This window comes from Peromyscus californicus, unplaced genomic scaffold (assembly GCF_007827085.1).
Source record: "Peromyscus californicus insignis strain IS unplaced genomic scaffold, ASM782708v3 Scaffold_1__1_contigs__length_55948999, whole genome shotgun sequence".
Lineage (NCBI taxonomy): Eukaryota > Metazoa > Chordata > Mammalia > Rodentia > Cricetidae > Peromyscus > Peromyscus californicus.
The window spans coordinates 39,189,878-39,478,235 of NW_026294492.1; the positions used below are offsets into that span (position 1 = coordinate 39,189,878).

At 42.2% G+C, this 288,358-nt stretch overlaps 2 protein-coding genes, 1 long non-coding RNA gene and 1 other non-coding gene across 4 annotated transcripts; 1 reads left to right on the plus strand and 3 right to left on the minus strand.

The window, feature by feature from the left end:
* Positions 1-36,304: 36,304 nt before the first annotated feature.
* LOC128115194 (ubiquitin-conjugating enzyme E2 variant 1) lies at positions 36,305-38,019 on the minus strand. Its single transcript, XM_052745675.1, has one exon. It carries the CDS (start codon positions 37,999-38,001, stop codon positions 37,558-37,560), a length of 444 nt encoding a protein of 147 aa, XP_052601635.1. The 5' UTR covers positions 38,002-38,019; the 3' UTR covers positions 36,305-37,557.
* A 16,042-nt stretch (positions 38,020-54,061) lies between these two features.
* On the minus strand, positions 54,062-233,384 carry Fshr (follicle stimulating hormone receptor). Its single transcript, XM_052746541.1, is given in 11 exon segments — positions 54,062-54,304; positions 54,306-55,293; positions 59,678-59,863; positions 73,717-73,791; positions 73,901-73,969; positions 77,883-77,960; positions 79,628-79,699; positions 101,464-101,538; positions 103,986-104,060; positions 154,798-154,869; positions 233,233-233,384. Coding segments are annotated over 11 exon segments (2,085 nt in total).
* Positions 72,515-101,314, plus strand: LOC128115649 (uncharacterized). The gene is made up of 2 exons (XR_008220243.1): positions 72,515-72,675; positions 97,135-101,314. It is a non-coding gene; the product is annotated as an uncharacterized LOC128115649 (long non-coding RNA).
* Positions 233,385-236,295: 2,911 nt separating the features above from the next.
* Positions 236,296-236,459, minus strand: LOC128116145 (U1 spliceosomal RNA). Its single transcript, XR_008220401.1, has one exon. It is a non-coding gene; the product is annotated as a U1 spliceosomal RNA (small nuclear RNA).
* Positions 236,460-288,358: the final 51,899 nt, after the last annotated feature.

Consider the following 288,358-nt stretch of genomic DNA (forward strand, 5'->3'; position numbering starts at 1 on the left):
CACTTTTGAATAAACAAGCATCTTGAATATTTTATGTATTGTTTTCTTTTTCCATATAATATTTGATCATACTCTCCCTCCCTCAACTCCTCCCAAATCTTCCCCACTCCCGCGCCCATCCAATGCTCTCGCTTTAAAATTCCAACCAACCAACCAACCAACCAACCAAGCAAGCAAAAAAACTAGGAAAAAGAATAACAACAAACCCCCCGAAAATCAAAACTAAAAAATGAAATTTACTAATTTCCAAAAACAAACAAAACAAAACATGGAGTCCATTTTGGGTTGGCCAGCTACTCTTGGATGTGGGCCCTGCCCTGGAGTGTAGCAGATATATCCAGTGACACTCCATTGGAGAAAACTGATTTTCCAATTGGCTTGAACCTGTTCAGGGATTGTTCATGCTGACACAGTGTCTGTGGGTTCATGTGTGCATCAGTCCAACTGTGTCTATAAGATGCTGTTTCTTTGGAGTCGTCTATCACCTCTGGGATTTACAATGTCTGTGCAGCCTCTTCTGCATAGCTCTCTGAGGGGAGGGCTTTGATGAAAACATCCGGTTTCAGGGTGAGTACTCCAATGTCTCTCACTCTCTGTGCATTGTCCAGTTGTGGGCCTCTGTATTAACTCCATCCACTGCAAGGAGATGCTTCCTTGACGTGGGCTGAGAGATGCTCTGCTCCACAGGTATGGCAGTACGCCATTAGAAGCCATTTCACTGCTATTGTACAGGCATTTCATTTTTAAACTAAGAATATGGGCCAAAGAGTTCAATTATTTAAAAGGTTGGAGACAGGAAACCTCAGCAAAATCTGGAACACAGAACACTTGTTTTCTTTTTAATTTCAGTGCCTCATTTCCCGTTTTCTCATTCTTTATGGTGATGCTACTTGGTGATATAATGCAAAAGTGAACTGTACATGTTTGTTGTTGCCCAAGTTCTTCTAAACGATGATTTCACTAAGCACACAATACCTGCTAAGGAGGAGACAGAGGGCAATTTTGTATTTTTCTTGGGGTAACCAAGAGTAAATGACTGGTACTAATATCATCCCCAATCTCCATCTAAATATTCCAGACCCACAGGAAAATATAATTTTAGTTAAAAAAATTTATACATGAAGCTGGAATAAGTGGTCCCTAGGCCACCTTTCCATTACAGCATTGGCATCCATACCTCCTGACTTGACTGCACTCTGGGGTCTACTAGGACATCAGCATTCATGCTTTCTAAGTTGAAGTACAACAGGGTCCATTAAGATACCAGTATCCATGCTTCCTGACTTCATTGGGGTCTATCAGGATATCAGTATCCATGCCTCCTGACTTGACTGCACATTGGGGTCCTTTAGGACACCAGCATCCATGCCTCTTGACTTGACTACACATCTGGGTCCATCAGGACATCAACATCCATGCCTCCTGACTTGACTGAATGTTAAGGTTCTTTGGGATATTGGTATTTATGCTTCCTGATTTGACTGAATGCTAGGGTTCATTGGGACATTGATATGTATGCCTCCTGACTTGACTGTATATCTGGGTCCATCAGGACATTAATATCCATGCCTCCTGACTTGAGTGCACATCTGGGTCCATCATTACATTGGCATCTGTGCCTCGTGACTTGACTGAACATCAGGGTCATAAGTCAAACCTTTGGCAAAGTCAAACCAAGTGTGACTACCTCTTCCTATGATAAATAGCGTTTCTATTCTGCCATGTCCCTGTAATAACAACAAAATGTGTAATTTGTATAATCTAATCTCCCTAGACCTCAACTTCTTCATGTGCCGTGCTTTTGGCCCCAGTCCTGAAATTCCTGTTTCATTCAGAATTTGGACCATTGGTTTCTTCTAAGATTGTTCTGTAAGGGCACCCAACTACTCACATCCCTCCCAACCCTTTAGTGGAAAATGATATAGTCATGAAGATAGAGGAGGTCAAGGTCAGTAGAATTCAGTGGAATGATGGGTGAGACCGACTTTGGGTACAGGTCACAGGGGTCCTTTTTATGGTGAGTATGGCAGTAGTGAGGGAAAACTATGAATGAATGATAGTACTGTAACACAGGGAACCTGGGATGGGAGCCCAGACAACACAGAAGTTCAATAAGAACTTAGACAAAGGTGCTGAATCTCCCTCTCTGCCTTCCCAGAGGACAGAGTTATCAGAAACCAATGGCTTGGGACACTCTTGAATACAACTAGTCTACCTCAGGATGACTCTACCAACACTAACCCTGGGGACAAAACCAGCTCCCAGGTCATCTTGAACAGATTGGCATGACTTTTCTTCCAAAGCTAGCCAGTGGTCACTAAAAACTCTCGCCCAGACTCTGAGATGTGTAAATGTCTAAAAACTAACACTTATTTCCTGGTGAGAAAAGAATTGTCTTTCTTTCATTATTGCTCCATCAACTCCAACTCACAAAAGGGCTTAGATTTCAAAGTACACTAGGAAATCGCCTGCTCCAGTAATGAAGAGGTTATGTTCTCTTCTGTTGTGATGGAAACAGGACATTTTCGGAACTCCAGTGTCTCTACGGCTTCCCCACCTGCAATGTGTTCATTGGGGGAGGCACTCTGGACCCGTTTCTTTATTCATTATGTAAAATGAAATTCCCCTGTAAGGTTCCTCAAGTAACTTGAGTCAACACCCTGAACTCATGCATCTACAGCTGTGAAGTTGCTCTGCTTCTGCCCAGGGGCCTTCTCAAAACACTCCTTGAGAGTCAGGGTTTAACTGTCCGTCTTAGTTCAGGATCTCAGAAACATTTGCCCCTCCCTTCAGTCTTATTCTTTCTGTTCATTTCTCTAGGCCTGGTCCTCACTGGGCATGCCATCTTTCATTCTGGCTTATCTACATTTCTGGGAACACCCTGAATTAACTGTCAGGCCTGGAGGCTCATTGTAGATGTCTTTTGCCACCAAGAATAAGAGGCTGTGGGAACTGGCCAGTCTCTTGCTCTTTGTAGTCCCTTCTCTCCAAGTTGTATCACAGAACAGAAAACTGACATGGGTTGTCCAAAATGGGGACACTTTTTTCTGTTGTTAGGAAATCCCAGCTGAACAAGGACATGTGGTGTCACCCCCGTCACAGACCAGGCATTCTTAGGCTTTCAGCTTTTGTGTGTGCAGTTCATGCTGTCTGGAATTTCTTCCAGTATCTCATTCCAGTTAGCTCCAGCAGATATGAAAGTAAAGAGAATAATGCAATATGTAATATAATGAATGCACCCATCACCCAGTTCCAACAATTACCAAAACAAAGCAAAAGCAAGTCTTCTTTTGACTTCCTCCATTATATCCTTTAAATTCATGGGAAAATGGGGTCTAACTCTGTTTCAAACATCATCTAATACAATAGGGGGATCTTTTGCCTGTAACAAGCTACACTTTGATTGGGCTTTTGATATTTTCCACAGCAAATAACAAATTTTGATTCTTTAGTTATATAGTTAGTGTGTGTTATTTGCGTGTGTGTGTGTGTGTGTGTGTGTGTGTGTGTGTGTGTGTGTGTGTGTACACATGGAGGGTAGAGGTCAAAGTTGAGTGCTGTACTCAGGAGCTGTCCTTGTGCTTTTGAGATAATGAATGCTGCACTGAATGCTCCATGGGGTTTTTTGGCCATCAAGCCCAGAAATCTGCTTGTCTTTGCCTCCTGGCTCTGAAACTATAGGCATGTATGCCATCCCACTTGGCTTTTTACGTTTGTCTGAGAATCAACCACAAGTCTGCAAGCTTGCATGACAAGCATTTTAAAACTGAGCTATCATTCAAACTTCACACCAAGCAGATGTTTTCAAATTCTGATATTTTATATCAAATTGGCAAATTTTCATATTTTCAAAAGTGAGCTTGTTTTATACAGTTTAACTATCATCAGTAGTGCCTGTGAGCCAGGGATCCAGAGTTAGGCTCTAAATCTTCTCTGCTTTCTGAAGCTGCTGGGGTTCCCAGCTTGGTGGTGCCAAGTGGGACAGCTCAACATGGGTTTGCGTGGAGTCCTCAAAGTGCAGAAGGCTGTGTGCGCGTGCAGTGGGAGGGTTAGTTAGTACAAGGTAGATTTGCGTGGAGTCCTCAAAATGCAGAAGGCTGTGTGCAGCGTGCAGCATGCAGCAGAGTGCTCTGTTTCCTGATGTTCTCACAGCCCCTGGCCTGGATGTGACCCTTGGATACCCAGTGTGAGAGGTCAAGCAGTGGAAAAGAGGCCTTCCTGAGCACATAGCTCAGTGCTCACAGTTTACAGGAAATAAGATAAAAAACAAACAAACAAACAACAAACAACAACAACAACAACAGCCCTCCAGAACTGATAACTTACCCAAGGCCACACAGCTTGGTTACAACTGAGCGGGACCTCAGACTTCTTATGCTGAGTGCAACATTAGCAAGAAGATAATGTAGAGTAAAAGGTCTCACTGTGTCCGTAGCTGCTGCTTCTCCCCATCTGAATCAAATATTCTATTGCTATGAAGAGACACCATGACCAAGGCAGCTCTTGTAAGAGAGAGCATTTAATTGGGGGACTTGCTTACCATTTCAGAGTTTAGTCCATTATTATAATGGTGGGAAGTATGGGTGCATTCAGGCAGGCCCATCCCCAGTGACACACTTCCTCTAACAAGACCATACCTGCTCCAACAAGGCCACACCTCCTAATTCTTCTAACCCTTTCAAATAGTGCCACATCTTGGTACTAAGAATTCAGATATATGAGCCTATGGGAGCCGTTCTTATTCAAACAACCACATGCCCTGTCGGAGTTCCTCTCCTGTGGGCTCTACTAGCTTACTTTGCTTTCATGTGGCTGTTAACTAATCCTCGGTCAACGCATGTCAGCAACTCAAACAGCAACGGATCCTATCGCGGCTCTCAGAGGAAAGGCTGTAAGCACAACGGAGGCCTGGGGACAAAGGCGGCTCTCAGGAGCCAAGGAGAGAATGAGCATGTTTCCCCCTCGGTGCTTCCTTTGCACAGTCTCTTTCTCTCTAGCTGGCTCAGACCAGGCTCTGTGCACAGAAGCCCGCATCCCTCCCTCCTACCGCCTACCTCCACACAAGAGTTGCATGCTCTAAGAGGTTAGGAGCGGCTTGGAACTAACTGCAGGATTCTCAGCAGCTCTCCCACAGCAGCTGTGGTTTTCAGAGGATGCTGAGTTGAAACATCAACTCAAGCTGCTGTCTCTTTCTCTGCTTCCGGTGTCATCAGAGACTGGATCAGTGACTGAACCGTCAAGAGTGCCGAGTGAGCCCCAATTTGCTCATCCCATGCAGTTAAAATATCAATCGGACGGTGATGCTTCTCTCACAGCCACGAAAAGGCCTCTACCTTCTACTGGAACAAAAGGCCAACTTCTCTGCTACCCTCAAGGCCCTGCAGGTGGGGCCCGGCTGGGTTCTCCTTTCTCCATTGTCTTCTTTGCCACGTGCTTCTTAGTAACCCAAAGCTGTTTCCACCTCGGCGACTTCCCACATGCTCTCTCTGTCCCATGCACTGCTTTCTTGACATTTTGATGGACTGAGGACACTTTTGCAGGAAAGCACTCTCTACCAGACCCAAGTTTGATCTGTCTTTAGTGAGGCTGTATAACATGTGTTCCCTTCTGCTATACCCACCATGTGTAGGCTTGTTTGTGTTTTGGTTGGTTTAATATTTCTCCCATACATACTGCTGGTACCATGAAGACAAAGTCCATGATTGATTACTAAGTACCCAAACCCACCACTGTTCTTACCAGATACACACAGAATGAATCCAGTAAATATTAGCTCATTGTATTTTTCCAATGCCTGTGTCAATCTATCTATCTCTCATCATCTATCTATCTATCTATCTATCTATCTATCTATCTATCTATCTATGCATCTATGTATCTATATATTATCTATGCATCTGTCAATTATCTATCTATCTATCACCTATCAATTATCTATCATCTATCTACTTACCTACCTGTTATCTATCTATCTATCTATCTATCTATCTATCTATCTATCTATCTATCTATCTAAATTTTGTCTCATTATCAAGAGTGCCTCATACTCTTTGTATTTATAAATCAGAATTTCTACCTCTGCTGTTTGTAGAGTGAGCCACACATAGAGATCATTTAATTGCTCACTGTAGCCCTGTTCTCACTATGTAGAGACAGGAATTTCAGGATCATGGTTCAGGGACAGGATGTTCCTCTGTTTCTAAAGTTTTCCTGCTTAGAATATAAGGGAGTTTAAAAAGCAGGTTGATTGATGTAGGTTCTTTCTCTTTAGACTACTCTGCCCTGGAACTAATAATCCTCATGTCTCAAGCTCTCCAGCACTGAGATTTCATGCCTGGAGGAGCCTTTAGTGAAATGAACTTTGATCTCACAGCAAACTCCTTGGTCCTCTGGCTCTTTCTGCCCCTCTTCTGCCGTTGTCTCCAAGCCTTCGTTGTGGGAGTTGTGTTGTAGATGTATCTGTTGGGGCCGAGCTCCACAACTCTGTATTCTGATTGGTGGTGGGTTTCTCTAATGGTCTCCATCTATTGCAAAGAGAGGTTTCCTTATTGAAGGGTGAGGGTTGCACTTGTCTGTGGGTATAAAGACAAATATTTAGGCTGAGTGTGGTTGTGCACACCTTTAATCCCAGCACTCAGGAGGCAGAGGCAGGCAGATCCTTGTGAGTTTGAGATCAGCTTGGTCTATAAAGCAAGTTCCAGGACAGCCAGGGATGTCACACAGAGAAACCTTGTCTCAACCCCTACCCCATGACAGATACTTAGAATGTAGCCAGGGTTATGCTCGTTTAGGAAAGTGGCAGTTGTGGGTTCTGCTCCAAGATCAATAACTTTACTAGCCCTGGATAGTTGCCTAGATTTCCAGTACCAGGCCTGACTTCCCTCTTGTTGATATATAAGTAGCACTATGTAGACTGATGAGGCTGTATTTATACATTTAAGAATACACACACAGACAGACAGACAAACAGACAGGCAGACACACACACACACACACACACACACACACGCCCCAATTAAAGAAAAGGAGGCCATGAATTTTCAAGGGGAAAATATATGGGGGCAGCAGGAGAGAAAAGAGGGAAATGATGTAATTATATTATCATTTCAAACAATAAAAATATTATATTATTATTTTTAAAGTAACTCATGGCCAATTAGATTGGAACCTGAGTGCCTGTTTCTCCTTCAGGGGAGTCAGGTTCACAGTGGCATTATTAGTATTCTTTTTTAACCTACTGTTGCCTCCGAGACGCTCCAGTTAGAACTAATAGTTACTTGCTATGGGCAGAGTCCATGAACCTCTTTCCTGACATGCCCCCCCCATCTTACCTCCTCTTTCGTTCTGACTCTGACTCACCCATCGGGTGGCTCTGCTGTGTTATCTTTAACTCTTGGTGGAAATAGTATCGTCAAGTGCCCCACAAAGCAAACCTTTTCTAGCAGTGCCACATGCTCGGTGCCAAATTTATCCCTCCATATGTTGCTGTGGTAACCGCACAAATAGTCCAACACCAGATAATGCAAACGGGCAAGCAGAATTTTCTTTTAATGAATTCATGGCTGCTGTGGAAAACCAGGCCCACTCATGCTCTGTTAATTTAAGGCCCTAGGGGAACTGTGGAATGGTTATCTGCTTGGAGTCGATTCGTACATATGTCTGCCCATATTGTACATACGATCTTTGGTCATTTGAGTACATGTCCAACAAGCTGGGATGGGAAACTGTCTGACATCTGTTCATTTTGGGAAAGTGTGCCACTGTGTTGATAATTGTGCTCATTCGAGAGCAGGCTCACTCTCTGCTGTCTGGAGTGGGGGCTCTTACATTTCCATGTGTTGGAACTTGCTTCTGTGGGGAGTGTCACATTCTGGGAGCATGACTTTCTTTCTATCTGTCATACTGTTCTCCAATTCCAGTGGAGGCACTCACAAAATCCAAAACCCAAGCTGAGCCTCTTTGTTTGGTGAAGTCTGTCTGGCTCCCACCTGCCCTGTTCCACAGAACATTCCACACAGAATCTCATCTGAATTTCTATTTATACTTTTCATCTCTTAAGATTTCACAAATCCTTGTTAGGATAGGATGCAGATTTCTTGAGGACAATTATGACATTATGTTTCTATACTCGGAAGTCCATCCATGCCTGGCCCATAGGGGACTATTGTGCAAACAACCAGTGAGAAATAATGGATCAATCAATCAATCAACCAATCAATCAATCAGTTATATAAAACTTTATAAATTAGCAATTAATATTGGGACTATGACTAAGCACAAGATTTACTGACTGCTTTTTAGGCTTCATAAGCATTGATTTGATGAGCTAATTCTTTCAAGTATAATAAGCATAATTTAAATTTTTAGGTTTCTAGCAAAATGATCAAAACAGGGATGCATTGCTAATTTGCCTCCTAGTAACAAAAGCTGGTTTTGTTTCACAGTTTTAGCTATGGCAAGGCACACGTACCATTTTTATTTTGCCTAATTAGTTCTCTTTCCCCTCAAAAGTTTAGGAGTTGTTAATTTATGAAAATGACTTTAAAAAGTTAAATAAGACGTGAGGTTGAGGAAAACAATTAGGTATTTGCCTTTCCTTCATTTGAAATCGACCACATAAACCTCTTCTCAGGGTCTCTGAGTTTCACTATAACTTGCTTCTTGGGTAGCATGGAATGGGAACAGAGGATCTGATTGTGTTGAATAGAGGGTGAGAATACTCAGTTCTTTTTATTCTCTCTCTCCCTCTCCATCCATTTTTATTTCTTCTTCCTGTAATTGCTCCAAAGCTCTGGCTTTTCAAAAGGTTGCTGTCTTGATGGTCTCTGTCACTCTGAGGACCCAGCCAACACCCGGCATGTGAAAGGCTCCCACCAAGCACATTGAGAACAAATACTTGCCGGAAGCCCTGGTCAAAGTGGAAGGGGAGCAGGTGTTGGATCACTGGAGTGATGGGACGGGCTGGGGGATGGGCGGGATGATGAGGCCTTGGTCAGTGCAGGGCTGGCTGCCCTTGGGTCTGGCTAGAATGAGGACACTGGGGGAGAAGGAGTTAGAGTCACTGCTGAGTGTGGGTTTGGGCATGAATGAACGGAAGTGGACTTTGGAGGTGAAGTTGCTCCTCTCTGATTTAGCTGCAATGACTGGGAAGCCGCCAAGGGTCTAAGTAGTTGAAAATGTGGGATGAAAAGCCTAGAGATGTTTCTTACAGATGGATGTTTGGTGAGCAGAAGCAAGGTTGCTAGAGGACTGTTTAAGTATTGTCGGGAACAGATGGGTGGACTTTTTGTAAAAGCCACCTGTCCCACTGGGAGAATTGTATGAGTCTTCCTGTAGACAGAGAGTAGAGGAAGGGATGGTTGAAAGCGGAGAGGAAAGAATGCTATAGACTAGTGCCTGCACATGTGTGCATACAGATGTGAGACCATAGAAAGGCAGAGAAATAGGAAATGCCCATTATCACTAAAGATTATCTTGATATCTTCATGTCATTTTTGTAATATAATGTTTTTATTTATAGAGTTCCACACATGTATACCATGTATCTTGATGGCATTCACTTCTTCCTTCTCCAGCTTTCCCCAGACCCGCTTCACGTGCCCTTCCCAATTTCTTGTCTTCTTCCATTTTGTAATGCCCACAGTATCCAGTTAGCACTGCTCATCTGTGCACCGGTGTAGGCCATCCACTGGAACATGGACGACCTACCAGAGGCCACACCTCTGAAGACAAATGACCCTTCCCGGCAGCCATCAACTTCCCATGGCTGTGAGTCTCTTCCCATCCATGCAGGGATGCTGACTGGCTCCATCTTGTGCAAGTCTTGTGCAGGTAGCCACAGCCACTGTGAGTTCATGAATGTGCTAGTCCTGTTATGTCCACAAGACACTGTTTCCCAGCTGTCTTCCCCAACCTCCGACTCTTATAGTCTTTCCATTATGCTCCTCCAGTTGTGTGCGTGTGCGTGCGTGCGTGTGCGTGCGTGCGTGCGTGTGTGTGTGTGTGTAACAAATAATCATACAATTACCATCTGTACCCTGTAGTAGGTGTTCAGTAAATACTTGTTTGAGAGAACCAGAATTCACATAATTTACAAGCAGCTATTTTCGCAAGACATGCGTTTCTCAGAAACTCGCTAATGTTGACTCTAGAGCCACTTTAATGAAAGCAGACTAACATTTACCTACAGATTTCACTTGCTGCAACTATCTGCAGCGTGGTCTATCTGGAAGCATGAGGCTGTGGAGAACTGTTGTAGTCTGCTGGCAGGGTAAGAAGTGTACTGACTTAGTAGATGCCTACATTTAAAAATAATTTAAACTTACTTCATATCTTATATAATAGGAAAATCTTGATTAGCTTCAAAAATTATTTTTGGAAATTTGCTGAAAATAAGCTGTCTGGGATAAGTGCATTTAGGGATGGAAGTAGGGGGGTGTGGAAGAATCTAGGGCGTGCTGGGTAACCTGCAGTTATTGCATTTACCACTAGATGGTGATCTTGTACTTGCTTGGTGATCTGCCCACTAAGGATGGCATTAGTCAACTCTAGGTAGTTGAAACCCAGGAGAGTGAAATTGGGAAGCTTTATTGGAGTTGTGAAATGAGATGGTTGATGAGATTTGAAGTAATAAAACTTGAGGGATTTTAGTATCTTTCTGACCTGTTCATACAGAATGTGATGTGTTGAGAATATATGAGCATGGGTTAAAAGCCTATGGTATGGAGAACATGGTTTCAGGAGCATAAAACCCACATTCGGGGTCACCTGCTCACACTTGCTTGTGATGTATTTGGCAAGGCCTAGACCTTCACAGGGTGCCAATAGCTTCACCTACAAAATTGGGAATGTTAAGACTGGACTTGTTAAGATCTGGGCAAGTTTTCCCCACAACCCTTCTTTGTTCTATCTGTGATTGAGAACAGTTCTTTGGTCTGAGGGCACCAAATGTTCTCCGTCGGTCCGTGTCTACATTAAATAATTCATTTTCCAGGTTGTGTGGACAGAGTGTTTGTAAAAGACATCTTTCCCTTTGGGAGAAGTGTGGGTATTGGTGTTTGCTGTAGGCAGAGCAGAGAAAGAGATGGATAACACCTAGAAAGGAAAAAGTGATGTGTGCATGTCTACATGTGTGTACACCCAGGTCTATGACTATGGCAAGGTGGAAGGCAGGAAATGCTCATTATCACTAGGAATTGTCTTAAAACTGTTGATTAATCAGTCTTAATTGTCCTTAAGCCCTCAGCCCAACAACTCATGATGATGGTCTTGCATCCCAGAGAGACTTAGTGTAGGTCCTGTGACATCAGTATAATTAGTGTGAGCAGTGATTTGATCTCATACTTAATCCAAGGGCCTTGCATGTAGGACACCCCTATCCATTTACCCAGAAAGGATTTGCCTTAAACATTGATGCTGTTTTCCTCAGAGAAAATAATATCCCGCGAAGGGTACATTGATTCCGTGGAGATGCTGAGCTGCTGGTGGCACAGAAGGGACTTGGTTCTTTCTTCTCCAGCCCAGAGTTTCCCTAAGTGTGCCACAAGAAGTGTCTTGCCTTATCTTAGAGTAGTTATCGATCACTCAGCATTCACTGAAGCAATGGAAGGCTCGCTTTTCCAGTAGTAGAACTTATCACATGTCTTACACTGCTGTTACCTGTGTCCTTGTACTGGCACCGAAGAAAATAAAATGAGAGCAGTGGGGATCCGGGAAGGTGAAGGAGGAGAGAGAAGGAAGGAGGGAAGAAGGGGTAGAGAGTGTGTGTGGGGTGACCCGAGAGGAAAAGTAAAGGGGCTGGAGAGATGACCCCGCTCTTGAGAGCACCTTGTTCTTGCCGAGGACTCAGGGTTACTTCCCAGCACCCACGTGGTGGCTCATCACTTCTGTAACTCCACTTCCAGGGCATCTGACTCCCTCTTCTGGTCTCTACAGGCACTGCATACACATAGAAAATAACTAATTAAAATTTTCTTTTAAAGGAGAAAAGATGAACTAGATGAGGCTGGGGATTGTGTCCAGGAGGGCATCTGTCTATGAGTACATATTCAGTCCTCTCAGGGGTTAGTGCTTCTGAATAACTGTCAAAAGTAGTCAACTATTCTCTCTCTACTATCCCCTGTGAGCATCGATTAAATGAAGTTGATTCTGAAAATCTCTCTTTGGTTTGAGGATGGTCAGGAAAGCTGTGCAGCCTGAGTTGAGAGCCTTTATATGATTTGACTCCCCCTAGACACATCTCCTCTTGCTTATAATTTAATTTAAGAATTCTTGACTAAGTATTTATTGTATAACCTTAGTGTTCCCGAAGTTCCATGTGGCTCAATCTTTGCATGGTATTGGCTTTCTTTTCTGAACCCAACAATGAAAATTTTTCATTAACCACCAAAAACAGCATCCTCCAGATGTTTGGATGAGGGAAATGTCAGACTGGAGGTGAGGAAGCCAGAGACACGCGGTGATCGGCTGAGATAGCCTTCTAGTATGTCCCTTCTTTCCCTTGGGTTACTTTTGGGTGTTGCCTGTTTCTTGCAAAGGAGAGCAACAGTACCAGGATGCAGTGGTGGGGCACCAGGGTGCAGCCCAGCCCAGCCCAGAGGCCAGTGTCAAGATAGCTGGATGCCCCTGAACACTCTGTTACCCTGCCTTCCTCTTCCATTCAACATCAGTCTTCATAGAGACTGCCCATTCTTCTGAGAGCCTGAGAAGACACCAGCATGAGTCCTGGGCAGTGCTGGGCAGTGCTGGGCGGTGCTGGGCGGTGCTGGGCAGTGGTGGTGTGGGAATAGTAGTACTGTACCTTTGCAACCTTGAGACCATCTTCTTTCAATTCACCTGAAGAAGAAACAGAGCAAAAGCCCCACCCTTCTCCAAGGCAGATGTTACTTTTGAAAGCAGTTGATAGTCCTAAGGGAATAAAAGATTAGCTAATAAGAAAAAAAAATTAACTAGACACGAGAGGAGGAGGAATTCTTTGGGAGAAATACATTAACATAAACAAGGTAAACCAGAGGAAACAGAATGAACATAATTAAAAAATAAGCCTAGCAATTATCTCTAAAGAGATAAGAGACCACTGAAAAACAAAGCGAAGAGGAACAGACACAAGGAAAAGCCGACTGGAGTCACTGGGTAGCTACAAATAATTTATACAGTAAAGAGCTCCGTGGATGGGCTGTCGTCTGTCTGTCAGACCGATGATAGCCAAGGAACATGTAGCAGTTTGAAATTCTGCAACAAGAAACTTTGTTGGAAGGCCCTGGAGAAGGATACAGACATGCAAGGAGTGTGGCGAGCACCTATGGAGGGCTGAGGCAGCTATAATATCCATCTAAGAAGATCACAGAAGGAGAAAAGGGATCCTGTACTGAAAGGACACAGAGCGTGCTGAGCAGTGGAGGTGACCTCACACAGAGACATTCTTCAGGAACATTAAAGGATATCAAAGGAAAAGAGGAAAATTTTACAAGCTTTCAAAGATAAAAAGCACATTACCCAAAGGAACAAGAAAATCAGATTACAATCATCCTTTACAAAGCGGCACTAGATGTGGGAAAGCAGTGAATTAATATCCTCAAAATGTGGAGGAAGCAGATAGTAAACCCAGAATTTTATAGTGAGGAAAATTGTTATGTACAATAGTTGAGCTTTCTTGATAGTCCTGGGGCATACCAGGCCTGCTTTCACCTTTTCTTGTTGCCGTGACAAAATACTTAACATGAAACAATTCAAGGGAAGAAGCATTCACTGTGGCTTGAGGTTCTGTGGCACACAGTCTCTCACGATGGAGAAGGCTTGGTGCTGTTGGCAGGAGGCATTTGGCGGTGTTGTGTCTACCATCAGGAAGCTGAAAGATGAACATTGGTGTTCAGTTTGCTTCCTTGGTTTTATCTAGTCCTGGACCTCAGCCTATGGGATGGTTTTACCAACAGTTATAGTGGGTCTTCCCACTTCATTTCACTCAAACTAGAAACTGCCCCACAGACGTGCACAGAGATGTGACTCCTAGGTAACTCTAGATCCTATCCCATTGACAAAATTAACTGTCTTAGTCTCTGAGCTACCAGCAGTCCACAGCAAAGTTATTATTCTAATGTGGGGTTGAAACAGGCATTTGGGGGGCACATATGGTCTCACGTCATTATTATACCAGGAGTATTTCCTAACATTTGGAGAATGTCTGCAGGTCATATTCCAGAGAGTAGGGAAGTGAGAATTATGGGATTGCAGTTACATAGACTGGGGTTCAGTGATTCCTGGAGTAAAAGTAAGTGAAGAATAAACACAGAATGCACACTGGAGCGCACAGCGATTACTTTAAAAAAAAACCTGTGAGATTGGCCTGCAGAGGATTTATCATTACATTCTAAAGATCCAACCTCATACAGACTAGTTCACCAACTATAAAACAGTTCAGTACTCAAACATAATTAAAAGCAGCTTACCTATTTATTGGTGTCTTAGAATAGCACTGCTGGGCATGCTAGTGTGCCCTGTAACTGTCCTGTAATTCTAGCATTTGGGAGGCAGAGACAGGAGGATCACAAATTCAAGGTCAGTCTACACAGCATAGTGAAACTCTGCATCAGAAAACTCAAGGAATATAGTTCAGCAGTAGAGCTATTTATTGCCTAACACGTGCAAAGGTTTGATCTCCAGCAGAACACACACACACACACACACACACACACACACACACACACACACACACACACACCCCAATAATAAAATATATCTTCTTATGTGTGAAAATGAGGCTTTTCCTTGGGGTATACCCCTAGAAGGGAAAATTGTAGCCAAAATGATCTCCAAAAAGGTCAGCCATCTTTCTATTCTGAATTAAAGTTGGGAATTTCATTGACATTGGATTGAATTTGTGCATTCGCTTGCAGGGGGAGTAGTTACCTGGGCAATGTTGATCACAGATGATCACATTGGTCTCTCTCTCTTTACTTAGGTTTTATTTTGGTTTTCTAACTGCAGAAGTCTTGCTGTCTGTCTGTTGTATTTACACCGTTACCTAAGAGTTTCCATGGCCGTTGTGTGATTTCCCCATCCTCTCCACTTTAGAGATTGAAAAAACACAGATACAATGAATATATAAATAGGTATGTCATTGTATAAACATACTGCAATTCATCCACTCTCTGAGTAAATGTCATTTACAGTTTGGGATTTTTAGAAATATGGATGCTATATTCATATCTGTTTTGTGATGTATTTCAAAACTTCCCTTGTGTAAACTTCAAGTGGGTTTTCTGGATCAAATGGTAGATGGGGTTGCCCTCTCATTATTATGTACATTTTTTAAAATAGTGATTTTTATTTACATATATACATGCACACATACATACACATAATGTGCTCATGTGGAACTGGAATCATAAGCAGTCGTGAGCTGCCTGATGTGGGTGCTGGGAACTGAACTGAGGTCCTTTAGCAGAGCAATGAGTGCTCCTAACCACTGAGCCACCTACGCAGTCCCTGTTACATGTTCTTCAGTGTCCATTTGTAGGCATTCTTTATGTGTCCCGGATATGAGGTCACTGTCAGAGATGCACCTTGGGAAAAAGCTGTGTCTACTGAGGAGCAGACATGTTGAATTTTTACTATGTTTTTATTTTCTTCTTCTTCTTCTTCTTCTTCTTCTTCTTCTTCTTCTTCTTCTTCTTCTTCTTCTTCTTCTTCTTCTTCTTCTTCTTCTTCTTCTTTTTAATGACTAGAGCTTTGGGGGTACTGACCAGAAAATTTTGTCTTGCTGGGCACGGTGGCACACACCTTTAATTCCAACACTAGGGAGGCAGAGGCTAGTGGATCTCTGTGAGTTCCAGGACAGCCTGGTTTACAAAGTGAGTTCCAGGACAGCCAGGGCTACATGGAGAGACCCTGTTTCAAAAACCAAACCAAAGTAAACCAAACCAACCAACCAACCAACCAAGCAAAATGTCCTACCTAAGGTCAATTTTTTTGTTTCTTTTTAAAATTTTGCCTTCTGTGGTTGAGCTGGGGGAGGGATGAAGTGGGAGAGCAATGAAAGAGGTATCTTGATAGAGGGAGACATTCTGGGGTAAAGGAGAAAGCTGGTGCTAGTGAAATTCCCAGGAATCCACAAGGATGACTTCAGATTAGACTACTAGCAATAATGGAGAGGGTGCCTGAACTGGTCTACTCCGGTAATCAGATTGGTGAATACCCTAACTGTCATCATAGAGCCTTCATCCAGTAACTGATGGAAGCAGATGCAGAGATCCACAGCCAAGCACCAGGCCAAGTTCTGGGAGTCCAGTTGAAGAGAAGGAAGAGCGATTATATGAACAAGGGGCATCAAGATCATGGTGGGGAAATCTACAGAAACAACTAAACCAAGCTCAGAAATCAAGAACTTTAGACTGATGGCTGTGGAACCTGCATGGGACTGGACTAGATCCTCTGCATGCGAGAGACAGTTGTGTAGCTGGGTCTGTTAGAAGGGCCTCTGGCTGTGGGATCAGTATCTATCCCTGGTGCACAAGCTGGCTTTTCAGAGCCCATTACCTATGGTTGAACACTTTACTCAACCTTGATGCAGGAGGGAGGGACTTGGTCCTGCCTCAACTGAATGTACCAGGCTTTGCTGACTCCCTATGGGAAGCCTTACCTTTTTGGAGGAGGGGATGGGGTTTCAGGTCAAGGGGAGAGAGGCTGGGGGGAGCGGGAGGAGGGATGAGGGGAGGATCTGTGGTTGGTACATAAAATGAATAAAAACGTTTTTTAAATAATAAAAAAACCCCTTGCCCTTTAGGAGCTCAAACCTGTGTATATATTTCCATACCTAGTCAGTGATTTCCCTTTGATTTTAAACTAGAATTATTTTTTCATTTAAAAGCATTTCATCTATCTTATCAAAAACATCACAAGAATCTTAATATTCCATGCAGTTTGATCATCTTGGTATTGTTTGTTCAGCAATTTATTTATTTATTTCGGGTTTTTCAAGAAAGTGTTTCTCTGTGTAGCCCTGACTGCCCTGGCTGTTGGAGGCCAGCCTGGTCTACAGAGTTAAGCAACTGATTTTTAAAAGAGTAAGAGTAAACACACCGACTCACATGTTGTTTTTTTGTGTAGCGTTAGTCCGGGAAGCCCCGCCCTCTTTGCCTGCCGAAAGGCTTCTCTGTTCCCACGCTGTTGGCAGAGTTCACAGTTGCACACGCTAGCTAGGGTGATAGCCGTGGTGATGCTAAGCTCTGTCTCTGACAGCACTGCCCGCCTGTGGATCCCTCATGGCTGACTGTGAGGGGCCCACACCGAGCTCTGACCTTCTCCTGGGGGATGCTCTGCTGTTGCTGGTGGTCTCTATACCAGATGTTTCCTGGTTTGGGGCCTCTTGCTCAAAGAATTGAGGAAGCACACAGCAAATTCAGAGCAGCAAAGGATTTTTACTCAGAAGCGAGGTGAAGCACTGGATAGAGACGGGAAGCAGCGGTGAGCACCCATAATGCTCTGGAGTGCCTGGTCCCTGCCCAGGGCTTCCTTTTGTGAGCCCAGGAAGAGGGGGAGTTGGTTGCTAGAGGCGGAGTACAGGTGGTTTTCTGTTTTGTTTGTTGGGCTTGGATTGTGTAGGCCTTTGTTCACTGTTCATGCCCTTTCCCATGATGTATTTGATTTTATTTATATGCATGCTCGGTCATGCATAGTTGTAAGATAGTAATAAGGAATTTTTCCTGAAAGTCCATTCAGAGACACTTTTTGCCTTATTGAGTATATACCCTAAACCAGTCCAGGCTGGATCTTCAGGATGTGTTTGATCTTAAAAGAGGCGGGGTGCGTTTCTAAGGCTTGCTAGGGAATTATAGGCTGGAGTGACTGGTACTTTTGTTTGGAGAGGGGTGTGTGTGTACAGTGTGATTCAGGAGGGACTCAGGTTTCTAAATGCTTTGTAGGGAGAGAAGTGTGTGTGTGTGTGTGTGTGTGTGTGTCTCAAGGTAACTGGGGAACTGGGGCCCTGGGCTGCTAAGCTAGCTCTATGTTCCAATGCGCTATTTCCACGGAAATGGTCTAAGTCATGTGACCTGAGCTAACCTGCTCTTCAATGCTTTTTCACTTTTTTTTTTGGCTGCTTCTCAAGTGCTCACGAAACTCTATGCATGCCCCAGCAAGGGCTGATTCTGTATTTCCAGCCTGGCTCTTGGCCCCCGCCTTCCTTCCTGCACCAGACAGCCTGTAAGTTCTATTTTCCCAGGGTAAAAAAGCAGTAGTGGGCAGGCGGAGATCAGCTGGTTCCACCCCACGAGTTGACACCTTCCCAAGAAACCGTTGCATTTCAACTGGGCCAATATTTACAAATAGGCAGTTTCAGACACTCTGACTCACACATCCTTCCTTAGCAGGGTGTCGTCCCAATTCACAGTCACAGAAATCGAGTTGCATAAGCAGCCAGTGACTTCTTCAAGGTTGTAAGTACAGGAAATTTCAAACTTCAGACTGGCTCTTTGGGCACATCATATTGTGTTCTCTGAAGCACAAGGAATTTGACTGATAGGCTAATGCCATACCTTGTCCACATTGAAGGCCTCATCCAAAGGGCGTGTGAGGTGCTACCAGGGGGTGGAGAACCTTTAAGATGGGGTCCATGGGAGGGCCTTAGGTCATTGGAGGCTAGCTCCCAAAGTACCCTGTACATACCCATTTTCTCTTCTCTCTTTATGCTCCCTGGCTCATGTTATAAGTGGTTTTCTCTGCAACAAGTTCCCACCAAAACCTTTACCAGAGGTCTGAAGTAGACTCACCTGGTCTTGTTATGGAAACTCCAAAATTTTGAGCCAAATATTATTTTCTCTTCAACTTATTTTTTTACATTTGTGTGTGTGTGTGTGTGTGTGTGTGTGTGTGTGTGTGTGTGTGTGTGTATGTGTGTGTGTGTGTGTGTGTGTGTATACTGGGTGGCTTTGTGTGTCAACTTGCCACAAGCTATAGAGTCATCAGAGGAAGGAACCTCAGCTGAGGAAAGGCCTCCTTGAGATCCAGCTGTAAGGCATTTTCTCATTTAATGTTCAGTGGGGGAGGGCCCAGCCCATGGAGAGTGGTGTCATCCCTGGGCTGGCGGTCCTGGGTTCTATAAAAAGGTGAGCTGAGTAAATCATGGGAAGCAAGCCAGTAAGCAGCTCCCCTCCATGACCTCTGCATCAGCTTCTGCCTCCGGGACCCTGCCCTGATTGAGTTCCTGTCCTGACTTCCTTCAGTGATGAACAGCAATGCTGAAGTGTAAGCCAAATAAACCCTTTCCTCCCCAACTTGCCCTTAGGTCATGGTGTTTTATCGCAGCAATAGAAATCCTAACTAAGACAGTGTGTGTGTGTGTGTGTGTGTGTGTGTGTGTGTGTGTGTGTGTGTGTGTGTGTGGCCACAGCACACGTGTGGAGGTCAGAGGACAACTTGTGAGAGTTAATTCTCCCCTTTTACCTTGAAGGTCCTGTGAAAAACACTGATCTTCTTCACATAATAAAGGGGGAGACTCGGAGCAGCAGAAGAGAGACAGATGTGTTTTTGGCTCTGCAGAAGCCGGGCTTCAGCCTGGACAAAACATAAAAATGACTGGTATGCTGATTTGGAGCAAAACAGTGGTTTTTACACTCTTGGTTGCATTTCCTTGACCCTGGTTCCCCATTGGCTGAATCTTTGGGGTGGTACAATCTTTACGATGTGTCTAGCATAGGCTTTACCCAAGACTTTCCATCTACCCAGGGATGAAGACCCAGCACCCTTTTCTGATACCTTGGCTTAAGCTACAAAGTAGAGTATAACTTTTCAACGCTAAGATCAACTATAAAGTACCTGGGTCAGCCAGTGCCAGCTGCTAGGTAGGGAAAGCAGAGGCCCAGTGGCTCTTGGTATCTGGGATTTATTTGTGTGTGAGCACCAAATGTACTTCATACTGAAATGGCCCATCATGACTTATTTCTTCCAGTTCCAGGTCTTGAACTCTGGCTGTTAGGTTTGGTGGCAAGTGCCCTTACATGATGAGCTATTTATCTCACTGGTCCCTCTTTAAGTTATTATATTGTAGTGATGGAAACATGATGGTAGGGGTGCAGGTTTCAGGTAGTGGAGAACACTGGTAGGGAGGAGAGTTTGAAGCTGAGCTAAGGGACAGAGGAGAACATGGGATAGTGATCCCTTTCAATCACATCATGCAGGAAGGGCTTGCTCCTCACATACCTGCAACTGGAGCTTCACAGCGCCCTAACTGACTCATGGCCAGTGAAGCATGCATTCATCCTGACTTGCCTTATGACTTCTCCACTTTGCTAATGCACTGACACAGACACAGGTGTCCTTTACATCCTCTTCAAGGTAAGAAGCATTAAGTGAATTCTGCAGCATTTTAGAAGAAAATATTTGAGAATCAATGGACACAGCAAGGTTTGTAAACCTTTACCAGACCTGGAGCATGTGGAAGAAGAGAGGGGCCAGGATTGGTTGTCACATAAAGTCCTGAAGCATGGCACAGGTGCAGTAGGGATTCTGGAAACATCTGTGCTTCGAGACTGCAACCAGACAGATCCTTAACTACCCTGTCTCAGACAGCATCTACCTCTTCCCTCTACCCTCTTCCCACACTCCTTGATAATACTTATTGATAGACTGTCATGTGTCCGTTTTCCTGACTTGGTTACTTCTTGTCTTTGCCACCAGAATGCAACTTGGGGTGACGGCTGTCTTACCTATTGTATCTATATCCACAGAGGCTTGCATAGCATCTATATACACTGTGAGCTCCTAAATATGAAGGAAGGAAGGAATGAAAGAATGATGAATTCCATTGTTTGGTTTGAATACAAAGGAGCTATCAAAGCTCATGTATTGAAGATTTGGTTCTTCAGATGGTGGATCCAATAACTGAGAAGGTATTGGATCATTGGTGCTCTGACCTGACCCATAGATTAACTCATTAGTAAATTCATTTCTGTGGGATAATGCTTTTGTACATTGGTTTAATAAAATGCTGATTAGCCAGTAGTCAGGCAGGAAGTAGGTGGGGTGAGCAGACAAGGAGAATTCTGGGAAGAGGAAGGCTGAGTCAGGAGTCACCAGCCAAACACAGAGGAAGCAAGATGACAGGGCAGAACTGAGAAAAGGTACTAAGCCATGTGGCTAAACATAAATAAGAATTATGGGTTAATTTAAGTGTAAGAGCTAGTCAGTAGTAAGTCTGAGCTAACAACCAAGCAGTTATAATTAATATAAGCCTCTGTGTGTTTATTTGGTTCTGAGCAGCTGTGGGACCTGGCAGGACACAGGAAAACTTAAGACTATAATTCAATTCATAATTAGCATTATTGGGAGGAAGTGAAAACTTTGGAAAGTGGGGCCTCATTAGAGAGAAGAGGTCCCAGAGGAGGTGCTTTTTGCTGCCAATATTTTGACCCTGGCCATTCCCTGCCCCTCTCTGCTTCCTCGCTGCCTCAAGGTGAGCAGCCTTCTCTACCACATGCTGTTGCCACATTATATTCTGTCTCAGCAATGGTCCACAGCAGTGCAACAGCTGGTTATGAACAAAAATGAAACTTTTTCCTTTAAGTCATTTTTCTCAAGCATTAGTCACAATGATGGCAAGCCTGTTACATCCTCATTGACCAGTTACTCACCATGACATGTTGGAGAATTTGGTAAAAATCTTCAGTTCTTGAATACATAAAATTGAATAGTACCCAAATTCTTGTGTTGTAGAATTACTGAAATAGTTACCTGAAGTCAAGGTGTAAGGTCATAGAGTAGAGTAGTAGCAGACAGAGAGCCAGCACTGAATTAATATGAATTCCAGTGTTTAAGATAAAGTTCTTTTTAAAATTCATTTTTATTATTTTTAATTATGAGTATATGTATGTATCTACATATGGGTATGTGCATGTGATTACAGATGCCTCAGAAGCCAGAGGCTTCAGACCTCTATGGAACTGGAGTTAAAGGCAGTTCTGAGCCATCAGATGTGGGTGCTGGGAACTGAACTTGGGTCCTCTGCATGAGCAGTACATGCTCTTAACTGGTGAGCCATCTCTCCAGCCCCAAGATAGGCTTTGTTTCAAGTAGTTTAGTCAATAGAAGAAATCAGACAGGATGATCACATCTTGCTTGCACACACACACACACACACACACACACACACACACACACACACACCCCTAAATATAATCTGTTCAGCCCATACAATATTACTTGTATTTATGTTGTCAGGGCTGACTGTTTGGCACTGGGCAATCAATTGGTGTACTCTTCTCTGAAGGGGACCACCTTTCAGGCTCCCAGCTTTCCTCAGTTACCTATAGATTGTATGTAGTGTTTAGGCACCCTGGGATTTTCTAGGTCCAGCATGGTGTGCCCATCAGTGTGATCCTTGGTTAGTTCACATTTGGGCATTGACTAAGCTTTGTAAAACTGCTGCCTGCCATAATGGCTGCTTTCTAGTAGGTGCTTAATTGGTGCACCTTGAGTGAGAGGCAAAGAAGCTTCAGCTGAATTTATATAGACCAGGGAAGGGTTCTGCCCAGCACACAAATGCAGAGAGGCCTGTAGGCAGGGAGCATGGTGTGCACAGAGGCTTGACAGCTGGAAACACATCATGCTCAGGAGGAAAGCCTGAAAAGATGGCAGAATGAAAGATTGGGGGGTGTTTCTTGAGGCAAACACTTCAGAGGGGAGAGCGCTGTTTCTAGAAGCTTCAAGATCAGGATTTGGTCACAGGGTACCCAAGTGTATGGAAGTGCAGGGCTCTGGGAATGAGTAAGTCATAGCCCTAGGAGGCTGGAACTGAGTCTGGCCGGAAGATGCTGAAGACACCAGAGAAGAGCGGGAGTGGACTAGGAGATGGAGGCTGAGCGAGAGCCACTGGAGTCCTAGTTACCCCTTCTCCCTCTAACAGAATGCCTGAAAGGTTACAAAGAGAAGATTGTGTTCTGGCTCACAATCATGGAAGTTGGAGTGCATGCATGATTGGTCCTGTTGCTATGGGTCTGTGGCAGGGCAGCACGCCACAGTGGCAGCACACAGCAAAGTAGAAACCACTCACTCTCTGGCCGGGGGGGGGGGGGGGGGGGGGGGGTGAGTGGGGGAGGGGGAACAAGGAAGTGGGGCCCCACTGTCCCCTTCAAAGGCACACTTCCGAACATTGAAAGGGCTATTTACTATTTTCCATTTCTTTGAAGTTTTCATGGCCTCCCAATAGCACCACCCGCAGGAAGAAGCCTCTGTCATCTGAATTTTGGGGAACTGAACTAGATTCCTTCACAAGTGCAGAGTCTGCCATCAATCACTGAGCCATCTCTCCAACCCTCACTTGGGTTTCTGGGAACAAATAAGATCTAAAGTAGAGCACATAGATTATGAAAGAAATGTGGGTGATATGGTGTAGGAGCAGGAGCAACATGGGTGTGCTTCAAGAGAAGGTGACAGCACAGGCCTGCCAGCTGTGCTCAGCAATGGGCAGGAGAAGATGGCGTTCACATCCGCTCCTTCAGGAGTTCCACCAGTAAGATCTGCCAGACTCAGGCAACCGTGGGAAGGAAGTCCTAACCCACAGCATTCTCTTCCCACCCAACTGTAGCCATCATCCGTGGGCCTGGCCCAGTCTTCCCCTCAATACTCTCCAGACATTCTCCAGCCTGTGGTATACACATTGGGAACGAAGTTCTCCTGGGGTGACAGGGCTGACCATGACTCCACATTTTATAACAGTGTGTTGGGTGGGCTATCAGGTAGTCATGTTTCCTTGGCTGCATGGGCTTTCAGAGTCCTTGGTGGCTGGGGGCAATACACCCACAGAGGGCCAGGGTGGGACTCTCTACAGTGCTAGGCCTAGCTTCTTAGGCCTGAGTGCCTCTGTTCCTGTTCTGCTTCAGTACCTACCAGCACGCATTTGTGAAGTGTGTGATTGCAGCAGAAAAACAAAAGGCCATGGGATTGTCTACTTTCTTCCAATCAAGGGGCTCTTTTAGAGATGAACAAAGATACACTTGAATTAAAGGTTATTCTCCTCTGGAGGAAACACCTCAGAGTTGGCAAACCCTTTCTTGACTGTGTCGGCCTGGAGCCGAGCTTGGCCTTGGAGTTAGCACTCTCCTGGGCCAGAGCCTATTTCATGGCCTTCATTTCTCTCTCTCTCTGGCTTTTGCTGAGCTCAGCTGTGTGCCAGTCAGGGGGACACTCAAGATCAGGAGAAATGATATTCTAGGGAATTAGTAAAAACGCTGCCACCTGAGTGCTGTGCGGTGCCTTTTCGACTGCATTTTCCTTGTTCACTTGATTAAATTTAACCCTCAGAGGCCTCAGCACGACCAGGAAGCAGGGACCAAGCGAGCACACAGCTACTGCTCTGCTGTAGGGCCTAGTCTCGCTGTGAGTGGTGTCCAATCGAGGGCATGGCTCTTTCTTTCTGCTAAGGCTGGTGTTTGTAACTCTTTCCAGGGGCATCAGTTGTGATCGTCACTAAGGGGACAGTCTAAAATGGACCCAAGGGACTCTAACTCAGCTGTTCTCCCATAGCTCAGCTTCACCACCTTAGCTAGATAAAGTGGGGATTTAAGAAGGCAACTCCACGTAGTTTATCTGGTAGTTAAAAGGTTTATTTCGGGGTAACATAACCAGTAAAGGGGTCAGTTACAGGTTCCGGGAGAGGTAAGGTGCAGTCCAGCGTGGTTCTCAGAACTCTGACTTGGTCTGTAATCCAGCATCCAGGATCACGAGGAACCAAGAGGACTGGCACTTCGGATCTTGAGTCTTAGGAACTCCTGTCTCGGCCACGCCCCCAGGGCAGGTCATAAGCAGGCGTGGCAGTTACGGGCTGCCTCATTAGGGGCAGTGCTTCAAGGTCAAAACTGGAACAGCTACCCACTACATCTAGGTCACTCTGTCCTACCTCAGTGGGGGTGCTTTAAGGATCTTATGAGCCATTGCAAGGCCAAGTCTTCCCGTTGGAATGTAATAGGAGAGCATTATCTCTGTAGTGTGAGCCATTGACAGCTCCATGGAAAAGGGCTTTGCTTTGGGAAGGTGGAGAGATGAAGGGCAGAGGATTAAGATGGGGATCGGGAAGCCGGTAGGATGGAGGAGGGTGAGGAGGAGGAAGAGGTGGAGCAAGCTGTTGGAAGAAATGACTGGACTTCAAGATGCTCTAATAATAAATACCAGGCTGGGCAATGAACACATCAGCATAATTAATGTGGCACCATTCAGGAGGGTTTTGTTGTTGTTATTGTTTTTGAGACAGGGTTTCTCTGTGTAGCTTTAGTGCCTGTCCTGGAACTCACTCTGTAGACCAGGCTGGCCTTGAACTTACAGAGATCTGCCTGGCTCTGCCTCTCGAGTGCTGGGACTAAAGGCGTGTGCCACCACTGCCCAGCTTTTTTTTTTAATGAAGTTTACTATTTTACCATTCAGCTCCCACCTTTATAGATACAAAGAAACCCAAATGATCTAGCTTTCTGTATTTTGTCTCACTTCTGTACCCTCCTTGGCCTCTTTTCCTTAGTTCTGACTGCATGGTGTTTTTCCAGGACTCACTAGACCTGCTCATCTGAGTCTGAGAGCTTTCATGGTCCTTCTTTTTCCTCTGGAACCCTCTTCTCTCAGTTTGCACCAATATCACCACCTATTTTCTAGGATCTGTGGATAGAAGTCCCATCCTTCGGGAAGCCGCCACCTTCAACAACTCCCTGACATTACTCACCATTCTGTTGGAACAGGACATAGAAACGGGCCAGGTGGGGCAGTTCTAAGAATGTTCTTGCTGGCGGCCAAGATGCCAGAAGAGAGTATTGGCTCCTGGTTTCACGTCACTTCTTACCCTGCCTGGAAGACATGCATGAAGGCATGGTTAAAACGAAGAAGAGACACCTGGACACCTCATGTCTAGGTCAATGACACTGACCAGATCACCCTCTTCCCCATGTTTCACCCCAGTTCCTGCCATAAGGTTTATGAAGCACCCCCAGAATAGCAGCTTCCCCGTAGTCAACATCCTTGGCTATTTCCTCCTGCACAAGAGCTCTGCCTTCTTACTTTCTCTCATGCTCCCATCTGTGACTGTACAATGAACTTCTCTCTACAACTTACCTCTGTGCTCTGTGAGACAAAAGCTCAAAATCCTCTGGCTCAGGATGGTTTGATATATTGAATTTTCTAGAACCCTAGTCTCCTAAGTCTAACTCACCAAGAGCCAAGGTCTCTGTTGAACTCAAAGCCAGCTCTGCATCTCAGCACCACTTTCTTGATTTATCATCATCATCACCATCATCATCATCATCATCGCCATCATCATCAATTTTTTTTGTCACCAGCCCTTGTCTTTACTTAGCATGAATGAATTTTAACCACATAGCTGGTACTGCCTTTTCCATCATGGCTAGAATGTAAAGTCTTTGAGGGCAGAAGTGTTCGTCCACTTAAGTATTGTACTTCCAGCTGTAGGAATGGCATGGTGCTTGTCGATCCTCAGTAAATATTTACTGAACGAGTGGAGGAGTGAATGGAAAACAGAACTGTGTGGGCTTCTTCAGAGTTTGATTTGGTTTCTGGAGGTGGCCACCAGTGATATAATTGAATCCCAACACCAAATATTTGCACAATTCCAAATGCTAGCCCTTATGTCTTTTGATTAGACTCTTTCCTACAAATAATGTGTTTTTGAATTTTGATCTAAAGCTGTTCACTGAAGTACACAGACATCTAAACCTCCTTGAGATCTGTGAGTTTCCAGGGTTGGTTAATCCACATCTAATGTTTCCCCAGCGGAAGACAGACCGAGCCCTTTATGGGTCCTTTCCTTAAGGAGTATCCCTTGGCTTGTGATACTGGGAAACTACACTGGAAGTAGATGCATGGGAAATTCATAGTGAGGAGAATTTTGTGGATGTCTATGAATGACCCCAAGCTTCCTTCCCCCTTTCATTGAAAATAGATTTTTTTCCTAATGTAACATATCCTGATTACGGTTTCCCTTCCCTCTACTCCTCCCAGTTTCTTCTCACCCTCCCATCATCAAGATCCACCTCCTTTAGAAACAAACAGGTTTCTAAGGGATAATAATAAAATACAATAAAATAATGAAAAACAAACAACCTAATACATCAGAATAGGAAAACAAACAAACAGAAGGAAAAGAGCTCAAGAGAAGGCATATGAACAGGTATAGATGCAGAGACTCACTCTTTTACACACTCAAGAATCCCATAAAAACACTAAACTGGGAGCCATAATACATACACAAAGGACCTGAAAGTAAAAAAAGAGAAAAAATATAAATGAAATAAAAAAAAGCCTGACAGGACACTATGAGACAAGGAACCTCCAATTATGCCGTTGAGTTCATTTCCTGTTGGCCATTTACTGCTGGGCATGCAGTTTTCCCCTAAGAATAGTTTGTGTCTCCAGTGAGACTCTCTTGGATGAAACAAAATTTTCATTTGCAAGTGGTTATCTCTCCATGCTTACTCTTGATCTTTTGGAATTCTTTCTTACATGTTATGTCCTCTTTATATCCAAACTTTCCATTTTGATAAAAAATAAGTTTTTCCAATAGCAATCTCGGAAGTCTCCAGAAGGAAGATGGGGCCCCAACAACAACAACTCTGCTCAATTCAGAATGATGCCATGGTAATCATCATCATACTACACTTCTTGCTAGAATTTCAGACAATTTTACCCATTACTCTAAGACTTGCTGCGGAATCTACAGTTAGTCTAACTGAGATTCAACTATTTGAGCTTTCTCACAATACCCAACAGAGATACCATCACCCCCAAAACAGCAGGAAGCAATGCTAAGAAAATGATGCCCTTTCTCCCTAAGGTTTCATATTTCTCAGGGTTATGGATGATGGTTATAGGGTTGGGGGTGGGAGAAAATATTAAACTCAGTATTCTCCTAAAAAAAGGGGAAAAGAAGAAATGGAATGGATAGGTATAAGATATTATGGTAGATTATTGTGTATACTTGTAAACAAATTTAGTAAAATAGCAGCCTTAGATAATTTGCACTGTAATTTGCACTGTTTTGGATCCTTATATGTTGATACAAATGTAAACTATTTTTATATTCCTGTTTAAGATAATTTGTATATTGATACAAATACAAAACTATATTTGTTATAATGTACATATATTTCTACTCTTATTTGAAATATTTGCATATTGATACAAATGTAAATTTATATCTGTCATACTTTATGTATGTCCTACTTCTGTTTAGGATATTCTGTATATTGATATATATTTAAGATTATTGTCATATTGCATATTGCACTATATATTCCTACCTCCGTTATAAATATCTTGTGTATTGTCACAATTTTGAAGTCATCATTCTTTACCATACATTTGCTTATAGACTGTTTACCTTGTTTACATGAAGCCTAAGTCCTTAGGTTATTTTGGTAGATAAGACTTAGAGATTTATAGTCACCTATGCTTGTCATCTCTATAGTTACGTTAGTTAGGTTATCCAGATTTACAGATACATAGGTCAGATGGACAGGTAATCTTCAAACACTTCATAGACCTAGAGAATATGACATTTAAATAACTTAGAGTTCTGTTGACGTGAGACACAATTGCTCCTGGCAGCACCAATTTGATCCTGAGAGAATGTTGGGCTCTAAGACATTTCCATTTGGAAGTTTTTCTTCTTGGCACAAAATGGTCTACTGGGCAAAGAACTGCCCTTGCCTCGACTGCTGACAGTCAAATGCTGTCCTTTCTGGACAAGCGGGACACAAGCAAATCGACCGCTGTACTCTGCCAAGACAGGGTAAGATGGTCTTTCAGAATTCCTGCTTCTGAAAATGGTCTGTCAGATACTCTAGGCCTGTAGCCAATTTGAATGCACCAACAACGCTGAGAACATTAGGTGACTGTCCAGGCTGCCATTTGTCTCAGTCTACTCTTGCAAGGTTCCTGAAAGTTGCTTGCATCCATCTACCATTTCTCAGGTACCATTATATTCCTTCTTAGGTCTTTGATGGGATTGAAGACTAGCAGTTATAAGTTACAACTTAGTATATATATAGTATCTTAGATAGAACATATTAAGTATTAGATTCAGGTTCTTTAGGATAGGACACCTTTTGAAATGATCTTTGTAACATGCCATTTACCTATACTCTAGACTTCTCTGGATTTTAGTATGTGTTTCTTGCTTGATATTGTTCGCATTGGTTGTAGTTCCATCTTATCTAGGTCATTATCCCTCATTATTCCTGGACAATATTTGATAACCATTCCTTTGTATATAGTCTTGTATTAGGTTAGAACCTTCTTATTTAGGCAAAAGGGGGAGATGTAGTGGGTTGTCATTCCAGCTTTGATCTGGAAGTTCCAATTCCCATTGAGGCTTCGGTAACTGTCACGCCTACAAGGCGGGGCCAAGAGAGGACCCCGAAGACCTGAGATCCAAATGGGCCACCTCTCTTGTTTCCTGGACCCTGGATGCTAGAGGTAGAGCAAGGAGAGTTCTCCAGAGAACACCGCCGCCGGACTGCTCTGCATCTTTCCCAGAATCTGCAACCTACCTATCCCTTCATTTGCAAGTTATGCCACTGAATAAATCTCCCTTTTAACTACGTGGAGTGGCCTTAATAATTTCACCAATAGTTATCAATGTGGACATGTGTCCACTTCTCTTTTCAGCTCTAGGACTCCTTTGGTGCAGGCCTGTGCAGTCTCTGTGCATGCTCTCTCAGTCTCTGTGGGTTCATATGTGCGTTGATCCTGTTGATTTAGAGGGCCTTGTTCTCCTGGTGTCTTCCATCCCCCCTGGCTATTATACTCTTTCTGCTTTCTCTTCCTGAGGGTTCCCTGAGCCTTGAGAGGAGAGATTTGAGGGAGATATTCCATTTAGGGCTGAATGTTCCAAGGCCTCTCGCTCCTTGCATAAAGTCTGGCTGTGGGTCTCTGTATTTGTCCCCATTGTAGCAGGAAGAAGCTTCTCTGGTGACATCTGAGCAAGGCACTGATCTATGAGTATAGCAGAATGTCATTAGGAGTCATTTTATTGCTATTTTTTGCTTGTTTTAGACCAGTAGTATTTGGGTTTACCATAGTCCCTGTGCTATGGGCCTTAAGTCAAAGCAAATATTGGGTGGTTATTCCCACAAGTTTTGTACCACCATTGCACTAGTACAACATGATGGTAGAATACCAGTGTAGATAAAAGGGTTTCTGGCTGGGTTGGTGTTTACCTTTCTCCTTGGGTAATGTGCAGAGTACCTTCCTGTACCAAAGACAATAGCTAATAGGGGTGAAGGCTCTATGTGGGCACCAGTTCCACTTCCCTGTGTTCAGTCAGTTGTATGGGTGTTGTTTTCAGCAATGGAGTCTTTCTGTCAGTTTGTGGAGAGCAGCTTAATAGTCTTGGGAACAGCCTGGGTTGCTTGAGGATTCCCATGGGATGCCTTTGGCCAACAACTCAATTAGACGTAACCTAATCCTGGTACTGGATACTTCATTTGGTGACAAGAGCTGTCCAGTTGAGACTCTGTCTCCCCCATTATTTGGCAATTTTATTTAGATTACCTTCATATATGTGTATATTTTATTAAGCGTCTACTGTATTAGGTTTTCATACAATCCCTTATATGGCCCTTAATTTTAGTTGTCTCTCTTTGCCTCCCAACCCGAGCCTCCTGTGCCCAGTCCACTTGATCCTTTTATAACTATCTATTCTGTTTCCTTTACCTAGGGAGAGCTATCTGTTCCCCATTAGTCCTTTACTCTATACCAAACCTTGGTAATTCAGTGGATTGCAACCTGGTTATCACTGAATTAACAGTTAATATCCATATATAATCAAACACATAATATATTTGTCTTTCTGGGTCTGGGTTACCTCACTCAGGATGATTTTTTTTTCTAGTTCCATCCATTTACCTATAGATTACATTTTTAAACAACTGAGTAATATTCCATTGTGTAAATGTACCACATTTTCTTAAGCTATTCACTATTTAGCTATTGAGGGGCATCTAGGTTATTTCTAGTTTCTGGCTATTACAAATAGAGCAGCAATGGACGTAGTTGAACAAGTATCTCTTTAATAGGATAAAGTGTCTTTTGGGTATATGCCCAAGAGTGGTCTAGCTGTATCTTGAGGTAGATCAACTCCATATTCCCAAGGAACCACCACACTGATCTCCGTAGTGGCTGTAAAGGTTTGTACTCCCACCAGCAATGGAGGAGTGTTCCCCTTACTCCACATCTTTGCCAGCTGAGCTGTCATTTGCCTTATTCACCTTAGATATTCTGATGGGTGTAAGATGAAATCTAAAAGTAGCTTTGATTTGCATTTCCTTGATGACTAAGGATGCTGAACACTTCTTTAAGCGTTTCTTAATCATTTGAGTTTCATCTTTTGAGAATTCTCTGTACTCCATTTTTTGAGCTATTTTCTTGATATCTAAATTTTTGAGTTCTTTATATGTTTTGAATGTTAGCCCTCCCTTGGCTGGATAGTTAGTAAAAATATTTTCCTGTTTTGTAGACTGCTGCTTTGTTCAAATGATGATGCCCTTTGCCTTACAGAAGCTCTTCAGTTTCTTGAGGTCCCATTCATTAATTGCTGATCTTAGTGTTCTGGTCATGAAATATTTTCTTGTGCTGGTTAGTTCAAGGCTATTCCTTACTTTATCATCTATCAGACTCAGTGTATCTGGTTTTATGTTGAGGTCTTCGATCCATTTTGAGTTGAGCTTTATGCAGGGTGACAAATATGGATCTATTTGTGTTCTTCTACATGCAACCATCTGGTTTTGCCAGGATTATTTGTCTTTTTTCCAGTGTGTGTTTCTGGCTTCTTTATAAAAAAAAATCACATGTACGTAGGTGTGTGGATTTATGTCTGAGTCTTCAGTTATATTAGATTAATCGATGTGCCTGCTTTTGTGCCAGTACTATGCTGTTTTTATTACTATAGCTCTGTAGTATAATTTGAGATCAGGGATGGTGATACCTCCAGAAGTTCTTTTATTATTCAGGATTGTTTTAGTTATCCTGGATTCTTTCATGTTTCCATATGGAGTTGAATGTTTTCCTTTCAATTTCTGTGAAGAATTGTGTTGGGATTTTGATGGGGATGCATTGAATCTGTAGATTGCTTTTGGTAGGATAGCCATTTTTACTATATTAATCCTACTGGTCCATGATCCTGGGAGATGTTTACATCTTCTGATATCTTCAGTTTCTTTCTTCAGTGTCTTAAAGTTTTTATCATATGAATCTTTTACTTGCTGGGTTAGAATTACCACAAGATATTTTATGTTATTTGAGGCTATTGTGAAAGGTGTTGTCCCCCCCCCCCCCCCACTTAGTCTATCATTTGTACATGCAAGGGCTATTGCTTTTTGAGAGTTAATTTTGTATCCAGCTACCCTGGTGAAGGTGTTTATCATCTGTAGGAGTTTCCTGGTTAAAAATCACCTGCAAATCAAGATATTTTAACTTTCTAATTTGTATCTCCTTCAGTTGTCTTATTGCTGTAGCTAAGGCTTCAAGTCTATATTGAGTAGATATGGAGATAGTGGTCAACCTTGTCTTATTTCTGATTTTAGTGGAATTGCTTTGGGTTTCTCTCCATTTAAATTCATGTTGGCTATGGGCTTTCTGTAAAAGGCCTTTATTATGTTGAGGTCTGTCCCTTGTGTCCCTAATTTCTACAGAAGGCCAAGTCTTCCCGTTGGAATGTAATAGAAGAGCATTATCCCTGTAGTGTGAGCCATTGACAGTTCCATGGAAAAGGGCTTTGCTTTGGGAAGGTGGAGAGATGAAGGTGCAGAGGATTAAGATGGGGATCGGGAAGCCAGTAGGATGGAGGAGGGTGAGGAAGAGGAAGAGGTGGAGGAAGCTGTTGGAAGAAATGAAGGGTGACTGGACTTCAAGATGCTCTAGTAATAAATACCAGGCTGTACAATCAACACATCAGCATAATTAATGCGGCACCATTCAGAAGGGTTTGTTGTTGTTGTTGTTGCTGTTTTTGAAGCAGCGTTTCTCTGTGTAGACTTTTATCAGGAAGGGGTATTGGAATTTATCAAAGGCCTTTTCTGTATCTAATGAGATGATCATGTGGTTTCTTCTTTCAGTTTGTTCATAGAGTTCATTTAGGGATTTATGTACATTGACCCATTCATCTGTCTCTTGGATGAAGCCTACTTAATCATGGTAGATTGGATTCAGTTTTCAGGTATTTTATTGAGAATTTTTGTATGAATGTTCATAATGAAAATTGGTCTGTAATTCCATTTTTTGTTTAGTCTTTGTGTGGTTTGTGTATCGTGGTAACTATGGCTTCAGAAGATAAATTGGACAATTTCTTCTGTTTCTATTTTGTGGAATAATTTGAGAAGTATTGATATTAACTGTTCTTTGAAAGTCTGGTAGAATTCTGTCCTTAAACTATCTGGCCCTGGGATTTTTTGGTGGGTAGGACTTTAATTACTGGTTCTATTACACTAGGGGCTATATGTTTCTCTAGATTGATAATCTGATCTTGATTTAACTTTGGTAAATGGTATCAAGAAAATGATCCATTTCTTTTAGATTTTCCAGTTTGGTGGGGTACAGGTTTTTAAAGGATGTCCTTACGATTCTCTGGGTTTCTTTGGTGTCTGTTGTTATGTCCCCCATTTTTGTCTCTAATTTTGTTAATTTGAATATTTTCTCTTTGCCTTTCAGTTAATGTGGATGTGGGTTTGTCTATCTTACTGATTTTTCTCAAAGAATGAACTTTTTGTTTCATTGATTCTTTGTATTGTTTTATTTTGATTCTATTTTGTTGATTTCAGTCCTCAATTTGATTGTTTCTAGCCATCTACTTCTTTTGGGTGTGATTTCTTCATTTTGTTATAGTGCTTTCAGGTGTGTTGTTGAGAGTATGAGATCTTTCTAACTTCTTATGTAGGCACTTAGTGCTATGAACTTGGCCGTTAGAAATGCTTTCATTGTGTCCTGTAAGTTTGGGTACATTGTGTACTCATTTTTATTTAATTCTAGAAAGTATTTAACTCTTAATTTCTGTCTTGTCTCATTTCTCATTCAGTAGAAAGTTTGTGGGAGGCCAGCTGGGAGACTGGCTCCCACATTTTACCCCAGGGTACTCTTGAGGGGTGAAGGGTAAGAGATTTAGATAGAAGGATAGAGGGGAGAGAAACAGATAGAAAGCCAGGATAGCCTTGGGAGGGCCTGGATCTTTATCCACTGGCCCCTCCTGTCTCTTCTAAAGGGCTATTTATAGGAATGCCAAAGGATGGAACAAAAGATCTCCCCCTAGCTCAGCCAAGTGTAGACCCTTCCAATCACCTAGAAACCATGCACATGGTTAAGCAATCCTCTAATGTATGCTGGGCAAAGCAAGCTCAGATCTCACTAGGAAACCTTTGTGGGCCTCCACAGTTCCCCTTCTTGATATAAAAAAGGCCCCCCTAGGCCCCTCAAAGAGACTGTGCCTGTATTAGGTCATCCTTCTTGATTAATTTTACATTCACACATTCAGGGAGTTATCAAAAAGAAAGTTGGCTACCAGCCTCTGGCAAGAGGGGATAGAGAGCTTAACTCAGCTCTGGCCCAGGTCCCTAATGTGCTTGCACACATCCACAGTGATCTCCATAGCTGCCACACCTCCCAGTAAGGGAGTAGAGGATAATAAAGATGGAATATCCTTTTTGGAATGGGTCTAAGGTGATTACAGCAGTCTTAGCTGCAACAAGCCCTGTTCCTGGATCAAAACTCTCTCCTAAGAGATGTTCAATAAAATTTTAAAGAGACTATTTTGATTCCCAGGAGAAAACAGTCATTTCAAATCATTTCAAAGTATCCACTCAAGTAAACATAAACCCATGCTAGTTATAAAAAACACTTTTAGCTGTTTAAGTAACTCATCTATACATGTGTCCCTACCACAGCAGTAGAATTTCTGTATAAACTAACACTATTGTGAGAGACCTACCTCTTTGTGTGAAGCCTACCCCTTTCTAAACAGAAACAGGAAGAGTAGAAACTTCTAGGAAGAAGACAGAAAAGCTCCCCTATTTATGACACCTTCACTTAAGTTTTCCAGTGGCCACTGAGATCATAAAATTATATTTCAAGCTATTATAAAAAGTATTCAAATATCTGAAGGTAAAAGAGTAATAAAAGCTTCAAGATGCTTCTGATGTGATTGATTTGGTTTATTCTTTAAAAATTAATGTAATCTAATTTGTCTGGACTAGACAGATATTGATGGAGTAATAAAAACAATTCTAATATAAACTTACATTTGACGTTTACACTTTTTATGGACTCACGTTCAACCTTTAGACTTACATTCAACATTTACACTTTTTACAAACATACTTGAAAGGAAACTCTATAGGACTATTTTTACAGACTTTAGCACATATCTAGACGTGACTTCTTAGAAGAACTATTTACTAAACTTGCATTCAAGAGGAAACTATTAGCAAACATCTAGAAAGAATCTCTTAACACAACTAACTTATTTTCTTTCAACAAGACAGAGAGTATGCAAATCATGAGTTACCATAGTAAAAATTACAACTAAACTCAACACTGCTTTATTTCTGAAAGTTTGGAGTTCAGGATCAGCTTTAATATCATTCTGAAAGTTACTCCAGTTCTTCTGGAGGAGCGTCACTGGAGCTGACATTTCTGTGTTACACACATCATACCAAACTCAGGCAGCCAGCAAGCTTCTGAGGTTACAATTTCCCCCTTCTTAATTTTTTAAAGCTGTTTCTTAAGAGTTCCATGGGCTCTTTCCATTATGCCTTATCCTTGAGGATTATAAGGAATGCCTGTTTTATGTTCAATTTACCATCTTGCTTTTTCATAGCAAATAATTCCCGCCTAGCAGGCAAGCTGTTCACCTGTTTTACATTCCCAGGAAGCAAGCTAACAAAGATTGTGGAAAAAATGGTGTTTTGAGGGTTTTTTTTTTTGGGGGGGGGGTGTTATACTGGCAGCATTTCCCTTGGGCATTTTTCTGCTATGCTACCAGGAAGAAACATTTGAAAGTTTTTTTTTTTTTTTTTTTTTTTTTTTTTTTTTTTTTTTTTTTGTATCAATGCACACTTGTTTATTACAGTAAAATCAGGCAATGACTGACAACACGCTGCTTATGGAACACTGTTAAACTTGACTTACAGGATGCCTCGCCCGGACAGCTACAGTTTGCCCCAGAAAGAACAATGGCCACACCAGCCACTTTTCAGATCTGATAGTTGCCGCTTCAACAGGTGAATTCACATATATGTTTACCCCCCCCAAAAAAAAAAACCCAAACCCAAAATAACCCTTGCAACACAACGAATTGCCTTTATTTCGGTATGCATCCACATTTCAACATTTAGTGGTCCTGAACAGAGTGGGGAACATGGCGACGAGCCAGGAGGCCAGGCCCACCGATCTAAAACCTCGTGACACAGAGCTCCTTCAGGTCCTGGCGAGGGTCTGAGGAGCAGCAACACTGAAACCTGAGTCCGCAGGGTCAGGGGCTCTGTTCAGCTGTCAGGCTCCACATAGACCTGATGGTGGCCAGGGAGCCCCGTCCAAACCTCTTCAGTGTGTAAAAGCAAAGCGATCATGAGAAAAGGAACCGACTCAGAACCCTGTGCACTCGGACTCTCCACATGGCCTTTCTCTAGGCGGCACCACCAAGGCCCCTGAGCGCTGGCAGGTTTGTGGCCCCATGACTGCTCTGTTCACCTCGAGACCTGAGCTCAAAGTGCATCGGCTGATGGTGGCAGCAGGGCTGAGGACCCGGCACCCCCTTCCCAGGCTGGTAGCAAGTGAACGTGTGGTCCAGAGCTAAGTGAGGAGGCCAGGCTCTTCCCACCTCATCTGATGGCTTCTGGCCACAGCAAGTGTTGGGTGGTGACAGGCAACAAGGGAGTTGAGGAGGAGGGGAGAGCAGCACCCCTTGATAAAGGTGGGGAGACGGGAAGCCCTGAATCCTCACCCACGGCCAATTTCTGAGGGAGGGGAGGGTTACAATCTAAGCTTTGGCCAAGGGTGGGAGTGGAGGAGTGGGGGGGACGATGGCTTGGATGGGGCATCACTTAAGACTTAAGAAAGCAGGGGTGCGGCCAAAGCACCCCCAAGCCCAGCAGTAGTCCCACAGCTGCTACCTGAAGCCTTCTTCCCATCTAGTCTAAGGGCCACCACACAGCTGTGGCAGGAGGGCGGGGTGGGCAGAGGCAGACCCAGGCCATGTGTCAGCAGCAGGTGATTGTGTGACGTGTCTGTTCACAGTTGCGTTAGCTGTGCCCACCGCTCCCAAAGGAAACCGATTTCAACACACCTTCTTGCTCCCAGAAGTTCAACTAGGCAGCCAGCGGTTATACTCAACAGAGGATGTTACACAGCACAGCCTATGTATTTCAAATGGACAAGAAATTAGTATCAGAGCAGTGTTCCAGGATGGAGTCTCAGTGGAGCTCTCTCTCCAGTCCTTTGAGGTCTACAAGATGAATCTAGAAAATTCACTACTGTGGGAAATGAAGACTTAGGTTGGACTGGGGGGGGAGGCCGGGGCCTTGGTGACTAGTTGCTGTAACACTGTCCCTCTGGCGGCTGTGGCAGCTTCATGTTCTCTTTTGACATCATCAAGCGTCGTAGCTCCTGGAGGATGACTCTGATGCTGTGGGAATTCTGCCACTTGGCCAGCACTGCCGTGGCCCGCGGATCCACCACTCCGTTTGAACTGCTCACGCCGCTCATGTTGACTTTTGTTACAAATCTTACTGATGGGGGTGCTTCTGGGTATTTAGGCCCACATTCTATTTTAAGGCTGTATATTCGGTTTTCATAAATTGTTCTTGGAGGCCCAATTATCATCCCTGTCCATCTTGTAAGTGTCATGTCTTCGTCGTCCTCTAGACCCCAGCTAACTGTGCCGTCGCCTACTCCTTTCTGGCCTTCTTCCAGCTCTTCCAACAGTCGGAAATTTCGAGGGACTTTTACTCCCGAGCCTGTGGTGGCTGCCATCTTGCGTCGCTGTCGCTCGAAGCCATTTGAAAGTTTTTTGTCCCTGAAGAAAATGTGCCTTTTCTCCAGGCCTGCTTATCTATGCCGCGTTGCTTTTACGCACTACATTTCCCAAGCTGCCTTTCTCTATAGCATCATGCTGTTATGTTGTGGACTGTATTTCCCAAACTGCCTTTCGGGTCTGCTGCACTCCTGTTTCCATTTGCACAGGTGTTTTCATACTGAAAATCAAGATCAAGCAAGCTTCTCTTCACCACGGGAGGTTTCTGTTCTTCCTGAACTGACATTGACAGCTGTATTTCCTTCACCTGACATTTTTCTCAGAGCGGTCTGTGCCCACCCATGTGCACTTATGGATCGGCGTTTGTCTCCCACCTTACTGGGTCAGTGAAAGAAAATGAAAGTACTTAAAATAAAGCTTTTTCAGTAAGATTTTCCCCTGGATAGATCCTCTTCTTGTCCCTGCTTGTCCCCTCCCCCAAGATGTGGAGTCCCTGATGCCTTAGCTGAGGCGCAGTTTCTCTGCTAACTGCTTCCACACCAGCAGCCCCTCCCTGGGTCCCGCACCTCCTCTGCTGCAGCTCCACCTTGATGGATGCTGTCCCTGCTCGGCTTCCTGCCCGCACTTTCTCAGGCATAGGCTCTGGCAGCAGCAGGATTTTGGCTGCTGTTTTTCTAATACTGGCTTGAAGGAGAGACAGGGCTAGCAAAGAGGATTTGCCAAGTTTTCAAGAGGCTTTTTGTTTTTTCTAGGGCAATTACAGGTGATTTTCTCATTCTGATAGATGTTATTTTTAGATAAATCTAATTTTGCCCTTACAGAAAGAAAAGAGATCTGAGAATGAAAGACTTGAAAAACTTGCAGTTTTTTAGAGAAAGATTGCTAGATTTTTCCCAAGAAAGCTTTCAATTTTTGAGAGAAAGATTACTAAATTTTCCCCAAGACTTCTGTTCCCTATTCTTGGCTTCATGGCCAATAGGAAACTAATTCTGGTGGTACGATGTTTTCATACAGTGGTGATGCCAGCAGAGTGAAGAGTTTTATTTCATTTATATCTACCTCAGGGAAAATTCTTTCCCTGTAACTCAGGACTCTAAGCTGTCCACAGGCCAAAAGCTTCCACAGGAATCTTTTTCTGCCCATTTTCTTTCATAGTATATTTTCATGACTCCGATTCTTCCAGGAGTTTGTGTTCATAGTCCCATGGTTGGAAATCAATGACATAGTTCCTCTGTCTTGTTGCTTATCTTATTCTATCTTACCCTAAGTTTCTTTTTACCCAACATTCCTAATTCTACTCTTATTCTAAATTTCTTGTTACACGATCTTCCTATATTCTATCTTACATTTTTTCTTAATTTTTATAGATAGGAATTAAGAGAGAGAGAAAAAGAAAGAAACCTAGATAGAGAGAAATATATGCTGCAGCCTCACTTTTCAACTTTGGCATTCTGCCACCTAACTTTCACTCCTGAGAATAAAATACCATCACCTTTATTTTTAATTCCTTATGAGGCATGCCTCTTTATATTCACAATGCCCCCTGACACCCTTCTGCCAAGTCCCTGGTCCTTGTTCATGGTGCCATCTGTGGGAGGCCAGCTGGGAGATCAGTTCCCACATTTTACCCCAGGGTACTCTTGAGGAGTGAGGGATAAGAGATTTAGATAGAAAAATAGAGGGGAGATAGACAGATAGAAACACAGGATAGCCTTGAGAGGGCCTGGATTCTTATCCATATGCCCCTTCTGCCTCTTCTAAAGTGCTATTTATAGAAATGCCAAGAGGCAGAGCAAAAGACCTTCCCCTAGCTCAGCCAAGTGTAGACCCTTCCAGTCACCCAGAAACCATGCACATGGTCAAGCAATCCTCTAATGTAGCTCTGCTGGGTAAAGCAAGCTCAGATCTCACTAGGAAAACTTTGTGGGCCTCTACAGAAGTTGATCAATTTCCAAGAGTTGTAAGCTTTCTGTTTTTGATATCCAGCTTTAATCCAATGTGGACAGATAGGATGCAGGGTGTTATTTCAATTTTCTTATATATGTTGAGACTAGCTTTGTGTTCAAGCATGTGGTCAATTTTGGAGAAAGTTTGTTGAAGTGCTGAGAAGAAGGTATATTCTTTTGTGTTTGGGTGAAGTATTCTGTAAATGTCTATTAGGTCCATTTGGTTTATACCATCAGTTAGCTACAGAATTTTTCTGTTTAGTGTTTAGTGTTTGTTTGAATGCCCTGTCTGTTGGTGAGAGTAGGATATTAAAGACTTTCACTATCAGTGTGAGAGAGTCAATATGTGATTTAAGCTACAGTAGTGTTTCTTTGACAAGTTTAGTGCCCTTGTGTTTGGTGCATAGATGTTAAGAATTGTAATGTCCTCTTGGTAGATATTTCTCTTTGATGAGTTTGTGTCCTTCTCCATCTGTTCTGATATGTTTTGATATGAAGTTTATTTTGACAGATATTAAAATAGCCACAACAGTTTGCTTTTAGGTCCATTTGCTTGGAATATCTTTTTTCCATCCTTTTATCCTGAGGTGATATCTATCCTTGATGTTGAGGTGTGTTTCTTAGATGAAGCAGAAGGATGGATCCTGTTTTTTATGTTTATTCTGTTAGCCTGTCTTTTTATTGGGAGAATTGAAACCATTGATGTTGAGACATATCAGTGACCAATGATTGTTGATATCTTTTATTTCACTGTGTGTGTGTGTGTGTGTGTGTGTGTGTGTGTGTGTGTGTGTGTGTGTATTTCTCTTCTTTTGGTTTGCTGATCAGGAATTATTTATTACTTGTGTTTTCATGGGTATAGTTAACCTCTTTAGGTGGGAGTTTTCCTTCTAATATCTTCTACAGGACTGATTTTGTAGATATATACTGCTTAATTTGATTTTATCATGGGATGTTTTTCTCCATCTATTGTGACTGAAAGTTTTGCGGGGTATAGTAGTCTGGGCGAGGATCTCTGGTGTCTTAGAGTCTACAGCACATCTTTCCAGGACCTTCTGGCTTTTAGAGTCTCCATTAAGAAGTCAGATGTTATTCTAATAATTCTGTCTTTATATGTTACTTGGTTTATTTCTATACAGCTTTTAATATCTTTCTTTGTTCTGTACATTTAGTGTTTTGATTATTATGTGCCAAGGGGACTTTCTTTTTTGGTCCATTTTATTTGATGTTCTATGTGCTTCTTTAGACTAGAGAAATTTTCATCTCTGAAAATACTTTCCACGCCTTTGACCTGGGTTTCTTCTTCATTTTTTATTCTATTACTCTTAGATTTGGGGTTATTCTGGTATCCCAGATTTCCTAGATCTTTTGTGCCTGAATTTTTTCTGTATTTAGATTTACCATTTTCTTTGACTGAGGTGTCCATTTCTTCTATCTTGTCTTCAATGCCTGAGATTCTCTCTTCTACATCTTGTACTCTGTTGGTAAATCTTGGAAGAGAAGAGGGAGAGTGAAGAGCTGAAGCTAGCCTACCTGTTTTGCTGGCCTGCATTTCCCCCTGGCAGATTACTGGAGGATTCCTAGGGAAGGCTTGCTGGAGTTGGGGACTGGGGTCACAGGATGAGTGGGGAGGATGGTTGGCAGAGAACATCTGTATGATCCTGTGGAGGTTGGAGGAAAGAGTAGGGAGAGGCTGCAGCAGGTATTCTGTTACAGAGTTGGGGCAAGTCTGGAGGCTTGGATTTGGAGGAGAGGAGAAAGAGAAGATTTGCAGTTAGCCTACCTGCTTCCCTGTCCTGGACTGTGGGCTCCCACTTCTTAAACAGGAGGCTGCTCTTCATGGTGTCTTTCATATTACTTTTTCTTCACTTTACCTTCTCCCCCTTTCTTTCATTTCTCTCCTCATCCCTTCTTTTGCTCAGTCATCTCTTATGCTTTTCAATGGATGAGGCAAAGGTCACTGTCACCTTAGTAATTCTTAGTAGTCTCTGTTACCATGGCCCAGGAACACAAATTTATGTTTCCCCCAAATACTGTGTTCCAATGTGGTAACAGTTTCATGGAGTTTTTAAAGAGCAAAGAACATTGTAAATCCTGATACCTTATTAAAAATATCAGATAGTTGGATACAGCAAAGCAGAGAAATCTCTGCTACAGGCTTCAGATGCTCTCCGATGACATTCTTAGCTTTTCTGTTGGTAGAAGTTAGGGGCCTATTTGTACATTGCAAATGAATCTACCTTATAGGCACAAGGATTTTACATCACACAGACGTGGTCAATAAATGACTATTTATGTAGCTAAGATAGCCTGATAATTTGGCTCTGAGTCTGTGGTATTCCATCTCTCCCTAATCACAGAAGCTCAATTCAGTCAATCAGGCTTGTAGACTTTTTAATGAGTTATAGCTTTCTTTCTGAGAACTTCAGTTCACGTCATTCCATTTTTAAATTTGATTTTATCATGGAACATCTTTCTCCATCTATTGTGACTGAAAGTTTTGCTGGGTATAGTAGTCTGGGCTGGCGTCTCTGGTCTCTTAGAGTCTGCAGCACATCTTCCCAGGCCCTTCTGGTTTTTAGAGTTGCCATTGAGAAGTCAGGTGTTATTCTAATAAGTATGCCTTTATATGTTACTTGCACCTTTTCTGTGTAGAAGGGATGGCCTAAATCTATTTTGAATGTAGAGGGTTTGCAGTTGCCTCAAGGAGACTTAAAGGCACATGTAACTAAGGAGATAGAAATGGGCACTGTATACCTCCTTGTAGCTCTCTCCAAGGTCAGGGCACCTGACTTTTCAGTAAACAAAACCAGTAAATCTTCACAAATGGAAGGGGAGGACTGTGAATTCTTACAGCTGTTTTAAAATCACCCTTGATACTTAATCACCATGAATAGTTAGCTTGAAAGGCCAATTCCCTCAGTTCAGAGAAGTTGGTTTTTGTTCTTTTAAAAAAATACTTATTATTTTTATTTTATGTGCATGAGTGTTTTGCCTGCATGTGTGAAGGTGTAGTGTGTGCATATGCTATGCCTGAAGAGACCAGACTAGACTCCCTGGAACTTTAGTTAAGGACAGTTGTAAATTCAGTGCTAGAACAGAACCCAGGTCTTCTGCATGAGCATCAAGTGAGCTGAGGCTGGGCCATCTCTCCACTCCGAAGCTGGCTCTTCTTAAGTGTGGAATGCACTTGTGTGTGCCTGTGGGTGTTCATGCTGCAAAGTTCCTTGGTTTAAGGAGGGAATTCTGAGGAAAGGGCTGTAGCTGGAATACAGCTGAATTTGACAAGCCTCTTTCTCTTCATTTTCTCATTTTTGAATGAAGTTTTTGGATAAATAATTCCTTGGTCTCCATAGCTTTTCTTCCACGACTGCACATAGCAGAAAGGGAATCTGGGCTGTGCAGTGCATGCTGCTGGGCACAATCTTCACACTGCTCAAGTCCCTCCTCCGGCCTGAGCTGCAAGGCCAGAAGGTAATGACTCATCCAATCCCAGGGATACAATGCCTCCTGACTTGGCAAATGCACAAAGCAAGGATTTTGGGGGGTACCCAAAGTCTTCCTAGGAACCCTCCCTGCCCTTGGCCTTGGCCTTCTCTCAGCTTCCAAATTTTTTTTTGTTTTCTTTTTTTTAAAAATTTAATTTAATTTTATTTTACAATATAATTTAGTTCTACATATCAGCCACGGATTCCCTTGTTCTCCCCCCTCCTGCCCCCTCCCCTTCCCCCCGGTCCACCCCCCATTCCCACCTCCGCCAGGGCAAAGCCTCCCTTGAGGATTGAGATCAACCTGGTAGACTCAGTCCAGGCAGGTCCAGTCCCCTCCTCCCAGGCCGAGCCAAGCGACCCTGCATAAGCCCCAGGTTTCAAACAGCCAACTCATGCAATGAGCACAGGACCCGGTCCCACTGCCTGGATGCCTCCCAAACAGATCAAGTCAATCAACTGTCTCACCCATTCAGAGGGCCTGATCCAGTTGGGGGCCCCTCAGCCATTGGTTCATAGTTCATGTGTTTCCATTCATTTGGCTATTTGTCCCTGTGCTTTATCCAACCTTGGTCTCAACAATTCTCGCTCATATAAACCCTCCTCTTTCTCGCTAATTGGACTCCCAGAGCTCCACCTGGTGCCTAGCCATGGATCTGTGCATCCGGTTCCCTCAGTCATTGGATGGGGTTTCTAGCACGACAATTAGGGTGTTTGGCCATCCTATCACCAGAGTAGGTCAGTTTGGGCTGTCTCTCGACCATTGCCAGCAGTCTATTGTGGGGGTATCTTTGTGGATTTCTGTGGGCCTCTCTTGTACAACCACTTTGGAAGTCAATATAGTGCTTTCTTAGAAAATTGGGAATCAATCTCCCCCAAGATCCAGCTATACCACTCTTAGGCATATACCCAAGGAATGCTCAATCATACCACAAGGGCACTTGCTCAGCTATGTTCATATCAGCATTGTTTGTAATAGCCAGAACCTGGAAACAACATAGATGCCTTCAACTGAAGAATGGATAAATAAAATGTGGTACATATACACAATGGAATACTACTCAGCAGAGAAAAACAATGACATCATGAGGTTTGCAGGCAAATGGATAGATCTAGAAAAAATCATCCTGAGTGAGGTAACCCAGACTCAGAAAGACAAACATGGTATGTACTCACTCATAGGAGGATACTAGATGTGGAACAAGGATGACTGGACTGATACTCACATCACCAGGGAGGTTACCTGGAAAACAGGACCCCAGGACACGGGGATCGCCCAATGACGGAGAAATGGATGAGATCTACATGAACAGCTTGGACATGAGTGGGGGTAATGAAGGGCGAGGGTCAAGGGAAAGAGAGCTTGGGGGAGCGGAAGATCCTAGCTGGATCAAGAACAGAGAGGGAGAACAAGGAATAGGAGACCATGGTAAATGAAGACCACATGAGAATAGGAAGAAGCAAAGTGCTAGAGAGGCCCACAGAAATCAGCTTCCAAATTTTAATAAAAGAAGCAAAGCTGCCTGGTAGGTCCATTCTCGGGAGATGAGAAGCCCCTACTGCTTGGGAAACAATGGCAAACCTTCCTTGGCCAAACAACATTTTTATGCAACACATTAATACCTGGTGGTTTGAATGACCCCAGCTAATGATACGTGGGGGGAAGACTGCCTGAAAGCTTTCCAAGTGCCAAGCTGGAAATGTTCTTTGCATCTTATTATGTAGCGAATATCACTAAAAATAAGATGATCTTTAATGATATTCTTTGTGTGTGTGTTTGTGAGAAATGTTTCAAGATTCAGTGGATTCTGTGCTGTAAATAAAACAAGAAGAGGAAGCAAGAGGGAATAGAGGAATACTCTCACAGACTTCGGGATCAGTGCATCATGAGGCCCATTTGCTGGAGAACAGAATGCTTGGCCTGTGGCCCCTGCTGTTGTGGGGGGAATAGAGAACGTGGCTAAGATCTTGGGCTGTGAACAGGACTGATCAGGCTCTGCAGTATCTGAGATGAGGAGGCTTTGAAGACCTTCAGCAGTATTTCCCCATTACCCACCCTGTCCTCCTGGAGGACCCACTCTATGGAATGAGAGGGGAACCTGGGGCATCACGGCCCTTGTGCCTTTCTGTGGAGTGGGGCTGAGCTCTTTCAATCCTGGCCACCCTGCGGCAAGTTGACAGGGTTTTCTTAAGCATGAGATGAAGAAGTACCGGGGCGGAGGGACAGAACTAAGAGCTGGCTTCCTTCCACACCGCCCCTTCTTTGATTTGCCCGGTCATTCTCTCTCTCCACTCCTCAGGCCTCGCCTCTTCCTCTCCTAGTCTTTATTTAAAATTTTTTAACAGCTTGTTGTATTCCATTACTTTGTTTTCCATTTCTATCTTTCCCTTGTCTCACACAGGAAGTTTTTTGGGCAATATCTGCCTCAAGTGATTATATTCTAGGGTTGTTCCTGGGGGGATGGGACAAACTAACACAGGACAGTGGAGCTGGAGAGGACAGCAGGACATAAGGACACGAGAGGTGTGAGGCTTCTGTGCCTTGACCTTGAACCTCACTGGCTTCACCTCATGAGAGAGGATTTCAGATGATCCAGGTTGGAGGATGAGGATCCATCCATTACCCTAATCCACATCCTGCTTCCACCTTCCTGGCTGGAGAGCCTTCCTGCCATGACAGAGTCTATCTAGTGCAGGGGCTTATTTTGACATATCCTTTGCAGCCAGGGTATCAATCTTGGATACTGTGTAGGAAATCACGCTCCCTGAGGGTCACTAGAGAGATTTTTTTTCCCTTTTGAAAAGAGATTTATACAAGGATCCTGACTGGCATATGGACCTGCTGTAGCAACCTTGATACAAGGAGGGAAGACATAACTGCACTCTCAGGATGACGGAGCTCAAGGATGGAAGGATCTAGAATGGACTAGTTTATATTTTAACCAAATAAAGCACTATGTGTTTGTCTCTTCTCTCAAGTACCCCTTCCTATGATGAAGCATGTGCCTTTTAAATTTTATTTTTATTGTCTATTTATTTTTTGGGAACTTCATATTTTTTTTAATCATATTCTTTCCCATCCCCCAACACCTCCCATGTCCTGCTCACTCCATATCCACCCAAGTTAATTTTCATTCTCTCTCTTTAAAACAAAAATAAAAAACAAACAAACAAACAAACAAATAAAGGAGCCACTGTACATGGCCAACTTCTCCTGAGCATGGAGCCTGCACCGGAGTGTGGCTGATATACTCAGTGTCTCTTAATTGAAGAAAGGAGATTTTTCTTCTCCCAGGGGCTATAATTTATGAATAGTCTCTTGATCAGGGGTGGGAATTTTATGTCCACTTCCCCTCTTCTATGCTGGGCTTTTGTTTGGCGTGAGGCTGTTGTGGTATCTGTGAGTTAATACATGCATCTGCCCTGCTCTGTCTAGAAAATGGTTTCCTTAAAATTGTCTATTACCTCTGGCTCTTATGATCCTTCCACTTCTCTCACCAAGATCCCTGAGCCTCGATGTGAGAGGTTTGGTAGGGACATCCCATGCAGGGATGAGTGCTTCAAAGTCTCTTACTCTCTGCACATCACCCAGGTGTGAGTCTCTGTGTTAATGGCCATCTACTGCAAGAGGAAGCGTCTCTGATGAGGGTTGAGGGGTGCACTGATCTACGGGTACAGTGATGTATCATCACGAGTCTTTTATTGCTATGTTCATTTATCAGGATAACAGTTGTAGGTTTTCCCCTAGGGCCTGTGACCTATCTAGTCTCGAGTTCTCAGCTTCATTAACAGTGTTAGGTGTAAAACTTTGTGAAACCAAAGGCTTGAGATCATCAGTGGCATCATTCTCTTGTAACGTTCTAATGAATATTGTGTGATGTCAAGCCAAATAAAGCAGGTATCATGTGTGGCAAGAGCTACGGCTTCTGGGCAATGCACGATTTCCTCTGGTGGCTGGTGAAGATTCTGCTGCCCCCTGTCGCTGCTTGCTGGCAGCCATGGTCAACCTCACTGTGTTTTTAGATTTCACTGTCAATGAGCCCCTAAGGCCATATGTCCTTTGAGCTGTTTATAGACAATTTCCCAGAGAGCAGGCAATGTTGCTGCTCCAGGCAATTGGGAGAAAGGATTTGGTTACAAGGGTTCCCCTACTTACCTAATTATCCAGGATTCATGTGCCAGGGGTGTGACTTCACATGCCATAATGGCACCCACCAGTGGTTAAGTCCATCTATGGGGCGAATTTTGAGGATGAGAACTTCATCCTGAGTGTACAGTTCCTAGTATCTTGTCCACGGCAAGTGATGGGACAGACATGAACAGTTCCCAGTTTTCAGTGTGAACTGCTGAGGCTGAGTGGTTGGGTGGCAAGCATGTGGTCTTTGGGGAGGGCAGAAGAAGGTACGAGCATTATGGAAGCCATGGAGCACCCTGGGTCCCAGAACAGCAAGTGTGACAAGGAGCTCACCGTTGCCGACGATGGACAGTGCTGAGCGTTCTGACCGGCATGCACCTGGACCACCAGACCCTCTCGTCTACAGCTCAGGAGAGCATTCCATCCATGTGCTCAGGAAAGCCCATGATCGTCAATATGCTCTCATTGCAGCTCTCCTTCAGATTTTACTGATTCCTCTTCAGGTGGATTGCAGAGCTAAGTTTATGATTACGCATAAAAACTAAAGATGGGGGTAAACGTTTCTTTTTCTACATTTTTTCTCTTCCCACTGGAACAGGGGTCTGAAGGGTCCCCTCTTTCAGCACACTCTTGGTGAAACAACGCCATCTGTTTCCTATCCTCCTCATTGCTGGGAGTGGCGAGATAAACTCCAGCGCCTGAGTTCCCTCTTCACCGGCCCTGTACAAGCTTCTGTGGTTACCTGGTCTCTAATGGCATCCCTCCGCGATGGCGCCTACCATGTCTGCCTCCTTCCTGGTGTTCGGGAAGGGAATATCTGAAGGAGAAAGGAAAGGGAGAAGGGAAATAGAGGCCTGCCATGATGGGATTGAGGGAGTTTAAGGGGGTTAGCATTTGAAGACATATGAACAGTCCCAGGGTAAGTTTCGGGAGGCAATGAAGCATGAGGGGCTGGTATCATCCGTTGTGTGCCAGGATGCCAAATCGAAGGTTCACGGTCAGTATCTGTCCGCAGAGGTTGGTGCCTGGGCTGTACCAGTTGTTTTATATTTCAAATAGCAATCCCAGGCATGTGGGTATGTAAAGAAGTCTCTGGAAGCAGCTAGTCCTCTTCATGGCATTTAAGAATCAAAGCAAAATCTTAAAAAATGAACCAAAGCAAACTTGTAGTTTATTTTGCGATTCCTCCTCCCCCTCCTCTCCAAATCTTTTTGTGGTGTTAGATTGAAGCCAGACTCCCAGACATGCTGTTCAAGAACTTTGTGACTGAGCTACAATCCCAGCCCTATTTCAAAAAGCTTTTTAAAAGAAGAAAAGGTAAAAGGTATGGTTTCCCGAGTCACTCTGAAGCCAGGCAGGCTCTGCAGCGACGCATACATGATGGAGACTCTGTGAGCTCCTGTCCCAGATGATGAAATTCTTCTGCGGGATTAGACTGAATCCAGCCGGATGAGCTATGCTATCTCAGCCCCATTGGAAACTCCTCTGGGCTGTGTGTGCGTGTTCCAGGCCCGTTTCTGGGACTGAACCCCAACCCCAGGGGCGGAGCTTCCGAAGGGCTGCCTGAACACTCTCAGTAAAGGAATGGGTGAGCTGGGTTCTAACTGGTTCTGTTGACGTGCAGGAAGTGTAGACCACGTCTCTTTCCCTTGAGACTTGTCTAAAGGGTTTCGAAGGACTGAGTTTAGTGACCCCCACATATGTTGGCTTATTTAAGAACTGTCCCATCTCTTGGCAGCAAGCGCTGTGGTGACAGTGGGGGGTGGAGCATCTTTGGAGCAATCTCGCGCTGTGTGTTTACCTCTGACGGTCTTCGTGCCTGTCAGAGCAAGTCTTAGACCAGGGTATCATTAGCAGCTATGCCGTGAGGTGATTACCCCTCGATCGTATTTATAATTCAGCTTTCACTTTTGATTCTAAATTCAGAAATACACTGCCTCTGGCCACACACAAGGAAGAATAATGATTGCCAATGGCGCTGGGACAGCCCAGCAGTGTGGCGAACTGGTTGGTGTGCTGGGTGGCAGTGGGGAGGGTTAGGAGTGGGGGGAGTGGCAGGCGGGGCGAAGGAGGAAGAAAGTGCTGTGCTTTCTTAGGGCTTTAGATCAGCTCTCCCACAGAACTTGAAAGCAAACCACATGTGCAATTTAAATTTTATAGAAGCCACCATAAAAATGTAAAAATAGCTGGAATTAATTTTTAATTGTGCTTGATTTGTCCCAATTCATCCAAGCACATGTAACCAATATAAGAATTATTAAACTATTTTTTTTTATTTCTCTCTTTCTCTTTTATTTGTTTGTGTCCTTGTGATCCAGAGTGTGCTTTATACTTTCCAGTCATCTTAATTCAGGCTGGCCACGTTTTAAGGGTTGTGTCGTGACATGCAGGCTAGCGGCTGCTGTCTCAGACGGCAAAGATCTAGGCACATATATGTTGGAAGACTTATGAAAAGTCGCATTTGATTTTTAAATATTATGTGGATGATAGCAATGATTGTGTGTGTGTGTGTGTGTGTGTGTGTGTGTGTGTGTGTGTGTGGTGTTTAATATAATAGTAAAAATGGGAACATAGTGTAGCTGTGTCTCAAACATGGAGGTGAAGGAAAACTGGAGGGCTCCCCTAGACTTTGTCTTCTGTATCATCTCACTGGTGCAGACTCAGTTTTCAAAGCGGATGCCTGTCTTCTTCCCTCCTTCCCTCCCTCCCTTCTTCTCTTCCTTCCGCTTCCTTTCTCTCTTTTTGCCCCCTCTCCTCCGCCTCTCCCCATTCTCTCTTTCTTCATGCTCTAAAATATTTCAAGCAATACCGTTTTATCTTTCCGTTTTCCACTCACACTCTATTGAAACAGTGCCATGGCCGAAGGACAGAGATGACTTGCATTTTTGTCCGGCTCCAACAGAATGTCTTTGTCAATGCATTTAGGACCAACCTTTAAAATGTTTGCCAGGGCATTCTTGCACGTAGGGGGTGGGGAGCAGCTGTGGAGCTGGGGTGCAGCTTGCTTTGCCTCTCTAATACCGGGGTTCAACTCCATGCCTCAGCCTGGTGGGTCATCCCCACTGAAATATCCCTGTCCCAGGAAGCTCTGGGGCAGCATTCCCTAGTAGACCCCCCACCATGGGCAACCAGAGCTCCAAGGCTCCCCTGGTGATATGGCTGCTAAGGAGAAAGTCGGGGCTCCCCGTATACCCGTGAGAAGGCCAAACCAAAAGGTCACCACCCCAAACAGGCAGCTCAGACCATTGAGTCAGCACCATCTTATTTAGCCAAGGAGCTGAGGCCAAAGGGGAGGGTTCTCCCAAGAAGATCCCTGAGAAGAAGAAATTCTCTAAGACACCTTTCAATTTTGTTCAAACACTGTGCCATAGTCAGTTTGCAAAGCTCCGAGGGTCCTCCACAGTGAGAAAGACAATTGGTCCCCCTCTTGCTCTTTGGCAAACATTTATTTATTTTTAAGGGACAACGTTTATTCCTTTTTCAAATGTTACAGCAAATCTGTGTGCAAGAGAATGATTTTAGCAAGAAACAAGGCAGAATAAAACAGCCCCAAGTACAAATTTGGGGTTTGGCTCCGGAAAGTTATCTACAACCGTGGTAGGAAAAGACACAAGTTGTTTCACGGTACAGACCTCCTGCCCGCCCCAATGCCTGACACTTGCTTCCTGAGTCAAAGGGACGCGCCTGATTCTCAAGCTGGAGGTTTGAACTTCAGAAAGACATTTATAAAAACCCAGACAGGGCAATGCCGTCCCCAGCCCCCGTGCCACTAGGCACGGCACCAGAGACTGAAAACTCAACACAGGGAGGCTGGGCACTCAGGGATTGGAAGTATTATACCCCCCTCACTTCTGGCTCAGAGGTTTAGGTAGGAGTGGAGCCCAGGAAGGAGGGAGGAACAGGGGCATTTCACACTACTAATCTAAACTGAGAAATCCTAAAGGACCATATCCAACTGGCCTTAAGGGGAAGACCAGATTGTTGATGGGAGAATCCATAGGAGGGAGGGGAGAGGAGAGGGGAGGGGAGGGAAGGGGAGAGAAAAGGAGAGGAGAGGAGAGGAAGGGAGGGGAGGAGGAGGGGAGGGGAAAAGGAGAGGAGGGAGAGGAGGGGAGGGGAGGGAGGGAAGGGAAGGAGAGAAGGAGAGGAGAGGAGGGGAGGGGAAGGGAGGGAAGGAGAGAAGGAGAGGAGAGAAGGGGAGGGGAGGGAAGGAGAGGACAGAAGGGGAGAGAAGGAGAGGAGGACAGGAGGGGAGGGGAGGGGAGGGGAGGGGAGGTAAGGAGGGGAGGGGAGGGAAGGAGAGGAGGACAGGAGGGGAGGGGAGGGGAGGGGAGGAGAGGAGGGGAGGGGAGGGAAGGAGGGGAGGGAAGGAGAGGAGAGGAGAGGAGGGGAGGGAAGGGGAGGGGAGAGGAGGGGGAGGGGAGAGGAGGTGGAGGGGAGGGGAAGAAAAGAGAAGGGAGGGGAGGAGAGAGTTATTCAGGTGGGCTTATTTCTGAGAACATGTGTGGGTAACATGTTCATTTTTCAGTGTTGATGTAGTATAATGGACCTGAGGGTCTAGGGCTTAGACAGATCCCCTGATAGACAGAAAATTGGAAAAGGGGGGGCTGCTAATAGACAATAAAGATGGCAGACTTCCAGCTTCTTCATCATATTCCTAATGGGAAATAAAGGACTGGTGGCATTTTTCTCCTGACAGTAGGGTCCTCTGGCCCTGGACCAGTCTCACAAGTTCAAGGTTGGATCAGGGCACGCTTATTCCAAAGTCGTGGGCCTGTCAGCCTCTCTGTCTTTAGCTTCAAACTAGCCAACACTAAATTAGGGAGGAAGACCCCTCAAAGATTCTTAAAAGTCCCAGGCCCAAGGAGAGAGCAGACCCCAGGCTCCCGAGTGTCCCCTCTCTTCCCCAGAAGGTCTTTCTCTCTGCTTGCTTTCTGTGTGTGTTTTCTCCCATCCCTATTAAAAGCCTTTCTTCACAGGGTGACTCTGCTGTGTCCGAGACTTCCTCTGTTGCTACCTGTTAATGCTCAAGACTTTTCCTGCCTTTTTTATTCTTTCAGTGGGAGAGGAAACGAACTCCATCAAGACCTTAGATGGTAACAGAATGAATTCTAGACTGAGGGCCAGGAGAGCTGGTTACTAGCCCAGGAACTGGTCTGAGAAGGAAGACACAAACTAATGTACGTTAAACTTGCTACAGCACGAGGCATTTTATAATGGCTTGTTTCCTTCTCACTGGCAGCCTAAAAGTTAGAGACACAGCTGGTGCACCTGTCGAGGAAGAAGCCGAGACTGAAAACCTTGAGCCCTGGCTTATTACAGAATCCGAATATAATCTTAACTCTGATTTCAAAGCTGCTGTGTCCTTAACATTGTAATCTATATGCATGCCATATAATAGGTGTATTTTCCATTAGAGTTCAGCCAGAGCAGCAGAAGCAATCATACATATGTATGAATGCAAATATGTGTAGGTGGTAAATATTTGTTACGGGGAATTGTCTCTCCCGCGTTTGGGAGGCTGGCTAAGCAGGATGTGTAAGGATGTTGTTGTCCTCACATCTGACGTTGGAGCTCAGTGTCCTCAGGGCATCTGTCCTCATAATGGAAAGATCATGGGCGTATGCTCAGCAAACACAGGGTGTAACTCCAGGGAGACAAACTGAGCCCCATTTCTGTTCTGGTTGCTTCCGACCTTGGTGATAAAGCATCCTACAGAAGTTTTGTCCTTCCTCATGGTACTAAAACCTCACAAGTGGCCCCGAACTCACTCAGAGAACCCAAGGGAGGATCCAGGGGGAGGGACAGTGATCACCCACCATGTGGCCTTGGCAGCCTTGAGTGGAATCAGCTGTGGCAGTGTCCTGTTGATCACAGCACAGTCGTTGCTTTTTTTTTTGGATGTTATGTTTTCCTAAGAATTCTCTGGGTGGCCCACCCTAACTGAAAACACACACAGAAGGGGTTTCTGGAAGATGTAGCTGAGTCTGTACACGTTGACCCATGACAAAGCTGTCATGGGCATTCAATAAATATTTGGATGATGTTGTGACATTTCTCTTGGAAATTCTTGCAGAGCTGGGTTACTCTATCCTGGCTCTGCCTCTCATACACCAGGCAGTTTCAGACAAGTCACTGAGCTCTTGGAGTCTGTTTTCCTCATTTGTAAAGCTCCAAAAAAAAAAAAAAAAAGAAAGAAAAAAAATCACTGCTCAGCCTACTGAACACGAGTTTTTACCAAATCAGTTGAGACAAACTGAACAGAAGCATAAAACAAGCATGCTGCTGTAGTGCATTGTTTTAATTGCTGTTACCAATAATTTAGTTCTTAAATGAGTCACGTGAGAGATTAACGGTTTCTGACTGATTTGCCGTGCACGCAGCCAGGAAGAATAGGTAGGTGAAAGTGTAGAAACACTGTCAGCGATTCCATGGCCTATTCCTCATTATCATTGTCATTCAAGGTGATGATCCATTTTCACATTACTTTTTAGCTCCGGGTTGAATGACTTAGACGGACAAGCATGTAACTGGAGCTATTGGTGGCTTTGGAAGCTGAGGGGCAGTGGCCCTTCCTTGCGTGGAAGTTGTGGGCATTGGATGAGGTTTCGGTCCTATAAATCTGGGCTTGCATTTCATAACAGCCAAACTTGCTCATCAGGATGAAGAAATCCCTGCGGAAGTTCTTGGTGAAGATGGCGTAGAGGAAAGGATTGGCACAGGAATTGATGGGGGTAGAACAGAACCAGGAGGATCTTGGCCTTGGACACAGTGATGAGGGGCACCTTGAGTGAGGCCGAGATGGCAAAGAAAGAAATGGGGGCCATGCAGAGGAAGTCAGTGAAGATGAGTGTGGCCATGCGCTTGGCGATCCTGGTGTCGCTTGATGAGGACACAACGTTAGGATTCCTCACTGTGAGGTAGATATGGGTGTAGCAGCCACAGATGACTACAAAGGCCAGAACATTGAGCACAAGGAGGGCCACAACATACAGCTGCGACAAAGGACTGTCGATATCCATGGGTAGGCAGATGCTCACTTTCATGTAGCTGCTGATTCCGAAGATGGGGAAGAGCGCGGCTGCGAAGGCAAAGATCCAGCCCATCGCCATGATGCTGGCAGCATGGCGGAGCTGCACCTTGCACTCCAGTTGCATGGCGTGAGTGATGGTATGCCACCTTTCCAGGGTGATGGCTGTCAGCGTATAGACTGACAGTTCACTGGCAAAGACAGTGAAAAAGCCAGCGGCATCACAGCCCGGTCCCGTTTGCCAGTCAATGGCGTAATTGTGGTACTGGCTCTTGGTGTGGATATCAACCGACGCTATGAGCAGCAAGTAGACTCCAATGCAGAGATCAGCGAAGGCGAGGTTACACATAAGGAACCGGGGCACTGTGAGTTTGTACTGGCTCGTCGTCAGGATCCCCAGCACTGTGATGTTCCCAGTGATGGCCAGGATGCTAATAAACCATATCAAGACTCTGAGGATGTTGTACCCCATGATATCTTCACATGGATTGAAGGCATCTGGCTTTGGGGAGCAGGTCACGTCAACAACTTCATTACATAAGTCATAGTCAAATTCACTGTACATCGCGTCAGATTCTTTTCCATAACTGGGTTCATCATCTATCACAGAGACACTCTGATCCCTAGCTTGAGTCACATAATCAGTATCTTGCCTTAAAATAGATTTGTTGCAAATTGGATGAAGTTCAGAGCTAGAAAAAAAAATACAAAAAGGAATAGAATCAACATCCTGGGTACAGAATGGCAAATATATTATCATCTTTGTGCAGCATCTTCTTGAGATTGTTTTACTTTCCAACATCTTGTCTGCCCTTGAGGCTGACTCATGGGTTAAGGCTGCTTACTGTAAATGAGCACAACAATGTGTGGATACATATTCCTAGAGCTGGATAGGCCACAGGGGAAACCATCTGGCCACAACCTGAATGTGGGGAGGAAGGCGCCTGGGACTAGCTAACCTTTGCTGTTAAGTGCAAATAATTTACAGACTTGATATTATCTCTACTTCTTTCCTTTCTGTCTCCATTCAGGTATCTTCTAGCATGCCTGGGCAGACATACTCCTATTCTCTAGTCTAATCACTGGGAGATTATGTCCTCTGACATGAATGAGGGCTTATTTGCTAGTTTTATCTGCACGAACCAGAGCATGAGAGTCTGGAGTTAATTCTTGGGCAGCCCCATCCTTTGGCTCTTGGGTTCTCGGGCTATTGAGAGGCCAGTTAATTTTCCTGAAATGCTACCAGGATCTTGTGCTTTATCATCTCACTCCCCAGAGGTGACAATAGGTCTCCGGCATTCATTTGCCCTGCAGATTAAGCCTGGTTCTCTCATATGAAATAGTTCCCTTGGGGGCGGCCAGCTGAGCAAATGCAAGTTTTAAAGGAGCCTCATTTATTCACAGGTTGTAACATCTCTCAGGAGCCATGAGTCCTCTCAGGGAAACTTCCTGTCTTTTTTTTTCTTTCTTTCTTCTTCTTTTTTTTTTCTTTTAAGCCCAAATATATGAGACCTTGTCAGCAGGATAATGAGACCCCGGTAGTAAATATTCAACCTATAAGTGTATGCATAAGTATCTACTAAGACTCTCGCGTGGACAGAAGCAATACTCTTGTAATGTAAAGGCTTAACAAGTGTGACTCTTTCACACGGGAGAACTCTTGATGGAAAAAAGAAATCAAACACATATCTTTTTTTTCTTCAAAAATATATCTTTACTCTTCCTTCCCTTACTGCTCCAGGGGAGAGTTCACAGGAATGTTAAACGAGAGTGTTTTCTCAAATTTAACACACACTCAGACAGCAGGGAAGTGAGAAAGAGCACTAAAGCCCCTCAAAAGCGCCCCCCCCCCCCCAAGAAGCAGGTGACTGGGAGAGGAGCCGCCCTCAAGTGCTTCTACAGGACGGGAGCATGTGTGTCCAGTGCAGCAGACTGAGCGTTCCCCTCCCCCATTGAGAAGGGGCATCCTGGAGAACTCTTCCCTCACTGGGAAATGAATTAAATGGCCAGAAGTCAGTTTATCTTGACCTTAGAGATTCTGTCTTTCTTCTTTTCTTTTTGGAGTGTCATCTTTTATTTTAGACACTGAAAAGATCTCTCAAATCTGTCCCAGCTACTCTAAGGAGGACAGTTGACACACATAACTGAAAATGGCTGGAATGGGAAGCCAGGGAATCATTGAGTTTAGTCAGTGAACTAAAGTGAGGTGAGCTCTGGGATAGGTGTAGAGGGGACAAGAGGGCCATTCTGTGGTGCTTAGCTTGAATTCTGTCTCTGGGTTAGTTGGAACCCAACTCTAGGGGCAGAAAGGAACTTCTCTGGTGCTTGTGGATTGCAGTCTGGCTCAGTGGAATCGGAGCTGATTTCACTGTGGAGAGAAAGTCTCCTCTTCCTGGGGTTACTGGCTTTAGTAAAGAGGATTTTAATCATCGGTGCTACCACCGACCTACTTAATAGTGAGCTCTCCTTTTCTTGAAGCAGAAGTCACCCACTGACACGAGGTACTTATGTCCCTGGAGATAACAGTTGAAACAAGAAGAGGCAGGCGGCTGGGGGAGGAGCCGCCCTCATGTGCTTCCACAGGATGAGAGTTTGTGTGAGGAAAATCAGTGTGGCCTTGCGGTATCTTGGCGAATCCTCAGTAGACTAAGGAATGGGGAGTTAGCACAGTGATGGTTTAAAAGTGGAACTTGAGGACTCCAGCCACTGAGGGACAGATGCTAAGTGGATGGCACCGGAGAAAACCCTGGAGCCTGAGCTCTGGAAGCAGGCAGAGCTGAAGTTTGGAAGCTTCATTTGGTCAATGCTGATCCAGTTATTCAGTAGCTCGGAGCCCCAGTTTCTGCCTTTGTCTGAAGGGAATCATGCTGAGAATGATGATTCACTCTGCAATGTTAGCAATAAGGGTGGAAGGTGCTATTGTGTACGGCAGGGAGTGCTCGGCTCCGCCAGCAGTGTGAAGACCAGCTGATGGTGCTCACTGGGTTCATGGTGGGCTCTAGGCCTGTGTGTGTATCTGGAAGCATGTGCCACGGTGCACCAGTTTCAAATGCAGTTGTAAGAAAATGGCCTAAATGCAAGGGAACTCAAAGGACAGAGGAGAAACAAAACAGAGCTAGATGAGTATAGAAAATATCTGACCTCGGTCAAGGGGTGTGGTTGACCCAGCACTTCAACAGGAGTCCAGGAGGGCTGTTAGCCCAAACCCCGAGGCATCATGGGGCTTATATTTATATTGTGGGTATTATTTCCCAACCAGGACCAGAAGCACAGTTTCATGAAACAGCTTAGAAGACAAATCTTATTACCAAACCTCCGTTCACATGCTAGGTAACGAAATGACACTGTATTAGAAGAAATTCTGCTATTATCTTCTAGACAGCAAGTCATTTTGTGTTTGTTGGTGATGTGTGTGAATCTGTTGGGTGAAAAAATAAACAAACAAACAAACACCCCAAACACCCACATTTGGGTACATGGTGAGAGACCTGTGGGCCTCATCTTTGGTATACCCCTACAGGCCTTCATGAAAGCTATAACAGGGACCCAGAAGGTATAAGGACCAAGTGACCTGGAGGGATCAGAGAAAGCTTATGGTATGCAGCACCTAAGGCAAATTTGAGGTTTCTGGTTGAGAGAGTCCTAAGGTTTGGTCCACATAACCAGGAGGTGGCAAGGTCAGAGGTCTCTTAGCAACAAAGTAAGAGTCTTTCCTATGGTTCACAGGCACAGGGCCATAGAGCATACCAGCAGTCACTCTTACGGTGACCTTAATATTCTTTGAGATTTCTCCTGAGGGTGCTCTATTGTAGGGTCTTTGCAGACAATCGGCTAGAAGAATTTTTGTCTGGAATATAAAGGGGCAAGCCATTTGCCTAGGCCAAGGCCCTTAAGAGCTCTAGCTGTTGGGAAGAAATTCTCCAGCTGTTGAGCCAATCTGTGTGATGTCTCTAAACCCGGGTAGTTTCCCAGTGATGCTCACTAACTCTGAGGAGCAGCCCCCTTCCTGCTGGACCCTCATGCGGGTCTAGGTACTTTCCTCTACTTTGGAAGCATTGTAGGGCACAGACTGTCTTGATGCTCTTTTTCTTGCCTTTCTTTTGATTTGAGCAAGTGAATTAGCTACTGCAGCTTGGTGTATATTAAAGGCTGGCTAACTGACGAGAGTGCATTAAACAGTAAAATAACCTGTCGGGGGTGCTGCCTCGGTGCTGATGCTGGGCTACTCCTGAAGGACGCCAGAAAGGCCTTGTTCAGGTGGGTAAGACTGCATGGAGTGGTTCCCATTGGTGAGTTCAGGGGGAAATGAAAGGGATATTCAGTAACTTCCTCCCTCCAATAGACCCTTTTAATGTCTGGAGTGTATGAACTTTCTCTCCGAAACTGCCATGTCTCTCCCTTTCCAGATCCTGTCTAGGATTACTACAATCTTTCAGAGAGCCACCACCGGGTCCTGGCTCTGTTTTGGTTATCCCATTTAGGTGTGTGCCTCTGTAAAGGCCAACTTTTGTGCTCTCTGTGAGTTGCTGAAGTCTGGGGGTGGATCCGAGGGGCTTAGTGTGCTTGGGAGATGTTACAGGTGTGCACACACTTTCTGGAAGGCATTTTTGCTTCCCTCCTTCCCAGCAGACTTTGATGTCAGTAGGACTGAGCATTTACTTCTTTTATGGGACAGGACATTTATGAGGTATAGAGTTTGATACTGGAAAGACAAATCAATGTTGACACAAAGCAAAGGGGGTGAGTGGGGGGGGGCTAAGTATCAGTATGAGTCAGGGACCATGCTGGAAGTTTTTCATGCTTTCTTGTTTAATATTTGGTAGACTCTCCACCATGTGAATCAGCCTTTCCTCTGCGATCATTTTTCAAAGAACTCAAGAACCCAGCCTACTCTTGCCCTCCACAAGACTGACTCTTTGATCCAGAAAATGCCTCAGGCCTCCCTTCAGTCAGAAACACCTCCCCCCCCCCCCCCCCCCCCCCCCCCCGTGTGGATTTTCACGTCACCAGTCTGTAGAGGTTCTCCACTTCGGGAAGGCCTTTGCCAGACCCAGGGATGGACATAGAAGGACTCACATTTGCCGTCTCCAGTTCGCGAAAGCACAGCAGTGGCTGGGGTAGGTGAGGCTAGCCTCCACAAGAGTGACAAACTTTTCCAGACTAGGAAGCTTCTTTAAGCTGTACGTCGATCTGGCCTTCAGCTTCTTCAGATTTTCTAAGCCATGGCTGGGCAGGGACTGGACCTTTGTCCTTGAGATGTCTCTATTAGGAGAAAAGGTAAAAATATACCACAATCACTTTGGGTCAAAGATTTTCTGCTTCCAGTCAATAGACAAGCTAGCAGACATTCTAGTAAGGTGAGTTTTATTTTTGTATGGGTGAGAAAGGAGACTCCAGCTTAGCAGCACACCTGGGCCAGGCCAATCTTCAGCTTAAAAAGATGTGTGGCTTGCATAGGAGGAGTCCTGGTCCTATTGGTCCTGATGGGAGGATTTAGTTAACGGGCTGCCCTGATAACTGGACAGACCTGTGCATCCTGGCTGGTTTGGGCTTAATCCTGGCTGGTGAGTAGACTCAGTCATCTCTCTTCTGTAGTTGATTTGTGCCCGACCAAGATTAAGACCGTTTTCCTCCACCATGAGGGCAGCTATAACAATCTCTCTGGTGAACTGTGCTGGAATCTGTGGCCTGAATCATAGAACACGATGAGAAGGGAGCGTGCCACACAGGGAAGAGGAGTCTGGCAGGTTCAGCCTCAGCCTCAAGTCTAGGCGGCAGGTAGAGCTTGGCTTTCATGGCAGACTTATATGCATCTATAGCTTGCCCCTGTGCCTATTAGATCTGTGACCTTGGTCAAACTATGTGTTTTCTATGTCTCAATTTTCTCAGCTGTAAAGGGAGAGGATAGAAATCATAGAGATCCACAGTGAAGGAATACACAGGCAATACTCAATGCCTGGCAGTTATTAGGAGTAAACATCACACACATGCATGTCCGCACGTGCACATGCTCACACAGAGGCCAGCTTGGTAAGAGTGTCTCTGGCTGAGTGAGCTAGTCGACGTTTGGTAGGAGCTGGTACAGTAGGCTGGTTGCTATTCCTGGAAGCTTCTGAGATCCACACTAGTGATGGGGGTACCCTTCTGGTATCAACACTGGCAGCTGTAACCTTCAAAGTCAACATCAGCTGGTAAGGCCAAGGAGGTTCAAATGACACCATCTTGGCCCTGTAGAGACCATGGCGTGGTTGTGAGTGGGTGCTCCTGATGGGGGCAGTATGGCTTGGATGGTTCCTTTCAGCACCTCCAGGGGACCCTTGGATGGACTTGAAGAAGAATGTTTTAATGCTGACTTTCTCTGTAAGTCAAAGCAGTAGGCACTCAGAGAAACAGAACTCGAAGTGTGAATATGTCTTTGCTGCCCCATATGTTCTCACAGGCGGGTGAAAATGGCATTCTCAAAGAATCCCCTCCTCCCTTCCACGCCATTCTCCTGCTCAACGGTTTATCATGGCTTCCTAGTGTCCAGTGAAATCTCCTTGACTGCTGCTCCCTTGTCACCTCTCTTTCCCAGCCAAACTTAGGTTGTTTGTCTGTATATGATGTCACTCGGCTCTGTTTACCACTGATCTTCCTCTTCATTCTTATAGAAATAGTGCTGACCAAGGCCTCCTCTGGGTTCCCACCATCTTGACCCTTTAAATGTCTTGTGAAATGCTCTATTTTGCACTCCATTCTCCTTAAGTTCTTTCTGATTTTTTAATTTTATTTTATTCCTCTTCTGTCATTTGAACATTGGTATCTATCCAATCTTGTCCCTAGTCCCTCAGTTTCACATTATCGGGTATGTGGCTATGGCTTCCAAATGCGTATGCCGGTTCAGAGCTCAAACAAGACACCCCCTTCTCCATTGGAGCCCATGATTTTGATGATGTGCCTGAGCATCAAAACTGGACTTTTCTTGTAAACGTGTTCCTCTTATTCCCCATTTCAACAGGTTTCTCCTGTATCCTTCCCCTGATATTCAGATAGAAACCTGGGAGTTATCATTGATTCTTCCCTCTTCTTTCCTTGGACACCAGTGTATCTTCTCAACTGGCTTTTAGTTTGCTTTCGTTACTTCGGTGAGGGTCACCAGAGTCTCTGCGTGGTCAGATGAAATGGACCATAACACTTCTTCCATGACCATCTATCTCCTCTTTCCAGTACAGTCTTCACACCATAACTTGAACAAAAATTTTAGAAGGCTAGACAGATTATGACCTCAAATTCTTCAACAAGTTCCTGTGGTTCTTATGACAAAGGGCAAATCGTTGGGTGTGTTATGCCTGTCCCCTGCCTGGTTTATATTGTGTCTATTCCATGCCCTTATCTGTGCTCTGCTCAGCACTGCAGGAGGGCTGACCCCTGCCAGGTCTGTTTTTCATACATCACCTTGTTAACTGTGGGCGAGAAGCCTGGGGGTTGGCAAGAGAGCATCTCCTCCTATTCCTTCTTGCCTTAGGCAGCATCTGAATTACTTCTAGACACTACGGAGCAGATCAGCTAAAGATCTAGTTCTTTAACTTTCTCTAGTTCTTTGGCTACAGGAAGTCTATTTGTCACTTGCTCTTTGAGTCCTGGGATCAGAAGTGGCTATCTACTACTAATGATCTCCAGGCTGTTGATCCCCTATTAGATAGTCAGGTAGAAGCAGCAATTGCCTTTAGGTAGTACTTAATTATGATTTTTTTTTTTTTGAGACAAGGTTTCTCAGTGTAGCTTTGGAGCCTCTCCTGGAACTCACTCTGTAGACCAGGCTGGCCTTGAACTCACAGAGATCCACTTGCCTCTACCTCCAGTGTGCTGGAATTAAAGGCATGTGTCACCAGCGCCTGGCTACTTAACTATGTTATGTGTTTCTCCTTGTCAATTAAATCAAATTTGCTTATTCCAATTCAAATCCTCTACACTTGCTGATCCTCACCACCCCCATTCTGTCGTCACTGAGGGAAGGATGCTACAGTCTCCAGTTGTGATTCTGGATTTAAACGCTTCTTGTTTTGCTAATTTATGCTTTTATACTCTTGGTTATTTTTAACTCCATATAAATTTAGAGTTATTTTCCTCATGATTTTCTCCATATCTACTATTATCTGCCTCTTAACTCTGAAACCTTCTCTTATTTTCAAGGTCCTCCTGACCATCACCTGTTGGGACACCCGCGGACTCAGTACCTACAGTGTTCTTTTCTGTCTTCCCTTACACTGCACATGAGCCTGGCAAGCCTTGGGAGTCCAACACTGTGTTCTGGTTACTTCTCTGAGACCTCACGGCAGCCTCTGCTTGGATGCCCACTTAATCAGCATCTCAAGCTTTAGACACTAAAAATTAAGCTCTTGATTTTTCAAAACAAACAAACAAAAAACCAAACAACAAAACCCCTGCTCCACTTGCAGCAGGTTGGATGTTCCAACTTGTTGTAGACAGATTTTGATGGCATTCTTGACTCTGTGTTTCAGATCCTGTATTCAAGCTTAGAAAGACTTCTTGGTACGCCATGTATACAAACCTAACTGTTAACACTTCTCAGTCATTGTTATCACTAGAAGGAACAAATCCAGGTGTTCCAGGTACGTTTTCTAGTCTTCATCTTCGAATTATAATTTCTCAGATCCGGGGTCCCTGTCGATTGCAGGTCTGGTGCATCAACTATTGCCCACTGAAGAGCCTTCACTCTGCTGCTAATGAGTCAGCTCTGCTGGCCCGTGTGCCATTTCTCCTCATTGTTTTAGAGCTTTTCAACTTCTGTGCTCTAGGAGATCTTTCGGTTATTTTTCCCCTTTTCTTTAGGCAAACCTTCTTTTGAGCAGCTCTGCTACTGAAGTAGGTGCTCTACTCTCTCTTCTCAAACTCCATCCCCCTCTCCTTTGGGATCTTCCTTTTTCTCTCAAGTGTAGAAGAGGTGGAAGTGCAGGTACCTATTCTTTATGTTCAAAGATCTGCCCATGGAATAAGATGGAAGCATTAAAATTGATCAGGGACAATTTAAACTGGGCTACTAGTTATTTGTTAAGGACATTTCCCAAAAGCCAGCAATATAAAACCAAAGATCAGTTTTTTCTTAATTTTGCCTTCCTACTTGAGTTTGGAATATGTATGTAATTCAGATTAACTTTAGATAGCCGATGAAACAAACTTTCATATTCCCAAAATACTACCCTGTTACCTAATGTAGTTGCTGGTAGATTAAAGATTATTGCAAACTCTTTAACTGTCTTTCCATTAACCATCTATTTGCCCTTACCTGGAACCTGAGCTGAATTGTGAGGCTTTGAGGGAACAGAATATGAAAGTGTTGCTACTTGAGTTCTGGACACAGATTTTAAGAGCACCATTAGCTTCTGAATTGACTCTGGAGAGTCCTGTTAAAGAGCTCTCAACATTCAGTGGCAGCACATGTGTCTAACCTTTAGATGCTGCCATATGACATTGTTGCCTACAGAGTTCACATGCAAAAACTACCCAACCAAGCTTCTAAAAAAAAGTCACACAGAAAGTCTCATAATATTTTAAGTAAATTTATATACATTTCTATCAGCATGGTCAAAGTAAGTAAGTCTTGTTCAGTGTTGTTTGAGACATAACTACACTACTATTCCCATTTTTGCCCTGTTCTTCTGCATACACACACACACACACACACACACACACACACACACACACACACACACACTTTTCCTGACTATGATTTGCTATGGGATGTTTTTCTGTATGCTGTGAATATGTGTTGCTCTGATTGGTTAATAAATAAAGCTGTATTGGCTAAGGCAGCTTAGAGGCAGGCAGGAAACACAAGCAGATAGACAGGAAGAAAAAGGCAGAGTCTGGAAGGAGACACTGGCCAGTTGCCCAAGGAGCAAGATGCCAGCAGACCGGTAAAAACATGGAACATGTGGTAAAATATAGATTATAGAAATGGGTTAAGTTATAAGAGCTAGCTTATGAGAAGCCTGCCACAGGCCATGCAATTGGTAATTAATATAAGCCTCTGAATGATTATTTTATAAGTGGCTGAGGGACCATGGAGCTGGGCAGGACTGGAGAAACCTTCCTACTACATTTGGCTTCCCAACATGGGGCAAGAGTTTCCACCTAAAACCTGAGAAAGCTTTAAAAAAAAGACTCTAAAATGGAGCTAAAAACAGCTTCCTAGTTTTGTCTCTCAGGCAAGCTGTGAGCTACAGTATGGAAGGTTTGCCGCAGTGTGTGGGCTTGACCTGCATCATGGCAGATTCCCACCACGGTACACAGAGGTGTCTCCAAGCCACGCAGTATGCTGAGTGCTGGATTTAGCCTTTGCTAGTACAGACCAAAAAAAAAAAAAAGTTTCTGGGCTACACGCTGCTTTCATAGAAGCATAGACCTCCCAGAGTCAGCGGACAGCATGGCTCCCAGAGCTGGTGGTGAATTATCTCCACCATGTTGAAAAGCTGAGATGGGTGGAGTCAGCAGCCAAGGCTGCTGCTTCAGTACTAACCACTGCAGTTTAAAGCAATATAGATTCAACAATAAGGCAGATTCAGATGGAATGAGACTTTAAATGGTATACAGTGTGTGTAAAAATGTATGTAGGTTTGGAAGAGAGTGGAAAATGAATATAGATGTTATATAAAGAAATAGTTATAAAAAATAAAGTCTTTAAAGAGGCAGTAAAGGTAATATAAAAAATAAGCCATATAAAGATGGGAATCAAACTGAGAGTCTGGATTATATTGTCTTTGGGATTTTTAACTGCAGAGAGACATTTGATTGTAAAAGCTACTAAGTTAAACCAATATGTATATTTTAAAGGTATCTTGACTTCAAAATTTGTGTCTAAGGATACGTTACTTTGCAAAAGAGGTTCTGCTTTTGTTTCTACAGAAGATGAGAATCTGCGGATTATTTCTAGGCTAATATGGTTTGATCAGCCAAGACCCCCTGAGAGGTCTCCAGATGATCAACATCAAAAACAGCTTCAAAGCAACTGGCTGAGACAATGCAGCCTCACAGACTACGCCAGTCGGTACTTGACCATAATTCTTAATTTTCTCAGGATCCCCATAAGATTACCAGCGCCCTCTATCAGCAGGAAGTAGTATGAGAAGCTCTGCTGAAATTCCCAAAATATTATTTATGAATATTTATTTTTATTTAAAGCACATTGATTATAAATGCAATCTCTTTCTAAAGAAGAAAAGGGGATATTATAGATATGATAGGATAAAGAGTAACAACTTGTTTAAAATGTTTTATATTGCTATGGATTTTAGTTTATTGATACAAATTAAAAGTTAATTTTGTTATACTGTATATATATTTCTACTTTTGTTCAAGGTATGTTTATGCACCTCACTTGAAATTGTAATGTATAATTAAGAAATACAGATTAATAATTAGTCATCTATGATAAACTTACAGTCATGTTAGTTGTTTTCTAGATATAGATATATTTCAGATAGATAGGTAATCTTCAAACACGTCAAAGACCTACAGAATACAGCATTTAAAACATTTTAAGAACTTAGACTTTTCTGGACAATGAGACATGTTTGCTCCTGGCAGCACCAATTGTTTCAAGGAGGAGATGGGCATTGAAGAAACTCATCATGGAGTTTGCTTTCTTTGTGGCAAAAAGTTAGCCACTGGGCAAAAAGTTAGCCACTGGGCAAAAAGTGCCCTTGCGTCAACTGATTGAGAGTATGTTGTATAAACTGGACATGCAGGACCCATAAGAAGGTGACCACTGGACTTTGTAAGATGAAATGGTCCTTCAGATTCCAGCTTTGCAGAAGAGACTGCCAGCCAGACATTCTACAGGACACAGAAAAAAGTGATTGAGAGACTCTAGGCTTATGGGCTGAAGATGGATGCCCCAATGTTACAGAGGAACTTTGGATGACTGTCCAGGCAGGCAGCTGTCTCTGCCATTTCCAGAGTTTTGGAAATTGCTTACAATGCATTTCCTGTTTATTTGGGTAATATTCTTTCCTTCTGAGGCCTTTGATGTAGTTGAAAACTAGATAGTTATAATTTTCCTTGGTTATGATAAAAGATAAATTAGGTATGAAATTTTAGACTCACAAATATAGGATAGATAGAGTATTTTCTTTAAATTTGCCAAATATAAATAAACTAGATATTGTAACTGTAATCCTTTCTTGATAACTGTTTTGTTATATATAATTTTACCAGGTTAAAGTAAAACCTTCCTTTTTGAAAAAAAAGAAAAGGGGAAGTGCTATGGGACGTCTTTCTGTATGTTGTGAATATGTGTTGCTCTGATTGGTTAATAAATAAAGCTGTATTGGCTTATGGCAAGGCAGCTTAGAGGCAGGCAGGAAATATAAGCAGATAGACTGGAAGAGAAAGGCAGAGTATGGAAGGAGCCACCAGTCAGACACAGAGAAAGCAAGATGTCAAGGTAGAACTGAGAAAAAGTAACAAGCCATGTGGCTAAACATAAATTAAAAATTATGGGTTAAGTGTAAGAGCTAGTCAGTAATAAGCCTGAGCTAAAGGCCAAGCAGTTGTAATTAATATAAGCTTCTGAGTGATTATTTTATAAAAGGCTGCAGGACTGTGGGTGAGAGATTTGTCCTGACTGTGGACCAGGTGGGACACAGGAAATCTTGCAGCTACAACGATTTTTCCAGGTAACTTAGAAATATGATGTTTGATTTTATAATTCCTTTATAAAAATGCTTTTCACTTCTCCATGGCAAATATCTATGGAATGTAATAGAACAGAAGCCAGTTATTCTGTTTTTATTATTTATGAAATAGGTGATTGTGACTGAACTGGCTCATTTTAGCTCTTAATCTGGAATGGAGGGATACCCAGTGAGCTGGGAAAGCAATATTTCCAAGCATCTATAGGGATATTCCAGAAGATTGCACTTGAATCAGTAGAGTGTAAGGGGAGATTTGCCTCAATCAATGTGTGTGGGCTTCATCCAGTTGGCTGGTTTCCTGGCTTGAGCAAAGAAAGGAAAGATAAATTCACACTGCCTCTCTCTTCTGGAGCTAGCTTATCTTTCTTTTCCTACCCTCACCCCCCACACAGCAAAAGACCAGGTTCACCAGCCTTTGGACTTGTAACAGTAATTCCTTGGGCTCTCTGATCTTTGACTGAGGACTCTAATTTGGACCATGCTACACCACCATATTTCCTGGCCCTCCCTGCTGTTGATGGCCTACAGTGGACTTCTCAGCTTTCACATTCACATGAACTAACTCCCTCGATGAATCTCATCTCATGTATCTCTACATCTGTCTATGTCATAGGTTATGTGTCTCTGGAGAATTGTGATTAATGCAATCACTACATGCTTAGTGACATTTTGGTTAGTATTTCACAACAGCTCAGAATACAAAGCAAAACACAATGTGGGCCATTCTGGGCAATCATGTTTTAAAGAGTACAGGGAACCATGGGATAGGATTAGAACTCTGAGCTTTGAAAAACCAGACAGAAATTTAGAATTTCTAAAGATGGAAAAATGACTCATTGAAATCTGGAGTTTTTTAGTCTTGAGTACCTGGAGACTTACACACATTATGTATTCAATAATTTGTATATTAAATAAACTGTAAAGAAAGGGGATTTCAGACAGAAAGGACATAGAGTGACTATTACAAATTCAGGCCTGGATTGAAGAACGCTGTCTTTTCACACTGTTACATCACTGGTCACTGCTGTCCAGTATGGTGGCCCATGCCTATAATCTCAGTAGTGGAGTGGCTGAATCAGGAGGACTCCTGGAATTTCACGGTAGCCTGAGTTACACAGTGAGCCCCAGGCCAGCCTAGGCTACAGTGTAAGACATGTTTCAAAACTCCAACCCGAACCCGGAGTCCATGGTGTTACAATTAGCAATCTGGTCTGTTACCAAAGCCTATGCTGAAGATTCCCAGCATGGTTATTGAACTAGCAGGTAGCATCTATCCTTCCACCAAGCACTCCAGGGTAGGCACTGCTTTGGTTCAACTCTCTCTGTTCCTCACACCTAGCCTAGTGTTAGACACACAGTAGGAGATCCTCTATTGAATCCTCAATGAGTACCTGAGAATGTTCAACTCTGCCCTTGCTCCTGGTGGCTGGACAGGGTGGCAGGAGCTGTGGGCTGGTTTGTCTAATCCTTGTCTTTTAGTCCGGTTGGGTTGAACGACCATAGTTTTTCATTTTAAAGTATCACTTTGGTTAGTATTTCAACACATGCTATATTTTGGAAATGAATGGTCTTGAAATTTTAGATCCTTCCAAGTACCGACAGAGACACCACAGCCTCATGGCTGGGTCCCCAGAGACTTAGTCATCCTCAATTGTTTCAACATTGTTGGGATTCTTGGTGTTGAATTACAGAGTGGCAAGGGAGAGAGCAGTTGGTACCAACACCGAGGCAGGACAGGCAGGAGTTAAATGGTGCCCCATGCCCCTTTAATAAAGTCTGTTAGAGCCACTGCCACAAATTTGATGTCAACAATTTCTATTTTTCCCAGCAAAGATGTTATTACAGGTCAATCATTTCCATAAGTGAGAGCATATTTCTGGTGTATTCTACATTGACAGATGGCTAGAAGACCGCTCTTTCATGATCCCAGGCGGGATAAAAAGGCAATTTACTATCTATAGGACTGTGGGTACACTGGTAATGGAAGAGAATCATTCTTATACAAATAACTCAGTGTTTGAATCTGAACTATCAAATGAATCTGAGCTATAGCCAAATCAATTTGATAAACCATCAGAATATGATTGTACTGGCTCCAGCCTGCAAAGGCAATACATTAAATTTTCCCCACAGGAAACTCTTTCCCAAGGAAACAGCAATTGCTTGATTGCTTTAAAAAAAAAGAGAGAGAGAGAAAGAAAGCTCAAGTGAGTTAAGAATATCAGGTGAAAACTTAGATGGCTGCTGATGTTCAAGGTCAAGATTTATAAGGGGGATTGAGACTGCTGTGCCTTTGAAATGTGATGGAGCTTGTCGGCACGCCCCCGGCTTCCTACACTCTTTCCTCTTTGCAATCAAACAGCCTAGACTCACTGTGTGTTCCGAGACTCACTGTTCTTCATGTAGCTAGAAATTTCACCTTCAGGAAAAAGCAGCCAACAGTTTGGGTGAGCTCTCCCAATTCCCTTAGAAGCTTTTGGACTTATCTGATAGAGATAAAGAAAAAGGCTTTGGGAGAGGAAGACCCACCTTAGCGGAGACTGAGCAAGGCTTTTTCAGTTCTCAACACTAGCTCTAGAGCAGGGATGTTTAGAGTGCTTCTGGGTCTATCTGCATCAGCACTGTTGGGGGACATTGTTAGAGATACCAGTTCTTAAGGTCTGGCCCTGAGATGCTGAACCACATCCTTCCCCGCTTTTGAGCCAGGGTCTCCTGTGACTCAGGCTGGCCTCCAACTTGCTATGCAGCCAGGGATGAACTTGAACTTCTGATCCTTTTGCCTCTACGTTTTACTTCTATTTCAGCCCTGGTTCAGCAATTACAAATGTGTGGCACCATGCCTGATCTCATGGGGTGCTGGGGGCTTTGTACCTGGTAGACAAGCACTCTACTAACTAATCTATTCCCAGAGTCAATGAATCAAACATTTTTAGGGTGCAAATTTTCAATCTGTGGTTTAAAAAGCCTCCAGATGGTTGCAATGCTCAATCATATTTAGAAAGCCCACTGCAGCTCAGTTGAAAACCACTCACAGCTGCCCTAGGCTGACTTACATAGTCTGACTCCTTCCCAGGGTCAACTACACTCAACAAATGCTTATGGAGAGGCATGCTTCCTTGCTGTATTGCAGTAGAGTTTGGAGGACCCATCTTCATTCTAGGGCTCCCTGTGGGATCCACTGACCTGTTAGAGATGCTTTGCCAGTCAGTTACCGACGCAGCCAGATTGGGCTTCCTTCTACCAGGTACTCCCCATCTACCCAGAGAGCACTTTGTAGCGACCCTCCTGGATTCAGAAGCCTGTAGCACTCTTATTTGAGGTGGGAATTGGGTAACTGACCCAAGACACAGCTCAGGCTGTGGCCTGAGCAGCAGCTGCTGTGCTGTGGGCTGTCTGTGCATAACCCTGTTTCCACTCACTTGTTTAAAGCACTGGAGGAAGCTGGCCATCCAAACAAGGAGCCCACTGGGCAGGTTTAATTGAGTTGCTGCACAACACTGCAGAAGTAGGAAATGAGATAGGCTGTCATCTGCCAGAATCCAAGTTATCAGGCAGAGAGGCCTGAAGGACATTCGGAATAACCTGAATGCCCCAGAAAGGGAGGCTCGAAGTTAAAGTGATAACTTGTCCTTGAAGGGACAGAAGGAAATTAGCAGTTACATGCTGGGTTCTTACACACATATCCTCATGCATTGACACAACAGGATATGTGGAATATTATTCTTGCTTAATGCCATTTGGGGGGTGCTTTTTGGGACAAGGCCTCACTCTGTAGCTCAGGCTGGCCCCAAACTTACTATGTAGCCAACCTAGGCTAACTACAGCTCATGGCAATCCTCCTGTGCCTGCCTCCAGAGTTCTGGGATTATAGGTGTGCCACTACACCGGGCTTCCCGACCATTTTGAGTCAATCAAAGTGTTTTTGAGTTCCCTTGAATTTTCTACCAACATTGCTCCCTTTGTCCTGTGCATCTACGTTACAGCAGCACCGGGGATGGAAACAGGCCTGTAAGGGCCCTGCGGAGTTGTGTTTGCTGGTGCCTTTTCTCCGGCCTGCATTTGCAGCAGGCGTGGACAGGAGACTTGTATTTTGTGATCTCTGTTAAATTCTGAGGAGACACATTGTTAGTGGTTAGTGCCTGGCCCGGATCCTGCTTATGCATCTTCAGCACATGGCCACCTGTGCCGAGTTTCTGTATCGCTGACCTGTGTTCCCTTTTACTTTAGTTGGACAGCGGTTGTCGGGGGTTTGGTGACTGATTTTCAGATGTCTTAGGAGATGCGTTTATGGTGCGCACACATGGAGATGTGAGAAGTCAAGGCTGGTTTATGCCTTCTATCTAAAGTACGACCTTCAGTGGGCCACTTTCCTCTTTCGGTCCTGGATGTCTCAGCTGGATAATGAGCCAGCTGTGAGTCATATCCAATGCTACATTTGCAGGTGTGTACAGTAGGTTATGGCTCTAGAGATCTGACAGGTTGCATATTGAAAGCATATCCCACCACTGACATGTTCTGCCAAGAACAGCTAGCAGTCCCCATGTAAGAACATCCAAGGCATTCAGGACTAGTAGCTAAGTGAAATGGACAAACTTCTACCCATCCACAGAGCATCAGAAGTACTTTGTCAGAGTCCACTTGTTCTCCAAGAACTCTCAGAGCAGAAAACATTAAACATTATGGGTTCCGAATACTCCATGTACTTGAGTTCTTAGACCACATTCCTGGTACTCTCCACTGTGTCCTACATTGTACTTCAAACCAAATATAATAATCTGATATATTAAGCTATATGATTATTACCTGATTTCCCTTCCATGAAAATATAATGTCCTTGGGATGAAGAACTCTTGGTGTCCTGTAGTACACCAGGGTGGGGCTCTGTTAAATACCACCAGCGAAAGATATTCATCCATGCATACACATGCATATGGACATATCTGTGGATACATGCCTTTAAATCTCAGACAGTAAAAAGAAATAGATACCACAGGTTTTTCTGCTTTTTAGATGAGGCAGCTGAGACTTACAGAGGGAAAGGACCTAGTTTTCACCAGGGCTGTCTGCTCTGACACCTCTGCTTTGGCAAGGCCATGCTTCCTGTGTGTGCTCATGGTGCCTGTCACCACTCAGGCACTTTGGATTAATGTTTGAACTTCCTCAGGATGATAAATCTATCTTAACACATGCTTTCTTTTCTTCAAAGGGGAGAGCCTCTTTCATAATGACAGAATACCCCTTGTCATCAATAACAAACATTTGTGTAGTTACTGTTCTGCTGCCATACGGAATGGGACTCTGGAAGTACGAAGATTCTATCACAGAAGAGAGCACAAGCCATTTGTGAAGGTGAAAGCGACGTTGGAGGATGGTAAGGAGGTAGGTAAATGACTATGCATGGGAGCCTCAGTGACCGGCAAATAAGAGGACAGGAGTGTGGCTACCAAATGTTTGCACAGAACTTAGACGGGGGTGGGTGGGTGTCACCTTAGGTGTGGTAGAGGTATATTTATTTCTTCTTCAGCCTTCCAACACCTCTTTTCTTCTTTTTAAATGGCTTTCTTCCTGAGGAATATTCTTTAGTTAATTCAATGGATCTTGCATAGAGTCCAGGAAAGCACATTAACAAATACCTTTGGTAATTGTGATACAGAGTCCCCATGAGCTCCCCGCCCACACAGGTAATGGGAGTCACAGTGGGGAAGCTACTGTTGGCTGAGGTCTTTAGAAGGACTTGGACTGGAGGCAGGACTTAGAAGATCCTCAGTGATGGGGGTATGGATAAGAAGAGACAAGGGCAGAGCCACTTTTGATGCAGGTTAGGGGTGGGGAAGTGCTGGTGGGCAAGACGTTCTGACGCAGCAAGTGAGGTACTGATGCATCCCACTGAATCTGGGAAGAAGATCCAAAAATAATGTGTACATACATCTCACTGCACTGAAGACGTGTATATACGTATCCTGGGTCCTGAGCATAAGGTAGGAGAGTCAAGCTTTCCATGTCACAGGAGAGACAAGGAGCCGAGTGACTGGTGTGTGTCGTGAGTCAGTTTGTTTTGAAATCCCTTCTATAAAAGTTGCATTACTGTTGAGTGAGTTGGTTGACTCCTCCAGGTAATCCAGTTTTTCTCTCTTCAAAATGGCAATAACACCTTTTACCCCAGAGGGTTTTGTAAGGATTGAGAGCACATTTTAACCTTTTAGAATACTGGCACTTGGGACATGCTCATTACATGTTATTATTGTTGCCACTTTATTTAAAGTCATACTAGAGATAACCCTAAATTGTCCCCACACATCTTTGCAGGTATCATAGATCAAAATTGACCTTGTTTGCCTCCCCTTCTTTAAGCTGGACTAAGTTGACTTCTAATTTATATAAACTGAGCTCTTCTGCATGGAAACAGACGAAGTTACTCACAAAATGACTGGCCCGGAGGCTCCCCGGAAAACATCATTAGGCAATTCTTCCAAATTATTGTTATCGCTTAGATTCCTGGGGATGGAGTTGGAGAAAGAATAAGAAAAAGAAAGCCACATAAATATCCCTGTTGTAAGAGCCATTTCCCTCTAAATGGCCTGGAAGAGCAGCCAGGGCTACTTACAGCTCATCTAGCTGGGTTCCGTTGAATGCACAGTTGTGTATTTCTTGAATCCCATTCTTATTCAGCCATCTGAAATAAAAGCCCATTAAAAACTTAATAATGTCAGACGCAGACAATACAGGGGTTTGTAATTGGAAACACTGGGGCAAGGTCAGACAGCACAGTTAGTGCCATAAATAAGATGCAACCCTTAGGCCCAGGAAAGGGAGGGAAGGGAGGCCGGGGCTGGTTTACTGCTCTGGAACCTTTAGTAAGTTCTGAAGTTTGTATTATGTCTGCATATTATCTATTCACAGGAATAACTGAGATTCACAGAGAAGACTAAATAAATGGAATTTAGTATTTAGTTGTTTTTTGTTTTGTTTTTTGTTCTTTTTAAAGGTACACTCTCTGGATAATATACTTAAAAGATCTTTGCACACTCTGTCCAGGTATGGAGAAAATTCTATAGGAAGATCAAAGCTCTCCCCTGTCGTGAAGGGCGGAAATCTTAATTATTGAGCAAATATTTCTAAGACAGAGAAAGAACATTTTATGTCACCTTTCTCTAAGGCTTTATGCTTTTCACCCATGCTCACCCACCGCGGCAGGCCTGGCTGTCATCAAAAAAATGATCTAATTAAGTTGTCAGACAACCTGAACATCTCCAGTGACCCGTGGGGCCCTGGTTATTGGAGGTTTGTGGAGGTGACTCTGGGTTAAGGAAGAAAAGAAGAGAAATTAATTACAGCAACTGTGGGCTGTGGCAGTTTGAGCGTGTGTGTGTGTGTGTGTGTGTGTGTGTGTGTGTGTGTGTGGCTGTGGCTGTGGCTAAGCTTTGGGGGAGGTGGGATTGGTGTACATAGTTGTGCTTATTGTACTAAGATGCTGAGAACAGGTTTGCTTGGGCAGGGGTGTCTCAGGCCACCTTGGGCCATTGGCTCTGCCCTGTTCTCTTCCTGAGTGGACTTTCAAACAAAAACAATTCCCCAAGGTCAGGAGTGGCCCAGCTTTGAGCCTCTGGCCATGTGCCCTTGTTTGCTTACAGCTTCCTTCCCTGCTGGGTTTGGTGGGTTTACTTAGAGCACTGTGCTGAGAGCTGGCCCAGAGAAACTACTTGAGGACTCCAGAAATTTCTTGGGCTGTGATGAGCAGCTAGAAGATGTTTTAAAAAAAAAATCACAGACTAACAACAGTGTGTCTTTTTCTTGCCTCTTCCTGAAATCCAATGAGCTAAAAAACCTAAGAGAGAAGAAAAGTAAATCTTTTCGACCATCAGCCAACAGGTAGCTTCTTTTGACAAAGGGGTGACTGTGCACCCCATCTTGCTTCCCAACCCCCATTCTCTACCTTCACTACCCCAGAAGGTCTCTACCAGGAACATTTAGATTGCAGATACATCAGCCTGTCCAGGGTGGTGACAGTGAGGCGGCAGCCTCTAACCTGTGGGGTGTTTATCCCTGGGGTTTTAACACCAACCGCAAGTGTCAATGAACTTTCTCTACTTTATGGACCAAGAGGCAAGGTTAAAGATGTCATTTGCTTTAAAATGTTGCCACAGATGTTACTGAACAAATACAAAATATAGTAATTAAATAAAATTGTTTTTTTCCTTTTTAATATATGTCAATTATAAATGTGAGTCTTAGCTTCAAGCTGGATTTGGCCTGTGTACTTTAGTTGACTGATCCTGCCTCTTTGCCCAAGACTCTGAAGGCCTGTATAGGCTCTACCTACTTGTCTGTAGATTAGATAACTAATCTTTCCTGCACAAATTGCCCTATGAAAAAGTATTGACATAATGAAGTAATATATAGACTACAATAATTATGGTATTCAAAGAAGTATACTGTCTTTATCGTTTTCTTGATTAGAAGGTCACAACATGAAGGAGAGTATGGCTATTTTTATGTCAATGGCATATCATCACACAAAATCAAATTATGTCAAAACCCCTTTCCCTTGGCTTCATATTATTAGGCTGTTGGACTCTACTAATATGGAGAAACCAACAACTATAAAGTGTATTCCCAACTCTTTCTCTGGTTCTTTTGTGGTGGACTCAAGGCCTTGATGATGCTAGACATGTTCTCTACCTCTGGGATAGATCCTCAGCCATTTATAAATATAACAGACATATTTAAATATGCATGTCTTTAAAATTTGAGATAAGTTGCTTCCGTTAGCCTTGATCTCACCCTGCAATCCAGGCAGGCTTGAACTCACAACCTTCCTGTCCTATACTCCTAAATAGCTCAGACTATAGGCTTGTATTACTAGGCCTGGCTCCTAGCTTCTTAAGACAAGGAGCGCTTGCTTTAGAATCCAGTGATAATGATGGTGTTTGTGATAATGATGAGAATCACAACCATCTGTGAGGTTGTCCTGCTGAAGAAAATCCCTCAGAAAAATCCTGGGTCCTGTGTCATCCCTGGAGTCAAAATGGTATGCTCACTTAGTGGAGACTTCTCTTGTAAGCATGAGGCCTTGTCCATTAAAACTCACGAAGGAAGGGCAAGCTAGGTGGGAGCCAACTAAGGAAGAGCCACAGAATGCTGGGAACAGTGGCCCCAAACAGAACCTTATTTCTGGTCTCCTGAAGTAGGCCATTCTTCTGGAAGGCCATCATTAAGTCATTTCTCCAGTAGCCTCTCTGCTTTTTGTGACAGAAGTGGATGAGAAAGGGCTCAAAGCCCATAGAAAATGTGTTTTTATTGCTCATTTTTTTTCAAGTCAGTTGCCAAGGGCCGGATAATCTTAGGATTTCAGAAAAAAATAAATATGTACATTTGTCTTTAGAGTAGGACTTCCGAAGTTTTGAAGCTGTGATGAAGTAGAGAGCTTTTCGGTGCTCAGCACCAGTTTGCTATATTTTCCCCGAGTGCACTGGATGGCTCTCCCAGGAGAAAACATCTCTGTATTAAAAGTATCCTGACAAAGAACAACCGGAGACTTACAGCTGTGTTGAGTAGGAGTCTTCTGACTCTATTATCTATGGATTAAGGAGCAGACAACGTAAGAAAATAGATGCTGTTCTCACAAATGTGAATTTATCTCTCAGAGACACGTCTGGAAAATGTTGACTCTCAAGAGAAAGGTATCCTCTCTTAAAAGTGTGTTGCTGAGCTCTGGGGAGTCACACAGTGCCCATAAACAAAGTGGCGAATCAGTATCTGTGTAGCTTTTACCGCTTTAGGAGAGATGCACACAGCGAAGTCCGTTTACAAAACAAAATCACGAGAAATCACGGTATAAAGTGAACCCATAGCAATTTATCAAACAGGAAGGTGGAACTCTTTTCTCACAGGTGTAATCGCAATCAGTGATTCTCCAGCTGTCACTCAGTGCATCCGAGTGGCAAGGATTCTGTGAACACTTGGGACGTTCACGATACCTCGTTTTCTGACTATCCTGAGGAGAGGGTGGACTGCCATGCCAGTTACTAACACAGAGGATTAGAAGGCCACTCATTGATGACACTGAGTGTATTCAAAAACTTTCCCCGGAATTCAGACAGATTAACTCAAGCTCATTAGCAAGTGTGATTATTCCAAGCAAAGAAGACCATCATTGTGAGCTCAGCATGGGCCCGAATGGGAGCTGCTTCCTGTGATTATGAGGAAGAAGCCCAGTCTCCAGAGTCCACCTCCTTCCCCATCGTTCTATTTAGGCAACAGAAGCCTTGCCAGGCAGTAATGAGCTTTATTGACACACAAGCTATTCTGTCCTTTGGAGCAGATGCTGCATCACGGGAGACCATCATTCAAAGAACAATTTTAAATACTTGAATCACACTACAGAATCATGAATTATTAACATGACTCCATGTTGCGATTCTGAGATATAAAAATGAGAGGAAAGCACAGGCGCCATAGAATGATTGAGATGGTGAATCGCCAATGTTATTACACAAACAGACAAAGGCATCGGCCGTTATGAGGAAACCGGAGATCAATAAGCAGGTACTCAAGGGCTAGGCCATTGGGTTTCCCCTCTTACTTACAGAATCACGCTTTCAAAGCTCAGCCCCGCGAAGGAATTCCTGGCAATGGTGTGGATGTTGATGTTATCTTGAACGTCTCTAAGAAGAAAGAGCAGACAAATTAGACGTTTGTGTGGGCTCCACCTGGGTAACCTCTGCACATTCAGTTTGCCGCACCAAATGAGCTGCAGCTGCAACAACACTTTGATAGAATTTTTGTTCAGAGGACAACAGCTCCAGGTTTGGGCAACAGATAGCCTGTTTATCTGTCGTGTGTCAGTTCTTCTCGAAGACGAAATTGCACACCTGTAGAACCTCTTCTCTTTGGAGGATTCCTTAGAGGGGGTCCCTGTGTTGAGGCGCTCTTCAGTACAGTTCTTTTTTAGCTTCCTTTCCACAGGGGGTCTCCGCTCAGTAGGCCAGACCCAGGAACTGACCTGTTCCTTACAGACCGCCCACTCTACTCATTTTGTGTCATCTCCTCCTTTCTCATCCATCTAGCACTTTCTTGGTATGTGTGTGTGTAGGCCAGAGGACAGCCTCAGGTCATTCCTCAGGTCATAGCACCCGCCTTTTTCTTGAGACACCATCTGCCACTGGCCTAGAACCAGCCTAGCAGTATAGGCCGGCTGCTCAGCAAATCTCCAGTGTCCTGCCTCTACCTCCTTCGTGCCGGACGATAGACATGGCGGTGCATGCTTGGCTTTTAAAAAGCAGGGGTTTGGGGGGGTCAGGCTAAGGCCCTCCTGCTTATGAGTCAATCACTTATATCTGAGTTATCCCTCAGGTCCTTTTCCTTTCTCTTACATATTGTTTTATTTTTCCATCAATTTTTTTTCTTGAGCCACATAAAAAATTTCTTACTGACTTTTTCCTTCTCACGTTAAAGGACAGAGAACTTTTCCTGTCTGTTTTACTTATCCTCCTCTTAGACTGACCTATTAGGTCTGGTGAACATGTAACAGCAGACATGCTAACAACTGGAAATAGCACAAGAGGTCTGGAGGACTTCCTTTGTCCTCCATCCTCAGCTCCTTACACCCTCCTGCCCATTGCCCTTGGGACCTATCTGCTCAGATTCTTACAAGTTGACTATTGGAAAAAAAGTTCTTTCTTCCTTCCTTCCTTCCTTCCTTCCTTCCTTCCTTCCTTCCTTCCTTCCTTCCTTCCTTCCTTCCTTCCTTCCTTCCCCTTCCCCCTCATCTCTCTTTCTATGCTGGGAATAAACCCTGATACTCATGCCTACTAGACAAATACTCTACCGTGAGCTCTGTCTTAGCTCCACACACACTGCCTTTTCTTCTCCTCTTTTAAACTACAGGTTTCATAGAAAAAGGGAAAATAGTTGTTACTAATCTTTAGTAAGACTCTCCCAGGCAGGGAAATACAGGGACTCTAGAAGTGAGGGGAAATGATGGAGGAGTATGAGGAGTTGCGGGGATCTCACTGTATGATTTGGTTCTAAGGCTGTTTGCTGATAATTCTTGGTGCAGAGTCTGTTAACTTCATTCAAATGGGACTTTGCCAGCCCAGCTTCTGTTTGTCTTCCTCCCTCTGCTCACCCAGAGCCAGGAGTTTGGAGGATGCACTACTCGATGGATGTTAGGGATCCAGAAGGCCACAATAAGACCAAGGCCCGGGACCAACCAACCATTTATTCAAACTTGGGAAAGTGAACCAAGGCAATCTTTTTCTCTTTGTAAGTCTGTTATCTCAGGCATTTGTTAGATGGAGGGCTGATTGACATCCTGTCAATCAAAACTTACAATAGAACCTTTTGAAGAGACTGAATCTTATGAACTACTGGCAAGTGCTTAATGCCTGTGTTGGATATTAACCTAGAGAGAGAAAGAGAGAGAGACAAAGTGAGAGTGAGGGTATGTGAAACTGTAATGTAAACATTTGTCAGAGCCCGAACCTTCCAAATGCAAAATACCAATTGTAGACTGTCAGAAAAACCTGTTAGAGTACGCCAATATATCTAAATTATACTTTTATTATCTGCTTTATGTTTTAAGACTCTAACCAGGATCTAGTCAGTGTTTATTCCTTGGAGCAAAGAAATTTACAATTTTTTTTTTACAAGGTGGAGATGTCTTACTGTCATTCACATAGTGTTTTATTTTTGAACATTGATAAATTAGCACTATTCAGAAGTAACTTACTATGAGATAACCAAATTTCCCAAGTTACCCCAGTTTCCAGCCTTGGTATACTTGATGAAGAACTAGCATTTCCCCTTTCAAAGAAGTTCTGTTGGGGTTACGGTGTGAGAGTTTCACACTCTTTGACTTCAGGGTACACAAGTAAGCTACGAAGGGTCAATTCAACTCTCTCTTGGAAAGTGGTTGTTGTTGATTGGAGACAAGTTTTCTGCTATCACCAGTCCAGAGATGGTTCTAAAAAAAATCCCTCCATCTTATGACGGCAGACCTACCCTGGATCCTTCCCAGTGTTCAGCTTCCATGGGAATCAAAGCCTGAGAGTCTGAGATGAAAGCTGTCCATGGCTGATGGAATGGATGCTGTAAATTCAGAGCATCCAAGGCAGGAAGCAGGAAGCAGGGGAGGAGAAAGCCAGTCAGCACCAGGATGAGTGATGGTGTTGGCCACTGCTACTGGTGCCAGTTCCTTAATCTCAAGGACCTGATTTAGGAGATCTCTTTAACCTGCATCAGAATTATTGCTCTGATGGAAGAGTGTGCAGTGAGGTAAGGGATTCCTATCTCTTGATGGTCAAAGGCAGTAGCGTGTTACTAATACCCTACTTCTAGCTGAGGTATTTGTGAATACCCAGTGAGTTTTGGATGGGTAGATCTTACCATAGTGTTGATGATCCTTCAGAGTAGAAAGTGAGTCAGAGGAAATGCTGGGTGAGGTGGTGGTGTCCAGCTACACCTTCCTGACGCTGGGTGACATTTTGGAGGAAGTGATTGCTACTCAGTGGCTTGAGTTGTCTAGTGACACATGAAAACGAACACCACTTTCTGGCATTTCCCTAGTGCGAGTTGCTCAAAGCCTTTCCAGTACAGTTCTTCTCCCACTTCTTTTCTGTGTGTTTCTTGGCTAAATGACGGCCTGTCTTTGTTGCTTGCATCCTGAAGAACCCTTATCAATATACACATCATTGTGAAGGACCAAAGCTCTACACTGGATTTTGATGCTTTGTTCCCTGCATCTATATTTGAGTCAGTACATCCTGTCTATAGATTTTTGCAATGATTCTCAGAGGCCGTGTTCCCACTTGGCTCCTAACGTTACATGGAGAACTCATTTTTGATAAGCTTTTCTTTTGAATACTTCCATCAAAATCAGAATGACCTCTTGCCTTTTACTGGACCAAAGGGGTTATTCATATCATCGTTTGGAGGATTTGTTATGACATTAATTTTCCTTTAAAAATTAAAAGCTGGATATGATGGCTCAGGCCTGGAATCCCAGTCCTTAGAATGCTGACGCAGGAAAATTGCAATTTGTGGCCAATCAGGGTTACATAGGTGAGACCCTGTCTCAAAATAAATTTTCCATGCAGAGATATGGATATTTTGGTGTTGAGGTCAATGAGTGAAAATAAGTGCATAGAGACATGTGGTCCCCACCACATCCCAGATACAGTGCAGTGCCATGGCCCTGGTCCCTTCCCCTGTATCTTCATTTTGCATTTAACCTCTTCCTAACCTCCAGATCCCAACCACCAGTCACCAGTTTTCTGTGGCTATGATTTTGCCTTTTCTACTAGATCACATTTTCCAAAATAGAATCAGACAGTGGATGACTTTTGAGGCTGGCTGGCTTTTCACTCAGCGTGGTGTGTTCGAAATCCTCCCATGGTGTGTGTTTTGGTAGTTCCTTGCTTTTTGTTGCTAAATAAGGGTTTCTTTGTGTGAATGCTTCTCAACTTGCTTATCTATTTCCCAGCTGAAATTTCAGGTTTTTTTGTGTGGAAAAAATATGTGGTTAAATGCATTAATGTTCCTATGTTTATACAGTGTATCACATACATATAAAAGGGGCTTTAAATGCAAGTATATGGCTGATGTCTGCTGGGTAAGGGAGAGGAAAGAAGGAGAGAGAGAGAGAGAGAGCTAGAGTGTGAGAGAGTGAGAGAGCGAGAGCTAGAGAATGAGAGAGAGAGAGAGAGAGAGAGAGAGAGAGAGAGAGAGAGAGAGAGAGAGAGAGAATATAGGCTTCTTTTTTTCTTGGTTGGGTAAACGCCTTGGAGTATGATTTCTGGGTCAGATGGCAAGCATATGTTTAAACAGAAAGCAGTTTAGCTCTTTTTTTTAAACAAGTGTACCATTTTGTAGTCAACCAGCAATGTGTGAGAGTGCCAGTTGCTCTACATACTTTGGTTATTCAAAAGCTATCCTTATTATTTCATACCAAAGTAATATATATATATTTATTTATTTATTTATTTATTATGAGACTTATAAAAAATATAGAGAGACATTTACAGGAGAAAATAAAAGTCACCTCATGGCCCAGTGTCAGCCTCCGTTAGTGTTTGAAATTGGAAGTGTCCGCCAAAATAGCTTTCACCATTGCTCTCCAGTAACCCCTGAGATTCCCCTCAGTGCTGCCGGGAGTACTGGAGTAACTTTAAGACCCACGACTCAACACAGTCCTCTTTCATCAGATCCAAACTTCTTATTTTCAGATCTCTTCCCAAGTGTTCTTCCAGTATTCTCCCGAGGAGACATCAGAGCACCCACCATATTTAAGAGTTTCTGATAATCTTCCTCTGTGTCTAGGTCTGGAATGCAGTGTGTGCTCATAAATACCGGGGTAATTGCTTGATGTTTGTGAAACATTGCTTGTTTCTGTCACCAGGACTATATCAAAACTCGAATTTGGCTAATTTGCTTGTCAGGTACTTGCTATTTGGGGTAATTAGTCTTAAGCAGAGCCAGGGAGGCCTGGAGGCCAGTAGTCATGAGAACCTGCATGTCAACTCTGGCATGAAGGAGACATGAGTAAGTTTATCCCTCCAGGCCAGAGAGTGTGTGGACTGCGATCAGCAAGGTAGACATTCTACCAAACACTTCTTTGCCATTTCACCTCCTCTTAGCTCAACTTTTACTCTAGCTGTTGCCATGGCAATAGGCTGCTGTTAGATTTAACATGGCAGATGCTTGCCTCAGCTGTACTGAGTGGCTTTCATTTTCTGTCCTGGAATTCTATGCTGCTTTTAAGGTTGGCATTTATAGAAACCTGATAAGCCATTTTGAGGCCTTGACAAGTCCAGAAACGCTTGGGAATTAACACTGAAGTGGAAAATTCCTGGTTGGTGTGGAACTCTCCTCTTGTGTTTCATGTATGAACAATTCTAAATACATTTTACACTATATCTTAGAGGACTGCAGCATGACTGAGCCCCAACTGTCTGGTACTATACCAGCATATAGGTTTGGAACATACTGGGCTGAGAGTGCATTCTTCCCCTCATCCCTTTAGAGTACTTGGCCTTGACCTTAGGGCATCATGCATACAGCTGTTCTACCACTTAGTAATACCCTGAACAATTTTTCACTTTCTATTTTGAGGCAGTGTTTCTCTAAGTTGCCCAGGCTGACTTTGAACTCATGCTGTAGTCCAGAAAGGCCTTGAAACTGCCATCCTCCTGCCTGAGCCCTCTGAAGTAGCTGGGATTCTAGACCCACACCACCAAGCCGGGGTATGATAATATAGTCTTGATTTAATGTTTCCCCTTTCTCCATTTCTTTCATTTTTTCCATCCACATCCTTTCTCTGAGTTTGTATGCATACATAAACCACTCACATGTAAGTCTTTGTTCAGACATTTTTGGAGACCTTAGGTTAAGGCAGACACCAACTTGCAATGAAGTTCACATTCCTCATAGATTCACAGGTAGTTTACTCTGTCCCCTGACTTCATGTCTGCCTTTAAGTGCAGTCCAGTCATGTTTCTCTTCCTTCTTTCTCAGCAAAACTTTCAGAAAGGTTTATCTGCAATGTTATTTTTGTTGTCTCTTATCTCATCTATATGGTCTAATCTGCTCCAATCTGATCATCCAACCTCCATATCTTCACCCAAAACTACTGCTGTGGTATATACACATACGTGCAGGTAAAATACTCATATAAATGAAGTGAAAATAAATTTAAAAAATTCCAAAGTGTATATTATTCAACCACATTGTGAGTGGTATAAAGGCAGAATCTGTGTTTTCCCAGAAAACTTAACATTTCCACCACACTGGACGGAACACAGATTGTATTTGATGCTTGTCAAGCTTTTTTGTTTTTTGTTTTGTTTTGAGATGGGGTTTTGCTGTGTAGCCCTGGCTGTCCTGGAACTCACTGTATAGATCAGGCTGGCCTTGAACTCACAGAGATCCACCTGCCTCTGCCTCCTGAGTGCTGGCATTAAAGGTGTGTGCCACCACCAAACTTTTAAGGAGGTATGTGCTATGTGCTGTCAGTAAGGTGGGCACATGAGAAAATTATGTCCTGCCTGTAACCAAAGCACACAGATTTGACATGGTATTAGCATCTGCAAATGGTTATGAGTTTTGTGTAGTTGAAGAAATGAGAAATCATGCTTTTCCAACGAGGATGACACAAGAGCAAAACATTTAGCTAATGCCAACAGAATGAGCTCCCATACTCACGTTATGGAGTACGTACAGACATCCACAGCAGCACACTGAAATCTTTGGTCTTTATAGAAAAGAAAATACACAGTGAAAGTGGCTGAAATTATTCCAGTAGTGCTGGGTTTAAGATACTTAAAAAGATCTAGTGACCATCTGGCTGGATGGATTATTGCTTATAACTCTGTAGCTGAGATTCTCTATAACCCCAAGATAAGGCAGGAAATGGAGTTCTGATGAACACTTAGTTTTCAATTCATTTTCCCCCTTCTGATCAATAAATTCACGTCTGATGGAGTCTGGAAGTGGGTAATCAGCTAGGAGCCCTGTGTCTCAATGGGTTTGCTTTGGTCAAATGATTGTTTGCTGCAAAATTATTTTGATTCACTCAACTGTGGTTTATCTTCTGGAACAGTTAAAGGCCTAAGGGTAAAATGTCAGCAAATTTAAGTTCAAATGGGTCTTGCAAAGAAAAGTAACCAGCTCGGAGCTCTCCCTCCCTCAGTCACCAGCTTCACATCCTGGGCCGGCATTAGTGCCTTTGTATCCCGATTGCCCTTAATCTTTAGGTTACAATAATACAAATGTCCCTCCGTTCAGGATAAACCTAGTGGGGTCCTTGCACGTGGTGGGAATCATCCCTACCTCTACTGCCACAGGGGAATATACTTGCCTTTCACACAAGACCACCCTGTGACTCTAAAGCCCCTTGCATCGATACTTTCATTAATCTCCAATAGCACCCATGGGTTCCTGTTTCTTTTTTCCCCCTTTAGTTAACGGGGTCTGTTATTAGCACCAGTATAACTATCATCCTCCTAAGAAAGCATCATCATGCCCCAGAGAGTAAGCCAGAGATAATGTCTTGGTTTCAGAGAGTTTGAAGGCGAATCAGATTAAGATGAACACAGGTGAAACATTCAAGGAATGGACTAGTGCTACACTGTATGCTTTTGATCACTAATGTCTTAAACGTTCGAAAGACAGCAGGAAGCAGAGGGAGCTGGAATGACCAGTTAGGACAACATCTAGAAAGAACAACCAACCAGATGTTTATAGAGGGAAGAACCTTCGTCTGAGCTAAGTGTAGTAGTGTGTACAGTTGGGTCACAGGGTGAATATGGGAGGGTGGAAAGCAGGGAAGGCAGGAAAGGGAAGGGGGAGGCTGTATCTCAAGAACTGTTGACAGCATAAAGGGAAGTGTAGGGTGGATGGGAAATATAGGAAGCCCCTTCGGTATCCTAAAAGGAGAAGTCTTGGGGCTTCTCTGAGTAGAGCAGGTCCATGTTTTCACTGTCCCATCACCTCATGTCTTCATAGTACTAATCAGGCCAAACTCATGGGGGTCACTGAGAAGCTACCATAGAAGCACATACTTAGCCTGCCAAACTGAGCAAAGTAGTTCTAGAAAAATGACAGGAGATTCCTGGCTTCCCTTTTGCCAACCAATCCCACAGTTCTTTGTATCATTCCCAATATAGCATAGTATAGAATGAGCAACTGTGAGACTATGTGAAGCAGCCCTCTTTCAGCACAGGACACGAGGAAGGGACAGAGCTTAGGACAGGGCTTGAACACTCTACAAAGTGGTTTAGGGAATTTGATTTAGGGAGGGGATTCTGACAGCTGTGGGTTTTGTTTTTGTTTTTGTTTTTTGTTTTTTGTTTTTTGTTTTCCCCCGAGACAGGGTTTCTTTGTGTAGCTTTTGGAGTCTATCCTGGAACTCGCTCTGTAGATCAGGCTGATCTGAAACTCACAGAGATCCACCTGCCTTTGCCTCCTGAGTACCGGGATTAAGGTGTGGACCACCACCACCTGACTCTGACAGCTGTTTTACAACTACTGATTTGGAATAAATGTTAGCAAGTGAGTGAACCAGCAGATATGGAATCTGCAAAGAAGAACTAAGTGTATCCAAAAGAAGCCATAACTTATGAAAGTTTCTGATGTCATGTTGAGTTTTAACTGCAAATTTTTATTTTCTGGGGAATTTGTATATTATAATCAATGTGATTAAAAGATGTTGATGCATGTTTTCTGAATCACTCCATAAAGATTTGGCCAGGTTGAGTACCACAGAATCTAAGTGCTAGATGGAAAAAAGTATAAGATGCTTTAGTACAATGAATAGAACCCTAGACTCAAGGATAGTGACCATAGCTAGTGACCATTTCCAACTAATGGACTGACCTTTGCAGGATCCTAGTTTCTGGCTATAAAATGACTGTGCATAAAAAATTGTAGGAGACAGCCAGAGAGTCTCATTTCCTGCCATTCCAATTTTATACCTTCAAAACTGGGGCTATCTAACTCCCATGTTCAATTCTAATATGCCTTAATCTCCATGGAAACAACTGTCTGTAGTAAACACAGGGAATTTAATTAGTTCAAGGGCAGCACTTCCAAGAGTTTAGCCCTCTATGGCTAGGGATTGTTCTGACCCAGTGTTCCAGGTAAGTAGCAAGCTTCTGCTTTGGGTCAGAGCATGTAGTATTGTCTCAAGGGATCTGACCGGCACCAGTGAATCTGGGTAGAGGTCCAGCTTAGCCTCAGGGGTTAGCTTATTTCTTTCATTGGTCCTGGGGAATGGATTTGCCTTGTAAGTGAGCTGCATCTGCTTTCTCAGCAGTGTGACTTCCGTGGTCAGCTGCCAGCCTTCTCTTCTAGTTGCCACACAGAGACTGTCTTTTTCCCTCTCAGTCTTAGCTTCCATTTCCCTAACTCTCTGGGAGTGATAACATGCTATTTCCTTGACCCCTGTGACAGTCAAGTAGCTGGTCACACCCGAATTTCTCAAATCCTTACTTGACTCCTTTTCTGCTATCTTCTGCTTCCTTATGACATGCCTCACTCAATCACCCTTCGGCCTGACTGATTTTGTTTACTCTCTGAATCTTAGCTTTTTTTTTTTTTTTGGTCAGTACTATATTATCACTTATAATTTTTACATGTGTGCTGGTTAGTTTTTGTCAACTTGACCCAGACTAGAGTCACCTGGGAAGAGGAATTCTCAACTGAGAAATTGCTTCCATCATATTGGCCTGTGGGCATGTCTGTGGGGTCATTTTCTTGATTAATAATTGATGTGGGCAGGCCTAGCCCACTGTGGACAGTGCCACTCCTGGGCAGGTAGTTCTAGGCTGTAAAAGCCAGCAAGCTGAGCATGAGACCAGAGAGCAAGCCAATGAGTAACTCATCTCCACAATCGTTATTTCGATGTCTTCTTCAGGTCCTACCCTGAATTCCATCAAGAATGGACTATGACATGGGAATGTAAGTCAAATAAACCCTTTCTTCCCCAAGTTGATTTTGAGCAGTGTTTTATCATACCAAAAAAGTAACTGATACAACATATCAAAGAATATTATAGAGTTGACAAAGATTAGAGATGACTCACATGACTGACTCATTTTAAGAGCCAAGTGACTCAAGTGTGACTTTTTCTGTGGTGACGAGTGGCCACTGGAAATAATATTACAAAGCAGATACTTCTGAATTAGAAACATTTAAAAAAAGTTCTTTAAGGGCAAAGAATATATTAACAATGAATAATGCAATAGCATTTGAAAATAATCTATGTTGCATAGGGAGTTACAGGAAAAATATATATATATATGTATGTATGTATGTATGTATGCAAATGACTATTTTACTAACAAAAATGATGTCTGTCACTATATGTGAACAGTCTCATATTGCATATTTTAAAAACAAGAAAATATACATTTTCTAGCCAATTTAAACTTTTCCATGTGATTTTGGATGTTTTCATCAAAAACATGAAAATGCAGCATCTCCCAGGTAGTTTGAAGGAACATCTGATTGACATTAAAGAAGAAAATTTACTAGATGAATTTTGCAAAAAAAAAAAAAACTTGCATAAAAGAGGTGTAAGATAGAATACTAAGTGAGATAACCTAGGGGCTGCAATTATAGAGTTCTTCTATTGGATCAACTTATTTTAATGATTTGTTTTCGTTTGGGGACAGTTAATATGATTGGTGGATTGCCTTTCTTAGTGTTAAAATGTTAAAGTAAGCATTAGAAAAATGACAAATCACACCCCATGACACTGTTTTCTCTACAGTATAGGTATAGGTAGTGAGTCAAAAACAAACAAACCGATCCACAAACAACAAACAACCTTCGTACCATGTAGAACACTGTATAAGGGAAGCTAAAAGTATAGAAATCCCTTAGTTTATTTATCTTTATTTCAGCCTTCATTAGTTTTGCATATTTATAAAGCACACAATACTTTAGTTGTATGCATATCTACTGTATAAATAAATCAGCTTATTTGGGAACACATTTGGAACGGGGGTGGTTAGGGTGAAGAATTAGGACCACCCATTCTAACATAGGGTGTTTGCTTGGAAAAAGCCACCTGTAAATTCTGAAGAGTAGCCAAGTGGAAATGGCAATAGATTTGTGCTGTGATGTTCTGGAAAATAGGTATAGATTCATAATAATAATGGTCAGCATTTATTGAACACTTCCTACGAGCCAGGTACCACACCAAGCACTTACCATTGATTATTTTATTTATTCCTTTATACCACCTTAGAAGACAGACCGAGAGAGATCCATGATGTTTCTCAAAGCCACACAAGGAGAGGCTGCACTGGAGGTTGGACCGGGTCTCTCTGAATCTAAGTGAAGCGTGGACATCTCTGACAGCCACAGACAGAGTCTCCTTATGACAGCTGTCCACCAGAAGAAAGGATTGTACTGATGAGGTCTGGGTTTCCTACCCCTGGCAAAGCGTCCAAATGGTGGAAGGGCTTCTTGGTGAGAGGGATCTGAAATATGATCTCTAAGATGGCTTCCACTTTAGAAAGATTGGAGGACAGATCTCCTTTGTCTAAAAAGGAAAGGCTACAATGGTAATAAAAGGGGGAAATGCTGGCTTAACAGGGCTCAACTATTCTTTCTGTAGGCATCGCAACGCCCTTACCATTCACTAGCGATGCCTATGACAAGGAAAACACCTGCTAGCTTTCTTTCTCTAAACTTTAGACTCCATCTTTTTCTGGAGTTTGATGTGTTCAACTCAGCCTTGGTGGCCTTAGTGGAAAGTAAAGCATCTATATGAGTTTCTTTAACTACAGATTAATTGCTAAAAATGCCATTACTTACGAGGGCATTAACTGATAAATCTGTCTTCTGCAAAGCACTCATTAGTCAGTTGGTCTGTTCCTTGCCCCGTGATGTAGATCTGAACTTGATAGCACAGAGAAGCAGAGCTGCGTGAGTGAGAGGGTGGACCCTCAGGTCCGGTTTGAGTTCATTTCTACTAGTGTTGGCGGACACTGTATGGTGGCTCCTCTAGATTGTGATCAGGACAGTTAAGTCAGGAGCCTCTGTAAAGTCGCCTTCAGCTGCGGAGACTCTCAGCCTTGGGAGGGAGTCCCACTCCTTCCTACCTCAGCAGTCCACCTATGTTGATCTGGGCAAAAGAAAACAAATCCTGGAGAACTGAGCTAAAAGAACTAACCAGAGAAGCAATCCCTGACCAATGGGCCTATTGATGATGTAATAATAAAACTGGAACTGGTGACGGATGGGTTACCTGCAGCTTCGGCTGTTCATGTCATTTGCCCTTTTATATAGAGCATGTTGCAGGGTACTGCCATCCTAAGGCAGATTTGGTATAACCCAAGATCACAGTCAGAGTTCTGCTCTGACACAAGGGATGCTCTAGTCTAGGTTTCTGAAAACATCTCTCACACACACTGATTATGAAAACGGAGTGAAGAATGGAATTCGGGATACATCTTTTGAGAAGCATTTCCGAAGGCAATTTTGAGTTTCTCCTTCTTGACAGCCCATCCTAGCTGGGACTGCTTGGTGTTCCACATAGGTTGAAAGAGGGGACTGAAATTTAAATTTGGCCATGTGCCGAATTTTATACACTCTACAGACTTGGGCCATGTGAAGAAGCTGCCCATGGTGTCCAGAGATCAAGATGCTACTACTGGGGAGGTTAGTGAACTCCTAGAAGCTGGTTACACTAGTCACAGTCCCAAGAATTCTCTCTGAGGAGAGAACACAGAAGTTACCACATCTTTTTGTAGCATATATAACCTAAGTTACTTTATAATTCCCATTTTTTTTTTTTTTTTTTTGGTTTTTCGAGACAGGGCTTCTCTGCGTAGCTTTATGCCTTTCCTGGAACTCACTCTGTAGCCCAGGTTGGCCTCAAATTCACAGAGATCAGCCTGCCTCTGCCTCCCGAGTGCTGGGATTAAAGGTGTACGCCACCACCACCTGGCCATAATAATTCCCATTTTTATAGTTTAGGAGGGGCAAGACTTAGGCACAGCTGAAGTTCTAGACTTGAACCAGGAAGAAACAGTTGTTAGAATGCACCTGTTATCTGAGCCTGTGACATGCCCCAGTGCAAATGTCTTACTCTCCTTAAAGCCTGTGAAGAAGGTGCTATTATCAGCCACATTTTACAGATAAGGAAACAGGATGAGGGACTTTAAGGTGATCTGTCTGATAGAAAGTAGAAGAGTGACATCTGAAGCCAGGCTTCCTGCTGGTATCCTCTCAATTATATTCTTCCCAGTACACTTCATTGTCTACATAGAAACTCTCACAACCTAAATATCCCTGAATTCGGTTCACGGCTAATGCTGTTGCCAAGCATCAACCTTTCGAGACCTTCTTGGGTGCTGAAGTAAGAGTAAGTTTGATCAAATGACCAATTTGTGGCAAGCAGTTACATTTACATCACATTTGGGAGCTGCCAAAACAGTTAATATTTTAAAGAGTTTGCACACCCTTTCCCACAACTCATTTCCAAGATAAATTATTTAGAATGCTATTTCTTCAGTACACTTCAACTTTGCTCAGGTGGGTGATCACACATTCTGAATGGCAAACACATTATTGAGGTGTCAATGTGCTCTGAACACTAGGCAGATTTACATTGGCTTCCTCTGTATTGTACACAGCCCTGATTGTGGGATGGACTGGGAGAGAGTCACATATTGACGGCTTTGGTTCTTCATTTTACTCGTTATATAATCTCTGGAGTTTCAAAACCCTTATCTGTGGATCGGGAAATGTACCTTACTCTTTCGGGAGAATCAAGGGCAAGACAAACTGGTGTGATCAAAAATGCCCATTCCCGAATGTGCCCTGTCATACACGCACAATAAGAATTTCCTTGGGCCTCCTGCTCCCCAACAATTTCGGGAGTCCAGCTTTTGACCTTGTTCAATTCAGTCACTGTCTCTCAACCTCAGGCTTCCATCTGTGACATAGATCTGTCACTAAACAGTCCACAGGACTTTTGTCAGCAAATGAGTGCAAAGTGACAGTGCTTTTCGAAGTCTGATTCTTGCCACCCACACTGGTGACCAAGGCCTTTTGACTTTAAAATGCTGCACTTCTTAATTTTTTACCTCCCCATCGTCGTTACAGCAATCTTTTGCAGGAGATGAGATAGCTATAGTTCTCTCCAATTTCCTTTTCTCTGTTTTCTTTTTTTGATGTGTATGCCTGTGCATGTCGATACACTTATATAGTTGTGTGTTCACACCAATAAGCATATGTGTGCTCATGCAAATATGCACGTGCAGAGGCCTGCGGCTGATGTGGGGAATTTTCTTCAGCTGCTTTCCACCTCGTTCTTCTGAGATGGGTTCTCTTAATGAGACCTGAGGTTTGGTGCTATGGCTAGTTTTGTCAGTCAGCTTGCTCTGCAGATGCCCTGTGTCCCCACTCCAGGGCTGAAATTCTCACTGAGCCATCACACCTTGCTGGCATGCATGTGATGTGATGGTTTTTAACTGGCAATTTTACACCACCTAGAATTACCTGAAAAGTCATCTCAATGACGGATTGTCTGTCTTGGTTTGGCCTGCTGTAGTATGTCTCTGGGTGACTGCTTTAATTTAGTTAATGGATGTGGGATGACCCAGCCCGGTGTGGGGGACACCATTCCCTAGGCAGGGAGTCCTGAACTATAGAACAGTGGATAAATCAAGCTGAATACAAGCAAGCAAGTGAGCACGCATGCATTCCCTTATTTCTGCTCTTGGCTGCATGCGATGTGAGAAGCTGAAGTGTCAGCATTGACTTTCCTACAATCACGGGCTGTCACCTGGAGTTTTGAGCCGCAATAAATCTCTTTACCCCTCAGTTACTCTTCTCTGAGTGTTTTATCTCAGGCACCGAATGGGAATAGCATAGGAGGGTCTGGAGACTCTGACTCTGCTCCTCTGATTTGTGCTGCAAGCCCTTTAATCACTCAGCTGTTCCCCCAGCTCCTTCTCTCCATTTCTCTTGAGACCCAGGGAGGTTTCTGTTTTCCTAAGTAAGGCCAGGGCTGGAACCTGGCTCTTGGACTCTTCTGTCATGGAAAGGGTTTTTTTTTTCCTCAGCATCTGGTGGGTGAATCTGTGTGGTCTGGCCCTTACCAGGGAGATGGTGACGAATGAACTTTATGAGGAGATTGCCAAGATCTGACAGGCCCACCAGCCATCTGCTCTCCACCCGCATCTCTGCATCCCAACTAGGTGAGGGAGGGGCTCACGGCCTCTTGAACTAGGCATTATCTGTAGGTTGATCACCGTGGGTGAGTTTGAGTGGAACATTTACGCAGTGTCTGCGGAAGATGAAAATAGCCCTCCTTAGAGCGTTTGTCACTTTGGTGTTCACACTCCGCAAAGCCCCAAGATATTTCCCTCAAAACATCAGCTGCTGCTCTCCCACCACGCAAACACAAAGCTTCCATGCCAGGCCCATATTCCCATTAAGGGCCTGCTGTGCACTGATCTTGGCTCCATGCAGACTCAGTGACGTCTGGGACGACAGCGCTTGATCTAGCTAAGGTGCAGGTACAACCCAAGACAGGCATCACCTGCCGATTCACTGCTCTTCGGTCCTGAGCCAAGCACTTCTGCTGTCTGGTCAAAGTATGTGTTCTTCACACAGTCATGCCCTCATAGAGGATATCAGCCTTCCCAGGCAAAGTCAAGGGCTTGGGGCCCTCGGCTAGAATACTCCTGTTGTAGGGGCTCACAGCCTAACATACTATGTTAATGGAGATGACAGGAGTGAGTATTTGGAAGCAAGGAGAAAATATAGCTCTTCCCTGACAAGTACTACAGAAGGAGGCGAGAGCCTAACCAGTGAGCCGTCATCACAACGGGGCTGCTGTAAGACAGAATGATCTTCCCCCTTTCCTCCTTCCTTTCTTCTCCTAGCCTTCCCATCTCTGCTACAATGTACTGGGGATCGATCTCCTTGTGTGTTGGGGATTCGGTGCTAAGTTCTCATCCTGGAAAAAAGGAAAGGAGAAAGGCAGGCAGGCAAGGAGGGAGGGAGGGAGGGAGGGAGGGAGGGAGGGAGGGAGGGAGGGAAAGAGGGGGGGAAGGGAATCAACTCGTCTGACTCTGTGCCTTTGTTCCATGTCTTATCTACTTTTGCTGCCTACACCATCCTCTGGCCAATTCTTATGGAGATGCTGGCACGATCGTGTGTCCTCTCCAGGGAAAACTGCAAGTCTAAAGGTATCTTAAAGAAAAGACACTGCCGGAGCTGGAGTAAGAAGCAATAGTTCATAGGTCCTTTGGTGTGGGCTTTGCTACGGTCTCTGGTTCTACCTGAACCTGAGATGGGCCATATCAGGCCACCTCCAATGGCTGCTGGGTGCTCTCTGACAAGTTTTCCCCACAGCCAGTGTCCCCCAGGGCTCTGGTGAGGCAGTTTTGCTTATTTGTGAGGGACCAATGTAGCAGGAATGCATCCTATGGTTGCCCTTTGGCACAGGAGCCGAGCTTCAGCAGGCTGGAGTCTCTCAGTGTGCCTCCGAGACTGTGACATTTATAGGCCAGGGAAAGGGAGCTTCATGTGGAGATGAAGGAAGGGGTCTGTCATGTTGTGACAAGGGTTCCTTGTCCTGCAGACAGATTCTGCCCTTCTGGATTCTGGGCAGGTGTCACATTGAGAGCCCCAGATTTGTGACACTTACAGGTGTGGAATCAAGCACCTGACAGTTGAAAGAGTTCTTAGGGGAGTTAGAGGCATTTTCTCCCCGGGCCAGCCTTTTGAAGCACATTTTGCTCATTCTGTCCTTTCAGATGGAGAAACATGGAAGGGTTAATGCGTCACTGCCTAGGCGTGGGGTGGGGAAGATGACGCTGGCAATGAGGAAGAAACTGAGGTTAAGCTCCACTCAGCTAATCTGAGACTTGTGCTCACTGTAGACCTGTTCCTGTGTCTGAGTTTTCGTGAGGAGAGAGAGAGGCCATACTTCAAACTTAATGAGAGGAGTACGCACCTGATTTCTAAGAACTATCCTGAGCAAATTACATTACACAGAATCTGCAGGGGTGTGTGTGTGTGTGTGTGTGTGTGTGTGTGTGTGTGTGTGTGTGTAGTCAAATAGATAGTTGAAGCACAGAGATCACTGGGCAGTCTAGCCAAATTGGTGAATCGGGGTTGCGAGATCCTGTCTCCAAAACTAAATTGGAGAACATCAAGGAAGATGTTAGACCTCTGGATTCCACACTCACATGTGCATCCCCACACACGTACAATTGTGTACACACATATACACTCATATACCTACACTCGAAACACACAGCAGACATAATGCAGAAAATGCTAATTACTCTGGGAAGAATGTAAGACCTGAGCACATTGCTAGGAATGCTAGATCAGTTGATTTCCTCTCTGATGGAAAGGGCTCAAGCTCTTGCAGAAGAAAGCTTTCTGCACAGGGAGGAAAGGTTAGCTGCATAAAAATATCGCCCAATTTACAATCACAAGGGGTCCTTGCCTGTGGGAGCAGTAATGCTAAGATGGAAATCTCACCTCGAACAGCCGTGTTATCCTGGAGTCGAGAGAGCTAAAGCAAAGTCAGATTTGGAAGACAGGTTACTGATAAAATAAGCAATCCTGTAGTCTTCATTGTGTCCAAGCATCTTGGTAGTCATGGCAACATCCTGAGATGCAATGCTGACAGCCCAGAAGATGGCTAATAATTTCATCTTAATAATCGCAGTCCATGTGAGATGCCTAGCTTCTTGATGAGTGTCATCTATCACATGGCTGTGTGGGAGGTCAGAGTAATGAAGTGAGTGGACCAAAATAATCTCAATGATGTGTACTCCTGTGTGGCCCATAGGTAAATGACAGGCCACCGCAAATTTCATTGACTTTCAACTGTGGTCACCATAACTCCACCTCTGGCTTATGGTAACAGGCCCTTAGCAGGCCTTCTTTGAGTACAGTTTGCTGTAGGATGTTCTACATTCCAGTCACTATCATCATGCTAATCTGCTGCCCAAAAGTCTTGAGTAGCTGTTTCCTACTTTGTTAGGACTAAACTTCCCTGCCTCAGGCTCCCCTCCAATTTTTCTCAGCCACACACACCAATATCTAGTTCCACTCCTTCTCTATGTACAGTCTCTTTCTCATGGGGGTTCGGCTTCTCCCTACTTGTGATCTTTGCATGCTGCATGTATTTACTTGCTACCTTTCCTCACAGGACACTTCTTCACTCCTTCCTCTTCGGTCTTTTTAAAGCCTGTGATTGTCCCACTCCAATGTGTCACTCCACGACTTGTCTGGTTCAGGGCACTTGCTTAATCCTCTCAAGTATGACCACAAGCTCTACAGATATTGTCATGTCCAGGAGTGTAGTCTTTTCCTTAAAGTAAGAGCGACCTCTAGATAGTTCCTGTATCCTTCAGAGAGCTGTCCACTCCATGGTTTCTCAGCCATGCTTCCCCAAGTATTACTTTCTTTGATATATATATTCTCCAAAATATATATTTGATAGCATCATCGTCACCTGGTATAATTCAATATTATTTAATCTCTATAATGAGAATGTGAGCTCCATGAACCAAATGTTTCATCTGTCCTGTCATATTTGGTATACACAAGAAAGTCTTGTATGTAGTATGTCCTTACTTATTTTTTAATGAATTACTGAGTGAGTTCTTCCTAACTGGACAATTCATAACCCAAATGATGCAACAAATGGAGAGGGACCATGCATCTGTTAGCCACAGTTTCTAAAATTGGATCTTTGTATGGCTCTTTTCCCAGCCACCATCGAGGGGAAAGCATGGCTGAGGACCAAAAGTGATCTGTTTTGTAGGAACAGTGCATATTCATGTCAGAAAAGTCCTCTAACCACGGCTGGGCTAAAACAGCCTGGACTGCTGAGGGGTGTCTCTGTAAGGAATCTCCTGGAATGGTTCTCAGTTGTAGAAAGTAAATGGCCTGGCAGCATCAGAAGGCATTCTAGAAGAGTTCTAATGGCTTACACATCTGAGTGGAAGGTGGTTGTCAGTGGTGGCTTGGGGGTGGGCACACTGCTGTGTAGCAGTGTGACATGCTTACTAAATGGAATTATAGTTTATTGAGTAGCAAAGAACAGCACCCAGCTGCCTGGGAATTACATTGACAGGATGCAAAGGCAAGAGAATATTGTATAAACCTTATTTACAGATCAATAGATAATCTTTCATACATAAAAGGTCAGCTCCAGGAGGGCAAAGCAGAAAAAAACTATTGCCTGCAAATAAAACATTGACTTAAAAAATCCATTCAGATGAATCCTTTGGTGCATATTCTTCTGGTTTAAGAACATTTCTTTATTTATAAGCTTTTTCTTAACTACTTCAGGTTCCTCTGTGAAGCATGAAGGCATTGATGAGGAGTGCTGATTTCTAGTTGTCCTGAATCCTGCGCTATCAAGTGAATAGCATGAAATGGAATCAACGCGGAGAGCTTCGGAAAAACATTTCTAAGCGTGTGTGTATGCAGCAATTAGGATGCTCCAGTCAAATGGGGCCTCATCCCCGCCCCCTGGTAATTTCCTGCTCTTGGTTGCGCCGATGCTAAATATTTATCCTGGCTTACTAAAGCAAGAACCAAAACGACAAAAACAACGTTAGAAACACACCACCCGCAGCTCATCACTACTGAATTTCTTCATCCACTTTGTGCCTTTCCTGTCTCCTGAAACAAGTTTTCATCATCCCAGAGGACATGTGAACTTCTTGTCTCTGTCTCTATCTGTCTCTATAAACCTGTATGGATGGCTGCGACTGTGAGAGGAATAAGTATGGGGGAGGTGTTCAAGGTTCTAACCCGTGTCCTCCTCCTGCTTATAACATCAAGTCCTAATCCTCCTGCAACTGGGTCCGGAGAGAAAATGTTTAGGAGACAATTATGCGTTAGTAAGGTGATAAAAGTGGGACCCTGAACCTACTGGGTTAGTCTCTGTCAGAAGCAACACCAGAGGCTGACTCTTGCTCATTCTTGCTTTGTTGAGTGCATGCCCACTCTCTCTGTCACTCGAGGATGAGCAGAAAGAGGCCATCTGCAAGCCAGGAAGAGACTTGGTACAGCAGCATAGTCTTCCAGGCTCTTGATTTTGGACTTCCCAGCCTCCATCTTTAAAATAAACTTCTCTTTGTTTAAACCGCCCTATCTCATAGAGTTTGCTGTGGTCACCAGATCTGACTAACGCAGAATGGGAGCTTAATCGGACATTGTTTCCCCGATGGAACATTTCAGATGAGAAGATCACTGTGCATTTTGTGTGCTCTGTCTTCGTGGCCTGGAAAATATGTCAAAAGAGCAGCAGCCTGAGCCATGAACAGGTGTATTGCTGGCTGAAGTGCTGTTGGAGGGCAGAGTTGTTTAAACCTCCAGGGAGTATCATCTGCTGCATGCAGAAGTGGTATGCACATCTGGGGAAGGCTTAGTTTTGCCAGAAGTCAAAAGGCTTAAGATATACAATTCCTATTCTCAGTCTCCTTATGGGGGAAGTGCAGGACTCCAGATGTGAGGAGATTTGGGACAGTGTAGAATTATGTCATTACTATGAACTAGGTATTTTCCCCTAACTTATTTTGAAACCCTAAACCACAGTATGATATCATAAAAGCAGGTGTAGACATGGGATTTTCTCTTCTTTCTTTAAGTATATACTCCTAAGAGGTCACATGAAGACACAATTGGAAGATAACTGTCTACATACCAGGAAGAGGACCTTCTCCAAGAACTCAACAGGGAGTACCTGATGTTAGATTTCTCGTCTCCAGACAACTGAGAAATATTGACTTGTGATTTCAGCTACCCAGCCTAAGGTATTCTGTTGTAGCAGTGTGAGCTGATCAAGAAAATAACATTTTGCTCTAGCAAAAGAGGAGCTTTTGACAATAATGAAATCTCTCCCAGTTTCTCACCATTTTCTTTTCTCAGAAAGCAGGTTTAAAATACACTGAGGAATAATCTCCCTAAACACAATGTGACTGGAACCAGCATCTCTCTGTCAAAATCTTAGCCACAGGAATCAGGTAGGATCAATATAGAACCCATTTGAGCATAGGGATTTGAGCAAATTCCCAGACTGTGTGTCCATGAAGCCAACCTTTTCCTGATCCTGATTGAAGAGGACTGCTCATCTCAGTGTGAGAAAGGGCACAAAGAGAAGGCTGGATTTGATGAAAACAGATACAGGTTTCATCTTCCTCCAAGGTCAAAGGCAGAACTTTGTCTTTTCTGTTTTACTGAAGGTCCCCTCACTCCATTCTTTTGCTGTACAGTGAATTCCATATCTACATTCTCCAAGTTCCTCCTTTGTTGAGGGTCCCCAACAAGACGAATGAATGGGGCTGGCCATGATGTGTGGGCCAAGACCAGTCCAATTCTAGTTTTGTTTTTTGTGATACTTAGGATCAATCCAAGACCTAACACAAGTTAGGCGAGCACTCTACAACTGAGCTACATTCCTAACCCTAGAGTCAAATTCCGGATGGGATGATCCTCTCAGGCCTCATTTATTTGCTATGCTGTGTTCTTTTTGGACAGGCTATTACGTTAAAAAGCCATGAAATGTGTGCATGAAGCTTTCTTCATGAGTCTATCCTCTGCAGTAGAACTTGGACTAGGGGTAGTTTGCCAATGGATCTATCCCAGGAACTCCTTTCCATCTTCTAGAATGCCTTTGTTCTGTTATAGAAGAGTCTATGACCCCATATTCTGCTCAGATATCTTCTAAAAGGAAGAAGGAGGAAGAAGAAAGAATGAAGGCAAACAGCTTCGTAACTATGTGCTGTGTGCCCATGAAACTGCCCTGCCTGTGACACGAACTCAGAAGTAACTAACCTTATTTTTTCTCTAGAACATCCTGGGACTCTTGTTATAGACAAGGCATGGAAGATTAGATGGACTCTCATTTGCTGAATCTTATTACTTAGTTCCCACTCAGAGAGCTGAGGTCCACAAATGGCTCAGTACCTCTTATCATACTTACTAACTCTAGTTAGTATGGACCAAAATTTAGGGCCAGAGAATGATCTTACTAACAACTAATATTGATTGAATGTCTACAATGATAGGTGATATGGGGCCAAGGTTCCTCCTCTGCTCTCTGCTCCTCTAAGGTCTGACTCAGAACTGACACCCACCCCCCTTACACTTTCTTTTGTGGGAAAGCCCCTTAGAAAATTGCCCAACCCTGTCCCAGGGACTTGAGATCAAGCTGACTCAGCTAACCACTGCTTTATGCTTCTGTTAAACTGCTTGCTTGCTCCCCTTCCCCTGAAATTGCCAACAAGGATATGGCTTTTGTCTTCAAAAGCTGCCAGCAGAAAGCAGTGAGGGTGCTCCATGACAACTGTTTCTTTCCAGTCAGTTGCCGGCTGGCCTTAGAAAGACTCTCAGATTCACTCTGGTTTTGTTGAGTGGTTCTTGGGGTTTTTACCCCATGATAATAGGAACAATGAAAAACTTCTGATATACTTTGGATTGATGGTCTCAAGCCTATTTTCCTTTTCTGTGTCCACACCCCCTATATCATGACTACAGCTTCCACTGTCAAGGAGTAACACCTATTTCTCTACCTCTTGAATTCCAGCTGGTTCTTTGAACTTCTTTGTCTTAATCAAATGCTCCAGAAGAGACAATGTGATATTCAGGATGTATGATGAGGAAGCTTATACTCTTCAGATTGTCTCTCTTGGAACTCTGGGATCTCAGCGAAAATAAGCCTACACTAGCATGGTGGAGGTGATCATTACAGGAGAGCTGAGTCGTTCCAACTGGGACCATGAGAATGCCCCACCCCAGATGACTTGCTGACTAGCTAGAGATGCATCAGTAGGCTTAGCTGATGTCAGGCAAACCAAGTCGTGGTCAGCATATTGATTTGGCCGAACAACTGAGACAGGTAAAACAATGATAGATGGTTTTTTCTTTAAGCCTCTGTGCAGCGTCATTACATTAATAACCTACGTACATTATTATTTCCATTCTCTTGATGAGGAAACAAGCTGAGAGGTTAAGTCCTTGTCTCTGATAAACAGCTAGTGAATGGACTCAGAAAGCTGAACTCCGGAGTCTAGATTCTTGTCTGCTACTTTGTAAGATCTCATCATAACACTCAAGTATCTGTCAGCCCTTGGCTAATGTAAAGTCATTTGACTGTAGGAAACTGTTTCTGCTGGTGTGGACAGGTCATAGGATGGAGTTCAGACATCAGAAATCTTTCTGCTGATAAAATGCCATGACAGCTATTGACTAAAACATACAAAATAAAACACTGCAATCTATCTGAGAAAAAATACTTAAGCGCAAAACAAGTGAGACAAACAATATCTTTGAAATCAAGGTTGCAAAATGCAAGATAGCAGAAAGTTTGATTGAATCTCATTAATCCCAAGTTATGACCTCGTTCTGTAAGAGGTCTGCATGACAATCCTGTAAATGCGAAAGACATCCTTCACTTGAAAATGAAAACAAAATGCAATTATGTTAGTGGAAGAATTTCCTCATTAAAGAAAACTAAACTCACTACCATCTGTCTCTCCACCTTTGCTTTGGTAACCCTTGCCCATCCTTGATGAAAAAGTGATTATTCCCACAGTAGCAACTGGAGATTTGACTAAAATAAGAATGCACAATTTAATAACAGAAGGAATGCCATAATGTATGAGCTCTTACAGATATCGTAGATTGGGAAGGTTCTGGAAGGCCTCGGGATTGATGTACAGCAGAGAGTTGGCCTTTTCAATTCTACTGTAAAAGAGGGAGGTACGTGTAAGTGACTTGAACAGCAAAGAGTGTCATGGTATTTTTCATGTCACGCAGAGCACATCAGTAAATAATAAGTCATCCATCCATCTATCTGTCTATCCATTTATCCCTATCGAGCTATAATTTCAGCAAACATTGAGCAAGCATACAGGACCCTTTATTGTATAAATCTGTGTAAACTGAGTACCAACCCTGTCCATTTAACACTCATCGCTTGGTACCCGTCCTCCAGTCCGTTTTTATCCACTAGGAGAGCTGAGGATTTTACTAGTAAGAATCTCCCGGAACCGGGGTAAACTAAGAAGGGACAGGCGACACTAACATGGGGGAACTGAACTAGTGAAAGGTATGAAGACAAGAGGAGGACACTCAGACCAGCCGGAAATGGTGAAAAGAAGAGGGGCCGGAAAGGGATACGGGTGAGGTAGCAAAAAGACTAAAGAAACAGAAATGAATTGGCAAAGAGAAAACCAAAATCTGGGAGAAAAGCCACTACTGTCTCTGATTTAAAGCATCAAGTCCCAGCCCCTGGCAGGAGGTCCCTCCCCTCCCCCCTCAAGCCCCGTTCTGCTGACGGAAGTGGCTCCTCACAGCAGATGGGGAATGATGACTTCTGCCCAGTGGTTTTAGCCTGTGCTGTGTCCTGATCAATAGTCTGGAAGTGAGAAGGTTCACATTCGGATTCCCGCAGAGAACCTGTCTTCTTTCTCATCTTGCTGGATCAATGTATATTTGTAGAGATACTCTTGTTAATTACTTCCTTCCTGTTTCATTAGCTTTCATGTTGCAGTAACCTGTAGCTAACCAGAGCCAAGTACCAGGAAATTAATCATTTTAAACACAGCCAGTGTTGCATGAGGGTGAGTGCCTCCCCATGCAAGAAAGAGGTGCAAGAACTGTTTCATTAGCCCCACTGCCCACTGCACGGCACCAAGGCGTGCTTTACACTGGGCCTTCGGGTCATTTCTCTGATATTCTTTGTGGACCTTGAGGCCCTATCAGGTCTCTTTCTCTAACTAGGGCAAGATGAGGGCAGGTGGAGAGAGAATAAAGGAACAAGACAGTCATAAAAATGAGGAGGAATGAGGTGGGAGGCAGAACGGGTTGACAAAATGTGCAGGCTGTTCTTTCTTTCTTTCTTTTTAATTAAGACATTTTTTATTCATTTTACATACCAACCACAGATCCCCCTCTTCCCTCCTCCCACCCTGCATTCCCTCCTACAAGAAGGTAAGGCCTCCCATGGGGAGTCAGCAGAGCCTGGTACATTCAGCAGAGGCAGGTCCAAGCCCCTCCCCCTGCCTCAAGGCAGTATGAGGTGTCCCACCATAGGTAGTGGGCTCAAAAACCAGGCTGCCATTTCTAAATAAACTCCTTAATACACACACACACACACACACACACACACACACACACACACACACACACACACACACACACACACAGACTGTACAGCAATTTTTTTCTTGGAAGTTCCAAATATATCTTAGCATAAAACAACTTCTGAGTTTTTCTAGTGATAAATGAGATTTTTTCCTCTTATTTACTCAGTGTTTCCTAATCTTATTTGATCACAAAATATTTTTCTTTCTTCTTTATTTAACACCAAATAATTTCTTGGGTTCATAGTAACCAATAGAACATACTTTAAACTTTTTTGAACTGATAAAACTTGAAAGTCTCTGTGGCTTTGACATCCTCCTGTCAGTCTATGGATTATTTTCTGGTGATTAGAGACTGATAGAGAACAGATTTAGACCTATGCCTTGCACACATACACAACAAGAATGTCAACAAGAGAAAGTAAGTGTGTCTACACTAGTAGAGCAACCAAGGGTCATTACAGTGTAACTGAGTTACACTGGTTGATATGCTAGATTTAGCTGCTCTTTATCATGTTCCTCATTCATCCCAGCAACTCTGAGAGTGTGGATTTCACTCTAGCTTTGCAGACGAGAAACGGAAGTCTCAGATGGTTCTGTGTCTTGGTTGAGCATTCATGCATGTGCAGAGGCAGTTCTCAGAAAAGGCTTATCCAGCCTCAGTCACATTGAGTGGGATTTATTTGACCTTTGTGGTTGTAACACTGGATGAGGTGATGGGATGGAGGGATGGGGGAGTTTTCCCATCGTCTTAGAAAAAGGGTTCTAGAGCCTGTGACATAAAGTGACAAGAAGAAAACCAATGGAGGGAGTCAGTACTGAATGAAGCTAAACTCGAGGCTGGTGCCTGTGTCTCTAGCCAGAGACAGATGACAGTCCCTTGTAGGATGCCTCTGGTCTCTCGTCATGGTGATCTGTGGATCTGAGGGTAGAACAGAGTCAGAGCCTCCCAGGAATACAAAAGAACTTTAGGGCTCTTTCTAATAGTCATGACCCTCTTGTGTGCACGCACGCACGCACGCACGCACACACTGGCATGTTGCTTACATTTCATGCAACTTGGGTAGGTTGGAGAACACGTCTGCTTCTATTACTTCCAAAACATCATTCTGAGAGATCTCTCTGCAGCAAAAGAAAGATAATTCAGGTTAGTTCCGTTTTTCTCCATAGACCTTTAAAGGATTCATCTAGAGCCTTGTGCCTAGGAGGATTCTTAAGACCCCAAACTGCTTTCTTTTCCTCAAGTCAGCGATTGTAATAAGTCTAAACCAACACACTAGACGCTAATGTTTACGCAACAGTGGGAAAATAAATCTGAGGTAGTGGGTCGTTAGGCGATTAGATACTTCTCAGCTGTAGAAACCAAAGCCTGAAGGAGACTTTCTTAACAGTATTTAGGGAAATATACAGGATGAAATAAAACCAAGTTCCTTAGGTCAGGGGTCAGCAAACTTTCTCAGGCCCAGATAGTAACTACCTATTGGCATTGTGGATCGTTTGATCTATGTTAAAACCACTATAAGCAATGAAACTCCAAAGAAACCGTAGGAAATGAAACGTGTGCCAATGAAACTTTATTAAAAATGGGAATGAATTCCGCCAGTGGGCTGCGTTTCATTAAACCTGTTCTGGACTATGGAGCCAGGCTCTCTGTTAAACTGGCTGTGGTGTTGGAGAATGTAGATGCACATTCTTGTTCCCCATTCCCCTCTCTCCCTGATTCCCCCTTGTCATTCTTACTCTCTTCCTTAATTAAAAGTATTTTTACAGTTTTTGTTAGAATAAAATAAATGGCATTTTCAAAATGGTAGTTTGATGCATCTATATCATTAGATACACAGGATATATATGCGTATGTATCATTCTTACCTCGTTCCCACCACCCTTCACTGTCCCACCCCCTTTCTGACAGGTCCTCGTCCCCTCCCGTGAGCCCACTTTATGCTTTCATAGCACAAATGTTCCACCACCCTCCCTGTCCTTCCCTGCTGCTCCCTTTAGACATTTTCTCTCCTCTCATGGTCCCATTTGTCCTTTCATGTCCTACAACTACACACACACACACACACACACACACACACACACACAGGTACAGACACAAATTTGGTACAGCACAAATTTAACCTATACACTATGTGTGAGTGAAATCATGTGATATTTGTCTTTCTGAGTCTGGTTTACTTCCCAGCACAGTCAACTTCAGTTCTATCCATTTTCTGGTGATTTCTATAATTTCACTTCTTTTTTTTACAACTGAGTAAAATTCCACTATGTATATGTGCCACATTTTCTTTATCCATCGCTGGACTCTAGGCTGGCTCCTGATCTTGGCTGTTGTGAATACTGCATCAATAAACATGGACAATTGACTATCTCTGCTGCTTGCTGACCTAGGATCTTTTGAGTATATCCCAGGAGTGAGTGGCATCTCTGGACCATACTGTATTTCTATTTTAGTCTTTTTCCATTTTTTTTTTTTTTTGGTTTTTCGAGACAGGGTTTCTCTGTGTAGCTTTGCGCCTGTCCTGGAACTCACTTGGTAGCCCAGGCTGGCCTCGAACTCACAGAGATCCGCCTGGCTCTGCCTCCCGAGTGCTGGGATTAAAGGCGTGCGCCACCACCGCCCGGCCTTTTTCCATTTTTAACTCTTTTGAGGAAACTATATATTGATTTGCATAGTGATGGTACCAGTTTACATGATCATAGTGATGTATAAGGTTACCACATTTTCCACATCCTTGCCAGAATTAGTAAATTGTTTTTTGAGGATAGTGATTCTGACTGGGGTGAGATGGAATACTAAAGCTGTTATAATTTGAATTTCCATGGTGGTTTAAGATTTTGGATATTTAAAAATATTTATTAATCAATTGCATTTTTTCTTTAGAACTATTGTAGTTGGAGGATTTCTCCTGCCCTGCTCGGCACTGAGGTCCTGCAGCCACTTATAAAATAATCATTCAGAGGCTTAATATTAATTATCAATTTAATGGCCTATGGCAGGCTTCTTGCTAGCTAGTTCTTCCAACTTAACCCATTTCGATTAATCTATAACTTGCCACATGGTCGTAGCTTACCGGTACTTTTAAATCTTGCTTCTCCTGGCAGGGGCTGGCGTCTCCCCTGCCTCTCCTTTCTCCTTTCTCTATCTCCCTTGGATTTTCCTGCCTGGCTCCATCCTGCCCTGCCATTGGCCAAACGGCTTTGTTTATCAACCAATCACAGCAACACATATTCACAGCGTACAGAAGGACATCCCACAGCAAACTATCTGGTTGATTAGTCCACTCATTGACTGGAGGCTTCTTTTTCAGTTCTTATTTGGCTCTAGATCTAATGTAGATGGACAGGTGGCAAAGATTTTCTCCCAGTCTGCAGTCTCTCTTCACTCTAACTATTGTTTCCTTTGTGGTGACAAACTAACTAATTTTATGGCAATTCTTTTTTTTTTTTGTGGGGGAGGTCAGTTTTGTGGGTTTCTTGTGCTATTGGAGTCCTGTATCTTGATGTGTTTTACCCATGTTTTTATCTAACAGTTTCAAAGTTTCAGAGCTGACATTCAGGTCGTTATTTTTTTTAATTGAATTGGTTGTTATGCATGTTGTCATGGATCTGGTTTTATTCTTTTAATGAATTACTTTAAAAATAAGCATGGAGTAAAACCTGTCCTCTCACTGGGCGGTGGTGGCGCATGCCTTTAACCCCAGCACTCTGTGAGTTCGAGGCCAGCCTGGTCTACAGAGCAAGATCCAGGACAGGCACCAAAACAACACGGAGAAATCCTGTCTCGAAAAACCAAAAACAAAAAACCCCAAAAACCCTGACCTCTCCATGCTATTACTAAAGTGAAGCTTGTCTTTGGTATTAATGATGGCTTGGCATAAAACACTCCACGTTTCAGACCCCAGCTTTTCTCCTTCTGGAGAAGTCTGAAGGTTGTGGAAAATAAAGCCCACTATGCAGAAGCCAGAACCTGTGAGGAGACAGGGTGGTTTGATGTTTATACTGTGTCTCACAGATGAAACATGCTATTATTCGGCCTCCTGGGAAGACCCTCACACAGCTTTAATGCTCAGTTGACTGTCTCAGGAAATCTCACAGGCAGCATGCATTCAAACAGGCTGAGGTAGAAATGCTGTCCGCTTACCTGGGACTTAGATGTAGAGGTCTAAAGGTGCTGTGGAGAATGTCTGTAGGGTGGAGAGCAGAGCAGTTGGGTGAGGGGAGTGAAACAGCTATCTCAGAGAGGCATAAAGACCTCAGGGACTTGTGGATCTGGGGTGCAAGCATCATTTCTCACAAGCTGGTGGATGAGGGTTTGTGAGTGATAAGCTCTTCCTTGGCAATAGCTCAGAAGGCATGTGTGTGAACATCTAAAGGAGTTGAGTGGAAGAGCTCCGTGAAGGGAAGGACTGGATAAGGAGAATTTAAACCTAGAGAGACCCACAAGACATTTCCTCCAGCTGCATTTCCCGGTTCATGACCATTACTAGGTTTGATCAGCACTCATGCTGATATTCTGTCTAACGTCAGGACACACCTCCTTAACCAAACTCAAGTCTGGACAGTTTGATGCTGTTTAAAAAAGGAACCTTAGAAATCGTTAGCATGAACTAGCTAAGAAACAGTCCTAATTTATTTCTTTCAGTAAGTAGTTCATATGTCGTAGTGTCAACTTCAGAGATAGGTGTGGTGATATATTATGGCCCCCAAAATATTGTGCACCCTAATAAACTTATCTGGGGTCAGAGAACAGAACAGCCACTAGATATAGAGGCCAGGAAATGGTGGCACACACGCCTTTAATCCTATCACTTGGGAGGCAGAGGTCCATCCAGATCTCTGTGAGTTTAAAGCCACACTGAAAACAGCCAGGCATTGTGACACACGCCTTTAATCCCAGGAAGTGAGCCTTTAATCCCAGGAAGTGATGGCAGAAAGCAGAAAGGTATATAAGGCGTGAGGACCAGGAACAAGAGCTGGTTAAGCTTTAAGGCTTTTGAGCAGTAGTTCAGCTGAGATTCATTCTAGATGAGGACTCAGAAGCTTCCAGTCTGAGGAAACAGGATCAGCTGAGGAATTGGCCAGGTGAGGTGGCTGTGACTTGTTCTGTTTCTCTGATCATTCAGCATTCACCTGGCTCCAGGTTTATTTTCATTAAGAAGACCCTTTAAGATTCTTGCTGCAGATAGGAGTGAGTATTAGGACTGGGTGGGGGCATGTCTGTGGCCAGATGGGGCTGGGCAAAGAGGACAAGGTACAATAGCAGAAAGCATAAGAAATTCCTAGGTCTCCTTGTTTCCCCACTTCTGTCTCCAGTTATTTCTATGATCATTTATTGAGTGTTTACTGTTTATTAGACATCCTCTTCATTCCACATGACTGTGAAGTCGTCATTTTGGTTCTGTATGCAGAAACAAGTCTTGGACACTTTCTTTTGCTTCCTCAGGCTGTGATAGGTATTTCTCTGGACCTTGGGTTCCTCACTGTAAAATGAGGAGGTAGATGAGATAGTTTGCTAAGTCCTTTCCAGAGCAGTGAAGCAGGGTCACATCAGCAAGCACAACTCTGCAGAAGGTTAATTTTTGGAGGTGAGGAAGCTCAACCACTTCCCATTAAGGTCTACTTCTCCTTGTTACCATGAGCATCACCGGAACCAAATTTCCAACAATGAACCTTTAGACAATTGAGCCATATCTAAACCATAGCACTGAGCATTTGACTTCTGATTATAGCCTTTCCTCTAATTTATTTGACTGTGAGGCTTTTAGCCCCTAGTCAGAGGCCAGTATTGTTGTTGGTATTGTTATTCTGTAGACCTGTGATAACTCAGCTCAAAATGAACAGCCCCAGCATTTGGCAAATTCATATAAGATATAATGGTGGGAATGTTCACAACACTGTCATGTCCAAGGACTAACCAGACACAATCCAGCTTAGCTTCGGAGATCAGGCAAGACTGAACACACATGACCTTAGACACATTAGTATCACTCTATGACAAGTTAAATGTTCATGCTGGATCTCTAATCTAATTACATTCAAAATGCGCGGTTATTCCCTTGCATTCCCTCCAGTAAGGCTGGCAAAACAACTAAATGATTAAGAGCACTTACTGCTCTTTCAGAGGACTGGAGTTTGTTTCCTAGTGCCCATGCCAGGCAGCTCACACCCTCCTATAGCTCCAGTTCTAGGGGATCCACCACCCCCTTGTAGCCTCGGCATGTACCTTTGCTCCCATGCTCTTATCCAAGTACAGACACACAGGCATTCACAAAATTAAAAGTAATATAAATAAAAAAAACTTTTCTTAAAAAAGTTTGTCTACTAGGAACACTGATTGAACCCTACCTTTTCCTTCAAAAGTCCTGAACATGAACACCACTCCCTTGACCAGCAGAACACGACTGCATTCTGAAATCTCGAGAGCACGTGTCCTGTCCCCTCCCACACCCATGCTGCATGCAGGCATATTTCCCCTTTCTTTGTACAAACATGCATTTCCTTCAAAGTCAACTTCTTTAATCCCCAATCAAATGGTTCATAACCTCTGATGGTCACCAGGCTTTCCTTCTTTCTCAGCTATGGCTCTTCTGTCAATTCAAGGACTTCATCGTATAAACATGATGTCTAGGGAAGCTATGGCGATGAGAAGTATGGAGACAGGTACCCTGATGCTTTAGTACAGTGAAACAAATACAATCAAGTGCTTCTTCCATGTAGATTAGAAAAACAACAACAAAACTCTGGGACGAAGGCTTAAACCACAGACAAGACTTAATGTCGTTTGCTAGGTTTGGTCATGGTGCCAATCAACAAAGGTACAGAGGAAAACCTTGGGTGAATCTCATCCCTGCTGCAACTCAGCAGATGCCACTCCCAACACTGACCACTTCTTTTTTCTATCTTTCCGTTTACCCACTAGTCATTCCCTGAGTGCTAAATGCATACCAAGTCACTGCTAGATGCTGTCAATATAGAGGCAGATGAAGAAGATGATTTCCAGAAACTCAGTGAAACCAGACTGGGAGACATAAAATGGATAATGACAAAGCAAAGCAGTGGCCCAGCCATGATGTGATAATTGCTTCAACTGCAGAAAGTCTCATGAGACTTTAGGGACTAGACAAGCTGAAATGGCTATAAACATTTTTTTTGGGGGGGTACACATTTTTAATCAAGAATATCACCCCCTTGAGCTGATATAATTGGATTACTCTCTCATGCTTTTCACCCCTACCGTACGTGTGAATGTCAGAGGTTAAGCCTGGCAGAGTGCTATGCTCTAAAAAAGAACGTTGCCATCTCGACACCAGCACTGGGACCAAGCTTTTAGAAGGGTAGAGCCCCAGGCTCTATTCAGGCCTTTCTAATGATAACTTGTATTTTGTAAGATCCCTGGGTGACTGCCAGTGTGTTAACATTTGAGATACAAAGAGCTATGGCTTAGATAGGTTCAAATGTCCAAAGGTTCATATGCTGGAAATTTGGTTCCCATTATGCTCAGGGTAAGAGATGATGTAACTGAAAAGAGATGGGACCTAACGGGGAGTGATTGACTGGGTCAGAATTGCCTGTGTGGAGGATTTAGTGCTGGTTTCAACTATATTCAATTATATATTCAACTCTATATTGACAGCATCTAGCGGTGACTTGGTATGCATTTAGCACTCCGGGAATGACTAGTGGGTAAATGGAAAGATAGAAAAAGGAAGTGGTCAGTGTTGGGAGTGGCATCTGCTGAATTGCAGCAGGGATGAGATTCACCCAAGGTTTTCCTCTGTACCTTTGTTGGTTGGCACCATGACCAAACTTAGCAAATGACAATAAGTCTTGTCTGTGGTCTAAGCTGAGTGCATTAGGTCTTGGAAAGTTGGATTAGTTTCCTCCAGAGTGGGTTGTTAGAACACAGAGCCTTGCTCCTCCCCAGTCTCTTCCTGGAAGGCATGTCCCTTCTGCACATAAAGGGCTCCCTTTCTGCCCCTCTGCCATGTTGTGAGTCAGTCAGATCATGGTGCCATGATGGCTTTCCAGTCATTAGACTTGTGAGACAAATAAGATTTTATAGCTACTCATGTTAGGTGTTCTACTTTTTTCTTTAAATATAGGGGATGTTCTCTAGCGAGAATTTTTTGTGTTCCCTCCCCTACCACCCCATTGAGGATCTTTCTCTGACTTATGTAGTTTGCTTTTCCTCGATTGTATATATTAGGGCACTGAATGGCATTAAAATATTCGGAATAAAATTCCATTTCTATAATAACCTTATAATTTATTTGAAGAATAAATTTAATCATCTGTCCCTCCCATAACCCATGGGATCATAGATCCTTGGTCAGTAATCCTCACATATTACATTGGATCTGCATTCTGGAGATGAATTCCATAGTTTAAGTAAGTAAGTTTCCCTCTCTCTGCAGAGAACTTCTAGAGGACAGTGCCTCTGCCTTTTGTCTTAGCATTCCTGCTCCCAGCCAACTGTTTGCTAAATGAATGAATTAGCTCTGAGTGATTAGGGAAGATTCTCCCACTCTGCTTTGGAGCAGCAAAGCTGTGCTCCTGAACACACGCAGCAAACAATCTTTGCAAATCAAATTGCATATTAACACCAGAGGGAAGCTTCTTGTTCAGCAGAATCTCAGAGTGAGGTTGTTAAAAAGCAGAGAACTAATTCAACACATGCACAGCAAATTCTGGCTGAGCAGCTCCTGTGTTTTGTGGGCTGACATGGGTGACAAAAATCTAGAGATAAATAAACTGGATCCTGGGTCATGGCAGTTTTCTGACAGTCTAGTTAAATTTATGTGTTAGGCCTCATTTAGGTTACTGGGAAAATAATTTTTTTTAGTAGATTGTACTTAAATATAATGGTGTATATAGTTACACATGTTAGCATGTAACATACCCCATATGTAAGTATACAGTAAATATCACATATGTAATATACATATACTTAGCTACAAAGCACATTTCTAGAGGAGTTGAGAATAAAGCCACACACAAACACAACATATAATGCATGCTTCATAATGAAAGACATATGATACAAAAACCCACATATTGCATACTCACATATACAATACTCAAAGTATAGTATAAGTGTTATACTATATACATCATGTTATAAGATACATGATTATAAATGAGTATCATTATGTAATGTTTAGTGTAATTGTAGTATAATATATATGGTGACATATTAGTACAAATACAGGCTTCGTATCATTCATGATAATGTGTGTATGGTCCACACAGCCTGTCATTTCCTGTATTGTCTAACTCTCTCAGTTCTGGACACACACAGCAGTGTAAAGTTAGGAAGCATCAGTGAGAACCCTGATGAAAATATCTTCTGGAGAAGTTGATAAAGCTCTTCAAATTCACATTCATACCCTGTTAGAATCTCTTAAGGTTGAGTCAGAGGCTTTAAAGTGAAGAGGAGGATTTGAACAGCTCCATCTGACTACTGGAACTCTACTAAGAGCCTCCGTGTGTAAGTGGTTGATAATAGCCACCTCCTGGGGTTCCAAAGGGACTCAGTAATCTGTGTGAAAGGAAATGCTTGTCTGATAGCAAATTCAAACGTCATCATGCTGCTGGACCACATACTTCCCTCTCCTGGTGTTTAAGACTGAATTCATCTAGGCTGATGAATTCCTGAGGTGCTGGCCTGGGCAACCACGGTGCTGGGAAATAGCTGTTGGCAAATGTCCTAGGAACCCTTCTTCAGGCCCCACACAGACAAATCCAGGTCATGTCCACCCCCATCTATAGGTCATTTGCATTCCTCAACTAGGCTATGGTATTATTCCAAACCCCAGCTCCATTCTGCCTGGCACAGTGAGTCACTGGCCACACCCAGGAGATTAGGTAGGACAAGGAGGGTGCCTTGGCATGGGTGACCACCCCTCCTGAAGCTATAATCAAAGAAGTACGCTGTTCCCTTGGGAAGTGTAGCGGGCTTTCTTGGAACACCAGCCCCCAAATCATGACACAGAGACTTAATATTAGTTATGAATGCTCAGCCTTATCTTATGCTTGTCCTACTAGCTCCTATAACTTAATCTGTTTCTCTTTATCTATGTTTTGACTTGGGGCTTTTTACCTTTCTTTCCTTCTGTATGTCCTGTTTTCCTGCTTCCTCCCTGTTTGGTTAGCCCCGGGCATCTTCCTCTCATTCTCCTTTGTTTTCTCTCTCTCTCTCTCTCTCTCTCTCTCTCTTCCTTAGATTCCTTCTCCTACTTATTCTCTCTGCCTGCTAGCCCTGCCTATTCATCTACTGCCTAGCTATTGGCCATTCAGCTTTTTATTAGACCAGTCAGGTGCCTTAGGCAGGCAAAGCAACACATCTTTACACAGTTAAACAAATGCAGCATAAACAAATGTAATGCATCTTTGCTTAGTTAAACAAATACTCCACAACAAGGAAGAGGGTGAGTCTAGGTGCAGCAGGTCATCTTCAGAGTGATTTAGGAGCATTGCCAAAGGGCTCCTCTGACTCCTCAGATGACAGCAGGTAAGTCCTTTTGCTTCCTAGCATGTCAGGGACAGCCCTTCCTTCTCAGAACTCTTTCCTTATCCAGGGCATGACCAGTTTTTGCTGAGGCTGCTCTGAAGACACCCCAAGAGGACACAGAGATAAAATCACTCTCAGTGGCCCCAGCCTAATTGTACCCACTTGGATTTTTATCTTGCATACGGTCATGAACATATTGGCTTATTTCTCATGCTTCTCCCAGCAGAGGAAGAAAGGATTGAAAAAATCATAATCATAGCAGTTAATATCTATTAAGTGTTTATTATGTATCAGGCTCTGCCACCTCCCCATGTTTGAAGCTCACAACAGCCCCAGGAAGTAAGTGCCATCTTTACAGAAGAGCAAAGAGAGGCACAGGGAGATTACCTGATTTCCTCTTACTGCTCACGTAACTTGTAGAGTGAACAGGGAATATGGATCACTCTTCTACGAAGTCTCAGAGGATAGCAGAAACTAGGGGGCCACATTTCCAGTGCCTAAAACCTTTCTACTTTAGGAAATCCTGTTACTGCTATTTTGATATCTAATAGAGCAGACACTTTTGGGGGGCAGCTACAGGCCTATAAAACAACTTCACATCCTCCCCTCTCTCCCTCCCTGAGGAAGGGCACTTGAGTTCTGACAAGCCCATAAACAAATTCACATGCAAACTTGCCCTCTACAGATAAATCAAAGTTCCAAGCAGCAACCCATATGATAAGTGCTTTTTCAGCACATTTTTATGCAAGTATAAAGCGTATAAAACAGTAAAAAGATGCACCCTTGTCTTCCAAGAATCTGCAATTTAATTGGATGAAAGTCACATGTATGAAAAACAGAGAGTGTAAAGTGAGTAGGGCAGAGGTGTGGAAGAGAGGAAGGGATGCCAAGTGCCCAGCACAGAGATTACGAGGGAGGGAGTGTTCTCCCATGTTATTAATTCTCCACCACTCTCTCTCTAAATCTTAGCATCTCTCAAGCTGTGACTTGAACTCTCTCAGTCTTTTCCTGTTAACGTCCCCTTGGACTGGTCCATTCCCACACTCTTTTAGGCACAGCCTCTTTGCTGATGAACCACATACCATTGGGATACTCATTTATCTTGAACTACCTTGGCCTCATGCCTGCTGCTGCCCAGGGCATGCTGTGTCATTTCTCCTGTGAACTGTTGGTTCTAACAACTAGTCTAGTGCAGGAGGATTCCTTCCCCCGTGGTCTTCCCCCTTCAATCCCAACACCAAACTAACAGCCCCACCTAATATCACTACTGGTCCATTGGACCAACTCAACCCTTTACTCCTAGGCTTACTTATGATCTCTCTTTGTCACTTAATATCCAGTCAGACCTTAAGGCCTTTTCATTGCTTTTTTCACTATTTCTTGTAAACATCCCCCATTTTCTATCACTATTGGCCTCAGCATGGCTCTTTTGCTATTTACTTCATCCAGGTGTTCTTAAAAGTCTGTGCTAACTCAGGAGTAATTTGATGGGAGTTATGGGTAACTGTTTTTCAAACAAATCGAGTGTGCCCATTTGATTGATTTAAGAAGTTGGAATAGACCTGGGCTTAGGTATATAATGAGCATGACAGTATAACAGGCCCACAGACCTTATCACAATGGACACCATGTTGGAGGCACCATTCTGATCTTAGAACCCAGAATGTAGGCGCCCACACCTGCCAAAACAAGAACAAAGACCTAATCAATCAAAGACCTCGTCCCTAGTTCCAGAATCCAGGAAATTCCCTAAATGTACTAACATTGCTTTATGGCTCCTACAGTTCTGATTCTTGCCAATTGAAGTGTGTCAACCAAGATGTGATTTCTGTGCATAAAGACAAAGGATGGTGAGGCTTGGGAGGCATGCTTGGGCAAGTTCCCCATGCAGCCACTGGTTGGCAATCCAGACTTTGTATTGGGCTTTAAGAGTGTTTTGTGGTCTTTTGATTAAATTACCTTCCAACAATAGTAACAGCAGAGTATTAAGTGGAGGACAGGGTAGAGCAGAAGCTGGTGCCTGAGTTGCTGTCCACCTGTGAACATGAGTATGGATGGTGCCTGTTTTTGGAAGTCCTGTGTGGGGTTGTTTGGGGAGAACAAATGAGCTTAAGGTAGAAGTTAGACTTTCTCCAGGTAGAACCAGATTAGATCTGGAAGCTAGCAAGGGTGACCATGATTTCATTACTGTGTGTGCCTGTCAGAAACGGTTTAAACAGGAATCCGTTGTGTTCCTAGTGATGAAAGGTGAAGGCAGTAAAGGAGACGACTGTGCAGAGCCAAAAGGAGAGGGACATTGATTAGATCACTTGGTGCCACTGTGGCTTCTCAGCTTTATTGGAGGCCAAAGCTGGGGCTGGGAATGGGAGATTGGAGCAGCCAGACACACGTGGGCGTACAGAAAACTGTCTTTGAGTTCCCCACTTGTGAACTCAAGCTGTGTATCCCAGGCTGCAGGACAATGGTGCTGTTGATAATAATTAACCTTTATTAGACATTTGCTGCATAGTAAACACAGCACTAAATGGTCAACACAGGCGATCTCACTAAACGCCTCTGCTGGCTTGTCCCTGTCTAGCTTGTAGTCATCGGATGTGAGTGACAACACGCACTGGGAGGCCAGAGATGGGTCTGGATTCCAATTCTTGTAGTCATTGCCTAGTGTGTATGTGGCCTGGGAAAAGTTGACTAACACTCACAACACTTGTTGATTTCAAGAGGGACAACTATACAGTCATTTAGAGATTTTGTGAGAATTATGGAGATAATATATGGTGTGGAATATATTTCTAGCTGTCTTTGAAAAACCTATCCACTCCCTCTCATTTATTGAAGCTTAGCTACATAATACATCCCTCCTTATCTTTCTCTCTCTCTCCCCTCCCTCCCTGCTTTCCCACCTCCCAGTAAGATTGGAGATGGAATACTGTACCAGTAAGCTATATTTCCAGCTTCTTAAACAATATATATATATATCTACACACAATATATATGCATATATATGTGTGTGTGTGTGTGTGTGTGTGTGTGTGTGTGTGTGTGTGTGTATTGATGCAAGGTCTTGTTAGGCTTCCCACACTATTTCAGCTTCCGGAGTAGCTCAAATTGCAGGAATGTGTCACTATTTTAAGCCCTGGACTCTATTTCTTAGCCTACCTTGCTGTCAAGTTGTTGCTTTGAAGAGGAACCCCTCCCCGTGCTCCCTATGAACTATGAACAGAAGAGACCATAACTTCTTACTCTGCCTCCCCTCCCCCTGGCACCTGGAGGCGACAGGGCCCAGAACAGAAGCTGCCATTGCCCTGGGATTCTAATAGAATGCCGAGGGACCACCTTGGGCCACGTGACAGGGAAGAAGTGCTTGACATTTTGATGCTTCTTGTTGTGTCTACTGTGCCTAAGGCAAGAGGCTAGCCACCAGGGGGAAACGCGGTGTGTGATCAACCAGCACTCCTCCTGTGAGGGCTGGGGAAGAGTTCAGCATCAACCAGCTAGTAAAAAAATGAACGCACCCGTGGCGTTGAACACATTCTGACTCTTTCGTTAATTACAAATCATACAGGAGGACTGTTTGGCCAATTAGGAGAAAACAAACAATGGCAAAATCCTCTTGACTAAATTCGTGTTCGACCTCATTTAGCCAGAAGCCACTCTCCCTTAGTGACAGTACTTTGTACAACCTGTGACTGTGCTGCCTGGCCACTTCAAGTGAACACCGGAAGTGGTTGCTGCTCATTGAAGTACTTAGAGGCTCTTGGCTTCTGTTCTTCCCTTTTCAATTATTTCACGAAAAAGCAAAGCAAAACAACAAAAAAAAAACTGTCTGCCAGTAAAACAACTTTTCAAGAACTGGGGGCTACTAAATTGACCACCGAATAGCCTTGAGAGGGTGGTGTTCAGGTTAAGACACCTGAGTCCCCAGCTGTCTAAAATCCAAAGATGCAGGGCTGCACGAGGCGAGGTCTCCTGAACAGATGGGTGAGTGGAAGCTCTTCATCACGTTGGCAAATCACCGGAGCTGTCTGAGGTCCATTTCCATCTGTAAAGTGTTGCAGAGGTCCTCTATCCCTCAATGCATGTATATCTTGAATCCTCTTTATTGGCAGGGCTGGACTATTGAAGATCCCATGAATAATGCATGCACAGCACTAGAACAAGACACATGGCAGTATGCAGAGGTCACGTTGCTTCCTGTCACTTCCATTACTTCACAGAGTCAGGAGACCCAGGCTGCACTCCTGACATTGCCACTAATTAACCACCTTCCTGGAGTCAAATCAGTTATCTTCTCTGGGCCTCTGCTCCTCATCTATAAAACAACACTGTTGATTCAAATAATCTCTAGGGTCTCTTCTTGCCTCAGAATTTTGTGATTTTAATTATTTCTGTTATTAAAAGGCAGCCAGCCACATCGTGGGCAGTTCTCCATGACAGCCAGCTTCCATTTCTAATGGGGCTGGAGCGAGGAAGGCCTCCAGGAAGCAGCCTTTCTCAGGGGCCTGCAACTGTTCTCTTGAGAGCTCTCATGGGGCAGATCTATGAAAGAACAGCGTCCGGGTCTCAGCAGCAGCCAGCCTTTCAATTCGTTCAAAGCCCTGGGCTAGGTGAGAACCCATAGCACAAACCGTCACTCTCTTGAAGACTTATATTGTCAACATAGCGGGTTTTCCATTGATGCCTCTAGCAAGGCAGTGTTGATTTCTTCCTCCATTGACACATAGTCAGAGCCTCTTTACCAGAAGAACAAGTGTGCAAATGTGTGTGCCTGTGTGTGTATGTGGTAATTACTAAAGGTTATCCTGTTCACTGCTCTCATCTCACAGCACCCCCAAAACTCCCTTAATAATTTCCTGTTTGTGGTGTCCTCTTGCCCCCCAGGCCACACCTGTCACACCGCCCCCTTCACCAACCGCCTTCCCTCCTCTTCAAGCCTCTGCTTTTGCTCTGTAATTCATAATTACTCCATATTTTATGACCTTCCATTTTCTACCTCATTAACTCTTACACTTGGCATGAAAGTGCTTCCTTTATGAGTCACAGTGAAGGAGCTGTGTTTGGCCACTTCTGAATTTGGGTCACACTGACGGTCTTAATTTCCTCTTTGGAATGCTTATGCAATGCTGTTGTTCAAGCTGTCCTTTGTGACCCTTCAGAAACACAGAGGTTACTTTGGTCCCCATGTTGAAATGCTAGTGTGTGTGTGTGTGTGTGTGTGTGTGCAGGGAAGGTATGCGCATGTGAGTGTAGATGCCTGCAGAGCCCAGCAATGTCAGATCCCCTTGAAGTTGCAGTTATGGGCAGTTGTGAGCTGCCTGGCATGGGTGCTGGGAACAAACCTCAGGTCCTCTGCAAGAGCAACAAGCACTCTCTCTTAAACACTGAGCCATCTCTCCAGTCTCAGCCCTGGTATTTATTGTCCTAACTATTGGAGTCTAATGTAGAGCCAATTCCCAGGGTGACTTGGGTGTATTCATAGGGTGGACCTGTATAGTCCCCAGGCATTCCGTGAGTATGTGTGTTGAGTGGGCATTTGCCGTCTGCAGGGCTTGAAGCTCTTTGGCATTCAATTATGTGTGATGAGACTAGACTTTCTCCCTGCTCTCAAGCAGTGCAGTGAAAGAAAATCCTGGGCTCATTCTGAGGCATCTCTTGAAGTAATTTCCAGGAGAAACTTCTCTAGTCACCCAGAATTAAGGCATTCCATCCTCCCAGCTTCCTTAGGACATCGCTTGTGCCTTTATCAGAATAGTTTATCACAGTGACACCAGTGGTCACACCAGCTGCACACTCTTTGTGGGTCCCTGACTGCTGAGGAGCCCGCTGGTCACCCTCCTCTTGTACAAGGCTGTCCACATCATACTTATCAGAATTTCCATGTGTGTTAAGTTTGAGGAACAGTGATTTGGTAGTTTTGACACCAAATCTCAAATTCCATTGTCCTTCTTTGTCCATACACAAGAGAGTGATTTCTGACTTCAGGGAGCTTCGAATCCAGCAGGAAGAGGCACTGCCTTCTGCAATTCGTTTCCAGCAGGGATGGCTTCCTGCAATCTGCCTGATTAGTGGCTGGTAATCACCGATTGTTGGTAGACTAAAGGAATTACGAAAGCACAGTTTGCCATTCATTTACCCAAGAAGGCTGGCAGAGAACATGAAGGCCAGCAAATTAGAAAAGAAAGGAGGAACAGTTCGTCAGCTAACTCCATGCTGGTTTTCCTTTGGGCACAGTGCTGTGTCCCAATGTTACAGGCTCCCTGCGTGCCTGGCCTTCAGTTTCGCAGGTCCTACTTATTCGTGGAATATTTTGTCCTCTTCTTCTCTCCTTCTTTTTTTCTTTCTTTTTAAAAATGTTTATTCCACTGTTTGTATGTGTATGTGTGCATCTGAGTGTATGTGTTCATGCAGCGGATGCCCACAGAGGCCAGAAGAGGACACCAGGCCCTCCGGAGCTGGAGTTACACACCGCTGTAAGCTACCTGACAGGGGCCCTGGGAACTGAACTCTGGTCCTCTGGAGGAGCCACAAGTGCTCTTAGCAGCTGAGCTGTCTCTCCTGCCCACTCTGTTCTTTGTTTATTTCTGGACAGGGTTGACTGATGTCCACTTGCTGTGTAACCAAGGGTGGCCTTTAACTTATTCTCCTGCCTTGCCGCCTGAGTGCTGGGATTACAAATCCATATGATATGCCTGACTTATACAGCGCTCTACACTGAACCCAGAGCTCTGTGCATGCTACACAAGCACTCTACTAATGGGCTACATCAATGTCCCAAAGAGAGCAGCTGCCCCACATGATAAGGAATCCCTACAGGATCAACCCCTGACTTGCTCTAACCAGCTGAGATAACTGGCCATTCTTGTTCTTTTTCTTTTCCTAAAAAAAAATGTGAGTGTTTGGGGGAGGGGAATAAATATAGTCAGAACAAATGTGCTTTTGGTAGAAATTGTGGGGCCAATTTATTATATCAAATCCTGATTTACATTTCAGAATTCATTTAAATACATTAGTTTTATAATTTGCACATCTAATTACGTTTTTCTCTGTCACTGACTATACACAATCCCCTTCCCCCACCTTAGGATCATTGTGTCTTTAAATGTAAGACATAAGACACTGGAATTACCATAGCAACTTGCTCTCCCATTAGACTGCAATTGCTGACAATCAATATGATTAGACAAGGTCGGTGATGGGGCAAGTCCACAGTGTGTAAAGAGTGCTGCCGGTGTGCAGTGAGGACATGGGAACCCGCTGGAAATTTCACCCAGAGTTGCACGTGATGCCTTTGCTGCTGTCGGTCTGTGTAACCTAAAGATACCTCTTACAGGAGCAACAGTTTATAATCTGCCAACAGGAGGCTGGTCCTCAAGCGCTTCATAAACTGAAGATGGAAAATCATCCATTTGAAAGGGAAGATAAATGGCAGCAGAAGAGTGGTTAATGAAGAGGCAAATGCAGGAGAGTTGTTTTCGTTAAAATAGGGGGAAAGCTATGTGAGGAAAGGAGTGGTCTGTACTCAGCTTGCCTGGACTGGAGGCTGTCAGCCACAGCTGGGCTCTAAGCATCATGGGAAGCACAGTTGACTTTGTAGCCTGCATCTCTGGGCCTGCTCAATGCCTTCCTCTCTTCTCTTTCTCTCTATAGTTCTCTGTTCCAAAGTAGAGAAACTCATTCACACTCCACCAATTATAGTTAGTGTCTGATAACCAAGGGAAGCTTGACCACAGTGGGGGAGGTGTGTCTTTTCATCGGGAGAGGAGCTTCAATAATGAGATTCTGTGAAAATGAGGTACAAAGGAGCAGGTAGAGGAGATGTTCTGGGAACCTTTGAACTTTTTCTACCTCACCCTAACTCACATCTTTGGCCTGCTGTGCTGTCATAACCAGTTAGCTATAAGCTTCAGGTCCTTACCTACCACTGTAGGAAAAGAGAAATTGAGATCATTGTCCTAGGAGTCAATGTGCACACGCACCTTGGGCGTAGTGCAAACCGAAGGTAGGCAGACAGTGCGCTGTCTGGAAACATTTGTGCTGAGAATACAAGACCTACAGTTTGGAGCACTGAAGTGTTTACTTTTATTCAGTAGGGAACTGGGAGTGATTGTCTCTTTATACGAACACACCTCCACCCATTCTCTTTCTCTCTCTTTTCTTCTTTCCTGGCTATTCTCAACTTCAGGAATGAGTGGGAGAAGCAGTTCTCACACGAGAGTAGGTCTGTCGTGGGGTATTTTGATCATGCTCTGACAGACACTCTGGAGACTGACAGAAATCAGAGGGCAGAGTCAACACTCAGCTAGCCAGAATTAACCATAGAGTTTTTGGTGGACCCAGATTAGGATGGAATCTAAGGAAGGAATAGGGAGGGCTTAGAAAGATTCTTCTGTCACTTTTTGGATCTATCAGGTTTTTACCTGAATATCTGACTCCTGAGTTTTATTTAATAATACCACAGTATAAGTAATCGCTCTGTCTGGCATATCATCTGGTACCCAGGCGGGGTAAAATCACGAGGTGGCTTTTAAAGCCGCCCCTTTTCTACCCTGCTACAGGTTACCTGCTTTTCCCACAAGGGCCTTTTCCTGATGCTGTCTTTCTGCAACAGCTGTACCTTGGGCCGTCCACCTGGGTCCCAAAAGCTGTAGTCAAGGCCCCCTGCCTGCTCTGCAGCTGCCTGAATCAGCCACTCATCGCCAGCTCTGTCATTTAGGTGACCCAGTGCCACCCCCCATGCCATGTCGTAGCCCTGCAGGCTTCTTCTACCCATCTCCCTAAGTCTGCTTTTCAGGCGTCTCACTCCCCGTCCCCATGCAGCATGTGAGCAGCTGTAGTTACCCTTGGCCCAGGCCTGCAGCACAGTAACAACAGCCTGCTGCATCATGCTAGCCCAGCTTTGGGCACCCTGTCACGCCTGCCCTCCATGTCCAAACAGCCAAGCATCATCCTCGCAGCTGGCTAACCCTCTTTTTCTCCCCCTAGCTCAGCCGTTGCTGCTGTGGAAAAACTGGAAAGTCAGCAGATTTGGTGAGACACCTGGAAATTCTTAAGGGGTGGAATTAGGTTTTATTAAAAAAGAAATCTTCCCCACATTAGGAATGGGGAACAATATTATGATGCAGGGAGTTAGGACTCTGTATGGTTCCACAATGGCTGATTTGAAAGCGGAAAAATTTAATGAAGGGATAATCAACTTAGCTGGGATTGACATAATGCCAATTATAGTTATTATCAGTTTGGTAACTCATGCTTTATCCTTAAAAATGTGTTTTGATAACAATGCCAAATATTAAAATTTGACTAATAAGATACAGTCCTTAGAAAGACCTACTGATGCAACTAAGGAAAATATTCACACACAGAGGAAAAATTTAGAGCAGAACCTACCTCGTCATTTTATTTCAAAACTGAAGAGGAGTGGTCCAAGGTTATTAGAAAACCAACCTTATTTTATCAAGTTACCATACAAGATTGACCACCAGATGATAGGCACTCCCAAGGCTATGCAGAAGTTTCCTGGGATTCTGTAGAAATGTTAGATTTGAAGAGATATAAGGAAGCAATAGTTTCATATGGTATGCATTCACCCTTTGTGTGAAGCAGATGCTAAATTCATGGACAACTTAGAACAAAATTATTCCACAAGACTGGAAAGATTTAGCTGCAGCAATATTGGAAGCTGGTCCTCAGTTACAATGGAAAACAAGGTGGAGATAGAAAAATGAAGTAGGGCTAGAGGTATGGAAATTTCCCAAGTTCTGCTCCTTGGTGAAGGCCAGTATGCTGATTTGAAAAGACAGTTTAGATTTGATGATCACACCTTAGCTCTATGCTGTTTAGCAGCTTTGAATGCTTGGGACAGGGTTGAAGAGTCAGGAAAGAGGACTGAGTTCTTTACTAAAATTCTGCAAGGCCCAAAAGTAGCCTTCACTGATTTTTTTTTCACAAAGATTGGCTTCAGCTGTAAATAGAATGGTATCAGATCCAGAAGTTAGTCAAATATTAGTTGAATCTTTGGCTTTTAAAAATGTTAATTCAGAATGCAAAAGGATGATTAGGCCTTTAAAACAAGATCAGCATCCATAGATGAATGGATCCAAAATATAGCTCATATTGGATCTCATACTTATGATGATACTTGGATAGGAAAAGTGATTTCTAATAATTTTAAGAAAAACCAGAAGGTCAGGTGTTTTAATTGTGGTAAACAAGGTCACCTGAAAATGGATAGTAGACAAAGTGTTCCTAGAAACAATTTTCTAGAGATACTCCAAACAGAAGGCCTTCTGGAATAGCAGAAGATATGGCAAAGGCTGACATTGGACAAATAAACACAGATTAACATGAGACAGGCAAAGTAACTCTTTGCCATCAGGAAATGCCTTAGAGGGCCTCTCACAGGCCCCATTGTCAAATCTGGTTCAATCATTTCCTGTCAGCATTGGAGAAACTCCTCCACAGAGCAATTAAAAGAATTAATGCCTATTGTTAAAAAACACACTGCTCTGGATGACAGAACAGCTTCAGTAGATAAAACAAAAATTTCAGGAGAGACCATAAAATAAGTATTTTGGCAAATTTCTATAAATGATCAAAGACCACAGCTAAAAATATGAATAAATGACATTGTAATTAAAGATTTACTAGACAAAGGTATGGATGATTCTGTTCAAAAGTCAAAATTATATGCTAGTCTCATGGTATTATTAGATTTTCCAGAACTTCTTAATATAGTTTCTGACTCTAAATATGAAGAAAGTGTTGTTTTACATATTGAAATAGCTGAACTTACTCCAGATGATTCAGAATTAGCTTTGTTATTCATTCAATACAAGCAATAAACAGAAATAGAAATCATTCCTTGTATATAACATGTATCAGATCCTATAATGGCCTACCAGGCCCTCTAGCACAAGGTAATGATGAAATTGATCAGGTATTGGTAGGAAATGTGCTAGAAGCCTCAAAATTTCATAAGAAACACCATGTTAATAGCAAAAGTTTGAAGAAAGATTAAGATTTTTCCAACACTTGGCAACAAGCGAAGGAAATTATAAAGAAATGTCCTACTTGTTCTTTGTATAACAAAGTTCTACTACCTTCAGTAAGTAACCCCAAAGGTACTCAAAGAAATGAAATTTGTTAAATGGATGAGTTTCATTTTACAGAGTTTGGAAAATTAAAGTATGTGCACCATACCATAGATACATATTCAGGATTTCAATGGGCAACTGCTTTGAGTTCTGAAAATGCTGATTCTGTAATTACACATTTGTTAGACGTTATGGCCATCATGGGGATACCTGTACAAATTAAGACTGACACCACTCCAGCATATGTCTTTAGTTAGATGAAACAGGTTTTTTGCATATTGCAATATAAAGCACATTACAGACATAACATACAATCCTACAGAACAAACAGTTATAGAAAGATCTAATTGCACTTCAAAAGATATGCTTAATAAACAGAAAGGCATAATAAATACCCCAAGAGATAGATTACACAATGCTTTATTAATTTAAAAATTTTAAATGCTAATGAGAAAGGAATGGCAGCTGCAGAGAGACATTGGATAGTAGAAAATCTGCTGAATTAAATTGGCCTATATATTTTAAAGATGTATTGACCTCAGAATGGAAACCAGGATACATGTTAAAATGGGGAAGAGGTTTTGTTTTTGTTTCCACAGAAGAAGAAAAGCTATGGATACCATCAAGATTGATAAAGATTAGATTCAAACAAGAGAGATCTCTTGATTAGGAGAAGTGATAGTTCATCAAACAACATGACCATTTAATATAAACAAACTTATAAGATTAGCAAATGCCTTTCGTTTGATCAGACCTGTCAAAAAGGGAAACGCCCTAAAGTTAGGGTTTGGGAAGGGTATTGTATTTGTCTTTCCAGGAGAATAAAAGCCTCTAACTAAGAAATCTGAAAGCCACCAGACAAATGAGACATCTGAAGAAGGACAAAGCATCCAGAGAAAATAATCCTAAGAAAAAGACTAAATTGACCTAATGGTATAGCACATTTCCAAGAGGACAAAATTTCATAAGTCTTCCCAAATGTTCGTTTCTGCTGTTCTCTACAGACATATAAAGCAAATGGTCCATTTGTAGTACCAATTCAATTAAAAATTAAAGCTGGCTTTGGAGTTGGATCACGGCTCTCTCCTTCTCTAAACCCAAACATACTTGTTAAAAGAAAATCCAAACTCTCTGTCTCATGTCAGAAGAGCCATTGGTATGGGACAGAAGAAATAAAAAATTAAGAGACTGTTCTATTGTCACTAATTTCATAATCCTTTGGTTTTATTTTGACTCTTTAAATTTTTCTTACTGTATAAATATTAACTCAAAATTTATAAGATTAATATATATGTGTATATATATACATATATATGTATTCAAACTTCATATATAGAGTACTAATTCTAGAAATATGCTGCATCTAACTTCCTGTATATGATTTCAGGCTTGAGTCTGAAGTAGGTAACTAGGAGTTAAGCTTGTGTACCCCAGATGTATTTAATAGATTGTGGTCCTTTAACTTCTCAGAGATCTGCAGCATTTGAGATTTAAAATGTTTTAAGTTTTCTGCATTGACCCATGACCATTCCTGGGAATGACCTTTGAGGTCTCTAAGATGATGATGCGGCCCCCACACTGATGAATCCACTTGGATCATGGTAATGCCACTAAGGTGACAAACACCACCAAAAATCAGCTTTGGACTCCAAACTGCTGAAGACAACTTCAAAGCAGTTAGCTACAGTGGTCCAGCCTCATAGACTACTCCAGTTGGAACTTCAGATAAGTCCTGTATTTTCCCATCACACCGAGACTGGACAACAGATAGCTCTCCCAGGACTTGATCATTAGCTCAGTTTTCTCAAGGTCCCCTAAAGCTTCCCTTGCCCCCAGACAATAAGAATCAATTTTAAGAACACAATTCCCACATTGTCAAGAGGTAGTGTTGGTGTTTTTTGGTTGTTTGATGGATTATGTTTGTCATTGTTTAGGGGTGTTGGTTGCAAGTTGTTACTGTTATGGTCAGGGAAAAAAAACTTAGCAGAGGAGGTTAGATTTAGGGATCTCTTTCTGAAAAGAAAATAGAAGGGATATAGGAATGATAAGATAAAAGGTTAGATTATTGAATCTGCTTTTAAACTAAAAAAGCAACTACTAGTCATAAATATTTTGCATTGTTATGAATCTTTATATATCGATACAAATTTAAGGTTGTTTTTGTTATATTGTGTATATGTTTCTATTCTCCTTTAAGGTACTGTATCCATGTGGCTCATTTAGCAATGTAATATAAATTTCTAGTCCTTGTTATTATTATAAACTATTTAGGATAATTAAAAATACAGGTTAGTAGTTAGTCATCAAACAATCAAATTTGTGACCATGTTAGGTATGTTTTCTAGGTCAAATAGAGACATATTTTAGATAGACATATGGTCTTCAAACACTTCAGAGACCTACAAAATATGACATTTAAGATTTTTTAGTAACATAAGGTTTTTCATGACAATGAGACACGTCTGCTCCTGGCAGAACTAATTTACTTCAAACAAGGATGATGGGAACCAAAGAACCTCCATATGGAGTTTGCTTTCATTGTGACAAAGTTAGCCACTGTGCAAGAAGCTACCCTTGCCTCAACTGCTGACAGTATGCTGTCTAAATTGTGCAAACAGGACACAAAAGAAGGTGACTACTGAACTTTGCCAAGGCAAAGTAGTCCTTCAAAATTCCTGCTTCATAAAAATGTCTGTCAGATAGTCTAGACCTGTAGGCCAAAGATTCCCCAACATTTCAGAGGAACCTTTAGTAACTGTCCAGGCAGCCAGATGTCTCTGTCATTTCTACAGTTTTGGAAGTTGTTTGCTCTTCTCTTCTTGTGTCAGGTAATATTATATCCTTCTTGGGTCTTTGATGGGGATGAAGACTAGACAGTTATAGTTACGGCTTTCCTTGTTACCAAATTCAGAAAAGAAACTCACAAAGATTTATAAAGTGCATAAGGTTGAGAGACATAAAAGCTTGAGTTGCTTATCTAAGAAAATGTTTTGAAGTCTAAAAAGATAGTCTTGGGTTTGTAATACAAGTTAAAATAGAAAATGAATTAGGTACAAAACTTTGGACTCACCAAGATAGGATAGATAATGGAGTATTTTCTCTGAATTTACCAAATGCAAGTTGACTGGACATTGTGGATATAATTCTTACTTGGTAATTGTTCTTATTGAATATACTTTTACTGTGTTAGAGTTAAAACCTTCTCTTCTTGTTTAGGCAAAAAGAGGGAAATGTGGGATATTTTGATCACACTCTGACACTCTTATGACTGCCAATAAAGTTAAACCTTGAATCAGAGGGTGGAGTCAACATTCAGCTGGCAAGAATTAACCATAGAGTTTTTAACCAACCCACATTAGGATAGAGAGACACAGGAAGGAGTAGGGAGGGCTTAGAAAGATTTGAGGGCCTTTTCAATCAGGAAGTGTAGAAAGGCAGGGTCAGCTGATTGTTCCTGTCACTCTTTGGATCTGTCAGGTTTTCACCCCAATATGTGATTCCTGAGTTTTGTTTAATAATAGCACAATATAAGTAATTGCTTCATCTGGTGCATCATATGTCAGTGGGCATCGTATAAGGAAGGCCTTGGAAGATCAGAGCATTCCCTGCCCCACCCCCAACAAAATCCTTAAACAAAGTTTGACACATGGAGCCTGTGGCTCTAGTCCCCAAATCTCTGTCCCCTAATCCATAGTGTCTGTGCCTATCCAGATACTCTTGTATGTTGTATCTGCCACATAGCACAATCAAAGCAAGTTATGATGCAGTAAAGAGCTGGCACCTAGTTTATTTTTTTAAAAAAATCTTGTAGCCTTGTTAGGTAAGATCTTTTAATTTCCCAAATGTCATGTGCAATGTTAAAAAAAAATCTTTTATGTACTCATAATAAAAATGGCATCTATGAAAGCATCCCATGAACTGTGGCGCATTTAACATGTGATTTAGAATGGCTAAACTGATTATTATAAGAATCCTGTTACTATGGTGGCCTCGCATTATCAGTGGTGGGTATGCCTCTAGACACTTAAGAGGATGTCTGAAGCTGTAGATAGCACTGAACCCTACGTATACTTTGATTTTTCTCTACATATGTATTTATGATGAAGTATAACTCATAAATTAGATGCAATAAGATTAACAACTATGATTATTTGCAAAATAAATTATAATAAATGTTATATGAATTTCATCTCTCTGTCTCTGTCTCTTACTCATACACACACACACACACACACACACACACACACACACACACACTTACCACTACTATAACAGTTGATCTGATAGCAAGAGTCTACTACATGACTAACAGGAGGGCAATATATACAGCATGGATATACTGGACAAAGGGGGCATTCAGATCCTTGAGAAGACTTAGTGGGAAAGCATGAGATTTAATCACATTACTTGAATAACATAAACTTTAAAATGTATGAACCATTTGTTTCTGGATTTTCCAGTTTACTAATTTCAAACTGTATTGACTATGGGCAACTGGAACATGAAAAAGAACTGTACACAGCAGTATGTGGGGGGGGGGGGCGGGGAAGAGTTTTCATTATTTTTCTTTGAGGATATTGTTATTCCTTGACCTGTTATGTGTCATGATATTTTATTTGTGCTGAAATATGGTGATATTCTATTTGTGCTTTAATAAAGTTTGCCTGAGGAAATAGCAAGCCATTTTAAGTAAACATAGAAGTTAGGCAGTGATAGCACATACCCTTAATCCTATCACTTAGCAAGCAGGATCTCTGTGTGTTCAAGGCCACACTAGGGAACAGAGCCAAGCGTGGTGACACAGGCCTTTAATTCCAGTACCAACTGTAGAGACCTGTGTAGGAAGAAGAAGTGAGGTAGCTGGGTTAAGAGAGCCAATGAGAGGGCAGAACAGCAATGCAATAAAGATATGGGTAGACAGGAAGTAACTTGAATTTGGAAGCTGCAGAGTTGGTGAAGTAAGGTTGGCTGGTGGCTTTGCCTATTTCCCTGATCTAAGGCTTTCACTCCTATATTTGGCTCCATGTTTTTTTTTTTATTTAATAAGACCATTTAGAAATTAGTCTACAGTTACGAGACCTTCTTCTTTTTTACTATTATGCTTTTCCCCACAATATACATTTTTTAAAAGATGGAACTTACAAGTAGCTTGATAAATTCACTCCTAGTTATTTCTGTAGACCTAGCATTTCCTTTCTCTATTAAAAAAATAGTTATAGAAACAAGGTGATATTTAATGTGTAAAAAGGTGCTGGGAGGAAGAATGTAGGCATTAGGGTAAACTAGAGAAACATTTTATGTTAGAACTGTCTCATGGCAATGACCCTTTACAGCACACTTCAGATAATGCTGCAATTATGACTCTTCCCTCAGCATACACAATCAGTGCCACGTTCTCATACTTCAATGTTCTTCAACATCAAGGCTGGTCTTCATAGGCTGTATACATCATACAAAGCACTGCTCTTTCAGAAGTGGGGCTGACTGGGCTAAAGACATACTTTGTGTTGGTGAGAGGGCTCAGTGGATAAGAGCACTTGTACTTCCAGAAGACTGGAGACTCACGACTACAAGCAATTCTAGCTGTACATTCTTTGGCCATAGAAAGTACCCAAATACGAGCCAGGCGGATCTCTGTGAGTTCGAGGCCAGCCTGGGCTACCAAGTGAGTTCCAGGAGAGGCGCAAAGCTACACAGAGAAACCCTGTCTCGAAAAACCAAAAAAAAAAAAAAAAAAAAAAAAGAAAGTACCCAAATACATATGACATATATCCACACAAAACACATATACGTAAATCAAAATAGAAGTAAATCTTAAAAAAAAAGATATACTGTAACATGGGCTGGTGATATGGTTGGTACAGGTGCCCATTGTCAAGCCTCAGGAAATGAGTTTGATTCCTGGGGAACAGATAGGTAAATAAATAAATAAATAAATCTTTCTAAACATTAAGAAAGATTCACTCTTTTCTGCAATGTTGTGAAGAAGACAATCACTGAAAATTATAGGCGAAGGAAGGGAGCAGAGATGCTACCAGTGTCCTACAGAGGCCATCATTTCTCAAGTAGGCATGGCGGTCTCAAACTTTTTCTGTGATCTCACACTGCCTTTCACTTCTTAGGAGCCTTTGCTAGTGACAGAAGGGACCAAGGGCAACGAACATTGTATATACACAAACAGAATACCCTCTAGGGGCAAAGCTGTGAAGAAGGGTCACACCCCAGTGGTATCCTCTCCTCTGCTTCCACCAGGGAAGAATCTTGGACAGAGATTTCCACAGATCTGCTTACTTTCATTCTTAAACACTTCTCCACCTCAACTGCCTCATGAGACATCAAAGGCTCCGGGTCCTCCCTGATTCCTGGTTCTCTGCCAAAGCTTACCTGTGCTGACATCATGTTGCAGGGTTATGCAAGTGAACGAGAGGAGAGATCTTGGAGATTTTCCCCTCTAAGGAATCTGAGGCCACAGAAATGTCCCCAGCTGTTCAAGGCATTCACAGGTGCTGGTGTTTATCCATTACTGTTTCTAGGCAACAGCTTTGTGTTTTAATAAGAAACTGCCATCCTTAAATTATGAGCTAGAGGAGAATTTCAGACATCTGGCAGGCCAGTAGAAGGAAGGATTTCAGAGTGAATGGAGATTTAGCTACATATTCCTCAGGTGACAAGTCAAAGAACTTGATACCCATTGCTCTTGATGAACATCACTAGTAAGCCCAATCATATAGATCTCATTTAGAAAGGGAGCTTGTTTTCCCATTGCTCTCTCTCTGCATCTCCCTGATCATTAATTATGTGGATAAAGAAATATAGATACTGCATATGCTAGATTCTAACTAAGAAAAACCATAGGTATAGATCCTGTGCTTTGCATTACCTGCTATGGACATTTAACCAACATCTTTCACCACAGTTATTTATATTACCTGACATTTAAGTATTTCCTTATTTCCCATGGGAATCAAATTAGTTTCTTTCTTTTTCCCCATTGTCAAGAAAGAATTAAACCTCTTCATCATCTCCAGCTATCCCTTATGTTCAGTTTTTGTTAGTTTACACTCTTCTTTGTACTTGAGCATGGCATAACTTTAGCTTTGAACATCCCCCCAACTTCCCTCAACCTGGATAAACTATGTCTCTTACTAAGGGTTCTTGTCAATGGCCATCAATTCAGAGTGGTCTTGCTTTGAGGCTTCAGCTTATTAGAATTGATGGGATAAAAAATGAGTTGCGTATTGAATCATGACTCTGAACTTCTTCAAATAAAAAGTCCTCACGAATGCAATACCTCAGCTGCCCATAGGAGGGGAATACTGGAAGTAGTTTGATTCTGGGAACACTGGTCTGACACTTCTTCAAGCTTAGAAGCAGAGGAACCAGAAACTCCCCTGTCCAATTTCTGAATCAGCTTTACTTCAGTGCTGCCAATGTGTAAACTGGGGAAGGCAGAATAGCAGGAGATGCTATACAGATGCAGCCAGGAGACCACATTTTAGCTCCGTCTTTCCCACACACTAGCTTTTGGCTCATGGGATGCCAAATTAAATGAATTGTAAGTGGCTCATGGTTTACATGAAGATAATACCCATTTCATTACTTCACTAGGATGAGAAAACCAACTTAGCAACATGCGCTGAGAAGATAAGTGAATAGAAGGCAAGAAAATGCTTTGAAAAGTTAACTATACATTTTACAAAGATAATGTATGTGACTAATGTGGTTATAATGCTATTACCTGGTTGTGGAGCTGATGCGGTGGTATGAATTGTTTTGCATATGGTCAGATTCACTTGTTTTTTGTTCTTAAAGACATTATTCTACAGTTTCTTTGAATCCCATAACTTGAAGACATTTTTCTATACTATAGTCAAGTGAGTGACCAAATTTAACTTTATTGAGTTTCTATTGTTGGATACTACATTATGTGTAGATACTGCTTATGTGGAAGCTTTATCTTCATATATTTTATATAACATAAACATCTATATTCTGAATAAATATGTTGTATCTGTATATTACACATGTTTCTTTATGTTTTTCATTTGAACAGTTGTCCTGTGGGACAATTCTTTTCTATACTATGAATATGTATTACTATTATTGCTTAATAAAAAGGTGACAGGCCAGTAGCTGGGCAGGAAGTTAGTCAGGAAAGCCAAACTGAGAATGATGGGAAGAAGGAGGGTGGAGTCAGGAGACACCAACCAGCCAGCAGAACCTGTAAAAAATAAGGTAACAAGCCATGAGCCATGTGGCAAAGCATAAACAGAAATATGGGTTAATTTAGATGTAAGAATTAGCTAGTAACAAGTCTGAGCTATAGGTTAAGCATTTACAAGTAATGTTAAGCCTCTGAGTTGGTTATTTGGGATCGGGAAGTCAGGAAAGGAAATGTCTGTTTACACAGTTGTCTTTACTGTCCTAACCATCTTCTTTCCACAACTTATTCCAACTTCCATTGTTCTCCCCATGTCTAGATGCTTAGCACCACTAGGCAGCTCAAGCTGGGCAAGGCAGAAGGTGGTCTAAATTAGTCTCTTCATGTTTTTTGTGAAACTTTTTGCCTTCAAAGGAGAAGCAAAAGAGTACAGTGTAGCATCTCAAAGAATGAAACAACGTTGCTTGGATGTCTTAATGATATTGAAGTCTTAGATGAGGGCCTTTCTACTTCAGTGATAAAAATGTCATATATTTAGAGCATATTTAAAAATGCATGTTTATAGTGTATGTGTACTTTGGAGTCAAAAGACCTAGAAAAACTTTTTTTTTTTTTTTTTTTTTTTTTTGGTTTTTCGAGACAGGGTTTCTCTGTGTAGCTTTGCGCCTTTCCTGGAACTCACTTGGTAGCCCAGGCTGGCCTTGAACTCACAGAGATCCTCCTGGCTCTGCCTCCCGAGTGCTGGGATTAAAGGCGTGCGCCACCACCGCCCGGCTAGAAAAACATTTAATTGAAATGATGGCTTCAGCTTCAGCTTCAAAGACCCATTTGGGAAGATGAGGTCATGTTGTTGAGTACTGTTGGATGAGTTACAGATGAACTACATGCATAAGGTCATGAGTCAGGAAAGGAAGTCCACCAGACAAATATTAAAGGAAAAGCCTGGACCCAAGTCCAAGCGACAGTCATGCACACACATTTGTAACATTAGGTTCAGGACATAGGATTATGTTGGGTGAGAATTGCCAGCATCCACTGGGTACAGGAGCCTCAAGCCAAGAAAATAAGACGTTATCCCTGAACTAGGGAGCATGGAAATGCTTGACAGCAGCAAGAAAGAAACCATGCTGTTTCCCAACCAAGAGCAAGGGTTCCGATGACCACACCCAACACCTGAGAAGAGGGTAAACATCATCATCTGGGCTGGCTGGTTTTAGGTCAACTTGACACAAGCTATGGAGTACTCAGGGAGCCTCAATAAAGAAAATGACTCCGTAAGAGCAGGCTGTAGGAAAGCCTGCAAGGCACTTTCTTCATTAATGATTGATGTGGGAGGGCCCAGCCCATTGTGGGTGGGGTCACTGCTGGGCAGAGTTCCAGGAAGCAAGCCAGTAAGCAGAACTCCTCCATGGCCTCTGCACCAGCTCCTGCCTCCAGGTTCCTGTCTTTCTGTAGTTCCTGTCCTCACTGCTTTTGATGGTGAACTGTTATATGGAACTGAGTGAAACTCTTTCCTCCCCAAGTTGCTTCTGGTCATTGTGTTTCATCTCAGCAATAGTAATGCTAACTAAAACATCATCTGCATGATGAAATACAATCTTTGGGAACATGTTTATACCCCAGTAAGCAGAGAATAAGATAAAACTTCAGGAGATTTAAAAGTAAGCATTTTCAAGTACTCAAAGAGGTGAAGAAAGAGGTAGAAATAATGTGAGAAGCAGGATAGTGTGAAAGAAATAGATTTAAAGAGAAATATTGGGAAGTACAATAGCAAGAATATAGTCAAGCCAATTAAATGTGTAAAGCAGACTGAATAATAGGTTTAATCTGAAATGATGGGAAAGGCTATGAAATAGATGAGGCACTGTCTGTAACACAGCCCATAGATAACATGCTAGAAAGAAGAAAGGCTGGTGAAGAGGTGTAGAAGATGCTGTGGCTTGAATGTGGACTGTCCTTCACAGCCCTGAGTGTTTGAACACTTGGACCTCGCTATTTATCTTGTTTAGGGATGCTGTGGAACCCTTAGGACATGGAGTCTAGTTGGAGGACATAGGCTCCTGAAGGAGAGGGCTTCTGGGTGATAGCCATGTTGGTTCAGGCTTGCTCTGCTTTCTGAGTACTGCCTCAGGTTCTTGCTGGCACAGCTGGGAGCCAAGCCTGTCACCATGCTTCCCTGTCACAGTGGCCTGCGTTCTCTGAAGTGTGAGCCAATCTGAATCCTGGGTCTTTCAAGTTGTTTCTGTCACAGTGAATAGAACAGAAAGACAGAGGCTATAATAAGAAATTCCAATACAGGCCCAATCCAGGAGGACAGAAAAGAATAATGAATTGACTGTAGATAACAACAACAACAACGACAACAACAACAAAACCCCTTTCATAATCAAGAAAAAAATCTGTGTATAAGGAAGCCACCAAACCACAATAATGAAAATTAAAAACAAAACCATCCTCAAAGACAAGAAAAATAACAAAAAAACCTATCAGATAGGAAGAATGGAGGGCCAAACATTAGATTTCTGCTGAATAATTTAGGCAAGCAACAACAAATAGCAAAAGATAGTAGCCCTATCTGCTGAATGGAGATTATGGTCAAATAATATTTATAAACTTACCTAGTATGTTATTAGTATATCAGGAGGGGAAGGGATGACATTATCGGACACAGGAAGACTGGGAAGTGCTCATCATTAGCTGCTTTTATTGATTCTTTTTGTCATTTGACAATTTCATGTAAGTATAGTATGTATTCTGATTAGTCTCACCGTAACCCTGTTACCTCCCTCCCATCCCTGTCAACTCTCCCCCCTCACCACCGTCCCTGTCACCTCCCATCCCTGTCAACTCTCTCCTCTCACCACCGTCCCTGTCACCTCCCATCCCTGTCAGCTCTCTCCTCTCACCACCATCACCTCCCATCCCTGTCACTTCCTATCCCTGTCACCTCCCATCCCTGTCAACTCTCCTCCCTCACCATCCCTCTCACCTCCCATCCCTGTCAGCTCTCTCCTCTCACCACCATCCCTGTCACCTCCCATCCCTGTCAACTCTCCCCCCCTCACTACCATTTCTGCCTGTCTCTGTCTCAAATCTGTGACTTGAGGTTTTGTTTTGTGACCCATTTAGTTTAATCAGAGCAATTTCTGTGACAATTGTACTGAGACGATCTCTTAGAGCGTGATGGGGGTCATCAGTGGGTACACAACTGAAGGCAGTTATTTCCTGTCTCTCTAAATCTACTGATGGCAAATAGTGAAGCAATGAAGTGCAGTCCCCGCCGCCCTTGAATTTTTCCTCCATCCGTGCCTGCCTATGATGGGCTCCTTCTTGTGCAGGCTCGTTTTTTTTTTTTTTTTTTTTTTTTTGGTTTTTTGGAGACAGGGTTTCTCTGTGTAGCTTTGCGCCTTTCCTGGAACTCACTTGGTAGTCCAGGCTGGCCTCGAACTCACAGAGATCCACCTGGCTCTGCCTCCCGAGTGCTGGGATTAAAGGCGTGCGCCACCACCGCCCGGCTTATGTTGCCCAGGCTGGAGTGCAGTGGCTATTCACAGGCGCGATCCCACTACTGATCAGCACGGGAGTTTTGACCTGCTCCGTTTCCGACCTGGGCCGGTTCACCCCTCCTTAGGCAACCTGGTGGTCCCCCGCTCCCGGGAGGTCACCATATTGATGCCGAACTTAGTGCGGACACCCGATCGGCATAGCGCACTACAGCCCAGAACTCCTGGACTCAAGCGATCCTCCTGTCTCAGCCTCCCGAGTAGCTGGGACTACAGGCGTGCGCCACCGCGCCCGGCGCAGGCTCGTTTTAAGCCCCTGCAGCTGGTGTGACTTTGTGATTGCAGGGGCTGTATCTTGCCCAGAAGATGTTATTTCACAACCCTTCTCCTTATTTCTAGCTCTTATATTCTTCCACTGTGTTTTCTGGGTCTTAGGAAGGATGGTATAAATGGCTTTTTTTAGGGCTAAGGACTCATTCATCACATAGTCTCAGCACTTTGTATAGTCAAAAATCGATGTATTTACTTACCCCTGTCCAGTGGAAAGAGAGATTTCCCTGATAAAGACTGAGAGCAGTGCTTATCTATGGATAGACACATACATATTTAGAAGACAACTTGATACTACATCAATTTATCTAAAAACTGCTCTTTGGTTTTTTCCTAGGGTTGCGGTTGATCTGCCCTTCCATGGCAGGGCATATATTCTTTCTTGTGAAACAGGTTTCAGATTCATGCAAAGTGTAGCGTTACAAGCAGGCGCGTCTTACTTGGCAGGTTGGTTTCATCTATAGACAGATTGCAGGATTGGCAGCTGGGTAAGACCACTGATGCCTTTACTACTCCAACAGCCTCCAAGAGCCTTCTGGGACCATGAAATCAGCTCAGAAGGAGAAAGCTTTCAGCCAAGTGATAACTTGTTTTCTCTACATCATGACCTTAACTGACATCATAACTAAATGATTTCTTTAGCACGAAGAAATTGAACTCAGAGGAAAAAAAAAGCAGAATTGAAGAAGCAAAATCTTTGGTAAATAACAGTAATCCAAACTGAGTTGAATCGAATTGAATTGACCTAAAATGAATTGAATTGAATCCTGATTTAATTGAATAAGAAGTTCAAGCACAGATCTGATAACAATTTGGAGGGACTTAAGAGCAAAATAGAGCTGAAGTACTAAGCAAAAGTAACATAGAGAATTGCATCTGGAGACCAGAACAGACATGCTGTAAAGTCTCATATTGTTTAATAAGAAGTAATGATCCTAATCGTTAATTTGGGGTTCCATGAGAATGGTGCACAGTGAGAGCTAAGAACTAAAGGTATTCTAATGCCATTTAAAGCATTACCAAGAAAAGATTTACTCTATGTAGATATGTGTGTGTATGTATTTATGTATGCATGTATATATGTACGTGTGTGTGTGTGTGTGTGTGTGTGTGTGTGTGTGTGTGTGTGAACAAGCATGAGTAAGTGTTGGATGATAGAGGCTTTTGATTACTTCCAAATTTCTGGTTTTTTTTTAACACCTTGCACCTTCCCAGCCACAAATATAAACAAAGTTTAAACATATTTATAGACCAAGAACGGCACTTTTTCAGGTTATTCTGTTGCAGATACCGTTGCATAAATATGTATCATCAGTAGATTCTTCATCATTGTAGGGGGCTCGAAGGGGTCTTTCACATCCTTATTTTTGGTTAGTGTTTGAAAGGGTCCAGGGCCTTCTTATTCTTGCGTTGCCAGACTTGTACTCTAGGGTCCTGGCATCTTTTATATCTGCTTCTCTTCAGTGATATTCAGTGCCACTGACTATAAAGATAATGGACCAAGTCCCTTTCAGAGAGGACTCAGCTTCCATTGGGGAGGCATATAGCAGCGTGAAAGGACAAAGTTTTCCTTAGGAAAGCATCTCTTCATTGTCTATAATGTGTGTAGGCTGGGTTAGGGCGTTCTGCCGGTCTTCTGGTTTAGGTGACATTCCTTGCAGCGTCCTATTTTTTCTCAACTGGTATCTGATCCCTTCTCCTGATCAGTCATGGACAACCTCTAGTTTTCTTAATCCAGGAGTTCTTACTCATTGCTTTGACCACTAGGAAATAATAGGGCTAGTTATTTCCTCTAAATATCTTTCTGAACATGCAGCTGAGTGAAAAATTTAGGTTATAAATGAACATGCTTATTATAATTCTATTTTATTTTTTTCCTTAAGTGTAAACAGAGAAAAGGTTATGGAAGGCCGCTCATTAAAATGTTAGCTATAGATATCTCATTGTAGAATTAAATTGTTATTTAGATTTTCAGTATCATTTCTCCTTTCCTACTGTATCATTTCTTTAAGTATTTTTTCTCCTTTCCTCCCTTTCTGCATTACTTTCAGAAGCACAAAACTTCTTACCCCAGTTCTGGGAAACAAAACCCGAAGCACCTCTAACAGGGACTGCTTTATTGGTTCCACAGCTTCGAGAAGTCTCTAGGTTTTCCAGGCATCTAGTACATGCTCTCTGAAGCAGTATGCACTATAGTGGGAGAGTTACTGGAAAAACGGCTGCTGTGTGCTGTGTTTTTCATATTCAGTTACAGTTAGGAAACTTTAATCTAGGAAAATCCCTTGAAGGTGCTGCTGAAGCGGCCACAGAGAATCGATGTGAAACCAGCATGGACTTTGAGAATGTTGTACGCTGTAGACCTCAGGCTGACGGAAGCAGTTTAGAAGAGGCACTCCCCACCTCCCTTGCCTGGCCCTGTCTTCTCAACCACCTCACAGCTCATCATTTTACTCTCCACACCAGTCACTTGATTTTTTTTTTTTTTTTACAAAGGTTTATCTTTTGTTTCCTGCTCCAAATATCTGCACCCCACAGGGGCAAGGCTCCGCGTCTTTTTCGGTCAGAAATGTCTCTAGAGCAAATGATGTATGTGGAAGTCAGGAATGCGTACACACAGTTACATACTTATGGAGAGAACTGAGGTACAGTGCAGTGCAGAAGGCATAGGAGTAGAAAGGAGGAGGTGACAATGAGGATGACATTGTATGTGGAGCTTTGAGGAAATGTCACGTGAGCAGCCGCCAGAACATCCAGAAGAGTCACTGTAAGCAGTTGGATGATTGGATTGAGAAGAAAAGACAGACGAGGCTTGAAATAAGGTAGGGGAATCAAAATAAAAGGTGCGCATCCCAAGAGTGCATGGGGGAGCCATGCGGGACTTCCTGACAGGCCACTCAACCAGGCTCCAGCACGGATGCAGGCAGGGCAGCGATCCTCTCACCCTGACCCACAATAAGGGGAATGTGTACGCCTGTCCGAAATTCATGACAACAGAACCTGGTTCCTCTTCCTCGGTCTGTGATGGCAGTACCTCAGCCCAACAGTGTTTTCTTCTGTCTGGGGTAGCAGTACCTCTGCCAGACAGTTGGATTTAGAGGCTTTGCACTTGGCCTCATTTCATTTCCAACCACCTGATGATATTGGACAGCTACACTCGAGCAGAAACAGAACACTTAAGGAGACACTGATCTTTTTCTTCAGGCTTCTCTGAAGCTCTAATTAAATGAAATGGATCTGTGCCCTGTGCTTTAACTCTCTTTTTTCTCCTACAGCGCATTTGGGAAGCACACTGTGAATATGTATTTGAGTGTTTGGGTGGTGCTCATTTGTGACGAGGACGGATATAAATGGAATTCACTTAGTATAAAATGTTTACACGCTACAGTGAGCGCGCCTTGGCTGTGTCTGAAGAGAGATGGCATGCTTTTGGCTTCGTCCAGCTTCTGAGGGTGACATGTGAGGGGCTCCTCCTGCCAGGCGGAAACCATGAATTATACTAGAAAATTGAAATTGTAATTAGGTTGGGCAGAACCGAGCCCTTGTATTCCTTCCAGATAGTGTTGTTTGATTGATGGCCCCGGGGGATTTAATTTTAATATTTCTAGATTACTCCAAGGAGACACGAGAGAAGTGTCATTGGCAGACTTGACAATGGAATAATCTAGAAACATTAAAACAAAGAATGCAAAGGCAGTCTGAGGAGGACTAGACTAAGAGGGGCATTGTTTCTTTGAACTCGTTCCCTTGTCTGAGAATCAAAGGCCAATTCCTTCAGTCCTAGAAGGAAGTTTCCATCTCAGCATGGGACCGAAGAAAAAAACCAAAAACCACAAGATATAGGCAATGGGGGCAGCTCAAAGTACCTGCCTGACTACAGAGCACATAGAGGATGTTTCAGGGGGCATAGATGTGGCAAATGTGCATTCCTCTATATCACAGTTGCTAGTGCAATTTACAGCTGGCGCTTTTGAAATCCTACCTGCCCAGTTTTGGCTCAGTGGTCTGGTTCTAGAATGTTGAACCCAAGGCTCAAAGGTGGTCAGCCATCCTTGCCCTTAGCCCTTTTAGGAGTAGAAAAAGGCCAGAATAGATATCGGGCCGGAGGACATCTGGGGTGTTGAATAGAGAAGACAGAACCAGAGCAAAGAACTATAATGACCTCATAACTGGGTCATCCAGGCCATGTCATAAGTCTCAGGTCAGAGGAATTTGGAAATCTACCGATGTCTTTGATAATAAGTTAAAACTTTATTGCATTGGCAGCAGTCTTACCTCTACCTTGATCGCCACGAAACCTCCACATGTTTGCATTGCTGAATCTTTGAAGGCCTTCAAAGGACGAAGTTCCGCTTTTAAGCACACGTTAGTGAGCACAGTTGCAGAGATTTCCTTTTTTCCATGGCTTCCAGTGTGACATATAAAGCTTGAAAGGGCCAAATGTGTCTATCAAGCTGGTCATTCTACACTCCAGGGGCGGGAGAAGGTTAGGACCAAAGAGGCAGAGTTAATGAGGAAGGCCAGTGGTTGTGGCTTATTCAGTTCAGTCCAAAGCTGCCTTGTGCATTGTTTAAGCCGAGGACTGCCAAGGGGCAGAGGCCAGCTGTAGTGATGTGCCATCCGTGAACTCACTGACCAGACTGCTTATTTCCCATGTCTGACACTGACAGAAATTTGTGGAAAATGATGGAACATGGTCAGTCTCAGAAAACTTAGAAAACCATGCCAAGCCCTATCCAGATTGCTCCATCTGACTGAGAAGAGTGGGCATTTACTTAGCTGTCCCTAGTGGAGAGTGGGGAAATTGCACTCATTGTTTTCTGGGCTCAAGTATAATATTTCCATTTCTGATTTCATTCCTATCCTAGTGAATGGGCATTAAAGAAACTTACTCTTGTCAGAAAGGAGGCTACTTCTTAGAATCAAGAGCGACTGTGCCAAACTACGCCAGAGATGATTTACTTCTTCAACATAAGGTTATGACGAGAAGTAGCGTATGAATTCATCACATGCACAGTAAACAGTACCCACAAAGCCAGAGGCAGGAGAGAATTAAAGTGATTTTTATACTTGTCTTGATTTGGCTATGAAATTTACACTGAGATAATATGGGTTTAATAAGAGATAAGTGGGTACATGCAAATCCATTTCCTTTGGTTCTTGTAAGTTCTGTGGGAAGGATACCTATTCTATGGAGAGCCATCTTTTTAAACACCAGCTTGTACTTTATCCTGAAATCAGTGACACTAAGTGCTTTTAGAAGTAATTTAAGTCTCTCTATTCAACACAAGTTTCTGTGCTATCAGGACATGGATTGATAACATCCCTGTATCTCACCCACAGAATCTAGAGTGGAACACAGACTCAGGAGCTGTGCCTTCTGATGCCATGATCCCAGTGTGTGGAGCTTGTTTGTTTCAATTTCTCTTTGAACTTTCGGAGCTCAGTGGGAGTTCATTGTGTATAATGTTTAACACTGTATAATGTATAATGTATAACATTGTTTGTGCTGAGGAAGACCCCAAATGCCTATTATGACTTTGAATCTGTTTCATCAGTATCTGCTGCACAGAATATGTTGCGCACGCCTCTTAGGTTATAGAAATGCTATGTTCACTGCAAAGGTCCTCTTCTGTCTCTAACCCCCATGAGTCTGAACTGATTCAGCACCTGGTATTTGGACAGCAACTTTTAGAGCCCTGAGCGTTGTTTCACCCAAGTTCTTATCTCCACAAGCACGTTATGAACTTCCTTAGAAGCAAATCCTACCTTTTCTTTTCGCTCTTAATATGGAAGGGTGGCTGAAAAATGAGTAGACATGTAGATTCATAAAAATAGCTTAGGAGCCACTAATAGGAATGGGTCTGAAAATGTAAGTGATGTGCTGTTCTTTCTGATTATACCGAGTCATAAATAGGCGGGGGAAACTCACATTTCCAGTTGGCAAGGAACACCTATTCTGTTTATTACTGTTCCCTCCAGGAGCCTCTCACCCTCCCACCTCCCCTCATTCATTTTATATACCACACTTAAAATTGGAGGCATAACCTTGTTCAAGAATGTGCAAAACAGGAACATGGTAATGAACTCCTGTTGCTGCTATAAACTTGATGAATGGCTTGTGGAGGAAGGGCATGGAATGGCAATCTCAGGCCAGTGATTAGCTCTGCACATTCCTCCTTCAGAACTCATGCAGACCAGCAATGTTCACAGTGCTCAGGGTTCTCTTGGGGCTTTGTTGCAGGAATGTCACTGGGTCTTGGCTTCACAGGGAGGAAAAAATAAGGTCTCTTTGTTTCTTCCAGCAACCCAAGTGCCTTCCTCCAGTGTACCCTTCCAAACCAAGCTTGCTCACAAATCTAGCCTGGAAGAAACCCTATGTGCTACCTCAACTTGTGCTATCCCTCTGACCTCTGCCCACTTCAGACTTCAAGGATACAAGTGATTTATTCAGTCTCCATTCTTGCCTAAGATACAGATAACCAGCAACAGGGAGTGCTTTGGCCAGTGTGCTCAGATGCTCATACAGTGGCAGGCTCTGGGAAGAGCTGGATGTGCATGAAACACTTTGGTGTACAGCTGGTTCTGGAGCACCAACAGAGTGCCTTTCAGAAATGGCAAGGCACTTTTATAAGTGACTAGTCAAACTTGGGACTGTTTAAACTATTAGATGTTCTCTGACATGGGCAAAAAGAACATTTTTTTCTTTGCCTCATAGTCTATCATTCTACACACGTTATGTGCTTGGTTTCTAACTATTTTGTGTATATTTTATCAGCTACCCTGGAGTAGAGTGCTCACTGTTTGTTTCAAATGGCATACCACACTCTTCCTAGAATGGAACTTGTATTATTTTTCAGTGTTATTCACTGCTCCTGGACCAGGAGCACTGGGTTCACCTGGGTTCTATTGAATCTTAGGTCACATCCGGGCCTCTTTAATCAACCTTTCTGTACTAGTTGGAGCCCATGTGGTTGACATGCTCACTAACATTTGATGTGTCTCACTGTAGGAGCCACTAAATGGGAACTCATGAAGTCCTCACTGAAGTTAACTAGAAGAATTCTTTTCTGGACATGGTGGCACATGCCTGGAATCCAGCACTTGGAAATCAGAGTTAGGAAGAGCCATAGATCAAGGCCAAACTTTTCTACATTGCAACTTTGCCGTTAGCTTGGGCTACATGAGACTCTGTCTCTAACACTAACGATTAACTATCCTGTTTCTTTATGATGAAGTATTACGTCTTGACCAAAATATTTTGGTTGAGCCTACATGCCAGTAGAATGTTAATTTTAAGAGGAGGCTGGGAGAAATAGGGGAAAAGGACAAATCCAATACATTTTGTTGACTTAGGAAATTTACCTTAAAAACACATTGACAGCTCAAGGGGTGTGTGTGTGTGTGTGTGTGTGTGTGTGTGTGTGTGTGTGTGTGTGTGTGTGTGTGTGTGTATGTGTGTGTGTGTGTGTGTGTGTGTGTGTGTGTGTGTGTGTGTGTATGTGTGGTGTATGTGTTCATCAGCGTGCATGTGTGGAGGCCAGGGGTCAGTGTGGTTGGTGCTCTACCCTATTTCTGAGACAGGGTCCCTCACTAAACCTGGTGCTCACTGATTGGCTAGGATGGCTGGTCAATGAGCTCTGGGAATCTGCCTGTCTCCAGGTCTTCCTACTCCCTACCAAGCTGGGCCAATTTTTAATAAAGGATGTGTTTACTGAGGCATTGGATTATTCATGGTTTGTATAATCCATACTCATGCTCAAGGGCATGTTCCATGCTGAGAAAAACCACACAGTCTCTCATCTCAGCTTCTGTTAATGGGTTGGTGTGGGAAATTAAGTAGCTAACAGGTGCAAAGGGAGTTGTAAGCAGGTGTGAATTTGTGTTTATATACATCCAACTTCTCTCCATTCCAGATCAAAGGTAGCATCCTTCTGTACCAGGTATCACCTGGGCCTCTCTTGTTAGTTTCTCAGGTGGCACCCATCACTGCCTGAACTTCGGAATAAGAACATCTGGGTCCTAATCTTGGCCTCATCATTTATTAAACGTATGATGCTGGGAAATGCACATAATCACTTTCAAACTTCTCGCTATAAAATGGGGGTGATAGCAGGATTGTCACAGGTAAATAAAATAATGTATGTAAAGTGGCTCATCCAGTCTTCTGGTAAAAAAAATGTGTCAACAAATTGGCTTTTTTTTGGCATTGTTATTCAGCATGGGGTGACTCCTGGAGATCAGGGATGACACATTGCCTGTAGCACCCTGCACTGGCCAGCACATTAGCCTCATCAAATAACTCTCTGATGTACTGAATTCATTTTAGGGTCCAAGAGGATTTTGTTGAATCATTGCCTGATGGGTGGATTATTCTCTTGGTGTACATGGTTTCTCTTAGAGTTGCTCACAAGGAGGGCAGAGCAAATACACAACATATGCCTTAATCAGAAGCAGGTGCATGCAGCTTGAAGATGCTCCTTACAAGCCTCATGCTCACAGATGAACAGGGAGTGATGGAAGTCACAATCATTTACTCCATGAACCCTGAAGAATCACTTGATGGATTAGCGGATGTCATCTATCGCTCTGTACTTGTCCCGAGCATTTGACTGGAGTCTATAAATCTCCTTCCTTCCGAAAGCTTCAACCAGTGATCTCTGAATTGGCCTAAGTTCCATGAAGTTAGTGGGAGGCTTACTTTCTCTGCAGGGTATGCATTTGTTATAGGGCTTGGTACTGCATTCAACACACTACCTTTCCCTCCCACAGCAAATGCTAGTTTTACTAAATTAAGAAGTCATATTGCACGTGACTTCACTGAGTGTTATGTGTCACACAGACAAGCAAGGAAGGGGATTTAAGGGAAGGGATTAGGTTACATTTCAAATGACCATGTGAAGACTGGCAACAGGCAGTTGGGTGTCCCTCTGTCCTTTCTTGATGGAGTGGGTTGCGAGAGCACTATCAGCATTTCCCCATATGTAAATTCTCATGTGGGTGGATGGTCGATCTGGAAATATTGTCCCACACTGATAAAGAGCTTGCAACTAGTAATTCAGTCCTTCAGAGTGGCTATGGTCTCCCCCCTTTTTTCTTTTTCTTTTTTTTCTTATTCTTACTCTAAAGGCAAGTTGTTTTAGAGGAATTAGTGAGGATCCTCTTAGGCTTCAGAGTCATTAAGTTCTTCAGACTGTTTTCTTAACTGAGAGAGAAAAATTAAGAAGAAAAACCATGGAGGATCTGACTTATGAAATGAGTTTGACTGTGATAATCATTCATGATATATGTTCATATATATTATATCTAATGTCACTTTTTATTTTTTTTTATTTTTTTATTTTTTATTTTTTTGGTTTTTCCGAGACAGGGTTTCTCTGTGTAGCTTTGCGCCTTTCCTGGAACTCGCTTTGGAGACCAGGTTGGCCTCGAACTCACAGAGATCCGCCTGGCTCTGCCTCTCGAGTGCTGGGATTAAAGGCGTGCGCCACCACCGCCCGGCGCTAATGTCACTTTTTAAATGACATAATATAGTATCACTTTAAATATGTACTTTTAAAATTCATTGATCATATTTCAGTATGGCTGGAGAAATGTTTGGGAAAAGAATAGTTTTCTTCTTAACATAAAACCAAACTAAAGCGTGTGTGTGTGTGTGTGTGTGTGTGTGTGTGTGTTTCTATGTGTGTGTATTTGTATGTGTGTTTGTGTGTGTATCTATGTATATGTGTTTGTATGTGTGTGTGTATGTATGTGTATATGTACAGCTCTGTAAGATGGAAAAAGGAACCAAGAGGTAAGGATGACAAATTGACCAACCGCCTGTTATTCTCATTCCACGGAGCCCAGCCTCATCCTAGGTGCTTGGGAGAAATATGGGAGGAGCAAAAGCTAGAAGCATGCATGGCTGGGCTGAGACACCCCTAAGACAACGGAACATATGTGCTCTCATTCCTCTTACTTTGCATTTGCACGCACTTTTAATTTAGCAAAGAACCCTCACATCCAAGTACAAATTCCATGTTTGCAAAACATTTGGCACCAAACATTGCTATCGCTCTGCACAGACTCTCTTTAGAGCTTCAGAGCCACTGGGTTGGTTGACTTCCACTGTATTCACACAGGCTCCTGTGGTATTTATCTCTCATTGTTGTGCATTTCTTTCCCTGGCTGTTTAAATTCTGAAATGGACTGAGCTATAAAAATACGTCCCTGGTCATTTGATTTCTGTGTGGGCTGCCCAGGGTGAATCTGAGTACTGCAAGGGAGGTTATGAAGTATTAGACTCAGATAGTTTATTTGCTGAGGGGTGGGCAGGTGAGTGAGCCCAGAGTCCACCTGAGTCTTTTACTGTTTAAAGCATCTTATTAAGTTATAAATTCCCCAGATGGATGCGACTGTGATGGGCATGGGCTAAATGAGGAAATAAAAATAAACAGTTTGTGCATTGATTGAGCTTGCCTTTAGATCACATCTTCTTTATTTTAATACTACCCTATTAAAAAATAACTAGCAAGAGTCTCCAGAGCAGAGCCATGAGAATGTTATTAACTTGAGCATCATGCTGCCTAAACTGTATCTTCTCTGACAGGGAAGAAAAGGAGGCCAGTTTATCTCCTTGTCTATCTGTGAGTGCTGTTTGAAAGTCTCTCCCACAGCCCACCTTACCAAGAAAGGTCAGAAGAGCAAAGCGTGCTGATACAGAAATCTTAAAAGCTAGAGATGTCTTGGCTGTTGATTAGAAAATGGAAGCTGACTGCGCTTTCTGGCAAACCAAAAGTGCCTTGAGTAGTACCCGTCAAGTCTCTCTACTTAGAAGTCTTAGCTGCTGAATGGAAGACACCACGAAGGAATCACTAGATCATGAACGTGTTGGAGAATGAAATGACAGAGAGTTGGGAGACCTTAGGGTGGAAGATGGGATTAAGGGAAATGGTGTTTCCCAAGGGAAAGATGTACGACCCACAACTTGGCCACCGAGACTAAATAGTCCGCAGGGGGACTCTCGCCTCTACCCTTCTCCCTTGCAATCCTTCCCATCCCAGGACTTCCCACTCAGGCCTCATGGATGAAGTACAAGTGACTGAGGTGTGGAAAGTAGTCATGAAAGAGAATTGGGATTTTCTCCAAAGTTACCGATTTTAGGATTCTGTTTTCCCTTTCAGATCTACTCATTCTCTTGCCAATAGGTGGAAGAAATAAAAGCAAAGCAAACAGGCAAAACCACCTGGATGTGAATACAAAGGTAATTAAATTATTACCTTCTGAACTTGGCAGCTTTTAGATACTGTAGGAGTAAATTTTAAGGACCCTCTTAGAAACAGTTGAAAACAAGGAGACTTATGCGAAACTCTAAACCACAAGAACAGGAAGGGTGGCAAGAAGAGAGCATCTGTGTTCTTGATTGAAGCAATAAATACAACAAAACCACTTATTTTCAGAACACTTACACAGAACAGAAGTGAATTAAGGACTCATTTTCTGCACACTAACTCATCTTGACCTGACTTAATAATGACAACTTAATGGATCCCACTCTTATTTTTCCCAATTGCTAAGTTCATTTGCAACTCCCGGTTTGCAAATTCCTAGACCTAAGTTACTCTCAGTGGAAGTGAGTTAGTGCAGTAGGTCTGGAGAGCGTAGCACTCCAGGAATGGGCTTCCTGTGTTCTGAAGCTTGCTCAGCACAAAACCACTTGGGGCTTGGTTCCTGGGGGTCCAGATGTGCAGGAACAGGAAGCCCTCTCCACCAGTAAGTTACACACGACACCAAGGAAGGTTCAACCGTCTTTGATTCCCCCGAGTTCTCTTACTTTATAGAGTAATTCTGTGAAGTGATGGTTGCCGCGCTTGTGATGTGGCTGGGTGAGTAGAGGTACTTGCCACCCTTGAACCTGTTGAGTTCAAGCCACTGAACTAACTTTCTGGACCCCACATGTGTGCATGGCTCATGTGCACCTACATGAATACACAACCACAGTAAGGAAATGTAGTAAAAAAATATAAAATAGTGTTTGTCAATAGAATATTCCTCTTTTTAATTGTTAATTAGAATTTATTGTATGGCTATAACTATTCCAGAGGTATATTAGCATCAGTAAAGAAGCATTAAAAGGGTTACTGTTCATTTGTCATAGAAAGTAGAATCAAAAACATTTCCAAATATTCAGATATGTGGATTTCCAAAGCTCTGTGGGGTGGTGGTGATAAAGAGCTACCGGCAACCTAGAGGCACGGGACGCCTCTCCCCACCTGGAGTCTACCCACTCCACACCGGCCTCCTATTTTCCACAGATGCATATGGACTTGCCGTTCTCTCTCTCTTGCTAATTTCAGCAAGTGGGACCCAAGGCTTTTCTTCACTAGTTCTAAGAAGCATAAAGGGCTGGGCTGGAAGGGCCTCGAAGCCCCTTGCATGGAAGTTTCCAGAGGGCAAAGCGATGGGACTCAGTCGCCATCCCTGCTGTCCTTTTTTTCATCTGTCCAGAGTGAGCGCCAAGGCCTCTGAGTCAGGAGGAGCCTCAGCTCTGCTTGGTGTACTTGCAACAGTGCTCACTCTGATTCCCTCTGTTAAATCAGCTTTCCCCCCACCGTGATCTGGAGGTGGAGGCTGCCATGACAGGCCAGTGTTCTGGTTTTTTATATGCAAATAAATCACTTGATTATATTTCTTGTCCTTATGTTATCATGAATATTTCAAATGAATTTTATATGGTTCATATTTATGGTCTGGGAGCTATTTCACTTTTTGGCTCTCTGCCGTCTCATCTGCATATACCATATCTCAGCTGATGTTGATTGGTCTCATTTACATATTCATCATGCTCCTATTTTCAAAGATATTTTGTTGTAAACTGGCTTTTCTTCCCCCCTCCAGTGTTATAATAGCACGTAGATGTGTTTTTAAATTGTGCTCATTTCCATACATAATTTTTCTGGTTACCATAAATCACCACATTGTCACCTGCTCCCCCCACTCTATTCAGCATAATCTTCACACTTTATACCAAGCTGACATATGGCTCCAAAGTAATTAAAGACAATGTAAACAGTTTACAGTGCACTTTGCAAAGCCACTTCACATTGCAGAGAGTTTAATGATTTCCGTTTTCTCCCAGCAAGTCCCAAAGCAATGAAGAGTTGGGGGGCTGGAGATAAGGATGCTGATGGAGGCTAGAGTGTGAACAGTGGCCCTGTCATCTTTAATGGAGAAGCTTCTGTTTTACCCAGAAGACTCTCCTACTAACTGTTCTCAAAAACAGAACTGGGTTAATGAACCAGGAAGACTCATCTGTAAGGGTTAGGATGTACATACAATTTTCCTTTCTTTTTGGATGGGCAAAAGCATGGTCCTTTTGTAATTTTAAGGAGGAAGAGATGAAGATCCAAGCCCATCAGTGTTCCAGATATAGAGATGGGATGTTTAAGATGCTGGACAACATTAGGAAAGAGGAGGTACCAAGAGCACTTTTACAGCTGATGGACACTTAGATGCTCATACAGCACGGGGGTGGGTCTAAGCAGTGAAGGAAATAAAGACGTGCAATCTTCGAATTTGGGCAGTCTAGTTAAGTCCATGTGCACAAAGCACATCCCACTCTGGAGTATCCTTTTTTATTGCTTATTCACTGTTACCTTGGGCAGAAAGTCTGATCTCGGCAGACCTGTTTCCTAATCTGCCGAATAGCAATGATGGTGAGACCTACGGCCTGTGCGGCAGACAAGGAAAAACCACAGATCTTCACAACATCAGGGTTTCTCCCACGCTGTCCCTGTCCGCTGGCTTGCTTTCTGTCCCACATCGCAGCACAGCACCCAGAATAAGAGTTTCTGAATTAACATCCGACTGTGTCATCCCTCACACTTGTCCTTATGCACACACACACACACACACACACACACACACACACACACACACACATCCCTCCTTTATCCCATCCAGTGCTTTTGCTTTACCGGTCATGTTAATAGCCAGGGGGCCCCTTCACACAGGAGGCAGCCCTGCTTTGAAGATATAAGCCTTCTGCTTGCTCATCTTGGCTCTGCCAGCCCTCATTCAGTCCGCACAATGTACTGGGTCATAAAGCTCACCGTGAGACTTTGGTACACGAGAATTTCCTTTCTAGGCTGTCACTTTCATTTAGGTGGCCACTCCTTCGCCTGCAGATTGCCACACCAATGTCATTTCCCCAGAAAGATTCTCCTTAACCTTTCCAGTAGGGAAGAACTACTACCATAAACACTCCACTAACACACTTTCCAACCCCTAGTCTCTATAGCGACTGTCAGCACACAAATTTACATTTATTAATACAACATTTAATTTCTAACAATACTATTGGAATATAAATTCCACAAACACAAGGGTATGTTTGTCTCTACACAGTATTGAATCCATGGTGCCTCACAGAGCCAGGTACATGTCATCAATATATAATAAGCACAGACATAAAAATGAGTGGACATAACCGGTCATTGGTGGTGCACACCTTTCATGCCAGCACTCGGGAGGCAGAGGCAGGCTGATCTCTGAGTTTGAGTCCAGCCTGGTCTACAGAATGAGTTCCAGGACAGCCGTGGCTACACAGAGAAGCCCTGTTTTGATAACCACCCCCCTAAAAGTGAATATAATCAGTATAGGGTGACAAGAGAAGACTTTTAACTATGAACAGAATATACTAAATAATAAAAATGGCTATGGTCCATAGCGAAGGAGTGGATAGGCAAATAGATGGGCATGAACCTCTACGGTGACACAGGTAGTTATATAGTCAAAATTAAAATACAGTTTATGATAAAAAATACGTAAAATATTATGTTCACACCAGTGATATGAACATTTGTTAAACTCCTTTCTGTTCTGAGAGGCAGAAGAAAACCTCCCAGCAGGCTTAAGGAAAAGAAGGGAATTTAACGGTTCATTTAACTTGATGGTCAGAGAGGAAGAATGCCTTTAGAAGCAGCTTTATTCAGGTTCTAGGGTCCTTAGGACTCGGGCTCTCTCCGAGCCTTCCCTTCTATTATGTGAGTTCTGTCCTCATCGACACCCTCAGTGGATAGATGGTGACAATTGTCCTGGCTTCCCTCTTTGAGGAGTTCTATTCCTGAGGAAAGAGCTGACCTTTTCACTGCTTAATCCCATAAAAGCCTCATGCTTTGTGGCTTGCCCAGATTACAGAACCAATCCTCTAGCAGCCACTGGAGCTAGGAGACATGGTGTTCAAACTGCCTGCCACCTCAGTGAGGAGCTCATCTTTAGAGCTGGAAATGTCTCCCCCAACCATATGCACTTAGGGTGAGGGAGAAAAGACCCACAGGCGAAAGGAAACCGAAGCCCCTGAAGAGGTGCTGTGGGTGGGGGGTGGGTAGTAGGGACTCTGGTAGTTGGGTAAACAAAGTCTGCAAAGGAGCAGAGTCTCTGTGGCCCTGTGGTGGTTGGGGAAGGTTTCTGGAGTAGAACTGAGAGTTGAAAGGTAGCAGGATTATCCTGGCAGGAGTTTCTTATTAGCATCCTCACTGCGATAATTATCACTGTAGTTAACATTCATTGAGGACTTCCCCCGTGTGCCAGGTACTAAACGAAGCCTGTTAAAGGCAACACTTTCCCCCATCCTCCCCCCAAGTCATTAGATCTCACAATTACAGTTGTTGTTTGAGACCTTTGATAGACTAATTAGACAGTTTCGAAGAATTTGCAGCCAAGTCGCAAGTGGGTGCAGGTGAAGAGGTAACTGAAGGGAGGGAGGCGGGAGGGCGGGGGAGAGCATTCTTTCTGTGTTATTCATGACTCTGAAGGAGAGGAAAGTGCATGGTGGGGAGGGGCCATTTAAGAGAAAGTATTTCCTTTTTCTCCTTTTAGTGGCATAGGGGTGAAACTTGGTCATAGGCAGAGCGAATTAAAGAGATTTAGGGAGAAGGAAACATGGGAGATGAAGCCAGTATTTATTAAATATAGGAAACAGGTTAAAAACTGAAGGAAGAACCCAGGTGACAAGGATGGATGTAGAAAGGAGATGAGAACTTGGCAGTGACAAAAGGGGATGTTGGAGGATGGAAGGAGGGCGAGCCTGGAGACGACAGAGAGCTGGCGGTTTCCTGAGAGTCAAGGCCTGTGGGGTTGAGGATGATGCTTCAGGGTGAAAAGAGTTAAAAGCTAAGTGTAGTTTCACTTCATATCTCATTGCAATCAGCTCAGCTAATTGATAAGAGCACGAGGCAGGAACGGATATGCTGCGTCTGGAGACGCTGCTTTACCGAACCAACTGCCTCCTTGCTTGTATTATCATTATGTCAGCTCGCTTTGGCCAGCTCTTTGACCATATGATGCTCTCATCTGATGCTGGGTGCCCTGTGAGGGGCCAGCCATATTTGTCAGATGAAATTTTATGGGTGGATTATTTGTGGTAGCCATTGTTTCTGTCTTTATGCAAGTAGAAGGATGTTGGGGGGACCCAGGAGTATCTTACAATCATCTAGCATATGGTACATCACTGGCAGGGCATTGGCCAATCTCCCAAGGAGCATACTTCAGCCCAATCTCTCCAGTTCTATGGCTTTCATGGTAAGCTCTGTTCAGATGCGTGCCTGATGTTGTGTTGAGTATCTTTACCAGGTAAAAACATTGGAAGTCGGCACATTTTAAATTGAGTTCTCATCTGATCAGACAATGAAGGTCTCCTTCTCAGACACAGACGAGGAAGCCAAGGCCTTACAGGAGATTTCAAGGTTACACAGTCAGTTTGCATGGAATCTAGCAGTCCACCAGTGCTCTGCCCACTGGCTTGCAAGCAGGTGGTTTAATTGTGGAAGCACAGCGCTTTTCTCTCTGTGTTCCTTTTGGTAATCGATCACTTTCCCTCTTCCCTAGACATCAGCAAGAAATATTCTTTTTTTTTTTTTTTTTTTGGTTTTTTGAGACAGGGTTTCTCTGTGTAGTTTTGGCACCTGTCCTGGATCTCGCTCTGTAGACCAGGCTGGCCTTGAACTCACAGAGATCTGCCTGGCTCTGCCTCCTGAGTGCTGGGATTAAAGGCGTGCACCACTACCGCCTGGCCAAGAAATATTCTTAAAGGGAGAGGGAAGAACTAAGAGGAAAAATCCCACAGCTTCCAGGAGAAACACATGAACTGGAGGGTGGCTTCCGCCTCATCGCTGTAAAAACATTTCCTTTTCTGAATACTCCGTGCGTCTCTGACTGTACTGACTGCTATGTAGGTTCTGAACCCCGGCTGTGTCATTGCGGAGAGCGTGCCTCCCTTCTTAAATCCTAGGAGCGGAGGCCAGAGGCCCTCAAAGAAAGGGCATGTTACTTGTGGTGTGAGAAGATTCACTCTGTGTTGGCTTCTGCACCCCACTTTGAGAAAACTCATTTGGAGCCAACTCTAAATTAAACCACATCGATAAAAAGGCGGTGTTTGTGATAGCAAGGGAGACTTCTTGGCCAGTCCTGCAAATGTTCTCAGTACTTACAAACATTTGTGTATCAGAGACTGATTGTTACTTGCACAGATGACTCAGGAACCAGAGGTCTAAAGGACACAGATGTGAGGCCTTGCTGTGGATTCGAAGCTAGCCAGAACTAGTAGAAGTTTATCTTTGAAAGAAGAAGACTGTAAGCAGAAGAAAATGATTTCTTTTCTGAGATGTCTAGTTGAAGGGTTCTGGAAAGCAACCCTTTCTACAAAAACCAAACAAGAGTGAAATGAAATGCTGACTGTGACCGTCACATTAGAATCAGCAATTGTCCCTCAATACCATTGGCAGGAAGCATGATAGGGAGAGGGAACAGGAAGCCATGCAAAAGATGCTCAGCACATCAGGCAACTTCTAAATGCAGACCTTCTCATGGAATAGAGGTCCTAGGACGTGTTCCTAACCACTACATCTATAGGTGCTCAGGACTTACATACAGCATGTAGGTCTTGTATATAACATGTATAATCTTCCCATATATTCATACATACTGCAACATAAATCAACTCTAGCTTACTTGTAATATCTAATGCAATGCAAATTTATATCGTAATAGTGTATCAATTATAGAATAACAATAATAAGAATTACACACACACACACACACACACATACACACACACACACACACAGAGCAGGACATTTTTTTCCCCCAAATATGTTTAATCCATGCTTTGCTGAGTCTGCTGACAGGGGCCCTTGGTAAGGATGGACACATGTATAGAAAATCATGCTGGACATGACCCAAATCCACCCGAAACATTCGCACAGTAGCATCAGATACCTACATTTTCTCCAGGTCTTCAAATCCAGAAAATGATCCTTTGGGGATGACTCGAAGCTTGGTGAGCACAAACCTCCTGTAAAGAGAGTGGGTATAAAGCATCACAACCTACCTGATCACAAGCAATTGAGTGATTGATAATGACACCAGCTAACAGCCAACACCCATGGGGTGCCTGCTGTGAGAATAAGGGTTGAGTATGTTCCCTTCCTCTCAGAAAAGTGCTAGTCCGGGCTCTGTTTGCATGATGAGATGAATTTAAGGCGGGTAAGGTTCTTACCATTGTATTTCAAGAAACGCTGAGTAGCCGAGATGAACAAGGGTCATAGCCAAGGCCTGCCTATCAGCCACGAGACCCTTCTATTTCCCTGTATCAGCCACCAGTACATTGTGCTCTGTGGTCACACCGAGCTGACCTTGCATCCCGTTCCTGGGGTGGGGTGGGGGTGGAGTCAGGAGAAAACTTCCTGCTGCTCTCACGTGTTCCCTGCAGTGAGTTCACCTGCCTGGCAGTCCTGGCACCTCCTGGTGAGCTGTCCAGCATCCTGCCCTAGAAGAGCCCCTCATATCCCCACTCCACCTTTCCCCCTCTCTTCTGGGGAACCACTACTGCAAATTCCCTTCCTTTCTTTCATGCATCTCAAGCTTCTCTTTCCCCTCCTCTGCTGAATTCCACCATTGATATAAAAGCATGACATCGTTTTCCCTGTTCATGAAGTCTTCTCTTGGCCACAGCCACCTCTGGTTTTCTGACATCTTTTTTGTCTGAAATATCTGTCTCACCCTTGCTATAAAACAACTCCCACGGGGTCCTGCTCCTCTCCTCACTCGGGGAAAAATACAAATTGTGTACAGTGGCATTCAGAACCCCCAGGGGCTTCCTGCTCTCTGTTCCCTAGCTCCTCTAACCTCTTTTTTTTTCTCTCCAAAATTTGATAAATAGCTTAGTTAATAGTAAGAGTTTGCAGTGCATGTTTTAAGTAACAGTTTCAGGTTCAGCATCTCATCATGTCTACAGATAGCCTCCTGGCTTGCCCCTCATCTTCCATTTTCTCAAATTCATTTTTTCAGCTAGGTTTTTCCCGACCTCTCTATGTAAAATGACAACCTTCTTGACATGTCCCCTCATCCTCTTTCCTACTTAAAAGTTTCTTCATGTTCCTTCCGGCGTGTTCTACATTATTCTTCCTTGCCTGCTTGTTCCCATAATTGTCTCTTCCTCATGAGCAGCGTGAGAGTCCTACAAGAGCAGAGACTGTCCTCTGAGCTGTCTCCTAGCCTGGTCCCAGGCACATGACAGCTCTCTCTGAACGGGTTTTAAAACACTCGTACCTGATAGGAGAGCAAAGCACTGAATGTCTATGTAATTCTCCACACTACATTGTTTACTTATCATTCCCTGCTCACAAGGTTAATGTGGGCCTGGAATTCTCAGATGGTCTGTGGCTGCAATGGGGGCACACAGGCCTTTTATCTCCCTTTGTTTGAGCTTGGTTATCCCATGCTCCGACACTGTGATAAGGAACCATGAGAGAGAATCATCATGATGTTTTGCTCCAAGGGACCAACTCTTCTGTTTCATACCAATTCAATTTCTGTAGCTCTAGTAACAGACTTGTTTTCTAAAAGTTCCAGAGACCATGCCTGTGTTAAATGGTTCAAAGTTATTAATGTAATTAAGATTTTTAAAAAACTCTATAAACTTTATTATAAAAATTTGGAAAAAAGCAAAATAAAACAAAAAAACAACTCACACAATAGACCCCAAGTCTATCCATCTCAATGAAACTCTACATAGTTGAATAACCATTTGGAATGGAAGCTATGCAGGTTCACACTGGAGTTTGCACTCTCACTTTTGAACATATTTTTATGGACTTTTATAGTTTAAAGCAGTTTTTAAAAAAAGATCAATTTTCATTTCCTCCAAAAGTCTTAAATAAATCATAACAAGTATCACTTTAGCATGTATGGCTGTGCTTGTACAAAAGTGTCAAAAATTCTCAAAAGCCCAAAGTAAGAAACTGAATCCCAGATGTTATTCTGAGCCACAGTGATTGCAAAAGAGAATCTGAAGAGAGATGGGGGGGATGAGTGTGATTTCCAGATTTGGTAACCAGGGAATTTGTATATGGGTGCCGAACTGGTCCACCAGGTAACAGAGGGTAAATGCAAAGGCCCTGTCAACCTCTTCTCCTCTCCTCCCTCTTCTCCCTCTCCTTCTCCACCCTGGATGCTCCCCTCCTACTCACCCCTTTCTGTTTATCTTATATGCATTCCAGAAAGAAATGAACAGAAAATAGAGACCAGCCAACTTTCAATGAAATAGCACCCAGGAAAAACCCCATAATTTGTGAAAGCTGTAAATCCTCAGATTCAGAAATCTCAAGCTGTCCCAGAAAAGGGAACCACGTTTCATTGCTAGAGATCTGAGAATGAAAGCTGTGGATCTATAGGAGAAAATATTTTTAAAGCATGCAGAGAGGAAAAGACAAAATATCTTGAAAGGGAAAAAGTTTGTAAAAATATCTTCAAAATCATCAGAGAAGAGTAATTGCTAATTTAGAATTATATGACTAGAAAATTACCATTCAAATATGAGGGTAAAATAAAGATACTGGTGGATGAATTTAATTAGAAACTAAAAACCTTTTAGCAAAATAATTCCTTTAGATGATAAGAAAATTTAATTCAGTAGAAAGAGAGACAGATAGACAGGCACATACATGCACACACACATACACACTCACATCCATACATACATCACGGAGTAAGAGAGGGTAAAGAAATTAGTACCCTTCATTGACTAGGTAGGAATTCATAATGGCCAGAAAACCAACCAAGTCAATAAGGAATGCTAAAAAATATCGACCCTGAACCAAGTCACAAAGCAAATTAGTGTAAAAACAAATAACTTTCTTTGGCAAGAATGCAATTACGAAGTCACTTAGAAATCAGTAGTAAGATAATTAACACCTTTACCTCAACACACATACACCCACATGGAAAATCAAAACAAAAACAAAATATTAGCACTTCTTTAAATCATGCATAAGTCAAAGAAGAAATTACAATTATAAAAAGATTTTGGGTAATATAAGAAAATACAATATAAATAGTCAAGCTGCTACTTATACATAACTTTCAGCTTTAAGTTATTATTACAGAAGGAGGAACAAAAAGACAGACTATTAGTGAGTTAAGCTTTTAACGTAAGAAGCCAGTAGAAGTTTAATTGAATTATTGAAACAGAAAAACCATAAGGCAGTGTTTCCTCATTCTATTCCTGGTTAGAATTTAAAGTGAAACTCAAAAGCAATATAATAAGAAACATTGGCATGATTATTAATATTGATTGTCAGCTTGACAGGACTTAGAATCATGTAGGAGATCCATTGCACATGTCTGTGAGGGAGTTTCTAGATTGTGCTAATTGGGGTGAGAAGACGTTAATCTAAATGTTAGTGCTACCATTTAATTGTCTGGGGTCCAAACTGAATAAAAACTAGCAAGCAAGTTGAGCACTAGAACTGATCTCTGCTTGATTCCTCACCGTGGCTACGACGCAACAAGCTGCCTCAGGATCATGCCGTCTCATGGTCCACTGATACCATAGTTGATGTCTTTGTTCTAATGCTATGAAGAGACATCATGACTACAGCAACTCTTATAAAAGAAACCATTTAATTGGAGCTTGTTTAAAGTTTCAGAAGTTTAATCCATTATCATCATGGTGGGCAGTATGGTGGCATGCAGGCAGACATGTTCCTGGAGAAGTTACCCAGAGTTCCATGTCTGCATCCACAGGCAGCAGGGAGAGAGAGACTCTGGATTTGGAATGGGCTTTTTGAAAACTCCCAAGCCCACCCCCAGTAATGCACTTCCTCCCACAAGGCCACACTTCCTAATCTTTTCAAGTGGTGCCATTCCCTTATGACCAAGTATTCAAATCTATGAGCCTGTGGGGGTCGTTCTCATTCAGACCAAGACCGTAGACTTTCCCTTCAAACCAAGCTTAGTAAGCCCTTCTTTCCTTAACTTGATTTTGCCAGGTATTAGATCACAGCCATAGAAAGCTAATTATTAGTAATACAATTGGTGAAATGAGAGACTGTCAATGGAGACATTTGGGGGAGGTGAAACACTCAGGAGACGGGACAACTTGATAAGCAGTCCTTGAGTGAGAGTAGTTTGACTTACGAATTTACACTTTGTGATGATGTGAAAGCAATATGCTTTCAGTAGAAACTGGAGTTCTAATTTTAAATTTTGAACTTTTCCTGGCTAGCACTATGAGTCGCAAAAGTGAGCTACAACTCCCTAAAGACGCCACGAGGAGGAGAGGAAACAACAGACACTTTAGAGTGTCTGTTTGTTCCTGGGTATCATTTGGGGGTTGTTGTTAGGCTAGCTCACACCCTTGAGGATACCAGAAGACATGAATGCTCAAGTAAGTGCTTTATGTAAAATGGTATAGTATGTACATATAGCACATGTATGTTCTTCTGTGTACTACTGTATAAACCATCTCTAGGTTACTTATGATATTTAATGCAATGTAAAAAGTTATACTGTGTGTTTGAGGAACATGACAAGGAGAGATCTGTATAGGTTTAGCATCAAAACATCTTTCTGGCCCAAGGTTGATTTCTGTGGATACAGATGCCTGATTGTGTTGTCACTGTTCTTCTGGATATAAGTATTCAATAACTGCACTAACCATCATTTTGTCATTAACTAGGCTTTGTGTTCAATGGCTTTGTCCAGTCACTGGCCAGTGTAAGTGTTCTGGGCAGGCTTAAGGCAGGTCAGGCTAAGTTGTAGTGTTTGGTGAGTTAAGTCTGAGAATGAAATTATTATTATTATTTTTTGGTTTTTTTTTTCATGACAGGGTTTCTCTGTGTAGTTTTGGTGCCTGTCCTGGATCTCGCTCTGTAGACCAGGTTGGCCTTGAACTCACAGAGATCCACCTGGGATCCCAAGTTCTGGGATCAAAGGTGTGTGCCACCGCCGCTCAGCTGAGAATGAAATTATTTTTAACTGAAGATACATTTTTTTCATAAAATGTATCTGCTTATAGTTCCCCTCCCCCAACTCCTCCCAGACCCTCCCTACTTCCTCAAATGAAGTTTTAACTTTCAATATTGTCAGCTTATTAATGGATTTATCCAGATGTGTCAGTCAACAAGCATCTGTATTGATAAAGCTTAATCTTTATATAAACTTCTCATTGTACAGTTGTAAAGTTAAGATTTGCTCTGTTTATTGCTAAAATGGACAAGGAATTATTTTTGTACTATTTAGGGTTTAGTGCAATGGCTTTAAAATCTTATGATTCTAGGGGCTGGAGAAATGGCTCAGCAGTTACAGGCACTAGCTGTTCCTCCAGAGGACTTGAGTTTAATTCCCAGCATTCATATAATGGTTCACAACCATCTGTAACTTCAGCTCCAGAGGATCTGATGCTCTCTTCTGACCTCTGCAGGAGGTATATAGACATACATGAAGGCCGAACACCCATACACATAAAATTAAAATACTTTCATAATTCTAGCATTAATGTCAATTATTAGAGGCAATTATATTTGCTTGACTATTTATTGAAGACAATTGAATTACTAACACTGTAAATTTTCCTATCATACAAAGTTTATTTGAACCAACGATTTCTGATAATTCATTCTAATTTTGTTACTCTAATTATATTCAACTAATTCCAAAGGCATGGGCAGATTTTTTCTAAGTCAAGAGCAAAGATTAAAACATTATTGTTGGTAAGTTTTTATTTTAGGAATAGGAACACAGGACTAACTGAATAACTTTAAAACACATTGCAAAATTTAAGTTTGTCTTGAGAGAGTAAACGGAAAAACAATGTACAGAAGTTAGAGTAGCTGGGTAGCAGTGGCACACGCCTTTAATCCCAACACTTAGGAGGTAGAGACAGGTGGATCTCTGTGAGTTCGAGGCTAGCCTGCTCTACAGAGAGAGTTCCAGGACAGGCTCTGAAGCTACAGAGAAACCCTGTCTTGAAAAACAAAACTAAAAGTGATATTAGTAAGAACTGACAAAACCAGAAATTCATTCTGTAGAACAATTAATAGAGTAGAAAAAAATGTATCCATGCTGCACAATGAAAACACACACACACACACACACACACACACACACACACACACACACACACACACACACGGGTGAAGAGATGGTACTACAGACATAATAGACTTTAAATGAGACAACTCTGGGAATGCTTTTTTTTTTTAGATATTTTATTTTTTAAATTTTTGCTTTTCTTTATTCTTCTCTCATACAATATACATCCTGACCACAGCCTCCTCTCCCTCCCCTCCCTCCCTTCTTCCCAGTCTCCACCTACCTCCCCTCTCTCCAAGATCCACAGCTCCTCCTTTGCCTTCAGAAAACAGAAGGCCTCTCAGTGATATATATATATATATATATATAGCAACATATATGTATATATGAACATTCATATATATATATTGCAACATATATGTATATATGAACATTCATATATATACATATATATATATATATATGAACACAGAACGTTTTCACAGAGACAGAATCAGGAAACCTGTCTCGGATACACACAGACACTACATAGTTTGCTAGTCACTAACAAATCAGGTTTATAGTTTCAAAACTTTCCACCAAATATCAAGGTCAAGCAATGTGATTTTGGAAGTGTATTCTGCCTCTTCAGAGCAGAAAAAAAATTTCCAATTTTTTAGAAACTACCCAAGACACCACCATAGTGAGAAAGAGAATGCTCTTTAATCCAGCTGGTGTGGCTAGTGTAACTGGTAGCAAAGCCAGACAGGGACAAGATAAAGAAGGAAAAATTTTAAGTTAAAAATCTTATTAGTATAAATACATAGTCTGAAAAAGCAGCAATAATGTATGTGTTATACAGCCTAAAAAAATAATAAATCATTATTGAATTGGGGTTTCCCAGAATTCCGAAGTTGCCATATATTAAAAAACTCTTGTCAAATAAAATTACAATATTAAAAGATAGAAAAAACATAATTTAATAGGCATAGAAAGTATATTTGATGAAACTGATGTGAACCATGACAAAAATCTTATTTTAAAATTCATTTTTCTCTCATATATTACATCCCAACTGCAGTTTCCTCTCCCTCCATTCCTCCCAGTCCCCCCCCCCAATACCTTCTCTCTACCCCAGATCCACCCTTCCTCTGTTTCCCTTCAGAAAAGAGCAGGCCTCCACCAGGAAGAGGACTATTTTTATCTAATAAAGGCTAAAAATCCTTGAAATGTTCTAATCTTTTCAGATCAGAATGTCCTGTGTCTACCTATAACCGGAGATATTCTAGTTTTTTTTTTTTTGTTTGTTTGTTTTTTTTAATCAGAATGCCTAAGGAGGAACAGTTGTGATGTCGTCCCTTCTGGTGTGACCATGGAAATGGGAGGCAGGGCTCAGAGTTGAGTTGGGTCCACTCTCCATGGATTCTAAGGCTACCTGCCATTTTCCGCTTCCTTCTTCTGATGAGACTCTGTGTGTCTTCCCTTGTCTTGGGATTTGTAAGTGTAAGGGAGCCATCTTTTCAATAATAGATTTCTTCACACTCGTTGGCTTTACTCCACCTGAATACTAAAGCCTATATTGCAAATCCTGTAGAGACGCATACTTGTTAAAATGAGGATAGCCAGTACTGGAATCAGTGCAGAAGTTATTTCTGTAACAAGAGGTAAGGCAGTGCTCAGCACTGTATCCAAAATATCACACATTTGAACAAAGAACTGAACATGGGTGACCAACTGCAGAGACCCAGCAGAGCTGCCTGATGTTTGATGGATATTTTTATATCATTCTGTATTCCTTATGCGTGAAATATTTCACTGTCAGTGCTGGAAGACTGAAATCCCCAAGCATCTTTTATTTGTTTGTTGGTTTTAGAATAGGGTTGTTATAAGTGTCATCAGCCTGCCGTTGAGGGGGGGTCACACCTTTACCTCACTCTTTCAGGGGCAGAATGCACACGAAAGATTTCTACAAGCGTGCACAATTCACCCAGATCCCTCCTGAAAAGAAACTGCTGGTTGTTACATGTTACTCCGTGTTCTTCCGTGATAAGTGGGGTAGGTGGCTTTTGCATTCCTTCTCCCCCATGTCAGGAATGTTTTCCTTGAGCTCTGTCTCTGGTCACAGTGATTCATATCTTGGGCAGAGCATTCACCCTTGGCCAAGTTTAATTTTCCTTTCTGGCTGAAAGGAGAATGGTTTAAAAGATTCCATAAAAAGCTTCCTGGCAGCTTGGCAAACAGCCAATACTCCTTTTGAGAAATCTGCCTTTTTATGATGGTCCCAGTGTAAATGGCACTCGGCTCAATGTTCTTTGAATTTCACACAAGTTTAAAAATTAAAGTGAGAACAGCTTGGTAAAAGGATGCACTGGGAAGGAATTGATCACCAGCTTGACCTCGTAATGCCACGAACTCTCATGCTTCACACACTTTAGGTCAAACTTGTACCCTGATTGACTTTCTGAGCATGTTTTTAAGGACACTATGTAGATAGAATATGTCAACAATACAATTAGAAAGGAAAACAACACAAGCCACTGGAATGAACTATTTTTCCATGACCCAGCAGATGATCAGCCTGATTTTAAAATAATTTGGGTATCTGATTGGTTATATTTCTTCTGTTGTTATCCACGAGCCTTAGAACCACATGGAGCAAGGCTGAGTAGGAATAGGTAGCTTGCATACGTAATTTGACTCACAGATGGAAAGATGGATGGATAGATAGACAGATGATTTATGATAGAGCGTATGTGCGTGCGTGCACACATGTGTGTAAATGTAGAAATGCATGCTAAGTGTGAATGTGGAGGTCAGAGGGCAACCTCAGGTGTCAGTCTTCACTTTCCACCTCATGTATACAAGATTTCTTCTTGTTCATGGCTGTCTATGCCAGGCTAGATGACCCATGAGCTTCTGGGGATTCTCCTATCTCTTCCTCTCACCTCACCACTGGGGTGCTGGGGTTACAGTAGCAATCCAGTGTTCAGATTTATGTGGGCTCTAGGGATCTGAACTCAGATCTTCACACTTGTATAACCAGCATGCTTACCCGCTGAGCCATCTCCTCAGCCTTCACCTGAAATATTTTTTATAAAAATCCATCACGTTTTTGTATAAACTCTGACTGACGATAATAATAAGATAGTTGCAAATGTCCTGTGCCTTTGTATGGGATGCTGCCCACTGTGAAACATATAGAAATTGGTCCAACCAACATCAGTTCATCAGTTGCCTTCAATGGATGAAGGCCTTAGCATCTCCCAGGGAGGGCTCTGAAGAGGTGTCAGTGTTCTCTGATCTGTCTTCATGATGTAGAATCTTGTTCAAGCCAAGTGTGGGAGGCAGCAGGAGAACTAATTAAAGGGATTAACATGTGCTTCCTGCTATCTGAGGGATAGAACTAGAGCATGACTCGTCTGTGACCTGTAAAGTAGCTAGCTATTTTGGGGAGAAAATTTCTGGTCCACAGACAATTGGGCAAAACTATGAGTTTTCTCATGAAGGAGACCTGGGATCAACAGAAGGGAGATCTGAGAAGGCTTAACCTGAGAAAACTGGACTTTCCTGTAAACTGAATTGATACCGAATGTGAGGCTGTGGGTAGTGGATGCTGGAGGAGAGTTGGAGAGAGGTCTTCAGCATCAGGAGAGTGCTGAGCCCACACAGCAGCTCCCTGAGAATAACAGTTGACATTTGGATCCCTGCCACACCCTGAAGGGCCATCATGCCCTCGGTGATGTGGATTGAATTCCTTTCTTTCCAATCTTTCTCCCTCCATAGCCCAACTCATTTGAGATCAAAAACTATAGCAACCAGAGGAAGAGGAAAATAGGGCCTTATTCACCAGGTTTTGGTTTCCAAGCCTGTAGCAGGACCATGTGGTAGACAAAAGGTGCTTAAGTTGATTTGAACAGCAGAGTTTTATCATTAATGATGGCACCAGGCTTTCACTGTGTTCACATTAGTGGGATAGTGATGGCATTTACCTATAGCTTCATCTGGTAATAAGAAAATAAGAGGCAAAAGAGGAAGTTTGTCTCTGTGTTGATTTCTTGGTTGTTGAATATCATCCCAACACCCTCCCTTTTTAAAAGATAAAAGTTTCTCCTTCTAAATTTTTACATTTAATTATATATTTATTTATTTTGAGACAGGGTCTCTCTCTTGGTTGTCCTGGAACTCACTGTATAGATGAGGTTGGCCTCAAACTCACAGAGATCCACCTGCCTCTTCCACCCAAGAGCTGGGATTAAGGGACTGTGTCACCATGCCTACCTGAAAACCAACCATCTCCCAGTCAACCATCGCCCTACCTGTGGGAGAAACAGTATTGCGAACTTACGCAGGAGAATGAATGGGAAGATAGGAAAGCATGGTTCCTTCTTGTGTTAGTCAGGATGATGGCTGAGCAGAGCATGGCGCCCATTCAAACGTTTTCTCACAGCTGTTCTGAACCTGCTGTCCTGTTCCTTCTATATCTGTGGCCTTATCTCAACATCTATACTGCTTGATAACAGGGATGTTGGCAGCTCTGCTCATCATACCTGAACTGATCTCCTCCTCTATACAACCTCCCAGCAAGGCTGGACCCTTTTCCTTTGTTTACGTTGACTGGCAACAGAGTTGCCCTCATCACATTTTATCACGAGCTATCTTCTCTCTTCTTGCCTACAAGTGTGGTGTGTAAGCCATTTATACTTGAATGTTTTGAATAGAGAAGCACCATGGTGAGGAGAAAGGCTAACGGGCAAAAAACTTAGGACTCTGAGCCCCATTCTGCCTCTATTTATATGGCATATAAATCCCATCTGTAAATTGCGAGGTTGGACCAAGTGAAGTTCACAATATGGTTGTACAATGGGATCATATTTACGTTCTTTTCATCTCGGCCCCCTTGTAAAATCAATTAACTTTTGTGTTAATTGCTTATCACAGGAAGAATCCTTTCTAGGACATGACAGAATGGTATTTCTTTTACTGTACTGAGGTCAGAATGTCTTCCGTCCAATTTCTCTGCCATCACTCAGGACACTGTCTCAGCCCCATCACCCGCAGACTTGGTTAGGAGCTATGCACATGTCCTCCTGTCTGGCCTCTTGTGGCTAGTGTGCCTCGCCTATCGTATTCAGGGAGCTGTTCCTAATCATGGCTCGCCACCACGTTCTTCTACCTAAAGAAAGACCGAACAAAAGCCGAGAAAACCAAAGAATGCCAAAGCCCCATTCAGTCTGCTCACCGTTGCCTCCATGAATCCAAGTTCACTGGTCACATTCAGCTTCTCCTTTACTTTAGTTCACATCCAGCTACACTTCTTTCTAACCAAAAGCTTTAATGCAGCCTGCAATATCTCCTGTGGGTAAATGAACCTCCCACTAAACTATTACCACTTCTTGGCTTGAGATGTATTTGTTCCAAGGTAGCATAGACTTAGATCCTATAGCCCCCGAGTATCTGGGATGGCCCCATAGAGCAGGAACTTGTGTGGAAGCCAAACGGCTCGGTCGGTGTCTTATGTATTGCAAGTACAGATGAATGCTGGTAGATGAGTGGAGATGGTCATATCAGCAATTCTTCTATGACTGAGGAAATTGACTGTCTCATAATCTAAACCATAGAGGTTTCTAGACCCCTTAAAACTAGTCTGACTGTAATGATTGGTTATCTCTATATAGCATCGAGGACATTTTTGAATTCTGAAGGAGTCGAGCTTTCTAGGAATTTAATACAGATATGCTAGAAATGTAAAAGTATTTTTATGATACGGTGGAGCAGTTGGTTTAAAGTAAAAACTGCACATTAATGGCCCACGAATGGAATCCAGGCCAAGAAGTGTTTTTATTCATCCCAGACAATATTTTAAAGAAATTTGAATTGGTTGCCAGTACTTCCAATTGTGAGAGTTCATCTAAACTTGCAGATTTGTGGCTTTTATTGAAGACAGAGAAGATGTAGTGGTATTGGCCCGCAGCCTACAGAATTGTGGGTGGAATTGGTTAAATGATGGCTGACACCTTAACACTGCCATGAGCTACTGTTTGGTTAGCATTTGCTCATTCTCTGCTCTGCACTTTAAGACTCTGACTTTGAGATTTCTGGTGTCTGGAAGGCTGTATTCTGAATGAGCCAGAATCCTTCAGGGCCCAGTGATTCTCAATCCTGGCCACATAATCCTCTTATGGAAATTTTTACATGCTACCTGTGCCTGAGCTTCAAGCCTGGAAGGGGCTCGGCCATCAGTCTTCCTCAGTTTAAAAGCTCGCTGGGGGACTCGGGTGCATAATTAAGTTGAGGACACCTGCTTTAAATGAACAGATGTGTGGGCAGCAAGCTGCTCTCCTCGGTGGTTGAGGAGTTGGCAGAAAGTGGGAGCATGATAGGACAGGATTTATCACGCTTCCCTTATCTCTGATCTCTTTTCTGTTAGAATGTGCTTAAAGAACACTCTAAGCAGTTCTTGACAACCTGGGAACAGCAAGACCCTTCAGTTAACACACTATTATGACTGACACACAGACAGCAGCATAAGTGAATAAGTCCTATACACCTTGCTGTGGGAACCGCCTCTGATGGACAGGTCTGGTTTACGGGTAATGGGGTCAGGGTCACCGTGAAGAGGACTCTATGTTAGGGCCGCAGTACTGCTACTAGTAGTAGACAGCACAACAGAACAGGACACCCTGTGGAAGTCAAGTCACTAAGCTGGAAAGGGTAATGGAAAATGTCTGGTCAAACTTCTACGGCTTTTCTATTCAAATATCAGACACTTCTTTATATGCTGTGACATGGTTGCAAAACAAAAATAACAACCACAAAAATCAACAAAATCTAAGTTAAATGCCATAATGAGCTTATGTTCTAGAGTATCTATCTAGAGTTTCTATTCCAGAGATAAGAGTGATGAGAAAAGAGTTTAAAACAGAGCAGGTTATGAAGCAACTGAAAAAATATAGGCCCAGTAATGCATAATGTAATAGGATAAAAACAGAAGCATTCTTTTTTTTTTTTTTTTTTTTTTGGTTTTTCAAGACAGGGTTTCTCTGTGTAGCTTTGCGCCTTTCCTGGAACTCGCTTTGTAGCCCAGGCCGTCCTCAAACTCACAGAGATCCGCCTGCCTCTGCCTCCCGAGTGCTGGGATTAAAGGCATGCACCACCACCGCCCGGCAAGCATTCTTTTAGAATTATATAGATACGTACATGTGCGGAGACAGAGAGATGTGAAGGAGGGAGGTGAAAGGTATATAGCTATCCTTAATTACCTTTAAATTCTTTTTAAACATCTACCACATGGCCCACAATTTCTAAAGTTCTGGGGGAAACTAGTAAGCAAGATACATTTCCTTCTCTGCCGGGTTTAACTCTGTTGTGTGCCTACATAATCTAACAACGACAGTGCAGAGCAGGAGAGATGAAGAAGGGTGACAATATGGCGTTTTCCGTGTGGGCTGCCATGCTCAACATTGTGTTTACATTAGCCATTAGGAAACTTAAAACTACCTTATGAAGTGGGTAACTATCTGTGTCCACTTACAGATGAAGGCACCAAGTTTAGAGTTGTTTGGCAACTGACCAACGCCACATAGTAAGCGACAAATCTGGTTCTCAAATAGAAGTCTGTCCCCAAGGCCAGGTCTACACGCCTCTGTGTGTCTATAGAGCAGAGGGATGGAGGATGCGATTCAGGGATGGTGGGGTTTTGATGCAGGAAACTGGGGTGCCTAACAAATCTGTTGAAACTTAGGACTTTATAAAGAAGGGAAATTGAATCAAAGGGGACGGCAGTCTTCTGAGGTTGAAGAATTGGAAAAGCACAAGGAAGCCCCAAGAATATTAAAAATACGATTTCACTGGAAAATTCTTCACAGAGACAGCCTTTAAATAATTACACTTATTCATTCAATCTATGTGGTAGGGGCATGAGCACCAGGGCATGTATGTGAGGTCAGAGGACAACTCGTAGACCATTGTTCTTTTCTTCTATGACATGGGACTTCAAGGTTGAACTCAGGTCATCAGGCTTGGTGGTAAGTGCCTTTTACCTGCTGAGCTTTCTCACTGTTCCCAAAGTGCTTTTTGGGGAGTCTTTTTTAAAAAATCAAATTAAGTCAGACATGAGTTTGTGCTGCTATAGCTCCTGAGTTTTGATCTGGATAGAAGTTAGGGCTTCCCTTTGTGGAATCTGTCAGAGTGAATAAATATAATTTTCCTTTAATACTTTACTGTCCCTATAGACAGGTAAGATACAGTGCAAACACACTTGGCCTCTGAGGAGTTCCTGTGGTCTTCTCAGTTGATGTCAACCCGATTTAACTGTTATTCTTAGTGACAGCATTTAGCTCAAGATGCAGAAATGAAAGACAGCTGTCACACACAGGTCAATCTGGGGTTGCTTCTGCTCAGATAGGAGGGGATTAACCGGGAATCAACTTCCTTCTAGAATCCGTGACTCTGGCTGATTGACAGTTGCCAATGAGATGGGAAGAAAAGCTGGTCATCATTCTGTGAACCAAAGATAAATTTGGGTATTTCAGAATGCACTTATAATCAGTTTCTGTTTTCTGTGTAGATGTTTCATACATTTAATCAGAAAGCATACTATGTCTTTTAGTGACTGCATAGAATGCAAATGTCAAACACTTAAAAGAACACAGTAAAGACAAGAGCAAACACATTAAGCTACTTAAAATCCATTCAAAGAAAAGCCCAGGACTGGTGCCCAGAATGCAGTCCTGTCTCCCAATTCACTTCTAAAACAATAAATGTGTTATAAGATTTGAAGAATGACTACTCAATTGTTTAAACTCTGTGGTGATCACCACATATCATCCTTAAAATGACATGTATGTTGACATCCTAAACTTCCTCTGTAGGGATTAAAGTGAAGCATCTTTTAAAATATTGTTTCTTCTGATACGGATCAGAGAGTGTTAGCAGAGACTGAGTTAAGTAAGTCTGTTTTGCATCAGAACATAGACTGATTACTGAGCACGTATTTTTTCTCTAGGTTCTGAGCATGAGCAGAGCAGGTTCCAAATAAATGGCTCACATGCTGAATACAGATAAAACAAAGTCTATCATTTAAAAAGTAATAAAAGTAATTTATTTATTTATTGAGACGAGTTCTCACTAGGTAGCCCTGGATGGAATGGCACTTTTATGTAGACCAGACTGACCTCAAACTTACAGAGATCCAGCTACCTCTGCCTCTTGAGTGCTGGGATTAAAAGCATGAGCCATTGCAGCTGGCATTGTTTGTCTTTCATAGTACCTCACTGGTAGAATTAAATAGACATGACCAAATGAAACACAAGGACTTTTCCTTAAAAATATCTACATAATAATTGCTATCACCCAAGTGACTGTGTGCGACTCAGTTAGAGCTCATCCGGGCTGCAATGCATCAGTACAGCAGTACATGTAGCAGCACAGCAGTACATGCAGCAGCACAGCAGTGCTAAGATCACACCCATAATTACCAAAGAGGGTGTGGCCCTGACTTCTGGAAGGCAGAATTGTACCGACTTCATTCTAAGAAGGAGATCTGCATCTGGCTTTTGACATGGCCTATTTCTGACAACATCTATCGATCTCAGGAATAAATGGTTTCATTAAAAGAGGTCTTTCACCTAACTTGACTGTAGCATGGTCTGAGGTGTGGTGCAGAAGCTTATTCACAGGCTCCTTGAGATTTTTCTAATTCCAAAGGGTACAAAGCACAAGGGTTCTGGTTGTGGTAGACTCTGGCCACTTACAAGGTGCTGGCTCTTGACTCAGGAAGAAAGAGCTGGAAAGTGAAGTAAAAGTAACCGAGCACCCTATATGGACAGCCAAGGCTCTTTGCCACATGTTGATTTGGTTCACAATACAGTAATAGTACAAGGTAAGTTTAAAAACTAATAATGTACAGTAAAATTGACGTGTGTGTAGGTGCGTGTATCGGTGTGTGCAGGTAAACATATGTGTGTGCAGGTAAACATATGTGTGTGCAGGTATGTTTGTGTAGCCATTGCTACAATGGAAATGTGGAACAATTTCATCACCATAAAAACTGCATGAAGGAATTCTGTCCCCACCTTAACCACTGCCAATGCCTGAACTCATCACTCGCTATTGTTCGGTCTTTAAAAATATTTACATGCATAGTTTTATACATACCTGTCCTTTGAGTGTACTTCCTTCCAGGCAGTAGAATTCATTTGATAGTCACCTATTTTAATGTGCCGATCAGTACATACTGTTGTTGCTGCTATTGCTGAGGAGTTCATTACATGGGCATACCAAAATTTGCTCACCTATTTATCTGTTGAAGGATATTCGAGCGGTTCCGATTTAAGGGTGATTACAAATGGAGATTTTTATAAACATTTGCGTATTGTTTTTCATATCACTACAACTTATTTTTTAGGGTAAGCACCTACAAGTGAACTTACTGTCATATGATAAATACAAGTTTAACTACATATAAAAGGGCTGGGTTATTTTCTAGATCAGCTATACACATCTATTTCTCACTTGCCACATAGGGGTGGTCCAGGTGACTCCCTCCCCACCCTTGCCAACACAGAACACACAAAATAGCATCAATCCTGTTTAATTTACATTTTTTAGCTGTCCTAAAAGTTGGGCAACCTTATTACCACACAGTTTTAATTAATTCTCTAGTGATGTCTGATGTCAAAATACACTCATTTATCCTTCTTGTTGTCATATTCAGTGAAAATTTAAAATTTTCCTTATTTAAATTTTTCCTTTAAAATTTTCCCTATTTTCTTTCTGTTGAGTTTTGAATATCCTTTAACATTCTTTATCCAAATCTTCCCCTCCACCAACAGGATGTACATAAATGTGTCTGCATGCTTGTCTAAGCAAGCATGTGCAGGTGATTGAGGAGGCCAGGGGAGGATCTTGTATCTCCTGGAGCTGGAGTTACAGTCAGTTGGGAGCTGCCTAATGTGGGTGCTGGGAACTGAATCTCAGTCCTCTGGAAGAGCAGCAATTGCTCTTCACTTCTGAGCAGCCTCTCCAGCCCCCAAATCCTTTCTTAGGCATAGAGTTCACATTTCTATTAGTTCCATAAAGTTCTCCTATTCCATTTGACCTATGTATCCATCTCTCAGCACAAGCCTTTTACATTATTGCAGTTTCATGCTGTCTTAATGCGATCCAGTATAAGTTATTTTTGTTCATCTTTGTCAGAATTATTTTGCTATTTTAATTTCTTTGCATTTAATATGCTATTCTGCACAATAAAAATCCTGCTGTGATTTTGGTTGGAACTGTGTTAACCTACAGGTTGGTTTGGAGAGAATTGGCTTTATAACTACTGTGAATTTTTAAAATTTGGACACAAACTTTGTATGTTCTCCATTTTCTTTTATTTCTCTCACAGTTTTGTAGTTCTCAGGGTACAGATTGGTGTCTAGTTTGAGGTTTATACCTAATTATTAATTTTTATAAACTCTAACTAGTGTTAAATTTTACTTGTGTTTTCTAATCGTCTGTCCCTAATTTAGAAGTCAACTGTGTTTTACATGTCTGTTTGCACCCTGCCACTTTATTAAAGCTCAGTTCACCGGCTTATAAATATCACCAAGGTCTTCTCATGAGTATTCTAGGTACAGATGAATAGAGACAGTGTACTTCTTACTCTTTCTTCTCTTCTGATCTGAATGGAATGAATCCTCACTGTCTTTCTTGTCTCATTGTGCTAGTGAGGGCTGCCAGGGCCTGATAATAGAGGTGGAGAGAGTATGTGTCTTAGTTAGGGTTTACTGTTGCTGTGAAGAGACACCACGACCACAGCACTCTTATAAAGGAAAACATGTACTTGAGGGTGGCTCACTTATGGTTTCACAGGTTCAGTCCATTCTCATCATGGTGGGGAGCATGGTGGCATGTAGGAAGACACAAGGCTGGAGCTGAGGGTGCTGCATTTTCTAGACAACAGGAAGTCGACTGACAGTCACACTGTGTGGTATTCTGAGGATAGGAAGCTTCAAAGCCCGCCCCCACAGTGACACACTTCCTCCAACAAGGCCACACCTCCTAACAGTGCCACTCCCTTTGGGGGCCATTTTCTTTCAAACCACCACGTTGGGCATCTTCGCTTTTGTTCTCTTCACCAGGATGATCTTCCCACGGTTTTGTAGTGCTCCTGATGGTGTGTTTTGTAGGTGCTCTTATCAAGTTGAGGAGCCTTGCTTCGAAGAGATTTGTAGGGAATCAGCAGAGATAGCAAGGGTAGGAGGGAAATAAGAGGAGGGGCGGGAAGAATAACCAGAGTGCATTCTGTTCATTCATAAAGTTCTCAAAGGACAAAAACCTATATTTTAAAAGCATTTTTATGATTATTTTGAGAGTTTTATACGTGTATATAGTAGAATATTATTTTAAGGGGTGTTACTTTTGTTTATGTTGCGTTTGTTTAACTCTGTGAAGCTGTGTTACTGTGCCTGTCTAAAATACCTGATGGTCTAATAAAGAGCTGAATGGCCAGTAGCAAGGCAGGAGAAAGGATAGGTGTGGCTGGCGGGCAGAAAGAATGTATAGAAGGAGAAATCTGGGAGGAGAGGAAGATCGAGGAGCCAGAGAAGGAGGAGGACTCCAGGGGCCAGCCACCCAGCTACACAACCAGCAAGCTACAGAGTAAGAGTAAGATTTACAGATGCACGAGAACGGGAAAAGCCCAGAGGCCAGAGATAGATGGGATAATTTTTTAAGATAAGGAAAGCTGGCAAGAAAGAAGCCACGGTAAGGCTGGGCATTCATAATTAAGAATAAGCCTCTGTTTGTGATTTATTTGGAAGCTGGGTGATGGGTCCCCCCAAAAAATAAACAAAACAAAACAAAACAAAAAACCAACAACACATGTACATAATGTATTATAATCAAATGTACCCTAGTTCTTCCTCCAACTCAACCTGGAGCCCCCAAAATGTTTTCCCTTCTCAATTTAATGTCATATATATATATATATATATATATATATATATATATATATATGACATTATATATATATATGACATTATATATATATTATATATATATATATATATTATATATATATATCACTGTATCCAATTCATGCTGCCTGTATGTATGGTCATTGATTGTGATCATCTACTGGAGTATGGGAAATCTACCAGTGGACACAATCCCAAAGAAAAATGACCATTCCTTCCCAGCCACCATTGGCTGCCATTATCTCCTCAGCTATGGTGGACCAATCTATTAATAATAAACAAGTAAACGAGAAATTTCTTTCTCTTTCCAGTTTGGTGAACGCTCATCCATGAGTAGAAGTGATCTGGTTTTCACTATTAATTAGTATATAAGTTATATAAATGTTGCTTCTTTAGTCTTTCAGTTACTTTCTGTGGATTGTCTCACTTTATTTCCTAATATTCCCACACACTTACACTCCAGAATAAACTCTACTCAGTCATTGTGCATAGTTTTGTCACACACCGTGGGGTTCGATTTGCTAATGTGCAATTCAAGCTTTTACATCTGTGTTCAGGAGAGATGCCTGACTCTTCCTTCTTGCCGTCCGTCCTGCCACTGTCTGGTTTTCACAGTGGAGTAATGCTGTCTTCATTAAATGAGGTGACGACATCACTTAGCGCCACTGGCGGCACTGTTCATTCTTTGATATTCTTACTGGTCTTCTGTCCACTTGTGTACTTGTTTTTTTTTAATCTTTTTTTATAGGCTTGCTAAAAATTCCAAAGATAGCTGCAAATTTGTCCAAAACCTTGTTCGTATCTTTGAAGTTCTTGCCCCCTTGCAATGTCTTTCTTTGTTCCTGGTAAAGTTCCTCGTTCTAATGTCTATTTCATATGATGCTAATATAGCACCTCTCCCCTTATTTTGATGAGTATTTCCATGATCTTTCTTAAATTATTGTATTTACCTTACTTATAAATAGTGTAGGGTAGATTCATTTTAGAAAACATACAGTTGAATTTTGGAGTTTTAAGTAGCTTACAAAGAACTTATGTATAAGATAATTATGAATACATTCAGATTTTGGTGGACTATTTCTAACTTGTTTTCTGTTTCTTCAAGTTTTTATTACTTTTGTTCTTCCTTTTGTACTATTTCATTTTTTCCTTCAACTTGTGTTTGGATACATATGGCATAAATTTTTAAGCGGTTGTTTTAAAATATTCACACTTAAAATTTCAGAATCTACTTAGGATGAATATTTTATGAATTCAATAGGAATGCAGAAGTCTTCCACCACCTAGTCTGTTTAGCCTCCTCCCTTCATGTTATAATTGTCATGTGCATTTAATTTACAGACATTGGAAATACCGTCAGGCATGGCTTTGATTTTTCCTTTCAACAACTTCATACATATTTAAAGAATTTAGAAGGAGGAAAGAAGCTGTTACGTTTTCCCAGATACTTTAGATATCTACCACTTCGGTTGCTTTTACTTCATTGTCAATATTCTAAGTTTGTTTTTGGCATGATGTGCCCTCCTGGTGACAAATTTTCTTCAGGATTACTATGCAATAAATTTTCATTTTTTTTCTGAGAATGTCTCATTTCTTCTCTTTGCGGACCTGCAACTCACTATGTAGCCCAGGCTGGCCACATAGTCACTCTTTCCCTTCTTACCCTCCTAAGTACAGGGCTTACATGCACATGTCACCACACCCAGTTCCTCTCGAATTTCTAGTCTCCTTTAGAACTTTAAAACATTGTTCTTTAAATGAAGCCAAAACCACAACATACTAAAACATATTGGATGTCACGGAAGCAATGTTGTGAGTGAATTTGTGACTATACATTCTTTTTTTAATAGTGTGTAAGTTGGTAGAGTATTTTCCTGGTATGCCTGAAGTTATGGGTTAAATGTAAGTATCACATAGAGCCAGGCATGGTGATGCACTCCTGAAAACCCAGCACTAGAAAGATGGAGGCAGGAGGTTCAGAAGTTCAAGGTTATCCTCAACTACTTAAGAAGTCTGAAGTTTGTCAAACCTACATGAGGCAAAAATGTGCTTATTAAAAATAAGATATTAAAAAGCAATAATTAAAAGGAAGGTAATCAAAAGAACTCAACAACCTAGACTTTTACCTTAAGAAAGGAGAGAAAATGAAGAAGTGATAAATAGGAATAGATTACAACCTAATGTATTAAGGAGGAAATAGAAAAAAATCTAATAAAACTTAAAGATGATTCTTTGAAAAGCTCAATATGACTTGATAATTTGACCAAATTTTAGCTAGAATGACTAAGGAAAGACAGATGACTTAAAATACTAAAATTAGAATAAAAGGCTTTGCAGATGAATATTACATAGTAATTTATCAAAGAAGGTGACCTAGGTGAGACAGACAAACCCACAGAAAGACCCAAACAGAAGTCAAGAGTGAAGTCTGAGTAGATTTACTATAAAGAGCCCAAGTTAGCAATAGAAATAGAAAAACTTTGCACAAAGAACATTCCTAAACCACGTGGCTTCAATGAGAATTTTGCATTGTTTAGTTTTTCTGAAATATCATCTCACCATGTAGCACAGGCTGTCCAAGAACTCAAAATTGTCCTGCCCTGCCCTTTCCCCTCAGTTATTGGGATTGTCTGTGTTTACACTACACCTAGAACCACGGAAGATTTGCACTGAACATTAGGAAAGAACTGTTGATTCTTATGAGGGTGTCTACACTTTTGACTTGTGATGTGATGTCGTCTAAAATTGCATTCATCGACATTCATAGCTATTCTAAAGTGCGTGTGGCCCATGAGCTGTAGGATGAACATGCATGTGTGTGGAAAAGAAGTGGATAGTTAGTAACTGGTTCTCTGAGATGCTGATTACACTGATTTTAATATCAGGCAATAATTTCATAAGGAAAGAGAATCACACATGAATACCCATAGGAATGTAGTTGCAAAAATTCTAACTAAACTACTAGAAACTGGGTTGGGATCTAGCTCATTGATAGTGTGCTTAGCATACAAGAAACTCTTGGTCCAATCCCTAGCAACACGTAAGTGGAACATAGTGATGTACTTCTGTTATCCTATCACGCAGGAGGTAGAGGCAGGAGGACCAAGGGTTCAAAGCTCTCCTTGACTACATAGTGAGATCAAGGCCACCTTGAGTTATCTGGGACAAGAAAACCAAATTCAGCAACATATAAAAAGATATGACACAAAAGAACATGATTAATGTAGTTTATTCCACAAGTTCAAGATTGGTTTGACATATAAATATCGAAGTGCAGTACCATACTAATAGAAGACAGAATATTATTGTGTCAATAGATGTTGAAAAACATTTAAAAAAAACCCCACTTTATAATCAAGAAAAACAGCAATGTCAGGCATGGTGGTGCATGCCAGAGGTAAAGTATTTGGGAGGTTGAGAAAGAAGAATTAATAGTTCCAGCCCAGCCTGGGCAACTTAGTAGCAAGACCCTGCCTCAAAACAAAAATGATAACAAAAATAGCAACAACAAAAATATTCAATATATCTGATAAAGACTCTTGATAAAAGTCATTTATGCAACTATGTAGCCATAAGCGTTTGTAGTGGCTGAAAACTACAAGCTTTCTACTTATGATCAGAAACAAGACAAGGATTTCCATTCTCAACATTTCAATTTAAAACTTTGCTGGAGGCTCCCTTTATAACAGTTGTGTGATGAAAATAAACAAAACAACCCACATTGAAAAAGAGTAAAATGACATCCTTTTGTAGGTTACATGATCTTGCATACATAAAATTTTAAGGAACTGGCAATCATAAAATTTTAGAGCTATAAGTATGTTTACCAGGGTTATGCAAGATGAGATCATCACACAAAATCCAAGTGTATTTCTATATGCTGGTGATAAGCACATCAAAAAGAAATGGGAAAACTAACTTTATTTACCACAGAATGTAAATGAATAAAGTACTTAAGAATAAATTCAAACACATCGGCATTAAATTTATACTCTGAAAAGCTGTTTCACATTGATGAGAGAAATAATGAGATGAAGACCTGAGTAAATGGAAAGGCATCCCTGTTTTGGGAGTCTAAGAGTTATTTATTGTTAAAATAGCAATAATACCCAAATTAATCTATAGTTTCCATGGAATTCTTGTCAAAATTCCATCTACATTGTTTACAGAGACCAATAACTTGCGAAGAAATGCAAGGGCAACATAATGGCCAACATAATCTTGTAAACAGAGAACAGAGGTGAGGATCAACACTTGCTGATTTCAACACTCAAATGAAGCCATAGCAGCACAGACCACGAGGGCCTGACAGAAAGATGAACACATGAATCAGTGAAACCAAATGCAGAGACCAGAAGTCAGCGCACACTTTTGTGGAGACTTGTTTTTGACAAGGATGCTGAGACACGTCAATGTAGTAATCAACCAATTGGATTGGACAACTGGACCAGCCCATCTCTCAGAACTAAATTCAGCCTTCATCTTGGATCACTTATAAGTACCAACTTGAAGTAGGTAAAAGATTAAAATGGGCAAAGGATTTGAAGACATGTTTCTCTAATCAACTCATATCCCTAACAACTGAGAACAGGTACACACATACATAAATAAGAACAGGTTCAAAGAAACATTATTCATAATCGCTGGAAGCTAAAAGAACCCAGAGACAGACAAAAGCAAGCTCTTTTGGTGGAATAGTATAGATGTGGCCATAAGAATAAATTAGTGACAAAATGACACAACAGAAAATCTTGCAAGCATACTAGATGAAAGAAATCACAATAGATGACACAACAAATGACTATATTTCCATGAAATGCTAACAATAAAGCAAAAGTGTATCTGTGGTTGTAGGAACAGAGAGGGAATTGGGGTAGGGTGGAATGGAGAATGGTGGGTAGTGGGCTCCCTTGGGGGATTAGATAGAAATACACAGGACTTAGATACTGGACTGGTTGCGAACCTTTGTGAATATACCCCAAAGCACTGAATTGCTCACAATGAAAGAATGAATTTAATGGCATACGGATTATTATTATTATTATTAATGAATACTAAAATGTTCCATTTCTCTCCAGTGAGCTGATTCTTATGAGAACGTCAGTCATTGGTGTCATTTTCCCATATGAAATGATTTTTTCCCCTGCACTTGGTAAATTACACGTTATTTTCACCAGTTCTGTTTCTCTAGGCATGGGTTTCTTTCACTTTTTCTTGTTTGGGTTTTGCTGTCTTGAACCTGCCGATTACATCTTTTATTAAATTGAATGAGGACTGGATAATTCCTGTCTACCTATCTTTATGGTCATTAACTCGTAATTTTCATTCTTCTGTTAAGCTCACCATAGGATTTCTAAATTTCATTTTTTGTTTTTTGTTTTTGTTTTTGTTTTAGGTATAAGGTCAAGATGATAGACTCTCCCAGCATAGGAGGAGGAGTGAACCATCTCACTTGAGGATAATGGGACATGAGCTGTCGGTGATAGAGAGCTAAGACACAGCTAGGTGAGGGTCTTCAAACATGCCTCTCCACAGTTTGGGTAAGAAGACAAAACCTATAAAAATGTCCCTTTGAGCAAGTAAGGAATACAATTAAGTTAGGGCACAGGAACCACCCCAGAAGCAGATTGCTGCTGACCACTGCCATTGCTGATACGTTGGCTTCTGAAATCCAAAATACGTCCTAATGAAGAGGGTAAGCAAGCAAGCAAACAAAAACAAACAAACAAAAACCAGAAAATAAGTTAAATTGTGGGCTGAACTTTAAACTTTAACCGATAAGTTGCTATACTGTTGGGCAGCTTTAGGGATTCATAATAGAGAATACATTCAGCTTTAACAATAACAGAAATTCTTTTTATTTGTATATTTATATTTTGTAAGGGTTATAAATTTAAATGTATATACCATTCCAAGTTTCTTCTCTTTACATTTTCTTAATAGTTGGTATCTACTATGGCTCATCTACATTATCACTTATTCATCCAATAAACTTTTAGAGAAGCACATATTTGGACAAGTATATTACCAGTAGTATGCAAAACAGAGTTAAGACCACCTGAATAACTTCTATTTTCATTGGTTTATTTAATTATGTATAGATACTTAACAGGACATATTTTCATTAAAAATTACTTCTTTTCAGGTCTAAAAGGGGCATCTGTACTACATGGCCTTCCTTCAAGGATCAGGAATCATTGCATCATTGCAGAAAGGGGTGGGGCAGAGATAACCAGAGGAAGTTGATGTATGTAGCAAAACAGTATTTGTTGGACATGGCAACACATATGAACACATGTCAGTCATGAGTGCCTACACAAGGCCTGTACAAGACAAAGGCAGTCAATATCCCAGCATAGTTGGGGAGGGATCATAGAGTCCTATCTCTTTCTGAAGAGTTATTGGCAGCTGATGGTTCCCGTGGGAGGAAGAACCAGTTTTCTTCAGCGGTGGGGTATGCTCTGAGAGGCCACCCATGTTCCAGTAGATGGTCCCCCACACATGCACATATGGTAAATGGACTTTGTAGCTATGATAAAACAGAGAAAGAGCATATGAAGTTTCAAGAGAAGAGTGGGGGAAGGATAAGGGAGGAGTGGGCAGGAGCTGAATATAGGAGGATTTGATTCAAACTTGTATGCATGTATGAATATGAAATACCTTTTAAAATCAACTGTTGTGCTAAAGAAATGCCTCAGTGGATAAAGCACTTGTTGCAGAAGCATGAGGATGATGGGAATTTGGAACCCCACAATACATGTGAAAAACTGAGCTGATTTGGAAGCTGCCTATAATCCCAAGACTAGGGAGGTAGACACAGGGGAGCCCCAGGGTCAGTTTGCTACCTAAATTAGCAATTGGTAAGCTGCATGTTCAGTGAGAGACCCTGTATTAATCAATCACATCAAAACAAAACAAAAACAAAAAACCAAACCAAACCAAACCAAACCAAAAAAACCTATGAGTGATGGAGAAAGACAGTTATTGTAAACTCTGGATCTTCACATCAATGTGCACATTTACCCACACATACACCCACACCAACAGATACACAAATATACAAGCAAAAAATTTGCTAGGGTTTTTTTTTTAATTCAAAACTTTAATGGAATCTATATTTTACTTAATCTGACAAGTTCAGAATGTCCTTGACTTATGATGGCTATATTTATGATTTTAGAAAGTATTGTGGTAATATACAAGAGCTCTCAGTAGAAACCATACTTTGAGTTTTGAATTTTGATCTTTCTCCAAGTTGGCAGTATGTGGTGTGATACTTTCTTGTACTGCTGGTCATCATCATGGAGCCAGTGCTTCTCCAATGACTTGAGGGTAGGTAACTGGTTTTCCATACCCAGTAAATTATCCAATAGATTTCACAGATTAGCCAGAACCTTATTATAATAAACTTTGTGTTAGATGATTTCCCCCTCCCCCAAACTTTAGGCTAGTGTAAGTATTCTGGGCGTGTTTAAATATGTTAGACTAAGGTATAATATTTAGTAGGATAGATATATTAATTAATGATGAGTCTGTCAGAATATAGTCTCATAAGTCAGGGAGCATTTGTACATAGAAAAAGATGTATTTTTGTCCTGAAAATGTATAGGTTAGTGGAGGAAACATGTGCAAAATAATTTTGAAGGAACATGAAAAAAAAGCATCGGTAGTAATAAGTATAAAATGTTATGAAAATATGAGGATTGGACACTAGATTTGGTTTTGGAAGAGAGGATGAAGGAAGGGAGAGAAGGAAGGAAGGAAGAAGGAGGAGGAGAAGAAAAGGAGGAGGACAGTAAAGAGGGTGCAGAGGGGTTTCTAGAGGAAGTGATGCTCGAGTTGCATCTTTTTTTTTTTTTTTTTGACCTCTTGAACAGGAACAATGGATAAAGATGTCAAGGAACCATTTAGTAGAGGTGGGAGCCAGTAAGATGAGGTCCAAAGGTCTGGAGGACACAATAGATACCAGGCCACAGAGATTTGATTTTGTCACTTGAATAGTGAAGAAAACTTGAGAATGAATGGACCAAAAGAAGAATAGATTAAAAGGATAGACTGGTGTAAGTTATACTTAAGAGAAGGAAATGACGTACATGTACATAAACTCACGTAAGTATAACATACATGGGAATACTGTACCTCCTCACATGAGTACTACAACTAGGACTGCCTATTCCTTTGACTGTCAGGAGTGTTAGACAAGGAAGGATCAGAAGCATTTATACACGTGAGTGGCATCTATAAACTCTCTGATGGGAATCCCCTGGGGTTGAAATAGATCCCTTTTAAAGGGGCGTGTTGAAATACTAATCTCCCAGACCTGTGAATGTGACCTGATTTTAAAGTGAGGACTTAAGATTAGGTGATAAGGGTAGGTCCTGATCCAATATGACTGGTGGTCTTCAGAGAATAAAATAGAAACGGGAAGGGGATTGTCACATGAAGAAGACACAGAGACTTACCAGGGAAGGAGCAGAGAGGAAAATGAGCCAATGAATGCTAAGGCTTGCCGGCTGTCACCAGATGATGAGAAAGAGATGTGGAACCAAGGCTCCATTAGGGGAATTCCAAAGAGGACTTTCGGCTTCCAGAACCATGGGAGAATAACGTTCTGTTATTTTTAATCTACCTAGTTTATAATACTGCATTGTACTCACCCTAGGAAACTAACACAGTATCTGAGGTTCTATGAAAGTTGGCTGTCCTACTCTAAGGGACAATGGGGAAACTCTCTACGCAGGAGTTAGCATGCAATGAATTTGATTATTGCTTCCCTAAAGAATCTTTGTTGGTAAGAAGGTTTCCTCTAATCTCCCCCTACTTGTGTCTATGAAAAGTTAATATCATAGATATGCTTTCTACTTATTTGCATACTATATGTTATTCATATCTGAAATGACTAAGAACCCATCCTCCCAGCCCCGCAAGTCCTGGATCAAATTTTGTCTTCTTGGAGGCAGTATTGCCCTACTGAGAGAAAATGCTCTAGGTAAATAACTGGATTTTCCTTGGGAGGAAATGGGAACCTCTGAGGATATTTGAGAAAGGTTGAATATAGAAATGTTGCCATGCTCTTTCTTGTGCGGAAATTAAAGGATTATAGATTACTTCTGAATCACATTCAAGGAGCATTGGCAAATTCTCACAAAACTAGACTGAGACACAAAGGGATCATTTCCGGTGAGAACAAAGAACTAAAGAAAGTCTCCCCCCACCCCGACCTCCTAAACCCCAGCACCCCCTTCCTCCTACACACTGCTCTTCTCAATGCCAGGAACTCTCAATTTGCTTTGTGGAGCCCCATGTGAATAGAAATGGGACTCACTCCAGATCGAGGATGCGAGTCACATTCTGAGATGGAGTCTCTACAAAAGCCTCTGGCTGGCCCCTGAGCAGTGTGAGGCCCCTCTTCCTCCCTGGCTTGCCAAATAAGGAGGGGCGTGGCTGAAATGCCTAAGCAACTGTCCTTGATCCTCTTGATGCTACTGAAATACCAGACTCCATATGATCAGTTTCCTTCTTAGGAGGTTCTAGATGAAGGGTCCAGGAATATAGAAACATAAAATGATAAGCTTAAGAGATAAAAACTGACCATCATCAGCTCTAAAGATTAACTGCTAACAATGGCTCTCTGCCTTACGGCCAGCTTCTCTGTCAACAGCCTGGGGTTAACTTTTAATGCCCTTGCCCCTTATAGCCAACAACTGCCTGGACCAAAGTTAACTTTTAATAGCTGTTTCTACATGACTCCTAGCATGCATCCCATGCCGGATGGTCCTATGTGACTTCTAGCATACACCCCATACCTGATACTATAAAAGGTGGCCAGTACCCACCTCCATTGCCACAGCCCCAGAATTCCAACATTGGCTGTGGTCTCTGCTAGCTGATAAGTTTTTGTACCCCGCGCAGTGTTTTATTATTATTATTTTAATTTTTAAATTTTTTATTTTTATGGAATAAAGTTTGCTTCTGGTTTAATAGACTGGTGGTCTCTCCCCCATTATTGCGAGACCCCGGACCTCACACAGACAAGGCATAAGAAAACTCGGTGCCTAAAATGAAATGCGGACTCAAGATGAGCCCAGGGCAAAGAGTCAGGACAGCAGCTTTCTTGTTTCCTTTTAGTGTGACAAGCCTCCACCAGCTCCTCCACAGCCTAAAAACAGTGGACTACTGAGACTGTGTGGGCTGTGGCTTTCCTTAACAAGACATTGAGAAAACTCGCCATTACCCTTGCAATTTCAGTTTGTAAAGGCCCGGGGAAGATGATAGTATCAGTAATCATGCTGGACAGGGAAACGGGGAAGGTCATTAGCCAGCCAACCTTTAGCTGGAGAAGATTAGGGGAGATGGAATCTTTGTAAAATGCCTCATGGGCCTAATGACCCCCGCCAAGAAAAGGTGGTCGTGAGGGTGGCAAGTCGCTTTCCTCGGGTGTCCTGCTAGGCTGGTCAGATTAACACGTACCCTTGACTCTGCGGCAGGTCATTGTCGTTTGTCTCCAGTTCAGACAGAGGATTGTCCTGTGCTGGCAAGGAATGCCACTGATCTGCAGAGGCCCCCTGAACCTTGGCTGCTTGGAAGAAGGGAGCAGTCCTCCAGTTTGGTCAGAGTTCAGAACAATTCACCGTGGAAAGTTGTTCCAAGAAAGGCTCTGCTTCTCTCCTTTTTTTTTTTTTGTACCCATCAAGGATTTTTTTTTTTTAATACAGGAAATGGCAAAAGCTTAAAAATGAGACAATATTTCTGCTCAGTGTTCCCTTTGAATTCTAGACCAGTTGTAATCTCAACAGAAGCAGGTTGATTTGCAATATCAATAAAGGAAAACGCAGTTTGTAGAACAATGCTGCGTCTCCAAGGGTGTAGTACAGCATGGGAGGGGTGGGGGTGGACAAGAAAGTAATGAGGAACGCAGCCTCTTCAGCTTGGTCTTCTTGTCCCGCCCCCTTCTTTCCTGACTGTCATGCCACAGAGCATGGCAGGGAGAGAGTGGAGCAGCTTGGCCCTGGCAGGCTATGCTTCCCAACCCCCACACTATCAGGCTCCCTCCACACAGAACACACCAGCAGCAGAGGAGACCTGGTTTCAAAGCACTACTTGGGGCATGTGGAGAGTGAGAATAAATATGCAAGAATTAAAGGGAAGAAAACCCAAGTCATGGGTCGGGATAAATGTTCCCAGTTAAGAAATCTCTAGGAGCAAAGTCCCTGGTGGAAGGTGTCACAGCAATCAATTCTGGACAAGTGAGGGCAAGTGGAGAATGTCGGGGGCTAAAGACATTAAAATGTGGCACAAAGTGCAGAGACGGTGCTTTTCATCAGTGTAGTCTAGTTTTTAAATTGTAAGGACCAGCCTTGAAGACCAACATACGGGCCCATGTTGAAGGCAGGGAGGTTACTGCCTATGCTCATATGTACGTGTCTCAATGGTGCCATGATGAGAACCTCCTCCCTAGCTTTCTCCATCACTGGCCACCACCGTAGTCACTATTGAGACCTAACTTCTAGTGTTCCAGAAAAATGTGGAAGGTTCTAAGCAAGCTCATTTTAAGTTATTTTATATAATAGAATAACAATTAGATGGATTTCTGTCTCTGTCTCTGTCTCTCTCTCTCTCTCTCTATATATATATATATATATATGTAATATGTATGTGTATATTTTATACTACTATACACACACACACTCATGCATACACATATGTACTACTAGAAATTCATATTATGTTATGTCTTCAAGAGCCAGGAGGCTGAGATAAAAATAAACGAGAAATACTTAGGGAAAATTAGGCAGGCCTCTGTTTTCTAGGGAGGCAGCCTCTGCTGTCCGACTCTGCCCGTTCAAGGCCTTGTTAGTTCCCATCCCCCAGACAGCCCAGCTCAGTCTCAACACTGATAGATACATTGGGTCTTTCAGGACAATGTACCTCTGTCCTTGCTAGCTGCACTCCCATGCCAGATGGCCGGGAGACGCTGCTGACTCAAGGCCACTAGACAGACAAGCACTGGAAGAAGGTCACTGGGATGTGTTGACCTCGCTTCACCGTGCGGGCGGGCTTGGCTGGATCTTCCAAGTGAAGTCCAAATTGAGGAAGGCCAAGTCAAGAGGGAGTCCATGGCAAGCTGAGGTTGGACCCCCCTCATCAGCCAGCCAAACCTGGCTGGATGGTTGATGATCTTCAGTGAGTATAGAATTCTGGGTTACAGGTTCCTGCTCCCTAATGAGCCTTTGCTTCTTACTCTGCCTTCTGACCCAGTGGAGGGAAGACCAAAGGGAGACCACTTGGGAGTTGGCATCTTGTGTGGAGACAAAAGGTCTGGGTGTGCATCTCTCCTTCCTGAGCTCCCGGGACTGGAAAGCCTCTAAGAGGAGGCAGGTTATCATGTTAAGTGATACGGTGGTATCTTAAGGTCAGAAAATCCAGAGATGTGCTATGACAGTTATATGGAGTAACCGTATATAGGTGCCTCGTAAGTCATATTTGACAGGGGTCGGGATCCTGTGGTTGGCCCCAGATGGTGGCAGTTATAGTGGGGGGAGTATGACGAACAATGAGAGACAGGGTTCCTAGGCCCAAATGAATCAGCTTTACTGTTTGGCTGACGACTGACCTGCCACTCAGAATTTAGAGGCGGAGATTGAGATCAGTGGAGGAAAGGAAAACCCCATCTTTCATGCCATCCTGCTTTTTAGGTGCATGTAGGGACATCTTATTAAGCTCTACCAAACCTCAGGCTCACAGAGAAATACTGTGGACACTATGTTTACATCAGTAGCACCTACCTAGACTTTGCTCACTAGTTTTCCTCCCTCTAGAAAAACACCTTAGTGTAGTTGAGTCACCAAACTTCACCCTTGCCTGATGAATCTTATATCCCTCCAGGGCAGAGCTCCCTAACCCATGTGTCACCTCATAGTGCTGAGCTGCCACAAGGCTACCTGTGTGAAACTGGAACTTGTCTTCCGGCCTCCATCCACGGCTGTGAGTCCTGCGGGCAGCCTCTCTCCCTAAGCAGGACTGCAAGAAGCCATCCTTGACTAGCCTGGTCTGCATGTGTCAGGATGTTGATGTTAGGGAGCAGCACTCCTATGCACTTCCTACAGTAGCTAAAGAAACTCGGGGAATGCAAAAGCTCACGTCTTACTGAAGGGAATGAGTGCAAATTACCCATGCAATAGAGTTCCTTCTCCAAGATGGCTGCTGTGAACGCACCCTGTGTGGTTGTCTCTGGCTTTACCCCCCTTGGTGTCTTCTGGTTTCCTCTCAAGCTGCTGCTGTTTCTGGAAGGTACCGTGTATTCTTATCTCTGCCTGTTTTTTTTTTTTTTTTTTTTTCTGATGGTGTCCCCTCAGCTTGAAGTGACCTTCCTTCCTGGTCCTCATGGGAGTTTTCTCTGTTCTTCGGAAATAATTCCTCTTCATTCGCACCTCCTCTGGGCAGAGGCCTCTGGCCTCCTGAGGCTCTCCCCAGCCTTTGTTCTTCCGGAACCAGCCTGCTTGCTGCCTTGCACATGGCCATCTTACAGGGCTTATTTCATCACTGTGATTTTTTTGCTGACCTGACTGTTTTGCTTCATTATAATTAGCCCCAAGAGACAGGCTCTGTATTTCACTCATCTGGTGTTTTCAAAATTATAGGTGTTTAGGAAACACTTACTGGGGAATAATTGATCTATCTATAGTGGTAAAAGAGAAGCTACCTGATTATAAGATGAAAAGATTGACAATGGCTAAATCACAAAATTATTAATAATGACTACCTTTTATTAGGAATCTGCGGTGTGTCAAGATCTACTATGAGGTTTCATAGGCTCATTTTCTAATCATTTTTAAAATAACCATACAAAGTAAGAATGACGAGCCTAAATTTTTATAGAAGAAGAAAGTGAGGTTGAGGGGGACCACGTGACTTCCACAAGTTTATGCTGTTTCTGAGCAGCAGAGATGAGTTTCGGGCAGGTTATTTCTGACTCTAATGCTAGATCTCTTTCCTTTCTACCCCCACAGCTTTCGGAAGTGCACTGAGATGTGTTTGAGGATGTATCCTTTACCTGAGTACATCAATACTGTTATGGCTAATATAATGAGTCAATTTGACTGTATCAGGAAGTATTATTTCAGAGTGTGCCTCCATGGAGGGGCTTGAAAATAAGATTAGCATCTGATTTAGTAAAGTGGAGTTTCTCCTTCTAATGTGGTAGACACCATCCAATCCATTGCCCAGGACCAAGAGTTAGAGCAAGATGAAGTCATGTCCTTTCCTTCTTGCTGGTCTATTGGAACTGGAATGTTGGTTTTAGCTGTCGACTGGAATTTTCTTAATCAACCACATTGGTTCATTGGTCCAGAAATTAATAACACTGTGAGTTTTCTCCTGAGTCTCTTCCTTAGAGATGGCAGGTCATGGGACTTCTCAGTCTCTATGATCATGTGAGTCAGTTTCTCAGAACAGACCCTGATGTCTCTCTCTCTCTCTCTCTCTCTGCAAATATATGCTCTATTACATAGCTACCTAATATATCTATCACTATCTATATATCATCTATTATCTATCTATTTATCTATCTATCTATCTATCTATCTATCTATCTATCATCCATCCACCTGTCTATCTACCTATTATCTATTATCTATCTGTCTGTCTGTCTATCATCTATGTATGTATCTATATCATCATCTATCCATCTATCATCTGTCATCTCTTTATCATTTATCTGTCTTTCATCTATCTTTTCATCCTATTGATTCAAAGTCCTGGCTAATAGAAATATCTACACACACACACACACACACACACACACACACACACACACACACACACACGAGCTCTGAGTCACACCTGTCTTTTATTCTTCCCTCTTCTTCCCATGCTTCACTCTGAACACTCAACCCCACCTGAGAGCTTTGGTGTCTTCAGATGTGATTCTAAGGTAGGCAGAGGGCTGGAGGCTTCCACAGTGTTGACTCCATCTCATCTATAGTTCTTCTGCCAGCTGCCTCTCAGGAAAAGCTAGGCAAGGGACTTTTCAGTGACTGAAGCAGAACTGAACAAGGTACTCTGTAAAAGGAGAGGAGAGAGACTTCCAGTGATACAGAGTGCTTATGAAGCAATACTGGATGGCAAAGTATGTATGTGTGGGGGGGTGCTAGTGCCACAGCCAGGTTTTTGTGTTTCCACAAAGATGTTTCTGACGATGATATAGGAAGAGACTGGAGTAGATGGGAGCTGGTAATGGAGAACCCCTCAAGGTCACACAGAGCCATGATTAGTGGTGTTCCTTGGGTTTGTGGGGATGAGTCATAGAATGAGGTGAATCCAGTTTTAGCTACCGGGACCTAAGAGACAGAGATCTGGCCAAATTCAGATAACTGTCTGCCATAGGAAGCTCCCCAAATCTATATGACACTGTTTATGATAACAGAAATCCCCCCAATCCCTCAGAAAATAGTGCATTTCTCCCCCTGATTTCCATGATGGAGAGAAGGAAAGCAGCTGCTACCTGAGGATGATGGAAATGAAATTATAAATTAGGAAAGAAAAACATATTCTTCAGACAGAGATAAATTCTTACAACTTCAAGAAAAATTAAGTTAAATGAGAAAACTCAGCAATTAAGGGAAAAAAGAGAAACAAACAAACAAAACCCCCAGCCATCTAGGACGACACTTTTGACCATACTAGCAGCGGATCCCAAGGAAACATCTGGAGGTGGGATGGGACAGGTGTGAGAGGAGGTCAAGAAGAGGTATGTGGAGCCAGATTGGTATGTTAGAATTTTGCAAACCAACTCATGCAATAATCCTCAGTTTGTTTATGCTCCTTATATTAATGTATCTCTTCCCTGCCACAATAGCTAACATTACCAACATTCTTTATGCCAAGCATGGTCCTAAGGATGTCACCTTTTTTTCAGCCTGCATAATCATCTCAATCACTGACAAGATAGGACGACTTGCTTCCTCAGTTCACAGATGAGCAGAAAGGCACAGAGCAGATCGACTCTAGGAAGCGGCAGTCACAGATCTGAATGCGCAGTCTGGCCCTAATGCTGACTCTCTTAATCATTTAATATGCTGTTGTGCACAAAAAGCTCCTTGATAAAAGCTTCCGTTTCTGAGCACCTGCATTGCAAATGACTTGTTTCTAAGTAGAGACACAGCACTCCTCCATATCCCACAGAAGAAAATTAGCGCACACAATTCAAACACAGTGGGATCGGTAGCGGTCCATCACCACGGCAGTTGTTGGTTGATTGCATAGTTGTCCTGCTCACTAGGATTTCAGCTTTGGAGGCTCAAGGGTCTTAGCACTCTCTCTTAGAACAACTAGGGGAAGATTTTGCACAGGGCAAGGATTCAACAGACACTTTAGCCTGTTTATCACAGCACACAACACTGCCAGCCCCAGTTCCAGCTACTGAAACACTCAGAGTATCCCATTCGCATGCTGTGCTCTCTGCCACACTTCCAGGGCTTAGGATTGTTGCTGGCCAGTGACGATTCAGCCCAGGACAGTGCTCCAAACCCCTTCCATCCTGGGTAGGCTGTTCAGAATTCTAGCAACAGAATTGAGTAGAAGAAACACTGAGAAATGGAGACTTCACTAATGAAGGGATATATACATTTTGTGTGTTAAGCCACTGTGACTAGGGAGGTTGCTTGCTATGCTTCCTTTATGAATGAACACATGTAGCTGAGGTTTTCTCCAGTCCTGCCTGGCCCACGATCAGGACAAATCTCTCTCACCTGCCAGTCCTGCAGCCGCTCAGACCCAACCAAGTAAACATACAGAGACTTATATTGCTTACAAACTGTATGGCCGTGGCAGGATTCTTGTTATCTAGTTCTTCTATCTTAAATTAACCCATTTCTATTAATCTATACTTTGCCATGTGGCTTGTGGCTTACCAGTACTTTTCATCCTGCTCCTCATCATGGCAGCTGGCATCTCCTCTTCCACTTTCCTGTTTTCCCCATTCTCCTCTCTGCTAGTCCTGCCTATACTTCCTGCCTGGCTACTGGCCAATCAGTGTTTTATTTATCAATCAATCATAATAACATATATTCACAACACAGCAAATACATAGTGACATTTGATGATGAAGATGATGATGATGATTTTTAAGACAAATTCTTATTATGTATCCTTGACTAGTCTGGAACTGTCCATGTAGATCAGGTTGGCCTCAAACTCACAGACATCTATCTGCCTGTCTCTGTCTTGAGTGCTGAGATCAAACTTGTGCACCCCAACACCTGGCCCCACAGTGATATTTTAATGTAATAATAACAAATGTGATATTTATCTGCATATGCTTATGGCCATGTTGCATGGAGGCAGAAACCCCTCTAGGGGCTTGTCTTTGTCCTGATCAGCTCAGCTGTCACTATCTTGTCCTCAGCGAACTATTAAGATGTGTGAGAACCCATGTTCTGAATATTGGGGGTGGAGGTGGGGTGGAGGTGGTGGTCCCAGCATGTGTCTCTGGCAGACAAAGCGCCATTGTATAACTAACCATTATTTTATTCCTTCTCTGCCTCCTGTTCTTTTTTTGGCTAGCCCTGGATGGAAATTTTTTGTGTTGAAATCCACTGTCCATTCTTCTCACCGGGTGTTTTTGCCTTTAAAATGCATTTGGTCTTTGAATTCAGATGGATCACAGTTTTTTTTTTCCTCCCCAAAAGAATAATCATTTACGCGCAGTTCAGCTGGTCCCTTCGTTTATCTGGGCAGCTGAGAAAAGTATTGTTATTAGACATTTTTTTTCTTCCCTCTAAGGGGACAGAGCAGTGGTTTGTTCCTCTGCTCGGGTCTCAGAAAAAGGAAAGGTGAAAAGGTACAGTTTTTCCAGTGGCATTTGTAACTGAATAGCGGAGGAGGAAGCCTGCACTGCCTGGGATGGCAGGTTTATTGATTGAGATCATATTGAAGAAACCTCTCCTGACATTGCTCTGCAGCAGGTGCCCTCCAGGGCTTCTCAGCATGCCTCCATTATGAGCTTTCACAGAAGGCACCAGGAACCATGGCAGCAGAGCTGGCAGCGAAGTCTCCATCTTCTTTAAACACCCCTGCTGAGCGCTGCGGCTGCGATGCCTGGCCCACGCAGTAATTATTTCTTACAATTGAAAGGCACACTGTATTTACAGGGATTCCACATGGATCACCCTGTGGGATTCTTAGGTTTTGGTGAAGCCCATGGGGCAGACAGTATTACCCTCAACTTATGGGAAAGGATACTGAGAAAAGAAAGCAATTTACTCAGCTTCCAAGATATGGTGATAGTTAGATTTGCTTCCATATTGCTTTCACATCATGGTGCCACTGCTCATACAAAGTGAGATGGACACTTTGGCTATGTGTATGAGCTCTCTTTGATTGGTGTTCTGAAGTTCAGCAAACAGAAAAAAAAACATTTAGTCATCACATTTCCATTCACAAAACTACATACATTAAGGTATGCCTGAGGAGCTTCTGAAGGATATGTATGTGTTTAATAAGAAGGCAAAGTTCTGCAAGAGAAATACCATTTTGTCCTACCAGAACATACAGAAAAAATATTCATAGATGAACTAATGATGCCTTGGACCTGCTTTAAAATATTACAGTATAGTGAGAGGTGGAGGTCACAGGTGAAATAAGGGTAGCCATCTATCCATCATTGTTGGTCTTAGGTACAATGGGGTTAATACATTATTCTCTGCATATTTGGAAATCCTAAAATTTTTCAGAACAAAATGGCGATGCTATAAAGACAGACTGGTCAGGTTGAGAAGTGCTTATCTTTGGAATCTTTAGGCAGAAACAATAGACCAAACTAAAGAGAATATTCGATAAGACAATCCCCAAGACCACCAGAGCCAAACACTCACTGTTCTTTCATTTCTACCCTGGGGATAGAAAATTCTCATTATTAATGGAGTGAAGGGCTAGTCATTCCTTATTGTCCCATAGGCTTCCATTGTTGCATGTAATGCTTTATTTATGTTTATACATTGCACCAGATGTGCTGGTGAGAGGATGTTGCATATTTATTTGGATGGAGCATTAATGCAAAATGGGCTACTTGGGATCCAGCTCTGAGAACCTTTATTCCTGGACTAAGTCCCAAATACCCTGTTAGCCGAAAACAGTTGGGTCGAAATGAAAAGCCCTTAGGTGTGTGGAGAGGAAGGAAAGAGCATAGTTAGCAGGTCATCTTAGAACCCGAGCAAGGGGTGGAGTTAAGGGAAAGCTCTAGGAGTTAGGAGCAGGACTGAAGGTAGAGATGCTGGGAAGGGTGTCTTTTACCCTTTCATGGCGAGCCCCCACTGCCACGTGTCAGTATCTTAAGATTTCATGTTCTCAGAGTCAGTTCTACCAGACAGGGCTAAGCTATTTCCATGCATTGTTTACCCCAACGGCAAAACATAGGGTGGAAATCTCTGCAGATGTTCTCATGAGGATCCCTGAGAGTCTGGTCCCCAGTGGGGGTTAAAGGATGTACCCTGGAAAAGCTACATTCTGGACCTCCCATGAACTCTCCTCTCCTGGAACTTGAGTGGATGAGTAGGTATGTAAGCAGATTATCCTGCAATCTCCCGTCTTCTGTGCTGGGGAGCTGAACATGTACAGACAAGGGGAGCAGGGAGGTTAACTCAGCAGACTAGGAGGGAAGATTTAAGTAAGAAACCCTTCCAGCCTATTTTTTTTCTTGTGTCCTAATGCAATTTTTTCCTCTGTAACTTAAACTCATGGACATTATTTCTTCCATGTCTTTTCCCTCAGAGAAACTACTTTAATAGTATTGAATATCCCCGCCAGAGACATAGCTTTGGGTTTTCTACCTTGGCAGTGGCATTTTAGTGGAGGCGTTTTCTGAGCAGGACTTAAAGAAGAAGGACTTTGAATACTCAGAGGGAAGCCTTGGCGTCTGGCCAACCGGAGATGGCAGTTGTGTGGCGGTAAGCTCTGCCTCCGTTGATCACACGCAAACAGCCTTGAACGCATCCACACCCTTCATCTCCTATCATCCTCAAATTCCTGATGCTGTCTCCAGTAAGCCTTATCCTCCTGTTCAGAACACAGAATAATTAAACCTAAGGAGACATGAGTAGGCCATGAACTTTTTCTAGCTCCCAAGTCACACTGTGAAGCATGCTGGTGTTCTGATCTGCAGGAGAGCTATGCGCTGATGCTTGCCCCACTGCAGACTCGTTCTCCAGCAAACCCTTCCTTTCATTCTCCTCTGTGCTTATCAGAAGACGGCTTCCGACGGTACACAAATAAACAGCTTTGGAACCCCAGCATCTTCTCATCGCCAGTTTACAACCACCTGCGCTTACAGAACCTCTGCCAAATGAGTTTCTCGTCACAGAGATGGATGTTCCCGAAACACCGAATGGGGTGTTAGGGAAAAACTTACTCTGTCTCCTGCAGAGCCCTGCGGACTCACACAACCAGCACGCCATTCTCCTAACATCACTTAAGATAACATGTTGTGGCAAGCCTGCTCTGTTTTCCTGTGTTCAAAAAACCTCTGCTCAGGCCTTGGTAGAGCACGTCCCACATAACACAAACGGTGAAGGAGAAGGCTTGTGCGTTAGCTTGGAGTGTTGCCTTCAAACTTTGGCTCTGATACCTAATACCTATGTCACCCAAAGTGGGTTCATTTTGGGGGGCGTCTCAGTTGGCCCAAGTATAAAAAACAACAAGAAGAATAGAAACCTTTATGTGGTTGCCATGGCACTCGAAAGAAGCAATGCATGTGAAATGTCCCAAAGTATGAGGTAGATCACAATTTCAACATTCACTGTTGTGTTTCTGAAGACGTTTGACATTGAGATGATTTCTCTCACTCTCACACTTTGAGAGACTGAGGCAGTGCCCTGAATTAAAATAAAAGCATAAACATTTTTGTGGGAGGGAGGGAGGGAATGATGAATCCATGCTGGGTTTAGAGAACTAAATATTGTTAGAGTCGTGACTGTACAATTGTTACAAGCACTGATTGTGATAAAATGAATGCAGCATGAAGAAATAAGGATCCTTTGAAAGACAAGAGTCACATAGAAAGCATTGCCATACGGAAAATCAGAGGGTGAGAAATTAGTTTATTTGATTGAAAATTTTGGTTTGATTATTATCTACAGAGAATGTTCTAGTGTAAGGCCCTAACTGGAGTCTAAGCAGATAGCAGCCTTCTCAGCCCCTATCACTGAGCAAACTTGGCCTGTAGGGAAAGTAGAATGGTATGGGTACTGTGTGGCCCTTTACAGTTAGTGAACATATTTGAGGAACAAGAACAGGAGACCTGGAGGAAAGAAGGAGATGGCCATTTCTGATACACCTTGTTTATGGTTCTAGAACATTCTGCACATTGATTCTACACCCAGCATTATATATATATATATATATATATATATATATGTGTGTGTGTATATGTATATATATACATACATATATATATATATATATATATAAAACACAAACACCTACAGAGCTTATTATCCTATGACAGGATCAAGATCACTCAACACATTTACTTAGCACCTTCTATGTAGCAGACACTGTAGCAGATGTGGAAAGAGTGAGCAGGGCCAGCATGGTTCTGATTCCTATGGATTATATAATGTTTTAGACTAGTTAAAATATGGGACTCAAGTCAAAAAAATAGGAAGCTGCTGGAGAGAGGCTGAACTAATCACAGGAGAAACGTCTCTCGGAAGGAGCGTAATTTAAGGAATTGCTAGTGATGGAGCTCGGGTTTGAACCTGGGGGCACGTACCGCTAGAGGCACAGCCTCATCGAACGGTGCTGTGCTGTGCTGTGCCACGAGGAGGTGGAGGAGGTCAGGTCGTCCTTGTCCACCCGCCTTGTTTCAGCATGAGTCGTATGTGCTGCAGCTCCCGGTTCAGGGAGGCCTGGTTTGTGCTTGTCATGATGTTGAGTCCTGGGGCTTGAACAATGGTTAGAAGCTCAGTCGCTGCTGTCAAGGATCTCGATCTAGAGGGACGAACAAAGCTTTCAGTTTATTGTTACGTGCGGTTCCGTAGGTGGAGAGATGTGCGCAGGAACCTAGAATGGTGGTAGCTAGCAGCCTTATGAAGCTGGAACATTGCTGAGAAGAGTGACTGCGCCTGATCCTGTAAGAGCGCTGTACTGGAATAATACGAAGTAGGGCAGGAGCAAAGGCTCCGTGTGGAAAGAGATGGGGTATCTCTTACCAAACCCCACAAAGAAGAGGAGTCTCCACATGTATTTGTAAGCAAATCATCGTTAGGAGGCTGAGGACGGGCTGAGTGAGGACTGCATGAGATGGAGTCTGATGTGTGAGCCAAACCGGAAAGACCCTCATTGAGCTGGATTAGGACCCCAACTGGGCCATGCTGGGAAAATCTGAACTTTGTTCCCAGTGAAAGAGGATAAAGGATCCTGAACAATCTAAGTGAGATGAAGGGGAGAGACAGACAGACAGTGAGTTCAAAGGCCTTGTGGTCATGCGGAGAATGTGGGTTTTAACATTAGACAGATCAGGGCCTCTGTCTTTGCTGCTTAGAAGATCTGGGACATCTGAGCCTCAGTTTTCCCCTCTATAAAATGGGGCTTACATGCTGCTTCCCACTAAGGCACCAATGGTACGAAGAGAGTGCAGGTGAAGTCTCCAGTTCAGTGCTTCTCAGAGGTTAACCCCTGAGTTTGAACCCGTAGATCCCGTATAAAGCTAAGGTGCAATAGTATGATGTGTCTGCAAACCTAAGCCTCTACCGCAAGAGGGGAGGTGTGCATGTGGGGGGGGCGTGCGTGTCTCTATAGAGTGTCAATATGGAGATCAGAGGACGTCTTGAGGGCGTCAGTTGTCTCCTTCCCAGGTGGGTTCTCAGGCTTGCCCACAAGTGTCTTTACTGCTGAGCTTCCTTGTCTGCCACAACCACAGCTTTTTATGCACCCACATTTTACCACGACCTTTCTCAGACTAATGGCTTTAGTCCCAAGTTCTGGACAATATCTTGTTTCGTTGATACAATAAGAAGGTCAAAAGAAGACGAGGGGGCAGTTGTGCTCCTTGTGCTATTTCTGTGTAAATCTGTGATAAGACAGGAACATTTATGTGAGGAAAGCAGAACTTTGGGGAGGGGGAAGAACCTCTCCCCTGTCAGCTCGCCTGTGCAGACACGGCCTTGGCCTTGTGTCGGCTCCCTGGAAACACTGGTGAAGATAACTGTAGCTATGGTCACATTGGGAGACGGCTCGCTCTTAAGTAGACAGAAAATAGAAGAAAAGGAAATAAAGGAGAAAGAAAAAAGCATTCAGAGCAAATACCTACTTCCGTTTTTATATTTAAATTAACCCCTGGGGGCAGCTGTAAAACATCAGCTTTGAGGTTGAAGTGTCAAACACCCACTCTTGCAGGCTTCAGCACTCTATAAATCAAAACAATCCTTGCCCTGGCCTTTTGTGTCCTCACTGCCCTTAGGGCAAGCCCTTTAGTGAATGGAACAGGTCAGGTGACCCCTCCATACCTATCATTTGTGCGTGGTTCTGTGGCTTTGTACGTGGTTCCGTGGCTCTACGAGCATCCACACCATAGTAACCTACTGGCAAGATAGTAACAAAGGAAAGCCAGTAGATATGTAGACAGTTACTTTCCCCTGGGCTTCTCTGAAGCTCAGGCTGACTTGTAAAATCTAGCAGCTTCTTGTGTTTATGCTGAGGACCCATAGGAGTCCCACAGAGAAGAATTTTATTCCAGATCAATGAGGTGTCTTGTTGGATGCCTTGGGCAAAAAAAACTGAAGAGGAAGAGAAAAGTTCAATGACATCAAGGGTCTAATCAATGTGTCCTGGTGCGTTAGAGTGATGATGGTGTTGAGAACTGTTTTAACCTCCTCATTCCTGTCTGTCTATCTGTCTCTCAAGTTTCTTCCATTTGTGTTCCTGTCTGTGCCATGGCTGCTTATCTTGTGGGACCATTTTTGAAAAGGAGTTCTTTCATGGTGACTTCCTCTGGCCACACCCTAACACTTCTGTCTGTTTCAAAGGTTTGATTTTGCACCACGGTGATGCTCACTTCTTCCAGCAAAGGGGCAGGAAACCCAACACAAAAGAGCACTTCCGTCTCATTATAGGGAACTGTGCAGTATCAGCACACAACTTAACCACATGGCAATCCTTCTCCCTGGACTCGCGACAAGGGTGAGGTCCAGGGATTTGCCCAACATTTAGAATTAGGAGTGGCTAGGCACAGGCTGTTTTGGAAATTCTCTTTGAAAATGTGAATTTGACAGATGGTTGTATGAGCCAGAATCCCTCTGGGACTAAGATTTGTGTGTGGAACACCCGGAGGGAATGCAAGAGCTGGGAAAGTGTCTATCCACACCCAGGCTGTGGGCTTCTGCTCAACCGCCATGAAAACAAAGGGAGAAGTCTCCTTCCCTAGGGGCAAGGAGCACAACATCTTCAAGACATGAGCTAGTTGCAGGGTATTTCTTAGAGGCTGCAGGGAGAGGGCAGGGCATGTTTCTCTGACAATCAAAGCAGGAGAATCTCAGTGTGTGGCCAGCTCAGTGGGACCAAATGGGAGAAAAGGGGTTTCCTTCAGGCCTCAGTTCAGCCTGCAAGACTGAGCCAGCATCATGTGAAGTAGCTTCCTGGACAGTGGAAAGGATATAAGAACACATCTGGGCATATGTGACCCATTCCAAGACTTTCATGGGATGGTCTAAGGATGAGATTGCTGGAGACCAGAGAAGAGAGAGAGGAGAACAAGTAGTCATAGGTCTTTGATCTTCTATTATAGAATCATTTGTTGGCATTACACTGGTGGAGTGTGAAAAGACTCAGGTTGCATACATGAGTAGCCAGGAGTGTTCTATTAGCAAATAATGCACAGCTTGGCCCAATGTTGAGAAAAGAAGCACCTGGGTTTTTGTTGTTGTTTGTTTTAGTGATTCAGATTAAATCATCATCTCTTTTCTAGAAACTTCCACACTAGAAGTTTCACTTTAATTTCCCTTTCAATCCCATTGATGTAATTTACTTCACACCTGCACAATTTTGTTCCATTTTAGTTTTTTCAACTTTCAAATAACTGATTGGTTTTGCTTGGTTTGACCAAATCTTTGAACACTGAATTATCTTATAGGATTCTTGTGTAAACATTATATAAACATTTATAATGGTTTACAAGTGACATCTACAAAAAACTTATCATTCAGGGATGCACTCTTTCTGCAGCTTAAGATATAATTTTCAACATTAAATAATCGGACCCAGGTATAAAAATGAATCAAGAGCCCAGAAGAACCACCATTCTTAAACCTCACACTTGCAGCTGGCATAGGCTACACCTCAGTCTTCACATCCACAGGCTGGGTTACTACTGTTCTCCATGATATAATGTTGCTGTCAGGGTTAAAGGACAGAGCACTGCCAGATAGTGCAAGTAGATAGGATAGGCACACAGGAAAGCTCGGTGGTAGCTCTCAAAAAGGAAAATGATTACAGCTCAGCAATCTAGAGACAAACCCAATCTCCCAAGTTAGCGTGGTGGTAAAATTCATTACGAGTCAAAATTGGGGATACATGATTTCCTTGTTGAGGAAACTGATGGATTCTAGCTTCTAGCCTTAGCCAAGATGGTCTTTTTGTTGGTGGTGAATGCTTACAAAGAAGCAAGAAAAGAACACACAGACAATCATCTACGTTCTGGAAACAGCCTGGACTTGGTAGGTTCAGTTGCACCCCACAGCCTTCTAGTGATCCCTAGACTAGAGAGATCCTGTGCTATGTTTAAAAGAGGAACTATTTAGAGCAGACACACTGCTGGCATCAAACCCTAGCTCAGTGACCTACAAGTTGTACTTTGGATATTTATAAACCCCGTTGAGCCCCGCTCTCTTACATACACAGTCCATCTAACGCAGACACCTTCCAGGGCCCTTACGAAGGGCTTGTCATGTAGCTGCCGAATGTGGGTGCAGAGCACACATCAATTACCTTTGTGCCGTACTTCTGTGTTTTAAATTGTGAACCGGCATCACACCAGTGTAAGTTAGCCAAGCTTTAAAACAAGCCAGTGAGCTGCACTCTGGCCTACAATGAGGATGGTAATGGATTTGGGGTTTCTCTTATGGCCTAATTCATTTCCAGGAGCCAGGAGTCCCTTTGAGACTTCCAGAAAGTGGGTGCTCATGTAGCCCATCATTGTGCATCTCACAGTCATGCTTTGAAGGAGGCGTTGTTGAAGATGCAATATTTGTCTCAGGTCCTATGTGGTCAGGGGTGTGTTTGGGCATCAGATGCTATGGTTTTCTGAGCAGTTCCTATGTGTCATTCACCACTGAGTGATTTCTGTGATCTGGTTTTATTTAGTTATTTGTTTGTTTATTTATTTATTTATATTTTTGGTGTTTTGAGACAGGGTTTCTGACTGTCCTGGAACTCACTTTGTAGACCAGGCTGGCCTTGAACTCACAGAGCTCCACTTGCCTCTGCTTCCCAAGTGCTGGGATCAAAGGCGTGCGTCACCATAGTCCCGCTAGTTTTAGAATGGAACCTTTGGCTTCAATCTGCTTTATCACTTTTGAAGTGCACACACACATTTGAACAAGTCACTTGGCTTTTCTCACCTCGAGCATTCTTGTCAGTATAGAATAATAACCTCTACTTTAGGCATTATAAAAACCAAATGAGGTAATGCTAAAGTGCTGTGTAAATGTCATCTATTGTTAAGCTGAAAGAAAGTCTTAACAGAAACCCTGACTGTTTTCAAAGTTTTAAAAACCTGCAGTCATGGGCATCTCTGGGGTTGGGTGTGGTGCAGTGGAGGGTCTAGTCATTTTATTTGCTGTCCCTTAGCTACCAGACATTCTCAAGAGGCTTTTACTTCCGGGCCAAGATGCCTGGGTACCAGAGGCTGACTTAAAACTTCCCATGCATTTATGCTATCTCCAATGCCACCGTGCATGTGAGAAAAGCTCCAGAGAGCCATGTGCATAGAAACATTAACTCCAGTATCCTGGAGTCTGTCACAGGAGGGCCTGGGACCACAACAAAGTCTCCAAGTCTTTCATTTTTAATAACTGTTTTTCTTAAGAAGTATCCCCACGAGGAAGCAACTTCTGTCTGCCTTACCCCTTCATGATGAGGACCAAAATAAACACCTTTCTCTTGAATGTGATGTTGTCCCAGTTATTTATTTATTTATTTATTTAAGAAAATTGCCCTCCACAGCACTTCAATCAAATCCCCCGTCGCGTTTTCCCTTCCAGTGTCTGCTCAGCCAGGCGACACTCATGTCACCGCAAATTGCTCCTAACTGAAGAATCAGGGCCTGTTGGGTGGCGCGAGAGGTGAACTTTTTTTTTTTTTTTTTTTGCTTCTCAGCTTTGAGCTAAAATATGCTTTGCCTAAAGCGTGCTCTGAGCGTTTCCCTTTGTGCCTTCAAGAAAGAAAGAGTGAGCGGGAAGCAGATTGGCAGACCCACCTGGCCATGTTCTCGGCTTACAGGGGAGTGAGCTGGTCCCATACTGATTCTGCTGACAGAACTGTCATTGTCCTGGAGCTTGGGTGGGAGATGGCTCTAGCTACTTTTAAGAATGGAACCAGGGGGTGACAAGAAGCTTTTGAAGCAGCTCATTAATTTCTGTCGTCACAGTAGTTGGGATCTCCTTTGACTTTTCCCTTGCTCTCAACTTTCACCATCTAGAAACTGGATAACTGCTTCCTTGGAGAGATATCTTGGAGTCAGCCAACTTTTCTCTTCTTAATTTTACTGTGCTCAAGTCTAGCTTGTCTCATGACTTCCTAGCTTACAGAGGCTACTTCTTTGTCTCTGTTTTCACCAGTTTCTCCCTGTTAAATCTATCCTGGACATCTATCTCCAGGAGGACATTTTGGAATCACAACTTCCCACTCCTAACCCAGGGCTTGCTATGGCTTCCCATCATTACTTATAATGAACGTAACAATCCTTTGACAACTGAAAGGATCTTTTGATGAAGAAGCCATTCCTGTAAAAGGCTAAGGTCCCCTCTTGCATTCTGTTCTTGGATTTGCCAATCTTGGTTCTAAATCTCAGCTTCTACTCTAAAATGGAGTATAGTAGATACCCGGAAGTCTATTTGCCTGGTTCACGATGTCATGCATTTCTAAGAACTGCAATATCACTCTCTCTGTTTGTCTTTCCCTTTTTATTTACTCCTTCCTCTGCCTTTCAATTTCAGATTAAAACAAATTCAGAGTAAGACTAGAAAGATGACTCACTGGGTAAAAGTACTTGCTGTTCAAGTACAAGGACGCAAGTTTGAATCCCCAGTGACTCTGTGAAAATCTGGAGGGTAGTTTGAGCTCTGTAATCTTGGTGCTTGTATCAGGAGATGGGAGGAAAGACAAAGGAACCCCCAGAAGCTTGTAGGCCAGCTAGCTTGGTGTACACAGCAGGAAAACACAGAGATATATTGCCTTCTGACCCTCATGGGCACGCATGGCATCAGTGCACAGCCCCCTTCACCTGCCTCCGCGCACCATCCAGGACATGAAGAAATGAATGACTTACTTGAGTCATGCAGAGTCTACCTCCTTCACTGTATCCCTAAAGTCTGATTTAAGAGCAATCGTGTGTCCCTAACAAGATTCAAGTGTCAGAGTCCTCCTCTAGAGTTGTTCCCTGGAGAAGCAGGTGAGGAAGGCGACAGCAGCTAAGGTATGTAAAAGGAAGGGGCAAGTAAGGAGGAAGCATATGGAATGCTGATGAGAAAAGGGACAGACCCAATGATTTTCAGGTCCTTCCTACACCATCACCAGAGGGGCCAGGGCACATGGTTTAAGTTTGGAGCTTGAAGAAAGTTGCTTAGCCATTAGGAGACATGTAGTGCTAATTCTAATAATAAATATTAAAAACCTGGAACCAGATATTGGGATAAATGCTGTAAGATAAGAGAGACAAAGGAGCAAGCCACAGCCACCTCTTACCTTGCCAATTCCTTAGCTGAAAAGGGGCGTGAGCTCCTGTCTTCTCCTGCCTTATATTCCTCTCTCTGCCCAGCCATATCACTTCCTGTCTTCACCTCCCTAGTGCTGAGGTTAAAGGCATGGGCCTCTCAAGTACTCAGATTAAAAGTGTGTGCCATCACTACCTGGCTCTTGTTTTTAATTTTTAAATAATTTTGTGTGTGTATGTGTGTGCACATATATGTATGTGGCACCATGTGTATGCAGGAGCTCATGTTGGATCCCTTGTAACTACAATTGTAGACAGTTTTGAGCACTCTTATGTGCTGTGGAATAATCCTCTTGTACACTGTAAAGATTTGTCACTCAAACTGGTTTAATAAAATGTTGAATGGCAGTAGCCAAGCAGGTGGGGTGACCAAACTAAGAATGGTGGGAAGAGGAAGGTCAGAGTCAGGAGTCACCAGCCAGATGCAGAGGAAACAAGATGAGAATGTCATACTGAGAAAAGGTACCAAGCCACATGGCTAAACATATATAAGAATTATGGGTTAATTTAAATGTAAGAGCTAGTGAGTAAGAGGCCTGGGCTACCGGCTGAGCATTTATAATTAATATTAAACCTCCGAGACTATTATTTGGGAGGTAGCTGCTGGGTATTTGGGAGTTGTTGGTGGGACAGAAACTGCGGCCTACAGAGACATGGATAACACTTCCAGTGGGGCATAATACAACTGTTCAGACTTTCTTGAATGAATGTTTTTAATTGTAAATTTTATTTGTAATGTTCTATGTGCAAGTGATGAGTAAGTTTAGGGTGGGTGGCATCAGATGACAAGGAGGAAAGTTAAGTATCCAAGCCATAATCATCTTTGGCTTGTGGAGTTTTTTATTTATTTATTTTTAATAGAGCTGATGCTCTGTCTCTTCCAGTGTGAAATCTTCCCATGCCTTTTTCTCCATACAGCCCCATTTCCCTAGACCAGTGGTTTTTAATCTGTGGATCTGGACCCTTTTGGGGGAGGGGTCAAATGATCCTCTCACAGGGTCACCTAAGACCATCAGAAAACCCAGATATTTACATTATAATCCATAACAACAGCAAAATTACAGTTATGAAGCAGCAACAAAAATAATTTTATAGTTAGGGGTCACCATAGCAGGAGGGCCCGTATAAGAGGGTCATGGCATTAGGAAGGTTGAGAACCATTCTCCAGGTTCTTCCTAGTCCTGGGAAATAGAGTTCCATTTTTCTAGGTGTTCAGGTTCATAACTCTATAGTCATCTTTGACATTATTTTCTCTCATGTCCCACACTTACCATCACGCTGTTGTTTCTACTTTCAAACATTGCCCAGACACTGACTATTTCTTACCATTTCTCCTGCTCCTGACTTCTTGAAATCTATTCTCTTCGATTAATGGATTATTTTAATACCTTCCTAAAAGACCTTCCAGGTTCTGTCTTGTCTCCTTCATCCATACTTTTATATTTATCTTTTTGAGACAAGGCCTCTCTCTGTAGCTCAGGATAGCCTAGAACTTAATATGTATCCCAGGCTGGCCTCAAACGAATGGCAGTCTCTGTGTTTCTATTTCTCATGTGCTAGGATTACCAGTATGGGCCAGCACAACTAGCTCTTCTTCACTGATTTTTAAAGTCTTCATATAAGTATGTATTTTACATTGAGCATATTTCCCCCATCACACCTCCTCTCCCTTCTCTCATCCTTGTTCATCCTGTTAGGAACCCTTACAGTAAAAGTTTAGGAATGATAACATTGGTAAAGAATACCTCGCGGCTGTACAAGGGGCCATAGGCTCTTAACTAAATGAAGCCTGTTGCTCTCTGGCCTTAACTGTGTCTCTTCACATCTCAGTCCCAATTGTTGCCTTTTCTGATGTTCCTTGTCTGTACAGACATGCTCCTGCCTCTTCAATAGCTCTTGTTTCTTCTTCTCCTGGAACACCCTTTTCTCGGATTTACGTATTTTATTCCTTAACTACTTTTAGGCCATCAGTGAATTCAGTTCTTTTCTGATGGGCTTCCTGGTCCATGTCGTCTACCACTTCTGAGTTGCCTGTTTCCTTTCTCTGTTCGTTTCTTGTAGTGGGGTATAACACCACCTAGAAAGTTAGACAGCTAGCACATTCAAGTCATCTGATGAAGAACATAGACTCCAGAGAGCTCATCATCTCTTCCCATTTTCTTTTGTTTTTCCATTTCTTCAGAACACAGAGCAGTATTGAGTGTACAGATAGCCATCAATAAATATTTTTTGAATAAATGAATGAATTGGTACCAACCAATCTTTGTGTACTTCCTTCTTTAGGAAATAACATTGAATGACTCAAAGAATGTTTAAGTCATTCATGACCTTAAATTTGCAAACCTGTTGATCTCCAGGATTGCATTTAGATAAGAGAAGCAAGGAGTGGTTATAGACACACGCTGGAAGTGGCCCTCACTCCCCGGTCCTGCCTATAGCAGTCAGCAGTGGTGTGGATAAAAGTCAGTTGCTAACAGATCTAAGACTAGAAACCTGTGGAAGGGTAATGAGCTCAATTAACCTGTGGACTTCCCCTTCCCAGAGCAAGAGCTGAATGGCAAACTGTCAATAAAAAGACAACTGGTTCTTCTGGCTCATTCTCCTGCTACTTAGTTCCAGCAAGTCAGAAGAAAAGAGGCTGAGGAGGTAAGTGAGTTGTTCATCATTCGCTCGGGGTTTCTAGATTCACAAATGACAAAGCTGTAAAGGGTCTCTGGAATGGTAAACCCGGAAGGCTGATGGATTTAGATGGCAGCTGACTCTAGCGTGAAATGATTGAATGACCTCCTCAGTCAGAGTTCATTCCCAGCGCTCATATCCTCCTTCTGTTTTGCATGGCTGAAGGGACTTAAGGGATCAGTATATTCAGTTTCCTGACTTGACAGAGGAACAACTTCAGGCCCAAAGATGTGCACCATTTTCCTAGTTTGGGTAATAGCATACATTTGGTGCTGAAACCATATCTAGGACTTCTAACACCCATTCACGGACTCATTGCACCAAGATGCTTGGCTTTCTTGATCTCATAGGGTCTGGAGCTTGCTGAAGCCAGCACGTGACCTTTGCCACATGGAGGCCTTTGTCTAATATTTCTGCTTCCTGATTCAACAGAAAAAAAGATGGCTTACTTCTGTGGCGCTGTCTGAGAAAGGGTGGGCGGCTGAAGATAGGTTTGGACAAGTGTGGTGGGAGCATCCACGGAAGATAGGGAATAACTAGCCTTGGGTGAAATAGAGTGCCAGTGACAGCATAATTAGAATGCCTGATCATGGAAAAGGGCACAGACAAGAAACAACAAGAAAAGTTCATTATGGAGAAGTAAAAGGATTAGGATATGAAATAAGTGTTTTATGTATGTTTGATGTATTCATTAAAAACTGATACTTGATAAGATTATTTTTCTTGGAACACTGTGATTTTCTCTCAATGACCACAATCATAACACCATAGCACTATAACATCACACCTGCATGAGCACGATGCACACACACACACACACACACACACACACACACACACACACACACACATGCTTCCTCTTCCCTTATATACATCAGCCAAGGCACAGATCTCTGACATCTATATCATGCAGGTTTTTTTTTTTTTTTTATCTCCAGCTCTCCCAGTGATCCTCCCAACACTGTCCCTGATACTTCTAATTTTACCCAAGACTTAACTTATATTTCTCTTGTGATATGACTGATTTGTGTCAGACTTATTCCTGAATACCCATCAGTATCCAGTTACCCTTTCTGTGTTTCAGACTGACTACCTCTGAGCATGCTCAGTGGACATTTATTGAGTAACTGAACACCCAAGAATACTTTTTGTAGAATAATAAAGATAAAACTATAAGCATTTATAATCAATATTTGCAACTATGAACTGATGGAGTAACACCGAGAAAGCAGTTTGCTAGTTAATAAACTTATACTATTCCCAGAAGAAAGAAGAAATATATTAAGGGTCAAGACAAAGAATGCCATATATTGAGTGAGATTACCCAGACTTCAAAAGACAAATTCTACATGTTTTCTCTCACATAAGGGTCCTAACTTCAAATCCTTTGTTTTGTATGTTTAACAGAGAATAAATTGGAAGCTAGGAAACAAGAAAATAGCCATTGGAGTGGCGAGGACACATTTAGTGAGACAATAGTAATAGAGGCAGTAGTAATAGTTGAATATAGGTGAAATGAAGGTAGAGAGCAGGAATCCTAAGGGTGGAAAGCATGGAATAGAGTCAGGATGGTGGACAAGGAGGGGCCGGGGGAAGGCTTTAAAAAATGAAATGTGTGTAAAGAAGCTTCTTAGAAATATAAGACAAAATGTAATATTATCTTTAGAGAGTAGAACATATGTGATAATAAAAATCATGGGGGAAATACAAGGCCAAAGATTTAAGCAGGGACCGAGGATGGGCGTGGGGAGAGGGAAGAGAAGGGGTCGGTTAACCAAAGCTAAGGAAGCATGAAGAAACTTCACAAACTCCCACTAGTTTGTAAGGGAATTGAAATATAATAAAAAATCTGTGTATGTATGTAGTTTTTTTTCTCCTAGGGGGCCCACCGCTCAGCTCCCAAATAAGTACAAGAAGACTTTTTACTTATGAATGCCAGGCCTTAGCTGGGCTTGTTTCTAGCCAGCTTTTTTTTTTTTTAAAAAAAAAAAAAAACTTAAATTAACCTGTTTCTCTTCTTCTAACATTCCCCTGGGCCTTTTACCTTTCTTTATTCTGTATATCTTTCTCCTTACTCTGTGGCTGGCTGTGTGGCTGTGTGGCTGGCCCCTGATATCCTCCACTCCTCCTTTTCTTGCTCCCCTTCTTATGTTTAGCTTAGATTTCTCGTCCTATTTATTTTCTCTGCCTGGCAATCCCACCTATTACACTCCCCTGCCTAGCTACTAGCCATTCAGCTCTTTATTAGACCAATCTGATGCTTTAGACAGGTAAAGTAACACAGCATCACAGAGTTAAAAAATGCAACATAAAAGAGTGCAACACATCTTTGAAGCATTTAAACAAATATTCCACAGCATAAACAAATGTAACACATCTTAAACTAATATTCCACAACATATTTGTGTAGGTATATTCAGGTACCAGCAGAGGTAGAGGCATCAGACCTCCCTGGAGCTGGAGTTACAGAATTCTGGGAACTAAATCTCTGTCTTCTGCAAGAGCTACATACTCTTAACCACTAGGGAACCTCTCAAGTCCCCAGATATATTATTTAAAATGTATTTGAATAGAAGGATTATGCATTAGTGAACAAGGTTGCCTCCAGAAGATGTGAATAATTAAGAGAATATCTCATTGCTATGCATGGAATGTATCTTTATAAGTTGTTGGCCAGACAGAGCCCAGAGACATCTGTAACAATACAGGGCTTTGCCATTGCTCTTGATTACCCACCATAACTAGATTAACTTTATTGATGAAGACACTACCCACTATAGTTTGCAGGACATAGAGATATTAATCTTGAACTGACCAGAAACTCCATGTTTGCTAACTTTTATAATGCCAGAAGGCACTATGCAGAATTCTGGGGAGAGAAAGACATTGGTGGCCTTATCCAGCACTGGGTCTGGCATGCTGCAATACTGACTGCTACACAAGATGTGCCCACTGTAACAGCAGTGGCAAGGTGCTTATGGGGGTAACCAAATGCACTCTTGTTTGGACTTAAGGCCCGTTATACGGGAGGGAACTAATGCATGGCATTTTAAACATGGTCAAAAAGCAGAGCTAGGCAAGAACCAATTGATGCTGTTTTCTAGCTGTTTCCATTATCAAACTGTCTCCTAATTGCTTGTGTTGATATCCAGATTGGTGCTGCTCCAAACTTTCAATAGTTGCGGTGGGTAATGGTTACTGGAGAAATGCATTGCCATTCAGAGTGTTGAAAATAAGTGACTGGGAGTGTTCAGCTGTAGGTAGGACATCCATATTAACTGCCCCTCCTCACCAAAGCTCAGGGAACATAGTGGGAGAGGGTACAGAAAGAACATAAGAGTCCTAGGCTGGGTAGGAGTGCTGTGAAATGCTATTCTCAACTTAGCATGGGTATTGCACACATGAATCTACAGCAACTTTAGTTCCTTACCCAAGATCTGCATAAGATCAAGCCGCCACGGACTGGGAAGAGACTTCTGAGACCCCCACCTCTAATTCATTACCTACTGGCAGGCAATTAGGTTGCTGAGGAGGAGAGCCAAATTTCTTTAGGATTGTTGCTGCTGGTAGGTTATCTATGCCCCACTGGATGACTCAATAACTATGTATGTGCATATGGGCAGCACAATATGGGCTCGGAGGGATATGTATATGTATATATGCATATATGTATATATGTAATATATCATATATACAATATATATGATGAAGGGAAGACATGAAGTTTGGGGGGGAGATATAGAGGAGCTGGGAAAAGTTAGAAGCAGGAATGGAAGGTGTATATGATCATGATACATTATATACTTGAATGGAATTTTGAAAGATTAAATAAAATTAAAAGAAAAAAGAATGGCATAAACTTAAATCTTAGAGCAAACTGAAGCTTTGGAAATAATGCAAATAAGGCCTCCAGTGATGTCTCACTGTACATCCATATGAAAAAGGAAAACAAAGGATGAGCATTCTACTCAGACCAATGCTTACAGAAGACAAGAGACGTAAAGAACCTGTCATTGGTTGTCTTCCTGGTTTCTCAACCAAGAATACCTATCCTGGGAAGCACTGCACTGTCTTCTGCTACTTTTCAGGTAACATTCAAAGTGTGGCTATCTACTTCTAGATGCATATGGCTTACAGGTCAAGCTTCTGGAACAACTTATGCAAATGGACAGGAGACTCCTTAATCTTTGAAGAATTATGATGAAAAATGATATTGGGTTAGAATGTAATATGATAATACCCAGTTTTTCAGAAAGATGGAAGGCATCTGGAAACTCCAGATCACAAACATTAACTAATTAATAACTCCTTCATAGTCCTAATTTTTCACCTTCATTGAAGATAATGGTTTGAACACATCTATCACCCTAGGTCCTTCGACTGACTTTCCAGTGATCTTTCTACGCATCTCAGATTTGTGTCCCAGGCTGTACTCCTGTTTTTATTGTCCTTCTCTTCCTACCAGTCTATCCCTCATACAACCTAGAAAGTAGCATCACCTGCCGCTTGACTGCTGAGGACAGAGTCGGGTTCATCCTTGAAACAGCCTCTTCTTCCTCGCTCACGTCACATTACTGACATCAGAGGACTCTGAGCTGTCTTTTGCCTCCTTGTTGCCACCACCAGGCAGAAAACCCTGCTCATCAGTAAAGGATGCCAAGCAACGTATCACGGAATAACTTCAATGTGCTCATAACCCGAAGGAGCTTGGGCTTTCACACTAATTTTAGTCAATGAGGATTGTTGGGGTGGGATATATATATGTATCCTTATCAGTGTTGGACACTATGATATATATAGATAATATATAATATTAATTATATTGTTATGAATAATGTTAGCATATAGTATATATAATATATATTATAGTGTCCAACATTGATAATGCCTCTGAACCTGAGACAACAACTGAGCATTTGATTATCATGAAGTTGTTTTGAAAATAGTGGATAAATACAAATGAGAGATTATGTATGACTCCTAGAAGCTTTAATTTTATGATATCTCCAGAAATGGGAACCCAGTGCAAGCTATAAGACTCTGGACAGCATGAGCTAGCAGATTCCAACGAGGCAGAACTGCAGGGAATTGAGACGTGTGAAATCTGGATATTCTAAAATGTTAAGTTCAGGAGATTGGAAAAGTTTACAATTTCAAGTAAAAAGAGTTTCTTTGGTTTTCCCATTTCCTTTGCCCCTTGATATTTTCTTTTGTAATAAATCATAAATTCTTAAGTTGCCAGGCTATAAACTCTTCTTCCACTGCCCATGATGTCTTCAAAAGTTTAAGGGAAACATCTTCTAGTCTTTGTCACTGACTTCACATCCCGGTTGCTCCTCTTGGGTGAGTCAGTTACTTGAATGTATCATGCCTCAGTTTCTTCAGCTGAAAACAGGGTAGTCGAGAGTCCTGTCCTATGGGTCACTATGAGGACTCAGGATAAAAGGGTACTTGGAACTGAGCCTGACACACAGTGTGTTCTCAGTACTATTGAGAACAATGAGTTGCTTGCAGTACTAGGTCCTTAGTCTCAGCTTGCTGTGGGATATTGTTCTGTATGCTGTCAATATGTGTTGCTCTGATTGGTTGATAAATAAAAAGCTGATTGGTCAGTAGCCAGGCAGGAAGTGTAGGTGGGGTGAGCAGACGAGGAGAATTCTGGGAAGGGGAAGAGCTGAGGAGATGCTGCTAGCCACCGCCAGGAGAAGCAAAATGTAAAGTACCAGTAAGCCATAAGCCACGTGGCAAAATATACATTTACAGAAATGGGTTAATTTAAGATGTAAGAGTTGTGGGATGTCGTTCTGTATGCTGTGAATATATTTTGCTCTGATTGGTTGATAAATGAAAAGCTGATTGGCCAGTAGCCAGGCAGAAGTATTGGTGGGACGAGCAGATGAGGAGAATTCTGGGAAGAGGAAGGCGGAGTCAGGAGTCAGACACAGAGGAAGCAAGAAGACAAGGCAGAACTGGGAAAAGGTACCAAGCCACATGGCTAAACATAAATAAGAATTATGGGTTAATTTATGTGTAAGAGCTCTTCAGTAATGAACCTGAGCTAATGGACAAGCAGTTATAAATAATATTAAGGCTCTGAGTGATTATTTTATAAGTGGCTGAGGGTCCTTGGGGGCCAGGCAAGACCCAAGAAACATTTGACCTACATCAGCTAGCTCTTGCTTTCCGGCCTGTCCTTAACCAAGTCATTTAAAATCAGTTTTCTCAAGGTCCTAGAAGTCTGACACCCTGGCCATTCCAACTTCTGGCCTTGATTATATGGTGAATAGACAACACTCTGGCCTTCCGTCTTGATTATGTTTTCATTTCTGTGATAAAACTCCATGACCAAAAGCAACTTACAGAAGGGTTTGCTTTGGCTTATGATTCCAGAGGAAACGTCAATAAGGGCAGGAGAAGGCATGGCAGCAGGTTGGAACAGCTGTCCAGCCACATCTTCTTACACAGGAAGTCGAGAAAGCAACTTGGAAGTGGGGCAAACCCGTAAATTCCCGAAGCCCACCCAGCACCCATGGATGGACTTCCCCCAGCATGGCCCAGCATCCAAAAGGTCCTATAACCCCCTCAAACAGTGTCACCAACTGGGGAGCAAGTGTTCAAATATCTGAATCTACAGAGAACATTTCTCATTCAGACCACTCCACCTTCATTCTACGCTCACAGTGGATACCTGTCAGTTCATAAACACACACTTAAAATTCACTTTAGTGCCATCCAATTCATTATAACTCATCAATTCACTGTGAGTTGTTAATTATACTCATTCAGAATAATCTCCTGTGATTTCAGACTTGTATAGCATTTGGCATTCCTCAGACAAATAGAAGGGAGGTGTGGGGATCTTCCTCTCTGAGGCTCTTCCAAATCTGAACATACTCTGTCATTGTACATCTTTTTTAGTAGAGAGAAAAAGACACTGTCCCCTTGGGGACTTAAAGGGCTCTTTCTTTAAATCACGAAGAAAAGAATGTTTAGCTAGTTGCTGGAAAATTCACTTGTAGTAACTAAGTGGTCTAATTATTCTGTCCTTGAGGGGGGAGTTCCTGAATGCTGGCAAGCCTTCCCTGGAGGTTGCAGCAGACAAGCTACTCAACTTTGGTGAAAACAAGGTTCAAACAACAGCAGAATAAACAAAAACACCAATTATGATTCCAGGGAGGTAGACAGTCTTTTCTGTTTAGTCAAAAGTAATTGATTTCCCCTGGAGTGTCACTTATACCATAATGATTATTGGAAGGGAGAGAACTTAACAGCCTGACACAGACATAAAATGAGATGGGCGGCAGATCTTAGCTGATGTGGATGGCCTGCCTCGAGGGCAGATCTGGAGAAAGACAATAAATGGAGGCAGGGTATTTACAGTATTTTTCTTTATATTTATTTCTTATGTCAGTATATTTGTTTGAACTTTGAAAAAGGTTTTAAAAACAACTTTTAATTATGCATTATGTGTGTTTGTGTATACACACAAATGTAGGTGCTTCTGGGGTCCAGAGGCCTTGGGTTCTCTGAAAGCGTAGTTATGGGCAGTGAGTTCACAATATGGGTACCAGAAACTGAACTTGGATCTTCTTCGAAAATGGTATGAGGTCTTAACTGCTGAGCAATCTCTCTAGTCATTGATATTCTTTTTTTCTATACTAATTCTTCAGTATATTATTCTGTTCTTTGTTTAAGCAAAAAGAAGAGGCGAGAGTGGACAAACAAAATAATAAATTCAAGTTAATTTGGGGGAAATTTTCTATATCTAATTGAAGTTGTTTTTGTAAAAGTCTTGATTAACTCAATGCTGAAAACTCAAAGGTTTATCTGGAAGTATTCTTTATTTCAGAAACTTGTGGTCTCACATTTAAATTTTTTAGGCACAATATAATCTCAGTCAGTTTCTATAGGCAGTTGAACTATGAATGAAATTTTTTCTGTATTGAAAGATATGTGTTGATTCAAGTCAGTTGCAAACTTAGGCAGGACCTAACTTATTGTAAGTTTGGTCATAGAGGTTAAAAAAATTATCACATTGTTATATTACTGAATATTATCTTCGTTCTTTCTACCTAAACCTCTGAAAACTTAAAAGAGAACCACATTCTTTCCTGCTGGGCAATCTTTAAAGATATGGGATGAAAATGCTTCAATTTCTTCAATCTCTACTCCAAGTCAGTGGAAGAGAGTGAGAGCGAGATTGAAGCAGCAAGCACAGGGCCTACATATATAGGTCCTCTGCATATATATACATACCAGGTCCTCTGCATGTATGTTATAGCTACTAGTTTAGCCTTTTTATGGGACTCCTGACTATGAGAAAGAGTGGATCTCCAACTCTATTGCCTGCTCTTGGGACTCTTTTCCTCCTGTTGGGTTACCATGTCCAACTTTGATATGAAAGTTTTTGCTTCATATTATTATATTTTATTTTGTCATGTTTTGTTATTATCACTTAGAGGCCTTTTCCTTTTTTCCCCCCAGTCTTTCAAGACAGAGTTTCTCTGTGTAGTTTTGGAGCCTATCCTGGAACTTACTCTGTAGCCCAGGCTGGCCTCAAACTCACAGAGATCTGCCTGCCTTTGCCTCCCGAGTGCTGGGATTAAAGACATGGGCCACCACTACCCGGCCTGGTTTTTTCCTTTGTAATGAGTGAAAGAAAGGGAGTAGATCCAGAGGGGAGGAAAAGTGGGGAGAATCTAGGAGGAGTAGAGGGAGGGGAAATTATAATCAGGATGCAGTGTATGAGAAAAGAATCTATTTTCAATTAAAAAAGAGGAAAGAGTTTCTCCACAGCAAGGTAACAATTAAAATTGAAATGCTGCTTTCATTCAAAATTTTAAATATGAAATATTGAAAGCAGCATATCTAAAGAAAAAGTATGCTTTAAAATGCTTTCGTATTCATGAATAATCAATCATATTTTACAAATAAACAGAAGATACAATAAATATATCTTCTGACATCTGTATGCATGTTTGTTTAATAATCAGAATCCATATCACTATTTGTGGATCTGTTATGTTATGTGTGATATCTCTGCTTGCATGTATATAAATATGTATATATATATATATATATATATATATGAATATAAATGCTTTCCTGTGCTAGTAGAATGAAAAACTAAAGAGTGAGTAAAACAATGGATATATGTCCAGAATTATTGAAAACTAGGAATGCATATGGAAACATTAAAGTAAAAAAGTGGGATTAATAACTTGATTGTAATAATGTTTTATTTCCCTCTGGCTTGCCCAACTACTCTTTTGTACAAAGGCGCAGCAGGAATGCCAAGGATGATTGATCTTGGTTCCTTACTGATTTGCTTTCTGTCAAAACACACATTTCCTTTGCTTTATTGGTTGGAATCATAGTAGTAGGATTGACCTCAAGTATGACAATGCAAGGAGACTAGCTGGTCTACCTCACGGTGAACCCTAAGAAAATTATTAGGATAACAACAAACCATTCAGGGTCTCTGAAAACGACCCTAATAGTAAGAATTAAGTGAGAAAATATATCTTCAAAACTTTATGATAATTCAGTGAAACACACACACACAAACACACACACACACACACACACACACACACACACACACACACACACACACACGGTATTTGAACCAAGAACACTGCTTCTTTCCCCTCCCCACCTCAGAGAGGCAGAGTTTAGATTCTGTCTAGTGTAGCAAGTATCTTACCAGGTCTTATTAATAAAATCAAACCTGGAGCCAGGTATTGGGGTGAATGCTGGAAGATCAGAGAAGCAGAACAAGCCACAGCCACCTCACCTTGCCAGTTCCTCAGCTGATCCTGTTTCCTCAGACTTGAAGCCTAGGTGTCCTCATCCGAATGGATCTCAGCTGAACTGCTGCTCAAAAGCCTAAAAGCTTAACCAGGCCTAGTTCCTGGTCTTCATGCCTTATGTACTTTTCTGCCTCCTGCCATTACTTCCTGGGATTAAAGGCATGAGTCACCATGCCTGGCTGTTTCCAGTGTGGCCTTGAACTCACAGAGATCCAGATGGATTTCTGCCTCCCAAGTAATAGGATTAAAGGCATGTGTGCCACCATTTTCTGGTCTCTATGTCTATTTAGTGGCTGTTGTGTCCTCTGACTCTAGATAAGTTTATTAGGATGCACAATATATTGGGGAACATAATGTATCACCACAGTCTAGCTCTGTCTAGTTCCAATCTGAAGCTTCAGGACTTTAGCATTTCTCATCCAACTCCCTGTTGCTGAGGCTGTGTGGGGCAACTTTTACCCAATTATATCTTGGGCACGACCCAGGACTAGTGAGACCTTGACAGTCTGGACCAGTTCATGAGGCAGTGTTCTATGCCAGAAGAGTCAGGATAAGGAAATCTCAAGACATTACCTTCCACGGTACAGTCAGCCCAAAGAATGGCGGACTCAGAGAGAATCTCAGGTAGACTCATGCACTTTTCAAATCCTAACGGAGGCTGATAGATTTTGCAGGAGGCAGTTGGAATGCAGTTGCAAGGCAATTGGAAGGAGCCATTCTGGGTTCTGAACAAATATTCGTCTCTGACCTCTGAAATGACTTCTTAGAAGGAGCCATGCTTGAAAGAATTTGTTTGTAAAGGAATTCATTTCCCAGAGGATTGTTGGAAATATTCAGTCTGTCTACCATTAGTGAAATTTAACAGCTTAAATGAACCTTGAAATTACTATTAAGTGACAGATGCAAGCATCGAAGGAGTCCACGTGATTCTACTTGCATGAGAGGCCAGAGTAGAGAAACCTACAGAGACATAAGCAGGATTAGTGCGTGCTGCGAGTGAGTAGAATGGCTGGTATCACCTTCGGAGGTGATGAAAATGCTTTAGGATCTGGAGAAGGGAGTCAGTGGTACAACCTTTGGCTGGGATGTCTCTGGTCCTGGGATTAATCCTCAGCACCGCAAAATGAAACCAAAGTCTCTCACTCTACCACGGTCATGGTTGTGCATACCTGTACAACTGTATAGGAACAATCGTTGAGATACACCTGTTAACTGGGTAAACAATGTGCTGTCTAAAGTGCATCTCAAAGCTTTCTTTAAAACAAAAATCAGGCAAAAGTGAAGCAGGATGGCAATGGAATACTAAGGAATGCTAATGGTCATAGTATCTGTAAGTTATTTCTTGATTTGGGGAGGTGAAGGGTACAGGTTACAGCAGGAGACTGTTTTGTGAAGAAGGGAAGGTATGATTCATCTGCACCAAGCCCTCCACAGAAGTTTGGGTATAGCACACTCTAAGGTTTTGGCTTTGGGAATAGCGGATCCATGTATGTGATGCCTGCAGTGACCTACCTGACCTCAGCTAAGTCATCTCATTGCATGGGACTTTATTTTTCAGTCTTATAACAAGGGAAGGGAAGTCGTACCTGCAATGCCAAGTTCATCTAATGAAAAATACAAAGTAGGTTTGCAAAGGAAAAGACTTGTTCCATACAGAATTTGAAAAAAAAGATTTTGGATGTCAAGCATAGCAAAACCTGTAACTCTGGTGTTCAGGAGAACCGTGACAAGTTTGAGACCATCCTGTGCTATGCTGAGAGTCCTAAGCAAGTGTATGGTAGAGTCAGAGACCCCGTCACAATAAACAATCTGAAACAAAACGAAAAGGAAGGAAGGTAGGGGGAATGGTTCCACTGCCTGCTTCGTATTGTATAACCACCTTTCCATTGTCCTTTTCCCTCCTTAAAAACTCTTACTTTTGTGGTCCCCCTTCCAGTTTCATGACCTAAATACACCTGTGCAGGTGCATGTATGTGCGTCCCCCCAGACACACACACACACACACACACACACACACACACACACACACACACACACACACACACGTGCACACATTCAACCAACCAGTATTGCATGACTACCTTCTATGACAAGCACTGTCCCAGCTAACAAGGGTTAATTGTACCTATTCATAAAATTCACTGTGGCATTTATACACACGTGTACAGAGTGCATTGAGAAAATTCAACTCCCTTTATCTGGCTTGACATCCTTCCTGTCTCTTTTTGAAATTAATCTTTAAGTTAGTGTATAAAAATACAGAGCAATGGGTTTCATCACAGCATTTGCAGACACAGGTTGTTCTTATTGATTCTCCCTTTATTCTCCCATCTTGTTTCATGGCCTCCTCAGGATAGTCTCTTTCCAGTTTCCCAATAATGTTTTTAGTCACAAATAGTTCACTCTTGCCCAATCTTCCTCCTCAAGATGTCTTATTCCACTCTCATGGTCTCCTTTCTAGTGTCATGACCTACACCATATCTATCTATCTGTCTGTCCACCTACCTATCATCTATCTACTTACATATGTACATAGATACATACATAAATGTATATCTATAAATTGAAGTCTAGGATATGCACCTAAGATTAGAAAATGGTATTTTTTGAGTCTGTCTTATTTTGCTTAACAGTATGATTTCCATTTCCATCCATTTCCCAGCACTTGATGATGTTTTTCTTTATGAATGAACAAAATTTCATTGTGAAGATGCACCGAAGTTTCTTTAGCCATTCATATGTGGATGGACATCTGGTCAGATGCTCCATCTTTGCTGTTGTGAATAGTGAAGCAGTAAACATGGATGTACAAGGATCTTTGTAGTAGGAGTTTGAGCTCTTTAGTATACCCAGATGGTATAGTTAGGTCATGTGGTAGTTCCACTTTTAGTTTTTTGAGAAACCTCCATACTGATTTCCATAGTGGCTGCCGTCAATTTACATCACCACCTACATACTACCTTTTTCAACCCCTCAGTTCCTCTGAGGACATATGGAAGCTCATTTGGCCAAGCATATTCTTGGTTAACTATGTAACTATCACAGCTTCTTCAAGTGTTGTTCTATGAACCACTTAAGTTATTTGAGTTGGACTTCCTTTGAGAGTCCTAGTTTATTATGTGCATGTGAATGTCTAGAATCGGAGGCATAGCATGCAGCATTTTCAAAACCAACCTGATTTTTAGAAAAACTTCAATACATTTAATAGGGTTGTGAGGAGCACACTTTAAAAAACGATAAAGAAATCCCAGCACTCGGGAGGCAGAGCCAGGCAGATCTCTGTGAGTTCGAGGCCAGCCTGGTCTCCAAAGCAAGTTCCAGGAAAGGCGCAAAGCTACACAGAGAAACCCTGTCTCGAAAAACCAAAAAAAAAAAAAAAAATGATAAAGAGTTGGGCATTAGCAGGTTGTGATCATACATGACTGCAATCCCAGCACTTGGAAGGTTGAGGCAGGTGGAGTGTCACATGGTAGAAGCCACAGCCTGGGATACGTAGCAAATATCAGGGCAGCCAGTTGGAGCCAAATAGAAAGGCTACCTCAATAGTATTTTTATACTAGAGAGATAGCTCAGTTGGTAAAATATTTGTTGCATAAGTATGATGATGACCTGAGTTCAATCTCTAGAACCCATATAAAGAAGCCAGGCATCATGGCCTGTGCCTGGAATCTGAGTACAGGCAAGGCAGACATGGGTGGATCCCTGGGAATTGCTGGCTAGCTAGCCTAGATGAATCATCAAGCTCCAAACCAATGAGACTATAAAACAAACAAACAAACAAAAACAAACAACAGCAACAAAAGCCCAAACCACCACCAACGAAAAACCAAGGTATACAGAACACGAAGAATGACAGCTGAAGTTGACCTCTGGCCTCCATTCCTGTGCACTCATACATATGAACATGTGCATGCGCACATTTAGCACGACTTTATAGTTTTGTATTTCAATCACAGAGTCTTTTAAATTTTGGAAATCTTTAAGGTTCAAGAATTCATTAATGGTGATATTATAACAAGTCATGGAGATGATATTTTGGGGGTGACTGAACTTGATGCTTCTCAAGTTGTGATGACATGGTGATCAGTGAGCTTGTTGGAGCGGCCATGGCCTAGGCCTTAAATCGCAGCCCAAATGAGAAAACAGATGTGCACTTCCCAAATCTAGAAATAAGTCTTAGAAAGGAGGTGGTGAAGTCATAGTAGATCAATATAATTCTTCCCTAAAAGCTGGAGTGTTGTGCTTCATTTAATTGTATGTGGATCACTTAGAGAGCTGCTCTGGCTATCCCAAGTCTCCTCCAATCCCTCTCCTTTACCCAGTGTTCACTTCCAGCAGAAGTCTCCATGCCTGCAGAAAATCAACTACTCCACCTGCCAAGAGTTCATTCTTCTGGGATCTGCATTCATAAGAAAGGTGTAAAAGCCAAAAGAAAGTTGCCAAATGCATCCCTCACACACACACACACACACACACACACACACACACACACACACACACACACACACATTGCTCAAATAGCTCTTTAACATTAAACAACTACTGATTATTTTTGCAATTTATTGCCTGAAATGTCTATAACATTGACCTTTCATTCCTCATTCTATTAATTCATGACCCCACTGACTTATTCTTCATTTGTCTTTTCCTCTCTTTACTGGGTAGTACCCACCAGGGCTGGGTATAGTGGGGGATGCAATAGAGGTGGGCAGTGCTAACACTCAGAGAGATTACTGGATGCCGGGAACAGGACAACATGTGCATTTTGAATATAAGTAACTCTAGCCTTGAACATAAAAATAAAGAGTTGAGACTTTTCCTTTTTGATTTCAGGAGAGAGGGAGGCCATTTGTACTTCTTTATGCTTAGCACAAAGGTATTTTAAAATCCGCTGTGTCCATGATGCCAGTTTTCGTTGTGACACCAAGAAGTGGGATGTCTTTGGGCTAGTTGATTGGTTTCATGCTTCTCCCTTCCAAACCGGGGAGAGTGATAACATGGAGTTAAGATACTGTTAGAGGCCAGCTTAGCCACTCCCTGGGAGTTAGTCAATACTGGTTGCATTCGATCTTGTTTGATTCTTTGCTTGAAGGAGCCTTTGACTTCCTCATTCAATTCATGAACATATTAGGTTTCTGTTCTATGCCATGGACTATCAAGCATGGCAACAATTCTTGTCATCATGCAACTTCAGTTCTAGTTTCTAGGGGCAGGGCTGGTAGGAGACAAGGGAAAAGAAAAACATTCAGATTACAGTGAGTTTTAGAAAAGATGGCGAGGATCACAGGCTAGAGCGCATGGGATACAACTGTGGTGGAGCAGTCAGGAAATACCCTTTAATGTAGAGGTTCTCAACCTGTGGGTCGAGACCCTCAGTGTCGACCAACCCTTTCACAGTGGGGGAGGGGGAGGGGTCCACACATCAGATATCCAGCATATCAGATATTTACATTACGATTCATAACAGTAGCAAAATAACAGTTATGAAGTAGCAATGAAATAATTTTATGGTTGGGGGTCAGCATAACATGAGGAACTATATCAAAGGGTCACAGCATTAGGAAGGTTGAAACCACTGCTTTTGGGAGGAGCATTTGGGTAGAGTGGCGGGGTGAGAAATTATCCAGAGAAGCAGGAGAAGTTTTCTTGACAGGAAAGGAAGGGAAAGAGCTACGGAGTAAAGGTTTGGGCTCAGGGTGGGTCTGAGGCATCTGGAATGTGTTGGTGATGGGAAAGCAATTCACAAGGGGCATTGAGCTATGGAAGAGGCAGATAGAGCAGTTCAGGGAGTGACTTTGTACTCAGGGAAAAACACGGGATCTCTATGAGAGAAGGAATTTTGTGTTCTTCCTTCTGTTGGCTCCCAAGCAGTTAGAATAAGGTCATAGTCAGATGTCATGACATGTGCGCTGGATAAATCTGACTCTAAGGGAAATCCTATGTGTCTCTCTGCTGTGATGTTTGGAAAAGCCTCTCTTGCCGCCACACTGGGGTGGAGTCTGGATTCACCTGAAACTGGAGAATGGGGAGTGCAGGGAACTTTCTCTGTAGCCCGGATGAAATGGATGGCAGCTGGAGCTCTGGTGGTGGTGAGGTTATGGGGAAGTGGAAACTTGACAGCCATGTTTCCAGGGCTCAAACCCTAGCACCCGGTGATGGGTTGATTCTGGAGACTGGATTTAGTGACACTGGTGGAGTGGAGTCTGCTGTGGAATAATCCTTTTGCACATTGTGAAAATGTGCTCCTCTCCTTGTTAATAAAAAGCTGATTGGCCAAGTTAGGCAGGATTTGGGGGCCAGAGAGAATGCTGGGAAGAAGGAGGATGGAGTCACAGAAGTCCCAAGGTGATGCAGAGGGAGCATGCTGGGGGACAGCTAAAGCCAAGAGCCACCTGGCAATACATAGACTAACAGAAATGGGTTAATTTAAGTTGTAAGAGCTAGTTGGTAATAAGTCTGAACTTTCAGCCAAGCATTTATAATTATTAAGTCTCTGTGTTAGTTATTTGGGAACTGGCGGGTGAGAAAGAAAAATCTGCCCAAAGGAGTCCATGAGGGCCTTGGGCAAAGGAGGTTAGTGCACTCCCTTTCTACTTGTTCATTTTGAGACTCCAATGAGGGATCCACGTGAAGGTGGTCCAGGCCTCAGGTGGGTATCCCATGCCTGGGGTTCCACAAAGCAGCCGAGCATGGCACAAACATTCTGAATGTATGTACTATGTAACGCTATAGAGGAACTCACCACAGAGAATGCAGATGCATGATGGCAGAGAGGACCAAGAGTAAAGACTGTGCACTCCAGCATCTGAGGCTGGGCAGCAGTACAGAACTTGGCAGAGATGATGAAGGCTTGGCCTGAGATGTAAGGGAAACCCTAGCGAGGAGTCAAAGAGGTCTGGAGTCAAAGGCAAATAGCGCTCCTAACAGGTGACTAGCTCTGCAGAGTCTCCCTGGGCTTTGTAACCTGAGAGCAGAGAGGGGCCCCTCTATCTGTTACTTGAATCTTGAGGCAATCCTCTGACACTCAGCTTTGAGTTTCGATCTGAAAACTAATTTGGCCACAGTATTAAAACGTACTGAGAATGAAGAGAAATTCTCCAGCCCGGGGACAAGAAGGGTTTTCAGTGGAAACATGAAGAGGGAGCCAGATTGAGGTAACTGAATAATGAATGGGGATTCCAAGGTGGGGGTGAGATGTTAAAGAAACCATTTGTTTCCTCATGAAACCCCACTGAAGAGACAGAGGATTTTGTCCTCAAGTATGGAGCTACAAGGTTGTAGAAAGAAGAGCCATAGAACATTAGTGTGGTAAGGTCGGTGAACGGGATGCCGGGACCACTGCTGTGGCGTCTCCTGGGGGCTGGCTAGTGCTGTAGAACCTCAGCCCACCCCAAGGTTGCACAATTAGAGCTGGCCCTTTCACACCTTCCCTTGTTGGGGCTTCTGCAGACCTGGCAAACTTCGCATAATGGTCTCCTAAACCAATGGGATTTGCAATGCATAGTTCCCATACCCTGCAGTTTCTTGGTAACTCGGTAACTCGGGGAAGAGGTAGAAATAATGTGAGCTGGATAAAGATTGGCAGAGTTTAAGAAGCCAGGTGTGGTGGCATGCACCTTAATCTCAGCATAAAGGATCAGAGGTAGGCAGAGCTCGGTGAGTTTGAGGCCAGTCTGTTCTACACAGTGAGTTCCAGGTCAGCGGGAGCTACATAGTGAGGTCATGTCTAAAATTCCTGAATCCCTGCCTGGGGCAGTGGGGGGTTGGGGGAGGCAGCTAGACACACCATTCAGAATGTTAGGCAAGAACCCTTATCCACATCAGCAAAATATCAAAGATTTATTTATTCATGTATCGTGTGTGTGTGTGTGTGTGTGTGTGTGTGTGTGTGTGTGTGTGTGTGTGTGTGTGTGTTTAGTACTAAGGATTGAACCAGAGACCAGAGTTTCCTAAATATTAGGAAAGTACTCTGCCACTGAGCTGTATAATACAAGAAACCGAGACTGAATCTCTCTGTCACCCAGGGTGGCAATCCTGTTTCAGCCTCCAGTGTGTCTGGAATTATGGGTACATGCCAGCAGTACAGGTGCTGAAGGCATATTCTTTAGAGATCATAAATAGAATTTGTAGATTTATGGATACTAGGTACCAGTTATAAATGCAGATGCTAAGTTACCCTCCCAAAGTCCTTACTCATCCTTCAGAATGCTGACAGTAAGGGTTTCACCCTACTGACGATGTCTGAAAGATTTTCTCCAGGGAACCTGGCCTGCCCGAGTCTAGACCTAAGATTTTATGATCTCTCAACTTAATGACCCAGCTGGGTCTTCTGCTGAGATTATTGCAGTTCCCACCCCACTGTTGTTCTCTCTCCAGAATCCTCCCCGAGAGAGCTGCTCTGGAGAGATGCTCTGTAGGTCTCCTATCTCGCTATCAGAACTGTTTGTTCTTCTTCCACTCGTCTCTAGTACTTGTTTGGGGGAATGAAATGCCTTTCCAAGACTGTGTGTTCTTCTTGAAGGAGCTCTGTCACTTCTCATGCTCAGGGGTGTGATAAGCAGTGTGGATACTACAGGCAGGATTCCAGATGACCCCTCAGCTGTCCATCAGAATACTCCTATGTTTTTTTGTTGCTGTCTCAGTTGTGTAACTTAAATCCATGTTTCTTGTTGCATGATTTGCTCCCTTTCCCAGTATGCAAAGTTAAAGCAATGCCTCACTGTATCCACAAAGGTTTTCCTCCCCTGGTCAAAACCCAGCATTAGCAGGCATATGGGAGTGGCTGTGGATTCAGCTCATGCTGTGTGTGGCCTGAAGATGGAAAGTGCTTGTTTTGTTTTGCATTTTCTTTTCTTTTCTAGTTTAAAGCTAATCCAGCCATACAAAAGAGTTTAAAACTGAGAAGAAAGAGAAGTTCCCCATGCATTCAGGGTACGCAGTGTCCCTTTGCAGCTCGCCTTTATATTTTGAAGGTGTATTGCTTTCGGAGGCCCATGGACTCTGTTAGGCAAGTTCAGTGCCACTACCAGCTCTGAAAAGAATGCATCCATATATGGCGGTGGTGGTGGTGGTGGTGGTGGTGGTGGTGGAGGTGGTAGAGCGGATCTGGCATACATAGCCCACAGACAGGCAAACTTTTCCCAACAGACATATAATAGCATTTAGGAACACAGTAGCTTTGGAGGAAAATATGAATTTGGAAAAGGAAATGCAACGGCCCACTCTTCTCCCCTGGCTGCTCCTCCCGAGTTTTGTATCAGTCTCCCTCATCCAAGCTCGGAGGCTCCAATCCTGTGAATTTCATAATTTGAAACCTTAAAGTCAAATGTAATTAATATCTGAACACATGCCAGTTGAGTCCTATCATTAATGCTGGTGTTCATTTGTTATTATATTTTATTTCTTTCCCGTGTTCTCCTTTTCATTATATTATAAAATACAGTAAATATTTTCCAGCCCTTTAAACAAGGATCGTTTGAGAAGTGGCCGTAGACAGCTTCTGAAATCAGCCGTGGCTGGGGGCGGGGAGGGCAGTGTCCATAAGAAAGATGTAGACAGGCTGATGTCCCTCTTTCTTAGCTTTCTTTCTGTGCTAGGCAACAGCCCTGTTCTCGCTGAGTTTCACCGGGATCCATTTCTTCTAGTTTTCATGGTCTGTCATTTCCCATTATATAAAGTAACATTCAATAAATCATAAAGTTCATGGTTTCCACAATGATTATTCTAAGGGGGATTTTGACTGTTGTGGTCGAGAATGAAGAAAACTGTTATTGTTGTTACTTGTTTTGTTTTTTAACTTCATAGGAGAGGGGATGCCGCTTCTCCTGATTGTTTTCCCAAGTGGCGCGTGTCTCACACACATGTAACCCACAAATACTTGCTGTTAAAGAACATGTGAAAAATGAGCCTCTTTCTTGTGGTCTTAAAATTGAACAATATGGGAGTAGAAGAGTATATTTAGATGAGGGGAAAATAATTGTGTTTGGGTGGGGACATAGAAGATATATTGGGGGCTACAGAAGAAAAAATAGTGTGGGCATCACAGGGCTGAGGTCAGAAAAGACGAGAGGACACAGGAGTGTTGACTTGAGTCCAAAACATGTTTGGCTTTTTGTCCTGAATCTGAGAACTGAATTACAGAGAGTAAATAAGTCAGGGCAAGAGCTAAGGACAGGAATTTAAGAGATGAGGGGTCAGAATGCTTAGAGAGTGACTGTCAGACTGAGTATAAGGCAAGAGTTTAAGGCAAGTACAGGCCACACTGTCTTCTAGACATGCGATCCTGTCTTTGGAGCCAAATCTCACAGACTTTCACAGAGGTGACCGAGTGGTGGAAGCCACTCCTAGCAGTCTGGAACTCCAGACTGTGACCTTTTTGTGGCAGGAGTCTCTCTTTCTATGCTGTCTTACTCCAAGAGGGCATTAGGGGAAGGCCACGCTCAGCAAAGTTCAGCCTCTGTTTATTTAGGCACAAAGCCACTGTTAGAACTGAGATACCCAGCAAATTCTTGTTCAACATCCCTGTCAACCTGTAATGACATTCTAGGTGTCTGTGTGGGGATTCTCCACACTGCTTTTCACATGACAAAACTCTGTGAAGCCCAAAGGAATCCTCACCTAGTGGGTCCAATAAGTAAAATTATTACCCAGCTTTTGGAATCTGAGGCCTAAGAAAATCCCATTGGTTTTTGTCAAGTTTGGTGCCTGGATGGAATTTGTAAAATGAAAGCATTTCAGAACTGAAGGAAACTCAGAGTCAATCTACATCAGTCTCCCAGCATCTACTTAGGAAATTTTCTCCAGGATGTCCTCAATCAGTTGATCCTTTTACTTCATTGATGCTTAATGGAGCTTATGGGGTCTCTATTTTTGTGGAGGTTTTTCATCAAGTATGGCATTATGGAGATGTTGTACATTTCTCAAAAACTGCTGAAACAGGACTCAGTGTGAGGGCTTTATGTTGCTGTTTGATGAAAAAGGTTTTGGAGAACAAATAAAAAAGAATGAACTCAAATCACTCCTAATACTAAAAATATAATTGAGTTTAAGTTCCACGGTAAGGCTTAGTTGGTTTATTTGAAAAAAAAAAAGTGTGTGTGTGTGTGTGTGTGTGTGTGTGTGTGTGTGTGTGTGTGTGTGTATTCTTTGAAGAGTTGCAGATCAGTGGCATATTCCATATGAAAGAACAAGGTAATGGCATGTCCAGGTCAGAGGCAGAAAGTATGCTTTCAGATATTTCAGGGAGAGGTCAGATCAGAAACAAACATCCAAATCTCATTATAATCATATCCTAGGCAATTAAAAATAATTACTCTCTTTCCTAGTTGACCTTGTGGGGATATATTAGCTAGAATCTAGTCTAAATAAAACGAAGTTGGAGAGTCTAAATCTAACAGCTAAAAGAAAAATATCCATTCAACTTTAGTGACTGCATAAACCAATTAAGTGGCTTGGAGAAGAATAATCAAAAGTGAAATGAATTTCCCATCTTCTGGCATATGTCCTTTTGCTACGATGTAGGCTTCTTCAATGGACTACTTGTTTGAGGAAGGGAAGCAGGTACCTCTAGGGAAAGCAGTGGCATTTTATCCTCACGCAGCAAGTGAAGTTCTGTGCTATCAAACCCCTACTCTTCAATTGCTGATAATGACTCTGTAAATTATAGCTCTTAGCCAATTCTCAGGGTAGAGTTCATCTTCTGCTTTAAAAGATTTTTTTCCCTAGGAATGTAATTTCTACTTGTTCAAGGTGCTGTATTCTATAGCTATTCCTTTTGTCATTTCCCCCTGATTCTTCTGTAGGGAATACAAACCTCTCCTGCAGCCCAATTAAATTCCAAACGCTGGCCACAGACAATTTTTGCTAAAGTAGGTACAGGGGTTTTTGTTAGGAGAAAGGATTGTCCATGGATTAGCATGAACACAGAACAACTTGTTTTTTGTAAAGGAGCACCTAAATAAGGCAGGGCAGGGGATGATCCTGCCCTGGGCACCAAGAGCAGTCTGCACAGAGAGTTCTTGGATTTTTGGTAATCAGACAGAGCTACAATTAAAGAATATCTAAGGAATAATATTACAAGGTTTGAGATCTGGTCTTATTTGGCAAAATATATTTTTTGAACATTTCTGTCTGGTTGAAAGTGATTTTGTTTAGGCAATTTCTTTCATCTTTTCAATATTCATGGGTATAGAGAGGCAGACACTGTTAACGTAAGTCAGAAGAATTGAACGACATATCTAGTGTACAGAATATTCCACTTTTAACTCAGGCAACTTGTTTTGCTCTTTCTGAATAAATTAACGGATTTGAGAGTGATATAGAGGCATTTTTGTAAAACAAACACATAAAAAAGCAAGGAAAACAGGAACAGCATCAAATGCTATCCTAGTTCACTGCAGGAGAGAGCAATAATCATCCTTTATAGAAATCTCCTCTTCAATACCGAGGAGCAGAGCAAATAAACAGATGTAATTCTGCCTGATTTATTAAATCATTTGTTCAACACATAATTGAAGACCCGGAATGCACATTGCATTGAACCAGGCACAATGAGTAACACAAGGGAAATTTTCACTGCAGTTGAAGAAATAAGATACACATGAAAAATTAAATGCAAAGCAAGATTAAGTGTGAAATGAGCTGCACCCGGGTTCAGATGAAGGGAAGATTAAATAAAGAGTGAGTAGCAACAGATGACTTCATGAAAGACACAAACTTTCCTCTCCACACTGATTCCCCTCTCTCTGGGTCTCCTCTACTGCCTCCCTGTGCCCCCGTGGACCAAGCAGTGGCATCCAAGTTTTGAAGGAACATCCCCTATAGATTTAATTGATGTGTGACCATGTTAACTAGTGTGTATAGCAAGAGGACAAGAAGAAGCTAAGAGCAACTGAAGAGTCGATATAAAGACAGAGAGGTAGGGATGCAGTCTGAGGGAAACCCTACAGTTTGTGAAGTATGCTCATCCACCAGAGGATGGGGAGCTATAAGTCCACAAGGGAAGCAAGCTGTTGAACTGTTGGATTATTTTTGAACTAGGGCCTCATAACATGATGACGGTGGCGTTTTGCAGAGGAAATGGAATGACAATTGAGCAGTTTGGTTTTGGGAAAGGAGAAGGTTTTATTAGAGGGAGTAAATGAGGAAACAGAAAAGCCAGACTTTGGAGAGCTATTCCTTTGATCCAAGGCTAAAGATGAAGGAAAGAGGATGCTCACTGTGAGCAACAAGAAGTTAGTTTGCAAAATGAAAAACTAGTTTGAAACTTCCATGATATTTACAGTCTATGGATTAGAGTCACCTTGTTTATAAGAGCAGACGGCCTTCAACTGCTGCTTCTTGGGCACAACACAATGAAAACCCACTGAAGGTTTCATCTCTATTAGTACTGAATCAGGAGCCAGGAGTCCTGCTTATGGTAAGGAGTTCTTTCTTGCACTGGCAGTTGAATAGATGAGCTTTTCCCAACATATCTTTTACGGGATCCTAACCCCCAAGAATGCTCCTAGGGAAAAAAAAAAGCTCCATAATTGTGTTTGAAACATCAAGAATTATTTTACTTGGAGATCACAACTCATTGGCATGGCTCAGGCATCCCTCTGCACAGAACACTGAAATGCCCCATCAGAGCTAAGACTAAGCCAGAAAAACCTGTTCCTAACTGAAAAATAAACTAGGGCTGTGGGGTATGGAGAACAAGCTAAGCCAGGCAGTCATACAAGGAATCTAAGGCCAAGAAAGAGTATAAAAATTAGAGAGAGAATTAGAGAATTCGAAGTCAATGAATGCTAGTCAAGTGAGTTTGCAACCAGTTATGGATACTGTGAGGAGAGGGTTTAATCCAGTCAGCTTACAGTAGGGTCCAGTTGGACATCCCCCAAGCCAGGAATGGTGTCAGTGAACTCCCTTTAACTAAAAGTCTTCTGAGTGTGCTGAAGAAAAAGAAATGATTGTATCCATAGTGTCTCCTGGATTTAAAATCTTGGACCTAGAATAAGTGTTTACTCTTTTCCCCAGGAATTTCATCTCCAGGAAGAATGAAGGATGATCAGAGACTTTTCTGGATTGGATGGCTGCCTCCAGCTGAAGCGGATTCTGAGATAAGGCAGAAATCACAGTTCCTTTCATGGTGATCAGAATGAACCTGCTTTCCGAGGGCTTGGCAAACACTGACATGCTGCAGAAATACTGATTTTTTTTCACTCAGTGTATGAAGGTGAAGTGCTGCCTCCGCTGGAATGTGATCACTCCCAAGCAACAGGGAGGTTACAGACTAGCTATAAAAATCGATCAGTTTTCCAGAGCGTTCTCAGTCCTCTCTACTGACTGGGTCTTCAGGAGAGCCTTGCGCATGAAAGTGGCTTTTGTCTAATATTTTACACTTGCTAACATCACCAATATGACCAAGAACAGCCCCGGAGACAAGCTGCTGTTGGTTACTGGCATTATCTCATTTAGTCTCCACAGCGATTCCGTGAGGTAGGCACACACTGTCATTTCCATCATCCAGCCGGGAGCACAGATGATACAGTAAGAAGATATTTGCACAGCTCTGGTTTAAACTCGGGTCTTTCAGTGTGGAGACACTGATATTCTATCCTTGTCAGAATCAGTTAGAAGATGACCCTGTAACTCCGGCTCTGCGTGGCCCCAACTCCTGGCTCTCCCTGCCTAGTTTAGTGCTCTCTCTGCGGTGACATGCTTCAAGTTCCTAGACCACTTATACTCAATTTATTCTCTCAACTAGGAAGAAACTCTCAGTTAAAGCAAGAGTGGGCGGCAGACAGCCTACATTGGGCCAAATCGGTTATCGTACAACCAAAGTAACATTTTTGTGATTTTGCTTTTTCAAAGACCATGAACTATAAATTTTTTCACGCCCCACATTTTTTTTTTTACACATTTGGGAAAAAAATCAAAAGATTTTGTATTGTAAAGATGATATAAAATTTAAATTTCAGCATGGACACAAAAAAAGTTTTGTGAGGGCAAACAATTACCTGCTGTCTCTGTCTGCTTTTACGCCACCACACTTGAGTTGAATAGCACAGAAGAGACTGAATGACCCTTATTGCTGGCTCCTAGTCCAGACTCTAAGAACAGCATATCGGTATTTTTTCCCCAGAAGAACAGAAAGGAGTCTACATTTCCCACAGAATGCAGCAGAGATACAAAAGCAGCCTTGGATTTGGTTCTTCTCGCTGTCACAGAGGAACAGCATTGAGGCTTTTGCTGAAGCTGTCCAGTTTTTCTGTGCTTTTGCAAAACAACTATGCCACCCTTGAACTTGCACCGTGAATTTTTAGTGAAGCCCTGCATCCAAGACGTAAAGCACACAGCAGGAGCCATTTTGAAGAGGGAATCCACTTGCTTGTCCGTGGCCCTTCTGAGTTCTGTTCATACAAGCACGTGCATATTTTAGGGTAGTAGTAATCTTTGGTAACAGTGCCATATACGTGAAATGAAGTGGAACTGTTGCAAACCTGGAGGACCACAGGTGTTTTCCTCCAGGTGAGCAGTGCAGCTTTTCCACGTTGATGGGTCAAGCCATTGTTGTCAGTGAAGCTCAGCTGGTTGACCCAGCCTTCCCTGACATGACGGTCACTGATGTCATTACCCCAACTCAGAACACTGTCAGGTGAAGGAGAAATTCCAGGCAGAGCCCACAATTTCACCTCTTTTGCCAAATTTCCAGTTTACCCTAAGTCTATCCTTATAAGGATATAAGAAAAACAAAACAAAACAATTGTTCATTCACACAGAATGTCAGTTTTTGACACTTTATCTTCTTTTCTGCACACACACGCATGCATGCACGCACGCATACGCGCGCGTGCACACACACGCACGCACGCACACGCGCGCGTGCACACACACACTCCTCAAATAATTGTTCTATTTTAGCTTCTTTGGTAAGATTGCTAACCTACTTAGTAGGTTGTGACTTAAGGCCTCCAAAGAGGATGGCTCTTACCACAGCTCCCAGAGCTTCCAAACAACCAGGCTCATTCCTTAGCGATGGGGGCAGGGAATGCCAACAGTCCGCATGCATTTGTCTTGCCCCTTCCAGTTTTATGTATTTCCTCTATTGTGTACATGTAATTAGGGCTGTCCAGAGTCCAGAGGATGAAGTTTGTTTCTGCTGTTCTGTCTAGCATTCTCCCACTCTCTATAAAATTTCACCACCTCATGCTTTTTCCTCAGCTATGAAATGCTCTTGAAAAAGCATGTATTTTAGTTATTTATACCTTAGTGTAAGAAAAAGAAATATTGCTGGTCCTTCTGAATCTTGCACACATGTTTCCCCCAATCTCTCCTTTCTCCTTTCCTTTTTTTCTTTATTCTCCTCCATTCCTCCCTTTTTATTTTTCTTGTTATCCAACGTTTTCAATGCAGAAGGGGGAAAAATCCCTCTTCTTAGGAAGAAATTACAGCCAGAAGACAGCTAGGCATGGGAGGGAGTTTGGAGGGCAGTGGAATACTACTTACTCATCAATTAAATCTACAGGGGATGTTCCTTCAAAACTTGGATGCCACTGCTTGGCCCACGGGGGTACAGGGAGGCAGTAGAGGAGACCCAGAGAGAGGGGAATCAGTGTGGAGAGGAAAGGATCTATGCCGCATGTCACAGTCACCCAAGCAAGTGTTAAAATCACTTTAGAAGTCGGAAGTAGAAGTTCAGGGAAGGTATAATTTGTGGGGCTAAGGCCCGATAATTTGTGGGGCTAAGGGCGCGTTGGCCTGCCCTGTTTTAGAGTGACCTCATGTACTAGACTGTCTGTGCACAGCACATCCTTCAGTGTAATCAAGACAGCTGCCTCATCTGGCCTGGGTAGCCAAAACACAGAGCCGGGCAATGTTTTCTTTCTCCCAGCCACTGCTTCTGCACAGTTGCTGCAGACTCCAGAGGTCACCCGAGAGGGCTGAGTTCCAAACATTATCCTAGAGAGATAATCTGAGAGCCGCAGTCCTGGCTTGGAGTGAAAAACCTGAGGTTGTTTGCTGTCTGAGCCGTGCTTGCGGTTCTCAGTACCTGGGCAATCACACAGCCCGGGTCTGGGGCTCCAGGAAAGAACGCGCTGAGTGGGTGCACCTGAGCCTCTGTTTCATACGCTCTGGCTCCTTTTCAATAGGCTGAGAGAGTTTGGAAATTTCTCTAGTGTGTGGCCACTGGATTCCACGTTGCAAAGTAAAGACAGAGGCTGAGATATCTGTCCCAGTTCTTGCCCAGTTCTAGGCAAATGTCTACTTCCTGTTTAAACACTTTTTATTTAATATTTAAATAAATTTTAACGAAATTTAATTTTAATTAATTCACATTTAAATGAAATTTAAATGAATTTCAGCAAAGAATCCAGACTTGGCATCACTTTCCCTGCTGTTTATTATTCTGCTTTCTTTCTCCCTTTCAGCTGCTCCTCTTTTCTTCACACTCTTTCCACACGTCTCAAGCTTCCCTTTCTCCATTAAGAACAACCCTGGAACCCCAGAACTCGGGAACTACCTGCTGCTGTCTCCAAAGCCACAAGCTTGGGCGCCCTTGCCTTGAGATCCACGGTGTGTGTACAGCTGGCCTCGGCTAGCTCTTCTTGCCTCCAGGTGAAGGTCTCCCAATTCTGTTTTCCTTTCCTTTTTACCTTTCGTGCGTCTGGAGGGAGTGTGGAGCCCTAGAGTAAATGTGTCCCCCAAACTACTCCCCTTTGGTTCCCACACTGGCCTTCCCTGACAAATGCCAGTATAAACTCTCACCAATGCGCCTTGGACAGCCACAGGACAGAAGCGTCTGTCTGGGGGAGTTTTGTTTTACTGTAGCTTTTGGTCAGGACAGAACTAGTTCAGCCCGGCCGATATCAGTCTACTAGGAAAATAATAATAGTCCTGGACGCACCAATGGCAGCCAGCCGCACAGCTGTCCCCGCGGTGATACTCACAGTTCCACGGCGTTCCGGGGGAGGTCGGACGGAATCTCCGTCACCTTGCTGTCTTGGCAGAGGAAGACCCTGTTAGAGCAATGGCACAGCCAGTGGTGACATCCTGTCCCCGAGCCCAGGAATGCCAGCAAGGAGACGAGGAGCAAGGCCATGCTCATTTATCCATCCACCTGTTTTCTTCCTGCAGGGGCGCCGAGAACCTCCACAGATTTCGCAAGCTCCTCCGCACTGCTGGACAAGGGAGATCTGTCTGGAGGACAGGCAAAGTCACATGACCCACCAAGGGATGCTTTTTTTTTTTAATTTTTTTTTTGTCACTTCCAGGCAAGTAAAATTAATGTGTGTCAGCAGTGATTTCTGAAGCAACTTCAGCTCCTCTCTTATTGTTCAAGACTTTAGTTTCTATTCCTCGACCCAAGAATGACAGCAAATGGAACCTTGGTGCACATTTGGAGTAATTTACATTATTTTTCTGCACAAGGGGTCCCTGCTGGCCACCACTCTCTTCTCCTCGGTGACATAATTGGCCCTCCCCCTAAAGGACATCCATATGACACATCCCTAAGAAGGGACCTATCTTCAGTGTTTGGCATCACAGTGTTCCTATGACCACCCTGACACAAACCATGCATCTGGGCTCTGGCCATCGATGCTCTTTCTTACTTGATTAACAGCCTGAACTAGCATTATGCAGACTTCGGGGAGGTGGGTTAGGAAGCACCAGGTCTCTGCAGCTGGGAGACAATGGTCACAGACAGTTCTCTGCAGAGACAACTCACCTTGTGACCTCAGGCATGGGCTGCTGCTTACAAGGCTATGGAAAAATGTCACGGTGTTCACCAGCCATGCCTAGTCTTTCTGGCTTCTCTTGTCTTTCCTTTCCAGACTCTGAAAACCTGCCCTTCCTTTTCGGGCAGCCGGCACTAATAAATTTATCGAGTCTCTACTTTTAATTTTAGGTGTTCCTTGTGGGTGACACCCTTGATATTTGCAGTGGCATTTTCAAGCTCAGTAATAAGGGGTTTGTGGAATATTTGGCAAAAGTGGAGTGGCTTTCTTTCAACCCAGAGTCTATGAAGAAAAAGCATACACGTCTCTAAGATCATGCCTACAACTTACTACCTGCTAAAATTACCTTCAATACTGTGGTTGTATGTATCAGGCTTTGTCTCATGGAAATGGTCACACACACACACACACACACACACACACACACGTATCCTATCCTTCCTTCTATCTTCGTTCCCTGACTTACAATGAGTGGATTAGATCACTATCAGGCGAACCCATGCAAGGGACGATAAAGGGTGGGTGTGATCTGGCTTCCAGTTGAATGGCCGTAATTTTGAGATGGGATGTTGTAGCAGTATCAATATGGACCCTATACTATTAACAGTTTTGACTAAGAAGGACAGTTAAAAGAGTTTATTCAATAACTCATCCAATTACCAACTTTCAGGTGTAGAAGACAGTTCAGTCAATGAAAGCTTTTGTTTCAACTATGTCCAAATAACTCCAATGACAAGAAACAGTATTTGTCACATCTCACCTGTCCCACTGGCCAGCAACCTCTACTTAGATTTTTAGAGATGTCCAGTTGTGACCAAATCAGTCTTTGCATAGTGAACTGAAATATTGTTAAAATTGAAATTTGATTTTAAATTCCACTTTGTAGTGGCAATGTATAAATAATACGTGTAATAACATAAATAATTTATCATGCATGGCAAGAAACAGTGTGAGGTGAAGACACAGAGATGTCAGACTCTGATGTATTTAGTTGATGGAGACCTTCTTATCAGTTCTTTACAACCTAATGCACGGAGGTGCCATTAATCTGAATTTTGAGCTTGTCATTCACTTTATAAAAGATAATGTTGTCACTAAAAGTCTGTCATTTAACTTTTGCTCTTTGGGAGTTTAGAGGAACTCTGTGAGTAGTTCTTGTGCTATGTGACATTTTGTACTACTTCACATTCCAAAGAGTCAGCTGTGTAGTTAGGCATGTCTCAAGTCATAAAAATAGTCTCCTAGGTTTTATTCTTTTTGAAAAAGTTTCATGATTTTTCCTCTATAGCTTTTAGCCTTTCACTTATCTGGTTTCAATAATTGTGCATGATGAGAGTCAGAGGCTCAGTTTCAGTTTTTATTTAATGGCATAATATTTTATCACACAAATCATCCATGGTGCTAGGGATTTTTATCAAATAGACTCTTTGCTAATTTATAAAGCTATCTTCTCATGTCTCAAGTAACTTTTGTGTGGGTCTGTGTGTTCTGGTTCATCTAAACTGTTAAAATTAGCATTCTACAATGTCTTAATTACTCAAAATTTAAAGTAAGCTTTAATAAATCGTAAGAAATACCTCTAACTTAGTTCTTACAGGAGAATTTGGCCTAATTTTATCTTTATGAAAGAATTTTAGAATTAATTTATTTGACTACTTGAAAAAGAACTCTTATAAAATTTTATTAGAAATTATGTTGATTGGCAGTTTTACAGAATTACTTTCCTATCTAGGAGTATGATGTATTCTCCATGTTCTTAAAGGATTTCTTTCATGTTTTCCACACGTCTTAATATTTTAAGCTTATTTCTATTATGATACTAATATTCAAATCATGTTTCATGTTTATCTCTCTTTTTAAAAAAACACAAAATGAACATCAGAAAAGACCAATAAAATGAAAAAAATGTCGTAGCAAAATAAAACTTCAACATGTTCTTTGTGTTGGCCAACTGCTCCTGGTCATGGACCTGCTCTGGAATGTGATTGACATATACCGTGACACTTGACTTGAGGACAGTATTGCCAGTGAGTGTCAATTATAAATCCTATGGTGCCTTTATTACTATAGCTCTGTAATACAACTTGAAATCTGGGTTAATGATACCACTAGCAGTACTTTTATTATTCAGGGTTGATTTAGCTATCCTGTTTTTTGTGTTTCCATATGAAGTTGAAGATTGATTTTTCAATGTTGGAATTTTGATGGGAATTATATTGAATCTATAGATTGTTTTGGGTGAGATGGCCTTTTTTTTTTTTTTTTTTTTTTTTATAGGGGAGAGCGCGAACGCAGTCCCCCACTACCACAAATTATGCAGTCGAGTTTCCCGCATTTGGGGAAATCGCAGGGGTCAGCACATCCGGAGTGCAATGGATAAGCCTCGCCCTGGGAAAACCACCTTCGTGATCATGGTATCTCCCCTGCCAGGTAAGTATGAGATGGCCTTTTTTACAATATGAATCCTACTGATCCATGAGCATGAGGGATCTTTCCATCTTCTGTAGTGGTTTCAATTCCTTTCCTCAATGTCTAAGTTTTTGTTAAGCAATTCTTTCATTTTCTTGGTTAGGGTTATCTCAAGATTTCTTTTAGGCTATTATGAAAGGTGCTGTTTCTCTAATTTCTTTCTCCACATTTGTCATTTCTACATAGGAAGGCTGCCGATTTTTGTGTTAATTCTGTGTCCTGTTTTATCAGTGACAGGAGTTTCTTTGTGAAATCTTTATGTTCTTTCATGTATAAAATCATATTATTGGCAAATAAAGATTCTTTGACTTCCTTCTTTCTAATTTTTATCCTCTTGGTCCCCTTCGGTTGTTTTGTTGATTTAGGTAAGACTTCAAGTACTGTATTGAATAAGTAAGAAGAGAGTGGACAACTTTGTCTTGTTCCTGATTCTAGTGGAATTGCTTGCATTCATTTACTTGGAATACCTTTTTTGATCTGTTTACTCTAACATGATGTCTATCCTTCATGGTGAGATATGTTTCTTAGATGCAGAAGAAAGATGCCTCATGTTTTCTATTTCAATCTGTCAGTCTGTGACTTTTCAGGGGTGGGAATTGAGACCATTAACACTGGGATAATAATGAGCAGTGTTACTTATTCCTGTTATTTTACTCTTGTGTGGGTTCTCTCATTTTTCAATGAACTTTTCTTGAATAATTTATTTCTTCTTGTGTCATTTTGAGTGTAGTTAACTTCTTTACACTGAAGTTTTCCTTCTAGTGCCTTCTGTATAGCTGGATTGGTAGGCAGAAAATTACTCAAATTTGGTTTTTGTTATAGAATGTTCTCTCCTCCTCCTCCTCCTCCTCTTCCTCCTTCTCATTCTCCTTCATCAATTGTGATTGATAATTTTGCTCAGTATAGTAGTCTGAGCTGGCATCTGTGGTCTTTGATAGTTTATAGAGCATCCTTCCAGGCCCTCCTGGCTCTCAGAGTTGTCACTGGGAAGAAAGGTGTTATTCTAATGGGCCTGCCTTCATAAGTGGCTTGGTCTTCTCCTCCTGCAGCTTTAACTGTCCTTTTTCACTCTGTACATTTAGTGTTTTGATTGTTATGTGTCCTGGGAACTTCCTTTTCTGATCCTGACTATTTGGTGCTCTGTATGCTTCTTGTACCTTGACAGGCATCTCTTTCTTTAGGTTGGAGAAATTTTCTTCTCTGATTCTGTTAAAAGTACTTTCTGTACCTTTGGCCTGAGTTTCTTCTTCTACCTCTATACCTACTATTCTTAGATTTGGTCTTTTCATGGTTTCCCAGATTTCCTGAATATTTTGTGCCTGGATTTAAAAAGTATTTACCATTTTCTTTGAGTGATCTATCATTTCTTCTACCTTGTCTTCAAGATCTGAAATCCTCTCTTCTAGACCGTTTATTCTTTTAGTCTTACCTCTAAGGTTTTTGCTTGACATCTTAAGTTCATTTCCAGTTTTATTTCAGTTTGAATTTTCTTCAGTGATTCCGTTTCTTTGTTAAACTCTACTGTCTTGTCTTGAATTATTTTCGTTGTTTCATTTCACTCTTTTCACAGTCTTCATGAAGGCATTTATCCATATCCCCTTTAGGTTCTTGAACATATTCATAACGGCTGTTTTGAAGTCCTTGTCTCATGCTTCAGCTGAATTGCTTTCCTCGGAGCCTATTGCAATAGGATCTCTGGCTTCTAGAGGAGGAACGTTGTCCTGGCTGGGTTTGCGTTTTTACACGGAGATCTCGGCATCAGGAGTTACGATGTTTAAACCGTTTCTTGGTGTAGTTATCTGTTTCCGTCTTTGTGGGTTTGTGTTCCATTCTTTGATCACTGTCGCTCAGTCTGGATCCGAGGCAAGCGTGGCGGCTGTGGGGTCCCTTGTAGACAGTGCTTCTTCAGGGGGCATAGCAGGAAGGAGGTTGGTTCAGAATAAGACTGATAGTTAGGGCTAGGGTAGAGCTCGGAGGTCCCTGGGTTCACACGAGGAGTCCTCAGGGATGAGGTTTGGTGGGAGGAGACGCTGGGCAGGTGGGCTGCAGCAGTACGGTGATTTCCTTCTTTTTAAAAGACGAACTTAGTCATTGGCATTTTATCACAACTGCTGACATTTGTTCTCTCCGGTTTAGCTCCATCGGTGCGTTTGGAGGGACTGGAATGTGTTTAGGGGTGGAGATATATGTGGCTGGCTCCCTAAAACAGCTGTACAGAGTTGCATTCTTCTCAGAGTGGGGACAAAGCCTGCTCCCAACAGTCAGAGGAGGGGAACAGCTTTTGTGGTAGCAGTGTCTGGCACTCTTACTGCAAGCAGAAGGAAAGAAAAAAAAAAGAAAAAGAAAAAGAAAACCTCCCTCTAATGTAAAGGGGAATCGGATGCAAAATGGTGATAAACGTAAATTAAATTCTTTATTACTGAGATTTGAACTCTGAACCCCGAAGAAAACAAATCTCATTTCCCCCACCGTAAATGTCTCCCTCGACCTTCTTTATCATTTTCATTCTGTCATCCACTTTCCTTCCATTTATTCTGTGCCATGAAGAGCCTTTTGTAGAGCACGTTTACTACTTCCTCCTTTGGTCAAAGGACACCGTATATATGGGACCTCCTCCAGGGTGTTCAGGCTTCTATATAGACCTCTTAGAGAGGAGGGAATATAAATGTAAAACCGTCATAATTGTTATTATTACCTTCAGAATCATCTATAAAGGTTTCTCTTAGATTTTAAACAGCGCCACAGTGTCACAGTCCTCAAATCACAGGAGTCAGTCTGTAGGCATTGCTCTGCCCTGCTGAGCTTTGGGACTAAAGCAGTTTCTTCAGGCAGACTTGGGTGGTTTCACAAAAGCGGCACCTAGTGCCTCATCAGGAAAGGTCTGCACAGGTCGGAGTCTGCCAAGCTTACGAATGCGTCTGGGGGACTAATTTCCAAGGCGGTTTTCTCCCTTCTGCATAGTCATCGGAAAACAGCAGCTCCAGCATCCTTTGGTGAATCCTGTGTGTCTCCGGCTGGAGATAAAGCCAACCTAAGGCTTTAAGCAGCTGCACGATGGATACAATTCTCTAAGTAGAACCACACATGGAGTGGAAGGATTTCTATCAGAGACTCTTCCAGCAAAAGGAAACAAAATATGAAGAGCATACAATAATGTTGTTTTCACTTTTGTGAAAATTTGAGACAGATTTAGTATGTACCAGCCACCCTCAAAGTATTATGTCTTAAAATAACCACTTAAAATAATTCACTATTCTAGGGATTCGCAGTTTGGTCTCAGTTGGGCGGAGTGTTTTGAGACTTAGCCATGTTTATAGTCAGCTGTGGCGCTGTGGCTCTGTGGCGGTCTGGTTGGCCTATCATGGTTTCAGCTGGGCTGACAACTACTCCCTGTCAGCTAACAAGCTGGTTTGGTTTTGTTCACAGAGTGGTATTCCAAAAGACTCCAAATGGTCACATCATCAACTTTGCTGTAGCTTATTAGGTCATAATGAAGAAACAGATCCATACTAGATTCAAGGTTAGGGGAGCAGGGTCTACTTCGTGATGATAAAAATCCAATACTGCCTGGTAAAGCAGGCTGCAAATAGAGGTAAAAATAATTGTGACCATTTTCACTAGTGATTTGTCTCTGGTACTGAAGCATTTTAGGACACCATTGTCCATGCTTTGTAATTTTAACTGTTTTTTTCCTCCTATTGTTTTTCAAAGTCCACATGCAAGTTACTAACACACTGACATTGATAATGTTGCAGATTAATTTTCAGATTTTATCAGTTTGTTAACTGATACTACTAAGTATGTTGCTATCCCAAGAAGAAAAATAATATGGGCCAGTTTTTTAAAATTACAACATTATAAATTGACCCAAGACATTTATTTTCTGTCCAAAAAAGTTATTTTCTGTTTCTGCTTAATAAAAAACAAATTCATTTTTACTTCACTATATTGTTATAAAAGTAAGAGCATTTATTTATTTGTTAATATATACTTGATTTTTAGATATTAGTCTTTTTAAGTGATATTCTATTTGTGTTTGGGATGATAAGGATAGAAAGGATTATGTACAAATAGGAAGCTATGTATGTAATAATATATTAGTATATTAATATATATATTATATCTGATGTATGTATTATATTATATGTAATATAATTATACTACTCCACAATACTAGCTCCACAATAAGCCACACATGATTGGTGGTTCATGGCACAGCTTTTCCACACGGAGACAGGACCATTACATAAGTTGTGATATCAGTGAAGTTTATTGAGCTGAGCAGTGTGTAGCGTACAACTGTACCTGTCAGCTTTGCCATAGGTACTCATATGGGGGCCAGCAATAAGTGCTGGACCCTGGAAAGGCATATTCATTAGACTCTGATACGAAGGCTGAGGAAAAGCACTGGTAGAGTATGCAGTATGGGGAGGTGGTCAGGACTGTCATCTAGGACTGAACTCAAGCCAATGTGTGTATTTCAAAGGAGAAACAGTATGCTGGTATTTTCCGACCCAAGCTCTGGTCATAACTTTGTCACTATCCCGACATCTCAGGATGTTTAGAATCATCTGGAAGTCAGTTTCTTTTGCTCTGTAATGGAGGTGTGAACACTTATGGTAATACAGAATGATAGCAGATGTTAGTGCTGTGAGAAAGCCTCATAGGAATGTATGATATTTTCCTCATAGCTGTCATGATGAAAGAGAGAGGCAGCTAGCCCATTGTCATGAGAATAAAGCTTTGCTCTTATTGTTTTGATAGTGCCTTATGGTGTACACGCTGGTCTTGAACTTCTGTATAGTCAAGGATGACTTTCAACTCTGATCTTCCTAACTTCTGTAGTGCTGGGATCACCAGTGTGTGCCATGATACCTAATTTTATACAGTGCTAGGACTGCACTTGGGCTTCATGCATGATCTGCAAGCACTCTACATCTAAGCTACATGCTCAGCATTTGCTTTGCTTTTGTTTTAGTGAGAGTATCTGACATAGCTCAGATTGGATTCAAATTCATTATGTGGCCAAGGCTAACCTTGAACTCTTGATCCTCCTGCTTCTATTATGCAAGTGATGAGATTACAAACATGTTCCAATGGCTAGCAGAGAGTGAATGTCTTATGGAAATTTCATACTTTTTTATGAGGTAAAGGGGCATATGACAATTTTAGACACATGGTTTTTGGGCTTCCATACACTAACCCTTTGAATGACAGCATGTGGCTCTGCTGACCTGCACTTCCCCTTTGGACTCATTCTCTACTGAGGACCTGAGGAGGTCAAGGCAAAGCTTTATTGGCAACTGGGCCGGGGGGCGCAGCAGTTGTTCAAGACAGGGTCTCATCATGTATCTCTGGCTGTCCTGGAACTCATTATGTAGACCAGGCTGGCCTTGAACTCACAAAGCTCTGCCTAACTCTGCCTCCTAAGTGCTGTCTTGGAATTAAAGGCATGGGCCACCTTGCACAGCCCAAGGCAAATTTATGTGGATAGAGTGAAAAGATGCCTTCCCTAGCTTGTCCTTGACTGCTTTGGATATCAGAGTGCACAGGAAACTCCATATCAACAGAAAGAGTTACTACAATGGCTAGTGATAAGCAGAGGAAGGTGATCTTTTCAACTTCCTGGGGAATTCAGTGCTCCTCTGAGTGAACAAAGTAGATTTTGAATTTCATGATTTATACAAGGTCTCATGGAAAGTCTCAGTCTTCTTCAAAAATAGAGTGAATGTGAATGCATTTGAGACAGAGGAAGTCATCTCTAGGAGAGTTCATGTTTGACATGTCAAGGCTTCATAGTAAGCAGAACTGGGATGGGGGGGGCATCCATATACCAGTGAGAAGGGTAGGAACCATGGAAAGTTTCAGTAAAGATCCAGGGTAGGTGGAAATTCTCCACAATCCTTGTAGTGGAGCTAACAGTAATATGCATGTTCATTCACTGTCTACCAGAAGTCCAGCCCTAGGAACTGATCCATATACTCATTGTCTGCAAGAGGTCCAGGTCTAGGAGTTGACACATATACCCAATATCTGCCACAGGCCTGGCCCTAGAAGTCAACATGTACCAAAACCTAGTGTGCTGGCCTTTCCTTTGAGGAACCCAGACATTTAGCTTTGAAAACATGAATGAAACACATGGCAGTTCTTATTTCATTGCAATATAATGAAATAAAATGATAGAGGCATGAGTTTTCAGTTTTCCAGCATATTTAGTTCTTAAACCCACTTATACCTCCAATAACCCCTTACTTAAAGTGTTTTCAATATATATGCAGCTTCAGTTGAATATACCAGCTTACACTCATATTCAAAATATATCAGTATCTTGGGGTAGCATTTTCATTTAGGAAAGTACTAGTAGCAATTGTCACCACTGTGACTGGCCCTATAAGCCAATGATGCTAGGCCTATTTTCTGTTTTCTACACTTCAGGATTAAGAATAATAATGTGCTGTCTCTGTTCCCCTAGACCCAATTGCTCAGTCTTGTCCCTAGTGCTGTAACAGATCATACCTGCATCCTCTCCCCTGCCCACATCTCTTGTGGATCCCACAGACCATCCTCTAATCCTTATCCTTTCACTCATCACTATATCCCAGCCCTCAACTCCAGAAGGCACCCCCTGCTAAACAGGCCACACCTACCAGAACACCAGGTAAGCTGCCTGCAAACCTCCTCCTCTCCCTCTGTTCACAGACCTTCTCCTCTCCCTCTCTGTGACCAGTGGTTCTCAACCTTCCTAATTCTGTGACCCCTTAATACAATGCCTCATGTTGTGAACCCAATTATCTCATTGCTACTTCATAAGTGTAATGTGCTACTGTGATGAATCATTATGTAATATCTCATATACAGGATATATGATATCTTATATAAGGGTCATTTGACACCTCCCACAAGTTTGGGTCCCACGAGTTGAGAATAACTGCCCTAGACCCAATCCTTCAGCCTTGCCCCAAGTGCTTCACTAGAAGACCAACTGCAGCCTCCTTTCCAACTGCCCACATGCCCTGTGGATCCAACAGATCTTCCCATCCTAACATCAACCCCCTCCTTGTCACTATATCCTTGCCTCCAATATCAGGAAGCATTCCCTGTGAACACACCATCTTATCAGGCCAGTGAAAACAGGCAATATACAGTTATTACACTCTTGGAAAACCAAGAGAGGAAACAGAAACCAAAGAACAAAACTCCTTCTCAACAAAGACAAATCAAGAAATCAGAACCTAGTTCTATAATCATCTCAAACCCAGGTGCCTAGATGTTAGCTTAAGAACAAAATCAATAACAGCCATAGGAGTTGTATTGGAGGCAATACAACTCCACTAGAGCCAAACTATCCTACCTCAGCAGGCCCCGAATATATCAGCATAGCAAACACACAAGAAAAAGACATTAAAACCAACCATATGAAGATAATACAGGTCCTTAAAGAGGAAATGAATAAATCCCTTAAAGAAATGCAGGAAAAAACAAACATAAAATTGGAGGAAATGAATAAATCCCTTAAAGAAGTTTAAAAATATATAAATAGTTGGAGGAAATGAATAAAATTATTCTAGTTCTGAAAATGGAAAAAAATAAAGAAAACACAAACTGAGAGAATTCTGGAATTGAAAATTTTAAGAATTTGAGCAGGAACTACAAGAGGCAAGCTTCACTAACAGAGTACAAGAGCTGGAAGAAAGAATCTCAGGCATCGAAGATACAACAGAAGAAATGGATACATAAGTAAAAGAAAATGTTAAATGTAAAAATTCTTGACATAAAACGTACAGGAAATCTGGCACATTATGAAAAGACCAAACCTAAGAATAATAGAAATAGAGGAAGGAGAAGAATCATAGTTCAAAAGCCCAGAAAATATTTTCAACAAAATCATAGAAGAAAAATTTCCTAACCTAAGAAGGAGATGTCTGTAAAGGTACAAGAAGTATACACACACCAAATAGCTTGGATCAGAAAAAAATGTCCCTTTACCATATAATCAAAACACTAAATATACAGAACAAAGAAAGAATATTAAAAGCTACAAAGGAAAAAGACCAAGCAACATATACAGGCACACCTATTAGAATTATACATGACTTCTAAGTGGAAGATCTAAAATCCAGAAGGGCCTGGACAAATGTGCTACAGACTCTGAAATAACACAGATGCCTGCCCAGACTACTATACTCTGCAAAGCTTTCAATCATCATAGATGGACAAAATAAGATGTTCCATGATAAAGTAGAATTCAAATAATATCTATCTATAAATACAACCCTACAGAAAGTGCTTAAAAGGAAAATTCCAACCTAAAGAGGTTAATTACACCCATGAAAACACAGGAAACTATCTCACACCAGCAAAACCAAAAGAAGGGAAGCATGCACACACCATCACCACCACCACCACCACCACCACCACCACCACCACCACCACCACCACCACTACCACCACCAAAATAACATGAATCAACAATGATTGGTCATTGTTATCTCTCAATATCAGTAGTCTCAGTTCTCCAATAAAAAGACAAATTAACAGAATGGATGTGAAAACAGGATCCATCCTTTTACTGCATCCAAGAAACACACCTCAACATCAAAGATAGACATCACCTAAGGATAAAGGGTTAGAAAAAGATATATTTCACAAAAGGTCCTAAGAAGAAATCTGGTATAGCCATTTTGATATCTAACAAAATAAACTCCAAACCAAAACTAATTAAAAGAGATGGGCAAGCATACTACATAATTATCAAAGGAAAAATCCACCGAAAGGACATTGCAATTCTTAACATTTATGTCCCAAACACAAGGGAACGAAAGTTTGTAAAGGAAACACTACTACAATTTAAATCACACATTGACCCTCATACACAGATAGTGGGAGACTTCGATACCCAAGTCTCACCAATGCACAAGTCATTCAGACAGAAACTAAATGGAGAAATAATGGAGTTAACAGATAGTATGAACCAAATGGACCTAACAGATATTTACAGAGCATTTCACACAAACACAAAAGAATATACCTTCTTCTCAGTACCTCATGGAACTTTCTCCAATTGGCTATATGCTTAGACACAAAGCAAGTCTCAACAGATATAAGATCACCATGGATTAAAGCTGGACATTAACAATAGCAGAAACAACAGAAAGCTTACAAATTCATGGAAACTGAACAACTCTCTATGGATGAAAATGGGTCAAGACAAAAATAAGAAAGAAATTAAAGCCTTTGTAGAATTTAATGAAAATGAATACGTAGCATGCCCAAACTAAGGGGTACAATGAAAGTGGCACTAAGAGGAAATTTCATAGCACTAAGTGCCTACATTTAAAAAATGGAGAGATCTCATTCTAACAACTACAAAGCACAACCAAAAGCTCTAGAACAAAAAGAAATAAGCACACTCAAGTGAAGCAGAGGGCAAGAAATAATCAAATTGAAAGTTGAAATCAATAAAACAGAAATAAGGAGAAAAATACAAAGAATTAATGAGTTAGTTCCTTGAGAAAATCATCAAGATAGGAAAATCCTTTTTCCAAACTAACTAAAAGATGGAGAGAGAATATCTGAATTAATAAAATCAGAAACAAGAATGGCAACAGACACTGAGGAAATCCAGGGAGACATAAGGATGTACTTTAAAAACCCATACTCCATTAAATAGGAAAGTCTAAAGATATGAATAATTTTTAAAATAAGTACCACTTACCAAAGTTAAATCACTATCAGATAAACAATTTAAGTAGACCTATAACTCTGAGTGGAATAGAAGTCATCATTAAAGGTTTGCAAACCCATTAAGCCCAGGGCCAGGTGGTCTTGGAATAGAATTCTACTAGACATTCAAGGAAGACTTAACACAAATAATGCTCAAATTATTCTACAGAATAGAAACAGAAATGTCCAATTTATTTTATAAGGCCACAGTTACCTTGATACACAAACTACACAAAGGCTCAACAAAGAAAGAGAATTATAGACCAGTTTCCCTTACAAACACATATGCAGTAAAATATTCAGACCAAATCCAAGAACACATCAAAAAGATTGTCTACCACAATTAAGTAGACTTCATCCCAGAGATTCAAGGAAGATTCAATAAGCAAAACTCAGTAAATGTAATCCACCATATAAACAACCTTAAAAAAAACATAATCATTTCATTAGATAGAAGAAAGGTTTTTTACAAAATCCAACAGCTTTTTATGATAAAAGTCCTGAAGAGATTAGGGATACAAGGGACATACTTAAACATAATAAAGCAATTTACATCAAACCTATAGGCAACATCAAATAAAGAAACTCAAAACAATTCCACTAAATTAGGAACATGACAAGGCTGTCTACTGTCTCCATAGCTATTAAATATAGTACATGAAGCTTTAGCTAGAGCAATAAGATACTGAAGGATCTCAAAAGGACACAAATTTAAAAAAACAAGTCAAAGTATTGTTACCTGCAGATGATATGATAGTGTACATAAAAGACCCTAAAAATTCCACCAGGGATTCCTACAGCTGATAAACACTTTTAGGCAAGTGTCTGGACATAGAAGCAACTAAAAAAATCAGTAGCCCTCCTATATATGACAAACAGACTAAGAAAGAAATCAGGAAAATAACACCTTTCAAAATTGCTTCAAATAATATAAAATATCTTGGGGTAACTCTAAAAAATCAAGTAGAAGCCTTCTATGGTAAAAATTTCAAGTCTTTGAAGAAAGAAATTGAAGATACCAGAAGATGGAAAGATCTCCTATACTCATGGATTGGTAGAATTAACATAGTACAAATGCCCATCAATGCAATACCCATCAAAATCCCAACACAATTCATATAGACCTTGAAAGTACAATTCTCAACACCACATGGGAAAACAAAACAAAACAGGATAGATAAATCAATTCTGAACAATGAAAGAATTGCTGGAGATATCACCATTCCTGATTTCAAGTTGTACTACAGAGCTATAGTAATAAAAACTGCATGATATTAGCATAAAAACAGACACATGGATCAATGGAATAAAGACACAGACATATATCCACACACCTATGGACACCTGATTTTTGATAAAGAAGCCAGAAATACACACTGGAAGAAAAGAAATCATCTTCAACAATGGTATTGGTCAAACTGGATGTCTGTATGCAGAAAAATGTAAATGCATCTATATTTATCACCCTTTACAAACATAAAGTCCAAGTGAATCAAAGACTGCAACATAAAACCAGATACATTGAACCTGATAGAAAGGAAAGTGGAGAATAGCTTTGAACTTGAATACACTGGCACAGGAGAAGCCTTTCTGAACAGAATACAGATATCTCAGGCAGTAAGATCAACAATTAATAAAGAGAACATCAAGGGACTGAAAAGCTCTATCAGGCACAGGATACAATCCATCAGACAAAGTGGCAGCCTACAGAGCAGAAAATTTTTTTTGCCATCTCCACATCCAATGAAGAACTAATATCCAAAATATATAAAGAATTCAGGAAACTAGATATCAAAAAACCCAAATAATCTAATTAAAAATGGAGTACAGATCAAAACAGAGAATTCTCAGTAGAAGAATCTCAAATGACTGAGAAACACTATGTCCTCAACAATCAGGGAAATGCAAATCAAAACTACTTTGAGATTCTGTATTATATCTGCCAGAATGGCTAAGATCAATAACACAAGTGTCAGTTCATGCTGTCAAGGATGTGGAGCAAGGGGAACACTCCTCCACTGCTGGTGGGAGTGCTAACTGTACAGCCACTATGTTCTATGTACTATCAATATGGTAGTTCCTCAGAAAATTGGGAATCAACTACCTCAAGACCCAGCTATACCACTCTTGGGCATATACCCAAAGGATGCTCCATCCTACCACAGGGACACTTACTCAGCCATATTCATTGTGCCTCTATTCACAACAGCCAAAAACTGGAAACAACCTGTATGTTCCTCAAAAGAAGAATGAAGAAACAAAATGTGGTACATTTATACTATGAAGTATTACTCAGCTGCTAAAAATGATATCATGAAATTTGCAGGCAAATGGTTGGAACTAGAAAAAAAAATCATTCTCAGTGAGGTAACCCCTATCCAGAAAGATAAATATTGTATGTATTCATTTATAAGTGGATATTAACCATTAAGTAAATGATAAGCAAGCTACAATCCATAGATACAGAGAGGTTGGGTAAAGAGTAGGGGTCTAGGGATGACACACTAATCTTCTGGGGAAGGGGGAATAGAATAGATTTTATATGGCCTGGGAATAAGTGGGGACAGGAGTGAGAGGAATCTTCTAGGGGGTGGAATGAAGAGAGAGAGACAGCTGGAATTAGGGGGCACTTGGGGTGGTGGTGTGGAAACCTCGTGCAGTGGAAACTTCCTGGAATCTATGAAGGTGATCCTAATGATGATTCCTAGAAATGGGGGATACAGAGACTCAACTGGCCATCTCTCGTCACCAGGTAAGGCTTCCAGTGGCAGGACTGGGTTGCACTTAATTGAGTTGTTGGCCAAAGGAGTCACATGGAAATCCTCAATCCAGGCTGATGCTAAGACAAGGAGTTGATTTCTGCAAACTGACAATAGGGACCCATTGCTGAGGACAGCATCCACACAACTTTTTGAATATGGAGAAATCGAGCTGATACCTACATGGAACCTTCACCCCTACATTTCAGTCTCTTTGGTGCAGGAAGGTACTCTGTAGTCTATTGAAACAGAAATCCGGAAATCAACTTAGCCACAAACCTTTGGCCTACAACCTGTCTTGCCTGCAAAATACATGAGGGCAATGGTGGTACAGAACTTTTGGGAGTAGCCAACCAATATCTGATTTGACTTAAGGCCCACTCCCTGAGAAGGAACTCATAATCAACACTGCTTGTGGAACCAAGAACAAGAGACTAGATAGCCCAGAGACAGGGTACAAACAAACACAACTGATCTAAAAAAAAATCAATAAAGTGATTCCTAATAATATTCTTCTATACTTATAGATCAGTGCCTTATCCAGTCGTCATTAGAAGCTTCCTCAGATGGGAACAGATGTAGAGACACACACCAGACATTACAGAGAGAGAGAGAGAGAGAGAGAGAGAGAGGTTTGATTGGAGGTTTCCATCAAATCCTCAGAGAATCCTGTGGAAAAGGAGATGGAGAAATTAAGAGTCAGAGGGTATGGAGGACACCAGGAGAACAAGGTCCTTTGAATCAGCTAAGCACGACGTATGTGAGCTCACAGAGGCTGAAGAAGTAAGCACAGGGTCCTCAAACATCAGGTCCTCTGCATATATATTACAGCCATTAGCTCAGTGTTTTTATGGGTCTCTGACACTATTTTGAGACGCTTTTCCTCCAGGTCCAACTTCAAAATGGTAATTTTTGCTTATTATATATTTTTTTTTATCATGTTTGGTTGTTATCTCTTAGATGCCTGTTCTTTTCTAATGAGAGACAGAGAGGGAATGGATCTGGAAGGGAGGGGATGTGGGGAGGAACTGGGAGGAGTAGAGGGAGGGGAAACTCTACTCAGGATATAGTGCATGAAAAAAGAATCTATTTTCAATAAAAAAGAAGAAGACTGCTGATTGTGTATGAATATCCATTGCGTATAAATACAGTTAAAGTGAAATTTCCTTACTTTGAAAAGATACTTTATTGAGGTTCCTCACAGAACCTTTTGCCTTGGCCTTGTAGCCATCTCCCCTGCCCTGTGAACACTTCAGAATTTCCTGGCAACTGTGACATCTTAACCCTGTTGGGGCAGGAAAAGTAAACAGAGGGCCTTGACTGGCAGTAGTCCCTGGACTTGGGACAGTAGATCAGGAACATACCGAGAGGTGTATCATGCGTCGCACTGTGAAACACCGGGTGCTATACACAATGCTGAGTGAGAACGGAAGCTTTTGCTTCCAATCTCTGAGAGGAAGAGCCTGTCAGATAGAAATAGGGAGATAAGGGTCACCTGCACAACTGGTCAGGATTTCCATGAAGTTTATAAAAACAGCTTCTATTTTTTTGGTGGTAACTTTGTATTAATTAGGTCTCAGGCTAAAGTCCTTGCAGAGGTGAGCTGTGGTCCCTTTTCCAACCCTGGAAGATGGCTCTGATTATTCTCATCTTGTGGATGGAAAGACTCAGGCTAACAGAGGTTAGAAGAATGTGCCCTGGATTCCACAGTCAGCAAGCGATAACATTTAAACACAGAAATGATGCCTCTAAAGCCCATACTCCCTGATCAGGGGCAGGACTGTCCTGGAAAGCAAGGCACTCCATGAGAAGAGTAGGAAGCAGCTGGCTGTAGATGGCTGTCTGGGTATTGACAGTCACTTCACTGGGCTGTGTCCCTGTTCTCCTTCTGTGGTCTCGTGACCCTGGGAGGATAGGATTCCTCATTTTTTCCCTCCAGATAGACCTGATAAATCATTTCAACCCTACTGTGGCCAAGTTACTTGCATGGGAGCTGTGTTTTTTTAAATTTATTTTTTTATTTTATTTTTTGTGGCTCTGACTTAGCTGGAATAGCTCAACTTCAATGCCAGCTTTTAGAGTGAAGTTTTCAAAATAATAACTAACTCACTGCATAAACTAGCACAGTTCTGGAGGTGAAGGGGTGCTCTGCAATAATTATGCCAGGACAATCCCAGCACACCCTTCCTGAATACTTAGCGGTCACTCTACCAGTAAGATAAAAGGACATAATCAACCCAGAAATAAACCCACATTTTCCAGAAAAGAACTTCAGGATAAGGAGCAGCCAGATGGAAGTGAACTTTGTTTGCCCTGGCAGTGGTTATCTCCTGGGGGATGCCCGAGCACAGGTTTAGATGACTTTTTCTCTCAACCTTCACTGACCTCATTCTAAGCCAAGTCACTGATTCAGTGTGTCAAGGCGACACGGGCAGATGGGGAGGGGAAATAGCTTGCTTCCCGCCAAGCAGTACATTTAGACTATTCTTATTCAAACGCTTATTTTTTCTAATTCTTAAAAGCCTTTAATTTGTGCTTGAAATTTGCAAATTGTGCTGCAGAAGAAGCAGTGGTTTCTCCTAAGAGGCAATCTAGCAAGAATGTGCACCATGTCACACATTACTGATCTGGGCCCTAAAAGAAGGCAAGAAGATGAGACATGAGGGAGTGGATGGTGGCAGATGAACTGAGGAGATGAGGTTTAGGGAGAAAAAGGGATCCCGATGGCTTTATCCAAAAGGACCCAGGAACATATTCCAATATGACAATGACCTGCTTACCTACCCATTCCTCTCTTCAATCCTTCACCATCCTGTCATTTGTTCTTGGTACTGGCAAATGGCTGTTGGTTTATGATAACGCCATTGATGAAATAACATACTACCTTGTGTTATGTGTTTTATAAAAAGGAACACAGGATAGCTTCTTAGTTAACTTGACAGTTTAGATAGTAACTTCCAGTCATGCTAATCTCTCTGGGAATGAAAATCCTTTGTCCTAAATGTTATTTTTCATCAGTAAGTGAAGCAAATAGTAATGTTTGCTCTGATGAGGTTCTTTGATGAGGCCTATTCAACCACCCCTAATGAGGGATAGGTTTGTGAAGCCATAGCTAAATAAGCTGCCATTTCTTAGGAGTCTCTTATATTATGCAGATTTTATGTTCTACTAACTATATAGTCACACTGACTTTCCTATCACAGTTCTCAAAATATCTTTAGCAATAGTTGTGTGCACAAAGAAATGAAGAAGACACACTGTCTTTACTCTGCTACCTCAGACTTCCCTTTGGTGTAACCCTGGAGGTGCTGACAGAGGGGACAGTTCATTATTTTGAGAGCTAGAGACAGAGATTTGTGATGTTATAGTTAACCAAAAGCTGGATAGACTAATTTTATGTCCCAGGCTGTCTCAGAATAGTTTGTTAATCAGAAATACATGTAATGGAAGGAAATTTCTACAAGGAATCCTGGGAGAGTGCACGGGAAAGAAATGTCATACCTATTTCCTGTGTTGGCCGAATGGAGATCTCATCATGGTCAAACAGGACATTTGGCTCCTGATACTTGGCTCCTCCTCGAGGAAGAAGCAAAGCAACAGGAAAAAGACGTCTGTGTTTTGATGTGAGTGAGCACGAGAGAACTCTGACCAAATAAAAACATGCAGTAACTTCTCTCGAAATTCTCCATTATCCATCCCTACATGTTCCATTGGTTTTCATTAGAATCACAATTTGTAAATTCTAATTCCAGGTCACAGTGGAATTGAAATCAACTCACAAAATTTGATGCAGATTTACTTTGAGAGAGTCTCACTGTATAATTCAGGCTGATCTTAAAATTTTCATCCTCCGTCTTCCTTGAGTGCTTGGATTATAGCTGTATTGCCATACCCCGTCAAGGCTCTTTTTAAAATGTTTTCATTATTGTTGGGGAATTTAATACAGTATATTTTGATCACATTTATTTTCTTTTATCAGCTACTCCCTGATTTTCCTGTATATCCTTACCCATACAACTTTATGAATTTCCCCTCTCTCAAAACAAAACAACAAAAAACAATAGAATAAAACAAAACAACAACAACAACCCCCCCCCCACAAAGTCCTGGTAGTGACTACTCCTGAGTTTGGAGCCTTCCTTGGGATGTGACTAATATCTCAAAAGCTATTCCATTGAAGAAAACTGACTTTCCGTCACTCAACAGCAATGCCAACAGATTCTTGGCTAGGGGTGAAATTGTGTTCTCCCTTCCCTCTCTAGGCTAGGATTTTGTCTGGCTTTGAGTACAGGTGCTGAGCATGCTGTACAGTCTCTGTGAGCTCGTATGTGCATTTGGGCTCTTTTGTCTGGAAATCGAGGTTTCCTTGAAGTCATTCATCCATCCCTGACCCTTTCCACCCCTTCCACCTTAGGTTAGCTAAGCATGTCCCCTAAGAAAAACCTACTCCTATTCTTCTTCCAAAGGAACACATTAATAAAATGATTCATAATGACATTTTGCTATACCCATGGATCAGTGAATTGCCCAACCCTTGTCAGAGAAGGTTCTTGAAATCATTGGCAATTGACATAAAAACCCATAACTGATCAATGTGCAAACAATAAGAGGCTTTGCTCAGCCCCAAATGGGATGTCTGTATCATTTCCTGTCCCCCAAGCATCTGGAATCTATCCAGTCAAGGCTCTTAATATCAGAAATCGCTCTCCTCTTTTTACTGGTGGAGAAACTTGCATTTCTCTCTGTGATGTGAGACAGACAAGGAGGAACTTTGGCATTCTTGGGCCAGACTTTCATGCTCATTTTGACTTATGACAAGGACAATTGTTCTCAGGATAAACCTGTCCACATAATATGATTCTTCATTGTAGGTGTTACTGTGAGCACCCTGAAAACATCAGGAGCAATGAACAGAGAACAAACAAAAGGGAGTGGCCGCTCTAAGACCAACCCATAAAAGGAAATTATGGGTGCTGATAACATAAGGGTGAAAGGTAAAATTTACTTTAGAAAATCTGCCCGGGACAAGGACAGAATCTCTAGTTAGTGGAAAAATACAGACCCCCATAAGACAGGGAACTAGATCATCTTACAGTCAGGTTGCCTAGCAACAGGACATTGAGTCAGAGCCCTTGACCCTTTCACCCTGTAAACATCCTATACAAACATCCTGTTAGCTTGCCCCACCTTATGCAGATGACAGCTTCTTCTCCCCCCCCGACCCTGCAGGAACTATATAAACCTTCCTGGAGAAAAAATAAAGTTGCACCTTGATCAGAATCTAGACTTGGTGTATTTCCTTGTATCTCCTGTCCCTACATTCCCTCCTTAGGGTGGTCGAGAACCTGTTGAAGCCCTGCAGGCAGGGCAAAAATCATTCTCTATTTTTTAAAATTACAAATGAATAGATGAGCATAGGTAATTAATTCAATTTACCTTCCACACTAGAGCCTTTTTAAAAAATATATATATTCTTGAAGTCACTGAAAATCCATCTTGGTACATGAGAAATTTTGAGCCCAGGAATGTACAACACCATGTCTTCCTATGCTCTGAGAATGATTAGAGACACAAATCTGTAACAACCACATCCACACTCAGTACACTGCTCACACATTCATTGCTTCCCATGTCATAGGCACTAATAAAGCACACAAACCACATTCCCTGTCATCTACTCTCATAGTTTAGAGCAAGGATTGCCAGAAAAGATGTTTGCTGAATATGGCCAAAGCTGGGAACTGTTATTTCCCTGGGTAACTTTCTCTACTGGCTTTCCAAAAGAATAAATTGAGATTTGATTGGCAGGAATGCAGCAGAGATCATTACTCGCAGAAGGTTGCCACCATCAAATGTAATGAGAGAGATGCTGAGATTCTGAGGCACTTCAACTTGTTCCTTCCTCTATCCCTCATCCAGCTTTTATTCACCATGGCCCCAGGTTCACTATCCTGCTAAAGAATCTACCAACACTGCAGCTCTCCAAGGCAACTTCTTCTTCATAAGGGACAGTTTCTGGGTCCATCTCCATATGCTCTTCTTTTGTGGTCCCACTCTGACGGAATCTTGGATTTCCTTCAATGATCCAATGAGTCTACTCACATTATCTCTACAGGGAGCTTAACTATTGACTACTTTTCTACCCCTGCTTTACAGATTTGCTCTTCCTTGGCTTCAATCATAGTTCCATAACATTGAAGTCCTACAATGAATCCTTAATTCAGAGGATACTTATGGAAAATTATGATGAATCTATTCTACTACAAAAGGCTGTTATAATAGAGCTAAGTAGTGGGCACAAAGGAAAATCAGAAAGGAGCACTATCTTATCTAAATTGGATGATGCCATGGGCATGGGTCCAGTAATGGTAGAAATGGGACCAGATTCAAAGAGTTGCTGATGGACTTTAGTAGGACATCTACTTGAGTCAGTTAAGAGACCCAGCTCTGACCAAAAGCAGTGAGGCCAGCAGCTCTCTAAACAAAAGAAAAGATGATGCTAACATAAGAGTTCTCATTCAGGCTCTCCATGCCATGACAACTATAACAACAACAACAACAACAACAACAACAACAACAACAACAACAACAACAGGGCAATGAGCTCAGTTGGAAGCAACAGCACATTGATCAATTCTGACTAGTAGGTAAGGCAAGGTTTCTAGGAGGGTGGTCACTGATTGCAGCCATTGTCCTTTTAGCACCAGGGCCACTGTCAGTAAGCTCTGGGTCCTTATTAATGCCCTTGTTTTTTGCTCTGAATGTATAAAATATTTATGATTCCTACAGGGTCCTATTATTCCACTGGGCAGTGTCCAGTTATCTCATTGCCAGGGAAGGCCTGTGGGACTGGTGAGGTTAAGGAGCATGGAAAAATGTTGAATGGGGGTACAGATAATTCTGTGTGTTGAGATCATATGATGCATGTTGGGGCTGTAGAAGGTAGGTTTGGCGAGGTTAGGCAGGAGTCAGATCATAAAATTATTTTGTACCTGGTCAAGAAACTGTGTTTTATAGACAGTGGAAAGTCTGGAATGCTTTGAAGTAAAGAGCAATTGATAAGATTTAATCTGAAAAATTTTCCTGAGAGCTTTATAGAAGTTGAATAGGAAAGTGTGATTATGGGCAAGAGGATCAAGAAGGATTTTGTTGCATCAGTTTACATTGAAACAAAATGGAAAGTAAACAATTAGGGCATCAGTAGTACAGAAGAAGGGAGACCAAAGATACAGAAGAGGTACCGGCTGATGATTGGCTGGTGGAGAAACTTGTGAGAGATGATTTATAAAAAGGTCAGAGAGATTATAGGAGAATCAGAATATTGGGAACAAAATGAAAATACATAAAAAGAATGATTTGTTGTCTCAGCGCTTTTTCTCTTGCTGACGATGACTTTTACCTTCTTGACCCTACATTCTTCTCAGACACAGCAATCATTTCATCTACATTGTTCCAAAGTCTTAATCCATAAAGACAAATTCCAGTCTCATCCAGGATGAAAATGTGAGCTGCTTACCATCTATGAGCCTATGAAATCCAAACATATCACATGTCTACAATATAGGATGGTGGGACAGGTTTAGAGTTTATATTCGTATTTTAAAAGCAGATAGACAAGTGTAGAAAGGAACCTAGCTACAGAAAGGCTGCATCTGGCAGTGCATATCCTAAATCTCACAGCTCCAGGTCAGCATCCATTGTGTGCCGGTATAGAGCTGGGTTCAGAGCCCTATGGATTTCTGGCCTCCAGACCTTTCTGTTCAGTCTATTGATTATGGCTCTTCCAGGTTGGTGTTGCAATGCTGGTAGTTCTATAGTTCTGGTTTTCAGTAACTGCCCTGACTCTAATAGGCATTGCCCCATTGTGTGACCTCTCTGGCACTTACATCCTGAAAGACCTATACCTGTGCTCCTTGACTTTTCTTTGAAATCTTGCTGGAAGCTCCATGCACTTATACCTTGGCATTCTGTATGGCTGTAGAATTAGAGTCATGTGAATGCCAAGGTCTGTCACATGCTCAATACAGAGCAGTGGCACAAGCCATTTCTGGACTCATTTGAGTGATGTTCTCGGATTGAGGCTAACCTAGAGAGTAGTTGGGGAAAGTTTCCAGGATTCTCTGCAACAATTTTGCCTTTGTACTCCTTAGGATTTGTTATGATTTTAGATATGATTTTATTTTATCTATGTTCATCATTCCCTTTCTCCTCCCCACCCCCTTTTCCTCCTCCTTCTTTAGTAAGCAGTTTCAAGACACAAGCTTAAATGCCTATGATGGTACAAGTTATCACAAGATAAGAAAGGCTGTTCATGTGCTTATCTTTTGGTTTCACAGCTCTCTCTCTCTTTCTCTCTCTTTCTTTTTTGACTTTCTTGTTTTCTTATTTATGAATCTGTTGAGGATGGGACCCAGGGCATCATACATGCTAGTTAAATGCTGTACCCCTTAACTACTTCTTAAGTACTCACTCTTTCTTCATACAATGCCATTAGTAGTTAATCACAGGGGCTCCTCCCTATTGACCTTACCAATCTCTCATCTCCTGAGGGCTCCACCTCTAAGCATTATGGTGCAATTTTGATCTCATTGTTTTCTTTAAAACAAACCTTCTTCTTGAGGAGAAAAGAAGATAGGAAGTTCAGAGGGTCATATGATAGAGGATATTTGGGGAAATTTGGAGGAGGAAGTAGAGGCACCCTTATTCTTCATACCTCACAATGGGCACATGCCTTTCAGAGGGGACAAACCCTACTAGTGGTCAGTAGTCTAAGGGAATTTGGAGGGAAAACTGGCCCGTTCAGTGTTAAAGCCATGCTGTGGCTATCAGTGGTGAGCACTGGTGGAGTGGTTCATATTGCATTTGTTGTCTTAGTCCTTCAGACTCTTGAGACCCAAACTCTGCATGTCACACAGAGTGAATTTTGGCACTTAAGGGACCAAAGCAGCCTTAAAGGCCACCACAAGCAGGTAACTGCCTTCGTTCACAGAGTCCACCTCCTCCAAAGAGAGATAGTGTTGAACAAGATCTCAGAAACCTCATTTTTCACTATCCCACATCATGAGAACCTAATTCCCACCACAAATTTTGCAAGCAATGGAAAACCTTTCCATAACTTGTCAATAAATTGAATGGTGATGTCAGAGAGGTGGGAAGAGAAATGCCTCTTTCTCAACTGCATGGATTGCTTGGCCTCCTCAGGCAGAAGTCCTATTTTCTGATTTCTCTTCGTTGGCCATTGTTTGTCACAAGACACAATGATGCAGAGGGTGTGTTTTCCATTGCTGTCTGCAACAGACATCCTAGGTGCTGTCCTCACACTGGATGACCCAGGAAGATGTGAAAGCCATGTCACATTCAATGATGAGACCAAAGAGGCTGAAACCCAGAGGACAAGCTTCCTGTTACTTACTATTGAGAGCTGCTGGTAGCAAAAGTCCATGGGAGTATATAGCAGTGACAACTAGAGTTCAGGTCAACCTACCAGAACTCAGGGTTCTGTTAGAGGAAACCATCCTGCAAGGTGTTATGGAATTACCGCCTTTCGAATGAACTGGCTGTCTCTTGTTGTAAACTTCTTGTGCAATAACAGCCATGATTCTCCCCAATAACGTGCATCTCCATGCTATGTGTACATGTAATCTCACAATTGCATCTTAATCTTGGGCACAACTTGCCCTACACATTTGGGGTAACTGGATAACTGTCCCCAGCTGTGTTTATCTTTTCATTAACATATATCTAGCCAGGGCCATTCTCCAGACAAAAGTATTTCAGCAAAGATACCTTTTTCCAAGGACAAAACTGTGCATAGATAAACATTAGCTCATCTCACCCATAAACAGAGAAAAGAACCACTAACAATTAAATCCTCAACTCCTTACACAAGACCCTAACTTAAGAGATTTACTGCTCACATTCCTGGGATGATGTTTTAGCCACTTGCAAGTTACTGAGTTAAGGTAGTTACTTCGCACTGACCCAAGGAGATTGCCTTCAAGGCCAGGCAGGTGATAGGTGACAAGCTTCTTTCTTGTGCAAATTAAGTTTTAATTCCTCCTCAGCCAGGTGCTAGTCCTAGATTCCCTAATTGATCTTAGCCTTTAGTTGACCCCACCAGAGAACTCCCCTTTAGTCACTCCCCTTTTGGGTTGTAATTGAAAGCTGACATTTATTACTTTATGTGTGGATCCTTATCACCTCTCTCTGTGACTCTGAAACTTTAAGCCTCGCATTGCTTTGCCAAAGCATTACTGCTTGGGTATATGTACTGGTTCTCTGAGAGCACTGGGGGGATTGATGGAGAAGAACAAAGATGAGGACGGAGATGGAAAGAACTCAAGTAGAATGATGAGAGAACAGCAGGAGGGACTGAGAGCAGGAGGGACTGAGAGGAGCTAAGTATGAGAACAGGAAAGAAACTGTAGGTAGAATTTACTTAGAAGAATAAAGTGAATGGACTAACAACTCAGTGTGCTTAGATTCATTGAATATCCCTCAGATTAGAATCCTCGGCTGGTTGTTAGACTCTTCCATGGACCCTGGGGTAAGCAATATAGACTGTACCTACTATTGTTTATGTTAACTTACCAGTTGATGGAGTTAATTACACACTTCTCTGCTCCTTTTTGGCATTCAGTTTGCAAAGAGTCTTCTTTTCTTCATTTGCATTCTCCTGATGTCTTAACCAAGTGCTAATTCAGTCCTTTTTTTGCTGTCTTAAAAAATTATATTTAGTTTTTAAGGAGTGGGATAAACCACAGTTCCCATGACGGGATCTTTTCCTTCCAAGAGCCTATGACTGAGAAATGACTTCTGGTGTGTGTGTGTGTGTGTGTGTGTGTGTGTGTGTGAGAGAGAGAGAGAGAGAGAGAGAGAGAGAGAGAGAGAGAGAGAGAGAGAGAGAGAGAGAGAGCTGTTGTTGTTATAGCTTTTGTTGTAGTTTCTCCTATTGCTCTAGGTGAACCTGTGGCATATTGCAGTGAAAGAGAATTTTGAGAAATCAAATACTTTCTATAGTCTGATTTTAAACCAGAAAGCTTATTCTCTGACATTCTATTTTTGAAAGGAAACTCACCCAACATGTCTATCATCCCCTTCCCTTCAATACACATATGGGTGCCTACACACATACACATACACACACACACACACACACACACACACACACACACACACACACACACACCACTCAAGCACACACACACCACCCACCAAACTTTAAGTTGTTTGAGGAAGAGTGGTTGTGTCTAGTGGATGTAATGACAAATTTAAGTAGGAAGTTTTACTTATTTTTCTCTTAAAATAAGAACAAACCGTTTTATTATTGAAATTTTAGAAAAGTCTAATTTTCTTACTCAATTCTCTTCTAAGGAAGGCCCACATGCATGCTTAGAGACTCCTCCAACGCAAAGACAAGGTCACTTGGGAGAAAGTGGTGACCTTGTCTGTCAGCTCAGCTCCAAGCCACAGCTTTCCCCACATGCCACATTACTGTGTTGTTGAGTCACAGTTAAGTTCATAATCATTTATAGATAGTGAGTAGAATAATGGAAGAACAGCCCCATGTGTAATGGGCATGGCCATAACAGCAATCACTTCTGGGGCCCACAGGCACTAATCTTTGGAGAGGGTTTTATTCCTCTTTGAAACAGTTTGCTGGATTTTAATAATCCATTTGTTTTGAAAGAACTCCATGAAGAAGCAGTTGCAAGACTAAGCAACATCTTTTTCCAAGTCTGACATATTCTAATTTAAATCGTGTCATTTAAGGAGCATTAATTATTTAACTCGCTATTTAGAACAATTAGCTAAATCTTTAAGGGACTAGGCTGGTTCGCCATGGATGCACTCAATTGACTCAATTAACACACACACACACACACACACACACACACACACACACACACATTATGCCATCTGTGCTGGTGCGGGGGAGTCAGTGTTGTTCGAGAACCGCTGTCAGCATTTGCATTGTCCGTGTGTAACTCAAGGGTCCACACAGTTGAATTTCTCTCACCACAAAGAAATCTGCTTCCAAAAATAAATAAATAAAATCTAACAATCTAAATTGAAGTTTTTTTAATCAAATAATAGATAATAAAGTTTTTACCAAAATAAAATGCAAACTTGTAAAGTTTGTCTTTGCATCCTATTACATAAATGTATATTGAATTAATAAGTGTATTTTAAAGTCCTGTGATGACAAAACAAAATGCCCCAAATAATTATTGGCTTTTGAGCTGATCTCAGATCAGTTTAGTCACAGGAGTTAATCTAAAATTATATACTATCAGAAGGGTTATTACCAATATGAGGTCCCAGTATTAACCAATATTGATTCCTATTCTTTTCTTTTTAAGTCAACATTTGCTGTCTAGCCAAGGCTGGCCTCAAGTCTGTAATTTTCTGGCTCAACTCTTGTCAAATATTAAATCTTAATAGAGTACTCAGGAGTTGGAAACAGGAGGATGGAGAATTTGAGGCCAGCCTGAGCTACACAACTAGATCCTGTCTCTATATGTACTCTGACTAACGACACAGATCTTAATGGAGAAGCTGGATTGGGGGCTTTCATTCATTTTTATTAGTAATCTTCCTTCTATAAACACCTTACCAACATAAGAATCTTTAACTTCTTCAGATGTCACCCAAATGAAGCAGCGCATTGCTGAGAAAAACATACACTGATGTGGAACAAGCAGATTCTGTGAGCTCCAATTGTTCATCTCTTCCCAGAGGATGGGGAGCCTCACCTTTACAGAGAAAGTCAGTGTGGGATGCAGGGAGACTGTTCATGGACCTATAGACATTCCTCGGGTCAAACCAGGTGTTGGGAAGCAGGAGTTTATATGTTTGTGGGTGCAGCACGCACAAATAGAAGCACGGGTCTATGCTTATGGTCCAGTGGAAAAGGTCTGGGAACAGAGCCTCTGTGTGAATTTGAGGATGATCCCAGAATTACAATTTAAGTGTGGAGAATCATTGAAAGAGCTGTTCCCTGCCTGCTGAATGCTAGGAAAAAAGGACTCATCGTTGACATTTCTCAAGTTGGAAACAAAATTTCAAGTCCAAAAATTTCATAACAGATTTTAAAAATCTGTGCTATGAGTGATAATCTGATTGTTTATAGGCATTCCGTGATTCATTCTAAAGATTACTATTCTCAGGAGTTGCAAATAACTTTGAGGTGGACATTTAACTTTTGGGTTAGCTTAGACAGGCCTGGAGATTCTGAGTACTGGGGTTGCAGGCCCATGCCACCTTGCCTGGATGCATTTGATTTTGGTTATTATGACCGATTGGACACCAAATACCTTCTGTAAGATGCATTAATGAAAGCATCCCAGGAAGAAATGTGGTGATGGTGGGGGGGGGGTAGAGCCAACAGCAGACCTTCACTCATGTACTATTCCAGTTCTTCACTCTAATCACATAAAACATCAAACTACGAATGTCCCGGGTAGGAACTTCCAAACTGTACACACATCATCTACAGGCCTTACCTTTAAGAGAATGACACTAGACACTGTCTGGGCTTCTTCAACATCAGCACAGCCAGGCATATCAAGTGAGGAGGGTTTCTGGCAGTCGGCATTAATTTAATAAACATTGCAATACTTCTTCCCATGTAAGGCACCATTACAGAGTAATCAGCTGGCACTTAATGAAAATTGACACTTGAAGACTGTTTGTTGGCAGTGTTTGGAAAAATGCGGTCTATTTACATTGAACTGGCAAGTAAGACCTTGAAATAATTAATAGCGTATTTTTGCTAACAGGCATTGTTTGAATTACTGAAGCCCAAATATACACAAAATTATCCAATCTGACCTGGGGCTCATATTTCTCCTCTTAAAACCAATAGTGACCATCTAATTTCAATAGAATAACATTCCTCAACACAGTGAATTGACGCTTTTAATTTGAATTTTATTGGTTTTATACCTTAGTTATTAAGTGCTTTTAATGTACATTTGGCTTTGGCTTAATGGCTCTTATAAGGAGTTTATAGCTAGAGTTAGGCGATACTGGAAATACAAGCACTTTTTTCTGTTTTAAAAGGGGCCAATATATCATTCAGATTTGTGAGGCACTGATGGAGAGGTGTCAAGAGACCAGAGTTCAAAACTGCACCAGAGTACAAATGTGAATTTTTACACTTAAGACTGCACGAACTTGAAAGCGTGGTTTAACTGAACCGTGCAAGAATTTCCTGGTGCTAAACAGTATCACCACCACCACCATCTTTGTTATCATGGTCAGCATCATTGTCAGCATCATCACATCGTCATCACCATCATCCCATCCTAATTATAACGCCTACATCCTGGGGTTATTGTGGATGGATGGTTTCCAGTATAAGCATCTTGCTACGTAGTAAATTGATAGTATAAGTAAGTCATCATCACTTTTTTCAAACATTTTCTCTTTTATTTTCGAGATTATTATATTATAACCTATAATATTCATTTTCCCCTTCCTTTTTCTCCCTCCTAACCCAACTTCTCAGGACTAGTGAGGTCATGGGCCTTGGAGGAGAACTTAACAACAACCACTTTATTAAACTAGCATAATCCCTAACTACATTCTAAACACTTGTCCTTATACCCACATATAAGTGTAATTCTCATCCTTCATCAAGGAAACTTCTCTTTGCAATAGACAGAAATCATTGCAGAAACCCACAAGCAATCATTAGTGGACACATAGAGTAGTATATGAACTGCCATTGTCTCTTAGGAACTGAGAGTGTCCATTTTCTGAGACCTCATTGCCTGGAGGTCTTGCCCTCTTCTTGTAGCATGGGCCACCTTAGAGTAGGAAAGTAATCATTTAGTGCTTCCTGACTCTTTGACTTCTATTTCCAGAACTTTCTTGGCATGCTCAGCATGAATGTCAGCATAGTTTTCTTTCAATCATCCTTTGCATTTGGCCTTTCATATAATTTTGCTGGTCTTGGCTCTTCATTTTTCCTAGACTCTCCTATTAGCTCAGCTCTTCAAAGGACATACCAGGCCCCTTTACTGTGTCTGCCCCTGTGGATTTATCTTGCTCCCCAAAAGGTAAACCAGAAGCATTCATAGGAAGAAGATGGCTAGTGGGTGGACTTCAAAGAGTTAATTGTATTCTACCATTTTTATCCTCCATTAACTTCTTGAGGTTTATTGAAATATGCCCCGATACATATTTCACAGAACTAACAAAATTGCCTAATCTGATGTTCCACTGGGGTTCCTGTGACCCTTGAATGCCCACTCTGAGTGTAGCTGCTATTTTTTTTTACTCTTTTGCTCTTTGGGAGACCCACCAACCAACTAACCATGAAGAGACTTATTCTTTCTAATAAATGCCTGGCCTTAGCTTGGCTTGTTTCTAGTCAGCTTTTCTTAACTTAAATTATCTCATCTACCTTTTGCCTCTGGGCTTTTATCTTTCTTTATAACATTCTTTACTTCTTACTCCATGGCTTTCTGTGTAGCTGGGTGGCTGGCCCCTGGAGTTCTCCTCTCCTTCTCCTTTACTCACTCCCCTCTCTTCCCCTTTTCTCCTATTTATTCTCTCGGCCTGGCAGCCCCGCCTAACCTTCTCCTGCCTAACTATTAGCCATTTGGATTTTTATTAGACCAATCAGGTGTTTTAGACAGGCAAAGTAACACAGCTTCACAGAGTTAAAAAAATGCAACATAAAAAAGCAACACATATCTTTACATCATTAAACAAATGTTCCACAGCATAAATGAGTGTAATACATCTTCAACTAATATTCCACAACATCCAAGCTTTACAGGTTTTCTTCTATCATCTCAGAGATGCTGCCCAAATGATCAAGGAGGCAGAGGGGGCTGGGTGGCAAGAATATGAATGAACACAGGTACTCTGGAGGGAAAGGAGACAGAAGCCTGCAAAGATAATATAATAGAAGAAGAAAAAGGATAGGCAGTTTCAGCTTGCAGCCCACACAGAAAGTTCTCTGTGTGATGAATTTAAAAAAAAAAATACCATTTGGAAAGCTGCTTGAACTCCCACTGAAAGCCAGTATGATTCACGTGGTTTATGGTAAGATTTGCTGATCCAGATACCTGGTTGCATTAACATGTAGTACACATACCCTTCCCTCTGCAAACCCACAAACCCCTCTGGACAGATTTTTCTCCCTTCTTCTTTTTCCTAGCATCTCAAAGCCTTTTCTGTGATCCCAAAGTACATGAATTATTTACTATACACATCACTGAGTTTCAAAGTATACTTTTAAAAGCAAAACTGCTTAAATCATCCAATACTCTGATTCTGCCTTCATTTTCATTAACTGGTCAAGCGTCTTGCAGAATGACTACACACCTTTCTTCTTCACTGTCTTTTTGTTCAACTTGTTCTATGGCCTGTTTCACTTTCTCTCCTGCCAACAATGTATTATGGGTCCTCCTGTCTTACTTCAGGCACGCACAGCCCAAAGATGTGGTTAGCACTGTGCTGTACTTTTCATTTTAAACATTTCCATCCAACACAGGGCTATATTTAAGAGCTCACTTGATGTCCACTCATCTGCAAATTCTAGCAATGGAAGAACTCATTATATACCATATTTCCTTAGTTTTTCGATTTGTTTGTAGTTCTAGGAGGAGAAAACACGTTGAGCATGCTACACCAATCCTCCACCATTGGACCTTAGCATCTTTCTTTCATAGCATTTGTAAGGGTTGTAGATTTCCCATTTAAACCCTGTGTTGGCCACTGTCAAAATGCATCACCCTAGGCTAACGGTGGCCCTTTCTGATCCTCAGTCTCATATGTAAAGGAGGACAATGACAGTCCAACAGCATGGCAAAGCTTGGTCGCATCCCCGGAACCTAGCATGGACAGAGAGCACTCAAGCAATGCTGTAAATAACTTGCTTCATCAATAGTGGTTGCTTGTTTAATATCCAGATTCCAGGCTAAAGGCACCTGATAGCTTCTGCTTCCAAGAAGTGGGAGAAGTCTCATCTTACAAGCCTGGGTCTTGTTCTTTTGAGTTTGCCAGAGTGCTTAGTTCATGCAAAGTGCATCATGTAAGCAAAGACCAAGGGAAGCTAGAGATGTGCTCTTTCGGCATGTGATTAGGATGAACAAGATCCTGGGTTCAATCCTTAGCACCAAACAAAGAAAGAAAAAGCAAGCAAGGGACAGTAGTAACTTGAAAATGTATGAAGACCTCATTATCCATGAGTGCTGGGGACTCAGACTTTGCTTCCCATCAGATATTCATTTAATTCCTGTATTGGCCATTTGCTTAACCATGTGAATCTGGATTATTTATTTCATTAGTGATCCATTTTTGTCTAAGCTATTTTCCCCCATGAAATATAAGGGACTATTAAAGAGCTTATTAACATGCTTATGATATTTAAATAAGTTATTAGATATCGTGATGAAGGGTTGTTTTGTATCTGATGTTTACAGTCATTGTCTAGCCATTCATGCTTCCCCTGTAGCTATAGACAAATGTTGAAAAGGGAGGAAAGAACTGCCCACAGGTAAGGTGGTCTGGTGTTTTCCAGAGCAATCTTTTAATTCCCCCCTCGTTTTATTGTGGAGAATTTACAACATAATAAACAGTAACATGTGAGTTATGACTCAGAATTCTAAAAAGATTACCTATGAAAGTGTCATTATGGGCTGTCAGAAAAGCTACTGACAGATGCTGGGGCAGATGTTGGTGTGTGTGTGTGGGGGGGGGGGATCCTGATACACTGCTTATGGGAGGGTAAACTAGTGCAGCCACCATGGAAATCAATATGGAAGTTTCTCATGAAAGAAAAATAACTAGAAACACCACGGATCCCAGCTACAGAGTTCCTGGACATACCAAACCACTCTAAGAGGCACACCTTAGAGATATTGCACATCCATGTTGATCACAACACTACAGATGTCCATCAAGAGATGAATGGGTACTGAAATATGATATGCATGCACAATGACTATGAAGAATGAAATTATGGCATTTGTGGAAAAAAAATGTGAAACTAGAGGTAAGTACGTCAAGTGAAATAAACCAGACCCAGGAAGACAAGTAATCTGTCTTTTCTCTTGTCTACTGAATATACCCCTGCACGTAAATATTTGTGCATATGTGTGCATCTAACATGAATGTAGCAGGAGCATTGCGAGCAAGGAGGAGGTCAAGCTGGAACACAAGAGGGCAATGTGTGGGAGAATGACTGAATGTCGGGTATCCTCTCATATGTGGTATCTATCTTTAAGTGTGCACACAAACACATACATGCACGTGATACTTGAAAGCAGAAGGAGACATTTGACAAAAGGAAGGGTGCCAGGGAGGGGGAAGAGGGAAGGTAGTATGTGTGGAGAAAAACTACCAATGTACCATGAGATAGACACACACACACACACACACACACACACACACACACACACATATGCGCATGGGGGGATGAGGAGAGGACATAATAAAATCCTTTGTTTGGTGATTAAATTTAAATTTTTAATTAAGAATAAAAATATTTTAAAAAACACATTTAATAATGAAAACTTACTAAAGTACTCTAAGTTTCCTTAGTTTGACTTAACCTTCCCTCAGTTTCCCTGTGTTCCTTCAGAGCTAACCACTGCCTCTGACACTTTGGTTTTAGTGCCTTGCTTTTCTTTGCAGTGTTCCCACATCTGTCTGCTCTCCTAAATGGGGAGAGTTAGTTCTTTTCCCTGTGCGCACCGTGAAGATGGTACTGCACTGTCTGTAGTTCTGGGAAAGTCGCTTTTCTAAGATTCATCTTTGTGATTCATGACCACCATGCCTTTGTCATAGCTGTTGCACAGAGTTCCATCATGTGAGCAATCTTTAATAGCATTTTGCTTGTTTCTAGATTCTCTTGTTAAGAAAAGTATCATTGTGAATATGAGCATTGCTGTACTTATTTCCTGTGAGTCCTGAGCTGGGCTGCACCACATGGTGACTGTGAGTTAGACATAATTGGCTGTTGAGGGCTTGAACTGTCATAGTCTGAATTAATATGTTCTGCATCAAATACCAGCTTAGTCCAGAAATACAAAATATCTAGCTAATATCTTTCATAATGATTACACAATAAAATGATACTTTGGTTATATTGCACTAAATAAAACATGCCTGCCAAGTGCTGGGAAAAGCAGGTTTTTTTTACTTATATACTATTTTGAATGTAGCTATTAGAAAATTATAAATTAAATATGCATCTTACATTAAATATTTTTGGTTTCCTTGGGTATAGTGAGTGTAAAGGACTCTGGTGCATAGAATTTCATTTATCAGCATTGTAAGGTGATGGTAACAGTACTTCATATCAGTTGTAACAATTCTAATTTATATCACCAGTGTGTAATACTTATTGTTCCAAATTCCAGTCACTTACAGCATTGTCTTATTTCTAATTTTGACATATTGGTGGTCATGCCTCATAGCTCACTGTCTTAACTTGTACCCTCTGCTTACTAGTTGGAGTGAATATTTGTTTATTGTTGATTTTTCTTCTTTGAAGCAGTCTTTAATATTGTAGCTGGTTTTGTGTTGGTTTGTTTACTTCTCACTTGCTGGGTTGTGGAGAGCCTTTGTAACCAGAGTCTTCTCTTTTATCTAACAGTGTCTGTCTCCTGATTTCACCTTCTTCCTGCAATACTTGGATGAGCAGAAGTCCTCAATATTAACACAGTCATTCACAATTTTCAGTCTAGTAAAATCTTTTCCTTTTGTGGTTAGCCCTGGCTTCTCTACCTAAAGTCACAGAGATGTATTTCAAAGTTTTCCTTTTCTATTTAAGTTTGCAATACTTAGAAATTGCTTTGGATGTGTGATTTGGCCTTAGAGGTATAATTTCACTTTGTACATATGGACAAACAATTTTCCAGCCTTATTTATTAAACAGCCCCTCATTTCTCTTATGCATGATAAATCTTTTTCTCTAATAGAGCAGGGCCTTATTTCTTAAAAGTGATTGACTCTTGAGCCAGCGAGAGGTCTCTCTGCATGTAAAGGTGCTTGCCTCCAAGTGTGTCTAGCTGAGTTCAATCCTTCGAACTCACATGGTGAAAGGAATGAGTCAACTCCCACAATTTTCAGCCAGTAGCAGCCGACTACACTCTCTTTCAACTGATTGTATAGCCTTCAAAATCTATAATATACGTGTGCACACAGACATGTTAAAAATCATGAAAGCAGCTGGGCAGTGGATCTCTGTGAGTTCCAAGCCAGCCTGATCTACAGAGCAAGTTCTAGGACAGGCTCCAAAGCTACACAGAGAAACCCTGTCTTGAAAAAAAAATCATAAAAGCACTGATTCATTTGGCATTGCTTTATCACATAGATGTGAGACTTGCAACTTGTTGAAAATTTTAAAGAAAACTTCTTGGGCTAAAATTACACTTAAAGTACAGTCTAACTTAGCTCTATTTTAAATACTTCCATTGTATGTAATCTCATCCAAGATCACTGTTCATTGGTGAACTCGAAGTTCATGTATTTGGTTATTTTCTAATGTTCTGTTTTCTAATTCAGACTAGTGACAGTTCAAGCCCTCAACAGCCAAATATGTCTAACTCACAGTCACCATGTGGTGCAGCCCAGCTCAGGACTCACAGGAAATAAGTACAGCAATGCTCATATTCACAATGATACTTTTCTTAACAAGAGAATCTAGAAACAAGCAAAATGCTATTAAAGATTGCTCACATGATGGAACTCTGTGCAACAGCTATGACAAAGGCATGGTGGTCATGAATCACAAAGATGAATCTTAGAAAAGCGACTTTCCCAGAACTACAGACAGTGCAGTACCATCTTCACGGTGCGCACAGGGAAAAGAACTAACTCTCCCCATTTAGGAGAGCAGACAGATGTGGGAACACTGCAAAGAAAAGCAAGGCACTAAAACCAAAGTGTCAGAGGCAGTGGCTAGCTCTGAAGGAACACAGGGAAACTGAGGGAAGGTTAAGTCAAACTAAGGAAGCTTAGAGTACTTTAGTAAGTTTTCATTATCAAATGTGTTTTTAAAAATAGCTTTATTCTTAATTAAAAATTTAAATTTAATCACCAAACAAATGATTTTATTATGACCTCCCCTCATTCCCCCCAACCCTGTGTGTGTGTGTGTGTGTGTGTGTGTGTGTGTATCTCATGGTACATTGATAATTTTTCTCTACACATACATACATATTATTGTCTTCCTCCTCTCCTCCCTGGCTGTTTACTGTTGAACTCAAAGTTCATTTATTTGGCTATTTTCTAATGTTTTCAAAACCAAATGTTATAATTTTTTTCATAAAATGAATTGCTCAAGTTTTGTGTATTTTAAGTAAAATATAAATGCATGTGCAATATATGTTACATTATTTCTGTAAGTACATGACTGCCTTTAAAATTGCATTTAAGAACCACTTGGAGTATGTAGAAATATAATCAATTGTATATTAATGCTTTGTTTAGTTGCACTTCAAAACTCTTTCTAATGCTGACATTTTGTCTGTAGAATACTTTTGATGTTCATTTTCTACAGTGATACAATTATTTAATGGTATTTTCTGTCTTCCATGCCAATTCTGATAAAACTTTACTTTTTCATACTTACTGTGATGATTAAAGTATCCAATAAATACCCAGACACAACATTCAATAATGAGTCTTCTTGAATTTTTTAAAGAGATATCTCACCTATTTGAGTATTTAATGGCTCATGGTTATAGATTTTGGATGCTACACAATTAGTTAAAAGAGTCCCTGGTCTGTTGCTAGCTGGTTGCAATTTTTTTTAAGAGTTGATATTGAATTCTGTTGAATCCTTTCCCTCGTCCTCTGTGACCATTTGATTTTCCATTTTCCATGTCAATAGGGTAAATGCCATAATAGATCTTTAATGTCATATTATTCATGCATTCCTATGATAAATCCAATATGGTCATTCTATGATTTTAATTTTTAAAAGGCTCAATGTATTTTCTTCTTTTTTTGCTGTAACTTTTTTGCATCTATGTCCTGTGTTTCAGTCTTATCCCAGTGGCCTTCCCAGATGCACTTAATGTATTACTTCTCCTTTGCATGTCTGCACCGTCTTTTCTCCTTGGCTTCAGTATTAACTGCCTGTTGCTGTCAACACCAGACACCTGACAATCAGCATTGTAATGGAGGGGAGAAAGGGTTTATTTGGATTTACAGCTCTACTCCATCATGGCCAGGAAGGCACGATCAGGCAGGAGTGTGAGCAGTGGCTGGCCACAATGCTTCTGTGGTAAGAAGCAGAGTGTAGACAAGACAGTAGGGCCAGGCTATAGGGCTTCAAAGTTCTACTTCTGGGCTGCCAGCAAGGCTCTTCCATCTTCTCAAGGTACTTCCCCCTTCAAAAAGTCAAAAGCTTGAGACTAAGTGTCCAAACTGCAGTCTGTGGAGTTATCGTTCATTCATACCAGAGCAGCTTCCTAACTAATTGAAGGTTGGCTCCAACCTTGGTTTTTGAATCCCTTCTCCTTTCTGTTACTACGTCCTTCCTTAATGATCTCATTCAGTTTCAGGCTTTTAAAAACTATTCATCTAGTGATTGTCAGGTGCATCTCTCTAGCCCATTCCACTGCTCTGAAGTCAAGTGTCATATGTCCACAGCCTGCATGGTACCTCTGATGAGTGTCTGGTTGATACCCAAGGGCTCCATGTGTAGCACACAGACTCTGTTCCTACTGCTTCCCCTTTGAGGACTTAGCCATGCCGTTCTTCCAGGTACTTAGGAAAAAAGACTTTGGAGTCTTATGTGACTTTCTAGTCATGAATTCAAGCTGTCAGCAAATCCCATCAAGGCCTATTTCTCAAGAAATCCAATGTGGTCATTTGCATGACTGACTGCTACTGCCAAGTTCGAACCCTCAGTGATTTGGCTCTTGTAATGGTCCCTGACTTGATTCCTTGCATCTGTTTTATCCCTTCAGTTTCTTCACATCACAAAAGTCAAAGTGGGGTTGTTAACGTGCAAATCAGATAAAGTATTGGTAGCCGGAATTAATCTGCCTGCCGTTGTCCCCAGATCCCGACACCTTCTTTCCTACTCCCTTCCTAGAGGCTTATTTGGGTCCAGGCTTCAGCCACACTGCCCCTCTTGCCTGGAATCATCAAGGCATACATTAACTTTCAGCTCTTTTCACTTTTTTGTTCCACTTGTTTAGAATATTTTCTCTCCAGACACTGCATCCCCCACTGTAGATGAATTTCTAAACAGTCTTATTAAATAAGAAACACACAGCCAAATATAGGAGTAATAGCCAAAGGGATCAGAGAAATAGGGAAGAGCCACGACTAACCTTAGCTTACCACCTTGCTATAGCTTCCCAAGAGAGAGCTTCTTCCCGTCTAACCTGTGCTTTTATTGCCTTCCTGTTCTGCCTTCTCATTGGCTCTAAGCCCAGCCACATCACTTCCTCGTCACTGCCTGTCTATACAGACCTCCAGGTCTCTATGGTTGGTACTGGGATTAAAGGCCTGTGTCACCACACTTGGCTGTTCCCTAGTGTGTCCCGACCACAGAGACTCTGCTTGCCATGTGATCGGATTAAGGGCATGTGCTACCACCACCTGACTTCTGTTTATGGCTCGCTATGACCTCTGATCTCCAGGTAAACTTTATTTATTAACATACAAATAAAATGTCACATTTCAGCACAAATAAAAAATCACCACACCCCACTTTATCACCTCTCCATTTTATTTATTGCAAAGATTTGTTTCTCTAAATTTTAGGCTGATCTAACTGTAGTTCTTTGCTCTCCTTGTCACTGTTGTCAGATAACTGGAAGAAAACAAAATGAAAATGTACAGGAATGAGGATGGCAGAGTTATGTACGTCATGATGGGGAAGACATGGTGGAGCTCATGGCAGTGGGAGCATGTGGCTGGGACTCCTCATGACTTGCCTGACCAGTGCAGAGAGAGAAGCGCATTGGTGTTCACTGACTTCCCCTACCCCTTTAAAAACTTTCAATCTAGGACCTCAATCACATGGGATAGCACCACTCACACTTAAGATTTTTCTTCCCTGCTCAGCAGAGCCTCTTGAAAACCTTCCTCAAAGCCACACCAGGCTGATTCCAAATCTAGTGAAACCGTAACTGATTAACTATTGAATACCTATTTAGAACTGATAATTTTGTTGTTGTTGTTGTTGGCTGGCTAGAAGTTTCATTATGCACACATACTAAATTTTATCAATTTAATTTTTTCCTTTCTACAGTACTGGGGATCAAATCCAGGGCTCTGCACATGTTAGGCAAACAAGCATGATTGAGCTGCAGCAGACTTTGTTTGTTTGTTTGTTTATTTTTCTTTTCTTTTCTTTTTTTATTTTTAGACAAGGTCTTATTTTGTAGTTCATGTTGAGCTTGATATAGTATAAGTCAAGATGGCCTGAAATCCCTTATTTTCCTATGTTATCCTCCCAAGTGCTGGGATTATGCATGCATCCATTTACACTTGTCTTCCAATTCTCTCTGATAAAAGTATTTCACAATAGGTAGATGCTGAATTTTATAAGATGTATTTCTGTAGCTTTTATATGATCATTTGATCTTTATATAGTCCCTTTTTACATTTCTAGATGCTTTCCTTTTATCTGAAACCCACTGTTGGGCTGGGGATGTAGCTCCATTAATAGAATGCTTGCCTAGGACATGCAAAGCCCCTGGCTTTACCCCCAGCATCACATAAACTGGACATGGCCTCCCATACTTGCATCCCCAGCACTCAGGCAGAAGAGGTTCAAGGATCAAGAATTCAAGGACTTTCTCAGCTACCTAGCAAGTTCAAGTTAAATACTTGAGGCCCTATCTCACAGAAAACAAAACAAAACAAAAATCAAATCAAATAAACAAAACACTTAACACCTACCACCACTACCAATAACCCAAAAGCAAAAACAAAACAAAAAACAAAACACACAACAACAGCAAAAATCAGAGCCCAAAACACAGTGTGAAATTGGTTGTCATTTGTTGTCTGCCTTCTATCAGGACAGCACAAGGTCTGTGGAGGAGTGGTCTCTTAACGTTAGTGAATAAGAATACTATGCATTTTAAACACTGCATTATTCGTGTTTATAGTTTCATCCTTCATGTTTATTAATTAAGGTTGTTAATATTTAAGTACCTTCATGCTAATTATGTTGGTCTACTTGATCTACAGATAACTTGAACAAGCTACCAATACACAACTAGATATATTCAATTTTTCCCATGATTCTTTCTTTCTTTATGCTGGACATATTTTGGGAGATTGAATGGTAATGTAGTATGTGTCTTGGGAAAGTAAAGCTTTTCATTTATGATGTTGCAGTTTTCTTCAGCTGTAGCTTCATATGTACATTTGTGGTAAAACCATTTTGGCCGGTGTGGTAGAGAACCAGGAGACGTCTCTGGCTAATATGTGCCATGTGTTTATGTCATTTCCTTAGCCTAGACGTCCGTCCATCTGTGATACTTGTTTCATTTAAATTGAATTTGCTTTGCTCTTTGTACCCAGCTCTGACATTTCGTGTCATTTATTCAGAATCGTCAGCCCATTCTCATTGACTGTAGTTCTTGGAATATTTTGATTTATTTTTATTCTTTGTTGTGGGTACAGATACCTCTCATTTTTTTTTTTTTTTTGGTTCTTTAATTGAATTGATTGATTCTTCCTCCATTATGCATCTCCTTATGTATTTTGAAAATATGTCCTGGTTTTCAGCTTTGAGTTTTAGCACAAACATTTCACATGCTTAACTATAGTGTTTTTACTCTTCTTCCAAAATTAAACATTTCCTGGATAATTTTCTGTGTGTCACTAAATTTTTGAAAATAATACAAGAGTGTGTGAGAGACAGATGAAGTGGTAAGCTCTCTTTCTCTTTTTCTCAAGAGAATTTGCATCATTTGAATTTGTTTATTGCTGCCTTCCCCCACTACAATAGAGATTTGATAAGAACAATAATTTATAACTGTTGACTCTGATTCACCTAGCACAGCAGTTTCTCTTTATAGGAAAGGCTCATCAAATGTAGTTAGGCAAATCCTTTCATTGTAAATACTTCAAATCTACATGATATTGTTTCCTAGACTTTCTATTTAAATTCCGTTATTTTCCCTTAACAATTTTTTATTAGTTTCTACAAGTAATATCTGTTTAGTTTAAACCATACATTTAGTATTTTTTTTTTACCCATGATTTTATCCTTAAGGTAAATTTTTTTTCTTGAATAACGTTCTTTAGAAGGCGTACAGGGCTTCATGTCACACTCAGTTTTTGAGTATATGAATGGATTTTTATCTCATTCTTGTTGCTTTTTATTTTATTTTATATTTTCATGTTCTAGCATGTTCTTTCTCTGTAGCCAAGGCTGGCCTGGAACTCTCTAGATAGGCTAGATTGGCCTTAAACTCACCATCCCCCTGTCATTTCTGTTCTTAATGATTTCTTTTAAACAAGATACACAAGCAGATTCATATGCCCTTCCTCATTTGAAAATACCGGAAGGTGCCATTGATGAGCACGCTAGTTTCCCATCCATCTAAATGTCAGATGCCCATCTCAGTGCTGCCCTGTGGACCCAGCAGTTCTCTTCTCTAAGGTGTTATCTTTCCCATCGCTTCAATTTGAGTCTGTGTTGTAGGGAAGGACAGGGCTTTAATATTTGGTGCTTTTTTTGGCCACCAACCAGCTCCAAAATCATGACATAGAGACTTATTATTAGTTTTGAATGATCAGCCTAGCTTAGGCTTGTTTCTTGCTAGCTCTTTTAACTTAAATTAACCTGTTTCTCTTTATCTACCTTTTGCCTGAGGGCTTATTACCTTTCTTACTTCTGTATATCTTACTTTCACTGCTTCTCGATGTCTGTCTGTCTGGCATCTGCCTGGTTTTTTGTCCTGGGCCTGACCCTAGTTCTTTCCCTCTTCTCTTGTTTATTCTTCTCCCTTAGGTTTCTCTTCCCATTTATTCTCTCTCCCTGCCAGGCCCACCTATCCTTTCTCTGCCCAGCTATTGGCTGTTCAGCTTTTTTATTAGACCAATCAGGTGCCTGCAGGCAAGGTGAAACACATCTTTTCATAATTAAACAAATGCAGCATAAACAAAGTAACACACCTTTATGCAGTTAAAGTAATATTCTGTAGCATAAACAAGCACAACATATCTTCACCTAGTTAAAATAATATTCCACAACAGAGGGTGACTTTCTGGTTCCAAGGATTCATGTTTTCTATTCATTTTAGGGAAGTTGTCAAAGTGTTATCTCAGCCTTACCTACCCAGGTTCCCTGTTAACACCTTCTTAGGTAGAAGATGTTTTGCTGACTCACCATTTTAAGCTCGCTTTTCTGTTTCAATCTCTCAATTCTCGGTTTATTTATTTATTTTTTTATCATATTGACATTTGTTTCTTATTTTCTCTATCAACATGCCTGTTCCAATATTTAACCCTCCTTTGGATATTTTTAATAATTATTTCTCAAACTAATTTGTTTATTTTGATATTTGTTGCTCTTGACAGTTTTTTAACTTCTTAAATATGAATGCTATGTTTGATTGCTTTCATTTGTATTCTAGTCTTTCCTTGTTTATAGTAGTGTAAGAGTCTTGTGCTGAGCACTTCTGTTCTTGAGACCTTGGTTCTGCAGATCTTCAGGGGCACCACTATTGAACAACACTACTTTCAATTAAAAATAATAGATTTTATTCCACCCCCCATCCTTCTCTCTCCTCCCCAAACACTTACCTTTGTGAATGCTGGATCTCTTCAGTGTGGTCTAAGGTCTGTTGCTCTGTTGTCCACACATATACAGGTTTAGTTAATTCTCCCCTTACCTGATGTCACTGTGCCTGAATGGAAGCTTAGCTGTACCTCCAGTATGCCAGAGCAACAGTGTTGGCTTTTCTCCAAATTCCTGTGTTTTCTGATCTCAGAGGACAGGAAATCCAGTCTGTTGTTCTAGATTATCCATAAAATTGCAAAGGCTCTTTAAAAATATTGGGAACTCTTCAGTTTTTATAATCAGTATAATGTGGGATTTCTGACCTATTGTGGAACAGTCTTCTAGGGTATTCTTTCCTGAAAAACCTACTCTACGACCATATCTAACAACAAAAGAGAAGACAAAGCAAATAGCCTTGCCTGTGTCTCTGTGGTCCTGGTCTCCTAGGATCAGATAAGAGTGCTTAGAGTGTTCCCTGTCGGTCACTGCTGTGTCCACCACTAAGATCTCAGCAAGCTCCAGTGCTCACCCTAGTACATCCCTCACAGACCTTATAATTCTTACTGATGTCAAGAATGCTCTACTGTAATGCTATAGCCACCATCGCTGTGGGAGACCATTGGGAAGTTCATTTTCTCTTCTCCATTCAGGAGCTGTGTTCACAGTCTACTTCACTGTAACTCATCTCTGTATGGTTGAATCCCTGCTTTATCCAGCCAAACAGAAAACAGTCTAACATGGAAATAAACAACGAACTGTCTGAGATTGTGTCAGAAAGATCACAGAAGTGACCAATAGACAAGAAACATAGTCAGAGGTCCCTGGGTCACTCTTTGTCCACAGATGGGAAAGAATAAGAGTATGCTCTTATCCTGAGGTATCTGAGACCTCTGTTCATGCACAAAAGAAAAGTCTTTAGAAATATCTCAAAACGCGTGGAAAGCAATGCAAACAATGAATTGTTAGTTATCTTATTCAGTCTCTTTAGAAACACAACATTAGAAAGTGGATCTGTGTTTCATTCACCACGCTCCTCAAAAGAGCACTTCCGTTTTTTCCTGATCAGCTAGAAGCATCACTGAGTCACAGTACTAATCGTGTATTAGTTATCTCATTTCGGAGAACACAAAAAGCTGTACAGGTTTGCCGTTGGGAGTGTGGCTAAGTGGTAGAGGGCTTCTCCAGCATTCGGGAGACCCTGAGCTTGAGCCCTAGAACCACATTGTGGAGGGGCTACCCACCACCCCCACATTTCTCCAGAGTGTTCTTGAATAGGAGTAGCAGGAAATATTAAATAGAAGGATTTAGAGGGGGGAGATAAAGATAGAAAATATAGGATCGCCTCGAGAGGGCCTAGAACCTAATCCATCGGCCCCGACTGTGTCTGCCCTAGGACAGGAATGCCGAGGGGTGGAGCAAAGACCTCCCCCCAGCACAGCCAAGTGCAGACCATCTCAGACACCTGCACTCAGGCCAGTGGTCCCATCATCCTCTGTATGAGGACCTCCTGGGTAGAGCCACTAGAAACCTGAAAATGGGTTCCCACACCACATGATTATTGTACTAAATAAAAGGAAGTTATAAAGGACACAGAACACATCAGGACATTCTTCTGCCAGACATGGTGTCTCATGTCTGTGGTCTCAGCTCCTGAAAAGGCTGAGGCACGAGCATCATAAACTTAAGGTCAGTTTGGGTTGAGATCTCAATGTCAAGGCATTTTTCAATGTTTCCCTCCAAATGTGTCTTATTTATTCTTTCCCCAGGCTTCTGGTGGCTCCATTTATTTCTATAATTACTTGGAAATATTCAGTGTATATTTGATGTCTTAATTATTTTCAGTTTTCAGCCAATTTTCTTCCATTCTTACTGCGTTTCAGAAATCACTGTCAATGGAAGAAGAGAATAAAATCAGAGACAAGTTGATTTGATTGACAGATGCACAGGGAAATGATCGTGTCAGTGTCAAGCCTTTGTGTAGTGCTTGGTGGCCTCAGAGCTGCCTTTGTTAGCTCTCTGTGTGCTTGATTCTGTGAGCCTATCTAGTTAAATGGGACAATGAGCTCTTTTAGTGTAAGCTATTTTTGTGTTGTGTTTCACACACACACACACACACACACACACACACACACACACACACACACACACACACATGTATATCAAGAAAGGATTCCTGAAAAAAAAAACCCTGAAACTAGAAATGAGGTACTATGTCCTAGAGTTCAGAACTGGTTCATTTCAGGTTAATAAGATTAGAATCACTTGTGTTTTGAACATGGAATTAGAGTTAAGTGACCCCTGTGTGTGTGGGTGCTAAATGATTGCATGCTGTTCCTTGATATTATGGATCAATACCACACACCAAGCAGTTCCTTGGAGGACTTGGCAGGTAACTGTAGGGACATTACAAGGTGTTTGCATCAGTTGATTATCAGGGTGTCTGATGAAGGGGAGTCTTATTATCAACCAGCACTGCCTAACACTCTAGAAGTCATAGTATTCACTTTTTGGGGGGAAAGCTACCATTCCCCAGCACAATTCCCGGTCCTGTTTGAGCCCCATATTCTTCATGAAGTCTTCCAATCTACTTCTCATTCATTCATTCATTTATTCATTCATTCATGGCTTTGGTCGGCAAAGATTCACTGAGTGCTTCCTGTGTGCCAGCAATAAGGCAGGGTGTCAGACATTTCTGCCAGTTCAGTTTTCAGGACATGATCTGTTGATAACTCGGCTTCTTTGCTGCTGTTGACCTCTGAACATGGAGAACACTAAATGTAGGGCAGTTAAGGGAGGAGCCCTGGCTGTGTGAGAGCCCCACAGAAGCCACAAAAACCGAGAGACACACCTAGCAACGGAAACTGAGTGTCTCCAGTGCCCCTTTGACATAGCATGCCAGGCCCTCCTTCCCTTGGGTTGGGGGTGGGGTTCATGGCCTCCCGGAAGCACCGGTAAAGCGTCTATGTTGGGGTCACAGTGAGTTACCAGGAACCTAGCTGCCGGGCTTACCTGCACAGGGTTCCCATTTGCATTCTCGCTACAAAACAAATCAGGCCAAAGAAAATGATATATGCTGACTATTCAGGCAAAGCCACCGCGACAGAAATCTCTTTGAATAGACAGAGAAGCCTGTTTGTTGCTGAATAAAATTTGTTTGTAGGATTGGAATTGAAACTCTCTCTATGCATGTCCTGTTTCTCTGTGCTCTCAGAATAAGATTACTTATACCAATTAAATTTGCTAAGCGAATTTGCAAATTTACGGCTTTGCTCATTAGTTTGCTCATTTGTTTAGTGTTTCTTCCTCCCGGTATGTAGTAATGTGTATGCCCAACAAAGCCAGACAGAGCTGAGAGCTGGGAGTGGGGCAGTTGTGTGATGAGGTGTGCCATACACGGGCTCTGAGCCCCATTTTCTTCACTTGTAGAATGGGGATTAAAATCTGTACCTCACAATTATCGGAGGAGCCTGGAACATGAGTGAGATGAATACCCATGAACCCGAGGTGGGAAGAATAAATTGTCAAATAAACAAACAGTGGAAGGAATAGAATGGACGGAGTCTAAATAATCAATGGAGAATGAATTATATGAATGGAACCACCATTAGAAAGTTGCCGCAATCTAGCTTGTTACTGAGATCTGAGGTGCATTTTGCTCACTGCTCTGCTGAAAGCATGGGGGATGGGAGTGGGTGGAAGAAACCAATATAGTCAAGGCTGACCTGGAGGAGGTCCGGAGTCTCCATCTTCAAGGAGTCAGAGAGTGTTAAGGGCAGCGTTGTATTGGACACACTATGAAGTGAGGCCCTGGGAAGGAGTTCCTGGGCTGGGCCAGGCCTTTGCTCTTCAAATGACTTCTCCTCCTCTGGAAGTGGAGTTAGATCTACTCCAGGGTCCAGCATTTGTAGATTTCTGTTAGACAAGCCAGTTCACGTGGACATGAGCAGGTGAGAGGGGACTGTGGACTATTATATAGTAAGGATGGATCCTTAAAAGATTAAGGAAAGAAGAGAGAAAGCAGAAATGAAGCCTCTAATTAGTTACCTATCCCATTTATCTGCCAAAATAAACAACTTACCACTCCCCAAATAAACAACTGTCCAGCTCTCTGTTCTGGACATTTCTGTGTGCTCACTGTATACACTGGTGTCTGTCGACGCTGTGACATTCCCCGCTGACAGTCCTTCAGTTCATTTCAATGGGACTGAGGGCAGCATTTTTGTTTGCTTTCTGTGGAGTGAGTTGAGGCTTGGGGGTGGGAGGTCTTAATGACATGTGCAGGTCCAGGCAGGATCTGAGGTGGGAGTAAGAGTCTCCTGGTGGCCATATCACAAGAGGCGTAACCCTCCTGAGTTAAGGAGCTGTAACTTAAGGAAGGACTTCTCTTTAGCCAACAGGATTAGATAGGGAGTGGGGTACGAGAAAAAAAAAGTGAACCCTGTTACAATTTGGACCCTTAAGTGGATGCTAAAACTCCTGCATGAAACTTTAAGTAGCATCTCTCCAGAAATGGTTATTGAATTTACGATTTCAACGTGTCTATAAACTCTTCAATGTTTTTATTTCTGCCGGGTGCAGCTCCTTTCTGTCTCCTTGAAAGCTGGCTGGACTGGAAGTCTTTATAACAAATAGCATGAGAAGAAAATCCGTATCCTTTTACAGTGGGAATGTGGTTAGCCAAGTGTTCTCACACCAGGCTGACGGATACCGAGTCATGTCGACTCATCATCCACTCCTGAGCTGATGCAGTGAAGAGGGCACATCCTCTCACGGTATTCCTCCCCAGGCCTACAATCTCCATCAATCCATGGGCAGACCTCATAAAAACAACAAAGGGCCAGTGGCACATTCTACAACTCTTTGACCAGCTCTCTCTCTTTTTTTCTCCCTCCCCCGAGACAGAGTTTCTCTGTGTAGCTTTGCGCCTTTCCTAGAACTCACTCTGTAGCCCAGGCTGGCCTCGAACTCACAAAGATCTGCCTACCTCTGCCTCCCGAGTGCTGGGATTAAAGACATGTGCCACCACTGCCCGGCCTTGACCAGCACGCTTTGATACCCAGGAAAAAGAAAAACAAAAAACAAGAATTAGAGATTAAGGAATGTACGTGTCACTTGGGGTCCCATGCTGAATCCTAGAAGTGAGCACAGAGTAGTAGAAACTAGAAAGTTTTGTGAAGTCTGAATACAGTCTAAACTTTCGTTAGTGACAGGACACCAATAATAATCCCGTCTCTTCATGCGGTGTGCGTTAGTTATGCAAGATGTTGGCACTGGGAAGTTTTTCTGAATTCTCTGCATCATATTTCCAGCTTTCTATAAATCGAAATCACGTCAAAAGAAGTTTGGAAAAAATTTTCAAAAATATTTAAACATACAAAAGCATCAAGTATCATGTTTAGATGAAAACAACAGAATTTTGTTTTTACTATGGGGGAAACAGAAACAGGAGAGAGGAGGGGAATGTAGGGAGGAAACATTTCAAGGACATTGTTAAAAAGTCTGGTCATTGTTCCTCCTTCTTCTTAGGGTCTCTCCCAAGAAGGAGTCTATTTTCATCTGTTTGGATCAAGACTATATTCTTAGCCGCAGAACTGCACCCGGAACAGGGCCAGTAACTACTGTTGAGTGAGCAGATCAGTGCTGTTCGCATGGCTCAGGTCGGGAGGCCACTAGCATGTCTGGCGGAAGTGAGAGGAGATTCTAACCCTCCAGCCCAAATCATGCTCGGGGTGGGCAGAACAGCTCCAACTGTACTCTGGCAAGGATGTGGGCCGAGGTCAAGGTTGGTCAGGTGGATGGGCAAGGCGAAGACTTGAAGGGCTCGGGATTAGAATCAACGAGGAAACAGAACAGCTCAAGTGGAGGATTTGGCATTTGGAATTTCCCCAGAAGTCTAGGACCTCTCCTTGCCCAGGTCTGAGTTTCTGTGAAGAAGCTGGGGATGGGGTGGGGAATTCACGTCTTTCTCACAGAGTATCCTCCCTCTCCTCCCTCCCTTGAAGAGCCTGCTGATTGGAGCCAAGACAAGCTTGAGTTTGCTTCCCAAAGAGAAACAGGGAGATTCTGTTCCTTTTCTCTTTCCTTAGGTGCTCTGAGAAAGGGTTTTCTTACATAGTCTGTAATAACTTGTAATAACCCTTCTGCCTCCTGCCTCCCCTGAGCGCTTGAACTGGAGGAACTAGGGAAGCTCTCCTGTTACAACCAGACAGGACCGGAAAACAAACATCCCTCACCCAGAAGGGATCTGGCTTAGCCCATCTGGGGACCAGTTAGAGAGTACACTCCACCTGCCTTCCTGTGTGTGTCTAAATTGTACAGTTCTGTCGACGGTAGGGCACGAGTCAAGTGCTGGGGTGCATGTCTGTAATCCCAGCACTGCGAGGCTGAAACAGGAGGGCTGAGAGTTGAGGCCAGCCTGGGATTCACAACAAAACTCCTTCTCAAAAACAGAAAACCAGACAGATTCGGGACGTGTAATTTCTTGTGGCGAAATGATGGGCAGGGAAAAGGGAAAACCAACCGGAGTCCTAGACTATTCCTTAATCCCGGCAATCTTCAAACTGGTTTCTGGGTTTGACTGTTAACCACAGCTGGGGATTTCTTTCCGCCGAGCAGGCAGGCATTTGTTAAGCCATGCTACAAGTAGCTTCCTTGGTGAATTAAAGAAGTTTAGTCCCCCACAGAGTCCTTTACGAAGTCTGAGGAGCTTCAGAGGCATCTGGGCCCCACAGAGTGCAAAATCAGCGGGATCTTTTTCTCCACTTACATAATTTAGAGGAATTAAGTCCTTCCCTGGCTTCTTCAGACTGATCTAGTTTTCCCTCTTTTCCCAGGATAAGCTGTATAAATGGAGGCTGAAGCTAGCTTCTCAACCTGTGACCACGGCTATTGAGTGACAGTTTCCAGCCCCAAATCAGCTTTTCCCAGAGTTGGTAGCTCAGCTGTTTCATTTCATAATGGGCCGGGGAAAAGGCAGCTTGTCAAAAACCTGATGCAAATGATATTTTATAAAAAGTAGTTTAAATTGGCTGAAGCTGTTTTTAGAGTGATCATTTTTTTTTTTTTTTTTAGAAAAAAAAATATATGTAGGGCATCTTTCTGGCTTGAAGGAACACAGCTCCTGAGAAGTAGATTATGCACGGAGACTTTGGGAGAGGTTTGTAGATAGATAGGTACAGTATAAAAAGCAGATGAGGACTGGTTAATGTGGGAATATGTAAATGAGATTCAGGTTGTCCTCGGTTAATAGGAAGGGACTTGTGAGCTGCTTGTGGAGGAAGGCAAAGCCAGATTGGAATGGATATACTTGCATGCCCTGGAGAAGTCTGCCTTGTTCTCTCGTCTCCCCAGGCAATGGAAGGAGTTGCAGGAATTCTGCCCCAAGACACAGGAGACAGGGTTCATTTAGCTATTTGGAATTACAATTTCTCTCATTTTTAGCAGGTACCCAAGAGGCAAATGATATTTTGACCCAGTGATAAAGGGATTTCAGGAGTAGGGACAGTAACAGGAGACATGATCCTTCTGAATTATGTGGGGACTAGTTCCCCTGAGATTAGATAAACCAGAAACTCAGAATCCCACTGAAGAACTTGGCAGACTGATTGTATTACTATCCAGGCTGCCCAAATGCCTTCTGTCTCCTCGATTCTAAACAGATCCTGCATTCTCCCGGCTCTGGGTCAGTCTACATGCAGCCATCCTGCAGGTCATGCCGCCTTCGTGGGGGTCAAATGACCCTTTCACAGGAGTTGCCTAAGATCATCAGAAAACACAGATATTTACATTACAATTCATAACAGTAGCAAATGTACGGTTATGAAGTAGCAATAAAATAAGTTATGGTTCCCGAAGTAATCCCGATAAGAGGAACTGTATTAAAGGGTCGCAGCATCGGGAAGGTTGAGAACCACTGCTCTAGAGAGTTTTGTGGAGGAATCAGCTCGGACATCCCAGCAGATCCATGGCTAAACAGAATAGCAGCCTCACCACTATCCATAAACACCCAGAGCCTAGCTCTAGCATAGTTAAGATGAGATGCAAAACATTAAAGTATATCCTCCAGTTTGGATGTGAAATGGTCACTACAGGCCCAGGCACTGATGGCTTAGTCCCCAACATGGCTGGGGCTATTGGAAATTTGTTGAAACCTGTGAGAGGTAGGGCCTCTGGGGCAGTTTTCCAGTCACTGAGGGGGTTCCACTCTTTTCTCTTTTTTTGTCTTCCAGGCCTTGAGATGAGCAGCATTGCCCCACAGCGTGTTTTTGCTGTGATGTCCGCCTCACCAAAGTCTGGAAACAGGAGGCGTAGACTATGAATGGAAACCTCCAAAAATGCTGAGTCAAAGTCAGTCTTTCTCCTTTCTAGATTCTGGATTCATTTCTGGTGTCTGTTATGGCAAGGGACAGCTAATGAACATGTCCTTGTCTCATTTGCTTAGCAGAGAGTAGATGGTAGAAGTTTGTATGAAACGATTAACACATAAATGCCTACAAAATCTCCCTACTTCTTGTCTCAAGAATTTCCTGTTGGTTTGCTCTGTATCTCTTGACTTCATCCCAGGATTCTTTTTTTTTTTTTTTTTTAGGATTCGGTGGATTAAGAATTTAGAGGAATAGGGGGAACACAGGTCAGTGGCAGGGTACTTGACTAGTATGCATGAAGTTCTTGGTTTAAGTTCTGGGTAGTTGGGGGGAAAGATCTATGTAAGGCTTTCCGAAGGGCTGGAACAATGGCTCAGCTGTTAAGAGCACTTGGTGCTATTCCAAAGGACCCTAGTTAGGTTCCCAGGACCCAAAGAGGTGACTCACAGCCTTCTGTAACTCTAGCTTTGATGCCCTCTTCTGGCCTCCACAAGTGCCCACACATAAGTAGCGTAAGTAACACATGCATACACAGAAATAAACATAAAGTAAATGTTCAGAAAAAAAGAATTTGGAAGGTGGAGAAAGAAAGGAACACAGAGAAAAAAAACAAAGTTGTTTTTTTCTGAAACCCACCCAGGTTTCACTGATAGAGCTTTAATCTAGTAGAAGGCCTTTTCAGAAAGCAGAATTTCCCCTGGTCCTTTGCATGTCTTTCTCCAGTTTCTTGCTTTATATGGTTCTATAATTAGGGTCATAGTTGGCCATCTCCTTTTGATTTGTCAGATGGGGTGACTCAGCATTATCAGTAACATACTTTGAACACTTTAGATCACTGATGTGGAATCTGTATTAGCCGGATTTTAGTAGTTATTCTTAGTAGTCATTCTTAGAATGGAGCCAAGTACTCTGACTCCACCTCACTGTATCCATTATAGTACATCATGCCTCTTCCACTAAAATGCTGTTGTGCCCTGTAAGCCCTGAACTGTGGTTTGACTATAAAATGTCACCTTGATGCCCAGTTGGTGGCACTGTTTACGGAAGCTCTGGTAATATGAGAGGCAGGAACTAGCTGGAGGAAAGAGATCTCTCAGAGAATAACTACATAGAGTTTACCTACTCCTTGTTCCCTTTGTCTCTCTCTGCATCCTGACTTATGAGCATAATTAATAATAATATATTAATAATGAATAGGCCTGACAGATTTCTGCTGTCATGATGTTGTCCCCATACATCTGGGGCCAAACAACCATAGCCTGAAGCCCCGAGTCCAAATTCATTGCTTATCCTTTAAATTCCTTTGCTCAGATGTTTTGGCACAGTAATAAGAAAACTGATATATCTTGTCTCTCTGGCTTGAGGAAGGAGATCAAGGTTTGGACAAAAGCATCATGTATCCTACTATGAAAGAGCAACATTTGTTAACATTGCCCATGAAATAAGATATCATTTTTGTTTAATATTTTTTAATTAATTAATTAAATGTGTGTGTGTGTGTGTGTGTGTGTGTGTGTGTGTGTGTGGTGTGATAGATGTCTATGTGTATATGGGTGCACACACATATGGAGGTCAGGGATCAACTTTGCTATCTTCTGCTACTTCTATCCACCTTATTTTTTGAGGCAGGATCTCTCACTGAACCTATTGTTCGTTGTTTGGATGGAATGATTGAATATAAAACTCTGGGACTGTACCTGTCTCTGACCCTGACTCCCTATACGAGGGTTAGAGGTGTGCACTGCCATGCCCACAGTTTATGTAGTTGCTGTGGATCCAAACTCAGTTCCTTGTGCTTGCACAGGTACTCAGTAAGGCTAGTAAGACTCAGAAAGATTCAAACATGTTCCCCAAAATGTGTAGAGGCAATATTAAAATACAGATGTCTCTGCTTTTCTCTTTGTTTTTTACCATCCTCGAAGTAAGGAGGGCTTCTTTTTTCTTCTGTTTCCCTCAACATTTATCCCACCACTGGCCACATTTTGAGATTAGTCCTAGAGTTCTGTGTTATTGACAGCTGAGTCCTCCATGGCAAATCTCTGTGAGTCTTTCTTTACTCAATGCACAATTGCCAAGGGTGATCCATCCCACCAACTATTTTCTAATGGTTTCTGATCGTTTTTACAAGGAAAGCACAATTGGTTAAAAAGAATTCCACATGCCGTGACTCTCTTAGGAAAGATGTGAGAATTTGGCTAGTGTTTTGAACTGTTCAGTTGAAAGTTACTCTTGTCATATAAAGGACAATTCATCTTGTATTTTAGATGGACAGGTGCTGAAAGATGACAAGCATGATGTGGAGTTGGAGGGGGCGGTTCTTGATCCCCAGCTGATGGACAGGTGAGCTGCTCTCCAATTCACTACAGATTGTAGATATTGTCCGCTTCGAATCTGCATATTGCACTGGTGGCGGTGATTTGGACCTGGCGGGACAGGGTTAGCCCAAAGGGTTCGCTACTTCTCAGCCTCATTTCTACCTCTTTCAGATCCCCTTCTTACGAAGTCTGTTCATTTCTCTCTGGACCTGCTTGGTTTGCTCCATCAGCTGAGATGTCCCACATTAAACAAAGTACCTCTCCAGAAATCTTACAGTATTTTCAGGAAAGCATCTACCTGTTAAGAAGAATATTAAAAGAATACACCTTTGATCCTAATGAGTGAACATAATTTGTAATTTATTTTGTTGTGTGTGTGACTGATGAGAAGGTTGTCTTGGCTAAATACCTGTGGATATTAAGTTGAGAAAAGGAAAAAAAATATTCTTTTAGATTCATATTGTGTCCACTGAATATCGGTATTGAAAATACACCTTAATTTGTAATGACAGAGTAGCGACTGAGAGCGGAAGAGATAAGGGGAAAGGTTCAAATCACAGATGTTTATCATGACCTCTTCCGTGTCCTTGAAGACGGTACTCTTTATTTCCGGCCTCATTTGATTCATTAACTTCCATCATCACTGCTTAGCATCAGCCACACATCCACCTGACCTCTCCCTGATACTCCCTTCTTGTACACTTTCTCTGACGACTCAGCTTGTTATAACCTCCCATGGCAATCCACCCGTTGAGAAATGACCCCTGGCATTCCGTACATATAACAGGTAGGCTTATTCAATTTTACCTGTCACCCCCTATCATTTCCCCTAATGGTGTGAGAGTCTATTTGCCAGACAATTGCAGCTTGGACTATAGTTTTGAATAATGTCACCATTGATAGGTTTGTTCAGCCTCTGGGGATGGCATCTTTAATGGCTCTTCGAATACTCTAGTGTTTATACTTTCTTCACTGCCA

Coding starts and splice junctions, on each gene's coding strand:
- LOC128115194 (XM_052745675.1), bottom strand. CDS start 38,001: ATGGCAGCCACCACAGGCTCGGGAGTAAAAGTCCCTCGAAATTTCCGA.